The 288358-nt window shown below is 32.0% G+C and overlaps 9 protein-coding genes and 2 long non-coding RNA genes across 17 annotated transcripts in view; 3 read left to right on the top strand and 8 right to left on the bottom strand.

The window, feature by feature from the left end:
- Positions 1 to 1882, bottom strand: part of LOC110996228 (protein CLEC16A homolog) — a 10207-nt gene extending 8325 nt beyond the window's left edge. For both annotated transcript variants that reach the window (XM_022263797.2, XM_022263798.2), the window contains exons 1-3: positions 1466 to 1882; positions 1195 to 1334; positions 447 to 595 (exon numbers count right to left, since the gene is read on the bottom strand). In XM_022263797.2, coding sequence (XP_022119489.2) covers positions 447 to 595; positions 1195 to 1334; positions 1466 to 1668 — 492 coding nt within the window. In that variant the 5' untranslated portion in view covers positions 1669 to 1882. The remainder of the gene's footprint in view (positions 1 to 446; positions 596 to 1194; positions 1335 to 1465) is intronic.
- Positions 1883 to 2584: 702 nt separating this feature from the next.
- LOC110996254 lies at positions 2585 to 63656 on the bottom strand. Its single transcript, XM_022263841.2, has 4 exons — positions 63519 to 63656; positions 39484 to 39515; positions 23127 to 23158; positions 2585 to 4636 (listed from the first exon to the last, which is right to left on the bottom strand). The coding sequence occupies exon 4, from the start codon at positions 4624 to 4626 to the stop codon at positions 3763 to 3765; it is 864 nt and encodes a 287-aa protein (XP_022119533.1). The 5' UTR covers positions 4627 to 4636; positions 23127 to 23158; positions 39484 to 39515; positions 63519 to 63656; the 3' UTR covers positions 2585 to 3762.
- Positions 63657 to 69086: 5430 nt separating this feature from the next.
- LOC110996253 lies at positions 69087 to 70700 on the bottom strand. Its single transcript, XR_002600282.2, has 3 exons — positions 70409 to 70700; positions 69836 to 69911; positions 69087 to 69254 (listed from the first exon to the last, which is right to left on the bottom strand). It is a non-coding gene; the product is annotated as an uncharacterized LOC110996253 (long non-coding RNA).
- Positions 70701 to 71428: 728 nt separating this feature from the next.
- LOC110996233 (apyrase) lies at positions 71429 to 73923 on the top strand. The gene is made up of 4 exons (XM_022263804.2): positions 71429 to 72206; positions 72390 to 72599; positions 73223 to 73456; positions 73668 to 73923. Exons 1-4 carry the CDS (start codon positions 71676 to 71678, stop codon positions 73869 to 73871), a joined length of 1179 nt encoding a protein of 392 aa, XP_022119496.2. The 5' UTR covers positions 71429 to 71675; the 3' UTR covers positions 73872 to 73923.
- A 752-nt stretch (positions 73924 to 74675) lies between these two features.
- Positions 74676 to 81474, bottom strand: LOC110996244 (mitochondrial glycine transporter). Of its 2 annotated transcripts, none has more exons than XM_022263819.2 (6): positions 81174 to 81474; positions 79159 to 79292; positions 78770 to 79033; positions 77714 to 77889; positions 76611 to 76780; positions 74676 to 75020 (listed from the first exon to the last, which is right to left on the bottom strand). In XM_022263819.2, the coding sequence occupies exons 1-6, from the start codon at positions 81252 to 81254 to the stop codon at positions 74901 to 74903; spliced, it is 945 nt and encodes a 314-aa protein (XP_022119511.2). In that variant the 5' UTR covers positions 81255 to 81474; the 3' UTR covers positions 74676 to 74900. The 2 variants fall into 2 exon arrangements, with proteins under 2 accessions (XP_022119511.2, XP_022119512.2); XM_022263820.2 differs by lacking the exon at positions 81174 to 81474 and adding an exon at positions 79471 to 79969.
- A 3995-nt stretch (positions 81475 to 85469) lies between these two features.
- On the bottom strand, positions 85470 to 101332 carry LOC110996245 (myophilin). Of its 2 annotated transcripts, none has more exons than XM_022263821.2 (4): positions 101101 to 101332; positions 87215 to 87351; positions 86703 to 86907; positions 85470 to 86442 (listed from the first exon to the last, which is right to left on the bottom strand). In XM_022263821.2, the coding sequence occupies exons 1-4, from the start codon at positions 101152 to 101154 to the stop codon at positions 86272 to 86274; spliced, it is 567 nt and encodes a 188-aa protein (XP_022119513.1). In that variant the 5' UTR covers positions 101155 to 101332; the 3' UTR covers positions 85470 to 86271. The 2 variants fall into 2 exon arrangements, with proteins under 2 accessions (XP_022119513.1, XP_022119514.1); XM_022263822.2 differs by lacking the exon at positions 101101 to 101332 and adding an exon at positions 88937 to 88997.
- Positions 101333 to 102187: 855 nt separating this feature from the next.
- LOC110996250 lies at positions 102188 to 103524 on the top strand. Its single transcript, XM_022263829.2, has 3 exons — positions 102188 to 102281; positions 102649 to 102902; positions 103149 to 103524. The coding sequence occupies exons 1-3, from the start codon at positions 102269 to 102271 to the stop codon at positions 103389 to 103391; spliced, it is 510 nt and encodes a 169-aa protein (XP_022119521.2). The 5' UTR covers positions 102188 to 102268; the 3' UTR covers positions 103392 to 103524.
- Positions 103525 to 103547: 23 nt separating this feature from the next.
- LOC110996249 lies at positions 103548 to 107143 on the bottom strand. Of its 2 annotated transcripts, none has more exons than XR_002600280.2 (5): positions 107036 to 107143; positions 106062 to 106279; positions 104823 to 104945; positions 104222 to 104552; positions 103548 to 103917 (listed from the first exon to the last, which is right to left on the bottom strand). It is a non-coding gene; the product is annotated as an uncharacterized LOC110996249 (long non-coding RNA). The 2 variants fall into 2 exon arrangements; XR_002600281.2 differs by having other exon boundaries at positions 106062 to 106200; positions 107036 to 107119.
- A 2162-nt stretch (positions 107144 to 109305) lies between these two features.
- LOC110996257 lies at positions 109306 to 116778 on the bottom strand. Its single transcript, XM_045629238.1, has 8 exons — positions 116637 to 116778; positions 114705 to 114903; positions 112650 to 112819; positions 112465 to 112520; positions 112101 to 112172; positions 111072 to 111122; positions 109658 to 109695; positions 109306 to 109424 (listed from the first exon to the last, which is right to left on the bottom strand). The coding sequence occupies exons 2-8, from the start codon at positions 114871 to 114873 to the stop codon at positions 109339 to 109341; spliced, it is 642 nt and encodes a 213-aa protein (XP_045485194.1). The 5' UTR covers positions 114874 to 114903; positions 116637 to 116778; the 3' UTR covers positions 109306 to 109338.
- A 5032-nt stretch (positions 116779 to 121810) lies between these two features.
- On the bottom strand, positions 121811 to 123551 carry LOC110996251 (alpha-(1,3)-fucosyltransferase C). Its single transcript, XM_022263831.2, has 2 exons — positions 122633 to 123551; positions 121811 to 122120 (listed from the first exon to the last, which is right to left on the bottom strand). Exons 1-2 carry the CDS (start codon positions 123493 to 123495, stop codon positions 121853 to 121855), a joined length of 1131 nt encoding a protein of 376 aa, XP_022119523.2. The 5' UTR covers positions 123496 to 123551; the 3' UTR covers positions 121811 to 121852.
- A 38357-nt stretch (positions 123552 to 161908) lies between these two features.
- Positions 161909 to 276526, top strand: LOC111002828 (voltage-dependent T-type calcium channel subunit alpha-1G). 3 transcript variants are annotated; one of them, XM_045629341.1, is made up of 37 exons: positions 161909 to 162020; positions 179671 to 179757; positions 225972 to 226345; positions 243037 to 243148; positions 243473 to 243606; positions 244841 to 244938; positions 249049 to 249220; positions 251147 to 251423; positions 251493 to 251585; positions 251965 to 252197; positions 254588 to 254702; positions 255048 to 255137; positions 255789 to 255942; positions 256053 to 256091; positions 256387 to 256580; positions 256840 to 257023; positions 257094 to 257304; positions 257375 to 257584; positions 259668 to 259833; positions 260393 to 260548; positions 260617 to 260751; positions 260839 to 261009; positions 261471 to 261674; positions 262175 to 262461; positions 262805 to 262974; positions 263320 to 263483; positions 263821 to 263926; positions 265087 to 265223; positions 267552 to 267697; positions 269096 to 269288; positions 269548 to 269697; positions 270123 to 270284; positions 272602 to 272820; positions 272937 to 273129; positions 273260 to 273829; positions 273976 to 274205; positions 274279 to 276526. In XM_045629341.1, exons 3-37 carry the CDS (start codon positions 226137 to 226139, stop codon positions 275035 to 275037), a joined length of 6843 nt encoding a protein of 2280 aa, XP_045485297.1. In that variant the 5' UTR covers positions 161909 to 162020; positions 179671 to 179757; positions 225972 to 226136; the 3' UTR covers positions 275038 to 276526. The 3 variants fall into 3 exon arrangements, with proteins under 3 accessions (XP_045485297.1, XP_045485298.1, XP_045485299.1); XM_045629342.1 differs by lacking the exon at positions 256053 to 256091; XM_045629343.1 differs by lacking the exons at positions 256053 to 256091; positions 259668 to 259833 and adding an exon at positions 258390 to 258507.
- The last annotated feature ends 11832 nt before the right edge of the window (positions 276527 to 288358 follow it).

Here is a 288358-nt window from a genome sequence, read left to right as displayed (position 1 = left end):
ATGATCTTTTGACATTTGACATTTTAGACAAAATATGCTGTTTTAATAAGTCTGGCAACAACATTTTAAAAATCTGCTTATTGTTTATTTCATATGTATTTTTTTTTAAAGCAAGGGATAATGAGCCTTGTTTCTGTATACCAATCCATGAATATTGTAGCTTCAAGGATTGGTATACAGAAACAAGGTGTCATAGAAATATTATGTGTACCCACACTTGGCATACTTTATAATTCATTATTTACCACAGGTTTTATTATTTGCAGGAATATGTATTCCGCACTAAATATCACATATCTGTGATGTATGGAATCCATTTATCAAGTAGTGACCAATTGGACTATGTCCAAGATTTATCATAAGGTCTATAGTCAATTAGTTGTTAGTAAATACATAATTATTAACCTATAACATATAATATGCAAACATAAAATAATTGTTCTTACCTCATTGTAAAAAAAGTGAATTGTGTGATTATTTAATTTCAAACTGAGCGTTTTTAAAAATGAAATGTAGTATGCCATAACTTCTTCGTCGGAAACATCAAATTTATGTACAATTATTGAGTTGACATGGTTATTGCTCAATAAATAATCTGAAAACAGAGTTTTCTTTTTAAATCTTCAATTCATACAATGCTTTAAACAGTATTTAACAAGGTAAAGAATATGATACAGGTGTTACATTCTTTTGATTAAATTTGTTTTATAACATATTTAATCAGAAGAATGAATGTCACTCAGAGATTTAATACCATTTTTTCTTAACTAATTTCATTAAATAGTCTTTATAAACAATGTATCTAGATATGGCTATTTTATCAAATAACAAACACAGTATGCATCATCCACAACAAATATATTTTTAATTTAATATTTTATTGATAGTATAAGGTTTCTAATTACTACATAACCTTACTTGGGATTACCAGTTATAGTGATTCTATTATCAGAATGTTACACATTGATATGTTTCATAACATAATAGGATATAAAAATGTTACATATAGCATGCATTAAAATTGCAAATTATTATTACACCACAATAAGAACATTACTTGGCTTCTACATTTTTCAAAGTAAAGCCATGGAAAGGAAAAGTCCAAAGTTACATGGACTTAGTAACTAAGACAGAGAGCAAACAGTACTAGAAGTAGTAGGCTGTGTTATAACAATAATCCTAAATTCAACTTACATAGTGATGTTTCATTCCTTATATTTTCAAATAAAATATTAAGTGTCTGTAGTAATTGTACACATACATAGGAAGATCCTCCGCATTTTTGCCTCATTATCCTAAGAAAATATGATAACATATTCTTTTCGAGAAAAAAGCTGTAAATAAAAAAAGTTGCTAATGTTTATTTTATTAATAGTTTATTGGTAATCAAGGCCAACTACAAAGAGTTATAAATCATTTTTTTCTCCAACTGTAAAATGTGGTTTTATTGTTTACCAATACTCACTCAAACACTGAACTGTCGTTTTGATCTCCCCATATTAGAATTTCAGCAATACACCTTAAGGATTCCACCAATATGCCACGATTACTTTCAGACACAGTTGTATTCTTACAAAGTATATTATGTAGATATTTGAGCCTTTCCAATGAATGGGGGTTCTTGGGGCGACCCCATCCACCCCCAAACCAGCTCCTACTTCGAAACATCACACCACAAAACTAATTAAGACGAAATATTTGTGTATTTTCTGAAGCCACTACTTATGAACTTAGAACGAGCGCTTTATGACACAGAACGTTTCCATTTCAATATAAATAACAGAGACAGTCAATTTATTTTTGTAATTCAAAGGCATTGCAAAATGATAATTTATTTTTACACTGCAAAAACTAGTATTTTTATTTTATTTCGCATGCACTTGAATCATGCTGTCAATTATATGTTTGTAAAATGACATTGACATATAACAGTTGTAATTACTTAAATGTCGAATGTCAGCTGTTTAAAACTGACAGAATAAGAAACTGCGCTAAAACAGAAAACGAAGAGATACGTTAATCTTTTATTAATATATAATAATCATTTATTAAAGCCATCCTAATACGTAAAAACTCAATATTTTGTCTATGCTGCCAGTAGTTAAGAATTTTAAATTGTTATTTGTGTAATGCGTTAAAGAATTCACAATATTATCTGTATTTTTTAATTACATGATTGTCCGTTTGGTGGCGCCAAATACAGCTTAGTTAGATTAAAAGTTCATATTTTTATCACCTGGCCTTAAGTGCTTTAGCAAAAGATTTGGAAGCTTTTAAAAGCTTTTTTATTATTTTCGGAAGTCAAACCTAACTTTATTTTATTATTAAGTGTTATTATAATTTATTAACATTTTTAAATACATATTGTAATTCAGATATTATGCAATACATTTTTTCTAAAGTAATTATTTTAAAAGCAGTTACCTTACTGCGTGTTACCTTTATACTAATCATATTATTTGTCTCTCGGCCGTACCAGTCTTTAGATCATGCCGCTTTGTTTTTCATGTAGTTTTTTTAGAAAATTCCAAATCTACAGTACATATATTTGGATTTCCTTGTTTTTAAATAATTAAAACACGTATTATATCGAAATACTTTATTCATTAATACCATAAATAATGTTCCTTAGCGTATAATAAAATCCTTCATAATTAATAATTAAAACTAAATCACTTATTCATTTTTATTCTCGACTATCTATTTGTTACATTGTATGTATGTATGTATTTCTTTTACGAATTTCTTAAAACACCAAAAGATTTAATTTTATCTCGTCGCTTAGTATAAAAATATACCACACATAAAGCTACAATTAAATTAATCTATATAAGTATCTGTGGACGGATATTTTTTTATTTGAGCATTTATTTGTACCTAACTTATAGTAAGAAAATAAATAAATTTATTATGTTATTAAAAGCATAAAAATACTACTTATAATCTAAATTAACAACTAAAAGATCTTACATAAAATTTCATGACTCCACTTAAAGTACCTTAATGAATTAACATCATTCATTAAAAAAAGTAATTTTTTCTAAAAAGTAAAAATATATGTAAGGGTAGATAAATTATATCTATACAATCTCAATTATCACAAACAGAAACTGCAAATCTCAAAAAACATAATAATCGGCACAATTTTGTATAAAACGTTTAGTGTTCAATTTTAGATTAGATTTAGATTCTACTTTCGTGGACAAAATCGAAAATAAAATCTTTGTCGTTAAAACTATTTATATGCGAAGAATATTTTATTATGTTTCTATAGATAATTTATTGTACTATCTACTTATCTATCAATACAAATCTACGAATACAAATTTACGCGTTCTTTGTGACATTTTATTTCAGACGATTTTTAATAATGTATACCATCGAAATTGATCATTTATATTAAACAATTTTTCCAAATAAAAATTATAAATTAGTTTAAATGTTTTGGATATTACCTTATTGATTAAATATTACTTAGAATTGTCGTGAATTGTAATGGCGCCTTTGTAGATTTGCTTTAAAGAGTACTTTGCACGGTTAAATTATATTTGCATTAAACTACGACGGTCACCACACCAGAACGTTCCCATTTCATACACGCAATTTGACAGTAAACTTATAGATAAGTCTAATTCATGAATTATGCTTTAACCTTGCCATAAATAACATCTTCCAATTAGGTATACATCATTAGTGCACATAAAATTGAAACGGACATGGGCTCGATACGAGCCATTGAGCTTCACGTAACCAACACTAAATCTAAGGATAGAAATTCTGCAGAGCGTCTGAATAAATAGAGTTATATGTGTCTCGTAGCACGTAGACACTATCATTAGGTTTTCCATTGAATACATATGGGCCCTTCAAGTTCGTGATCTTTGAGTTAGTTGGTTTAGGCTTTGAATAAGAGGGATTATAATTCGGGCGTGAAGATTGAGGCATCATTGGCTGTCCAAAACCATAGGGATCCATTGGCATCTGTGGCATTTGAGGAAATTGAGGTGCGCCACCCCATTGATATACGCCGGTTGGTTTTCCGTTAGAAACAAAATCTAAAGGCAGATTGATGAAAGGATCTTGTGCTGGCATTGGTTGTGGCATCATTGGCGGCATTGGTGGTCCAATACTGGGTGGCTGAGATACATATCCTAATCCTGGAACGAACATATACGGGGTGGGAGGGAGTCTAATATAGAAAATGGGTGAGTTATCATATTGCAGGGAGTTTATGTTATCATTCGCGAAGTTTTCTCCGTTGCCGTTCTTCTTCTTATTCTGCTGTCGGCGTCTTGAGGGAATTGTGCGGGATAAGTCGTCATCATCGAAGTTGTCGTCATTGACGGAGAAGGTTACGTCATCATCATCATCTTCGCTGTAATCTAGACCTGATGATAAGTAAGATGGGAAGTAGCCAAATAGGTTCAATGCTTTGTTGCGTCTGTTTGTGGGTGAAGATTCAGTAGTGGTGGTAGTTTCTTTAAATTTCTCTTGCAACTTGCTTTGTCGACTCGTGGTAGATTCTTCTGGTAGTTTGGCATCTCGTGATCTTCTTGATGGCGCACTGTGCGTGTGAAGGATGAGGCTGACGAGCACCAACTTGACCAACAATCCGGAACAGCTCATGGTGGTAGTTCTGAAATGACAAAATTAATACTTAAAAACATTAAATTTATAACGACGTATAAAACTCTAAATATAATTTATTTGCTTTCAATCAGTCATTTAAAAAGAAATCTTCTAAATTTATATTTTTAGCCCGTTGACAAATCAAGGAGTAGAATGGTTGAGAAGAATTAGCAATTAATGCTCCGTCATCTAATTACTCGGCGCCTCTGTTATACGCTAAGTATTATAATCCTACTCGTACATAGTGTTTCTTTCCTACCCTAAGTACACTATGATCTTGAATTAATTATTTCTAATAATAAAATATATACTAATATAAAACGATGATCTGCCGATGATCGACCTTCATAAACGTTGATTTTAAATATTAACGACGATCAAGTACTGACACAATTTGATTTCAATCGATCCCTAAAACATATTACGAATATCCGACTCTATTAATAACTTCAACTAATTGGGCATATATTAAGAGCGGAACGATCACACAAATAACCATCAACAAATGTATAGAGTGAGATAAATTGTTAGACAGCCTGTGGGAGGAGATATCAACTCCATAATTCTCCAGCTGACTACTGTTAGACAAAATAAACCAGTATTGTAAGTGACGTATATTTCAGTAATATGGTACGTTTATAAAGAAATGAGGAAGTCTCTTGTAACATAATTGAAATGAGATCTTAAAGAACTTCCTTTCAGCGATAACAGTTAAAGTATCAATTTTTTGTAATAAAATGCAAATCTACACGTTTTAATTTTCATAAATATATTAAACGAACCGCTATGCTTAAGTTTATAAGGGAACCTACATTTAAAGTCGATTATAGGTACACAGGGTCAAGGTATATGGTCAGACCAATTTGTGCAAGGAAACATGGTCTACGAACAAGGCACTTTACTCATATACAAGATATACAAATAGTAAAAAAAGTGGTGCCAGTGAAATCACTATTCCGTAAATTTAACATAGAATGAAGTATATATACGTATATAATAACCAACAACAAAACCCTTAGAAAGAACTTAGAATTCTGCGTAATGAAAAATTCTTTCTCTCTATTTCCGCTATTTAAGTATATCGTACTGTCGTGATGTTTAGCTTCATACCAAAGTCTGCATTCAATCGATATGGATATAATTTAATATACTAGAAACAAAAGAACGTAGTCGCTATATTTATAATGTCAAGTAACTGAGTGAGTGTTTACAGGCTCGTTTACACTTGATGGATTGATTCACTTGTATAAAAAGCTAAATTATCACTTTACATTGAACTGGTTGTGTAAATTGCTAATTTACTAGGGTATCTGTCTTGTGTCACTCAAATTGATATGTATCTAAAGAACTATGCAAAAATATGCAAACGAAACACTTTCCATTACACGGCGAGTGATTAATAATGACGTGTTAACTGAATAAACGTAAGAGGTAGCTCCTATACTACTAATTAACGATTCCTTTCCTACTAACGGATTTACGTAATAAATATACGAGTGTATACTGTATTGTACATAATTGTTTGTACAAGTAAATGAGGAAAAAGAATCACAAGAACTTCTGCAGCGTTTTTTTTTAATGTTACAGGAGGCAAATCGGTAAGAGACTTGGATCTACTCTGATAATTCACTGAAGTCTCGCAGGCGCGCTGCCGACCTTTTAAGAATCGGTTTGGATATACTTCAGTGGGCAGCCGGGTCCACATAATGGTGGATTTAAAAATTATTTCGCTATTACAGACCTGCGCTAAAAAATAATGTCTAGTTTTGCGAAATAAAACGTTATTTTGATAGGTATATAGATATAAGACTTGAAATGTTTAAGTAAAAATTATTAGTTAATGAACTATAGAAATTTACACATTAATCTTATTTCACTTCTGTTAAATTATAATTATACACTACAGCAAAGAGACAAGACGAAAAATAAACAAGTAATAGACAAGACTAAAATCAAGACAATTAACAACATTATATCAAATTCAGTTTTCATATCAACTTATTTACCCAGCTGGAATGTATTGTTTTATCATAAGCTCCTAAAACATATTACAGGAATATTTAAGGTACCTAGAGAAATTCTCTATAGTTTTGCATACTGTTTGCTCCTAGGCGTAGTTATGGAATCAATCTTTCTTATCTCTCACTTGCAAATAGGTGTCATGGCAGCCTAATGGGGCTTTGAAAAATTGACGAGATGATAAGATGCGTCGCCATTGAGTAATGATTATATACAATAAAAATTGGCTTGATACTTAAAGTAGTTTTTTTACATATAACAAACTAGACTAGGGCTTAGTCATTTCAGAAGTTTTCTGAATGGTTATATTATAAAGAGAACTATTTAAAAAATAATATTCTTAACAAAGGATGGAAAGTGTAAAGAAATTTAATAATTGGTGTATCATTTATATGTCAGTTAAAATTATATGTGCCCTGCTATTGTATTTCTCTTTAGAACCAGGTGTCTTAAATATATTAGTGTATATTAGATATTTATAGGTTGATACATCGTGTTTTCGTGCCTTTCCCTAAGCGTAAAGCGTGCTTTTATTTACCATGTATATTGCTTCTATCAGAAACCTGTACATTTATTCTTCTTACTTTGTTTACTTACTTCCTTATTTTATTATATCTAAATAAAAATGTGCAAAATGGGTATAATTTGGTTGCCTTAAAAATATTTACAAAACCACTTTGCGATTTAAGCGAGTGCCTCGGTAAAAGGTAATAATAAAATGAATTAACATTTAATTTTTTAGATAATATTTTATTGGCATTCCGAAGTTACCAATTCATTACTACCAATAAATAAATGATATTTTATTTTGATTTATGTCCGAGCCTCGTAATTATCAAAAGATTAATTTGAATGATGATGATTTGAAAATAATGAAAATGGCTTTTACTAATAAACTATAGTTAGTTAAGCTGCTAGTGCAGTTGCACATGCGAAACAAACACAATTTTCGCGCTCTTCAATCAAAAGTGTCACAAAATTATGCTCAAACTTAAATATTCGTGTAATACTAGATTATTATTTATTGGTTATAATGACAATCAAGGTTCACAGACAAGTGGTCAAAAGAGGTAGGTTCTTAATCAAGGACCCAAGGTAGGTAAGAAAGAGTGGCCTACAGACTACAGTTGCATACAAAGATGCTTTATCGGTCAGCTGCCCCGTTTTAAAAACGATAAGGTATAATTTAATACATCCGTCCTATTAATTTATTCAATGTGAAAAACAAGACCTTAAAATATCAAGAGAAAACCAGATCGCGATACCTGATAATTAACACTTCCTATTCGGACACCTCAAAGGGTTTGATTGCAAACCTGTTTTATTACTTCATCATTAAATGGGTTATGATTACATTTACGTAAGCTTTTTTTTATAGAACAGGGCGCAAACGGGCATTATATTTGTATAAAGATGTTATTTCATTAACAAATTTATTGATTACAATCATTTTCTTTTCTGTTTCTCTATATTAAGTAAGTTATTTTTGTTAGAGTGTCGAAAAAGTTCAAGTAGTCTACTGAAGTAAAAAGTAGCGCAAGTTTTCATCTTATTATGGTCGCGTATATAAAAGATAATTTGTTAGTCAAGTTCATACCATTGGTTCAATTTCACCTCTATTTATACTGCATTGGATGCATGGCATTTCTGTACTCCATTTAGTACTAGCAAAAAGCTAATAAATTCGTCATCATTAAGATTACATTAAGTTGTAATCAAATTGAAATATAACATGTGTTCAGACAGTTGGAACTATTACATGAAACGCCCATTAACTTACCAGTCAATATAATCTTTACTTATAAAGAGGTAACGTTTGTAATTCCTTTACCAAGCGGTATTTGTGAGTAACATAAGCTTACCCGACAAATACTTTTCATGCTAGTCGGATTTGAAAAGTAAGTCGTGAAAAAAATCTTTACTTACAAACTGCCTTATTAAGCCTACAAAAAAGTTAGTGATAGCAAATATATATATATATATATATACAAGTATTTCACCGCATTTGCCTGGGGTTTCGTAAATATCTATATTGATTCATGAGTAAGGAATCGACGTTATTATTAGAATAGCTCTTTTTATAAAGAAAAAAAACCAGTTCAACAGTGAAACAGTGGAAAAAGATACCTAAATGGGCTTAATAACTTAGCTAATGCTACTTATATTTCAACACTCTTAGTTACCTTTACTTATGATAGTTAGTAGTAGTTCACAGAACGATAAAAAACAAAACCTACTGTTCAAAATAAGCTGTGTAAAATGCGCAGTGCAGCCATTAGGCCTTAACGCATTCGTGAGATGGATTAATCAAATTATTATTTCAACATTTTCATTTCCTTGTATCGTTGTATTTTTTCTACCTTAATAATATTGTTATGAAATGTTTAGAGCGTTCGCCAACACATGCCGCTGATGATAAGACATCGCCTTTAATCACACTTTTTTTTATTTTTATGCGATGACGAAATTGTTTATGAATACGTATATATTATTATTTATATTTCATATTTAACTGTCACGGCCTTTCAATCCACAATCTCAGATTGTATTCTATCTGAGATTGACACATACATTATTGGGTTCGGTGAAATTTTGAATAGTTATTAAAATTATTAACCTTTTTTACTTCTAAGCTCAAATTTTTAACACTTCAGACTTTTGGTTTTCATAACTTTCACAGAAACCGGTGGTAAATGCATTGCAAAGATTACAAGACATACTCATTCACCAAGACAAGGGCGGAAGGCGTATATCATTTTGTAATTATTGACTGCTCTCCGTAAAAGCCTTTTACTGCACTGTTATAGTTAACGACGTAAACGGGAAACAGGATAACAAGGGTATATAGGAAGGGGATATAATAGTGATATATTTATTACAATCATCAACTAACCATATTCGGACGAACGTTATTTTTGATTCTTAGTTAGAGCCAAACTGGCGATTTATTACAATTTTTTAAACTGTGAAACGAAATATTATTAATATTACCAAAATATTTATCTTAAATTTACCTTATATTTAAGATAAATTATCTACGCAACTATTGCACCACTTCGTATACAATATCGTGAGTGTTTGTTAAAATTTACTCGACTTTAATAAATTGATTCGAATGGTCATTTAATTAGCAAAGATATTTTATTCTATTAGTAGCTTAACATGATGAGACAACCCTTAGACCTATAGAATTTTTTATTTAAGCGGAGTTTAATCTTACTTATTATACGAGCTTATTTATTATAATAAGCCTCGGTGCGTGGGATAATCTTAAATAAAAATCTTTAAAGTATAAATGACATATGCAGCACATTATATGTTCTTTATGCTTCACTGATATTTTCCACGGCGAACTGTCTGTAGTTATAAACCAAGTTTTAATATAATGAGAGATGTAATGTAGCAAATATTATTTAAGGTTTTGTTTTCCTGCGATTCCAGGAGAAGATAGTGAAAGAATGTCATATTTTGTCTTATTATATTAGACAAAATCTTTCCATTGGACTAACACCAAAAGGTTTCGTAGCAATATGTCTTCTGTTTTCGTCGTCTTTTATTTTTGGATAATCTAATTGTCATATAAATATTAGCGTTATGACATATTTTTGTTCCCCTATGTATAATGTATGTTTAGAAATAGAAGAATATAGAAAAAGTGGTTTTAACAGCAAAAACATTGATAAATATTTTGGCATTGCATTAATATTAATTACAGACTAGTTTATATATTGCAAGCGCAAAAAAATATACAAAGTGAATAACCTGTACGAAGATCGATTACACAAATTGTGATAATTAGCATTTTATATACGTTTATTGAACCCAATTATATTTTTAGGCAATGGCGTTTTAAGAAAATCCCAATTATGCTTGAGTATAGAGTATTTATATACGTTTATACAATAATTGTTTATTTTTGTACTGATACTGCATTTGTTGTAGAATGGAATTAAAAAAGGATAATACTGTCTGCAAATTCAAGTCGAATCGTGAGAAAGCAATTTTTATTTAATTAAAGTCTGTCGTTTAGAGACTGAATTGATTCAAACATGTGAACTACCTTGATATGAATATCTGGCACCCAATCTGTTTGTAAGGGTATTCGAATTTAAAGATTGAAAGTTTGAAAAATGTGGTCTTCTGATTTTATCATTCATATACTCTGACAAAATTTATGTAATATGTTCTCACAGATAGGACGCTTGAACGTCACTAATGTGACGAGAACAAACTTTCTTTTTGAATGAGAGGTAAACTACAAAACTGTACAAGAATTCTAAGAAAATAATTATATTTAAGAGTTCATTGATTACTTATTAAATATATATAGAATCAATTTGAGTGACAATTTTCTCCAAACCAAAGCTTGTCCGACATAAGTAATGTAAACTCAGGGATACTAGTTATATCTACGAGATATTTCATCTGATAACATTATAATACGAAAAAATAACAAAGATTTTATAAGATACTAGCGGATCCTTACCTACCTCATTGTAGATCTAAACTATTTTAGAACACAGTAAAAAGTGATCTAGCCACGCCCACAGGTGGGTCACCACTCGCTCCACACGCAAAAAAGATTTAATACATATATATAAGGATTTTCAAAAAAATAGGCCTTCCTTATTTATATGGACATAGTGACCAATTACTAGGGAGCAGCATGCTTATAGCTTACGACGCTAATTAACAGTCTACAATTTTGGACATATGGTTAGAGTAGCGAGTACCTGTCACCATCCCCAGTACAAAATTCCAAATGCCTCAACCATATATATTATTCCGTGGCTTCCGTGTTTTATTGTTGGCTTATAATTATTTAAATTGTACGGTTTCTAACTTCAAAAGTTTATAATAAAGTTTTTGCAACGGAAAACACTAAACCATAATTCTATTTCAATCAACACAAGTTGATAAACTTGAAATAGATTACGTTACTATATAAGAAACTCCTCGTACAATATATGGAATAAATAAATAATTTATAACTTAGAAAAAGTGATCATCATTCTACCATATATATCGTGTCTATGATTTATATTCTATGACATATGTTACCCATTTCCTCAAACGTTTTTTTTTTCTATGATGGGGGCAAAGGAGCCTACGGAACAGCCATAAAAAGCTCCATGTAGCTTATACTCCCACGCTTACCTAAATAGGTATTAAATAATACCTATTTCAATGGGTGCTAGTTTTCAAGGGACAGTAGATTTGCTCGTTTGTCAAATTTGCAGGTCGTATTATATAGAATAAGTATTTAATAATATAGATTAAGTAGCAACCCTGATATAACATTAGAATAAGATATACTATTGTAAATATGACGAATATGAGTTTGACGTTCATAAGTGTACTTGTTTACCTATATGAATAAAGATATTTTTGTTTATTTGTTTATGCTTTATTATCTATTATTTATATTTTACAAGAAGCGCCGATGAAATGTGTTAAAAATTGTTTTACGTGACTTGTTGAGCATATAAAATTCTTTAACAAATTATTTGATAACGATCAGCAATAAATACCTTGAGTTCCAATACCATAATTAGCTCCCTGTATTTAATTATAAGAAAAGCTCAAAGGAAGCGCCTTACTATGTATCAATTAATGATAAGAATAAACCCATAAATACATAATTACTCTAACTATTCCATGTTCCTATTCGAGAAAAGGAAAAAAAAATCAAGACTCTAACGTTGATGTTTTTACAAAGTTAGTTCTTATATTGTCTGAACATGTTTTCATGTTAATTTACTTTGATATGGCGCACTAGTAATGTCCTAATTGGCAAGCACATCACTATCTTCATTACACATCGAAATTTTAACAAATAAGATATAATTATTTTATGTCGTATTGAGAATCACCATTAAATCGTAGAGAAAGTAAAATGTTATTTTATGTTCCCATAAAAATATTACCGTGAAATCCTACCAAAATACGTGCCGAGCCTAATATAACCTATTATCATCTAAGATAATAATATAATAATAATACTACATATTTCAAACTACTATTGAATGAATAAAATGTTATGGTTTTATTTTAAGTTGGCAACTCCCATTCAAACGCCTTTCTCTATTTCGACTATAAATATTACTATCAACCTAATACCAACTTTTTACCTTCGTAGTCTTCGTCACTGAACGTTATGCCTATTCTAAGATATCCTAAGTAGGTATCGGCATCCTAAGCTTATATCAGAGCAGGGAGAGCCATGTTAAAACTCAAAATGTGTCTAATTTCGGGAGACTAACGGGTAGGTGATGACCCTATTTTTCTAGCATCACTCCACCGTTACCAGCTTGTCAGGGCCCTAGTACCTACTATAACGTCTATATATTAAATGTCTTGCAAGTTAGGACAATAATTGACTATTAATGGAAGAGATCAATGACTTCTTAATTGGCATTATGTGGACGCCGATAATTTCAACTATGTAATTTTATCACGTTGAGATGCAACAAAAAATAATTCGATCACACTCGTTAATAACAATGTAACGGATTATTTTGTAATAATGTTAAATGACTCTTAACTACCGCTAATTTTGTTACTTTTTTGCTCTCCAAACTACTTACAATGAACACAATTAATAATTAATGCATGTATTTTACATAAATCTATTTATAAGTCGTGTTGAAATCTTTAAAAAAGTTTATACAATGATAAAATAAATAAAATCAAGTGGTGCTTAAACTATATTTCTGTATCTGTTTCACTATATTGTAATAGGTAAGAGGTGATAACTCTATTAACTTCGAAACTAACCTAAGAATGTTTTTCAAGACCTTTCAAAGTAAGAACGAGAATAAAATGTTATACGAAAATGTTGTAACAAAATATATTGTTGTTAGCACCTCAGAGTTAGAACGAACACTGCTTTGTAATAAACCAGTTAATATATTAAATTAATTAAAATTAATCCTGTTTATTCTAAACCACTACGATATACGAAATATTTCTAGTACTCTGTGTCAAAAGTAAGATTAAACTAGGTAATACATAATAGGTAGGCATGCATATTTTTTTTACTATTATAATTCAAATTATGAGAATCAAAATAAGGTCTACAATATAACTGAATATAAATGACGATATTGCAAATATTGTTTTCCGTGTTCAAGCAATAATTTAATAACTTAATCCTTATTTATTGCTATAACTTTTACTTTGCGTAAATCTGTAATGGCAGTACTTTCTTCTTGTAAACGCGTCAAGCACTGTCAGTAATTCCTTTTACAAGTGTATGTAAACGTTTTACGCCATAAAAATATAAATATTAAACATCTTTTTAAATTTAAATTACCCGTCTTGTGTTATTAGGTTCTATGTTTTACGAAAGGAATATTTATGTATAACAAATAACCTATCTATATACAAATAAATAATAGTGTAAAAGTTATAATGTTCGATTGAACAGGTGCAAAGTGCCTTGTCCAATAGCGACAGACATACAGATTCCGACGATTTATATAGTAGGTAGTTCTCCCAATATCCGGAGCACTGATGTCTTGGAGAAAAATTCCAGTGGCGCGTCAGTCCTATATGGGTCTTGACCGCAGATGACATCCGTTTTAATGCTTAAGGACAAGTTGATGATCAGCCTTATGTGCCTGACACGTGTGATTTGAGTTTTAAGAGATGAAGAAAGAGGTTTCCTCACAATGCCTTCACTAATCTATGCAACTCAGGGTTTAGAGTCTTTTGTACAGCTGTAATATACAAATCATAAGCTCTTGAAGTAATAATGCGTATTTAATTATATTAAAAAGTATGTGGGGTTACAAACTGGTTGGTACGTAACCGCATATAATACTACTGAGACTTTCCCTTACGCAGTCTATTTGCACCATTAAGACTCTAACATACGCCGATGACTTTGAGGATTTGACCTCTACTACAAACAATAATTTACTAACGCCATCTAGTCTAACAAAATAGTGAATAGTCTAACAAAACTACGTGAATACGAAACCAATTATTAGCTAAATATAAAAATTTATAAATAAATATTGGTCTAGAAAAAATGGTGGCTGCCAATTATTTAACTAGTACATACATGATTTTTTTACATGTTTAATTCGTTCTGAGGTTAAAACTTTTTAATGTCAGTATTGCTAAAATACCGAAACCGAGTCATCATCATCAGCTGACGATGGACTCTGATGGTTGGTACTGGATCTCGAGGATGGTAAGCAGTAGACATACCGTCATTGAGCTCGTTGTAATCAGCTCAGCGAAACGATACTAGAAATGTGACTATATGAACCTGATGATGGACTCCGAAGGTGAGTAGTGGATCTCGAGGATGGTAAGCAGCAGACATACCGTCATTGAGCTCGTTGTAATCAGCTCAGCGAGATGATACAAGAAATGTGACTATATGAACCTGATGATGGACTCCTAAGGTGGGTATTAGGTCTCGAGGATGGTTAGCGGTAGACATACCGTCATTGAGCTCGTTGTAATCAGCTCAGCGAGACGATACGAGAAATGTGACTATATGAACCTGATAATGGACTCCGAAGGTGGGTACTGGATCTCGAGGATGGTTAGCAGTAGACATACCGTCATTGAGCTCGTTGTAATCAGCTCAGCGAGACGATACTAGAAATGTGACTATATGAAGCTGATGATAGACTCCGAAGGTGGGTACTGGGTCTCGAGGATGGTTAGCAGTAGACATACCGTCATTGAGCTCGTTGTAATCAGCTTAGCGAGACGATACAAGAAATGTGACTATATGAAGCTGATAATGGACTCCGAAGGTGGGTACTGGATCTCGAGGATGGTTAGCAGTAGACATACCGTCATTGAGCTCGTTGTAATCAGCTCAGCGAGACGATACTAGAAATGTGACTATATGAAGCTGATGATAGACTACGAAGGTGGGTACTGGGTCTCGAGGATGGTAAGCAGCAGACATACCGTCATTGAGCTCGTTGTAATCAGCTTAGCGAGACGATACTAGAAATGTGTTATATGAACCTGATAATGGACTCCGAAGGTGGGTACTGGATCTCGAGGATGGTAAGCAGTAGACATACCATCATTGAGCTCGTTTTAATCAGCTCAGCAAGACGATACTAGAAATGTGACTATATGAACCTGATGATGAACTCCGAAGGTGGGTACTGGATCTCGAGGATGGTAAGCAGTAGACATACCGTCATTGAGCTCGTTGTAATCAGCTTAGCGAGACGATACTAGAAATGTGTTATATGAACCTGATAATGGACTCCGAAGGTGGGTACTGGATCTCGAGGATCGTAAGCAGTAGACATACCATCATTGAGCTCGTTGTAATCAGCTTAGCGAGACGATACTAGAAATGTGTTATATGAACCTGATAATGGACTCCGAAGGTGGGTACTGGATCTCGAGGATGGTAAGCAGTAGACATACCATCATTGAGCTCGTTGTAATCAGCTCAGCGAGACGATACTAGAAATGTGACTATATGAACTTATTAATATTTAATATTAAATAAATATTAGGTAATATTTACTATAATACCACTATATTTCTTTGAGTTTATTGAAAAAATAATCAATTTCAACGATTCGTCTTCCAGTTGAAATTTTAAATATTTTTCTTGGTTCTGAAACCTACGAGTGCAGCATGTTATATCTAAGCTCATCTCGCTGAGCTGATTACAACGAGCTCAATGACGGTATGTCTACTGTTTACCATCCTCGAGACTCAGTATCCACCTTCGGAGTCCATCATCAGGTTCATATAGTCACATTTCTAGTATCGTTTCGCTAAGCTGATTACAACGAGCTCAATGACGGTATGTCTACTGCTTACCATCCTCGAGATCCAGTACCCACCTTCGGAGTTCATCATCAGGTTCATATAGTCACATTTCTAGTATCGTCTTGCTGAGCTGATTACAACGAGCTCAATGACGGTATGTCTACTGTTTACCATCCTCGAGATCCGGTCCCCACCTTCAGAGACCATTATCAGGTTCATATAGTAAAATTTCTTGTATTGTCTCGCTGAGCTGATTACAACGAGCTCAATGACGGTATGTCTACTGTTTACCATCCTCGAGACTCAGTATCCACCTTCGGAGTCCATCATCAGGTTCATATAGTCACATTTCTAGTATCGTTTCGCTAAGCTGATTACAACGAGCTCAATGACGGTATGTCTACTGCTTACCATCCTCGAGATCCAGTACCCACCTTCGGAGTTCATCATCAGGTTCATATAGTCACATTTCTAGTATCGTCTTGCTGAGCTGATTACAACGAGCTCAATGACGGCATGTCTACTGCTTACCATCCTCGAGATCCGGTCCCCACCTTCGGAGACCATTATCAGGTTCATATAGTCAAATTTCTTGTATCGTCTCGCTGAGCTGATTACAACGAGCTCAATGACGGTATGTCTACTGTTTACCATCCTCGAGACTCAGTATCCACCTTCGGAGTCCATCATCAGGTTCATATTGTCACATTTCTAGTATCGTTTCGCTAAGCTGATTACAACGAGCTCAATGATGGTATGTCTAATGCTTATCATCCTCGAGATCCAGTACCCACCTTCGGAGTTCATCATCAGGTTCATATAGTCACATTTCTAGTATCGTCTCGCTGAGCTGATTACAACGAGCTCAATGACGGTATGTTTACTGCTTGCCATCCTCGAGACCCAGTACCCACCTTCGGAGTCCATCATCAGGTTCATTTAGTCACATTTCAAGTATCGTCTCGCTGAGCTGATTACAACGAGCTCAATGACGGTATGTCTACTGCTTACCATCCTCAAGATCCAGTACCCACTTTCAGATTCCATCAGGTATCAGGTTCAGCAACTTATTTTACTTGGTTGTACAAGTTTCACTTGAAACTTGACAACTCTAAATTTGAGTTTTGTTTGGGTAGGTACTTATATACATATACTTATAACATACAATAATTTCCGAAGTTCATGTCCTCGCCTCACTTGATATTTCTTTTTATATTTTGGCATTTCTAAAAAAAGTCCGCGGGTAAAAACTAAAATACGCAAATATTTAATTATTATTGGCTTCGACACACAAGCGTAGTCCTCCCGTCGCAAAGCGTTGAGGTGGACTGAAGACAAGCCGCATGCAGGGCTCGCGGGTGTGAAATTGCGGAGGGAAGCCCATTGCGCTTGAGTTTATTTACCTTTTATTACTTTCCATGCCCAGGAAACGAATTAATACAAATTTTTTTTTATCAAAATAATAATATATGCTATATCTAATAATACGTGTAAGATTAAAATAAATCGCATAAACCGTTTTGGAGCGAATTTGTAATTTATGTCTAATCTACGGTTCGATGGTAAATTTTTTTTTGGGAAATTGGTATTGCTTTTATCTTTTTTGGTTTTATCAATCGATACAGTAGGCTTCAACCCACAATATATATTTTTTTCAAATGCATATGAGCGACAGTTCTTCCAACAATTTAATTTAAACTAGGGCTAGTTGACCGATTTGAGCACTGTTCAAGCCTTAACCTGCTAGAGTTAATAGTCTGTGGTTTCGGACATTTTTATTTTTAAACCCAACAGTTATCTGTGGTGTGGAAATATATAAACTAAAATATAAGCATTTGACTGAGTTGCTAGGCTTTTATATTATTTATTAAAGCTTTTATTATTATTTTCTTGTCCTTCAGGAATCAAATTTCTTCTGGTAAAAAGTAATCAATAGAGATAAAACTCTTCCAAAGCCACAATGAAACTTTTTATATTGAGATAGATTAGGTAAGTTAATTTTAAATAAGTATACAATTCATAACAAAATTAGATTTTACAACGTAAAGATTTTATATAAAAAAGTTCGAAAAATATAAGAGTGCAAAATAGAAAAAGGAATTTAAATATAGTGTTTATGCATAGACGAATGATGACAGAGACAAGACAACGATTATACAAAAAAATATACAATTATATTAACTCTTGCTCACAATAATAAGCCAAGAAGCGGTTGGGTATTTTACAAGGAATGCAGCCGCCAGCGTTATGATAACATTGACTTTAGTTTGTACTAGAAATGTATTTAAAATAATTTTTAGATAAGTTGATTAAATAATATTATCTCTAATATTGAAATATTCATAAAGCTTACAACCGTTATACACACTTCAGATATAAACAATAATATAACGCAATTTTAATGTTTACCATTTAATACAAGGAGAAATTTATTGTCTGTGACTATGGGTCCCAATACAGATTAAAAATACGCTCTATACATATCAATTTAGATTAAATGTGTTCAGTGGTCTCATATAAACTAATGCTTTCCGCGTCGATTTATTACTCGGTATGAGGCTGTATAATGAGCAGGCAATAGGTAGTTTTAATGGATGCAGAGCGGTAAAAACGCATTAATTTTCTTACTATTATCTCAAGCTCCGCTGCAGGCGCCAATTACTTCCTAACTAAAGGTGAATATGTTGTTTAAGTATGTTGATTTTAGTTACAAGATTTTTATAAGCGTCTGAATTACATTAAATTATAATAAACACAAATTTATAAAACCAAAACCAGGTTTGTTATATTTTGGACATAAGTATCATAAATTTAACAAAGATTATGTAATCAGCAACACACGTAGGTATGTACTGTTATTGCTAACAGGCGCCTTAGACAAGATGCCTAAACAGTAATGTATGTTGAGAGTCGAAAACTTAATTTTAATGAAAATTTGTCGATACAAACTGTCATTTTAACACAAATTACAAAAGGCCCCTGGGTACTGGTCCAGTTTGTTACAGAATCATATTTTGAGACTTAAGATCATGAAAACATACATAATACCCAGTAGATGTCACGGTCAAGAAATTGCTTAACTCACAACTCGAACCGGTAAACAAAAACGTTTGAAATTGAAATGAGAACAAACAACAAGAGCACCACTAACTTGACATTGACAGTACTGAGTAGTCAGCCCTAGTCCTAGTTCTATATATAATAGACAATTTACAACGCAATGCATAATATATATGTCTAATAGGATTTAAAACGCGTTACGAATAGGAAGAGCCTATATTAGACGTCATTTAAAAATTTCAGTCGCTATGACGTACTCAACCTTCAGGTCGTCAACTAATGAATTTTTAACTACAGAAGCGCTCATACGATAAAACATCGTGAGGACACTATATACTAAGTGTCTATATGTGTCTATGTCTATCGCAGTTCACCAATGAAACAAACACCAAGACCTATTTGCGTTAAGAATTATTACAGCAGCATTAAAACGCTAACAGTGATTTTGATTTATTTGCCTAAGTACAATATTTAACTATTTTAACGTGTGATGAGAGCATGAATTAATGATAGCAGGTGCTCACAACATTTTGTAAAAAAAACTTGGGCGATTTAAAAGAGTTACGGAGAGTTTATTGCCAGTTCTTCCGTTCCGTTTAATTTAAGAACTGGCTTTGAAATTAGAATCATATTATTGTTTTAACATAAGTTACCGACACTAATACATTTGATTTTATTTACGTAAAATACAAGTTACATACATCAAACTTTCGTTGTACTCTCATTAGACATAAGATTGAATACCTAATTATTGAATTGCTAATAACAATCCGTTAAACAATAGCAAACTGTGTTAATTAGTTAGTTAAATGTAACTGCTATTTGTCTAGTGTTATTGAATATGCACATTAACTATTGAGCTTCGAAATGAGTTTAAATACTGTGTAAATGTATTTAACTGTATTGTTTAAAGTTGAACTATGTAACACAGTTATGTCTGAAATTCGGTCACGGTAGTGTAATTTGTATTTTAAATCATAAGCATCCATGACTGGTCATGCAAGGACCTATTATAGGCCCTGTTTTATTTCTTCATTCCGTATATAAGACTATTTTGTATACGCTGCTTTTTACGATTTTACTATGCACTTTAGAACCAGATATACCTTGGAATGTTGAATGTCAACTGATTTCTCTACAACTCGCTCCTTAAGTGACCTTTACCGTGACTTGTGGGTTAAAAGAAGCATGAAGGAACGATGTTCGTAATACATTTGCATAAGTAAACATGCTAAAAATAGAATCTAAGAATAGTAAAAACCATTAGTACGAGGGAATAGATTAATAGGAAGAAATGATGATGAAAAGCGTGCCACATGGTTAAATAATCAGAATCATTTTAGCAACAAATTTCCGCAAGAATAAAGTCTAATATCGTGAAAAAATATTAATTAATTTAATTAACTTTATACTATTACTATCGGAAAAAGAATAAAGTTTTCCATAGTATTTTTTAAGTTTCCAAATGTAAACAACTGACAATTGTTATACAATAAGCAAGATACTGCAATTCAGATGCATATATATGAATTTTAAAAAATTGGTAATTATTAAAAAAGAATGGAGAGCTCAATGTATCTTTGCAATTTCTGGAAACCGAACCATCACTTGTGTAGGATTAACCTTAGAATAATTCTTATTTCAAAAATCGTTCCTTGGTTGGTTTGATAACAATTAGGTATAATTCTTTTTTCTGTACTGGTTTAACAACGCTAAGGTTAAAAGCCATCCAAGAATGGAATACAATGTTTCATTAGCAGATGAAATATAAAAATTAGTAGGAAATTGTCTAGAACGGTTAGAATGTTACAATTACCTTTACTCTCTTCTCCAATAAATGAAACACTAATTGTTAAGTGAAAGTCAAAATTTATCTCTTTCATAACAAAATGATCGAGTTAATAAGACTCATTATGTCATCTTAAGTAAACCACAGACCGCATTTTTATTTTAACAAGATTGTGAACGTGATGAAAGTAATCGGACATACAAATTAGGGTCACCAACACTCAATAACAAAACCGCAACGGTAATTTCCAACGGTGGGTTCCGTAAAATTATTGTACAGTTTTATAAACTTTTATATTGCAGTAAATAGACTTTTACTCTTGTATTTATACATACATATTTACGCAAGAAATAGATTAACAAAATCAAATGGTGATGGACCGATTCTAAATTTGAAAGTTAAAGAAGAAATTCCGATTTCTGGTAATATGTCATTTATTCACCCGTAAGATTTACATTTATATAAGAACGTATTTGTATCTTACTGCCAAATTTCGATTCCTTTAATATTTAATGTCTATTTGTATTAAGTTGTTCCAACCTTGATATCAGCTATACTTATATTCGTGTATTTAGTAATACTGATAGAAATAGATTACTAAAATCGAAGGGTGATTCAGACTGACTCGAAATTGGAAATTTGAAGAAGAAATTTCAATTTCCGGAAATGCGCATTTAATACCCGTAAGTTTCTATGATTGTATGTATCAATGTAATTGGATTGTATCAAAATAACGTCTTCAGGGTCTGTGGTCTGTTGTTCTCAACAAATTATTTAATAACTTTCTGTAACGACAGGTCGTGAACCATATTTTACTCAAATGTTAAAAATTTGAGCATTTTTCATACACTAGTTTTAGCAAGTGAAATCAATGACATTATAGGTGGTCTAATTGGAATAAATGATTTGATATTTGAATGCAAGTAAGTCATACCTCCTGTCGTCACATGGGTGATTTTTTGAATTCAAAAAATATTGTTAATATGTATAAAGTTACACTTTAACGTTACATAAACTCAAACGTTACATTTTAATATCAAGTGAAAATACACGTGATTAAAAACAAATGAAAAGTAGTGCCCGACGAATTTTTATTGTATTTGATTCCTATATATTTTATTTTATAGGCTGATAACGAGACCATATGCCAACACTTCGGGCACTACTCTTCATTACACACATGTATTTTCAATTCATTTTAATCGCAGATGTCGAATTGTCGTTACGCTTTCTTCAAAGTTCCACATGCCAAGATTTTTCACTTGTAAATGTTTGATAATAATTTACACCGTACAAATGAGATTTTTGAGAAAGTAATTTAATTCACATGTTCGAAAAACGACCATTTAATTATTACATATTTAATTTCTTAAAGCGTTTTGTAACTAGGGTTGCCCCATCCAAATAGCGGCGGAGAGTTTATTGCCATTTCTTTTCTCTTCCGTTCTACGCCCTTGATTTAAGAATGGCATTAAATGTAAAAATAGAAGTATTCAATGTAGGTATATTTTTTTGACGTTCATAAGTGTACATTGTGTTACCTACATGAATAAATGATTTTTTTTATTATTTTGAATCATTATTGCTGTCGGTTTTCATAGAAAGTAAATTTAATAGTCCGAAAAGGACTTCACTTATTTTTTATTATTATTATTTATTATTCTTTTTTTCCATCATAAAAAATCACCGAATTAATTTGAATGAAGTTTTTTTAACAAATACAAAAACGGATGTAAAAAACTTCTTTGCATACAAAAACTACAGCAGACAGATCCATGAATGCAAGCTTATTAGCTCATAACATCTCCGTTATCAATACTCGTTTTCTCTTCCACGAAATAGTCTACTTCCTCAATCTTACCTTTTATGGCTGTGCTTCCAAGGAAGTGTGATCTGGAAGAAAAATATTAACAAGTATTAATTACTAAGTAAAAACGATTGAAATGTCGTAGAAATTCAATCAACTTATTAAATAATCATTGTTATTACAGAAGATACTGTCATAACTGTGACGTAGAAAAAACACATTTGTGTATGTATGTATTTGATACATTGAAAGTTTTATTAAAACGCATTATCTAGTTAAATAAAGTTTAATTAAATATCAAGAAAAAAAATTCTACGTAATTAAAGAAATGGACATTTTTTATTTTAAAATGTTGACAATGCAAATTTGAGGGTTTTTTGTGACGGTGTGCGCGCGCATCGTCAAATCTACTCTCATCATTTTTCATCATTTCTATCGTGCCAAAAGAAGTTTCAACTTTAAATGTGTAGTTTCGGTTTTATATAACTTTCGTTTAAGTTATCATTAGACTAACATAAAGAATTATTTCATGTCTACGCAAAATTCTAGTCATTATAAGTTCCCTAATTCTTTTGTGTAACGAAGTTTTAAGTCAATTAATATTTTTATATAACCAGTAATTCTGATATAATTTATTGTAATTATCATGTATAAAGTATACTTGTGTACTAATAAATTATAATTATTAATGATTATAGATCTCTTATTCTTCTTCATAGTGACAGTATGTAAATTAGATCTATCATCGCGAAATACTTCAGGTCAATGAACAATGGTATAAATCCTTACATTTATCATATTTAACATCTCTTTAAAATGCTAAGTAGCCTACCATAAAAAGAAGAATAATATATCAATCAATTTTAGATGTGAATCGTGCAATTTTTTTTTAAGTAATTTAATGTGTAGATAATCAATTACATAAATTATATAGAAATTTAGTTAGCCATGTCTAAAATAAACAATTTTTTTTGTCTTTTATGATACGAGGTTCAAGATTGTCGTTTATCCGTGTTATTCCAAAAACATACCTTATAGCTATCTTAAAAACTATATATCTTAAAAAGATATCGAATACACCAATAACACTGCTAAATAAAACTAAGATTACATTACTGCTAAGCCGTGTCACAAGTAATAAACGTGATTGAAGAATGTTCGCACGCACATATATTAGCTATATACCGGAAACAATTTTTATAGAATTTTCTTATCAGATACCTTAGTGTTTTTGTTAACTATGCCTAGTGACTTTAATACCTAATAACCGTTATCATAATAAGATATATGCCTACGAATAACTAAGCTCATGTAGAAAAGTGTCTTTTAAAGTAAAAAGACAAATTTTTTTTTACTACACTTAAATATGCCACATATATAAGAATTATATGCCTAAACATGGTCTTCGGATGTTTTTAAGCAAAAATTTTATTTAAATAGTGCTTAACTTAAACTTAACTAGAGGCAAAAATAAACCTATTATATGCCTCAGATACAATTTTGGGTGATTTTCACTATGCAAATAAATGTTTTTGCCTAAACAGCATCTCCGCAAGGAGGATGATTCTTTGAACTCTTTTAACTTATTCTTTGTCTTCATCTACGTATTACTTCATTCGTCAAATATGAAAGCTATCAAAAAAAATATCTTTAATAATCCAGTGGTAAATTAAAACTTATCATAAAGATAACCGACGAGTTACTATAAGACATATTTTTTATTCAAAAATAAATCATTGTATTTACTTATGTGGAGGAAGAATGTCTTCTTTTTCTATAACGTAAAGAGTAGATACTACCTTAACCAAGCCCCCAATGGTTAAGGTTGTAGCCGTAGATTCTAGATGTACCTAAGAGATCATTTAACATTGGCAGTTGTCAACTTGGGGCTGTCTCAAAACGATACAATAAGACATTTTATAAATTTAAAAATAGAATATCGCCTTAATACTATAATGAGGAAGGACTTCCTCCAATCTTAAGAGAAGGCTGGCGTCCCGAAAGATCCCTAGACATCATTTGACTTTGACATTAGACTCATATTCATAAATAAAAGGAATAAGTTATCTGTCAACTTGTGCAGCAGTCGAAACTTCATGTGAGTAAAGTTTAATTTCAAAACGTAGTACTCGCGTAAATACTTGTAATTATTGTTAAATGAATGGTGACAGCTCCATTACACCTGTGTAATAAAAATTACCAATTACTATGGTAAATGCAATCAGCTAAATTACAATTGAATAACACCTACTGCAATTAAACGGTTAACGATTAACGGCACGAGCTGACTCTATCAAAATGGATTGTGTAACTTCTACTTGGTTCTTTGGGAAAATTTCGAGAGCCTCTGAGAATATATATTTTTTTTAAAGCTGTTTGTCTTTGACTGAATATATCAATGCATGTACATGTGGCTCTATGTGCCTTAGCCTCCGGAAATCCCATATCCCTATACAAAACACTCAATAATTAACATACTTATTATATTACAATACACAAAATGGATTTTTATATTCGGCAAGTCTCGCTATCATCGCCAGAGCTCAGAATCCTAATGAAACGCGAAAGATAATATAAAGCATTTGAAAACTTTAGACATCGTAAAATATATACGGAACCCATAAGTGTTCATTTAATGATTCACTACGCTTTTACTGTTTTCAATGATTTAACGGTCACGTCTCGTATCTTAAACGTGCGTTATATCATATGTGCCGTAGAAGAAAACTGTCATAAGCGACCATTACTGTTTACATAGTTAAACTATTCTACATTATAATACGGACCCTTGGTCCGTGGGGTCCTAGCGCGTTAAGGCTTTTTAGGGAATTATCAAAAAGGTTAGTCGACATCACAGGAGATCGAAGAGCTGGCAGCTACCTCGCACAAAGAATAATTAGTCTAGCTATTCAAAGGGGGAACGCTGCTAGTATCTTCGGAACCTTGCCTAAAGGGACTCCTTTTAATAATATTTTTTAATATTTAAATTTTAAGGTTAGTTATTAGATATATTTTTATGTATTATGTTATTTGTTTTGAATTGTATGTAAATAAATGTTTTTATTTTTTGTAGTTTATGTCCTGATCTATAAAATATTTTTTATTATTATTTTGTATGTATAATATGTAATTATGCCTCTATTTAAATAACTTAATAGCCAATGAGCCTTTAAGAGGACTTTTAAGAATGTTTTAACACAATTCAATAAATATTTGTAATTGAGGTACTAATGTAAAATTCAAAAATTTTAAAAGAATTTTGGTATATTATTCTTATTTATAGAATAACTATGAAAATATCTAAGCTATAATAACCATAATTAAGCATAACTCAAAATAATTTATCTTCATGAATTCCTTCTATAAATCTTCGTCTATAGTTCTGTAATAATTGTGATTAACCTTTCACATATTATAACCTGCATTACGCATAAAATTTTCAGTTTACCCATAAAATTATCTTAAGTCATACTAATAAAAGCCGAAGTTCATTAAGTAAATTTATCTTTAATGCATTACGATACGAATTTACGAGTTTATTTAATAATTGTCTTGGGTTAAAATAATTAACTTCCGAAAAAGGTTTTAACTAAATGGTAGAATTATAAATAAATTAAATTTTATATAATGTAACATTTACTTTCTAAATAATCGTCTTTAGGGAACGTTACGTTTTCACAAAATATTATATAAGGTATTAGTATGGATGATTGGCAGCCTTACGACAATACTCTATGACATAAGCGTCTATGATTGTCTGTAGTAACATGTCAAAATCGAATTTAAATTTCGAATATTTCAAATAAATTAAAAATGGAACATTATAATTTGGGACAATAAAATTGACGGACCGATAACATAATATTAAAGTCTACCACGCAAACGGTGTATCATTTCTTTTTTAACAATGGCACATTACTTAAGATTAATTTCATCTTGACAAATGGATCGATTAAGGACTTTCGAATTTCACCTTTGTATCAAATACGGTAAATATAGAAATGATCTTTATCAAATATTTATTGGCTGGACTTACAGTTACGCGATATATTTTACTCACTGACATATAAGGAAAAATGTATTCAGTTCAAACGAATTTCGTGCGTGTAACTTAAGTTAATATAACTAAGTAGGAAGTGATTAAATCCGTTATTTTATTGAATTAGTTTGCCTTTAAAAGAAATGACGTTTAATGTTAAAGAATTTAAAATAATTCCGATGGCCGCGTTTTTTTGTTTATTTCCAGTTTGTCATTGGACTTTAAAAGCTACATTATGTTTACTTAAAGAATAACAGGTTTTTAATAAACATAATTATTAAAAATGGTAACATTAAAAAAAATCCAGGGCAAAAATCCTTATTGACAGCACCAGCCCTCACTAGGGTGAGATAATAACTAAACTAACTAACTAAATTAATAAATGTACTCTAATATTTTTGCCTACACTTATGTTAGTTTGTGTTTCTCACGTTTTTCCACACAAAAATGAAATTCTCAAGAGATTTAAGAGTCAAGAATACCATCAACCATATTCCATTTCCATATGCGAAAGATGGATAGTCATAATTTTTTGTACTGTCTTATTTACACTGTATTTAAAATGGTAACACCTATGATCGAAAGTTATTATAAACAGCACTTTCTTTTCTTTTTAGCTGTATTTAAGTTGGCATAAGCTTTTTGCTATTAAGATATTTTAACCCGGCCCTTATTTCTTCTGGGGCTCGAGATAAAGTCACGTTGTGACACGTGTGATAATAGCCACATTAAAAACTGTCAATGGGCTATCATTTTCCCTCACCCACGTTACTAAGGACGCTCCTTATGCATTGTTGCGAAAAAGTAACGCATACAAATTAGTGAGTCACGGGTGTCGACAAGTTAATTCCTCTCAAGTCCTATGGGCTTCCTTTTTAAATTTTATTCGTGCAATCAAACAACAGACATGTTAAAACTGGGCCCTTTTGCTGTCAATGTTAACTGTAACAGAGTAAAAATAAATTTTCCGTGGACTTAGATAATATATAAATAAATTAACGCAAAAAGCATATTTTCGTTATTTTCTATTACTTAACTTCATTGAAAACAATTGACAACTCAAGAGAGACATTATTATGTGTAGATTAAATATTAAAACGAATGAAAAGTTAATTAAGTAATAAAACTAATGATGATTTTACAGTTTCTAATAAGAGTTGGAGAGTGCTTCACTAAATTACCTTGCAAGCGAAGACTGCCGTAAAAATTATAACTGGTGTACGCGTTTTATGGATTTCAACATGAGTTAATCTCATTTTAAATGAAACGGACTGAAAGATACATCGCATAGAAAGTGTATAATTTAATAATCGTCTTTATTTTTTCTTCACTATAAACCTTAATTGGTTATACGATAATCAAATGAGTTTTAATGCAACACTATAGTCATATCAATAGTGAAATAGGTAGTTCATTTTATTGATTAATAAAAAGCCAGTGGCGCTACTAAATCGACCTCAGCTTGCATCTCAATTATTTCTGACACATGTCGTCGATATTTGGCTTTTAGACATGCCGGTTTTTCGGTTTGGCTTTGAGAACTTATACTAACAGACAGATTCCGTTGGTGTCATTCGAATATCCTCAGGGATTGAGGGTGCCATGATTAGGCCACTGTGCCAGAAAGCAGTGTGCTTTCGTTGTACCAACCTACTGTGTTTTACTGGGTATCGTGATTGTTATTTGTAAAAACTTTTTTCTAATTATTTTTCTGCTAAGCACTAATAAGTTAAATTAATTAGAGAATTGCGGTACGGGAAAATGCTTGTTTAATATTCATATATTTTACAAGAACACTGTGTATGAATCTCATCCATAACAATTTCAACGACAGAAGAACCTTAACGATTAAGGAATATACGAATTTTGATGAAATCGCTGAGTTAATTAAGTTGAAACACTCCCTTAATGCCAAGTTCGTGAATGGGCGAAATCATTAAAGAATTCATTAACTCCGACTGAATGATCTTGTTGCGATTACAGTAGCCGCACGAAGTGCAAGTTTAACTTGATACAATGTAGAGAAGGTTGCTTTCAAAGAAAGAGTAGGATAAGACTCAGGCTTAGCGCTTAGCATGACTCCCGTATTCCAAAAACATATGACATAAACTTGACTGTAAATCTTGGCCTTTGAGGATTTGATGTCAACAGTGAGCCTGGAATATCTGGCGAAATAATGTCCGGCTCATAAGGCTTCAATCTTCTTTTGTTTTTTTACCAACCAATACTAGCATAACATTTCATACTAAATTTTGTATGAAACACAAAAGATAATATAATTATATTTAGTGATAATTATTACTAAATCTAATTATAAGTAGATAGAGTTAGGGATATTATCTTTAAAAATAATATTAATATTAATCTCACACTCATCGCAACACTTTAAATTTATTTCTTAATATTCCTAGAAATACCAAAATTCTTACTCAAAATAATTTGAGCACTAAGATGATATTTTCGTTTAGGAATGGTAAATTATCAGTAGAATTTTATTTCGCTAGGAAAATTATTTGCAAACATTACGCTGAGCATGTAATTATTTTGCTGAATTATAAATAATTGCGTTATTTCGTTCATCAACATTAAAAAAATACTTTTTACTTAAAACATTATAATACAGTTTAACATTCGTATTTTATACAGGTACACACAGTGTATATAGAATCGCAATAGATAATTAGGTATTTCAACGCCAGAAAGACCTAAACGATTAGAAATATTCGCATTTTAAAAAATCGCTGAGTTCAAAAAAGACCAGAATAAACTAATTAAGAACAGAGAATTGCTTTTGATATTTATTTTCAGTTACTTCTACACAAATAAAATTGTTGCCAGACAAACCAAACAGAAGCTAATCTCAAAACACCTTCCAGCTTGTATTCAAATCGGAGGCTATTAACTCATTAGATAACCTAATTCTTCAACTCAACCAGTCTACCATCCATCACCAGGCTGCGTGTTCAGGAATCGGCGTATCTCAAATCTATTAAATGGACGTAGTTGTATTTAATAATATACATTTTTTTCTCATTGTGAATTATGTATAAACAATATGTATTTTTTCTGAACCCTTTTAAAAGTGAAATAATGCCCGTGTCAGGTTTCCCAGCTCGTCTATTACAAATTTAAATATATGTATATTTTTAAAATTACAATGTTGATTTTTTTTTACTGTTTACAACGAATTCTTTAACGTTCCGTATGCTGTTTAAATGCGTATGCGACGCGAAACAGAACAAGATATACAGACACAATTATTACATAATTATTTTAATTATAAATAGGAATTTTGTCATCGGTCAGACAGTACTTAGTCAATTCGCCTGACGCAGACTATATCGCCCAAGATTTAAAAAACGTTTTAACTTTTGGACATGCCACTGAGACCTAGCATGTACATTGTACATGTGTACATACACATGACACTTACTTATTCACACACATGCACATAATACACTCACTAATTTTCATTACTTAGAGTCATTGTTAAATCTGGAATAAAATTGTTAATGGATTTTAATTAATTAAAAAAAACCATAGAGAAGGTTCAAGCTCCTAGGTAGTCCTGCTTATCAGTGTTGTGTCAAAATTGTATTTGTATTAAAATGTGATGTGGAATTCTCGCAGTAACTACAGTGAAGCATTCGAAACAAATTCGTTATAGATTTGCTTTTATTTTTATTCGAAAAAGATGCCTAAACAACACGTTTAAAAGGCGCCGCCATCATAATCTGCATATGTAAATTATACCCAACAAAATTCTAATACCAATTATATGAAGTTATCAATCACCCAAGCAACACTTAAAATTCATGTATTCATATCAAACATCTTATAATTGCCTTTCTGAGACGAAGATTTACGTGAAATGGCACTGCGCAGCTTCTAGTACTATTAATCAAATAATACAAGGCTATCTATTAGGAATCACATTAAACAAACCACTAAATGTTGGCATGTTATTGGAAAATGCGTTTCCTGTATTATAAATATCGATGTTTGTTTATCACCCTTTCTCTTTCTCACTAGGGCTAAACGAATGAAATAGATGTCAAACATCCAGCAATAGTCCAGGAAGAGAGACAGTATGTAATTAATTGGGTGTGAAATAAGAAGATATTAGTACTTGTGCCAGAAGGACTTCCCTAGGGGCTGAACTGTGGACACCAAAAACAAAAGAACGTCAAGTTAGCATCTATGAAAATAATACGCTATTAATTTTAAGAAATAGATTGAAGAAATTTTGAAAGTCTTATTAATTTTAAGAATATGCAGCATTCAAACTTTCATTATCGTCATAAAATTATAAGTAATGCACAATAGGTAATTCTTTTGTCAGCTACAGATTATTACATCTAGGCACGTAATACGCCCTTTAATTGAGTTTCTGTAAATAAAATATCATTTGAATACTCGAGAAACTCTTTTAGTCACGACTACGATGGAAAAATAGTTGTAAGAAATAATGCTTTCTAAAAAGCTCACGCGGCAGAGCTTTCAGGCAATCTGAATGTGATCTGTTACGATACTGTATTATATAATATATTATAAATAATTTTAATTCATTGAACCATGTGATGATGACTATGTGATTTTAAAGTTTAACTATCCTGTTTGAACTAAGTGTACATGTATTCATTGGTTTAAATTTTTATTAAACGATACACGAAATAAAATAATAGTTATAGTTCTTAGTAGGTCGAAATTCCTGTGATATCAAAAAAAACATTTTTATTCTAAAATGAATGGGGAAATCTGAATAGTTTCTAACAGCACCTTTCGAGTTGTTACCCACAATGCCGTTACACTTTAAGATTTTCTATTGTGTGTGTGTTGCCCTATCAATTAACTGCGACTGACAACCAGAATAGAGAATTAGCTCTACAACTGGCAACTAATGCTAATGTCCTCAAGAAAACACGCAACAATGATTTAAAACAACTCTTTAGATGGCTAAGTATTTATATTACGTCTCATTTTGACGGCCTACACAAATTAGATGGATTAAAAATTAACATTTTTAATTTCTACCATTTTTAAAAATGCCTCCGGAATTTAAACCACAGAGTACGAGATACAGAAAACTTATTAATTAATTATGAATTTGCAATTCTTGACGGGTTAAAGTAGCAACGAATTATTCAGTATATAATGCCTTCAATGTCCAATAAACACTCTTAATTCAAAAGGTTAAAAAAGGTTCATATGAAGTAAATCTCACGATATTTCAATTATCGTATCCGATGCCCGTCTTTAAGCCACGCCTTTATGACGTGTCACTATAAATATTGTTGCCAGGTCACTAACCGGCCTTTGCACGGCCTTCGATAGGGTTGCCCGCTTTACACTACTATACAAATTTTATTACATTTATTTTAAGTGAATCGAGCGTGGCTCTTAGTATTAAATTTAAATTCCTTTCATTAGGTCTTTATTAATTTATTAATCGTATAAGTAAATGCAATGTTATGTATCAAACCAGATTTTTCCTTTTTAGAGATATCAAATTACACTATAAGACTGTATTATTACGGCCCTGAACAAAAATTTGATCGAGACAAACTCATAGTTAAACTATATTGAATCGATAAAATTCACGAATTGCTTACTGGTGAAAACAATAGCACTACCTGTCTAGTACAATAAATTATACGTTTTCATAAAAAAAACGATCTAACTCCACCGAGACATGATGCGTGTCTAAAAATACACATATCAGCGGCTAGATACAAAAAGCAAAAAGTCCTAGAATATTTTTATCCCAGGAATAAAAGGCTAGTTTGAAGCGAGTTGTGATAAAAAGACTTCAAACTTAAGGATAGCTACTAGTAGTAACATTAATAGCTGTAGACGTATCTTCGATTACTATCTTATAAGTAATTTGCTTGTTTAATTTTACTGATAAATTGTTTTGCTCAAAAGACTCGAGACGACATGAAAATCGGTTTGTTTCATCACTTTTTTCTCTATTACTAGCGGGGCCAGCGGCCAGCTTTCTGTTATTGATATTATGCGATGCATCAGCACTACGTATTATCTTAATCATCAAGGCTAGGCTTCAGATATCCGATATATATTTGTCTATTAGATAAAATAGATATCTGACTTGAGCAGATAGATATGCTTGTCACTGCACACCGTATATATATATACGGTGTGCAGTATAGGCCAGTGTCATTTACGGTTCTCGCGCTGTTTTCCTACATCGTACCAGCGAGTGTTGAATACGTACACAGACAAAAACTATTGTTGCACGTTTGAAACAATGACCTCAGTGATGAGAGCTAGATGCTGATGCCACTGAGCTGGAGGCCAACCCTTCTGAAAATATGATACTGACCTACCTACAAGTAGTATGCTTCTTTGTAGTCAATTTAAATGTTGCGTCTATTATTATTTTATATTAATTTATTCTATGAACAATTAGGAATGCCACAACATATTTTGCGTACACCGAACAAGATACCAAGACAAAAGTAAACATTTATTATACATTGTATATTTTGATGAGAAGAGACGGGCTTTAGTTTGCTACTTGTGGCCACATTACCCCCGATTCACCTCCCTCGGACAAGTTCAAAAGCTTTTATTTTGTTTCCCATGGGCCATGGGTGCTAATTAAAGATTTAAGCTGGCGCCTTATAGATAGTACTGGTGACCCCAGAGCAAGTGTAAAAATAAGTATCGCAATATAGCGAGGAAAAATATGCCAGCATTAAAGATACACTGCCACACGGACCAAACTTTTTAATTTGTTTTAATTTTTATCTGTCTTTTTCAAATAAAACAACATATATTTATTATACATTATTGACATCAGTTTCCCTTAAATCAAACTCTGATTTGTTTAGAATATATCATCAGTTATGATTATGATAAAATTGGTAAAACATGTGTATTAAAAACAGATAAAAGTGATTTATTAGAGAAACACAATTCTTTTAATTGTACACAAATTAGATCGTATTTGCAATCTATATCACTTTCATCTATCAATACTAGATATTACGAAAGTGAAAACGACCAATAAAAAGGTGTAAAACGATGAAAAAGTATTAGAATCGTCTCAGGCGGTCCCCTGAGGCTGGCCGGCGTCACAATTAAGTTAGCTTTTTCATACACTTTTTCATTGACCAACAATATATCGTACACTTTTTTAATTGAAGAAAGTGACGATCATTATGTAGGAACATTCTTTTTGCTCTAAGTTTAAAATAGGTTGCGTGTTCTACAAAATAATTGCTGGACAGTAATTAGAATACCCGTCGCCCACGGCGTTTGAGTTTACCCATTTTATGTGAGAACTGAGATATAGCATATTGTTTTGCAAAAATAAAATAAGGCGACATACAATTACCTATTGAAACCAACTACTGGTTTTAAACCTGCTTACTATAGTTACAGAAGTATTTATTTTTAAACTTAACAATATATTTTTTTTTATCTTAATTCTAATATTAATAGCTCTAGTCTTTCATGGACAGTAATTGCAAAAGATTTTCTAACAATCATTATAACTGGTATCACAAAAGAAAGTTTACATTTAGTTTCAGATGGCTATGTGACAATGTTAGACCACTTCTTGGTGCCTGAATTTCAAAACTTTCCTGGCTATAACCAAAGAACATACATGGTTTCGGCAGGACGGAACAACGTCACTCACGTCCAATACATCTCTGCCACGGGTTCGTGAAATTTTCCTAGGCAAATTGATTCCTAATTGAGTCCTGATTAACTCCTACGGATTAAGCCTATATCTATCTATGCCAATAAGCCGACTTCTCTGGCGCAATTGAAAGAAAATATCTGCCACGAAATGGCAGCCATCGCTGAGTCCACCTGCCGTGCCGTTATAAGTAATTTTATTGTTCGATTAAATGAGTGCCGCAAAGGCGAGAGTCTACATTTGGACGGTATGGATTTTAAGAAATAAATTCATAAAATGTGTACTTTAATAATAAATTAAAAACTATTTTGATACAGGACTTACATTTTTTTAAACCTAGGGATGTTCTTGAGTCTAGACTACCCGTGCATATTTATTTTTCTTTGTGTGCAGAGTAAGTAGGTGACCAAACCGAGCAGCCATATTCGAAAATACTTCTTACGTATGTATAGTATATAGATATAGTATAGTATAGTATAGTATATAGCACTTTCATAAAGTTAAAATCATGAAAACGTTCACTGATACGTCTTACAAAGCTAAGCTGCTTATAGGCTTTGTCAAGTTACTTAGTTACAAAGGTTATTCAAGTCAGCCTGGATTTTGTGACTGTCTTCTTCTTTGTTTATTTTTAAGTATACCTTTTTATCATTATTATTTATTTATAGATGTTGAGAGAAATAAATGCCGTAAATCCAAAGCTCAACGGCACCACCGCATTGTATTAGAAAGTGAAAATCTAAATTCACATTTCAAGATAATAAATCTTTAATATGAGAAAACAGTATAATACAATGTAACAGATTGTAGGGGCGTAAGACTCCATTGTTGAGGAGACTCCTAAGTGATTTACATCGCATTCCGCGCGACATCTCTATGCTTACAAACACTCGTAAATCTATGAAAACCAATATATTATGTATGTATTATTAAATAGGAAATTGAGTTCTGAGGTACCGGTGTATTCATCGTATTAATTGCTTATACGTTTTGTAAGTTAATTATTAAATTATACAACGTTGATTATTTTAGAAGAAACAAAAAATATAACTATACAACCGGCCGTATACAATGCAGTTTCATTATTATGTTATCGTTTAGTAGTAGCTATTTAACAAGTGTTTATTTATTTATTATAAATATTACAGCGAAAAAATCCTGACGTTCTACATCACGGCTTGCCCACGGTGGCCTGATTTTATTATATATATACATATATATTGTAAGATATATTTAAAAATTCGATGTGTTTCTGCCTCTTTGATACGGTTTCTGACTATCAATATATTGTTTAATTGTTGCTTAAAAGCCAAAAGTAATTTTTGGCAATGAAAGTGACTTAACTGTTAAGTAGAAAACTTTAAATATGTTTTGCGCATTTCGCTTTATGTTATTATACTGTTTACCAATAAACTGTTTTATGAAAATCTAAGAGCGCTCTCAATACGAAATAGTTAAGCTTTAAACATGATAAGAACGGAGTTGTGGAAGCTTTCTATAGTTTCTAGTAAAATACATATTAAATTAGTTTCGGTGTGAGGAAAGTAGCTGGAAATTTATGGGATACATGTATTGTATGCATATAGAGAGAGAGTATGGAGACTATAAAAGTAACGCGACATTCCTCACTGGGCTATTTCAATAACCCCCTACGAAACTTTTGAAAATATAACGAAACTTTTAGTACCTTCGTTTTTCTTCACATTGCGAGCTAGAGTTAATTGCGAGTGAAAAAGGTTATAATCCGGCATACGCTTAGACACTCGTGAGCCAAAAGGCTTTACTGCACTATAAACGTTACTGAGTATTTTATATACATACAAACAAAATATTAAATCTTTTAATCGACGTAAACAAATTTGTAAGTAAAAATGATCGGATATAAATCAGACACGGATTCTTAAATTAGACATAAGTACAAAATCAAATCAAAATCAAAAATCATTTATTCATGTCGGTAACATAATGTACTCTTATAAACGTCAAAAAAAGAAATATACATTAAATGCTTCTAATTTTACATTTACTGCCAGTTCTCAAATCAAGGGCGTAGAACGGACGAGAAGAACTGGCAATAAACTCTCCGCCACTCTTTTTCATCGCCAAGTTTTTTCTTCCACACGTTTTAAGGAGCTGCAACCATTACACCATATTCCATATGACATCTTGAGCAACCAAGAATAATAAAATAAATTAAAAACAAAGATTTGTCCTCTATCAGGAGACATGGTGAAATAGGAGCACGCACTTACATACTCGTGAGAACGTAGTAGAAACAACTAATATCACCGCATACATGAATTCAAGTACGACCAGTACTTTAATGACAATTCATAAATATATACACATTACAGAAAACATACAATACTTTTGATTGTTAAGAAAGAAAAACCAAAAGTAGAATTGCTGATTTTTGACTTGCATGAATATTTGTACAAAGTTGACTTTCAGAACAAAAGTTCTAATACTTAGACTTTATTAAGTAAATTTTCTTTTGTAATAAAGAACAAATGAAAACAAGCCTTATTATCTCTTTTTAGTCTTATTATTAACAGTTAAGAAAGAGAAATATATGATAATTCCTGCTATTTTAACGCCAGATATCAATTTAAAAGTCAAATTAGAATGCCGCGTAATGCCTTCCATGTTGCTTCTATATAAAAACTGTTTCCAGTTCATTTATCAAAATTATAAGAACGCGCAACGTATATATTTAATTTATACATCTCAACCGTTAGTTTTATAACGATCTAAATGTGTTACGAACTAATAATGATACTTAAAAATGCATCTGACGTTCGTTGGAAACGAATTTCGGTCTTCAATTGATTCTTGTTATTATAAAATCTTTATAATTGTTCGGTTTTTTTTATTCCTCAGTATAATTATTCCAATGAGCAATATTCATCCAGTTTTTCCTATTAGTCCGCTAGTAATCTGTCCATATTTTCTTTTGTCGTCCTATACATCTGTTTTCAGTAGGTCCTCAATCAAATTACTGGCAATTAATTGATAAGTAGTGAAATAAATACTGAAGTATTTCCGAACCAATTCGACAAGGGTCCTTCAAGAAATGATCCTACCTCCTGCCTCAAAAAAATAAAATAAAAGTAATTATCAAAGCTAAGGTGATATTTTAATAAACATTGAAAATGCAATTTTGTGATGAAAAATTTCCCAGTGGACCTTTTTAGCAACGCCATGGAAATAAGCTACTGCTAACTAGCAATAAAAGTTTTGAAGAACCGTAAATGTTTCTAACTAGTTTAAATTTATAGTTCCCAGCTTGCTTGTAAAAGGATATTAAAATATAAGCTTGCGCTTGATTTATTTTCCTTGAGGCTTTTGTATTTCCTGTATCAAAACGTTGTAAAACATATTCCATTTATAAAAACATTTACAACGAATTACAACAGATGGCAGCCTTTAATTCAACTGAAGCTCGAACAAATCAGTAGATGTGCTTATAATAATTGTGTACTATGTACTTAAATTCTTTTAAATTTTTAAAAATTATTTTATTTTCTCCTAACCGCTGTATTGCTTCGGTTGTGTCGGTGTCTTCGGTGTCTAAAAGTATGTTGATGTTGAGATAAAGAGATAATACCTATACACAGAGAGATATCCACACCCTGTTTTTGAGATATTAAAATCTATACGTAGCTCATTTAGGGTTGATCGATCATGTTCCTCTTCTCTCAATTGTACATGATACTTCAAATAATACAATTGGGTTAATCTTTTCAAGATTGTGAGAAAGTTTACATAAAAAGACTGAACTAATCTGACCGTTGATCGTTTGGATGCCTGAAGCTAACAGGAGAATTGCATTGAAAGCTCATTACCATATCACCTTAGCGTTGCATTGCAAATAGGTAAAGCGCATCACGACACGATAATTCTAGATAGGGCTGTGGCAAAGTGACCGACTAAAGACGACATGAAACTATGTTTTACCAATTTATTTATTAGTAAAGGTGACAGTCAGTGTTATGAATAATATTTGATATTTGAACTTCAAAGCAGGAAATTCCTATGTTTGTAAGCCTGTCCACAAAAAATCTATTTGATATATTCCAACTATCATAGAGTTATTTTTTTTCGGTCTGGATTTATTATATAGGTACGTAACACTAATTATATGAAGGATATTTTTTTTATAAATGACATTTTATATCGCCATAGTTTATTTACAAATATATTCTAGTCTACGTTCAACTCACTTCATAGTTGTGACATTAAATATACATCTAATCTATAATATCTTAAAACCTTAAAATATTTTTTCGACAATATTATATCTGAATAACAGCCTTTTTCTTTGTTTACTTATGACAACTGAATTAAATTTTATATAAAAGGAGTTACATACATATTTTATTGTTTGTACACTGGCTGAGTTCACAAAAGTTGCTTGCTACATTGTTATTTAGAAGATTTAGACATATAAGTATAATTTTTTTATGTAGGATAGTTGGTGTGGGTTTTATATTGGCGTTCTATCGAATTAGTAGTAACTGTTAAGGTAGAATAATGTAGTGGAAAATAAATAAATACAATTTATTGTTTTAAAAGAAGATATTTTTTTAATACTCGGTTGACGATAATAATAACTTAGTATGTTTATCAATTTATTTATTAACCTATGGGCTCACAAAATCAGTCATTTTGATTTACCAATCATATGTAGGTAAAGTACTCACTCAGTTCACGCTAAAGGCGAGAGTCTTGATATCTGAAAAAAATAAAATAAATTGTCAACATCATCAAGTTTTTTAAACATAAAGTACATAAGTACATAAGTGATAAAGACAGAACATAATGTAGGAGCGCCTAGTTAAACTTAGATTATAAAGAATGCGATCATTCTGATTTTATGTATGAAGGGTGCGTACGTGGGTAAATTGTGCTTACTGGGTTACTCTTGACGCGCCCGTGGCACTGCTAGTTATTTCGACCAATTTCCATGCGCACTATTCATGCCATTACCTCGGATCACACAAGAATAACCAATAATGAATCACGTTATCAAATCAATCACTTATTGACAGCAATAAAATAACTTTATTTGTAAGCTCAGTGTTTGTATTAACTGTAATTACATACTTTAAACAGGAAATACAGATTTCGTTTAATCTTTGACTGATGTGTCCGGTTCAAATAATTTACTAGTGAAAGTTAATTTCACAGTAACGTACATTGTTTATGTTCAATTAAGTGAATGCGTGTATTTGTACAATTAATGTTTAATTAAAGTTAATACGCGATACAATGTCGGTGATTACATCTGAGATTGTAAGAAGTTGTTACGAGAATTAACTCTTATTCATAAAAATCTTTGTAGTTACACTGTTTTGTGTTGTGTTTTTTACTATAGAGAAATCGATTTTATAATTAAGAGATAGATTTTATTTGAGAAATCAGTGTTGCCCTACCCGCTGGCCATTCAGAGGTCGTAGGTTCGACTGGGACTTTCTTTCTTTGTGTGCAATTGCTCGTAGGGTAAAGGAATCATCGTGAGGAAACCGGGTTTCTTAAGAACCAAAAAGCCTGTATCAGTCACAGAGGACTGAACACCTATTTGCGATTTATTAAAAATAATGATAATTAAACTCACACCCACACATAAATCTCAGGACAAGACCACGATGTAGCGTCACTGGATTTTTGTATGTGTGTTTGCGTATAATTATAAGTATTACTACAAAATGATTCCTATTATTACAAGTGTATTACAGCCCGCATGCAATCGTATCTTACGAGTGCATACGAAATGGACGTACACTATAAGGGTGGTGCACACATGCGAAACGTCCGTCGTTCCACAACTGAGGTTAAGCCAATTGTTACGTGTACTATGGGGAACCATCTATCCACTGAAGTATTTTCGGACCAATTCAACTTAGGGTCCTTCAATAGAGCGTACCAATGAACCACTCACGAATACAGGTATTGAGATGTCCGTAGGCGACAGTATCTTTTAAAATCAGATGAGCCCAGTGCCTATTTGCGACCTATTATATAAAAATAAGTATTTTGATCATTTGGCTTGCATCTTCAACTTAAACTGTTTGCTTATATCCAACGATAAAATATACCGCGTGCGATTAAAATAACATGAAAAAACTTTCAGTGCTGCCAGAAGTTCGCACATAAATACATACATTATTGTTTAATGCTTTAATAATAAAATCAGCATTAGTAATAAAATCATTATTAGTAAGGGCATATGCACGAATTTAGCGAACCACAACTTAACGTGACTACATCACTTCCTCTCAATCAGATTCGCTTAAATCAACCAATTTACTGCTCTTAGTTTTTATATTTGATGATCCATAATGATTTCCTTGATGTTTTAATCGCATTGTTTCCGCGTCTCTGGGCTACGTATATGGTATTGCACTATCATGAATATATTAAAGTTGGACATCAAAATTATAAACCGTTTCCACGACTTTTAGTTATATGCTTATTTCTTAACGCCATATTATGCAATGAAAATTATTGGAACGATAATATTGTCATATATTATAACCCGCTTTGGTCGCTGGAGAAGTCGGATACTTCATTGATTACACTGATAACTTTTACTTTTACTATTATTTTTTCTACTAAGTATTATTATCATTACATTGTTATTATTTTCGCGACTGAGGCGGACACTAGCTGCTGTAGTCTCTGACAATTTCGCTATGGAAGACTCTGCTTCTCAGCATAATGCTGAGACAGGGCCAATTACAACCACAGCACACACGTATTGCATTCTTCAAAATTACGTTGTTCTTTAAAAAATCGTTATCTCTCATTCTTTTTTTATTTTATTATTATTATTTTCTTTGATTGTTGAAATTTTGTATGTTTCGGTGTGTGTTTTGTAAGTAATAAATATTATATCTATGTTTATGTCAGAGAAAAATTTATATATAATGATATATATTAATATATAGAATATAAAAATAGCCTACAACACCCATTTTTATTGGTTTGCGGCCTTTGAGTGAGGAATATATGATTAATTTAAAAAATTAAAGAAAGAACATCATCAGAAAAACCAAAATGCCTTAGACCCAAAAAAGTTGTTGGCGTATATCAGGGACTGATCATCTACTTGCTATTGAAAAAAGAAGTGATCACGAAACATATATTATGTACTTAGTTCTCCAGGTTTTAACGTCACGGGTAATGTTACATTATCGAAAATGATAACTTAATTAAATATTTATTTGCAACAATGGCAATTGAAACGAATAGTTTTAGGATAATCTAATTAGATTAGGAATGCAGGAAAGACACCTAAAGTGTTTGGAATGCTATTAATGACATACAATTTCTAATAACCAGCTTTTATAGATACAGTTTAATCTACAAAGTAAGATAAACTGTTGACTGCTATCGGTAATAAATAAAATCAAAGTGTCTGTCGATTAAATGAAGCCGTCAGCCTACGTTTGCGCGTCTGTATTGCTCCAACAATTTAATTATGCTAACTTCCAGATAGACAACACTCTATGGCACCTAGAGGCATATCTATATTTCTATTCCGGGAGGTAGTGTTCTATTGAGCAAGTCAAAGTCAAGTAAAAAATCATTTATTCATATAGGTAACATAATGTACACTTATGAACGTAAAAAATAAGAAATATACATTAAATGAATCTAAATTTACATTTACTGCCAGTTCTCAAATCACGGGCGTAGAACGGAAGAGAAGAACTGGCAATAAACTCTCCGCCACACTTTTTAATCGCGAGAACCAGTATTTCTTCGAGATTTTTATATATTTCTATGTGAAGAGCCTGCTGTCGCGTTGGGTGTGAGTTTGGGAGGTGTCGGACGTAGTAAAAATATATATTATATATAGTAAAAATATATATTTATTAAATGCGCCGAATTGAATTAAAATAATTATTATTTATATTTGGAAATGAATAAGAGAAAGACCTCTGTTCTATGCTATTGCCATTAGTAAATTAGAATTGATATAGATCATATATTATCTTAATGGTAGAAATATGTCTACAGATTATTTCCGTATTTATAAATTTAAGTCAGTTTACACTGTACTAATTATTATTATTTGACAGAAAGAGACGGAGTAGTAATAAACAATTTCCATAAAAATCGGAATTGAGACTTGGCGCGAAACATGGTTCATACTCAGTACTAAGACATGAGTAATATTACCCTGGATGGATCATTTCCCAAGTATGAGAGCTTTCTGTACACGGTTATAGCATTCAAGAATATATGTGTGAATCAAAATAATAAAACCGAGCTAATGGGTAAAATGTAAGCAATTAGGTGATTACAAAGTATGAATAAATTTAAAAGTAAAACAGTAAATTTTCCGTTCCGGAAAATACAGTTTTCCGTGTCATCAGTTTATCGGAATCGAATATTTAATTAATGATTAACTGTTATGACGGAAAAATACACACATAACAAATTACCTTGGAGACAACATTGGACTTGGCAAAAATATGAACGTAAGTTTCATATGAACTATGCCACTTAGAGAAATTAATTTTTTTTTTTATTTAATTAAAGATTTGATGTTTTCTTATTATTTATGCGTAATGTTTCTTCTCTATCTGGGTTCGAATATCGACTTAGTATAGTGTCTTTAATTTTAAATTTTACGTTGCTAAAATTATAATTCTCGCAGTTCGTTAAAAGGCATTCATATAAACTGTATGCTGCATTTATTGTAGCAGTAGTCCATTTATTAATGTGTCTATTGCATTGTGTATATACCAACAGTGTTATGTGTCAACACATAATTTATATATACAATATTGCAATTCCCTTTTATGGGATAACGGATTTTCAGGTCGGCTAATATTTTACAAATATGAAATTTTATAGCTGTTTGAGGATACGCTAAGATTAGATCGTAAATATTCTGGAAATTTCGCTTTGCGTCTGCTTCTGTAGTCTATAAAGATATTTGTATTAACGTTAAAATATTTCATTTGGCAATTAAAATATTACACCCTTTTAGAATCAGTATCTACCGAAAATGAAAAGGGACTATCACCAGAATATCCATTTCTTTTTCGACATCATTTTTCACATATTATTTATAACGTTAAAAACAAATTGACGAAACAATACACAACGGGCAGTTCTTCTATCCGCATTAAGGCTTGATTTGGAAACGTTTTTTCTAATTACGTTCATATTCATACTAATTACCAATAACATTAAATACATTTTGATTTGAAAAAGTTCGAATACGTATTACCATCAGCAACACCAATACTATTGAAAGAACAAAATCGAAATTAGTCTTTGCCAAATAATCTTAGAGGTGTTTTAGTACTTCCTAAGTTACCATACCATAACAACTCGCTTTTTTCAAATAAACATATAGGTGTTTATTGTTTCACATATTCTCCCACAATGTCGAGATCATATTAAAAAGCATACTAACTTAAGTTGTAATTTATTCGTTTTAACACGTATAAGATTTAACACTGTGTTCTCGACAGTTTGTGGTGACTACGTGACTATATTTATAAGGGCGAAGGGCACTTCTGTTTACATGGAACTAGCTGAATTAATTTACCATAAGGTTCAACTACTAGGTACATAATAGCTGTTTGTTATTCTTAAAGTTTACAAATCTTTGTATTACTGTCTTGCCTCATAAAACCGACTTATTTTTTTACTAACAAGTTTTAAAATTATTGTAACTTTTAATTTAAATTATTTATTTATTTATTAACACTTCTTTATATTATATAAAAATTGAACATAAATAAATGAAAATGAGGGCAACTGGCGGCCTTATCGCTTTCGAGCGATCTTTTCCAGACAAACACTGTGAGTAAAGAAGAAAATGTATTAAATTACATAAGGTAGGCAAGAAGTGCAAAAATACATATTACATATAGTTATTTATTAAGTTTTAGATCATTTTACAAAACGAATAAAGTAACGGTTAATTAAGAAACGGATCTATAATCCATCTTTAAACTTTTTATTAACTTATAATTTTAGAATATTGACATAATTCACCAATCTACAGAAAACATTGTAACAGAAACCGCCAGTCGTCACCTCTTGCTTTCACTCTCATAAAAATAAAAACATTGATAAAATATCGGTTCAAATATAGCAGTATATAGAGCTGGTGGTCTGTGAAGTATATGTTATATATCTAAGAACATATGTGTATTGATGTATGAAATGAGTTCGTTCGCCTTGCACGGATGCAATGGAGTTATTATATACACGGCAGACAGAATACGCAATTATGCTTGCGACAATTAGACCTTAGTGTGTTATTAGGCAGATTTGAATACGCTTCTACGCACAGTGGCGAGAAAGTCACTCTATTATGTTGACGGTTTATACCTTCTTTAATTATAGGTTATGCTCAATAGCGTATGCTAAATAGTGGGTCATACAGTTCACAGGTGGTCAACAGTAACTACATGGAGAGGCCCACCAGGTAAACGGTACAGAGGCAGACCTTACGCTCGATGGGATGATGTTATCAAAAAAATCGGTGGTCCCCAATGGATGCTAATAGCTCGTGATAGAGAAAGATGGCAAGCCTTGGAGGAGGCTTTTACTGGAGAGGGTTTCTGATACATACTAACTGTTATACATATTTACATAGAATGATCTGATATAAGTGGATCAGGAAATAATTTAAGGCTAAAAATGAATAAAAATGGTAGCGTTAAATTTTTTAGCGAGTCCTCATGTATTAAAAAAGTCTATATTTATATATAACGTAATATTATAAAATACTTGTAGTAAGTTAGTAAAGTAAACAATGTAGAGAAATACTCATATCAAAAATATTTCTAGGATTTCGAATTCTTGCAGGTTTTCGTATAATTTACATAAATGATGCCTAGAATTGAGAACATCCCCACCTGATGTCGGTTAAAAGTATCTATGTATATATAATGTATACATTTATGTAATTATATATGTGTAATCTATATAAAAGAAATAAATCGCAAAATATGTTGCTAAGTGCAAAACTCGACGACGGCTATGCATTTCGAGTATTTTTTTATTAATTTATTCCTTGAACTAAGAAGGTTTTTATTGAGAGAAATATTTGAAAATGATGAAGAATTTAGTTTCATTAGTATAGACTTAGGTTTTTACTCCGGAAAAGCAAACAGTATCTACGATGTAGCATAGCATAATGTTCCATGTATAGGTATGTAGCTACTAAAAAAGTACACTAAGTACAAAAATTTTATTATTAAAAATTAATGACCAATTCGACTTAGGGTCCTTCAAGAAAAGAGCGTACAAATTCTTAAAACGCCGGTAACGCACTCGCGAGCCGTCTAGCGTCGAAAGTGTCCGTGGGCGGCGGTATCACTTAATATCAGGTGAGCCTCCTGCCCGTTTGCCCCTGTTCTATAAAAAAATGGCGGATCGAATTTCGCGGGTGCAGCTACTGTACAATATAGTAGAATCTAATACTACTAAATAAATAGCTTGTAATAGACTAGTAGCAACTATTTTAGGCAATAAACACGAAGTGCGGTGTAAAACGAGAAACATTTAATATTATCTCAGACGGATGTCTGTTTTATGGACAATTTCAATCATCTCGGCGATAATTCTATATTAATCCTTGAGAAACAACCTGTCAATAAAATCCACAACAATCCAACACAGACAGAGCAAAATTAAAATGAAGCTCTGGTTGAAGTAAATAACGTTGTAAGGTAGACAGATAGCCCAGGGAAAGTCAAAGTCTACATTCTTTCGTTAACGCCATAGAAGAGGTTGTAATGCTTATGTGTAATATCTTATTGTGTCATATAAACATACTAATGTTTAACATATAATATTTATTCCATCTTTGCCTATTTATTTAGTATAATTGTTTTTTTTTTGTTGTATGTGTTAACACATAAAAGTTTATTTATTTCGTATACAGTTAACTGTAACAATAAACTTTTATACAAAGTACCCGCAGTAGATTTTTTTAATTCCTAAGGGTATGTTTAATAATTGAACAACTCATCCGGCGTCCTACCCTCATTTCTCAAGCTTCTCTTAACCCTTTCCTCTCCCAGACTTATAAATTAATTTACCGTTATCATTACAAATTGCGCGATTCGTTACGAGGTGTTTGCAGTCAAGCCTTCCGTGTTGATTTTACTGCACCTAACCGTAACCTAAATGCCTCTTGTAAACAGCACAACACGACCATACATAAATTAAATATCAAATTAAAACACGTATAAAAAGTTGAATAGAATTTATTTATTTATTCACACTTCGTTGCTAGAAAGAAACACAAATTACACAATATATATAAATTACAAGGGATGCAACGGGCGGCCTTATCGCTAACAAGCGATCTCTTCCAGGCAACCCTAGTGAGAAAAGAAAACAATAAATAAAAAAATGATGAGTGCAAGAAGTGCATAACCAAAAGTTATATAAAAAACAAAATATGTTTCTATATATATATATAATAATTATAAATTTAGTTTCTATTCTCTCTCATTTCTGTTTTTCTCTTCGTGATTATCCAATTTTTATAATCAATTTGCAGAAATTAATTGAAACATTTATGGGATTAAATATATTGATTGATCTATAATATAATTTATTTTAATTATATAAATAAAATTTATTTGTACATGCAACAAAATCGTCAAAATAAAAAATTCATTAATTATAATTATTAATTATATTGCGTTGCCAATGCACCGGGCTTATATCCAAAATACTTATCAAGTCGAGTCAAATCGTCTTCTATTAAAACCAGGTTGTGTTTGACACAAAAACAATGTTGTCTAACAACATTAAGAAAAGAATTATGAAAAATATTCTAATGTAAATAAAATTTAACAATAACATACATTCTATAAAATTATTGAATTACTAATTAATGCTTGAATAATTGTCTTCTTGAACTTTAAATTCACTTTCTTCACGTAATTAAGTGGTACTTTGCGACATTGTTGAAGCGAAAATGTGTATAGCATAACTATTTTACAGGCAATCAACTGAATATAATAAATTCTACAGAAAAATTGCTCTTTAACTTTCTTTTTGTTATGTAATTTAAAAATAATATTATTTACACAACGTCCTTGCTCATTGTTTAAAAATTAAATAACATTTACCATTTATAAATGCCATATTATTTATTGTTATCACATGTTTTAGTCGATACACTAATACAGTTAAAAGTTTTGAAAAGTTTCGGAAAAGAAACTGAGAGAAACTGTCAACTGACATCATTTTTAGTTTAATGTGAATATAAATTATATTTATTATTAAAAATTAATCTTTTATTTCGATATTTAATTAGATATATATGTAGTATTTTATAATTGTTTACTTATTGCAGATAATACAATTGACACAAATAAAAAAAACCCAAAGATACAAAGACAATATCAACAAACGTCATCGCACTGTCAAATGTCACGAACCACTGACACATCGATGTCAATATAGAATAGGGTAATTACAGTCTCATTAAGTCTACAAAGGCTCCCTTGGGAAACAGGAGGCTATCCCGACAGTTTAATCCCCATATAAGCATAGGCTTTAGAATTTTAATGAGCTATAACATTATGTAACGGACGTACTAAAGTCTTATAATTGGCATCAATTGATTCTATTCATCAGCCGTAAAGTTCTCACGAAATTAGTCAAATCTCAAACGCTATTGTATATTCAAGGATTTAATGACAGGAATACAAACACTAATTGGTTTATTATATATATTTATTTTAATCCTTATAAACTACTACTTTCACCTTCGCCGCTGTAAGACCATTTTTAACGTTTAATATTAATAAGTAAAAACGAATCAAATGATATCATACAATCGTGCAAAACCTTCTTTTGTTTTAACTGCACTTAGCTAGAAGAATTAATGACAGGAAGGACATCGTTAACAACGTCGAGAATTATTTAAATTTTATATTTAAAACTACGTAATAACCGTTGATTATATTTGAAAATGATTTTTTTTATAGCGTTTAGACAAGTTATATAAATATTAGTTTGATTTTTTTTAGTACGGTAATGAAAAGAAATAAAAATACTCTAAATATCGCTAATATTAGAAATTACATTAAAATCACAAGGTCCAAACTTATAGTACTAATAACTAAAACAACACTAAATAAAACTGTTTCTTGAATCCTTATCCTATTTCAACACCAAATAATAATAAGTCTAATTTAAATATATACCTATATACACTCTCAGTAAAAATATACTAAAAAAGCTATGTAAAACGGTGGATAGTCAGATGTTTACGAGTAAAATCAAATTGACATTAAAAAGTGTTTATCCTTAGCACTTAGATATATGATTATGCAAATTTATGCTTCGTATAGTCACGTCTCGTAGCTAAAGAACAAAAGCAGTAACAAACCGTTTTGCCATGGTGCAGTGCTCACTCGAACAAATTGCCAATTTCTCCATGAATATTGTAGTTCAACAAACTCTTATATTTTGCAAAGATTTACTTCGCGCTTAGATTCTATTACCGACTTATTAACTGTAATTTTTAATCTAGATTTTCAGGTACTTTCACAATAATTATTTAATAGTTAACGAGAAACCTAAGAAATAAGGGAAACGCAGCTCAGTTTTCAGAAAACTTAACCGATCGTAGTCACTGAAATGTTATTAAAAATTATTATATTTGCAATGATTATGTTACTGTAACTAAATTTGTTGACCGTAGAAGTATTCGAATAGAAAAAACTAAGAAAGCGTTTAAATATGAAAATCCGTAATAAAAAATTTAACTACACATGTTTATTATTTGTTAGATGCCTGTAAAACCTTGAATTTTCATCGATTATTATTAAATAAGTAAATAAAATAAAATAGTTTTAATCTCAATTTTATGGGTCTAAAAATACGATTAGTATTTACAGGTGAGATGATTTTGTTATCAGATGTATTTAAAATAAATTGAATTTGTTGTGGAGAAATTTCTTGGAACGATTATCATAATTGAAAAGTGGACAGAAATTGACTGTGAAATTCGAAAACTTCACAACACGTTAACGGATATTTCATTGTAAGAGAAGGAAAATGTAGACATTAATAACACTCAAGTTGTGCAAATCTTTGTATGGAATCGAAATATATTTACGACTATTTTTTTATTATTATTTCAAATAAGGATTCTCAACAAATAACACCTAGCTCTTGGCCTAGTAGCTTTTTTTTTTTTTTTTTTATTCCCTACTTGGCCTACCCCCGGACGAGGTCATCTCCGGGCCGTGGAATATCAATATACAAATTATTATTCCTATTTTTAATTATTATTTACAACGGTTTCTATTAATAACTATGCTCCCTATTTCTATGAAATATTTAACTAAATTATTTCTTTTATCTCTTTTTGCTAATTCCAAAGCTATATTCGACCTTTCGAGTTTTCCCACATCAATCTCTTTTTCCAATTTAATTCTTTTATACAGGTGGACAGGGCAGTCGAGAAGGATATGCGGGACGTCTTCCACCGTATGTCCACAAACACACTCTGCGCTCTCCTTCAGCTTGAATCTGTGCAAGTAAGCGGAAAAGCCTCCGTGTCCCGTGAGCACTTGTGTCAACGGGCTGCTGAATTGTAAGTTTCGGATGATCTTGTATGCAGCGATGGCATCCGGGAGGAACATCTTTGTTATTTTACCCGTGGGTTCATTTTTATATCTTGTTGCCCACTTTTGCAGTGTTTCCGCCCTTATGAGGCGTTTTACGTGCGACAGCGGGCAGCGATCGTAGGTCGGCTTGTTTTTGTGGCTTTTTGTCGCTTCCTTCGCCAGCTCGTCGGCTCTCTCATTTCCCTCCCTGCCCGCGTGGGCTTTAACCCAGAAAAGTTTGATTTCCTTTCCGGGGTGGTCTCCGAGCACTTCGCGGATTTCAGTGACGAGGGGATTGAGAGAGCGACTGCTTGATACGGCGTCAAGCGCTGATCTCGAGTCGCTATATATGTTGAAGCCAACCTCCTTTCGCCGGCCTAGTAGCTTAGCGTCTCATCACTGAGGTTCTTGGAGTGTATTGGAGTCCGGGCTGTGCACCGAAATTTATTTCTATGTGCGCATTTAACATTGGCTCGAATGGTAAAGAAAAGCATCGTGAGGAAACCGGCATGTATTAGGCACAGAAGGCTGATCACCTACTTGCACATTAGATTGACAAATGATCAAGAAACAGAAATCTAAGACCTAGAAGGCGCCACTAATTTATTAACACCAGCTCTTAAAATATCTCGGCATTAATATATATAAATATATCGGGTTTCACTTAGCTCTATTTTATTCTACCAATGCCTAGGTGCAAATTATATCACTTTGTATGTAGACTAATTTAATTGTTACGTGACCTGTAACAGACAAAAGTTTTTGTCTTCGAGAGAATGAATTGGTTCCATCGGTATATTAAACGGAAAATAAACTCTTTGTGATCGCATTTCTATCAGTGGCCTAGATACCTACATCGAGCCTAACATGTGAAGAATAAAATGTTTAGATCTTTTATATTCAGGACACATTCATCTCTTGTTAAACGAAATCTATTAGATATTTTAGTTTTTGTTACTATTAGAATGTATTAACAAATTGATTGCAGCTATCGCACCGTGTCAAAAATCCGAAATCTTTCTGGGATATGAAGTCGGTTAAAAGTTTTATACTATCTGATTATTATTTTTATAATTTGTGTGATTATTGGTATAAAAATCCAATGCAACCTGACAGGTATAGGAAAAAAATATAATTAAATATTAAATTTAAATTAAGTTAAATTATCATCTCTATTAATTATAAACGACTAGATACTATCTATCTAGTCTGTCTAAACCAACGTATTGCGAAACTAAATTTTGTATTTAAAAAATACATATGTCATTGTTCTGACAATAATGTTTGTTTACCTTCATATTTAAACAGAACTTAAATAATATATCATTAAGTTATTAAAAATTTCGGTTAATCATAATTTTCATTAACAATTAAGGTAATTATGTTTCTCATGGAAATGGTTATAATAAAATGCAAACGTTATTTAACCTGATTCTGTCAAAAACAAAGTTACGACTTTTCTTTTGTGATTTTATCGAACTTGATATAAACCGAGATACCGTAACACTAACCATGTACTACGGTTTCACTCGCTTACACATTGAGTTCACACATACGAACATAAAGATAAATGTAATTAATGTTTTCACTAGTATTACAACTGTTCCGCCCTGTCTTCGCTCTACGCGTCGTTAATTATAAAATCTGTGTTTTGTTAATTCATCATTGTGTGGTCCAAATTACTACAACTCAAAGCCAAAAATCATATTATTTAGAAGTTCTCACTAATATTATCACGTCATTTTTAAGACAAACTTCGGTGAACTCAGGTTAATCATTGTAGCGCATTTTTTTTTTAATATAACAAACAAAACACAGGCGAATAAAGTTCATACTACATTATCAACCAGAAACAAATGTCATTGAATTGTAATGTCAATGAACATTACCGTACGAGTTGCAATAACTCAAGACTTCATCCATACCATGATGGCTAGAAGTCTCACAGTCTATACTAGGCTTTTATTTTGTGAACTAGCGTACTGTGGAACGGTTCCTCGTGGAGGGATTCGTGTTGCCATTGGTGATACGACCAATCATCTAAGAAGAGTACTCATTTTTTAGCTGGCTACGTACCTGATAGCTAGCTCGTTCTAAGCATCATGTAAGGTCGTATCTCAATAAAATCGCATAGTAATATCATAAAAAAAATCTTTATCACTATTGCATATCATAACAGAATAGCAATCAGTTCAACGTCTTCATCATTTCCATCATGATTATCTTGAGGTTGATGACATTCCACAAGTATGGAGATTACTTTGTAAGTGAGCTAATTAGCAAAGACAGTGCATAGAGACGTTAGTGCAAAAACTTGATATAGCGAACGGTTGGTATTACAAAAAGACTAAATCAGGCAGTTTAAATCCGTCTTGATTTTCTTTCACTATGTATGTACACAATGTGTATATATTTGTCTCATAATTCACCGTTATTAAAGGTATATAGGTCAAAGGTATATTGCTATAAATATTAAAAAAAACCTGAGATACAGACCGATAGGACATTTACAGTTATAGATATAGCTCAGGGCCACTTACGAAAAAATCCAAAATTTTTGCAGTCGTACCAAAACGAAATACTTTTTTTAAATTACCAAGACGAACTATCAAAAGCACTCTCGACTCAATAGTTTTTGTTCCAACAAGTGATATAAAATAAAATTCACTTTTCTAATCTAATTAATTTTTACAATAATTATATTACACAACTTAACAAAGTATTTTAAGAACAATTATTTATACACAAAATTATTCTCTCGTCCCTTCGTAATTCAATTTCACATATAACTAAATGTATTATTTGAATTAAAAAAAAACTTTTTATTCGACGTTCCATGTTCAATTTGTTCGTTCATTTTTTTTCTTAATTTCCGTTTGACCACTAGAATACTTATCGAGAATATACTGACCGAAGCTCGCCGTAATTTGGACCACACATCAGGCGTGTGAGACAGTTAGGTGTTTTATAAAACGCATCACGCGCGCGTTACGGATATTTTAATTTTAAGTTCACACGGCCAGCTTGGTTCATTTTAGCAATAATATAACGATTGCGAATAGTTTGTACAACTGCGACTCTATTATAACGCACACGTCATTCAATTGTACCGTGACCGTAAAAACGTACAATAAAAAAAATAAGGTAGCATTCAACTTTTAACAAATCTATAGATAGTATTGTCTTTTATTAACATAACTTTTACACATTTAAAGAAAAACACTTTATTAACGGATTGAAGTTATGTATTACTGTAAACTTATAATTATTTAAACATAATTTTGACACGTCGGATAAATTTAAAATTATGTTTAAATGATTATCAGTATTATTGTAAAATAATACATATACAAAACTTCAATCTGTTAAAAAAGTGTTTTTCTTTAAATCTATATATTTATTCCACTAAACTAACAATACATTTTTTTTTTTTTGAAATATTAAACAGTATCTCTTAAAGTGTTCTACTTATAGTTTTACATTACCGTGTTTTCATGAACATCGCTACAGCACTTGTACTTCAAAAGGTTTTGTAAAAACCTTGAAATTCTTATAAAGCCAGCAACTAACTTGCGAGGCCTGCCATTATTAGCATTATATCACTTAACTTAGGTGTTGGGCTCTATTTTATTTTAAAAAAAAGTGCGTGCGTAGAAAGTACACATGTCAGAAGTGAAACTTCTTTTTAAATTAATTATTACTAAGGTAAAAGCCCCAATAGATGATCATGTACCAGTATATGATAACTCCATGTATTTGTATATTTATATTCACAATGTTTACACACTTTATACACTTTACACTATATTTATTGATATAATTTAAAAATCTGCATTTACTGCATAAGACATTATGAGACAGAATCACCATCTAAAGTTCTTATATGTAACTACTAAAACCAATAGCGTGTATTTTCTCTCGATCTCCCTTTCTCACTCTCTCTCAATCGGTATCAATCGCTCTCTCCCTTTTCTTCGACAAAAACGCTGCATATCTTCGTGACGTTTCATCCGTATAAAAATACAGTCATGCACCTAAAGAAATTTCAATTCAAAAGTGTTTTTATCTCATGATGACCTTCGCAAAAACATTCGTGTTTTTGTCAACGAGCACGCCATCGAGTAACCGTCGTGGAAAGTATTCGCATGCCATCTAGTTCCATTACAATGTGTCAATTACTTCTACACACGCTACTAATATTACAATTTCCTTACCAAATATATTTGTAACGGAAGGTGATTTACAAAGTTTACTATTACTTTGTAATGTTTAATTTTAAATAGTCTTTTATTAACATAACTTTTACACATTTAAAGAAAAACACTTTTTTAACGGATGTCATTGTATTATTGTATTTAAACTTATAATTATTTAAACATAATTTTAGTTAAATTATGCACGCACCACATAAGATACTAAAGACAAACAGTGGTTGAATTACTTGTTGACTGTCCGCCTTTCAAAAGAGCCAAATGCTATCTGGAGTTCGAGACTTGCATGAGGGTACCCTGGGATGGAATACCATGTTGCTCGAGCATGGATCACGGATGTCAGTAAGATGAATAGCATAGGTGACGCGGGTCCCGCCGACCAGTGACCAGTATCCTTATGATTGGAGACCTAGTTGTAGCCCGGGCCCGGCGGGAGATACCAAGGCCTCCAGTCAAAGTTTAATCAAATAAAGTCCCTTTTTATTGAAGAAGAGATTTGAACTCCCCTGATGCCTAGTTTTTCGGCTATATCTGCCTGAAATGCTATTCAGGGCCCAATGTTAAGAAAAATATACCTAAGATAGTAAAGTAATCTCCGCCTTGACGCCACTCCATCTTAACATACCTTGCTATTCCAAAACTGTTCTATTTTATGAAATAATATTTATGCAAGTATTATTTATGCAGATAAAATATATTAAGATTTTTATCGTACTTGTAATTTGTTCCAGCCATGTACCGTCACGACATTTTTGCATATGAAAATAATTGTTATTCAATGCCATACGATTTTTCGATGTCGTAATGCTCAAAGATCGATATTACTATTGTAATACACTGATTCCCTGGAGTTAAGGACGATCCCACGCTCTCCATAATCCCTGAGAAAATTGATGACTCTTAGCTGATAATATGATACGCTGTGATAGAATTATCGTACCGGAAGAAAAAATTATAGTAATAATTTATTCACAGTAAAGTATCGCGCTCAAATCTTGTCTTCAAGCTAACTACGCCAGTCGTCGAAATTAAATTTGTACTTTTAACTTTGAAATTTGTTTGTTAAATTGAAATAAGAGAAAAACTTTAATGATTACTGATGACTAAAATTAAGAGTAAAATTTGTTTTGGTTAAATGTATCTAACATTGACAAAGACACCAACAAAACTGAAGCAAGAAGTTTACATCAATATCTAAATGCGACTCCAGGGTTTAAGAGATCTACATCAAAACTGGGGACTTCAAGTTAGGGTCAAGGCTGCGGAAATGCGAAAGCCTTAGGCACTAGGTGTAGAGATGATTTAGTGGATATTGAGAACGCAATTTCTGGATAGTTTGGTGTAGGTCGAGTTTCACATAAGCTGCTAATTTCGGAGGTTTGCGCAAAGGCATTTCCACTTCGAATATCAAAAAAAGTGCAAAAACTTAATATTGAGGTAACAGAGTACGATACGTAAGAGTACACGATAAAATGTATGAATAATTAAAAATTGTCTCAAAATCCCAGAATTATTGAAACGTAAATCTAACTTATTAAACTCTAACATAAATCTATGTTTATTCTATCCACGCCTCTTGGGAAATGTCGTCTTTTCACTTTTACGTATAGAAAAAATCCATCGCAAAACCAATCGTTAGGATAATGTTGATTTCAACTCGCCGTAGATGGCAGAGCAGGTGCGCTAAGCCTGTTTTGTGTTTTTATCCGCAGAAAATAGATACTATTAGTGTTCATTCACTCTGGATCGATTTAGAATGTATCAAGTAAATTATTCATGAATCTTTTCAACAAAGCCTTAAGAAACCTTATACGATATATAGGTTATATATGACCCCGAATTTTGTGTGATGTCAAATGTTATTATTGAAAAAGGCATTCATTATTTTATATAGATAAAAAAGTGTGCTAACAGGCAATACAATAAATATATACAATAATTTCTATCAAAAACAAACGAAAATAACAATACAAACTAATTGACCTTAATTAATTAGCCTTTAATAAGTAAACAATATGCTTTATAATTAATAACTATTTCGGCAATTAAAATACAACTGCTAGTGACCCGCCCCAGCTTCGCACAGGTGCAATGCTGATGAAAAGCAGGATTTCATTATGTATTGTTATTTTCGTCGCTGGAAAGCTCCGATAATATACGCGTTCGATCACTGCTAAATAAGCTGTAATGGGCTGTATAGATCTATATTAAATGAAAAATGTATTCAAGGTATTTAATTGGTTAAGGATTAATGCTGTATTGGATAAAATTGTTTCACAATGTCCGGATAAGTTCCAAATAAGCTATTTATTACTTATTGGTGTAAACTAGTGTTTGTTGCGTTTCACGACTGTCAGATAGCGCTATTCGACATGAAACGCGAAGAATTCGGAACATTTATCTTCCAAATAATTTATGTGTTGCACAGCTATTTGGTATTTTATCTTTACATTGTGAAACAGGCCCTTAGGGTATAAACAACTTGCTACAGAAAAACGAGTGATACTAATACTTGGCTAAATACGAAGTTGATGTTAAATTTCAATTGTCCTTTTTGGTATTGTTTTAATAAACTAAATTATTTTCTGTAACAGAAAAATGAATGCCTGTTCAAAAACCAACAGAATAGTGTAGTAATAACACAATAGAAATGTGGAAATTGATAGAGAAATGATTCGATATGCTCAGTACATTTGAGTTATTAAAGAAGCATACTTTATAACTTCCGACAAGATAAGACATCCTTAAAAATGTTTAGGTTTAAATTAATGCTTATTAAATATTTTTATAGTCAATTGTGTTCTTTATAAACACATAATTGGTCCGGAGCCGGCGTCATCGACCGTACAGTTGCACTTTTTACTATTTTATCTCAAGATTTGTCTTAAGATAATCGTCTGATATCTTATTATGAACGAACAAAGACTCTCGCAAAATAATTGTTATAATTAAAAACTAACAATATGATGAGCCATACTTTAATTCTGTTGTATTTTTTATGCACAATTTAATTAAGCGTTAAACTCCATATTATTCTTATCATTTGAAGACCATAATTTAATAACATAATAATATTTAATACTGAACATTAAGTTTTAAATGGCTTTTATTTACGGAAATAATGACGAATTTTTTTTTATTATGAAAACGCTTTTGCGTGAAAATAAAGTTATCTGTAGGTAGTTATCTTTACTATCTATAGAAGTATATCGTTGGTATATCTTTATATGTTCAGCATTCAATATATAAAAATATAATATGAATAATATTTTTATATGCTGAACAGTATATACATATGTAGAAGGCGATTTATGAGATATGTGATTAAAGACAGAACAATTTTAAAAGGTACTATTTATAATATGAAAGGAAAATGTTTGGAAAACCTATTAATAACATTATTGGTTAGACTTTCTTTAAGCATTGTTAAAGAAAGCAAGCGTTTAGGCGTATTCAGTTCATGACGGGCTCCTAACCATAAAAAACATCATGTCAGCATTATATTCAAAAAAGTATGAACGATCATAACCCAAGTTTTGTATCATCAAAACGGACGTTGGGCAAACATCAAAGTTTCATCTAATATTACATAAAAATGAAAGCAAAGTTCAGTCAATTACACAGTCATCTGTGGGTAACCACATGGGAGAGAGTCACCGTGCCGCATTAATTTCCGCGAGTGTAATTAGGCGATAAATACCATTCGCAATGCAAATACTTTCACCACCTTTGTTGTACTTAATTGAGAACAGAATTATGCAACACCTCGTCCCAAAGCTCATTGCTTACATATATGTTACATAGCTGGCATCCTTTCATTCTTATTAAAAAATACACTTCGATCAATAGAGCTCAAAACATAATGTCTTGTTAAACCATTATTCAGCACGTTTGAAATGTGTGTTAATTTTCAATAGTAGCTTATTTGGGGCTAAGATAATCATTAAACTTCACCGAGTATTGAAATCGTAAATATCGATTTGAATAAATAAAACTGGTATACAATAAGTATATAAAACAATTGTATACATAAAGATGAAAACTACGTAGCACTAAAGGAAAAATAATTACGTCAATAGGTTAAGCATATGACATTTATTTTTAATCACTCCTAAGAATTTATTATATTTTATGGTATTTTCCTTAATATATGTTGGTCTTATGTATCTATATATATTTTATGGTCTGGGACTCAGATTTCCGTATCTGCCCCGTGATCATTACAAATAGGTGTAGGTGATCAACCATTTGTGACTGACATCGTTGATATATTGGGTCTAAAGAATGCCTGTTTCCTTCATCGAACGAGTGTTAAATGCAATAGACAGAAAATCCATTGGTGCACAACCGGGGTACGAACCTATTCCAGGAATAGTCGCACAAGGCAGCCACTAGGCCAACACTGCTATTTATAGTGCGTAGAGAGTGTAGAGTAAGGAAACTTACAAATTGTGAGCCTGTACTTTCAGTCTGTGAACAAATCTGTATCTGTATGTAATGTAAAGATCTTCCTAATCAATGTCATAAGTCATAAAGCGAAAGTGATACAAGTAATTGAAGCTGATATGATTATTAGTACCATACCGGAAAAAGCGTGTTTTTGTATTGCGTGTGGACATAATTCGGGTTTAAAGTGTTGGATCATGTTTAACTTTCCTTTGAGCATAGTTTTTGCACACCTTAGTTTCTTAATATGGTAAAGACGCCGGAAGTAATCTTTAAACTAATGATATTTTTGATATATTAATCTAGTGAGAGTGTTTTGATTGTGTTCGTTTCATATTAAGGTTTCTATTACATGATTTCACTTATCATTTTTTTGGTTATAGTCTTTCAGCCGTATTAATTTTGTGGTTAAACGTGATTCAAAACCCTGCATTGTTGTTTTCAACTCCGTCCAATCCGGAACACGGTATATTTTAGTGTTGCAGTGTCTAGTCAATACAAATTAAACAAGCGTTAAATATCATTTCCGCATATCAAAAACGTATTAGATTTGACATATTTCTGATAAACAGAAGGGCGATATGTTTAACAGCAGAAGAGGGCACTTTCCTTTTTCTTTTTTTCTGATATAAGAGAGGTAGAGATACATTTGCGCATTCCCTGCCCCCGAAATTTGCAGGGGTGTATGGGACCCACACCAGAATTTCTGCTATTCAAAGACTGCAGAAAGCCGGGGACTCTCTTGCATTCTATGAGGCACGTCAACTATACTTTATTACTCACCCATAAAGTAAATTATTATTAAACGCAGAAATAACATGAGTATTGCATATCTCACTGAGAAGTGCGCAGGTTCATAAAACTTATTTAATTTGGTTGTTAGGAAACATATAGACAGATGTTCTTATAACGATTTCTACGCAAATACTGCCAGTTTTATATATGTAATATTTTATCTAACGATATTGTGATTACGAGCTGTAAAATTATTTATGCGAGGTCTTAAAAACTTATTACTACTGCTTCCGGATACTGACTTATCTTCATAATTAATTTGTGAGAAAATGTAACTTGGGGTAAGCAAAAAAAATAATGTTGTTCAACATATTTTAAGACTTGGACTGGTCTATAATAAAACAATTATTGTTAGTTATTTGATGATTTTTTATGAACTCTTAATAATTTCTAACTCAGCAATGTTTTTCTAAAGTGGACTATGCTCAATTCAAATTTAAGTGATTATTGACAACTACATAAATCTTGAAAGACAAACTGCAGGGAATTCGCGAAACAAAATGCGAACCAATATAACTTAGTATATTATTTATACTAAGTTATATTGGTTATATTGGAGTGATTTTCCTTTAATTTAAATATTTTGCCAAACGTTTAAATACTATTCTTCTATTTACTTTAAGTCTACCAATATAGTCACATTGTCGGGACGAAACTTGTGTATTTTTTAGTCAAATATAAATATATATTTGACTTCTTTCTATATCTATTAAACATAAAATTACTAGAAAATTAAGTGTTCAAATACTTTTTCAATGAAACAGATACAATTCAATTTTCAACAAATAGAGAGTTAGTGATAACTTAATGCGATGGGTTTTAGATTCAATCACGTTGCACTAAGCAACTTTCAAGTTATTGTATGCCTCAAGAATCTTATTAGAATGCAGTTGGGGTCATAATTGAATAACGTCTCGCCGTTCTGCACCAAAAAATTACTAAAGCGATCGAAAGAATGCAAATATCAGATATTTTATTTGAAATCTAAATAAAGATCATTACATCGTGGTAGATTAGTACAAACCGCTTTTATACCGCGCGGTATTCAAATAGTCGTGCGTTCAAACCCCAAAAAAAAACTGTGAAGAATTTGTTTCTCTTCTGTTTGACATTACTAAGATTACCAGTAAAGGCTATTTAAGATTTCATTGCGTCTCTAACGTATTTGAACAACCTAAACTTTTTAACAATGAAAGGTCAACAAAAAATGTTTATGTTGGCATGTTTGTTATTTGAGTAGTATATTAACTGAATTTATGTACATACAGCTAATCTTGCGCAGTAATCAGGAACTCTCAATCCAGCATCGGACGGCCTTATTTGGTGGAATAATATTCCTCCTCCGTTGAAACATCAAATTTCGCATTTATAATGAAGTAGTTACTCAACAAATATCCCACGAAATCTAGTTTTTAATCTGCCCAAAAATATATTAGACATTGACATACATAATGTATGTCAATGTCTAAAACCTGAAGTATGAAAATCACACGATTACGCTTGTCGTATAAAATGTATTTATCACTAGCAATTTCCACAAATAGAAATAGAATTTAATAATGGCAGGACCCATTACTCGCTTCGTGATACGGTTTTGCACGGACTAGTGATAAAATATCACCGTTACAGATGATCCTCAGGCATACATAGAAATTAGTACAGACTTGCGGACAAGTAAAAACAATATTCATTTTATTTGATCGTATTTAACGAATAGTGTTTTCTGAATCGTTACATATATATGACCCAATATATGTAACGATACATTTTTTAATACCCTTTTGTTAAATTACCTTCTAAACTTAGACATTTTCTTGTTGGGATTCAAACACGGCCGTCTAGTTTAACTTATTTAACAAAATACACTTGAAATTTACTTAAATTTAAATCACACACCATTTAATAACCTAAGTCAATAGTTAGGTTAATAACTAAAGTTTATTCTCCTAATTTAAAGCATTATTTTTGTGTAGGATTTTTGATAAATTTCAAAGCATAGATAAAAATTATGCATCCAATCCTTAAGTATTCCTATTCCATACTTTTCTGTAATATGTTCGCTCTAAGCCCTTAAGTAATGTCCTAACAAATTTTTTTTTCACATTTCAGATTTATAGATTTAGTGTACGGTAATCTTCTAATGCACATTCATTATTTATGTACGTTGTATATACGTCAATACCGAAACAATTAAACTGTAGCAAACACAACGGTCCGAGTTAAGCCACTCATAATTATCGAATTAAAACGAAAGCGTCAAAATATTGACGATAAAATGACAATAAATAATTGATTCAATGAAAATTCGAATTAGACATATTCGTTTCACGTTACCATTTCGGTAATGGATTCGTTATACGCGCGTTTCCGTGAAAGTATTGCCAGGTTCTGTCGAAGATTATTGGGCGACGCATCTGTATGACAGTTTATCGATGCGAATTTTTTAATTTTGCATTTTCTCACGTATCGAATTCAATGAGTCGTCGTAACGAATCGCCGCTAATGGTAACACATAAACGTCGATCAAACGAAAATAAATTTAATTATGTATGAACTGATACAGTATCTACGATATTCTTAACCTACACGGTAATAATAATAAAAATTAATAGAAAATTAGAGCAACAAGGTTGGTACCTGTGGCAATGTTCTTTACATTTCGATACTGTATTAGATTATATTTTCAAAATAAGTTATGACTTAAAGGTCTATGTCACCAGGTCATAAAATAAAAAATTAGATTATATTCGAAAATGGAACAGGAAATATGTTCTATGATAGACTTGAAAATTCAATGTTTTATTGCGCAAGAATTATAATTATTGTTAGGTATCTCTAGTCGTATTGATGTATTTAGACCACAGAACAATTTTTAATTACTAACCAGACTTTTTGTTAAGGATGTTACCAACATATCACCAGATTTACTCAATAAATAATTATTTGCGTGATATATTACAATTAATATTAATTTGTTAAAGTATAATGTTTTATGTACGATACAAATAATTTCAGAATTGACTTAATGATATGACTCATAATGTATAATTCCTATTAAAACAACTTTGCACGCCATTATCTGTGGCAGAATATGCGAACTTTCGATATATAGATCCATATAATCTTTGTACCATATTCTTGCAATAAATTATTATTATTATCATTCGTTGAATTTTTACTCATAAAGCGACAAATCTTTAACCATTACTTACGTAGTAATGCGACCACGGAATAGATAGCTTAATAGTATTTAGTTCATATGTTCCGTTCCTGCAGAGAATAATTAACTAGAAGTAATAATTCTTGGTGCGCTACGATATGCTAAATAAGGTGAATTGAACTCGAATGAAATGCAGATTCGCTGAAACACGCTCCCAATACAGTTTGAAATTAATGTATTTTTATTGGGTTATTTTACGTTTGAGCAAATATTTTGAAATATAATCTTTTTAATTTTGTAGTTAGAGTGTGAATATTTTTCTACAAAAGGGTAATAAAGTTTACTATAATTAAAATAAACCAATTAAATACATTGCGAAACGTCCATCAACTTTTTTCTAAAATATTTTATTTCTATCACTGTAAGGTATAAATAAAAATTAATATAAATATTTAACTAGAGTTTTTATTTTATAAGCAAATATTTCTTTAAACCTAAAGATAACTTACGGAAATTCGAAGGCAGATCGCACCGGAAGAAAAAAACACTTCTAAATTCAAATTCACTGACACAAGACACGGATAATCGTCAATGACCGCGCGCACGTCGACGCGCTCAAATCGCGAGTGACGCGCAACGTGCATTGCGCGCGTTTATACTGTGCACAGGGGTTGCTCGCACTTTCGCTACGCAAATAGATTTTAGGGTAGAGTACAATCATGTGGACCCTTAAGGCTCCAAAGCTCTGGTCATGTACTAAGATGCCTTGTAATGTTTGGGCAGACAAGGCATTACACAAAAAAAATATCTTATCCATTCACCGTTGCTAAGAGAAATCTTGATCGATCTATTTTGTCCATTTTATATAAGAAACGAGAGGTGCAATATATGCTACAATGTAGCGTCAAGTAAGCGATAATAATACTAGAAATTATTAATTAAAGTTTTTTTATCGTTGATATCTTTCGATAAATTTTGTGCCCAAGGCTCTTAATACATAGTCATGCGTTCTGAGTGCTTTATTTGCTTTGTTACAGCTATTCAAGAAAAATTGTCAAACAGATGATGTTAATTTAGATAAGGCGTCGAGATGTTTTTTGTGTAAACAAATTAAAAATTGTTACATTGTGTGTGATGATTAGCAACTACTTAATTTTTTTACCTATTTAGGTAACAGTAAATCGGATGAGTGGTTTATTTACATAAATGTGAAGTCTCTAACATAAAAACGACTGTCCGCTAGGCGACAAAAAACTGAGTATCACATCTTAGCGACTTAATGTAATATATAAAACAGGGAAATAATTATCTTTCTATTATATTCTTAAATCTCACCTTGAGCTTATTCAAACATTAAATACAATGTTTGGTTTACTTAAAATAAAACATATGTACAACACAAACACTTGCGTAGTAAAATTGAAAATACAAGTTATAATGAAAATAATTTTATTAATTAAATATTGCAATAATTAGGATCTTTTAATCTCATGTAAGATGTTATTAAAACTTTTTTAATGTGTTATAGATATTTATTGGTTCTCTCTTTACGTTAAGGATTCTAAGTTATATAATTTCGGAAAGAAGAATCAAAGAGGCAAGAATTCAGCTATTATACCTAAAACGTTATGTTTAGAAAAGACGACAAGTACAGCCAGAACTTTTCGAAGCACTCTTCATAAATAAATAAAACTCTTATCTTTAATTTATTATTTTTATAGCAAAACCTAAACAAAACTTCTAACATACATCTCTCAGTCTTTCCAAAACGCTATTGTTGTGTTGGCGAAGGACAGTTGGTAAGTTCCAAACAACAGGGCATGCTTCGGATATCCGAAAAACACATCAGGCACATACAGGATACGCAATTCTGGTAGCAGGCTCATACAGTGTTCTTCCCTTAAAATATAATAGAATAATGCTGCGATTCCAATAGGTCAGTAATTTTGTGTGTCTATATATAAGTAGGTTCAATTTTCTGCACCATAAGCCAACCGAAGCATTTTCCAAATGTGAGCTAAGGTTTTATTTATTAGGTGCCTTGTTATTACGGTGCATAATGCAGGTACGCCAATTATTTTAATTATAGCTTATATTCAAAAAATATAGCACTGCTAGAGCGATTGAAATCTGTAATAAGAAAATTAAATAGTTTGCGTTGGAAATGCTTTTAGTTTTTTGTTTCTTATCTAAATTTACGCGTGTCTTAACTCGTAATTGTAATTAGAGCATAATACAATTAAGCGTTTAGTGCGTGTGTCATGTGTACACGCATTTGAAATTGAAATGTTCAAATGATAGCGACATATATTATAATATCTACAAATTATACCTATGTAATTATAGTAAATAATTAAGACAACAATCAATTGTTATATGGGGTAAGGGAATAATAATATAATTTCTTGCTTTTCTGACGTTAGGCATTTGGAAAAAAAAAACAAAATCATATCGTATTTCGAAGGAACGCCAAAAATATAGAATGCCTTATTTCCATTATGATTTCATTAAATTATTTAAAAGTTCGACAATGAGTTCCAAACATATTATTATCATCATATCTGTGATATGATAGCTCCAGCCATAACTTATATTTGTATCTTTTTATAAGTATGTCTTAGCCCTACAACAGACGTCACACCTTAGAAATTATCAATGAAACGTACGCAGGAATGTCAAATACAGTAATAATCTGCGGTTCAAAGCAGAAAAGAATAGACAATTTATTATTTATTAGTTAACTTGTTACATTATTACAATGAAATAGGTCTAATACTTGTTGATTAAATAGAGTGGTCATCTCGTCCGCCCTTGTTTCAGTACTAGCAGTAAATGTTAACTTTGAAACTTTCTTTAGTACCGTCCTTAAGTGTACATTGCTTACCTATATAATTGATAATTTGATTTGTTAAGAATTTAGATGCTACTGCTGCTGTCCAGTGCCTGACGCATCAGATATCTATCTACAAGTTTGTCATGCAAAGGAAAGTCTTGCAAAAGTTTAATCGAAAGAAGTTAAAATCGTAAGAATAGATATTAATATAAAATTATTTTATTACTGTGTTTGTATGTTTGCATAATTGTATTTGTAAAACCATCTTCACGACTTAAACATTTGTTAGTTCATTGAACTTTATGTAAATGAATTGTAGATAATTTCATTTCATCTATGTTTGTAAATACACTTCAAATATTACACTTGAAATTTTATACTTTTTGTGTAATATATAAATTTCACGTAAAATTTTATTTATATCGTTTGATGTAACAGTCTAAAGATCTTCTATTCTAGTCAGACGAAATCATCTCTGTGTACTTTAATACTTCATTATGAATATAAAGAAAAAGTCCCAGTTTTAGTTCAGTTTCACAATTTAAACAGTTCAAAGAACAGGTATTCTATATTCATTAAATAATCTAGGACTAAACAAAAGCATTCTGCGGAAGACGTGAACCGCTAACACTAGTAGAATTGTTGGAAATGAAGTTACGTGTGGGTTACTGTCATTCCCAAGTGTATATTGCGTTACGTCACACTTGTTGCAAAATATAAGCTACGTCTAGGGATTTACGTATATATTAACTTAGCGTGTTTTGGCAACGTATGACTCTACGGAGTTTATTGTACCTTTGCCTGAATGGGTGAAAAAAATAGTAAAAATGTTATTTGTGTCTAAATTTTCTAGTTTCTTGCAACATTAGCCACTTTCTTTTATCGCAAACATAGATAATTACCAAGATAGCTATATATCATATAACGCTCCTAATAAGTAGCTAATAATAATTGTAGTTCCGTCAATTGGACCATCCGCCCCTTTTCACTTAGTGAGACAAACTCAAACAATGCCAAAACAAAGAGTCGAACTCAAATATTCAAAATCATCCGTACTAGACCAAATATTTATTTTTGTCACGCGTTCACTCCAAATCTGTTTGTTAAAATGCAAGGAGAATGTGGAACCGATCAGATAGTGTCGGGTCATCGAGATTTACTTCGTGAAAATGTATTTAAATATTAAACAAACCTAGAAAATAAACAACGTTTTAAGAAACGACACAGTTAATGAAAAATATTTGTCTAATTACTCTTAGGAGTCGCTTCGCGTCGTGGCATTGTACCTATGAGATCCAGCAGAGTATTTCTGAGAAATTAATTTGACCTGCCAATGTTCTGTCTACGAAAGTACAACTACCATAGAAACTTCTCGAACCCAGCATGTTAGTAGCATATAACAATGACTTAGTAAAAATATAGTAAATACTCTTTCACCCACACACAAACACGCACACACTCATAAACCCATACTGTACTATATGTAATATAGGTAGGCAATTTAATTATTTGTTTATACATTAGATTTTGCAATTTTTATAAATGCTGTTGGCAACCTAACTAAATTAAATAAGTAAATAATGTGTTTGCAATATCTTAAAAATCTATCCGTGCCATTATATTAAGATTTACTGTAAGCCAATCCTTAATTATGTATAATTACGGGAAAATTTGGAGCAAAAATTACACATTTAAAACGCACAACGAACTGCTTTCTGAAGTTTTATTATATTTCATATTAACTGTTGTCTGCACTTTCTTCAAAAGAAAACAAAACAAATATAAAACAGGATGTTGCTACACGAACACGGTGATTAAATTGTTAGTAAATAGATCAGCAGTTTCCAAGATTTCTTCTTATTATATGAACCATTTATGCACTTCTTTTAATAAACAAATATTCTAGAACTAAAGAGGTTACAGTTCACTAAACTCTGCACACTGCGACCCAAATGTGTGTTTTGGCCTTCGAAACGACCACGTCCAGCGCCTGTCCTGTGCAACCCGCCAATTGGCTTTTAGCTGCAGCAGGACCTTCGCCACTCTATCCCGTGGTACCGACGCTGACCTACTAGTTTAGTTCAGCCCATGCCCTCAAGCCAACGTTATTGATATTCGTATTGTACTAAGAGTGTATAGTACAGAGTATGTATCTCGAAATGAGGTTCGTGCCCATGTTATTCAATTAAAAATGTTATAGCGGACATCCAGTAATACTGGTAATGATGTAACCATTAATATTTATTTAATTTCTCGGTTGTATTTAGGTTGCATTTAGCATAAAAAAGTGCGTTCGTACAAAGTACACATGTCTAAAGTGAACCTTAGCGTGTATTTTTTCTGTCTCTCTCTCTCTCTCTCTCTAAATCGGTCTCAATCGCTCCCTCCCTTTTCTTCACCAAAATCGCTGCACATCTCCGTGACGTTTCACATCAAAAAAGTAATTATTTTGTATTAGCGTTGCATTTTCTAAACTGCTCAACATAAACTTTCAATTTGACTTATTACCTTTCCTTAAACTTTTGAGTTTAATAGCAGTATTTGGTGCTAGGGGCGTCAATTAAGATTGCATTAAGGAATGACAAATTAGCTTACGTTTAGTGTAAGCTAAAGTGAATATAATAATTTTGTTACCATTAATTTTGTTTTCACTTTTAGATTCGCATTAGTTTCAATTAGTTTATAACGCCTCTTTGTTCTCTTAAGAGAATCGATTTTGAAAGTAGACAACTGCCGACAAAAATAATAGACTAATGTATGTTCATGTAAGGAAAGTGAAATTTGCTTTTGCCAAATCTCTATGGCAGTATTAATTACAGATGTTTGTTATCTGTACTACAAAAAAATATTTTGTATGTAAGTTTGATGTTCAAAAAAGCTCTTAGCAGTTTTGATCCAATGGCTGAGTTCGGTCATATCGGTCGTAGGTTCGAACCCCAGCTGTGCAAAATTGACTTTTCTGTCTACGTACGCATTTATCACTTGCTCGACGTAGTTAAAAGTTTGTCTATTAACAAAATAGAACAAAATGATGATGATGTTTTTTTTATTTATTTCACTGAATAAATTCATAAGACGTTACATTAGAAACCGGTGTGGTTTGTACAAATGTAACCATAGGCGTCTCGTTTACTACAGTTAAAGGTTTTTATGCTTATTACTATTTTTAATAAAATACATACACTACTTATTTAAGTATTTAATATTTTAGTTTACGAAAATTTAGGGTACAAATAAACCGAACTTAAGTTTAGTGTCAGATATGAAAGTGTAAGCGAAGTAATAGCATAAGGCTATAGTTATAATGCTGCCCATCAGACGAAAGAACCAAATGCAGCCAAGGTCACAGCACACTGGTCTCTGTGGAGGTTCTTTTATCTTAGTTTTGGGTCTCGCTGCCAGCTTTTGATGTCTACAAAAACAATACACTTGTTGAATACTTCAGCTGAAAACAATGGCTATTTTTTTTTTATTTTTTTTTTTTACGAATAACAGTAGAGCGTACTATCATTTAGGCCAGCAAAGCGCCTAGTGGAAGTTGTCCACGGGTGGCAATAAGCACTTGATTCTCAGTGCACATGTCTTCAGCCTAATAAATAATAATAATGTCGTAAGTGGTTGCACCAAATCGTATTAAATAGACGATGTTTCACATTAACATTTTTAGAATTAAAATTACAAATGACACAGCATCCGCTAACGTACATAATGCCAGCCAGACAGATATACATGTAACCAAAGAAAATTAAAATGCTCATCGGTATATAATTATGACCCCATGACTGAGGGGTAGAACACCGGGGTATAACCCGATCAGTATTTGTTTCATGGCGAAATTGTTTTTAGCACAGACGCCACCTACTTGCCATAAAAATATTAATGAACAGATCACACGTCTTTGCTTAGAAATTATGAAAACATCAAACTTTAAGACGGTTATGAAGTTTCTTATAACATTAAAGTTCCTTTAAATAATTTAATAGCAAAACGTACAGTAAAATGTTAACTTTCGTTTCCGGGCTCAGCATTGTACTAACTTTGAATCAACCAGGTATCATCAGCCATGTACCTAAAAATGTTTAGTATATTAGGTGAATTAAGTCATAATATTCATAATACCAATAGTGTATCCTGTTTTAAATTTAGAATACACAACTGCATGATTTCTACGAGTAATTTTTTTATCCATTATTTTCCAATATATACAATTGAACAGAAAATCGAATCGAAAATCTCAATTTATAATACTATCTGACATTGAAACTACCATAAAATTGCGACAGTAAATATAATGTCTCAAAAAATCATAAAAAAATAAAATTAACATTAGTTAAAACAGAAAATAATTAATACTACAAGAACACGGAGACATATAGAGCTTCAATTAGATCTTAGACTTAGGTACTATATTGTTAAACCCAGTCCAGATCAACCCGCCTTGTCTATACCTAATATCTGATTTAGAAATATTTAACAAGCCCTTCTGGGTTCGAAGGTTGAGTAATACTTATTATGTATATTTTGAACGTAATGTTCAGTGAAGGAATCGCCGAAATAACGACTTACTTTTGCCGCATATCGTACTGGATATTATATGTCACGTAATTAATTTTTGCCAAATAAAATATGAAGCAGAAAAAAACTGATAAGGCTCCCACAAAAGCAAAGAATTCCAAGTACCATAGAACGTTTGTAAATTGACCGTGCATCATTTTAATTATTGTTTTAATTAGTTTCCAATATTGGATTTCATTAAGCTTTTTAATTTTATGAGTGCAACCGGAACACTTCTGATGCTCTCTCTGATAATAGAATAGCGGAATAAAAACAACACTTCAAAGATAATTAATTAATTATAATTTGCATTCCACAACAATAACAGACATAATTTTTTTTTATTACGTATTTGCTATTATGCCAGTGTCATTAAAAGCTTTGTGTCACAATAACAATATTGAAATATTTATTACAGACAAATTTTATGGCAATGACAATAAAAACAATCTTATAACAAAAAAATTTAGCTAAACTTTAACAAAATTGAGAAACACAGTAATGTCTACCATTAATATTGCAAAAGAGTAGATTTACGGTTTCATTTACACACCGAATTTGCTATAAGGCAGATAATCCTGCAAAAGCAAGACAAAGCTGAGAAAAACTGTGCTCTCAGTTTGTACTATCAAATTTTGTTGTTTGCCACCACTCTTCCAACGGAAATTTTCTTTTGACAGCAATGATAATTAATACTTATATAATATATTAAAATGTAAATGGTGCTACACATTAAGCAGAGTATATTTATGAAATATTCAAATACAGAAATATAGAGAAAAACAGGTAAATAATTACTATTATTTTTAAGCTTATTTTGGAACGGAATATGTTTTTCGGTATACTAAAATTAAATCAACTCTTTGGCCCGACAGTCAGACAGAAATTGTATACAATCTTTTGAAAGTAAATTTAAGTTTGATTTACATTCTAGAATACAGACTTAAGTCAGTGAATAATAAGATTTAAAATAATATTGTAATCTACATTCTCGATTCTGACTTAAAACTTCTACGTCAATCTGAGCGTTAATCGTCATTTGCACGGTGCACCTCCGTCAGCAGTATTTTAGTCGTTGGCTTAAAAGTTTATTATATTTTAAAAATTTAAACATGTCTAAATTTCCACATTTATTTATAAAATTATGGTGTAAAATTATCATGACTTGTACTTTATAAAAAGTGCCTAAACGTATATATTTTCTAGTCATTATACAATTTTTTTTCTGTTGCGACTGAAATCGCGTAGAAAAGATGAATTAATATTAAATGTTGAAGTTATGAATGATTATTACGAATTTGAAGATCGTAAAATGCGTGGTTTTCGCGATTGGCGAAAGGCTTTGAGGACACCAGCGACGTATAGAGTAGGAAATACAGTGAGACTACAACCTCAGTTTATGTTACTGATTGTTTTATTAGGCGCATTGTTATTAGTGTTATTTTATTATAATTGGTGGACCAGTGACCAAGTAATACATCGTTGGACGAGGAGTTCAAGACAATACAATGGAACATATCCACTTTCACCTGTTATACATTCCGGAGATATTTTTACATATAGGATAGGCATTGTGGCTGATTTGGACACAAACTCAAAAAATGGGGCTAAGCCTTACACTTTCAATAGTTATTTAAAAAAAGGTCACCTTAGTTACAATCCTATTGAAAAGTTTGTAACTGTTTCATGGGATAGAACACCAAATCTTTTGTTATCATCTACTTATTCACATAAAGGACGAGGCATGGAATTATCTGAATTGATAGTATTTGATGGTCGACTGCTTACTTTTGACGATAGGTCAGGCATGGTAAGCTATATTATTTATTTTTTATATCAACACATGAAAAAAATAAAATTAAGGAATTTAATTTTAAGCATAGATAATTTTTATAAACATACCATGCTATATCCAACATTTTATATTTAAATAATAACCTTAAACAACAGTGTGTTCATTGTTTTTTGTGTTTAATCACATGTTTTGTTGCAGATTTTTGAATTAATTAACAACAAAGTAGTCCCATGGGCGATTTTGTCAGACGGTAATGGCTACAATGAGAAAGGGTTTAAATCAGAGTGGGCGACCATCAAAGATGAAATTCTATATGTAGGGTCTATGGGCAAAGAATGGACAACAGCTTCTGGTGAATTTCAAACATATGACCCAATGTGGGTGAAAGCAATTAATATCCATGGAGAGGTAATTAAAAAAATAGATAACATAGTGAAAGCATTGTTACACTCAGTATTATTGGGGTTAACCTATCACCCTAACGTCTCCTTATGTGAACATGTAATGGAGCAGAAAGTTACTGCTAAGCAACAGAGGGAGAGGCCTAAATATTACTACAATGACAGTAGGCCCACCAGTGTGTCATTGTAGTTTGGTTTTACCTTGTTAAAAATAACCATTCAAATGATAGAACAAATAAAAGTTTAACAATAATTTAATTATTACCTGTATTTTATAGTACTTGGAATAAATTGTTTCTGTAGTCGTGGTGTACACAGAACGGTAGAAAAGAGAGCACTTTAGTATTTATTTATTTTCTTTACTAAGGCCTATTTCCTCCTATTCATTAAAATAACATAATTTTTTGTACTTTTAATGCAACAAAGTGTTAATGAGAAAAAAATTTAACGATATTAATAAAGAATACATTAATTATTATTAATCACTACCAACTTGATGTTTTTTTTGACTTAGAAACTTCAGTGAAATATATTTTATAATAGAAAACACACTTATGAATACTGTCTTTGTTCAGTTAAAAAATTTGAATCCAATTTATATTCTAAAATTTGTCAATTATTTCATTTTAGGTCCAACATTTAAATTGGGTCCATCAATACAAAACTATACGACGATCCATTGGCATTGAATGGCCAGGATACATGATACACGAATCAGGGGTGTGGTCTGACATTAATAAGAAATGGTACTTCTTACCGAGAAGATGTAGCCAGCAACCCTATAATGAATCAAGGGATGAAGTTATGGGTTGTAACTATTTAATAACTGCTGACAATAACTTTAATAGTTGTAAGGCTAAACAGGTATGTAATAAAAATAGTCTAATGAAATAGTGATATGGGGCCATTGAAGTATTATGTAAGGACTTTGATTTTCTTATATAAGTTAATAAAAATTAATTAAGTATTTAACTTTTTTACACATATTGTGGATATTTTGTCTACTTTACGCTTTACACATCATGACCTACTTTATCTTAAACCGCTTGAAATTGAATTTTTTTTAAATTTCCAGATAACAAAACTCCAGCCTAAACATGGATTCTCATCATTCAAATTTATACCTGGAACAGAAGACGAAGTAATTGTTGCATTGAAAACAACAGAATTTGAGGGGAAAACCGCGACATACATTTCTGCATTTAGAACGGATGGCACTGTGCTATTAGACAATACTTTTGTTGAAGACCTTAAATTTGAAGGAATAGAGTTTATATGAGACAAATCTTAGATAAAGATTGTAAATAATGTTAAATATATTTGTTAATATACATGTTATTTTATTTTGGTGACGCAATCGATCGGATGATATTCCGATAACCCGGCTTTTTTTATCGTATCAGACGACGTGTCAACATCTATATACAGGATACATAATATCTTCATTCATAAATTTGCTTATTTACAGTACATATATGTTAACGAAAATGATTTTTACGATTTTAAATTCTTTGCGTCCAAATATTTTATAAGTTTATATAGGTCACGATAGCTGTCTGGTCAAATAATGGACCTCTTTTCTTATCAAATATGTGTGCTAGAATATGGCGGGTGTAGGACATAATGGTCAAAATTTGTTTAAGACGCGACTGCGACGTTACGTATATTTAGAGAACTACATCGAAATTATGTTACGTTTAATGTAAAATTATTTCCGTAAAATAATAGTAAAATATTACAGTCAAAACCGTTTTCGACGACATCGTTTAGAACAACATACCGGTTATATTGACCAACATCAATGGTCCCGGCTGAATTCTTCTGTATTAGGTTCTACATAAATATGTTATCGGCTATTACGACTATCGGTTATAACGACTAAATATGAGTAGTCCCTTCAATGTCGTTATAACAGATTTTGACTGTAGTTTGAATGATTCGCCTTGCATTCGATTGGATTTGATAATTTATAAGATCAAGTTTTAAAGTATTAAGTACATGACCATACCAATAATGCGGAAATTAAGCCTTAGTTAAAATATTTTATTTACCTTTTTCGAGATTAGGTACAAAAATAAAAAAATAATTCATATAATCTTTATTTTATAACGATATCACATTGTACTCCCTATTCTATAACAAAGTTTTGTATATAAAGCTTAGCTAAACTCTATCTACAGGCGTCTTAACACAAAAACAGTATGAAAAATAACACAAACAAACAATGCCCCTTCATGTCTGGGCCCAAAAAATTTGGAAAAGTAGGAACATATACCAGCTCATCTCTTAAGGAAAATTAAAAAAGCGTTTATTTTAAGCCAATAGATCGAGTTATTTCCTCAAACACCGTCCAAGCCATTGCTGCCATAAGACTCCTACGAACCATTCTTGGGACTGCTCCTTTGAAGAACCCCAGAAATCCGTAGGTCTGAAAGGAAATACTGGTATTTAGATACACTGCTATAAATTGCTTAACACAGCAGCTAATAGCGTAACAATTCTGTATGTTTCTTTTTTTAAAACAAAAAAGAATCCTTTTGGGACTTAATTGACATGACTCAATTGTCGTTCCGCCAAGAATGATCCCAGGATAGAATGAATTGTAAACATACGCTGACGTAGTACGGTAATTAAACCCCTGAATTAATTAAGTTAAAAAAGTGATAAAGTGAGAAACTGGGGGGATGGGGCTGTTGGGTTTTAGTGGGTTTCATTGCACCATACGGACTGATCCCCGCACTCCCCGCTTTTAAATCGTTGCCCCGACGAAGTAAATTGATTTCCTAACAATAAAAAAAAAGGTACAGTCTACTACGGAAGCGAAGTTATATAAGTTATAAGTATCCCAAGTATTTATTGCATAAAAATCGATAACATATTTAATTGTTAAAATATATAATGTAAAATAATAATTTATGTATAAAGACAATATTTTGCGTATCACGTTCACGACCCGCTTTGATAACTTTGAACGTAATCGAACTTAAGCATTGCAAATTCTCACTTATCTCACTAGGGGGCGTTGGGGACGTTGATAAGTGTCTGCGCATTAATTAACGCGCGCGTGCACTAATTAGTAGTTAGTGACTAGTGATAGCGTTTATCGTTTTGAAAGATTCATTAAAAAATCTGAAAACCATTTCTTTAGGGAGCGTTCAAGTATTTCGTAACGATATTTAGGGGGGGGGGGTTTATATTATGGTAAAACGTTACGATGCGGGGCGGGGATTGAATTATGCGTTATTGTTAATATTATTTTCGACTTTACGATAATTTACACCGCATAAATGGCAACTATGGCCCTGGACTCATTATCATCATTAAACATTAACATTAACTAGACCGAAACAAATTTTAGTATCCAAATTAGATTTAGTAGACAGATTAGAATCGACGATACTAAAAATCTGTCAAACTCGAAAAAAAATTAAGTAAAGAGACAAAAATAGAACTACTATATGCGACTGATTTAGGAGAAACCTTAGCAGAAGTATGCGTCCATTTGGCGTAGTTTTTAAAATCTAACACCGAGGCTAAGCATTATATGTCTGCCAAAATCCCCAAAAGGTTTGTTGCAGTTAAAAATGTACGTAGAGTCATGTTTTACAAACTATTAAATTTGAAAATAATAAAAATAAGACGGCACATCCTTATAAATGACCTAGAGCGGTCAGAATTCTCCACCAGTCTCTGAATGAGTCACTGGGTGGTAACGAAAAGTTTACTATTGGGTACAGAAAAACGCTCCCTTTTAAAGTTTATTTATGGGTGTAAATAGCCGCTTTGCACTTGGCACATATACAAAATATTACGTATATATCTAGGATACTATCGCAATCCGTGCTCGATTTACTAGGCTAGTACATTTATTAAAAATTAACATATTTTATAATTTGGAGAAAACGCCATCTATATTATGAAACAATTAAGTCTTTGTTAATGTGTTTTAATTTTTTATATTAACTGTGGAATGTTCTGGAGCGCATCTGTTTCAACAAACAAATCTTTTATCTCTTACCTGATGTACATACATGGCGGCACTGAATGAGTTGGGGAATTTCTCTGGATACAATTGCATCTTTGTCTTCAAAACATCCGCTGGGTTTGTGACAAGTGACGCAGCAATTCCAGCTAATACCCCGCATGTGAAATGGATTCCGCTAGATGCAGTCGGCGATTGAAGCCATTCTGAAAATATTAAAATAATAATAATATTATAATAATGCCCGCAGTACCGCACAATTGGCGTATAACCTTAGTTCCCAGGTTCAATTTCGGGTAAAATCGTTTCCAGTATTGGCAAAGTCCTACTTTAATTAAAAATAAACAATGAATCAGACTCAGATATGTATTTTCTCTATTGGACATTTATTCTCTATTGGACTACAATGAAATTGACTTAAATCACCAAAACCAGTATTATATACTAGAGTACTGAATTTAAATGTATACTACTACCTTAGACTATATTATCACATAGCCATGATTATTTTACAGTGGTTTAATTATACATATTCAAAGTTTAAAGATTTTGTAAACAGATTCGTATCTCGCTACAAGATGGAATTGTTCTTATTAATTTATGTCCAAGACAAAATTTGTTTAATTGAATGTCTGGACTATAGTATTGTCTTTTATTAACATAACTTTTACACATTTAAAGAAAAACACTTTTTTACGGATTATAGTTATGTATTATTGTATTTAAACTTATAATTATTTATAAACTTATAATCTGGTCTGGACTATGTCTACTGGTACATCATCCGCGGTGTACTTGTTTGAAATAAAATAATTTTTTTTTTAAAAATCGTGTTTTCTTTTGTACACCCGTGAGAATACTTCTTGGGCGTAGCAAGATAAAAATCTTTTAAATTTTTAACTTTCGCCTTATTCTACGATTGACACTAACAATAAAAGAAAAAATAAATTCTCATCATTTTTCTGCCTCGCGCCAAAAGAAGTATGACTTCATAAGGTATTCTTATGTATTATATTAAAACAACTTTGACGGAAACTATAAGAATTAATAAATATCAAAGTATTAAACTTCGCGTGCAATATGATAGGGTCATATAATTTTTAAGAAATTCAAGGCGCTATCTATTTAAAAAAACTCACCTTTCGGTACAGCCTGCTTCGACTGTGTATAAAACATGAGATAAAGGCCAGAGAATGGCGCATCTCTAGCCAGTGTCGGTCCTAGGCCACAGGATAGACCTCGGATGCCCTCTGCTTTGTATATCGCTTTGAGAGCTCCACTAAGACTATTGTATTTGTACACGCCTGATTCATATCTGAAATTTTATTTTGTTAGTATCTAACACAATCGCTTACTCTATATAGTCATTTGATTGTAAAAAAACTACAAAGTGGGTTTGTACAAATATTGTGAAACATGAAAAAAGCATGTCGTAGCAAGCAAGCCATAAATTCTAATAAACTATTTATATGACCCCAAAAAATACAAAATTCAACCATGTCAAATACGACTAATAAAAAATTATTAAAACAGAGAAATGGGTCTGCCCCAGTTAGTGTTGTTGGAACACTACAATAATGAGTCATTGATACTCATTACAGTAATAGTTAAACCATTAGGAAGGCGATCAAATTGCCACTATCATTATCATATGGCCCTACATTATTCAAATGGATATGAAACGTTAAAGCGCAGTAACCTAATCATACATTTGATTTAAATAACAATGAAATGAAATATTCAAATTAAACAGTGTGTTGTAACAAAGATGGTGTGGGCATGAATTCTTAAATATTTGTTTAGTGTCTACAAATACAGATAAAAATGCTTATTTATGTAAATGTTGGAAATTGTAAATTTTATCTTATATTAAATTGTATTATTCTTATAAAGTAATTTGAAAATGTCATGTTACTAAGACATTTAGTCAAACATGTTTTGTTCTGTATATTTAAGTGACAAGATAGAGCCAAAACATTTAATAGCTATTTTATGCCTTATACACAAATGTTGTATATTTATTTTTCTAATATCCTGGTAAAACTCTTATCATCTAAATAAACATGTCAGAGAATACTGTGTTGCCTTTTTCTAATATTACCGGTGAGAAAAAGAACATAGTCTCCTTCCTACCGGTAATAATCATCGCTAATTTACCTATTCCCTATATATTGTAATACCGAGTACATGCTTACCTGGTCTTAATAACAGTGATTGGTATCAACGCCACGCCACTCATAGTCCTAGCAACGACTCCTAGGGCAATCGCTTCCATGGCAGTTAGATCTTGTCTACTCTTCCCCAATTTAGTCTTCAACCAATGGAGAGATGAGAAGTATAGCCCCACGCCGGGGACGCAACGGGCTATAGATGGTACCATACCACGCCACAGCCCTATTATTTGTTCCTGTCGTATGATGTTAAGGAAGGTTGTGATCATGCCGGGTTGGATTCTGCCACTGAAAGTTGATAATAGATTATTTGCATTTTTTATGTATTTCAAGTCAAAATGGGTTCCAAATAAATACTGCCAGAGCTTAATAATTAATTTTTAACTAACATGAATAAAATAGCAAGCATTTACCTGACTGTCGTCGCAACAACATTGTGGGTAGGATTCTGTAGTCTGGTCTTCACAAGGTCCAATGGTTGAAACAGTATCGTACTGAAGGTCCCAGAAAAGGATCCAGCGAGGAACGCTTTAAACACCGGGTGATACTAAAACAATTTTTTTATAAATTAAATAATTAACAACTATTTTAAACATAACGAAGCAACAGATAAACTTTGATCTCCGTTGTAAATCAACAGATAGACACCAATTTTGCTGGCGATACCCATTTTCTTTATAGTTTTGATCCCTAACTTCTGAACTATTATGAATGGGTCAACTTACATTTGCCAATATATCCATTGTGATATATATTCTTCACAAAGATGTACTCGCGATGTCAGGTGATGTCTTTTGGGTAGACGCCGAATTTGTAATATTCAAAATCGTAAAGCCAATAGCAAAGAAAACGTTTAAATTGAAATAGCTTTAATTGTTTTTGGTGAAAAATTAGATCGTATCTGAGTAGTCCGAATAGTAGATTGGGTTTACGCGGTACATTAAAGTTATAGTCATTTTTTGAATGAACCGGTTTGTATATTGATACATATATGCCACCAGAATAAATTTTTGAAACAAAAGTCTTCAATAGAGTATTTGCAAGTCTTTTCACACAATCACAAATAGAAATTAATTTGGAGACAGGAAATTACAGTAATTCACGAATTTAGCCATCAGGAAACCAAATTGAAAGAATAATAAAAAAATTAAAACTCAATTACTAAATCTGTACGTGATTCTCGCGCGAGATTCCAGAAGCAAGTGACGATATCTTGTACAACGAAGACATATTATATAGAGACCATTATCATACAGACAGGGACAAAGGTCAAGCCTGGATACCCCTTGATAGCAATGATCCGCGCTAGGGGGTAATGAGTAGGCAGATAAAGACACTTGTAGGATTTTTTCCGTCATGTTTTGTCTATATTAAAATATCAGTTGAGATAGGGGTATGCCATTATAGAATTTATAAAATTTAATCAATGTTAACATAAAAGCAAGAAAGGCAGATATTTGAAACTGCTGAGTGAAATCAGTTTACAGAGAAAAGTTTAAGTCCTATAATATTTTACAAGAATGTGAAGAAAGAACTGCACAGGTAAATCAGTAATAATAATATGTATCAAAATAATTTTTTGCTGTGAAAATCAAATTCTATAAACAATTTGGAACATTAAAAATTTTAATACATGTTTTGTGCGAAGTTGCTTTGTGAAACAAAATATAATGATACTGTTGCTAACCCAGAATAATCAGTTTTATTATTGAAAAGTAAAAGGCACATAATTCTGCACATTTATTAAAAAAATAACTTGCAGGCTAGTTAATCTTAAACTTAAATAAAAAATGTATTTTGATATTTTTAATAGTTATATATATAATCATTATTTTAACTAAATATTTTATTTACTTATCAAGTCAGTAGCCAGGGATTTTATCTAATTAACATGTTTATACTTAGATGAATTTATCTACTGAGATCATGTCAACAACTAAATACTTGTCAAACTTATCAATACTAACGGTTCCCATCCCTATACCAATCCCAATGTACCCTGCTTAAAATCCTTTTTCAGTAGATTCCAAAGCTTATATAGGCAACTTGCTAACGCTATGTTATGAATTAATTATTTCTAATATAAACATAATTTTTCATGGTAAAATTTGTATCAGTATACACTTATCAATATCAAATAGAAACTATAATTACTGTATTAATCTACACAGAATAATTTTATGTGCAGTGTATGTCCAAAATTTACCTGATTTAATAGTGAGCTTTCCATGTGTCACACAAATCACTGATCAAACATATATTGGCATATTTCTTACTTAAGTAGCTAAGTACTTTGTTTACTTACCCAGTGTTAAAAACAATGATGAAACATGACGTCTGATAAAGAAGGAATAAACGTATTCATTGCGTGCGCTAGGTCAAAGAGGACATGTTATCAGGACAAACAACTTTGCTGGGGGCCACTTACGTCTTTATCATTATTCTTCAGGTCAACTGGCGCAGTATCGATTGCCCAGCCATTCGCATATGCCCCTGTTAACTGCGGCATCACCCGTTATTAGTTCATGATCTGATTGATGGCTAGAAATCACTATGTAAACAATGAGCTCTGAAAATACTCTCAAAAGATTATTTAACATCTATTATAAGATTGGATACTAAATCTCAAGATAACATGATTCGATTTTTTCCTCTAAATTAGCATTTCTGTGAATACATAATAAAAATTAGAATTTACATTTTAACGGAATAAATCATTTTGAAGGTTATTATTTTGTTTTGAAGTCTAAATTATTCATACTGTTTTTTTTTTCAATTTATCCCTAATGGGAAAGGCAAAGGGATTTAGTCTATACAGCCAAGTCTTATTTTTTTCTTCATACTGTTCGTCAGTGACAATTGACATACAAGCAGGGCAGTCAGATCGTATTGGAAAAATATATTAAATCCGATCACATATCCAATGTTTTCTCTTGTATATCTTAAAGGCTATTTATTGTCTTGTAAAAATGCAAGATAGACAGCAGACGACTTTGTCTTTCTGACTGTGTTCACCTGATCAGTTGAATAGTTTCTAGTTGTTTTTAATATATCGAAAGAAGAGACAATTTTAGATTTGGGATTAACGGAGGCGAAATACATAAAATATTCGAACATAAGAAATTTGCGATGCCGGGTCGTATTAAAACTCTTACAAAACCATTATTTGTATAATTATAAACATTTTCTGTTTCAGCATTTATATCCAAGATGTTCTTTTATAAATAAAAATGAATCGCGAAATGTAATATGTAATGGTAAGCGCATAACTCAATAACACCTGCACCAATTTTACCAATTATTTTTTTAATGTTTGTTGAAGTCCAGGGATGGTTTTACGGCAAACAATTTGAATAATTTCCGGGAAACCCCTTAAAACAGCTCTATTCTTTATTACAAACGTTTTCTAACCTAAATGTAGAGTCAACTTGAACTTTAAACTTATTGAATATAGTTCATATTAAATAACATGCACTAAGTAACTGTTATCTAAGCAATGTTGGTGTGTTCCTAACGTCAAAGACCCGTCTATCTCTATGTTATGGGATTGAGGCACACAATTTTTAAATATTTGTCACCTTTAGGTTCCCACTGTCCCTTTAGATTATTTTCTAAATTTAGGGTTTGAACCCTAAATTCGCCTATTAGTTTGAAGCCCTCTAGCAAACGGGATGTTTTGGAGGAAGTCGGAGTTTTTAGTCGGTCACTGTAGGGTGGCCAAAGTTCGTGGAAGCGAAGATACTTTGGTCACTCGAGCTGAACCTCACATACCGCCATATCATCAGGGTGACGGTTCTGTTCAGGAGAATTATTTGCCCCGACTATAAAATATGTAAGAACAAAAAACCGCTACATTCCAAATCTTTTTAACAGATCGAAGTCTATCGGGTCCGCTAGTATGTATTTAATATAAATATATTAAGGTATGCCTTAAAGTTCTATAAATATTGCGGATCATTATACTGTAACATAATGTAATAAACAGTCTTTGTCGACTTAAACCGTTCATAGAACAATATTATACGTTGGTACGCTTATTTTACATTTATTTTCTTATTAATTATGCAAAATAAATAGATTCTTAGTGATTGGGACCATAGTATTATATTTTATATATGTTATGTATATGTTATAGAGATCTTTTATAGTATAGTATACTATAAAGATTTCTCATTTGAGAAGTGTAATACGTTGATTCTAGCTGAATTCACATCACCACATTCCAGTACATAATTGAATCGACGGATTATACTTTATTTAATTTTGTTAATAATCTAGATACGTAGTAGGTACACAGTTATTAAGCAGATATTTATTGCTTTTGCAAATGGTTGTTTAAAATAGGCATTTTTTTGTAATAAGTACATGGTTAATCAAAACTCATGAGAAATATTGTGGGTCGGTATAATTAAAAAAATCTTTAAATTATTAAACTATACATAAGACTGAAATGTATAATGTATGTATAAAATCTGCCGAGAGGTCAGTTGGGTTTATCGGAATTGATAAGACGTTGCTGGGGGTAATGGTATCACTGACACTTAGTAGTTTTAACAAAGGACTGGTAGGTAGGTATACCTACTGCAGGTAAAAACTTAACAATATTCCTACGTAGTCGTGAATACATATTAAGTCCATTATAACATTGTATATTAAATATTTAAGCTAAAATAATAATATTTTGCAGAATTTAAACAAGACTTATTATATCCGATGTCTAACAATATACACGATATTCTATCGTATGTCAAATTAAACTTTAAGTATTTTATATTATTTCCGAAGTAATAACTAATCCATTGCATTGCATTGAGAAATAGCTATACCAACATTCACATCATTAAGCCAATTATAATATCAGATTAAACTTATATATTCTAATGTCTAGCAATAAGTCAACATTATCGTTGAATTTATATAGCTTTCCTCAAACAGACGCCATAGTCGAGCCATAATCGATCTTGCGATATACCTTATCGCAAGATCGATTTAAGCACGTACAATAAATAAACTAGGCTTATTTCATTTAGTGACGTGCCTCGTCATCACATCACACAGCAGTGGCAATTTTTTTGTTGCCCTTGCCTGTGCAATTGTCATGCCCTAAATTATTTTTAGAATCCAACAATTTCGGTTTGAATTTTGAGAACAGCTCTACACAAACCATCCAGTTCGCCGCCTCCCACCTGCAGTAGGAATCACGCGTATGGGTTGATAGGGAGATGAGGGAAGAGTGAAATACACTTTCTTCAATTTCACTCGGGAAAAGAGTAGGAGATAGAGAGTAAGATTTGAGGGGGTAGAGGTTACTGGTTGGGGGGTTGGGAAGAATTTGTTGCAGTCTTCTATCTGCAAAATATCAGTAAGCTGTCTCATGAGGTAGCAAAAAATCGGTTCCCAAATTTGCTGCCCTAAGCTCGTGCCTACTGGCCCTGCCGGTAAATCTTAAATGACTGTTTGCCAACTTCTACACTAATGTTAGGCAACGAAAATTGATTTAAGATTCCTGGAAATTATTTTAATAATTGGCAGAATTCCATAACGTCACTCTGTATTCATAATAATTGAAAAAAGATGTTACTGAAATATTTCAGGTAGATTATATATATATATATTAAAACCTTTATTGCTGTATTTACGTATTAGGTACATAAAAGTGTCAAATACTAAAAACAGTTCACTAAAAATAAAATATGTACTAATAATTAATCGGCAAGCCGGTTGATTTTATTATACAGCTTGTCCTTAAATATAGGGCTCCTCTAAAGACTTCCACTCTTCTCTATTTCGGGCTTTACGCATCCAAAGAGGGCCAGCTACTCTTCGCTAATCATCTTCCCATCTTTTCATTTGTCTTCCTCGTTTTCTTTTGTCATTGCGAGGAAGCCATTCCGTCACTCTCTACGTCCATTTATCTTTATCTTCTCTCATAATGTGTCCTGTCCTTTTCCAATTCAATATTTTACTAGAACTAACAGCATTTCTAAACTTTGTCATGTCCTTTATTTGTTTTAGTATTAACCCTTTCAATTTCAGACCTACAACACTCCTTTCGATATCGAAAACTATTTATAAACATTAATTTAAATTAGCGCAGGACAAGACGCGTTTCAGAAAACTGACGGCCAACCTCCAGTAATGGAGAGGCACTTGAAGAAGAGAAAAAGAAATTTGAATTAATGATTAAATGTCATGAAATAAAAGAGTGTTTTTTAATCTATTATTTATATACATTTAATATTGTTTGTCATTTGTTATCTGTTTTACGGCAACCCATTATTATTTTCTGCAATTGCGCAATCTATGTGTATCTATGCATTATCTAATACTTGCGTCATCTGTTTTCAATTAGTGTAGAAGCCCAAGAGTAATCCAAGGTTAATGATAGATTTATAAAGGCACCGGCATTGATCGGAGATCTTGGCTTCCAGGGGGTTTAAAGGGCCGAACCAATACAACAAATTAAAATCTTATATTGGCCCTAAGTCAGAACTAAAATGTGTAAATATGGATGGGAGGCTGTGGACATTTGATCATAAATGAACAAATTAATCGTCACGTGTCCTAATAGTGAATTCCTGTATAAAATAAGATCGATTTGTTTTTTACACGCAACTATGTCTTCATTAGTTATATCTCTTATGAATAAAGGACCTTCTGGCTCTAAGAGGTTTATGAATGGTAAATATTTTTTATGTATTTAAATTAAAACAAACACTTTTTGAGATACTTTATTTCTACGTACTTTCATAAAGTTTTTACACTTGATGAAACTTACAAAAATCATAAAAATATACATAATAATAATTATAGCTACAAGAATAGAGGATTTTTAACGGTTAATCACAGAGTAACAATAAATATAAATTGGAATGAATATTAAATCTTATACGACTCTTATAAGTCTTTCGATAGTTTTGTAAACTATTACGTCACCCTTCACAATAAAAAAACCCTATGGGTTTTAAGAAGGCACATTATTTTTCATAAATGGAATTAGCAAAGTATAGATTGGCACTTAAATATTGACAGGTTTATAAAAATCTTAAAGAAAAAATGCTAGCTTACGAAAATAGCTACTAATATTAATAAGGTAGTAATTTGGAAAAGTTTATACTTTAAGAATTAAAAAATCGCATGGAATGACTCGTCGGAATGAATTATAAAAAGCATTTAAGAGAAAATTGTTAGAGATTCTACAAATCTTTGTAAAATAGTCCTTAATACAATTAAATTGTACCATCAGCAAAATATTAAAAAAAGAGCAGAAAAATATAATGCATTAAAATGATTTTAACGGGTGTCAAACAAATCTTCAGAGTAAAGGATTTTGGAAGCTTTATGCTTTGTATTAAGTCCAAAATTATTTATGGAATGTTTAGATAATATTTTGCTAATAGTACTTTGAATCTAAGTACTTTTGTTACATCTACTATGGCTTGAACCATTGAACATTTATTGACTGTGGCAGTTGGCGCCATTGTAATATCTGTGGTCAAGTTGGTAATGCACAGATTACAGTACATTTACATATGTCTAGTGTTGCCAAAGTTGATTCCGCTCTGAGTGGCGCCTTTGTTGGAGCCGTATTGAAGCGAAATAACACCTTGACCTGCCCGGAGCTGTTCTTCAGTGAAGTTGCGAACGTTCTTCTCCGCTTCCTTGGGTCCTATTGATGGCATACCATAGTTATGGGCCTGAAAGGACATATTAATATTATATATAAAGTTCACAATTCGTTCACTGCAATTTCTTTGACTCGATAAATTAGGAAGTGAAAAAAAACTACGGCAAAAAGTTAATCAGCCTAACAGTCACACATCGTACGCAAGTATTTCAGATTTGAGAAAAATCTATTGGTATTATATAAATCCAATAACCCAACATCGCTATTGTTTGCTTTGTCACCCTAAGAAGTAATTTCTAGGGAATATAATAGGGCTAATTAAAAACTTACTTTTCTACCAAGCGACTGTAAGCAGATAACTACGGAGTTGAGGTTCTGCCTTTCCCACAGATCAACGGTCTGGAAGGTTTCCTGCGCGGGTACGCCGAATATTTTGGCGGCTTCAAGGAACGCGTTAATGTTCTCCATACATTTGAACGCCATTTTAGATTCGTTGATTTTCTTCACCTGGCCAGGTTTTATGTGGTTCGCCAATCTGGAATATTCGATTCATAATTCAATTGCGGCTTAGACAATATTTCCTTTTGATTTATGTTTTAATCAACAGAAACTGGCGGCAAGCGAGACAACATTACTTTATTAAAATCATTCATATATGAAGATCAGAATTTTTTAAATAATTGGAGGGACATGTAGTAAAATGGCAACTTTAACTGTATATATAATATATAATAACAAATTTACGTAGCTCCTATGATGAAAACTCGATACCTCTATTTACAATACAACAATAATAATATAATTATTACTATTTCTATTTTACATACAGTAACTATACTTACTTGCAAAGAAGAGTGCCATCTTTAAGTATCTCATAGAAGTTGTCCATGTCCCCGGACGTGTCGATATTTTCGCCGGTGATCACTTTGATCCATTCTAAGCATTCCTCCGCTAATTCTTCACTGTACTTGCTGTTAATCTGAAACGAGCAAAGTTCAATAAGACACCAATACTTGGGTATCGCAATAACATATCAGTGGAAATACGGGGTAACATGACTAGAACAACTTAGTTTATTGAATCTTTGCCCGCTATCGCCAATCGATTTTTAAGACTGAGTTTCGTCTATGGTTTATGTGTGGCATTATGGCTTTCTAAGTATTATTAGCAAGGTTGTTTCATTACTTTGAATAAAGTAGGCCTCTTGTTTTTTCGCGTAATGGATTATAAGGTACAAAATGAGTCTAGTCTATGCCATGGTAGTCCCGAGTTTATACAATTATATTTTTGTCTAAATTCCTGATAATGTAGAAGTAATTATTATTTACTATATTTTTTAATATCCGCCCACAAAGTCATAGCTTGACATTTCTATATCTGTTTCGTGATCGCTAAATATGGTCAATATATAAAGCCTGTATAGAGTTAAATTCTCAAATTAACAAAAAGCCATATAGTAGATAACTTACGAGAAAATTGCAACCTTCGTCTTAACGAGAAGAGAAATGAGGCCAGCCGAGAGATGTTGGAACAAGGTCGGCGAATATATTGTACACTATAAGAACTGTCGATCAAATACTTTGCTTAACACATTGAAATTTCCATTATAAATGATCTATTGAAAGCGTATTTACGCTCTTTTCCATAGAACGCGTATTCGGTGTCAGGTTACTTTGTACCTACCCCGTTTCAACTTTCGTAAATACGTGGGAATATTTTAAAACTACTGGCGTCCCTATACGTGATGCATATGGAAGCAAATAAAAACCAAACAGTTATTGCAACCAAAATATTTTCAAATATTGGAGAAAATAAATAAAACCGCAGTAAGTAGTAGTAGTATTTCTTAATGTGAAGTGCCTACATACAGACGCATTATATTCATTTTTCAGCGCATATTTATATTAAACAATTAATGCCAGTTTCAGCAATGTTACCGCGAAGGTCGTACTGATAAGGAAAGGATAATGTAAACCCGACCATAACTGTCATCTGTGGTAATTGCATCATAGTCATAACTTTGAATCAAGGTCCGTTTTACGATACCGATTGGTTTTAATTGGGGCTATACTAGAATAACATACATGTGTTTAAAACTTTTCAAAAAGTTATAATAACGCGGCTTTAAATATACCGAGATAAACAATGTATTGAACCGAATATTACGTAATATTAATAGTGATTAAAAATAGTTGCAGCTTCCAAATTAATCAGATAAATATGTAAATTATATATTACAACAAAAAGTCTTAAAATAAATATTTGACGTAGTTATAAAATAGTTTTGTTTTGTAAATTACGTAATTCAAAATGTTACCAAATTATCTTTAAACTGTACAAGACTGGCATATTATTTATTATTCCGGATCCACAGGGTAGAGGACCAGACCCACTTCCATATGAAATCCAGAGATTGGGTACAGGATATGTGGCGTTGGAAGTTTCTCGTTTCGGAGGCCATGACACTTTCGGTCTCAGAGCCTGCAGAGTGAGATATATGGTATATGTATACCATATTCGTGCAAATGAAGGATTATTATTATAATGTATGACTAATACGTTACGTTTACTTGAGACGAGGTCTCCATGATCAACGAAATGGCTTGTTATCCGTCTGGCGCCGTCTGTTCGTATGATCGTTTCTTGCTCAATAAAAACAATTTATACCTCATCAATGTGATGAATGATCCAGTTAGACTTTATATGTCTTGGTCTTGGCATATTAAGGCCTACATAGTCGTTATCGTAATAGTATATTAACTATGTAAATGCATTATTAAAGAATGCTGGATATTATAAAAGATTATAGTAAAATGGGAGCTGTTATTATTTTTATATTAATGAAGTTGACATCTAGTTTAGTGACACCTATGTATAACTTTTTGCCTATTGTTTCTCAATAACAGAGCAGCGTTGACCTGGTTTAAACTTGCGGAACTCTTATTACAAAATTATGTAATAAGCAGACTCAAAACGATAAACAACTTTTTTAAATTGTCTCCAATTATACAATTTATTCCATGAATGATTTAATTTACCAGTTTTCCCAGAAGCAATAAATAAATACTTATTTTAAGTATTTAATCACTGCGATCTCTGTAAGTATTTGTTTTTTACGAATGATTGTAATTATTTGAAGGTTATTATATTTTAGGTCAATAGAGGTCAGTGCTACCTGATTAGACATTTCTCAAGTATCTATATGAACTTAAATTATATAACAGAAATCATGTTTATAATGAATTCGGTAGCACAATAGACAAGCAATGTACAATGAAAATTTCGACACAAAATGGTCAAAAATAGTTAATTATTTGGTACTAAAATAAGTTTAACCTCCATAATACTACTTATGACAATATTATTATGGCATGATCATTACGTCATTTTAACACAAAAAACTCTTATAAAATCCTTACATTAAAAAGATACATACGACGACATATATCGAGTTTCTTGGTTAAATTGCGTGTAGGTATTAAGTAGTGATTAGTATTGGTTAAGATCATTTGTTTAATTACATACGCTTTAAAATGTATTCTAATGCGAATCACCTTTGAAAACCAGAATGAGATAGTGAAATGGCAGGATATTACAAATCACGCATTAATTGAGAAGAAAAATGAATGCTTCTAAATGATAATTTTTGCCAGTTCTCAAATCTAAGGCGTAGAACAGTCGAGAAGAACTGGCCATTTAACTCTCAGTCACTCTTTTAAATCGTCATGTTTTGTTTGTAAGGAGTTGCAATTAATCACTCTCTCGCCAATTTTTGAAGCAAATAATAAAATTATAAAAACCTCTACTAGGAATAAGTGTGGTGAAATAGGAGTTAACAGTTATATGACTGTGAGAACGAAACCTAAATCTGTAGTATTCACGTTAATTTAGAATAAATATTTACACAAATATTCAGTCATAAAAGCTAGATCTAAATAGGTCCATTCTAAAAATAAACCGTTTGTTTAATTAGGCCCTATTTTTTGTTTTAACATTATTATAACTGGATTTAATCCAATTCCAAGGTTCCAATTAAATTAGTATTTGCGGCTCGATTCAATCATCCGTTAATAACAAGTAAAATTTTGCATGAGCATCCATTGTCTATTGTTCCAATAACATATTTTTATTACATCTTCTGTGCGTGTGTTTCTAATTAAACTCTCCCTAAACGGTTGATGGTCAAGTGGATTCGAGAATGTTTTTACGATTCATAAATATATTATATGATTCTGTTTTTAAGTAAGAAGTTTTTGTATTTTAATGTACAGGACAACGTCTGTCGGGGCCGCTAGTAATGGTAAGTAATTACTGCGCATGATAAAAGTTTAAACACATTTAATCGATCGATAAAAGGTCCTGGAGATTTCGTGGCGAAATTTCCGCGACAACTTCTAATTATCTTAGTAAATGATCGAAGCACTGGCAGTGCCTGATGAGCCAAGATTTTTAAGAGCGCATCATTTAACATATTTGCAGTCCGGACTCCGGAGAAATATTGCCTTCAAAACAACAATTTGCTAGACTAGACGAGTTCTTAATTTGAATTATATTGAAATTCGTAAGTCATTATTAAATGTATGAGAGATGAGACAGCCAAGTATCTGTGGGGTGACGTAATAAGTTAAGGATTTGTGAGTCACCGAAATCGAGGATAGTGGAGGTTATAAATGGTTACAATTGTAAATTTCGTGTAAATCATTAGTCAGATACCAAAATGAGTTCATTATATTTTCCCCTATACCCCGATGTCCGCAAATAAATCATTATGTGTATGACTGACCTCGTAAAATATAACTACAAGTTATACACTTGTGTGTATTATTTTAAGAATTTTTAGCATTGACTTTGAAAATATTTAGGGTATAATCAATGTTCTAAATATAAAAAAAAACAAATGAATTCGTTTCGTTCCTGTGTGTTCCATGTTATATGAAACTTTTTGTCACAGTCACATCAATATTTTCAAGAATCTATGATTACATCATATTATCGAACAAAATGTTGTCAAAATTAAAACTTCTTATAAAAACGATGCATAGTTAGACTTTGGCTAGTTGTCTATTGTTTGTTGAGTTTATTGGCTTTTATTACAGTTTTCTTATTAGTTGATATGTAAGCTATATAAGAATAAAGTTTTTGAGAAGGATAAAATACATAATGAAACGAGCCGAGAAACGATAGTGAAATGAAGTTGCCAAGGACCTGTAAATCTTAGTAGACTGGACGAAAGAAGCACGACATACGTTAATAGTACAATAAATATTAAATTGTATAGACATACAAGGGGTATGTAGGTATTTATAAAAACTTAATTAAACTACTCTTGTCTCGCTTGTCATCAGAGCGAAAATAATTAGACAGAAAGAGACAAAATAATGCAATCTAAAAGTCCTTTAGTTTTTATGAATAGGGGACATATGTTGGTGTGCAGTTATAATAGAGTATTTAATTACATATTAAATAAGACATTGTATAAATTAAAAAATATAACGGATGTTCCGAAGACGTGTCGATAAAGTTGGCCGATAACGCTCAACTATTCGGGCGGCCATTAATATTCCTTGCGTTATCTAATTTGTATTGCAAGACGAAGGAAGTAGTTGTTCGTCAACTATGTCCTATTCAAACAACTTTGTGCATACGCCCGAACCCAATAACCTATTACAATCCATTTTTGACTATCTGAGATAGAGTTCTTTATCCAAATATTGATAGAAGTGTGCCAATAACCAATCAACGGATTGATCTAAGATAGGGGATCGGTCGACTGTCACAGTCTGATCTCAGATTGTTTTCAATCTAATATTGTGAATTAATTATTGGGTTCGGGCGTATATAAAGAAAACAGTACTACCTGCTAAAAAAAATATACCATAATATGTCATATTTGCTTGGGATTTCTGGACTGTACTTTGCCAAAATAATAATGGGAAGGACATTCTCATAATAACTGATAATTAAAATACTTTCGATTAGTCTGGGGATTAGCGTTAGATCAATTTGACCATATTTATGTCATGATTAAAGTTTATCATTAACATTAAGTAAAAAAATATTTTAGTCATCGCTATGTAAACATCACCAGCTGTATTCTATGAATTAACATTATTACAAGAGGTCCTTCTGATTTGTATCTATAGAATGACTGTCCATACACGTCCGTTGGCAACAAAAACGTTGCACAGAAATAACCATGACGCAACTACGCATTTAGTAAGAATTTCTTGTCTTTTACATTACATTGGATTAATGGAAATGTATTATATATTATTATAAAACTAAAAATTTAGGCGCTTTTTTTCATTTCTTAATATAACAGTCAGGTAGGTGATCAGCCTTCTGTGCCTGACACACGCCGTTGTCTTTTTGGGTCTAAGACAATCCGGTTTCTACACGATGTTTTCCTTCACCGTTAAATACGTTCATAGACAGAAATTCCATTGGTGCACAGCCGGGAATCAAACCTACGGCCTATTAAGCTACTAGGCCACCACTGCTCTTATGTCCCATTTCCCTCTTTAGTTCTAGCTAAGAATAAAATTGGCGTTTTGACATATTCTGCAAAAACTAAACAAGATGTTAAACTAAGGTATTAATAATGTGTAATATTCCAGTATTGCTGATAAAAACGTTCTAACCAGCTTCAAAAAACTCGGAGGTCTGCAATTTTGAATTAATTTTTAAATAACTTGTGTAGACTATTACATAGATATTCTTTAGTATCAAATCATAATAGCCAAGTTCAACAGTGGCATTAATTAACACAGAATGTAACCAACAGTCATCTATTAATTTTATGTGTCGCGTGTAGCAGAGAACTATGCCACACCTAACAAGGGTGGGAACGAAACAAGTGGAAAGTATGTGAGGTACTCTATGTATATAAATATATTTTCAAGAGCAGTGTTGGCCAAGTCGCTGCCTTACGACCCTCATACCTGAAGTAATATCCCATAGGTTCAATCACCAGTGAAGTGTATATATCGTTTGTCGGTAAAGGAAAAATCATAGTAAAACCGGTATGCCTTAAATGATCATCGACAACAGACCGAGCATTGATCACCTACTAGTCTTTGGAATAAAAAATACCAAATGACGGATCGGACGATCTAAGGCAACCGATGTGTAGCGCCACTGGATTATTTTTAATATAGCTTACACTACAGATAACGTCCCGAGTACGAAGATAACTAACCAAAATAGACATTGACATTAGTACTTCAATATAGAATACAAATAATTTTATGACTTACAGGGATTATAAAAAAGTCTCAACCCTGAATTAACCTAATGAAATGTCCCTGAATTATATTAGGTTCTAGAGTTTTAAGCACAAACTGCTTAAAGCAAAAAGTTGCGGGTAGTACTAAAAAATACAATGTAAACTACAGAAAGGAAATGCTTCCTAAGTACACTGTCCGCTGTCTTTTCGCTATTCTGGGTATCAACTGGGCCAAGAAGATCTTCAACGAGTAACTTTGGAAGCGCTGCCGAGAAATACCGATTAGCCTGCAGATGAAGCGATGCGAGTGATACTCACACTCAAATGTTTTTATCATATCACCTTGTTATTATCACTGGTCATCATTGAGGACAGTAATAAAGCATTGATTAATACTTTGATAATCTTAACCATTATAATACATTCGAAAGGCTAAAGTTCAAGATAACTGCGGGCGTGAGAGATTCTGTACATTGTTTAAGATTTTCCAATAATTTTCTCTTCAAATCAGTTCAACATATAACTATTTTTTAAATTTTTCAATCGCAATTTGAATATATGATGGTGGTCATAAAAATAATTAGATAACATTAAACAATAAAGACAGGATTAAACAAAATGTAACTACAGTCTACAACTAATCAAAGACAAATTTGGTCAACACTGTGCGATATGACGGAATCTACTAGAACATATTGATGTAACTCTTGGCGTGTATTGTATTACTATAAGTTATGACACAATGTTTCATATTTCATGGACCACACGGGGACAAAACAAAACTAGTTTAATTCGTATCTATTTGAACATAAAACCTTTTTAGAAAGTTTGAAAACGTTATGATCTTCAAATGCATTTTAATCATATTATTGAATTTAGTAGTTAATTTTATACTAACATTATATTTTTAAATTAAAAAATGTAATACAGCCATCTCGTTAATGTCGATAAAAATTAAAATATATTAGTTTAGATTGCAATGGTTTTAATACCAACCTACTACATATAATAATTAAAATATCATTTTAATATCGTTGAAAAGTGCTAAGCAGGAAAAACGGACGAATTACGAATTGGTTTAAATAACAGGACGGCAGTAACTACCTCATATTCTGGTGTTTTTGTTATAATTAATAAGTTCATACTGATAAATTATTTACACTACTCATTTGAAGGAAATACTATAAACCCCTTATAAACAAAGCAAACGATTTTGTAACAACTATTTCATGTATAATTTGTCTATGCCCAAGTCGGTATCAGACTTCTGTAAATCAATGTTGGTTTTAAAACCGGTTTCCTCACGATGTTTTCTCCGTACTAACAAGTGGTTCGAATGAATTGATTGAAGATGGGAGCGCGCGATCTCTCCTGGAAGCCTGATAAGCCGAACATTCTCCAAAAAACAGAATTTATTCCATTCTGATGTTTCACAAGAAATTTGATGTTAGGTAATCGATAAAACTCTAATGAAGTACAAGTCGTCTTATATTTTAAATATGTATAAACATATGCATAATAGTTATTTCGTGACTTTCGAATAAAATTTGGTCAAGCCCCAATCTCAAACATATGGCGCTGTTTTGAAAGCAGCCTATATTTAAGCCTTATAAATACGTCCTGCGTAAAGGCCACACCATATAAGGCGAGGTTCGTTGTAAGTGAACCGTGCCATGTGAGTCATCGCCAAGAATTAGTATGAAAAAATTCTTTTGCACCTAATCGAACATCTGTTCCTATTAAATCTCTTTCTTGAAGCTCAGTAGGTGAAGGTTAATTTAATAGACTATACCAGCAATATGAAGTAGACAAAGATGTTGTTTTGTTTTTTTTTAAGGAAATTATAATTATTATCGTAAGATTCGTTCAGTTTTATTGGGTTTAAAATTAAAATTAGATATAAAAGGCTTTTGAAGATCGAATATTCAAACTCAAAATAATATTATTAATTACAGGATAATATTTTTACACATTTTTATTATTAAAATACATATATTTAACTGCACCCTTCCGTCTCTATAGTAATAACGATGTAATGATAAGTTTACTTTTTATGATTAAGGGAAACAAATTATTGTCACTTAATTTTTTTCTTATATCCGCAATGGAAATGCATTTACGCATTTCAGTAGTGCTGGGAATATATATGACTTATGAGTCTTATCCCACTCCTGGTTCCCAGTTTCTTGGAGAGACTATAGGTAACTTAAATGAAAAATACGAAAATATTGACAATTGACTTTCAGTCTGGCATTATATGTAATTAGCATAAGGAGGCGCTTAGAATTATCTAGAAGTGTGCGCCATCCTAACAAAATAAAGCTTGACCGTTTATTTACATTTTTCACGAACTAATGCTAATAACGATAATATTTCTGCTACTATTCCCCCCCCAGCTTGTCAGCAAAATTAAGCAATACCCTCAAATATAATAGCACAAAAAGTATTATTTTGTAGGACTCCTCGAAAATGCATTTCCTTTTCAAGCATAGACAATGTGTGATAAATACGTATGTGTAAAAAAAAACTACTGCTGACGTAAACACTAAATAAGAAAATCAGAGATCTCCCCTCCCCCGTGCTGATGTAATACCTGAACGGCCCCTAGATGACGTCATTATTGCGAAGAGATATTTGTCTCCTTTTAAATGTTTCCTTACTATTGAAGGTTTTCGTTTCATCCCCTGCCTGTCGAACGCATGTTTTTCATGTTAACATTGGAAAAATCAATGTATAGAACGTAAGTTAAGAGTCGTTGCTAGGCTAACACATTGATCTTGTTCCAAGTCAATTGTTTTTTATCTTGGTTTGTGATTACTAAAACAACATTGAATATCTAGTGGACAGTTGGTAAAATTAGCCTTAAAGTAATTTGGTTCTAGCTTGATTCAAATATTTGCGTTCAGTGCACAGGGCATTGGCTTATGTAAATAATGCTTGAGTTAACCTGCGGTGAACATTTTAAAGTGGTTTACGCTTTACAGCCTTCGCGACATCAAAGCGAGATTCTGCAAGATGGAGTTGACAGCATTGTTTCCTCTATCCTGTTAACTGAATACAAAAATAGGTTATACTACTGTTGCAATTTAATATGATGATCTATTTAGGCTTACATGTATGTTCATAAATTTTAAGGAAAATTATATTCAAGGTCTAAGTTTCAATAAACTCGTTAGTAATATTTATTTATTTCGTTACTATATGTATTTATACAGGCTAAGTTAAATAAAAAACTCATAAAGTCGGTTTAAATATTTTAAATTTCCCTTTTTCTCTGAGAATACTTGATATATACGCCATAATATTAGCAAGATTGTTTCGTTAAATCTTCAAATCTCGTAAATTCGCGAGAATTTGTAGTCTTAATTGCCTTTATTCTAATTTAAAAATCTATTCAACTACAATAAATTTTCCGTTTTTATTATATTTATTATGTGAAGGTAAGTATTAATCTTGTTACGAGTTCACAGTGAAACCTTTTGTGATCTAAACTTTTCCAACTGCACTACTGGTTATCAGGGATTTAGTTTACTATAATTATTTTGGCATGATAAGATTTCTATTAAAGACAGAAGAGTTTAAAAAGTTGAAGGAAAATCCGGTATACCGGAAGCTGGTAAAGACAAAGTACGTTTCCTAGAAAAAAGCTCATTCTAAATATCGAAAAAGGCTTAATAATGCAACAAAAAATTTGTTATCCATAGTTATTTCCAGTATAGGAAAAGAGAGCCGGAAAGATTGGGAGCGAGTGATTTAAAGCTGACCGACCGCAATGAAGGCTCACTGTGTACGCCCTCTGCCCTATCCAGGGGTCATAGGACCAGTATAGCCATTAAATTGTTTTACACACTTAAACATACACCCACACCACTCATGCTTTTGTTTTATTTTGTTTGTTATCTAAGTATATAGTCTACTCCAATGCATTTTCTAGAAGTCGTATTATAGGCACCAACCTCTCACATAGATAGTATATATAAACTTGTAAAATTGTGTTGCAAATAAACTTATTTCCTAATATTCCCTCTCATATAAATAATGTTTCTATAATACACGTTACTTCAAAATAATTTACACTAACTACATACATATTTTATATCATTCTTACTATAACTAAATAACAAATGACTGTTTGTTATGAGCAATGTGTAACACGGCATTACGGAAACCATGATATTACCGTGAATTTTACTACAGAGAAACTAAATATTTTTACATAAATTGTTTTTGAAGTGACACTTATTTAGGCGCATGAAGGTAAAATTTTACGGATGAAACGTCACAAACATGGAAAAGGGAAAGAGCCATTGAGAGAGTGAGAAAGGGAGATCGATAGAATTTAGAAAATACACGCATAACGTCTTGTGCTGTAAACGCATATTTTTATCTATTTATATTATTACTAGCAGACTCGGCCAAGCGTTGCTGTGGCTAAGGTTTTTGTTATATTACATAGTAGTAAATTAATCAAGGGAAACCGTAGTAGAACTTATGTGAAACGTTGGTACCACGACACGGACCTAAACTAAACTACCTTTAACTCAGCGCTTGTTAGAATTGTATCAAATAATAAACAAATGTTAATGTTATCGTAATTTTAGTAAGGATGCCTATTTTTTTTGAAAATGAAATATAGCCTATGTCACTCAGGAATGATGTAGCTTTCCAACAGTGAAAGAATTTTTCAAATCTGCCAAGTAGTTTCGGAGCCTATTCAATTCATACAAACAAACAAAAAATCAAACCTTTCCTCTTTATAATATTAGTATAGATTAGCACGTATACAGTGTGAATATAGATGTACAAATACATGGAGTGATCATATATTGGTGCATGATCATCTATTGTGGCTTTTATCTTGGTAATCATTAATTTACAAAGAAGATTCACTTCTGACATGTGTACTTTCTGTACACGCACTTTTTTTAAAGCAATACCAAAACAATCAGTTTCAAAACCGCTTGGTAACAATGTACACGCTACGAATAATCTTATGAAGTTACGTTATTTTATTAAAGTGCATTGGCGCCATCAGAACCGGTTGAAAGTCGAATCCCCTTGACCTGTATGCAGGAAGAAAGGTGGTTACCAATTTTTGATAACGGTTGTCGCGTTACTTGCATTTACAATGAGATATACTTAATTGGTCGGTTACTTTTTGAGTAGGTGGCAACTGGCATTGAATGGCGCAAGATTCTAAGTCATATCAATGTTTTATACCATAACTAGAGGTAAACAACTGAAAAATAACAGTATTTATAAAAATCAGCTTTATATTGGTCTTCAGAGATTTGTTTAATTTATAAATAAATGCGAATGTATTTATTTATTAATATAGAAATGGACATTTTAAAGGTTGTAGTGTAGTATACACTGAGGACAATATTAAAATTCTGATTTTTCTCTTTTCATATTTAATAATATAGAAAATCAATAAAATCTCTTGTTTGATATTGCATACATATGCGTGTTGCCGGATTAATATGTTTGATTTTTTTTGTTCGCGCAATCGAGGCATTTTTGTCGATAAAGGAATTACGAAAATATCGCTATAGAACAACAAAATGAAAAAAAATACCGTTACGTTAAATTTTTTTGCTTTTTTAACAAATCAAAATTATTTATAGAAAATTTCAAGGATTTAGCGGGCAAAAAAAGTGACAAAAATCGCCTCAGTATTTAAATTGTTGTTTATACTATTACTTTATATAGTATATAAATAAATGAAAACGGTTGCTAGCTGCCAAGTTATTCATTATCTATTCTTTCCGCTCAAGGATGACAAAACATGTGGAATACCTATTAGAATACGTGTGATATCAGCGTTCTAATTAATATTGCAGTTCAACATAATTGCTCAATTAAAATTAGTTCTAAACATACATATAGCTTTAGGCACGTTTCTATAACCAAATATTAGGAAAATTAATGTACGTATAGTCTAGAAAATGTATATTGTTTTTAGGGCAGATTTTAAAACACGTTCACATAAATATTTATGTAAACTATAAAATATATTTTTACGTAATAGGACAATCCGTCTTCGTACAATAAAATCAATAATTCTTCCAACGCAACTGAATTTTACATTACAAATGGTTATTCTTATTAGTTTCGCCTTGCGCGACGATAAAATGTTCTTACAATGTCGACTTGCTCGCAAATTAAACAGTGTATATACTAACTAAATACCGTGCTTTCGAAGTGGTTAAACATGACTGCAAATGTTTCCCGGAATGTATTTAAAATGCAACTCACAACAGCAAATGGAATTTCCTCATACAAAAATAAATCTCGGTACACCGTAAGACTTAACGAGATTAGAAAAATTCAATTAATAATCGCTACAACATGTCTTATTGTAATTAACTAGAAAAAATCTGTAAAAAGAAAAACGTTACCTTTTTCATGTGAAGGCAATATTTTTATTTTTGAAGCTGTTGAAAATTAAAGCACGGGTCGCAAGAGCGCTCCCGGAAAACTTATGAATTTTGAAGTGTTCAAAATAGCCTAGTTTCAGAATAAAATTGTTCAGTTGCGTACAGAAAAGTATTTCATACGTATTAATGTATATGTGTTCTATGTCTTATATAAGACCATAGTCTTATTATATTAGAAGTATAGTATTCGCAGCAAGAAATAACTGGTGTTACTATTACTATTGTTTTGTTTGTTTTGTAATTAGTCACCTTTTTACGATCTCTCATTACATTGTGATGTTGTATTCTTAGAAGCATTTCTATTTTACACTTAAAAATTTTCCATTGCATTAAGTAAAAAAACATCCACCCGTGAATTCGAAATTAATAATTGCATTCTCGGTCGTCATTTAAAATTCTCAATTGGATTATAATTAGACTAACTATTACATATAATAAAAAGTCTTGTTCTATTTGATGTTTCTTAAAATTTATCTATGGTAATATATGTATATAGAAGACTTTTGCAGAGTTATGGTGAAAAATGTTTAAATTATTGAAACGTAAACGCCTTTGCCTCGGAATGTAAGTCCCTTCGTCAAATAATTTAAAATGAAAATCGTATCAACAAGATCTCCATACATTTAATTAACATTGGAACCCCGCCAATTTTTTTCCGTTACTTGAAAAGAAACCAGTTCTTTTCCGTTTAAGGATGCATGTTTCATCGCTCACCATATTTTGGAACCCTCACATAACCTTTGAAATATAAAATATAACAATATATTTAATACTGTTTCTCGAAGGTTCTAATAAGTGATAACGTTCTAATAGGTAATTGAAAATCATAATAAAGTAGTCAACTAATAAATAGGTTACTAAGGGCACACGTGACATAAATAGGTCATGGCTGAGTCCTTGTAATGTCATCTGGTCCATCCCAGCATCCCAGTTATCCAGGGAAAATCAATATCTAAATAATACGCCCCAAAATGAACACACGCATCAGAAAAGCAACAACCAAAATTGACTGGTTAACCGACAAGCTCAGAAAATTAAGACGTTTTAAATAAAAACAACATACCTTTCTTTGAGCCTCGGCGGCAAATCCAGATTTCGCTGCTCTGTTGTTTGCCATTTTGTAACTAAAAACTATTTTGTACAATAAATATAATAATTTTAATCACAGTCTACACAGTTGTCGTGAAGTCACACACGGGAAGGAAGATATAATTTGCTATAGAAATGTAAACAGCGCGCGGGTCGACTGGCGACCTGTTCTATGTGTGAGTGTGTGCTGATGAATGACATCATGCAACGAACCGCGAGCGCGACCGGCCGGTGCACGACTGTAGTGTTGTCCTCCAATAATTCTGTCGATACTAAAAACAATACCTTCAAAAAATAATACCACCCTACCCAACCTGCCCCGTTGGTACAGAATTCATGACTCTCACAATATTAAAAAATAAAGTAGTAAGGTTATTATTAAGCATGCATATAAACAGTAAAGGTAACTACTGTTTATATTAATTTGAATTTATATTGCTTATCTTAATACTCAATTTCATTTTATAACTATATTAAATTTCAAAGCTTAGTAAATATGGGCATACAAACTGTTTAAAAATTTTAATATTATAATAAAAAAAATAATTTTATAATAAAAATTATCGATAAATAAACATTATAGAACAACCCTATAAGCCACGAATGAATGTAAAATGAAAACCAAGTATGGAATATAATACGAGTAACAGGGATAGACGATTACGCTGGTCATCTCACTCGGCTTTTGCTGTTGGCTCCCAAAAGCATCATGGCGCCTATGCCATAGCGCGAAATTTCAAATATGGCTTTGGTTTGAGATATTTTGTAGGCTTTTCCTTTCTATATTTTGTATAACTAAACAGCTGTAGATAAGCCAATTTGATTTAAGACTTGAACCTTTTAAATACTCGGTACTTTTTCTAAATAATTGGAAGATTTATTTTATTTTTCGCAGTGATAGAATTATAACTTTGTTCGACTTGGTCACCCACATTCTTGCCATTTTGGAATGCCGCGTGTAAGAAGATCGGGCGGCCATTTTGTCTTCACATTCTGTACGCAAGCATTTGTAAAGATGAATAAGGTTCACATGAAATTAATTCGGTATATACAATTAAAAAAAACATGCCGCCAAAATCCAGCATCACTTCGCATGCGTTCAAGTGGTGACAGGTCAGTACAACGTGCAATTCGTCATATAGATGGCGCACCTTGGTAGGTACTTGTAAGCCCATTGGTCTGTATTATATTTATGAACTATAAAAATATTTTTTTGTAGTTTCTTATATTATAACTATATACAGATATTTGTATCAGCGATGTAAATGTCTGTTTTACACAAAACGTATATTTAAGCAAGTAGGTACCTAATTGCCAGTTATAGATGAACCTCCAAAATAAATTTTCAAATAAAACCTTTATTGATTATGTGAAAAACGAATGACAGAGTTATGCTTTACTAACCATTGATATCAAAATGTCATACAAATCAGTATTCTCAAAATTTTCGTGATCGATAAAATAAATACAAAAAATGAAAGATATATAGAAAACAAAATAGTCTCCTGAACCCTGGTTTTAGTGCAAATTCTGGCTAAACAAAAAAGAATGGAACACAATCCTAGGCGACGTCGTGGAAGAACAAGGGCAACATTAATTCAGACACGATCTTTTGCGCCTAAATCAAAAATTTCTTCATTTTTTGATAGTCTTTGTAACCTGCTTATCATGTCGAGTTTGATGGGAGTTATTTTTTTGTCATTGGAACACCATTGTAATGTATGCAGAAGCAAGTGTGATGTGTTCAATATTGCAAAAGAACTCAATGATATAAGTGTAAGAATGTTATACTTTTTTTTAATTACAGTAACCGTTCTCTGAAACTGTAGAAACTTATCAAGAAATGTATTTATGTGAATTTCATAACATAATCAGGATTTTTTAAGAATCTAGACTAGACAATGTTGACTCCAAATTGAAGTATTTTTTTACTCAGGATTTAAATATAGAACCTTTTCTGTAATAATTAAAAAAATATTTGGTTATAGGTACCGTAAGCTGACAAACTAAATTTCCTTTCAGAATAATTTGACGGACATGAAAAACTCCTACACTTATTTGGAATCTCGTATCCTCAAATTTTCTGAAGAGCTACCAAAAATAGAAGGTCAAGTGGACATTTTAGAAGCATTAGCAAATACAATAGAACGGGGTCACTTTGGATGGAACCCGAAAACGCATCTGGCTCTTCCAAACGTCGACGTCTTTCTGAATGGAGATTTCAATGTCAAAAGAGCAAATAAAACAAAAATATCATCGCAATAATATTAAATTATAACAGGGTTTCAGGTTTTAGTTTTTAGTGCTTAGCTTTAGACAACAAATCGACTACTGTTCGATCCAGACATTGCTTATTTAGATAATAATAAAAAAATTCAACAGAATATATTATAGTGAAATTTATTTAACGGTAAACAAACATCGAATAAATATTTTAAACTTTAATTGTTCGTCTTATGTCTTTGCATGTGCAATCGTCCTTATATGCATAATATTTTCTAGTTTCAATGCCTACACCGGTTGATCTAAGCGGATATCTAGTTATTGTCGAGGCATTAGTAGTTAGGCAGTACTTATTAAAGGCTGTATTTTGTCGGGTCTGCACTTCTTTACAGACCATAGAGGCTTTTTTCTTCTCTATCATAGACACGACGTTTATGTCATGTTGTTTTCTTCTGTCAAGGGTGTGATCTGGACTATGGCAACAGCTTTTGCAGGGCTTGTGTTTAACAATTTGTTTTACATCTTTGTGTAAAGTGTCGTACGCTGTACCAATATCGGTCATTGTATTCTGAAAACAAATTATAATATACAGACTTAAAGCACAGAAACAAAAATCCAACAAAACACAGTTAATAATAAATTAGACAATATACTGTATAGATAGAACAAAAAAAATGTAAAATTTATTTGAAATATTATACCGAGAATCCTTTAAATGTTTTTAACATTGTAAAAATCAGTAGCGACATCTACATTCGGATGAATGTCAAAGAAGCAAACTTGCAAATAATTACTGAATTTTATTCATTCGATATAGTTATAATGCTATAAATACACATTATCCTTATAACATTATGAACAATGGAAGTTACCTTAAGTGAATGCAAGCTTTTTCTCATATTATTAATTTCACGGCGTAAAAAGTGTCTGTCCCAAAGATGAGTGGTAATATGCGACGTTATAAGTATAACACTGACAAAAATGGCTAATTCCAAAATAAAGTTCTTACGGACTGGCATACTTCCCTTTTAATATAATATATTTTAGATTTAATTATTTTCACTTGATTGTGAAGTTTTATATAACTGCTTTCTAGTTATTGTATTGTCAAACTCTTAATCTGTGGTTGACATTGAAGTTTTAATTTGAAATATTATGTCTTGTTCTCTATGTGCAGTTGCTTTCAAGATTGTGTAGATGGCGCTAAAATAAAAACGAATATTTATATATACATTGAAACAGCTATTTTGATAACACATACTAGATTTTAGTAGGGATTCTAAGTGATAACTGATGATCTTATGTTCCAAAAAAAACATATTTAAAAAAAAATTAAGATACAATTTAGTTATATTACGAAGTTTGAAATCGCGTTAAATACTTAATAAACAGGTATGACGCTACATTATAAATTCTTAAAATTCAATATACATGTATCCTGCGTTTATACAAAGTAAGTGGTTGGATACGCACCTTTATTTTGAAAATTTAACCTTTTTGAATTTAAATACCACGATAAACGTTGTTTAAATTATATATCGCGTAGATGTCTTCAGCTGCTGTATAACAGGTCCTTTGAGCTTGAATTATATCTTCCTAAAAATATCAATGAATAATAACTTCCGATTCTAGGGGATTAAAATCGGTATGAAACGGGAAATGACAAAACGGATTTGTTTGACACAGGAAGTTGAATAAAATCAATGTTAATTTTTTCAATTAGGTAAATTATGTTTTTTACGATTATTTTACATGATACGAGTTATAACGACAATAGATAATGCTATTTGATGATTATAATACCTATGAGATACATCTAGATACAAACCAGTTTCTTATCTCTAAATAAATAAATAATTATCCCCTTAAATATTTATTCAGACTTCATGTTAATTTCATTAACAAATCTTTTAAGTGCGCTCTACATTCGCGGCGCGAAGGGCCGCGAAAGCCGCGAAACGCGAGTGTATATGGTTTCGCGCGTTCGCGTTTTCGCTTCGCGCCGTTCCCCGTTCGTTGTCGGTTTTTTGTCCCGCGACAAAGGTTCGCGCTTGGTTCACAGCGCGCGAACGCGAACACAATCCACACTCGCACAGTTCACGGCGTGAATCGCGGCCGCGATTCGCGGGCGAGTGTACAGCGCACATAAGAAGGATAGTAATATAGATGATAATATAAAATGAATAAACCCTCATTTCAAATTAGACGTTTGCACGGTTCATAGTCTATAGGTATATATATAACTAATTATTATTATCTTTAGTTTTCCAACGTAATATTAATACAAATGTTCCCTACAAACCATAAATTCAAATCTCGGTACCTAAGGATATTATGGTTAATTTTATTACTTTATATAATTTAAGCACCACATCAGCTGAGCTAAGTTAATGGTCGTAGATAATTTGAAAACCCGTATACACTCTTATTTAATAGCTTCTGTCTGCAGTATTCCTAATGCTGTACATATTTAAATGCCAATATTGCAAACATTTTCTAATACTTAACAAATTGAATTAAATTCAAATCGATCGATATCAACAATCCGAACGAACGAACGACGAAGAAATTCATTCACATATTTTAAAAATCTGACTAATTCTTAAGAAAATGAAGAAAAGCATCACACTAAATCAAAATGTTACAATCATTAATCAATTATCATTTCGAATCTAGTTTTAATACAATTAATGTTAATTGAAAAAGCCGTACCGTGATCTTATCCAAAACTTTCTTCATTTCCTTTAATTCCGCACTTCTGTCGATTCGTTCAGAGAAGTCCGGTAGCAGGAAAGTAAAAAATAGGACGAGCGATAATGTTAGTAAGATAAAAGGTTTAGAGGTGATAGTACTGTAAAACAATGATCTGTATTGATTAAATATCTTCTTTAATTTTATGAAATCTGACGTCCTGCGGCGAATAGAACAACCTGGAAGCAAATTTCTCGTAGGTAGGCTATTTAGCATAACTAACGACATTGATTTAATGGACAGGTGGCAATTTCGGGGACGTTCAAACTCCTTGGTGTTAAGCGATACCGCCGCCCATGTGTCCATGGGCGGCGGAGAAAAGAGTCTGGTGTGTCCACCAGAATTAGAAGACTCTTTTCTTGGAGGATTCTAAGTGGAATTGGTTCGGAAATACTTTAGTAGAGGGCGGGTTCCATATAGTGGAACGACAGTCATCGTAATGTTATATATACATAATTGAATTAGTAAGTAGAAATCAAATTGAACTATTGCTTTGACAGTTGCAACAATGCCTTTCTGACTTTCTTTCCAGTGACGTTACGGATGTTAGGCAATTCATTAGGTAATAGTTAATTAATAATGATAATGTGTAATATCAATTGAGCCGGCACATCTGTTACTAAGTAATTACACTCCGAGTTTATACAGATTTGATAATAGCCTTTAGAGCTCCAACTAATAGTCAGTTAATACTTCACTCAATCAGTGTATTGCTAAAATAAATAGTCGATATATTCATTGATAAATAAAGTCAATGATTTCACTAAAGTTTACTATAGGAATTGTTTGTTCATTAGACATTTCAATCTTGCCTGACAAAATTTTTCAGAATCTAAATGTTTAGTGTTTGATATAATATGTATCATAATAGTGTCCAATAATATTTCTCAAAGTCTAGTAAGGAGAAGAAGAAGACTGAGATTTTGTGATCTTACCACGGCCATGTCGCTTCGCCATTAAAATTAAAATTTACATCATGTTTTTAATAATGGTATCGTATTTTTTACAATGTATTGTTTTCTTGAATATTTATTACATAATTTGAATATTACAAACTTGTCATTTACGTCATGTAAATTGCTTCATTGTGACAGATTATTAAAAAATATATATTCCATATTTGCCAAAACTGTGGCAGTTACAGATTTTAGAATACTCCCAAGCTTCTTAAACGATGGCATGATTTTTTTTGCGGAATACTCATTCTCGCAAACAACAAACGAAAATATCTTTATTCATATACACTTATGAACGTCAAAAAAATTAAATTTATTGTGAATTTACCTTTACTGCCAGTTCTCAAATCAAGGGCGTAGAACTGAAGAACTGGCAATAAACTCTCCGCCACTCTTTTACCCTCGCAACAGTTATCCGCCAACTTTGCGACCCCAAATGAGCCTCTGAAACGAGAAACTCCAGCGCTTCCTGTGTCACTTCCAACAACACGACCTGATGCAGCAATTAGTTAGTGACATAGAATAAAGTAATATAGAATTTTATTTTGATTTATATATGATACAGTTTTCCATAACTTTTTATACTATACATTTAGTTGTGACTTATTGCCAATTCCATTCTAGATTTTTACTCGGTTAAATTATGTGCACTATATAAAAAGATTAAGCTTTATCGAATTTTCATATACCATAATCATTTAGTTTATTCTAGTTAAACTTTGGGAAGCATTCATTTATTTTTCATTCTACATTTTAACTAAGTTCCATAGCTTAGAACGTTAAATTTTATATCTAATATCTACAGTGGTGCCCTGGATGGCTCAGATTCAACAAATCAGTTCGGCTAATGGTGCTTCACTCGGTACTTTCATACTATGTTTAAAATCCTAATTGCTTGAAATATGATGCAGGGCTACGTCTGTCGGGTCCGTTAGTATATCTAAGATCCATATTCTAATTCGTATTGCAAGTCACAATCTCGTCTTCTGCGTCTCGCAGAACTGTAGCTGAGAAGCCAGGCAGAAGGGAAGCGTCAAATCTCCCCTTGCCTAAAAAAGGACTATATTTTCTTAAATGTCTTGGCGTCGACGGCTGGGCCCGGGCGACAATTACTCCGGAAATATCCTCATGATATTTATGGACGAGTCTGAGCCGCTGGCTGACTGAACCGCGTTACCTCTTATGCTATTTATCTTAGTGACGTATTTGGGAAACTAGATTTAAGATTGACTTTTTAAAATTAAAAAAAAAAGATTAAGTAATTTTTTTCGGTCACATTTTACACTTATGATTTAAATATAAATACGTACATATTATAGAGCGTAGCTTTGCAACGTTTCGTGTATTAAATATTTCAATGTTGATCGTAATATAGAATTTTATGTTTATACAATATTATCTTCGACTATAGGGAAGGAAATGCATTTGAAACATTTTAGGTAGACTGTAAAATGAAATATTATTAGAGTTTTATATCAAAGGATAGAGCTGAATGTCTCGTGAAAGCAAGATAATATTACATTTACGTTGCACCAGACACCCATTCAAGTAAATTGCAGCCATTACGTTTGGCAGGTGAAAAGGAATTCATGTGGACGCTGTAACTACATAAACTATGTATATATTGTAAATATATATGGATAGAAGTGACAGCTATTATATAAAAAACCAGTAGCGTTAAATTTTAAGTCCGGGGCTCAGATGTCTGTATATGTTTCGTGATCACTTGTTTTTTCTTCTGCGCCTGATATACGCTGTCGACTTTTTTGGTTTCCTCACGATGTTCAACTCCATCGTACGAGCGAATGCACATAGACAAAGTCCACTAGTGTACAGCTACAGATCGAACCTAAAAAAGGGATTCGCAGGCTCAAGCTAGGTTAATACTGCTCATTATATTAATCAAATTTAAAACTGATTATACTTGATTCGCCAGAGTAATGGCGATACAAGTTAAATAAAGGCGAAAGGTAAAATGAACATATTATTAGATGTTATGTCGATTATGAGCCAACTCTGTAATTTAGTGTATGGTAATTAGAAAGATTGGGGGAGAGTTTTATGCCAGTTCTTACTCTACGCCCTTGAATGGTATAAGTGTACATGGTTAACAATGATTAAATATTTCGATTTGGTTTGTCCCTATTGTTAATTTTTTTATATAATACGTAGCCTATAAATATCATTCCGGTATATATCGTTGAAGGGAACTATATTAAAAAAAATCAAAGACGTTTTAGTTTTTATTGACGACATGAAATTTAAATAAAACAAAACACACACTATAATTTTTCCTTCTGGCAACACATTGAACAGCATGATGCACGATCAATTGCTCTTGGGCATATGGTGAGAGATTCTATGCTATCTGCATGGGGAGAGAAAATATAAATTTAATTTGTGTTCAATAAAAAAAATATAAAAAATATTAAAGAAAACATAAATTTAATAATGTCATGAGTTTCCATATTTGTCATTATTGTTACAGGTTTTTATTATTTAACTGTGAAGCTTAATGAAAAGTCTCCTTGAACGACTTAAGAACTCGAAACACGGACATTCAATTTTTTATTTTGAAGCTAATTTACAAAAAATACTTACGCTTTGGACTCGCTGATCGGTTTGGACTGGAATTTGCTCTAAAAAAAGTTAAATATTTATTTCAAAAATCTTTTTACATTACATCTATTCACATTCGGGCCTTTCTACTGGAACACAGCTTTTCTAAACCAGTACAGACGTATGACCGGCACCTTATTAATAATACATATTTGTAATCTGTATAAATTTATGCAGGAGTTTTTGGAGCTCAGAATATACAGATTTTTTTCATATTCCCGTTGATTAGTTTTCACTAAAATGGGTGTCCATGGGCTGCGATGACTGTTGGTTCTGGGCGTACCGAGTATGGTTTGCAAACTCATGCCATAAAAAAACATTACAGTTTGGGTTACATAAATGTTTCACTAAGTAAAAAAAGTGTGTGCGTCTAAAGTACACATGTCAGAAGTGATACTTCATTAATCATTACAAAGGTAAAAGCCCCAATAGATGATCATGTACCAGTATATGATCACTTCATGTATTTGCATATCTATATTCACACTGTTTAAACACTGCATACGGGCTAATGATAATATAAATAAAAAATCTGCGTTTACTGCACAAAACGTTATGCGACAGAATTTCCATCTAAAGTTCTAATATGTAACTACTAAACGAATACATCAATCAATGGCGTGGTTTTTTTTCTCAATCTCCTTTTCACACTCTCTCGCAATCGGTCTCAATCGCTCTCTCCCTTTTCTTACACAAAAACGCTGCACATCTTCGTGATGTTTCAACCGTAAAAAAATTACCCTCACGCGCCTAAATAAATTTCACTTCAATATATGTGTATCATTAAAAACTTGTTCAACTAGCTGAACCCGGCGAACTTCGTACAGCTTAACAGTTAATGAATGTCATGTTACAGATGTAATACAATGATTACAATTTAATGATAATGAATCATTACAATTTAATTGCACTACTTTATTAAGACATACATACGAATGCGTTCAGACGCTTATTTCGTTTGTTATAAATGTCAGTCTTTTTGTTACTGACATTATTCTACATTCTTTAAATAAAAATAAGCCACTACCCGAATATTGTGAATAATATATCTTGTCGATTTAAAGAACATTATTAATTTGAGGGGAGAGTTTATCGTATCGACGGTTGGAACATTTAATTTATGTCAATCATTTAATGTCTGACAGTTACTAAACCTAAACATTTACTATTGGAATCTTTTTATCTGAATTTTATTACATCGTCATTTTTTTAATTCGTTTTAAATTTGACGAATACAACAAATCAAATCTATTAAAACAGTATAACCGTTCTCGACTTTACCCGTTTTAAATATTAAGTAATATTTGCAATAATTTTTTACATAAGTACTTTTTTATTTGTACTCAAGAACTGAAAACTCATATAACGACAAAGGATTGATACTAAAACAGCTTACCTGCTTGACTTTTCCTTCTTAATTTCCTTTAGCATTGGTGGTATAGTTGCTCTGAAAAGGTATATAAATTAAAACACCACTGTATCGATAGAGGACATATTTTATTTATTACGTTTATACGGCGGTCACGATTGATACATTTTCTATTAAACAGACTCTAGATGACTATTTCTCTATCACATGAACAAAAGAAAATGTGTATGATTACGAATACGAATATACAGGTTTGTTTTGGATGTATATTCCGACCCATTTAGACAGCTGTATACATTCAGATATACAAATGTGGGACAGTTGAACAGTGCAGTGTTTTTGTCAGCGTATATTTATTTATAAAAGATGTTTTTCCTATGTGTTTATTTTATTATATACATCGACATGAAGAGCAGTGTTGGCAAAATGGCTTTAGCGTGCTACACTCATCCCCGACGTCGTAGGTTCGATTATCGGACTGTGCTCCAATTGACTGTCTGTACATGAGCGCATTTAACATTTGCTCGTATGTTCACCAAAAACTTTGCGAGGTAATCGACTTGCCTTAGACCCAAAAAGTCAACGACGCACAGGAGGCTGATCGCCCACTTGTCTAGGAGCTTAACATGAAATAGCTTAAGAAATCTGAGGCTCAGACCTAAAAAGGTTGTGTGTTTGCTTTTTTATACATAAAAATGTCTACAACACACATATGTATACATGCATGTATGTTGTAGACATTTCTAAAGTAATAATATTAAAATAAATTTATTATAATCAATTTATTTATTATATCAAACGTAAAATTTTAAGTAACATTGCTACTACGTATACTGGCGTACGTATGTGTTCTTGCCTGTGTCACGATTTTATGATAGACATCTAAATATCTCTATATCTCTACATCTGTACAAAATCCTACAAGTATACGAGTATAACTGGAATCATTATAATGTGTGTGATAAATAACACCTTAACACGACACGGACTATCATTTGCTCACGCAGTCGCAGACATCAGTTAATTGAATAAAATCGATCCACAATTAATACTTACCTGGATGGCCTCATTTCATATTCCATTTCTTGTTTAATGATCGGACTGGAACCGTATTTGGTGTTAGATAATCTGAAGCGTCAATGAAATTAACTTAGTCTAAATGATAATACAAAATAACTTATAATATCAAAATATCAAAATAATTCTTAAATTATTTGTTCAAGATTATTACAATTTTGGTTTAGTTGGCAGTTTTTATTCTAAATTATTTTGTGCTTTTACATGAATATAAAAAAAATTTGATGATCGACTTCTTTTGAATAACAATAATAGTCTTTTGTTATCCAGAGTCTGTGTCTAGGAAAACACGTTCCATTTCTATTAACAAAAGATATCATAGATTAAAATAAGGAATACGTACTGAATCTCAGTATTGCTGTCCACTCCTGCGACGTTCGTTTTTGATTTACAACATGGCTAAAAAATAAGTTATTGTAAAAAATATAAATCCTATTTCGACAAATACTTATTTGTACTCATCATATTTACGTAATATTTTAAATATTCTATTGTACTTTAACATACGTATATATAATTAGGGCATACTTTAGCACAGCAACTGTCATTATAACTCGGTACACTATGCGCCATTGCAATTTGTTGGGTGTCATTTTTAATGCAATTCTTTTTCGGTCTTCGACTCTCCCGGCTCGTCGTATTACTGGTAGCTCTTTGGCCTCTACTGTTTCTACTTTCATGTTGCCTTGGGAGACCAACTACAATCATATTGAAGATATCAGCGTTACTTTGGGATCAGGACGGATCGTTCCATATTTATATTCTGTTTCTAATACGAATTAATTTTTATTTAAGAGTAATCACTACATAGTATAAAACAAAGTCGCTTTCTCTGTCCCTATGTCCCTTTGTATGCATAAATCTTTGAAACTACGCAACGGATTTTTATGCGGATTTTTTTAATAGATACAGTGATTCAAGAGGAAGGTTTATATGTATAGTAACATCCATTAAATAGTGGAGAAGTACTGTTATTTTTGAGGTTTCTAATGTGATGTCGTAAATAATTACATTTATTCCGCTTACATTGCAAACGCAGGCTGAAACCTACGAGTTTTATCAAAATAATGTATTAAGTATTGTACACATTGAAAAGATCTACAGAAAAGACCGTGATGGTATATGTCTATCACTTATGGATAACCCACATTTTTATATAAAAACGTTCACAGTTCTTTAAACGGTGAAGGAAAACATCGTGAGGAAACCGTGTCTTAGACCCAAAAGGTCGACGACGTGTGTCAGGCACTGGAGGCTGATCACCTACTTGCCTATTAGATTTAAAAATGATCATGAAACAGATTCAGAAATTTGAGGCCAGGACCTAAAAAGGTTGTAGCGCCACTGATTTATTTTTGTATTGGTATAAAATTTATTATGATAAATCATTCAAACAGTAACATTGTTTCAAACTCAAAGCAATAAGTATGATAGGCCCAGAATCGAATATTCTTGATGAATTATTATAACAAATTAAATTATTATATTAAAACATTACTATGCGAAAAGCCTAGATTAACAATTGATAGCATTCTTCATAGACCCTTTTAAAGTCAGCCATTGTTCTGAATTACAAAACGATTTTGCTACAACTACGTGACCGGCGGTTAAATGCCGTTTGGGACTTTCTGACCAATAAATAAGTATTTGATCGATACATTATTGCAAATGGTGGGTTTTGGAAGTGTTTTTATGTTCTGTTAAGATTTATTTGATGTTCAATGTACTTGTAAAATGCTTGTTGTTTTAACGCGTAAATAACATATTCATAAATCACGTCTACGAGGCTTTAGCGCTGGTTTATAAACGCTGGTTATTGACCTGATATCAAACAAAAAAATAAAAAATAATTCAGTGGCACTACAACCTCTTCAGGTCTTGGCCTCAGATTTCTGAATCTGATTCATGATCAATTTATAAATCTAATGACTTTTTGGGTCCTAAGACAAGTCGGTTTCCTTACGATGTTTTCCTTCACCGTTCGAGCAAATGTTTAATGCGCACATAGAAAGAAAGGCCATTGGTGCACAGCCGGGGATTGAACCTACGACGACGATATGAGAGTCGCACGCTGGAGCCACTAGGCTAACACTGATCTTATATCAACCGACTAACGTAATATTTACGTATTCCAACACATTTAAAATGGCGATAAACTTTTGTAGAGACAACATAACCGCAGATATAATGGCCAATTGCATTTCAGCATGAATCGAAATTAACACATTAAGTGCTCTTTCTTGGATCCGAGTAGATCGGGGCCATAGTAGAGGTGCCGCCCACTCTGATCCGAGCGTCCCGTATTATTTCAAACCATTGCTATCTCTAGCTGTCGGTTTCTAGTATTCGGCACTTGTCATGTTGTATATCGGACCCGAAAAAATGTTTTTTTTTAATAAAAATAATAATATACAATCATACATATTTTTAAACATTCATATTTACTTAATCAAAATTCGCCATAAAAAAATTTGGTTCCGGGTTATTACTTTGTATCCATTTAATCATTCAATGTATTAAAACATTTCAAGTTTCTACTATAATCAAAACAAAGTATATGGTCTGTAATAAACAGTAACTTACATGAAGCCGAATTCTCCAGAGTACGTTCAGAGAGTATTTTTAACAGATACATAACACTGGCTACAATCACAGCGAGTGCTATTATAATCGCCAGCAGTGATTTCTGTATAAAACTCTCAAAGCAGTCAACCAACTCGTCCATATAATCTGCTACCACGTACGAACACATTTGGCTTGTTAGAATGTGTAATAAATGTACCTGTAAGTAATTAAAATATAAAGCTATTGTCTTGACTTCGTTCACGTGACGGTGACCTATTGACATATTCTGTGAACATTAATTAATCTGTGCCACGATAGGTCAAATGATTTGTTGATTGTGGTTATCTAAATCTCTCCTTTTTTATTTTAGAATTTACACTCCAATAAAATAAATCTAACAACACACTTCCAAACCTTTTTGCATGACTTACACATAAACCGTGCCGGCCAAGAAAGGGGAAAAAATCTAAATCCCGAATAAAAAATAAAAATGGACAACTGATCACACGTAAAACGGTGTATATTGCACCCTCATTGTTTATTGTAGTTTTATTCCCTACACGACTATATTTATAACAAAAAACCTTCGTCTTATTAAACTAATTGACTATTTTGATTTGTGACGAATTAAACCTTATAGATTTACTTATGTATAATCTAAAAACCATTAAAACCCCTAAAAAGGAATGGTGATTATTCGTTTTTTTTTTTTTAATATATTATGTACTTTTGTATTTTCAATTTCCTAGGAGGATTAAGATAAAGCTCACAACTCGAAAGGATTTTCCTAGAGGATTTAAATATACTTGAAATGCAAATTTTTAGATCGTTTCAAAATTACAAAAGAATCACTTTAGCATTGTAAATAAGTTGAGATATGCTTTTCAAGAATACATTTTACACTATAAGTAAATATTTGTTTCAAAGTACAGTATTAACCTATATTTTTATATACACCAGAGTAAACAAACGCAACTAATAATACATACTTACTGGAGCGGGTATGTATTACTTTTTAACGCCCGAACCTAATAATGTATCCACAATTACAGATAGAAAACAATCTGAGATTATGGATGGTCAGACGGTGACAGTCGATCGATCTCCTATCTGCATCCCGATAACCAAACCCTATGAAGACAATCCCATTTTGGCAATGGATAGAATGCAATCTCTTCCCTCTTTGTCATTCCATTTTACCGAGTTTACACTCATATTTGTTAATCAATCAATGTAACCCAAATAAAGTAAATAAAACCTATGCACATTATTTTACCCGTCGAACAAGCTGTGAAAACTTTAAGATAGGATATTGGCACAGTTGAACTGTCCTTTTCATACAAAGGTCTATCCACAGATACCGATCCAACCTACCATGGATAGCTTGTATCGACCGATGGCTATTACAATCCGTCGAATGGTTATTGGCATATTTTTTACAACATTTGTATTAAGATGTCAATTTCAGATGGTCAAAAAAGGATTGAGATAGGTTGATATTGGGTTTGGGCGCAAGTTTGTAATACGTTATTAGAAAAAATACTGCTAAGCAATTGACATGTGATATTTATAGAGTGTTAACAACATCAAAGACGAAACCGTCATATGCATTTTGCATTCTTCCCAAAAACGCTTTTATACAAAATCGAGCCTCAACCGATTTATAAAAACGAATACACAGCTAAATTGTGGCAATTAAATCATTTTTACTTTCATAATATTACATAGGAAAGAAATTATTTCGATGTAATATGATAAAGAAGAATTAATTGGATGAAAAAATCTCTATAATGAACTACGCAAAAGTAGAATCAATATTCACAAAGTACAAAATAGGACAGGCTTTTGTTTATATGTGCTAAAAAATCCTTTATAATTTATATTTGAAGAGTGAACTCGAATGAATACAGCTTTTGGTCGGTCTCAATAAAAATACAATGGAATACGTACCAGGCTATTCTTTTTACGTTTTTAAAATATTGCGAACAATATTTTTTACATACAAAAACACGGCGCATAGTAGTGTTTTAAATAATTCTAGATTAAATTTCGTTCATGAGACGCGTTCGGTCTCATCATGATATCCACAAAAATAAAATTCAATGTTTTGACCCGAAATCCTCTGAATATGTCTTAATTTTATTTGATATCTGTCATGCTTGCATTTATCTATTGTTTATGCTACAGAATATAGAAACTATAATCTTCAATCAGATGATTACATAGCGTATGGGTACGTTTTCTGGCTTTATCTTTTTATAAATAATTCTACTGTACGTGTGTATGTTACTGAACTCCTCTTAAACAGCTGTAACGATTTGAATGATTTTTTGTATACGTTTGTGTGGCGACCTGGGAATGGTTTGGGTTCACGTAAAAGCCTGGATGATGGCACTGCAGTCAGTATCTAGGTTATTTATCTATACAGCAAACAAACTGTTGGTATATATATAAATCTTCGATGCGTGTGTGTTCTTACTGAAATTCGTAAACAGGTGCACAGATTTTGATTACATTTTTTGGGTGTTCATGTGGAGTCAAGAATGATTTACATTATTTTTTTGTATATAAGACGTGTGTACGTCTATGGGATCGTCTATTAATTGTATATAATTAAAAAAAATTAATAATGGAAGCATATTACAAATTACTAATTGTTTTTCACTACTGCTTAATTAACATAATATTTTATTAGCATTTTTCGGAACCACAAGACTTGTCTTAGCTCATCAATAAAACTCATAAAAATTAATGCCCATGTCTCTTTACATAAATGAAAAATGAAGAGCTAACTACAACATGTATATTTTTACTTGATTATATAAAAAAAATTACACCCCGTGTACTCAATATCCCTCGACATTATTTATAAGATATCTTACAGAAAATTCGTGCACTAAGCAGACGCCTTTCATCAGTATAATAAGGATTCAAGGATAATGTAGTCACAATCTGGACCGCGGTCCATTTTCTACGTAATCCATAAACTCACAATATTCGAGGTCCGCCCTTCACAAGCCGTGATGGATTGAGACCTTTGATTTATACCCTTAATAATATTATGAGCACGAACTCATTTTATATTTAGGTATATTACTTTAGGGGTTTAATTTACATATACAATTTATAAGTCATTTCTGTACGCAGAATGAGCGCGTGATTCACAATTTTGACATGAATCACTGCTGTAAAATAAATTTTGACTTTATTATTTTTTATATTTCTATTTATACACACTTCGTTACATTTATACAAAAACAAATAACATAGTAAATTATAAGGCATACAACGGGCGGCCTTATAGCTAACAAGCGATCTCTCAGGCAAGGCTAGTAAGGTAAAGTACTTAAACAGAAACATGGTAAAAAGAGCGGCGGAAAGTTTCTTGCCAGTTCTTCTTACCCGCTCTACGCCCTTGACTTGCGAACTAGTTGTAAATGTAAATTTACAATTAATTTAATTTGTTTTTTTTGACGTTTATAAGTGTACATGTTTACCTATATGAATAAAGATATTTTTGAGTTGAGTTTTTTTTTTATAGAACAGGGGGCAAACGGGCAGGAGGCTCACCTGATGTTAAGTGAGTTGAAAGTAAAAGAAGTGTATAACCAAATCTTATAAAAAATTACAGAACCTAGATAATTTTCACGTACGGCGAAGGAAATCAGTGAGAAAACGCATGTTTAAGACAAAAAATGGTAAGTGATCTCGATGATGCAGATGACAATACAGATAGTTATATCGCAACTATTAAACATAAATAATATTGCCTTTAAATATTAAAACATATGCATTCTATACATCTATATTAACTACACGTTTAACTTTGCAGTGTGCACTTAAACAGGGAGAGTCCCTGTCATAAGTATCTGCAGTTTTCCATTAGCACAGTTTATATAAAAATATTTGGCGAACACATTTTATAGCCATTTCATAGTAGGAAATAATTTTATAAGACTATTTTTGATAATATATATAAATTACGCGTCACGTTGTTTGTTGCTGCAGCATGGACGCATGGACTACTAAAATACTTAAAGGATTTCAATCAAATGTGCCCATCATGTGCAGTTTGATCTAACTTAAAAGATAGCTTACATCTCAATTTGTACCCGCAATATTGTTTTATTGCAAATTATTGTTTATGATGTGACAGTCACAAAAACGTTTCACATAAGCTACAATTTAGTGGCATAACCAACAACAAAGCATAGTGGTCGCGTTGTCTGGTGTTCTGCAACCGTTTCCCAGCCACAGCAACGCATAGCCGCGTCTATAAGTTATAGAGTAAACGGTATTCAAAATATTATGTATCGAATAGTATTTTTTTTCTACACTGATAAATACTTGTACGGAATACCTATATAAATATATTTGTAATTTCGTATTTTGATGATAATTTATTATTATATTTTCATATTAGTGAGGCATTTTTCATTTGTATTAACTGAATTATTGTAAACATATTAGAGATTATATGAACCTGTATACGAGTTATTAGAATTTTTAAGGTTTTTAATATTTTAAAATTTTAACGCTAACGCTTAACGCATCTATTCCACATGAATCCAAAATTGGTACAGTGAATATATAATAACATGCCAGTCCTGACATAGGATTCAAGCCTAAGGGAAATGAACTAAAATACTTTACTTCTGTTGAGATCGAAATGCTCTGGCATCTGAATTTTTTAGAAGTGTTGTCTATATACAAAATAACCCGAATAATATAAGCTGTTTACAAGTTTCTTTGTCTAAGTTATATAATTGTCATTCACTTTTTCTTTAGGCGACATTATTCGATTACAATTTGAAGTTTTTTTTTATAGAACAGGGGGCAAACGGGCAGGAGGCTCACCTGATGTTAAGTGATACCGCCGCCCATGGACACTCTTGATGCTAGAGGGCTCGCGAGTCATATACAGTTATAATGCAGTCCTACTAGAAACCTTCGTTTGTGGAAGACACAATTGGTACTTCCCTTATTGTCTGTCTTATAAACCGTAACTTTAATAATAGGCCTTAATAAAATTATTTAATAATACCGGGTCACGTAGACCAAATCGTATACGATACATTATATACCTCAGTTCGATAAAAAAGCTATGAAAGCGTGAAAATTATTTTTTTCTATTAGACATATTTATGTATTGGATAGCCCACATTTTGTTTGCCTCCTAATCTTGGTTGGATTTGCTTACACCCGAAAGGAAAATCTCGTTATTTCGTGAGCTTTTCGTATTTGTCGGGGCTTATTCATGAATTTCATTTATAAATAAAATTTCAAATATGTTTGGGAAAGTCATCTTTGTACATAAATTTGTATTGAACGATGTTCTTTGTGTGATTCTAAATATATACCTACCTACCTATACCTACTACTAATATAATGGAGGTTCCATATTCAATACCCCGCGAAAACGTGTTTGTTTTCAGGAGCTTGCGTTCAAGCCGCATGCTTGCAGGACTTAGGGCCCTTCAGAAAAGCGCGTATAAATTCTCAAAAGGCCGGCAACGCACTCGCGAGCCCTCTAGCATCGAGAGTGTCCTTGGGCGGCGGTATCACTTATAGATGAGCCTCCAGTCCGTTTGCCCCCTATTCTATAAAAAAAATGCTACAGGCGTGACTCTAACGTCAAAGGAATTTCTATGGTCAAGGTCAAAAGGTCACGTGACAAATTGTGAGCTAATATTATGATCATACGAATTCTTCCTGCGGTAGTGGGTCATGTCTTTTTTTTTTTTTGTCTGCTGTACAGTAACTTTATCTCAAGCCGCAGGTCGTAAGAAAAAAAAGGCTGACGTGTCAATAAAGAAACGAAAAATGTTTGTCGCAAGAACATTTAATTAACATATGACGAACGTAATGTTTAAAGTAAAAACAAGGTTGCGGATCCTAACCTTTTTAGGGTAATCTGTTTGATGTCACTGAGAATCTTTAATGCGGTCTCAAAGCGATCACAGCCACTAAGCAATTAGATGAAATGTTAAAGCTGGATTAACATGGTTGGACTTCATATGTATATCGATTTTACTTAATTTATGCAAAGCCCTAGTACATCGCATTTTATTATTACATTGGTTTTTTATTTTAGACATGTGTTGTTACTATACATTTTGTGTGTTTAATTTAAAGTTATTTTATTATTAAATAAATCATATTTAAAATAAAATAAATCAGTGGCGCTACAACCTCTTTAGGTCTTGGCCTCAGATTTCTGAATCTGTTTCATGATCATTTTTAAATCTAATAGGTAGTAGTACAAGTAGGTGATCAGCCTTCAGTGCCGTCGTCTTTTTGGGTCTAAGATATGTCGGTTTCCTAACGATGTTTTCCTTCACCGCACCGTTTGAGCAAATGTTAAATGTGCACACGTTCACGAACACACACCCTTTTGTTGTAAATAAAGTTCATTATAATTATATATACAAAGCGGACTCGACAGACTTTGCCGTGTACACACATCGCAAATAAAAAAATATCTAATCGTAAATCTATTCTCGAACACACAAAAAATTTTATAATAATAATCGGCCCAAAAGGAGAAGTCTAATTACAAACTATATATGTGTGTGTGTGTTTCATTGCATTGAGATGAGTGTTATCAGCTCCATTCGTGTTCCCGTAGGTGTATATACACCAATATGGATTATGGCTATTATATAATTATTTATTATATTAGATAATTGGCTATTTGACATTCCTGTAAGATATGTGAATAGGTATTTTATTTTAAATAAATATTGTAATGGCGTTTAATTTAATACTGCCCATTTCTCTGTTCCAAATTGTTTAACTAACTTTTAGTGTGAAGTGAAAAATCCGAATAAATAAAGTTGTTTAGTTTGTTCAAGAGAAATATGTAAATATATTTGTTAATACACAGCAAAACACAAGTACAAGTCGTAAAGGGTACAGAAATTGAATCTCATAATCGGCAGCAATAAAATGTAACATAAAGTATGCAACATGAATAATGTAAATTTATAATTCTACAAGCATAATGGAAGATATCTTTGAGGATATTAATGAAAATCACCATCCAGAGTCATAAATTATTGTTATCATAGAAATAATTACTTATTATTTCTTACTGTACTACAAATTTGTATAATTGTGTGCAATGGTTATCATATTTTTAAAGGCTTGCAAGCATTTGTTCTAGTTTAACATCTTAAAGGTGGATTCCACCATTCACTAAAATTTTCATAAACTGATTTCCTCTTCACCAAGTCCTCTTCACTGAGTATGGAACAAAATCTACAATATTCATCTGTTTCTATACTTTCAGCTTTCGTATAATAGCTGTAATGGTTAGTCCACCGAAAATATTCTATGTAGTCATCAGGATTTTCAATCAGTGCATTCATTTTTTCCGCCAATTTCTTCACTCCCAATTCTCTCACGTTGAGATACGCGCTATCTGGCATGAATCTGTAATTAAAATTTATATTGTATAAATATATTTGTAATGATATCAAACAATTTAGTCACGTTTCTGTAAAATTAAAAAAAAATACAGTACGGAAATTTAATAGACTAGGACGTTGATAATTACTTAAACATTAAAATCTATGAGTTAAATATTATATTGGCTGGTTATAGCATCATCGTCAATAGCTGTACTGCCCTTTGTGAGCCTTAGTCTCCGTGAGTATATTTTGCCATCGAAATCTATCTCTTTTATTCATAGAAATGCGAGACAGCTCGGAGGTGCGTTGCAGACCTTGAAATTATCGTGTTTCTTATGTCCAGCTCCGGCGGACTAGTTAATGGTTATGTGGGAGCGCAAATTTAATAAGTTTTGCTGCGAATTTTGTGTATGTACACATAACGTATATTTTCATTTAAAAAAATAATCTATAGCTTTGTACAAGTAAACATGTATTAGCACATAGATCTTCTAGAAATATTTCATACAAAATTAGTAAATAGAATAGATATACCTTGTGTAATTAGCTCCTCCGTATACGATTGGTACAGTGAGATGTTTTAACGGATGCAGCAACTTTTCTGTCACATAGTCTTCAGCTAATGAATTCTCGAATGATAAATAAAAGAAGTAGTCTCTTTCAAGCATATTATCGCATGCGTCTTCATCATTCCGGGAGCACTTTAAAGAGCCACACGATCCGTATATATCAACATACAAATCATATTTAGCTAGTTCAGCTGCTAATTCTCTCGTTAATTCATTTCTTCTACTTCTGGAAAAGCAATTTGACACAAACCAAGCAACTGCTTTTGTTTTATTTCCAATTTTTCGTTTTACATCTTCACTCACTGGCTTCATTTTTTCAAAATCCAACCAATTCATATCTATTTTCGGTCCAACTATTTGTTTATTCTCATCTCTTATAGTTATGTAACCCCATTGAACTTCCGAGGATAATTTATATGTCCATGTCCAGTTAAAAAAATTATTAAAATCATCTCTACAGATTGGATAATTATCTGAAGATTCAATAGATGCAAATACATATTTCTGGTGTTCGGATCTATTTTGTGGCAGTTCCTCTTTCGGTATATTAATAATTTCGGGTCCATTAAAAACAATCACATCGAAATTTGTATAATCTCCTAATAAAGATCTATTGTTTGTCACTATACAGTTTGTGTAAGAACATTTTCTTTTAAGGAATCCAATGTTTCCTTCCCCCATATACACAAAAGGCACTGTACGATCTGACGTCCATTGGAGAATATATTTATTCCTAACAGGGTTATGAACATATTGGTCAGTTAAATTAAAAAATACTTTTGTTTGAGAAAAAATTTGACTGTGTAGCTTACGGTTGGATATTGTCATGTTTTCACTATTAAATAGAATACATCCCAATATTGTCACAATTAACACACAAACCGTCAGTATTTTTAAAACGCTCTTTTTGAAACGCATTTATAACCAACAATTCATTGTTGACTTAATCGTTTGAAGCGCGTGTGCAGTTTGACGCCTACTGTTCTAATAATCTCATAACAAACAAACAAATTCGTATCGAGTTATGTATTCGGTTTGTTACCGCTTTTCAATTTGGATTCATATACCGAGGGTATACTATTCGCTTTCTATATCAAGTATATATAATTATAATAACCTTTATTTCCAAAAATGAATTATAATAGATTAGAAGTTTCATTGATTTTAAATTGAAAAAATAATTTTTAATATTACGTAAAATACACTTAAACATCTTCTGATTTGCTTGTCAAGTTTTGGTTTGTCCACCGGTGGACATAGGCCTCCTCCATCCGTCGCGTCGAGCGGGTACTAGTGCACTCTCTCGCTCCATTAGTTGTCGCGCTTTCTTGCTGTGTGCCCCCGCCCAATGTCATTTCAGGCGGAACACCATTTTAGCTGCGTCTATTATTTTGTTTCATTTGGTATTGTTGATCATTTACTTCTGTTTCTAAGATTCAAGCCTAACATACTCTCGGCTGATCTTTGAAATGTTTTATTTAATTATTTATTCACACTTCGTTGCAAAGAAACACAAATAACACAATACATCAAAATTATAAGGGATATAACGGGCGGCCTTATCGCTAACAAGCGATCTCTTCCAGGCAACCCCAGTGAGAAAAGAAAACAATAAATTAAAATGATGAGTGCAAGAAGTGCAATGTTGAGTGAAATGTATGTATTTTCTTTATTATTTCAGTTGTGATAGGCCACGATTGGCAGCCGTACAGCAGTGTAGGTGTCAAAACAGAGTTCATCACTTTTTACTTCAGTGATAAAATCATTTGAGACTTAAAAATGTGCTTGTGTGACTAATATGAACTCCAGGCTTTTTTAATTCTTCTCTCTTATCTATCTTGTAAATATATTAAAGAGAAAATGTCCTTAAAGTGTGATGGCGTTCCCAAGAATTGAATATGCAATGGATCAAAAAGTCTGAACTGTCAGCATTCTAATCAAATAACATTACATGAATATATATATAATAACATGAATTTCGAATCAATTACTAAACCGTTCTACAATATGGTTGCGTTTTAATTATCGCAATGCCTTTTAAACTGTACAAAACAATCGTTTAGTTCTTCGCAATTAATCGGCAAATTGTACAAATTGTAAACCGGAGCGATTTTATTTTGGCAAATTTAACAAGTATAACATAGAGCAACTAAATTTACAATTAATAAAAACGTTGTTCAGCCTTTCAGAAGCTTTTAAGACGTACATTTTTCAATATTATAAAGCTGTGACACTTAGAGAATAAAAAATGTACGATGTAATGTAAATGGTAGACGTGCTTATCACGCACACAACCATCTAGCAATCAATATTTCGTATCATATTGTTAAAGGCCTTTGTCATACATTTCCAGCTCGTGGCTAGATATTATCAACTATGAATTATTATTAAGAAAAACGTTTTTTATAGAAATATTACAGTAAATTTTAATAAGAATATGTGAAATATGATAAAGATGTAGTGTGATATGGCAATTTATGTAATCTGAAAGTAAAAGTTTATTTCCAAATATATAATCTGTGCTGTAATCTTTTCCAATATATGCACAAGTTGAATAAAAATGGCTCATCTCTAAATCCTTGTTCGCAAGTTTTCTTCCATTTACTTCATATTAACAGTGGAAAAAACTTTTCCGCTTTTGGGGATAAGGAAAAGAAGTACTAATTCTAATTCGTATAATTCTAATTATAACTATACATATACTTATACCATTTTTTTTGTTGTTGAATAATTTGACTATAGAACTATGCAGATATTAAATAATAACGACAGGTTCATTGGCCTCAAATAGATCCGTTTCTTGGAACCTTGTTTTACAACATATGTAATTTTGGGCTTTAGTACATGACGATTTCCTCATGGGCTTTGTTTTCACTGTAGGTGTGTTGATTGTATTGTGACAGAAAGAAAATTCAATTGGTGCAATGCTATGATTGCGATTTCAGACTTGGGGGTCGCTGATTCTTCTAACCCAAAACTGCCTTAAGATAAAATATTTTAGTAATTGGTAATTCACCATTTTTTAATTAAATAAATAACTCAGAGGAATATAGAAAATGCAATTTTACTGTACGTTTCCTAACTTTATATTGATTTCAAAGAAGAATATAAAATATTCTGTCTGCGGTTGCCTTTACAACGGTTTATAATTAACACGACTTTCATCACAACAGAGGGTACAGGGGTCTGGTTTGACCTTTACCTTGAACTGTTAAGAGCGGACTCTGAAAAAATCCAGGTGACATTGAATACTAGCCTCAGGTAAGAACAAAGGGAATTTGCAGAGTACTTTAGTTAATCAAGTGTGTCGTGAAAGCCTGTCATTGAGACAGGTTTGCCATTTCTTTTACCATCTGGCCTTTTTAAAGGGCAATGAAGTGATGATATTTATCTATTATATTGGTTATCTTTTGTAGTTAGATATTGCTATTTCTCAAATAATATCAAATTCAAAACCCGCGGTCACCCACTGAATGTAGGATGTAAGTTATACATCTTGATCCTTCTTTTTTGTAAAAACTCTTCTTTCATGTAAAAACAGCAAAGAAGTGGCACTCCTCGCCCTATTCCATCATCACTAGACAGTTTAGTATGGGTTCATTTGAGGGGCCGTTAAATAGGCATCTCTGTAGAATAGAACATATCTCGCTTAACATAAGGATGGATTGTGACCAAAAGTCTGTCCAGATCTGTATAAAAAATACATACTTATCATCAAATACAATTTATAGGAAACTGAAACTGACGGAAATTGTTATAAAAATCCTGACGTTGAAGTCATATTAGTCACTAGATTATGGCATATTAATTCACGGTAACTAAAGTAACTGCACACAAGTAAAATATGAATAATAAATGCCCTAATACGCAGCCCGGGTTGTCCTTGACCTACCTGTTGCTCTGTCCGGGATAGTCGAAGATTTATTATTTCGTTTCTGACAGACTCCGTCATTTCCCCTTCACGGTATTTTGGGAAGTAATTAATATATTTAATATTTATATATATAAATAAGACTTAAATAAAATTAACTCGATCATAGTGTGGAGAACAATATCATCTTTAGAGTTAAATATCTATGAACTGACAGCAGAGCATCAAATATTTATGATTAATTATATACGGAACGGTGAAATTCCGCTTTGAAATTGAATCTCCGTTTACATACTGATATATAAAGACAACGAAATAACCGATTAGTTGACATCGTTAAAATAATTATTGAATACCTGCAATCTATTTAAGTAATTTCCATTGGCGTAATTATATATATTATTGGCGTATATTTTTTTCAAATATTTTTACAATTAAACTCTATAAGTAATAGTTGTTTATGTATTCCTAGACAATAAATGATTTAACAAAATCTTCTTTATCTTTGTTCTCTATTAAGTGTCTAAGTTGTCTTGTAAAAGACATGCAAGTCATTGAATATCAACGATTATTCTGAAATGAGAACACAAATGCGTTAAATCTCTTAATGACGGCTATTTATCGGTATAATTAGACCAATAAGGACGCCATTCGGATCGTAAAAGCATAATTGCCCGTATGAAAACGTTTGAGTACGCATTTAATTAATTGGCTTTTGCGAAAACGTTTTGTAAGCTAGTCTATGGTTCATTAGTACTATTATTTATCTATGGTAATTAATTTTGTTCGTATAAATCGAACTTTGACAGGTAACTTCAATTTAAAAGATAAAGTATTTACTCTTTGCGAATACATTGTCGCTGGCATATATACTATTTAAAAAGTTAATATTTACTGTATGGTGTAAAATGATTTTAATTTGCAATTCAGCGGCAATGTGGCATTATTAAATTATTAAAATATAAACTTAACTTTTGAAATATATTTTTTATATATAAGTATAAAAATAACATACAAAAATAACTTGTAGGTTCGTAGGTGCTGTAGGTTCGATCCCCGGCTGTGCACCAATGGACTTATTTTCTATGTGCGCATTTAACATTTGCTCGAACGGTGAAGGAAAACATCGTGAGCAAACCGACATGTCTTAGACCCAAAAAGTCGACGACGTGTGTCAGGCAATGGAGGCTAATCACCTACTTGCCTATTAGATTTCTAAAATGATCATGAAACAGATTCAGAAATCTGAGGCCACCTAAAGATATTGTAGCGCCACTGAATTATTTATTTAAAAAAAGAAATTCATAATCGCAAAATACATATCTTACAACAGTGCGTTACATATTTTTTTGTTTTTAAAATGGAGTTTACAAACTATAATATAACGCCAGTTTGTGTTTAACGATAGCTAACTTACGATTATGCGTATGTTGATTTGATCACTTAGTCCAACTAACGAACACGATGGACAGCCAAGGACATATGGAAATGAGAAACAGATTGTCAATCTGGCTGTTCGTTAGTTGACGGATATCGGCTAATTGATGAAGATTGTGTGCCATGTCCAGCAAGATTTGTGTCACGGAAATGACTGAAGAATTGGTTGGATACAGTCGAACTACGAATTGAAAGTTTGTACATTCAGATGGATTTCGAGAAATGTATTAAAGGTTTTCTTTTTTCGTGATTCTGTTTTAACTAGTACTTTTTCTTCAGTGGAGGGCATTAGACCTTGAGGCTGATCCCCTACTCGCTGGACTGATAAAATTACCCTTATAGGTGTAAGGTGTATATACATCAGCCAGATGAGAAATCAGCTGGCGCCACAAACACGAGCTTCAGAAATTATGAGTGCGACTGAAGAAGAAGATCCATCTCCTATAGTCAATTTGTGTTAATATTGAGGAAAATGTATGCGGTACAAATTCATACCTGGAGCTGAGTTTCACCATCGAAGGTGGAGGCACTATGTGGAACCAACTGCCTCCTAAAGTTTTTTAAATCTAATCACCTCGAGAAAAGAGCGTATCAATTAGTAAAAGGCCGGTTAAGCACTTGCCAGTCCTCCGGAATTGAAACTATTCATAGGCGACGTATCACTTAACTTCAGATGAGTCTCTTATACGTTTGCCTCCGATTCTATAAATAAAAACATTATTAACTAAAATAATACTAATCTAGCTCGAGACCACTTGTCACAAATTTCCAGATCTGTGATAATTTTAAATAAATTTCATAGTTACTGAAATAAATTAATTTTAACAATTAAATTTTATTTTAATGGGTAGTGCTCCCGTCAACCAAACAAAGATTTTCATAATTGCTTAATACATACATAGATCATCAACCTGTTCTTGACGTCGACTATGACTATATGAGACAATGTTAATTGCATAATTGCATATAGCCCCGATGCAAAATAGTTCGTCTAGTATGGCAAGTAGTGCAAAGCGTGAAGAAAGTACCTACTGGTAAAATAATTAAGAACGTCTAATAAAAAGTAAACCAAAATTGAGGAACATTTACATATTATAAAAAATTAAAAAAACTGTTCTAAAACGTAACGCAAAAGTATTCGTCCACTCTTGTCACACACCCGAAATAGTTCGTCTATCACTTAGTTGTGTCGCCTTTGCTCTCAATGACAGCTTCAATGCGAAGAGGCGTAGTTGCAACTTACTGCTGCACACGCCTCAGGCGTAATTGACTTCCAGACAGCCAACAGTTTAAGTTGCTTCATGGATCGAAAAATCGTCGAAAGATCGACGGAGAACTTTTTTTCATTTTTCACCATAGGGGTTTAATGGGGCTTTGGGGCTCGTATACTATTTACATTCGTAAAACACTTGATCTTATGACAATATCTCCGAAACAAAACCCTTATATTATATTATCCCACACATCTGGTAATAAATCCAATCCGAACATCTATGATTTTGCTTGGTTGACCGTCGAGTTTATTATGTCTACCTACATTTTTGTTGCTGTTTTTGTTTTTCTATATTTTATATATGTACCTACATCTGTGCGTTCTAATAATAATTATTAATCTTAGTTTATAATGTTTTTTCAGTAAGCTAATTTTTGTACATAATTCATATGAGAAATAAAGTTATTCTAATCGTATATTATATTATAACTAAGTCAATTCCAACACAAGATCGAAAGTCAAAAAATGTATATTAACCATTATACTTTTTATACGCCTGACATAAAAATAACCACTTAAGCAACATTTTAATACTTTAAAAGCACTTGTAAGGCACCTAAAAGGCTTGATAATAGAGATTCACCTTTGTATATGCAAATCGAGTTCAGGCTGAAAGCGAAAAACGCGGAGGCTGCAGAAACTTCGAGGGAAATAGCCAAGTTTGACGCGAAACTTTCCACGGTATTTGTACAAATGAATAATTCTCCGTGCAATGTTGTTGGAAAATAAGGTAATGGTGTGTAAGTTTTCTTTTTTATATAATTACTAGTCCAAACCTAATCTTTATCTATGTGGTGTCGAGAACCAAAATAATCTTGACAATTATGAAGTGTTTATAGGAATTTTTTAATTCAATTAAATATTTCCTGTCTATTGAACGTTATCTATGGTGCAATATAAAACCTCATTAAACAGAAGTTATTTATTCAAAAGTGACAAATTAGAGATCGTGTCTAGATAACACAAAGGAGAAACCGAGAGGCTTCTCTCATTTACATAAAAGGATTACGTGACGTGGAGCGCGGTGAGAAATTACAGAATTCACAATAGGACAAGAACCTCATTAGTAAAGTCGAATTGTTGCCATCTCTTTAATACAATTCCACCTATGTTAATGGCAATTTTACACAGTTTTAAAACAATTAGTGGCTTAAAAATCAATTCAACTGGCTGGAGAATATGCAAACACCTGTTTTAGAGAGAAGAATCGCTGAAATAGATGAAGTACAATAATAAAAAAAAAACTAATTCTGTTATGGCAATATTTTTTCAGTCCGTGTTTTGATTGCCTTTTGATTGAACATTTTAAACTTTAAGTGACCGGGCTGCTCATTTAAAATGCCATTAAAATTGATGAAGGACTGAATGACGTTGGAGGACGAAGGGAGTGTTCGGCGACTATTGCGACTGCGCAAGAGTTGCTGTATCTGGCGTGGGACAAATCTGGCTTCACATGACTGACGGCCAACCTCAAATATTAGGGGCACCAAAACAAGAAGCTTAAAAATAGTTTATAAAATATATAGATAACCGTCACTAAAATTGTAGCATGTAGCGTAGTATTACTACCTACACTCCACATATATAAAGACAGTTTTTAATTTCAAATTAAATAAAGGTCGCAATATTATTTCTGAAATGAAAAGAGAAAATAATGTATCCACATTACTCTGAAACTTCACTTTTTAAAGTCTGAGGAATTTGACAATAAAGGTTTATTAAAAAGAAGGTTCTTTTGCACGTTTTAAATCAACGACAATTGACAAAAAGCAAACCCACTTGGGGTTTGTCTTATTTGATGCAGCTGCGAACAAAAGAACCGCACTCGTTGATTGTTATTTCACAAGAACGAGTTGTTGACGAGCACCCGCGTAGTATTTCTACGGCAATTGGCAGGACTTTTGAATTCAAAATTTACTTACTTTTAAACTAAATATCAAAATACACATAAATAAAAAGAAAGAAAGAAAGAAAGAAAGAAAGAAAGAAAGAAACTGATTTTCGATTTTTTATGTCAAAATAAATAGATAATTTAATATAGGGATATAAATATAGTAGAAAGTTAGGAGGTAAACGTAGGAAGAAAGCGGGAAATAAAGAGGTCCAGGTCTTCATAATCCGCCGACTTTGTCAAATATGAAAAATGAATATCAGTAGTCACATTACCAAGCAACCCCTCCTATTACCTAAATTTCCAGAACGACCATTTCCCCGCAGATGGCATCCAATGCTGATGCCAATGATCAGGTCGTCTGTTCACCTAGGACGTGAGGGCACGGGAGACTCGAACGCTTCGCCGACTTATCTTCAGCTTCCATTCCAGGACTTTTTGCTCCATCGGATGTTAGTTCTTCGGGCAATGTAATCCAATCGCAATTCCTATTGCCATTTTAGCGTATATGCCCTTTTTGCTATGTCAATCATATATTTAAAATAAATTTTAGCTCAGTTGTTCAGAACGTCAATGAGACGGATTTTTATTCCCCGTGCATGTAAGTTGCTAGAGTCGCTAATTAAATATGAAGCGGTAAACTTTCAGAAAGTCAAAACAACATATTATTTAATAAGCTAACTTTAAATTAAAACTCTAATTGACAAAGCAATATAACGTTTCAAGCTTGTTTGAGTCCAGACGCAAGTCTGCGATAAAATATACTAAACTTTTCCTATTAAACGTATAATTTCCACGTAAAAGTGCAAAATATTAAGTTCTTAACAATGACTGGTTCTGTAATAAAACCAAGTAGATGAAATATTTTTGTCGTGCTTCTGAATTTTATATTTCTTTCGTATATCTGCGTATGCTGTTTATTAATCTTTTATAAAATAGTGAAAAATATATTTATAATATAACTAGCTGACCCGGCGTACTTTGTTCCGCCTTAATGGCAATTAATAAGCATTTTTTTTTTATTGGAAAAAATACAAAAAAATTAAATACCTACATTAATCATTCATTATTCGAATGGGCAATGGCACTATCATTACATTATAATTGTTAATTATTTATTTAATAGAAATAGTTTGAATATAGATTTCTTACAAATATCAAATTGTCATCTATACGTCATTACATAGCTGTCATTATACGTCAATTACATAGCTATCATTTGCGTTTTGTTATTCCAAGTCTGATTCTTTTTTGTTATACCACGTTTTATAGTGACTGACGTTTCATGTCAAGTCCCACGGGAACGCTGTCGAACGGGATAAAAAGTCTTCATAAATTGAATTTATGAAGATTTAAAATTCTAAATATCTTATGTCCGTCTCCTGGCTCTAAGCTACCTCCATACCAATTTTCAGCCAAATCTGTTCTGCCGTTCTTGAGTTATAAGTGGTGTAACTAACACGACTTTCTTTTATATATATAGATACTAAGAATTTTAGTAGTGTACCTTTAATTCTTCCAATTGTATTTGAGTCTCTCTCTCTGGAGGGCTCAGTACTGTAAGAGTCTTCCCCAATGGAGCAGAAAAGAAATTGATGGTAACAATTTTAAAATTAAAAATACTGAATTATGTTTATAAAAACCATGTACATTAATTGTGTTTTGAACCCTGAATGGTATTAATTACTCGTGACAAAGTGTATAGCGATGTCACATTGACAAACTTCTAAGCAAAATCTGTTGTATAGTTGAAATCTGTAATATTACATCGCCCTTGAAAATGTGTGTACGTAATTTTTTTCAAATCCAATTAGGCCAAAATAGTAAAAAATATCCCAAATACCTTTGTTTTCGAAAAGAAAATGTAAATATTTGTAAACGTATCTGTATAATATCAGTATAAAAACTTTAATTTAATAAAATATAATTTTATTCTAAGGGTTCCTAAAAATAACTATAACTATTCTCTTTCAGCTCGTTGGCTCGCTTGGTGCGTCGTTATTTTGCAGACGTAATAGCTTTGCATAGAACGATAAAGTTGATGAATAATTATGTAGATGGCGTCGTCTGAAACACTTGTAAACAAGGATCAAACGTTGAATTTTTATTATTTATCCGTTTGTGCTTAGAGAAAATTGTCGTGTAATGCTTTCAAGAGAAAGGTGATGCGACCTCAGGGATGAAATTCGCACGATCAAGCTCTATGGCAACACAGTTTTTTTTAATACGAAAAACCTTATCTTAAAAATGGCAATGCAGTAGATGGCTTACTACGTATTTAATATTAGTTGTGTGGGCCTCGGTATCCGGAATTTATATCCAGAATGCTCCCTTCCTTCGGTAAAATAATATGCGCTGCTTCGACTGTCGCGTGTCAGTATGATATAAAAAAGGAATCTAATAATCGATAAGACTAATACTAGCACTTATCATCAACGGTGGCGTGTCTCACATACACTGAATCCTAAAATCTCTGGTTCGTGTGTGAAAGTCAAATCGACAATTGTCATCCTTCTTTGACGGACACCGATTTAGCGCGAACATTAGTAATTAAGGTTTTCTTCAACAATGTACTCTATGATTACAAAATACTGTATAAAGTTAAAATAATCAAAACTCTACCAAATTGTCAGAGACATATTTTATCTCAATACGTATTTATTGCCCGCCATTGTGATAAGCAGAATATCTATACCTGATACCAAATAGGAGTTACATCTTTATAACGGTTCAAATCCTTCTAAACATTAACATTAAGACTTTTCTCGCCTTGTCTCGCATCTACTCGTCTGATATAATATCAATAATACAGCATAGATTATTCTTATAAAGTATCTATAGAACTCATAAAAATCTGGTATATGTATTTAATATATATGTTCACATTTTCACTTTATTGGCTTTGTTACAAAGGGGATATGTCAAATACCATACCGTTGAATGTAATCTGATTTAACTGACAATTGACATATTGACTACACAATAGTACTCGTCGGAACAACGATTATACCGTTTATCGCATTAAATTGAAACCCTAACCCTGATTCATATACTATTTCAAGTAGTGAACCTATTAGTAGGAAAATAAATTCATGGAACAAAACTGTAATCAATATAACATTGTTAAGAATCGACTGACTTTCGAATGCTTACACTTTATTTTTACATTGTCTGTCGGCGGCTGGTCTAGAACTTAGTAACAGACATGATCAAGTTAAAATGAAGTTGGTACTTTTGTACCTATCTACCTGTCTGATGAAGATAATTTAATAGTCCCACAGCATAAGTTCTCACAAAAATATTTTTTTTTATAGAACAGGGGGCAAACGGGCAGGAGGCTCACCTGATATTAAGTGATACCGCCGCCCATGGACACTCTTAATGCCAGAGGGCTCGCGAGTGCGTTGCCGGCCTTTTAAGAATATTTGCTTATTGTATCACTTCTACGCGTATCATACGTATACTTAAAGTTTGGTAGAGTTGCCGAACGTACCAGTCAAGGGCAGGTTTTTCGTGAAATTCGCGCATATATTTTTAATATGATAAAAATTACTACACATACTGGCTTAGTTTTTTATCGAACTATATAATCTAATTAGATTTATAATAAAAGTAGACCCATACGTACTATTGTGTGTCTTATTCCTTCAAGATAATTCCCAATTCGTTTTTTTTCCAATTGAATGATCGATAAACGATTTAAATAACTTCGCTTGATAGAAAAAAATTCCACACCCTTCATACACCGTCAATTTCTTGTGCATTGATTAAAGTGCATAGGAATCACCTACGTAGTGCGTGGAACACCTGGAAAGGTTGGCTGTGGCTTCCCAAGGAACAGAAATCAGGTATCTACGCATAACGGACCCAATTAGCGTCATAGTGCGGAGATTGAGTATTGATACACTACAGTGCATCGTCAATACATCTTAAACATACTGGTTTTTAGACAATTCCTTCACCATGTTAGAAAGTAAGTTAAGAAGATAGGAAAATTACATGCATAGAAACGTACTTCAAGAATGAAGGCCTAGTAAGCGGCTGTGAAAATCAGATTTAAAAACAAATGAAAATTGACAAATTATTTTCACAACTCAAAATAAGTTGTACGAAATCAGCACAATCGAAGCGTGAACTTTTTCAGTTCGCATGTGAACACGTATGTGAACGAACTGCCGTGTGCACAAAAAGTTGATTTCATTTAGACAGTCGACTCGTTTGTGGGTTTATTTGCAAAGTACTTCAACTTTCAGAAATTGTTTCGCATAATGAATAAAATTTTAGATTTTTTAAAGTTAATTTTTTAGTCCCCATGCGTCATACTCGTGAACGGGTGCTACTTGTGGTGACTGGTCGTACTTGAATTCGTGTATGCGGTGATATTAGTTAACTACATATTTGCGTGTTGTTCTCACGAGTATGTAGAGGACAAATCCTGCTCCTGCTGCTAGAGGACAAATCTTTGTTTTTAATTTATTTTATTATTTTTGACTACTCAAGATGTCATATGGAACATGGTGTAATGGTCGCAGCTCCTTACAAACGTTGTGTAAAAAAACTTGGCGATTAAAACGAGTGGCTGAGAGTTTATTGCCAGTTCTTCTGTACCGTTCTACGCCATTGATTTCAGAATTGGCAGTAAATGTAAATTCACAATTAATTTAATTTTGTTGTTCATAACTGTACTGTACCGTTTTTTTTTTTCAGACAAATCGTTTCGGGCAGGATTTCTTCGAATTATATCCCTAACTGCTTTGACCACCTTTTTCTTACGCATACTACGCGTACGCCCAGATCTTTTTCTGTTACCAACAGAGGAGATCTCATTATCTTAATGTTACCTATTAATAGCCCGGTACACAGATATTTTACTAAATTGCTTTTGGCGCCATACCTACTTTGTTTAATGTTCTCTTTATCACCCCACTCCATTTTAATATCGCAATATATTGTACAATGTATTGGCCCCAAAAAGTGAAAACTCAATAAATCTTAATATATATAAATTACGTGTCACGTTGTTTGTCCGCTAGGGACTCCTAAACCACCGAACCGATATCAATCAAATTTGCACGCCGTGTTCAGTTTGATCTAAGTTAAAAGATAAGATAGCTTACCTCTAAATTTATACCCGCAGTATTATTTTATTGCAAATATTTATTAATTATTTGATACCCTTATATCAGATGGCGCTGTGTTAAAAGTACCAACGTTTCACAAGGTATCTATCTAAAAGGAGACTATATAAAAACTATAACAAAACAAAACAAAACTCCTGTAAACATAAAAACAGGTAAATCCAATGAGTATTTTAATTATACAATGATCATAGAACACCAATGTTTATAAAATATTTAATCATATACCCTTCGAAACCGGACCAAGTAAAATTGTACATTATAATTATTAATCATATAATGTAAATACAAAATGAGCGAAACAGCTCATTTAAAATATAAATCAAAAGTTTTAATTGAAATTGAAGCATTCAACTCGCTTTCATTAAGGTCTAATAACTTCTTAAACAATTTAATTGTACGAAAACGAGACATTTGAGACGGTATTTTTTTGACTCTTTATTTATTTTGATATTTGACATTTATTTCTTCTTTTCAGACGTTCGGCGTGTCTAACCTAACCTACGGACATTTTCGACAAGTTCCGAGGAGGATTTAACTGATAAACATTCGTATCTTGTCTCTTGCCGCAAATTCGGCCCCACATGGAATACTCTTCTCACCTCTGGGTGAGAGCTCTAAGTTGCTCCATCTACTTGACCGTACTCAACGAAGAGCCAATCGAATGGTCGAAAACTTCTTGCATTCTTGCATTTAGCATGGAGAGTATTCAGAGGCGTTGTTCGGAACCTGTTCGGAGATACATCATCGGACGGCAAAGCAGAATATAAAATACTATCCCTATCACGTCGATGTCCGTCGTTCAACGTTTTTTAAGTCAATTTTTGCCGCGTACCATGTGGAATCAGCTGCCTGATATACTGAAGTATTTCCGAACCAATTTGACGTAGGGTTCTTCAAGAAAAGAGCTTACCACATCGTAAAATGCCGGCAAGACACTCGCGACCTCTCTCGTATTCATTGAGCCTTCTGTCCTTTTCTTATATAAAAATAATGCATATATAGGAGTTAACTCAATGGGATATAATTATTTTTAAAGGATGAATTTAATGATGTGGTAAGTTCAGGCCACAAAATATATCTCCATAAAAAAGATATCAATCTGTGGCTGTGTTATAATTTTATAAATTTATACAAAGTGTAAACATAATTTCTCATATATAAGTAATGGGTAAACATAATTTTTCCATGATATCGTTATCAATTAAGCTACCTAAGAAGAAAATACTCTCCTAAAATATGAAGACATAAATACAAACCTTATCAAATGAGCCTCAAAGATTGAATCTTCAAAGTACAGATATTTCAATGTATTTACTTTGTACCCTAAAAATAAAGGAAGAAAACTCCGATATCCTTATCTTGATAACCTTTTCCCCACTTAACGAGAATTTACTGCTGACAGAGGTTAAAAGAGAACGTTCGTGTTGATTAGCTGAAAAATAATAAGTATTTTATTTTACTTTCTCTTGTATTGTTTTAAACCAACGTCCTTACTAGGAATAATTAAAAATTTTGATTTAAAATAATTGATGGTATAAGGTTTTATTTGTTTGGCGTAAAGTTCAAAAATACATATTTTTGTGATTAATTATATTGTATGAATGTATACGAAAATGATGAGAAGGGTACAATAGAAGTTTGTTACAAAAGTCACCATAGATAATGCTCACCGCAGGTGCGTTCTTGGATCTAAAGGTCGAGTAGTGAATCCGGCGAATCTTTAATTTCTTAATCACTAAAATAAAATGACTATTTGGACTGCTATAAGATTTACGTGACGACTTTTTTTAATAAATATTTTCGAGATAATTCCCCGACTATGTAGTCGTCGGAGGTAAATAGTTTACATAAGTGGTATTGGTAACTCCGATGATAAAACACTACTAGCTATTTCTTTTAACTACTTTTTGTATAACCATTACAGCAAATCCCAAAAAGATGCCTCTTAATTTGATGTTGAACATTATTTCCTTTAAATTCGTCTCCGTTACTTTTATGTCCATAGCTTGCTGAGAATTAAACCTATCGTATATTACATTGGACAGTCGGCCAGAAACTACGACTTTTACGAGCATGCCAAATATAAAATATTTTTACGTACAAATATCCTACAACTTAATACGTATACAATTCTTGTCATTAGGCTTGTACAAAATATACCAGATAAAAACGGAAGTAGGTACTACAACTCCGTGTAACTCCACAGAGGCTTGACACATTTCTGCGTGGAATGGAATGATTATTTTTCTTAACAGTTAAAACTGGGTGATCTTGGTTAGCGATAATGAATTCTATGTCTTAAACATCTAACACAAATACATTTATTTTAATATTATTTTAGTTTATTAGACTTAGAAATTATGGCCGATTAATTTTTATTAAAATTTTAGTGTCAAAGTAAATTATGAAACGTATTCTTGAGTTATATTGACATATTATACTTTTATATATTTAACTAGTTAATTTTGGTTAAAGATTAATGCTGTATTGGTTAAAATCGCTTCGAAAATTAGCCATAATTTGTAGTAAAAAGTATATGACAAAAAAAAGTTATTGTGGGTTATCCATATGAGATAGACATATAACATCATAGACCTTTTTAATGTGTACAATACTTAGTACATTATTTTGATAAAACTCGTAGGGTCAGCCTGCGTTTGCAATAAAAAAAAACGCATCAAAATCCGTTGCGTAGTTTCAAAGATTTAAGCATACAAAGGGACATAGGGACAGAGAAAGTGACTTTGTTTTATACTATGTAGTGATATTTGGTAGATTCATCATAACTTGTGAATATGATATATCTAATAAATGCGAAAGTAATTGTTAAAAAAAAATTTCGTATATTTTTTACAATTATATTTTTGAATGTTAGATAAACAAAGAACACCTACACTTATTGAATGTTTTGTATTTATTGCTATTGATTACTTTGAAATAAGAAGAAAATAGATACACGGCAAAAGCTTATATTGTTTTTTCTTTACGACATACTCCATTCGAAAATGCATTTTAAACAGTGAATTCTTATAGCAATTACATATCGTTCATTTACACGTATAAAGAATCTGAGAGGTAATTATTTTAATGCAAAATTGCCCTTTGCAACATTTTCTCACACTTTCAGCAAAATGCAGGAATTTAATATTCAAAAATTTCTTGGCATTTTGCTATAGAGAACAGTTTGAATAGAGCTATTAAAACTTATTTCTCCCTCAGAGCGTTGTTTAAAGAGTTTTTATAAAATTTAAAATTTCGTCGCCATTTTCCTAATAATGCCATTTTTTAAACTATATATGTGTATCTATGTTTGAACTAGTAGTAACATTATTTTAAATGTCGTGATAATTGTATAACATCGTTTGTATATAATATATATACAAATTACATTTTATGTTCTGTTTTATTGCTATTGATTAAAACGAACTATTATGGTGGAAAATTGATCCAGGTCCTTTGGATTCCATCGGGACTTTCTCTTCATGTGCGGTAAATACTTTGCCAGGTGGTTCCAGATTATTCGGTAAAATTGGACACTTATACAATAATATTAAATAATTAAAATATCTTTAAGACTTCATGGTAAAAGAAAAATCCACTACAAAGTGTCTCTGTCGGCAATGAGCATTATTATTATGGTGCGCTATATTTGTAAGACCAATGGATTACCTCAAATCTACATCTAGGCAGATACAGTACTAAATTCCACCCGTATCATTCCTGCAGTATTCCAAGGTCTTTTTTAAGGCACTTTTTGCATCGCACCTTGTGGAACCAGTTGCCAACTGAACTTTTTTCGAACCAATTTATACTTCAAAATAAGAGCATAGCAATTCTTAAAAAGATGTCATTGCATTTGTGGCAATGTTACTGTCTTTGGGTGACTGTTTCGCTTAGCATATGATGAGTTTATCCGCTACTCTATAGAGGTGAAAAAGGTTCAGGAATCAGATACAGATTCCTCTTTTTGGTCTTGATTAAGGGTAGTAACGTCAATCTCGTAATGGAAGGTAAGGGCTAGGCCGAACACGAAATTAAAAAAGGGAGTACTTTGTAGGAACATTCTCTTTGAGCCTTCGTGATGTGCGGATCTTTCTAAATTTTGGAGACAGTGATAATGTGTCAGACTATACAGCGATAAGAAGATTGAAACTAAATTGAGCGAAATATTATTTTAAACGGCTCTATCTATTTTTAATTTTTCACGTTTTGGCCATCTTCATCATCAAATTTGTATTTTTTTTTATTGCGTATCTATTAAAAAACTATCTGATTTCTAACAAGTATTATATTTACATCGTCGTTCATACAGCTTTAATATAAACTTAAACGATCCAATTGTTTTTTTAATCTATGAATAAACAAATGAGTAACACGAGAAAGCTATATTTTTTTTGATTGGGAAAATAATACATTTCTTTCAACTTTCTGCCCTGCTTTTGGAAGCTCCAATAAAATAATTCTGACACAATCTTTTTATAATCCCTCTTTTAGTTTAAAACCAGCGCAAGGTTCTTTGGTAAAGCTTTAAAAAGATTAAAAATAGCTCCACTGGGAAACCTGAGCGAATTTTATACCTTATAAGTGTTGTCTGAACATTTGAATTATTCAAATTGTTATACCTCATTCAGTCACCTTCAACTGAGCGTGTTGATTTTTCTAGTATTAAATTATTCAACCGAACTATAATCTATAACTATAAAAACTTTGTTTTGCAAATATGTATTTTTTTAAGCAATTCTATTTTATGGATAGTTGATTAACCAAGTTCACGAAACTATTTCCGCGATAATGCTGCAAATGACAGGCGCCTTTTTTTATAAAATAAGGGGGCAAACGAGCCTGTGGGACGCCCAAAAAGGGCGCAGGTCGAAATTCTAACGCAGCCCATAGACCCATTTTCAAAGGGTGCGTTGCTGGCCTTTAAGGGTACGCTTGAATAGTTGATATACTGATTTTGTTTTTGTGGAACATGATTGTTACCTTCATTGTTATTACAAATTAATCATGAATTATGTGACATCACAATCCGCAAAGCGACCACTAGGTAAATCACAAAGTATTTTACTCGCATTCGGAATTTTAATGTAATCTCATTGAGATTTTCCGGACACAGTCAGCAATTAATTAAAAAACTACAGAAAAAACGATCTGTGATGTGCTTTATACCCATATAGTTTTTTACTTCTCTTTTACTCCGTTGCAAGTATAATATGTTTTTAAATAATTACATGTACCTATCATCTGTAGCGTCCTTAGCTTTACTTGAAGTTTTAACTGTCTAAAATATTAATATAAGTCCTTTTAATAATCTTTATCTGTTTTTAATTTTTTGTAAAACCATATCTCATAAAATTAACGCGTTGAATCGAAAGACTTTGGTATAAATCGTAGTTTTTTGGATTTCATACACATTGTTTATTCAATATAACATTGATTCACTTTTACGTGCGATCTAATTCGGTAACATTTACTATGGAGCGTATCGTATGCTAAATATATTGACAATAACATTTTTTTAAATGTTATAGATAGACGTTTTTACGTCCTTGGTAAAAAAGTCCGGCAACGCACTCGCGAGCCCTCTGGCATTGAGAGTGTCCATGGGCGGCGGTATCAATTAACATCAGGTGAGCCTCCTGCCCGTTTGCCCCCTGTTCTATAAACAAAAAATATTTACACAAAAATCTTGCAGCAAGAATACCACATTCAAATAGGCAAAAACTTAGTCTTAAGAAACGTAAATCTAGGCCAGCTACGCACTTCCGACAGTAAGTGTCCACAAACGGTATCACTTTAAGAAAAATGTTTTAAAAATCATTATAATTGTGCCCATAATTATTATCGACCCCGAAAACAGAATTATTACCAAGTAAATGTGTCTGAATAAACAGGAGAAAATATTAAGGTCTCTCTAACATAAGAAAGTTTTTAACAAGCTTGCCAAACTCTTGTAACTTTACACGAAAATTATTTTGAAAGATAAATTAGAAACAAATTGAAATGTTCTATACGTAGACAACATTCATACAATCATAGCAATTATTACATGATAATAAAATGTGATTTATATGCGCCAGTATCATAAACCTTAACTTGTATAGAGGTCTTAAAATAATAGCGAAAGTGTTATTGTTATAACTCTAACCTAATTTCTATATTGAAATACGAGTTGCCTTTTACAAATCCAATCCGTCCCGTTTCATCACAACGTAATCGCCATTTTGCAGAAAGAGACAACAGTTCTTAAATTCTAACGCAGCCCAAAGATCAAAAGATCTGATCTGTCTCGTTTCATCACAACGTAAACACGATTTGACAGAAAGAGACGAAAGAGTTCTTAAAGATTTAGCGTGCCCAAAAGCGAAAAATCTGATCTATCTCGTTTCATCACAACGTGAACATAATTGGCAGAAAGTCACGACATAACACTTTAGTTAAAAAAGTTCAAATATACTGTTTTTTTTATGAGAATTATAACAAAAGAGATAAGAATTCTGGTACAACAGGAGAGAGACCATAACATAACTTCCATTAGCGATTATTTCAATAATATTTTTAATATTTCATTAGCGTTTACACAAAAGTAACGACACTCTAGAATATCTATAACCGTAAAATTCCGATTCATCATAAAATAGGTAAGTCATTGAGGGTGTCCTGAATGGTATGGTTTTACAGATAACGGGTGAGAAGGGCCCGGTTTGATGGGGCTTCCGTAAATAAATGAATAACATCAGCGCAGAATTCTGTATCAAGAAAGTTTAAGAAGTATACTTTAACAAAAATAACTTTTTATCTAACCTGATTATAATGCTTTCATTGCGCAGTTGCTCCTGTGATTGGTACATTTAATGCGTTAACTTCTTGGGTTCATCTCCACCATTTTCTTTTATTAAAAACCGCAAATGGGTAACGGCTTATGACATTATCTTCGTATATTTCTTGTGGCAAGTCTATTTTTATTATTCGATTCAATGACTTTTTATGGTTTTGAATTTGACAACTGGCAGCATTTTATAAAACCTCCTTGGTTTTATTTACAAAATGGCCGACCTTGTATGTAATAAATTTAGTTCAAAACATACTATTCTAAATATATCAAGGAATTTAACTCAAAGATAAAATGAATTATTGCTATAGTCAATTTGATCCAAACTATTTCGATGGATTGTTATTTAGTGCACACTTGTAATTAATTATAGAATGTTTGCTGATTAGAGGCTTGCTATCTAGGTTACGTTTGCAAATATTTTTAGTTACGTTTTACACATTAAAGGAAAATTATCATATTTTGATAAAAAACATGGATGCTTTACAAACACGATTTTTTCATTGTTGAGTACTTTGCTTTACTAGCTGATCAATATTCAAAATTCAAATTCATGTTGGTAACATAAACACTTATGAACGTCAAAAAAAGAAATGTAATGTATTTTAAATGCTTCTAATTTTACATTTACTGCCAGTTTTCAAATCAAGGGCGTAGAACGAAAGAGAAGAACTGACAATAAACTCTCCGCCACTCTTTTTTTCTTGATCGGACGACCAAATCAAAATATACTTTCATAATTAGGTAACACAATGTACACATATGAACATGAGTGAAACAAACAAATTACTTCTAAATAATAATAATTTGCCAGAATACGGTACAAAAATGTTATGGTAAATTTACAATTACTGACAGTTCTTAAATTAAGTAGAAACTTTTTAAATTGCCAATTTCTTTACAAAAAATGCTTGTAGGCCTGAAATCAAAACACCATGAACCTTAACCACGTGTTAAAGGAGCTGATTATTGAAATAATGTTTTAATTTAATTTTTATGAAATCATAAAACTTGTAAATTATTTAAAACTAGCTGACCTGGCAAACGTCGTTTTGCCATCTATATAATTTATAATAAAAAATAGGGGTTGATCGTAGAGGGTTGAAAATTTAGGGTTGTATGTATTATTATTATTGATAAATAAAAATTTATCTACAAATTTAATAAAAATATTTAGGGGTAGATTTACGCTTAACATTTACGGGGATGAATGAAGCGAATACATACATTCACTATAAAATATAAATATTGTAATATCTGCTGAGGTTGACTCAAATGTTGTGAGGACATCGTATTCATTTGTTTCGGGGCGCAGATGGGCGCGCTGTAAACCCTGATTACAATTCAATGCTTACGAAATAGCTGCATTACCGCGAACAACAAAAAGTTTCATAAAAAATCTTTATTCTGTAATTCAGTTGTACTGAAGCTTTGTCTTAGTAGTTAGACCTACATCAAAATTGATAATTATGTCAAATAATAAACAATCACATGGAAAAGGTTGTTTAAATATTCTTTTCTCAGTATGTGTCAGACTCGTTAATGGCTTTAGGATATATAATACGTTTACACCTAATCGCCTTTTTCTGCCAACTTGTGTTCAATATTGCATAGTTTAGACTGTAATGTTTTTTTAAAGGGGGTCAAATCATTGGATACGGCAGCATTTCGAAAAGAGAAGTGATATCAGTTTTATCCGCGTTTCTGTATATGAGTATGTCATCTATTATATTTGTGTATATAATATTTAATTAAATATGCTATGTGCATATTGGTGAAAATGATATTATTTAAATATATATTGATATTGATGGATAAAATGAAACGAAATAAATGCGGAGTTTTTTTAGTACACTCGTCGTACGTTACATATCAATAATTAATTCGTTAATATTTTAGTTATTCGTAAATATTTTGTTTTATTTCGAATTTATTCAAGCCATTGATCCGGTGTCATTGATATTCTACCAACAAATTATACAAAATTATAATGCGTCGCGTTGGAAACAAGTACCACTAACTCTACATAGATTGTTTGTGCAATTAATTCGTCACCAAAATTTTGCGATTTTTTTTTATTGTGCGAATTAACATGATATTTTACCTATCATCTTTATAAATTTTGTTACTTATTTTAGGTATAAAAACCTAATGATTTTTATACCTAATATATTTTATTCCTAATATTAACATTAGTTAATCTCCTGACATTTTTATGATACTGTAAAAAAAAATATCTCTCGGCAGTAATACAATTTCAGCCCGAGCTTAGAAAACTTTCCAAAGGCTATATACAATTTGTTGGCTGTGATTTTCACACAATATTTGTCAAAGAACTGAGCGCCACTAACGAGCAATTCGTGATCAAACTTAGAAGTTGTGGGAATCATTTTATTGTGTCTCAGAACTTTATTTAAGTGATATATTATTTGTTGTTTTATACGAGAATATAAAGAGTAAATTTGTGTTGATAATTTATTTAAAATACACGATAAAACACGCCTCTAAGTCTAATTGTTAGCATAAATAAAATATATTGTAAATACGAATTTTCACAATTCAGGAAATTTAATAATTATTTAATTAATTACACGTAGTTTGATACGTCAACGCACATATCATAACCAGCAACGGAACACTTGATTTCGATGCTAGTTGTGGCTCTAAGAACAGTGTCTTCGAAAAGATGAGTAGCGACAAAGAGTTTTTTTTTTTTGCGGAAGATGCATACACTTGTGTCTGATTGGTTTTACATTGTATTAGGCTTAGTCGACCCCAGTCCGACACTCCACGTAGCAGAGATTCGACATTAGACACAAGTATGCCCAAGAAATACCAAATACCTACATGGCCAGTTTAAAGGGTATCCCTAAGTTGTCGCTGTCGTCCGTATAGCAATATATTTTTGATATACCGAAGAAAAAGGGTCGGCGATAGGACACAGCCTTGTGAAACGCTAGGTTTTCACGGAACCTAGACTCTCCGAACGGTGAAACTGTAAAAAGAAATGATAAATTAACCCGTAGGCTTCCTATTGCATTTTCTGTAACACGGTGATACTACCCCGGTCAGGCCTCATTTGCCCCTCATTTGCATGAAGTCTGAAACTTCACTAGCATGGTACTTATGCTAAGAAGGGCATTGACTGATTCACACTGGTGGTAGACCAGTCCTCACGTCCTGACGCCGGCCAGATTATTTTATTTAGGAAGCCAACTTATTTTTTTTTATTACAAATCCTATTGTATGTATTAACAAAGAATTGGCATGAATGGTCTGCAGAGTTAAATATATTACTTAAAATTATTGGTGTGTATTTACGTACGTATTTTTTAATTAGACAAAGTCAAGTGACTGTCAGTCAAGTACTCTGTTGACTGTTGTATTAGCTGCTGTCAGTTGGCTTCGTCTAATTAAAAATACGACTATAGAAAGTGGACCAAACGAGTAACCCAATGAAAAGGACCACCAGGCAAGAGGCGGAAGGGATGTTCTAAAAAGATCAGCTAGCATAAACTGGCATTGCATAGCACAAGATCAACAAATATGACAAATATTGTAAAACAGGAAATAAAAAGGCTTATTATTATTATTTACCTATTATATATAAATGTCTAGGTATAATCTCACATATATATATGAGACTATTTACTTAATAAATTATTGCAAATATATATGTAGAAGGAGGTTTAATTAAAAATGTCAAATTGTCAAATCTATGTTATCTATTTACGTGAGAGCGTACACGTATTTACTACAGATAGTCGAACTAAATTGCAGATCACATGCAGGTGCGACTATTATAAAATGTCACGTGCTGTAACAATAACATGCCAGAATTGAACCATGATGGAGGCAATTCATGCTGGAATGTGCTTCATGAATCAATTTATATAATCGATTCCATTATCCTGGAAATTACAGTACCTGGGTAGTACAAATCTGGATATGAATTACATTATTTGATGTTAATTACATATGAAGCAAAGATTTAGGATAAAATCATTTAATTATTATCGTCTTCTAGACAATTTTTAACGTCATTACATTTTGAAGCAGTAATAAATTTCCCTCTTAATCAACAATATATTAATTATTCTATTTATTGCCAAAATAGATTGCATAATATGAATTTGTTGTGTAGCAATATCAAGAATGTATTATAGTAAGAGATGCGGCTGCAGGATTAGTGCGCATATCAGTTATTTGCTAAAAACCAAACTTTTATATACCTACATTTCTAATTAGGAGAATGTATATCTACCAAGTTTCCTTTCGAAATTTGGCCGCTAATATTTTTAAAGAAATTATTTTAAATTATTTTGGAAAAAAATTTCGTTCGCCAGGTTTTCTGTCACAAAACACCGATTGGCCTATACTAATAGAACAATATAATGCATCGGTGTGTTGTTTGTCTAACCCATTTTAGATTTTGCATTATTTATTCCGTATCCCAGGTGACATGTTAAACGTCACATTCAAACAAATGTATACACGTGGGTCGTGCAAGTTTTAAACAAATATCGCTTTTATCATATAGGTATTGAAGCCAAGTTCCGTTTTCAATAGTAGTAGCAGACATTTTTGAGTTTCACTAGCCATTCTTAATAAGTAGACAAACAGACTTCTGTGCCCTCCAACCAAAATCAATTTTTTTGCGGAGATTCGAAATTAATACTGATAGAAGAAAGAAGAATATATAGAAGTTGATAAAACTTAATTATTATTTAACAATTGGTTTGTTACAATTTTTTGTTAAACCGTTAAATAAGACTACGGTAGTATCAACACGTCGTAAGAGATAAAATACTGAAGGTTGTTGGCGTTGCATCCTTCATCCCGTCTTCCTTCATCCCCCTCTAAGCCAGAGAGGCCAAAGACTTGGAAGTAAACAAGCGACAGTTTAGCGGCTTTGTTATAGTAATTATTAGACCTATTAGGCTTTGTAATAGTAGGACCAGTAATTATTAGGCCTATAAGGACCTTGGACTTGGGTGCGTCATCGAGTAGGGGGTCAGCCTTGGGGCCTCGTGCCTACGGGTAGTAGCACTATCTTCTCCAAATTATCGAGACCAATTAACTTTAACAAGTAACGAAAATTAATATAAAATATGTACATATTTTAAATAAAATGAATCGTTAAACGTAACGAACGTTTCTCTGACTTAACAATTCATTTTATTAATTTCATTTAATGATATAGAAATGTTGTGGTATTCGTGGCTTGACTGCATTTCGGATTATTGAATAAATATATTTAATTCCACGTTGCAAAACCAGAATTAGATTATTTTTAGTCTAATTGCTTTTTAAATTAATAAAAAGTGACCTTTTTTTCTTTTGTATGGCTTTCTAAGCAAAATTACATTAACCGCGAAGCAGTTGGCCATTTGGCTTTTGGACATTTAATCTTATTCATCAAGTAATATTCAACAAAAACATTTTTACTAAAAGAAAGCTAGACAAGAAAACTGTTATATTAGGAATAAACCGAAATGTTCATCGGACTAAACATTAATCTCACAATTTTACAATTATAGATTATAAAATCGTCCAGACGTCAAATTGGATTCTGCAGACTCAAAATATAATAGATATTCTGACCTCTATTGGAGATTTTAATTTGCTACTACATTCATTCGATATCTAACACTGACTATAGTAATATAACACCGTTCAGTAAACACATACTGAATTCATATATCCGAAAGGTTTATCTGTGTTGTTATCTAGCTCTAACTATGATTAGTTAGGGTTGATACCCTATTACAATTATTCTCTCGCGCCCCGACCTACAATACTACCTGGGGCTAAGACAAAACGTGTATGAGCAGACAATTACTACGGATATAACCGGATGATTATCCGGAACCGGCTGTTTTGGGATTATCCATACATTAGACTAATTACAGCTTTGTTTAAATGAGCTTAGCAATATAATATGCAATATTATGGCATTTCACGCGTCTCGTGGGAAAAGCGAAATCAATCAAGTTTTTGTGGGGATTTGTAATGTATTAGCCGATCGTTCTGCGATGTCGGGTGTGTTTTCTCGTTTATTTTTTAATAACGTGTTGGTAATTAGTCCCACAATGCAAAGCTTTGTATTCAAAATAAGCGTTTTATAATTATACCTTCAAGAGTAGTGTCTGCCTAGGCTTCAGTGTGCGACTCTCATACCTGAGGTCGTAGATTTGATCCCCGGCTGTGCACCAATGGACAAAACATGGCGAGAAAACCGCATGTCTTAGACCCAAAAAGTCGACGACGTGTGTCAGGCACTGGACTATTTGCCTATTAAATTTACAAAATGATTAGGAAACAGATTCAGAAATCTGAGGCCAAGACCTAAAGAAGTTGTAGCGCCATTCATTTATTTTAATTATACCTCCAGTGAGTGTACTTTGTTTTATGTTCCAATTAATTTCTTCATTTAGTTTCCTTAATTATAAAAACTATGTAAATATATGAAAGAACTTTTAAAGGTTCAGATATATGCATGTGTATGAAATGTCTAAGGTTCGTCATAAAATATATTCCAGAATATACAAGATCCAAATTAAGTCTCATTCTCTGAGACGGTTCATCTATGCGGGAGATATTATAGTAAGTCCGCAACACATGTATTTCATAACATGTTTATCCAGCGTTCAGGAGATGACATGCAGCTTCTATTAACTACTCATTCGTTTATTTATCAATAAGAAAATATGACAAACACATCACAAGTACTGTATTTTTATAGTATATATACAGAAGTTAGAGAAGTGTCTTTGAACTCGCAGAAAAGATTTTTTTATGTATGAGTAACAACTAAAAGAAAATACAATAAGCACGCTAATTGAAATTGAGCAATTAAAACTTGTTTTGGCGCGTTAAGGAAAAATTTATTAATTATTTATCGATGCACATACCGTCACAAAAAACCGGCACCCTGAAGTTAGCTGTAGTCAACATTTTAGATTTTTTTACAAACGTAGAATAAGGCGAAAGATAAAAATTTTGATAGGATTTTTATCTTGTTACGCCAAACGCCAACTAACGCGTATTTATTATATGAATTAAACATTTTGTGTATAGGGGCACCCAATATTAATACGCGTAATATCCCGATATGAATCGGTAAATGAATTGTAATGCAAGAGTGAAGAGACCTGGCTAGAACATGAATGTTTATTATAGATTTATCTATAATAAACTGATAATTAGACCAAGGAGTGCGGAGGATGGCAGCCCGTGAACATTTTTCAAAGGGACTCCTCCTCCCTCCCTCGAAATTGAAGTTCGACGTCGACTATGCAACCTATAGTTATACTAAAACTTATAACGAAAGCAGTAAGGCCATGATTTTAGGGAATATTTTACTATTTGTATTTTGTTCGTACATTTCAGAAGTTACTAGGAATTTGTTATAGCAACAAACTTTCTCTTCAAAAAGGGATTACTGTTTGTTAAGTAAACGCCTACGAAACTCCAGCGTTGAAAATTAGCACAAGCACTCTGTGTACTTTGTGACATGGCACGGAACATGTTACATTGTTAATTGGGCTTTTCGCTTGTTTTTACCGACTGCTCTGGTCTGCTTATTTTGTAAAGCTTATTTTAAAATTTATTCATGCAAATGACAGGGCTAGACTTTTTTTTTAATGGAATCTCGCTGTTGGCCTTAAGGGCCTATGCAGCTCAGTACGGGCTGTTTTGACGAGCTTAGCTCAGCCTGAAAGGGATCCTGCGACTCGCGCAAGGGCGTCTCCTGTGCGACTCGAACCTGGGATTGGGCCTTCGCGGGGTTGTCAATGGCCTGAAGGGCAGGACGGAAGCTCACTGGAGTGAGCGAAGTACGAAGTAAAGGTCCTCGCCTTCTCCGGTGTAGGCGGTTTTTTACCCTAATCTGTTGTTTATTGCTGCTTTTATTAGATGTTATTAGCCACACGGACGGCTTTTAATTTATCGTTTGCTGTTGTGAGGGCTAGACCGTATCTCAATACTATATTTATACGTCTACTAAAGCTCCAAATATTGTGTATTGTCTATAGTTTTTTTCAGCAAATTGTGGGTTACGTTTTCGTAACGATCATGACGGATAGTTACAATACTCTGGGTATTACACAAGGTAGGGTAAATAAGAACAGAACTGAAGATCGACTGGAGCGATGTTAGTTATCTCATTTTTGGTGGATTCTTCTCCGCTTCGATACCAGAATAAATAATAAAATTACGGATAAGTTATCATATATAATATAAATTCATTTTACGAATGGAATGGTGCCAACTGTTAAAAAAAATACGCTTCATTTTACATAGAATTCACAATTATAATATCTTACTATAATAATAAGCCTTTATTTATAACTAAATAATTTTACCTATCGTTAATTCAATTTCAACATGACATTGTCTTCTTACTAATTCATGCGTGTCACTGTGTTTTGTTAATAATAAATGTTATGTCTGTCTGTCTACAATATACCTATTCAGATTTATAAAAAAAAAGTTTTTGTTTTAATATAAATAATTTAAAATGCAATTATTTTCATTTAGTGTGTTTAACATCTAACATATTCAAATTTTATCTAATGGATAAAATATAGCACTATTTTATTCAATTAAATCTTATTTCGTAAGTGATATATTAATGAAAAGTTTCTAATTTTGAACATCTTCCTGCATCCGTGTCAGGCTATATTTGTTAACAAAATATTTAAAAAAAATCTATGCCCAGCCGTGCAAAGCCTGTACTCGTCCTCAGATAAAGCTAGCAACATAAGTATGATGATAACGAGCGTCGTTAGTAGTCTTTCAGTCTGCGTCGGCAACAGCGAATAGACATTATGCCAGCAAACATTATTAGGCTCAGTACAGACGGATAATCGTTATGGCTGACGCGGAGCGAGAAATTTAGTGAAGTGTACACAAGATTATTTCTGACTTACCGCGATTGTAAACATAATTATTTGTTTACCTTCAAAACTAACTAAGGCTTCAAGAACTTATATATAATATGTGAAACTACTTTAGTTTAAATAAAAAAGGGATAATTCGGTTTTTTGAATGAATAAAAGGGCCAAAGACTCTTTTGTACGATTTAGAGGCTTTTATTTTATTGAATTAATTATTAATAAGTATTGAATATTCTAATTATTATTTACTAGAATAGAAGTAAACATATTTTGTAATACCATATTACTTTTAAAGAAATAACACCAGTTGTTATTTCAATAGACTACAATGAATTTACTTAATACAAGACATTATACTATGAACCTAGAAAAACAAAAAGCGGCTTAGACGTAAGACAACCATCGATGGTGAGGTTGGGTCGCTTTTTGTTCATACATTACCTGGACCAAATCTAGGAGGAACTTAAAAAGGCAGATTAAAAGTAGCCATAACCGACGAGCATGCGAGCGAGCTGGTGAATGTAAAGAAAGTGAATAAAGCGAGAGAGGTATGTGAGTAACGTAGCAGTGTGTAGATCTGTGGTCTCTGGCTGCCCCTTTGGCAAAAAGGCATTAATGTATTAACTAGCTTAAAAATACACAGGATCTGCAGATACATACTACATAGATAGAAAAGAAAGAAAATGTTATAGATAATATATTATTATATCTCTAAAAATGTATAACTAACGTATGTTATCACTTGGGAACTAAAATCAAACTTTTCATCGCTATACTGTTGATAACCAAAAAGTTTTAAAATCAATTTTTATTTATATGCAATCACGTCTCTCAGAAATTAAATGAACTAGGCCGTATCATTAACAATTTTTATATAATTATAGATTGCCGATGCAAAGTAGTATAAACAGAGCATTATTTTTATAAACGTAAAGGCTTATTGTAAAATAATAAGTGGACTTTTATTGAAGCCTAAATCTATATTAAATACTGGCCTAAAATGTGGAGGCAATATGACGGATGATACGCGATAAAAACAGATGACTTTTTTCGAGCAATATGAGTTTGAAATATATCACAAGAACGATGAATGGTGAGTGCTTTTTGCCGATAGATAATATGGTCAGTTTATTCAATACTTCTAAAGCAGGGTTTGATTTAGGATAAACAAAATTTAAAAACTTATAAGTTTTGTGAATTATATAGATAGTTTTATTTTGTATTATTATATAGTAGTTATATTCTAGAGCTAGAAGACCGGCAGTAGCTCTAGGCAGAAGATGAGTAGATGCTTCCAATGGGAAGTCACTCCATATGACAGCACCACAGAACAAATTCGCTCATAGCCTTAGGGCTGATTGCAATTTACCGCAGAGTAAAATATATATATAGATAATTATTATTAGTACCAAATCTAATATACTGTAAGTTACACTTTATAATAAATAGTTCCTTCTTCAATTGCGTTTAGAAATTAAACTGTAAAATTTTCTCCGTTAAAACTAAAATTAAGTATAGCGGCGCTTCGTGCATAACACGGGTTTTGACATAGTTAAACGCGTTTGAGGTCGCTAAAACAACGGTTATAATTACTATTATATTATACTTCAATTAGGTAATACGACGTAGACGAGATATTAGGATGACCTAACTGTTTTTCAACACCGAATTAACTTTAAAGGTTAAAATTTACTGGGTTAAATAAATACCAATTTGGGATGTGTATCGTGTATTTGTTAAAATCGTACACAAAACATATAAATATACAGGGTGGCGAAAAAGTCATGGAACAAACGCATCTAAAAAAATTGTTGACGGGAGGTGCTTAAGTTCAACCCCTGTAGAGTTATGAATTTAAATCAAATTAATATTTAGATAACCACTGAAGATGCCACTAAAACGCTGTGTTTTTAATGTTGTTTAGTGTGTTATAACTGTATGTATTTAATCAATATGTTTTCTGTTTCTGTACCAATATGTTTAAAAATAAATTGTTTTTACTTAGAACAATTTTTTACACATTGATGACCACAGCTATCCTCTTGTTACGTTTGATCCACGATTTTGTAGCCAACCTGTATATGTCAACATATAAAAATTTAATCAATGTAGCGGCATTTTTGCTTTAAAATTGCCTGTCGAAAATTCCCTTTGGGAGTGTCGATTGCCTTTAAAAACAGTTTTAAAGTTTTCGCTGCATCTGATTCTGAAATACGCCGATAAACATCTGTGTAACATTACTGAGGCTGTGAAAGATAAAACAAGCTTATTATATCTGCTTAAGTAAACATATCATTGTGTTAGTAACAATATTATAAAATCAAATAACATCAAAGTTAATTGGTCATATTGTTAATGAATCGGTAGTCAATATTAAAAAAATAGACTTTACATTTGTTTTCAACGCCCACTAGAGCGGATGACAGAAACTGGAGAAATTATTCTCCATGCTTTTAAATCCTAAAATGTTTGGTGTACAAAGACTACACTTTTTTAACGGATTAAAGTTATTATTATTATATATAGCGCGAAACACAAACAATCCGCGAAAATGGAGGACACAAATTTTATTGAAAGTACATCAAATTTAAATGCATTTTTAACTCTAAAAACATAATTTTCAACTGTACAATTTCAGATTATTTAGCACTCTATAAATTTTATTAAAAAAGACAAATTTTATAAATAACATCGTTTTGATTGTTTCTTCGTAATAAATCTTCAATAATTTATTTGTCTTAGTATTTCTATCAAGTTTTTTGTTCCGTTAATCTATCTTAGCTCCCAAAGACGATGTGTCGTATCGGATTTATCTTAGCGAAGACACGACAGCCCCACTTTCTTATGTTTAACAATTACTAGGTTTGTATGCAGTGTTATGTTGCAGGTTCGGACCTCGGCTGTACACCAAATGGAATTTTCTGATGAAATCGGCATGCAGACCCAACAAGTCTGTGGGAGTCTGCCACTTATGACTCACCTACTTGCCAATCCAAAAACAAATGAACACGAATCTGAGGCATAGATAAAGGTTGTTGCATATCTTTCCCATAAAGTTACAATTATATTAAACAGCGGGATACAAAGCCTCAAACACAAAGGCGAGAGATGTAATTTCCTGCTTGTATCAACATTTCCACGGCGTGTATGAAGTGAATGAAAATTTAACAACGTCCAACGCCCACATAAGGCTTTGGCAACTGTAATAGGTATTAGTCCTTAACACTTTGAAGCAGAGTGTACTCTGTTTTATATATTTTATTCATATACAGGATTTGTAGCGGAACTGCACTCTGGATTACAGTACAAAAAAACGCGCTTGGTACTTGATATGCATTATACAATTGTTTCACTGATTTAACTACTATTTTTTTGCATACATATTCGACAATTCACTGTATGAAAATATAAAAATAAAAAATGTTGTGTGCTTTTATGAAACCACGGTAAAAGTGTAACTTTTTTTCACATTATAGACATTTAACTAAAAAGTTTTGGAATAATATTCCATTAAGGGTATAAAATCGCTTTATCAATCTTAATTTTATACTTGGAAAATTGGAATGATAATGGGACTAATAAATGTAGACTAAGTCTCCAACTAATATTTTTATTGAATTCTGTGTCTTAGAGAGTACGACATACATAATACTTAACAATTATTTAGATTATATACACATATTAAAATAGCGTGGAGCACTGGAAATAATGAATAATCTATACACTACACGGTCAGCTACTGTGAACTGTGTGCGCCGCCATATTGGCCTTGGCTGCTATGACGAGCGCCTTTCACTTTATCCCTACTCCGCGGCTGACCGTCACGCGACATGTGCCACACAGACCAAAAAAATTGAGAGGATGTAATAAAAGTATCACTTTAAAATTTGGCGGAGCACGTAAAGTATAATTAGCGCCTACTCTGGTCGTGTCGGACTGACCTCCATCAGGAGTATGAAAAATATTGAATAAAGTGCAACGTTATGTCTGCGCAGACAATTTCTAATGCCTTCTTGGAGAACATTAAACAAATGATGATGGGGTTAATTTTAAATATCTGTCGCTATGTGATTTCTTAATTTAAAGTCCACTTTGGACGTCATTTCTGCGTTTGGTTTATAGTTACTTTTATGGCAAGTAACTAAGAGTAGCGGAACCCTTAGTACGATTGTAAGCTTTGGAACTTTTGGTGTAGTAAAAACTTTCCACATCAGGTGTAACAGATGCAGAAAAGTATCCATGCTCCATTGGGACAGGGGGACATTGGGATTGGGTGACAGGCTTGATTAATGTCTTTGGAAGGATACTTTACTTAAGATGCAAGGTGTGAGGTCATTGTTTATCGATCAATCTTTTGTTTGGAATGTCGTGATTATTTCAGTTTCTCTACTCGCAAATTCACATTGAATTCATAAAGTGTGTAAATATATAAAACTTTAGTGCTCTATTAAAATTTACCTGTTAAAAAACAGAGCTGAAAATGTCCCTTTACACTTTTTTCTATTGTAAAAACCTATCTTTCGTATTCACCGGAGCACAAGTGACTGTGTGGCTTTTTTGCACACATGCCTGTCTTGGAACGTGTCCTCAATTCGCAGTGTCTGGGGTATTCAAACCACTTTATAAACGAATAGGTTTATTTTAAGCGTTCGTTACTTTTGTACCGTGTCGGGAACGCTTACAGCAAACGGGTTTTGATTTTTTTCCTTTTTACTGTTTACCCTTTTGACAGCTTGTCAAAACTCATCTCTTGATATGTATTGCATTTTTTCTTTTATAAGAATTTTTGATATAATATATAAGTAATGTATAATTCAAACGTAAACTGAAATGTTACCATAACCGTCAAATCAGATCAATATTTTAAGATTTTGCTTACTATTCTTTTGAGTAATATAGTATTTAACACACTCTCCCACACACACATACACCCTTTAACCCTACTCACTGGGAGAAAACTTGAACACTTCACACTGTAAAATTACTACCACAATATAATGACTATAAAATAGATTGTAAATTATAACATATAAGTTTCGCCAATGAGTCATGTACTTGATGCTAGAATTTTTGTCTAATATATTTAAGGGGTTAGGCCCTGTATGCTGAAATAAAGGTTCACACCTAGTTCAGCGTCCGATAAACCTGACTAATTTTTGTTCATATAACTAGCGCAATTAGATATAAGTTTTTACTGCGAAACAAACCTTAAATAAATTATTATTATTATTATTGCTGTAAAATTGGTTTTAAAACCATTTCAGAAAGATACCATAATTATAAAAACTAAGGTGAACTATAATAACTGAACTAATATTAGTTGTGGGTTTAACGACTTAATTTACATTCAAATTTGTTTTACAGGCATATTTTTGTTTTATAATCAACCAAGCAATTTAAATTCGCACTAAATCGTATACATAGACACCATGCTTAACGAATTGTTGTATATTCTATAGTTTCAGTTAAAAATAATATTAACTACGTGTTGCCAATGTCTTCCGTTGTATTGAAAACAAATTCATCCCAAGGGAGTTCTACTTTTTCCGGTAAAACTTATGCGTTGTTTTGGTAACAATCATCTAAACTTTCAAGCAAAAAAGCAATATTGACAGTGATGAATACCTACGCTACAACAAGAACGGGTATCGGTATGGTCTGTCATTAGTCGGCTTATAAGAAGAACTGCTTCATAATTCTCAACCTAAATGTCAGCAGGCTGAGGCGGTTTACGTGTTGTGGTTGGCTGAGTAACCACCAGAGTAAACTGAGTAACCAAGGCATCACTCGTAACATCTCGTCATAAGTGATGCCTTGTTTAAAGTTGTTGCTAGAACAGCGCAAGGGACGCGCTGGAGTCAGTATGGCCGTATCGGCGTAAATTTATTTATTGTTTCAAAAATATTAATAATAATGTTTAAGTTAATATATTATATGATAGTCTGTAGTGTTAATGGAGGTTAATAAATGGTGTTAGTGTCAGCTGTAACTGTAATTTAATGAAATCAAAGTCAAATTAGTTTAAAACCTGCAGAAATGGCGCAACTACACTTCGGACCAAGCGAGGTGTTACACAGAGTACCTATAGTTTATCATACTTCTTTGAACTGCCGTGAAATAAGCAATATATAATCTTAAGTTTTTAAACCTAGAGTGTGATTATTTTCATCTGATGTTTAGAGATATTATGCAAAAGAACTGATTTGCACTTTTCTTGAAGAAGAAGAAATGATTATGAGTTAAATACACACGTTTATAACAGTAGTATGGACGTCATGATAACGCTTAATAACCTATTAATAAATAATATGAATAACGTTATAAAGATGACTTTATCCCCAATGATATTGGAGACAAATAGAGTCTCACGAAGATACGACACGTTACGTATAAATTAATACAATATGAATTATTATGTAACTTCGAATATAATAATTTAATTCAACTTTCAGTGATAAATCTTTTAGGCTTGTTTATCAAAACTTCTGCTTTCGCTTTTGCTCGAGTGTTTTATTTATATTATCTATTCGTCGCCAGTTAAAGTACATAGTAATAATACAAATAATTAAAAAGAAAATAAAAACAATTTTAAAAGATTTGATTTCTGTACCATAAACGCTGTCCGTATTTCCTTGCTAAATTGCGATTTTTATATTATAATATTAAATAGTTTAAAAAAACGGGTTAACTGAAATTAAGCCACAAATTTGCGATTATTTTAAGTTATTATGAAACATAATAAAGATTTCATATAAAATTCAAGCTTCAAGACACCATGTAAAAAGAGATGTAAACTATTCCAACTTTATGACTCCCACGGGTTTAAATTAAATCACCCTCTATTTGCCAACCAAAACGGGAATAGAAATATATTATCGTTCTCATAATATTATAGTTTTTCTCTATATTAGTTCGAAATTTTCTTATTTCGCTATAATGTATTTTAAATTTATTACATTATAAAATATAAAAGATTGATTGTCGAGCCCGTATCGTTAGAAATCGTTCTCATATGTATGATATATAATTGACACATGACAATAACATACACGTCAAAGCTATAAAGCCCGTAATTCCAACTTAAAAGGCGGGTAAAATTATGTCATTCACTTAGACATGTTCCGAATTGCTACTCATAGAAATCGAGCGCTGTGAAAAGAAAATCTCACAGAATCCGAGGTCCCAAATTGCGGTTATATTTCACCTGACGGCGGCATCTGGCCGCAGAAAATGAAACAGTTTGGGGGATATTAAAAAACTCGATTTCACTGATGTTAGCGCGCCGAGTGTAATGTTCACTAATTATACTGGCCCAGTCCGTTATGGGCTACTTACTAATGCATTAGCCTTTTATAATGAACATGTTGAAAAGTCGTAAAAAGGTTAAACTTGTTTTCAACTGATATGTTAAAATTTATTAAAATAGGGTTGTCACTTTCGTACATTTTGAATCAGGCAGTGTTAGCGGAGATTTATTGGCTAGGGCAAGAAGAAGTTTCTGCTATAATTTTATGTAGGTCAAATATTGTTTAGCAGGAAATCGGTGCTGGGTTTGAAGCTAGCCGCGTAATGGCCACTTTTACGATGGTCTTAAAAATTAATTACACACTTATTATTATTCGATTACAATTATTACTATTCGAAATAAATTGAATAACCTTAATTATGTGTAATAGAAGGATACCGCAAGCACCTTGACATATTAACCTTTATAAAATTGTAACAACTTATCCGATTTCAATTCTCTATAAACTAGCAAATTTTTTATGATGATCAATGTTTAAAAGGTTTCTGCAGCTAGTCAATTTACACTAAAAGCGCATAAAACAATGACAGACGTTTAAAAATAGTGAGAGAAATTTACGATCATTCGCGTTAACACTGATTACCGTTTGCTTCCTGTGCACGCCATCACATCAAAGTGATATATGTATGTTTGCCAAATATTATTTTATCTCAAACTTTTGCTGTTGCAGTTGCTTTTTCTTGTCTAAATAAAAATAAACAGTTTTAAAATATGGCCTAGCTGAAATAATTACTGTGCCTAGTGTACATGTGTTCAAATGAACATTTAATTTGATTTATTTGTGTATTATATTTCATCGCTTAATTTTTTGATATTTATTGACAATACATACATACAATTGTCATATGTCGTTGTCTACATACGTAGAATAAAACGCATTTATGAAATGATTTAAAGAACTTGATAGAGAGACCACAATTATCGCTCATTTTTTAGAATGATGAATGTTTCAAAAGAATAAAGAATATATAATTAGTGAGTTTAAATTAAACACCTTCTCCAAGTTTAAATGTGTTTAAATATATGTATATATTTACATTAAAAATAAGAAAAATATAATGGTCGTATAACTTGCAAACATTGAATAGACTCCAAATCTACTGGACCGACTCGAGAAATTCCTTCACCATTAAAATTATATTTTATGTCTGAACATGAACCCTCTTCTTAATTAATACCTAGGTAACACTGAAAGAAAAACTCTTAAGAAAATGCAAAACACAGCCTATAATAGCTTTGTTTTTGAGTAAGCCCACAACGAAAGTTATAATAAATTATTGACTGAAAACTTACTCGCGTTAGGTTCGTTTTCACGTCTAACAACAGTTTTAGATTTTCCACCAATTCACAAAAATAAATGACAAATGAATGCAATATACTACATTAGGTTACCAAAGAGTTCTAAAATTGGAATTCAAAAAAAGTTTTCATCGGCAATGTTTGTTACTGGCCAGTTCTAAACATTTCCAGTGTTACCCACGTACATATTTAATCAAATAAATATCCAGTCGTGCAAAACAGGGACAGAGCGGTAGTCCAAAGTAAAGTGGGCTAAAAAATCTTGATTGGTATGATTAAATTAATTCAAAAGCGCTCCACATATATGCATAATATGGTACAATTTAAACTTATTATAATTTATTAATAATAATTACCATATATACCAAATAAATGTTATATATGCGAGTAAATAATGCAATATTTACTTTTAATAACATAATCAAATATTCACAAAATACATATTAATGCTTCGATGATTTACAAAAGACTTTAAGCCGATTTATATGCTATCGACAAACCATTGTCAGAATTTAATACGGAATACTCTATATTTATTCCTCTGAAAACCACGCGTTTATAAATTAATATTTTTTCAATAATCTATCATGTATTAAATGTAATATGTTACGGTTGCCTGGAAGAAATCGCTTGTAAGCGATAAGGCCGCCCTTTGCCTTATATCTTTTGTAAACTGTTTATTTTTTATTTTTGTTATGTGTGTTTTTGTATAAGGCGATAAAGGATAAATAAATAAATATAGTAATAATAATAAAAATGTAATAATGTAATGTACCTTTTATAATGAAATGGTAAAAAAGGTAAATCCTCAAATTCACTGACAAGAACACAAATTTAAAACTATTATTTCAATAAAATTTCCATTATGTATTTAAAAACAATATAATTTTAATTATTTAAAGCTTACTTATGATTCGCGCATATTTGAATACCTATTAGTTTGTAACACTCGTGAAAAACGAGTCATAACATTTTTAATAACGATAAACATTAGCAAACATCACTGCTAATTGTACCTAATGTATAAAAGATTGTGACCGTAATAAAAGTGAGTTTTACTGAAGTAAAAGCTTCAGTAAAGCTCAAATGAAGCTGAGACATAATTTCCTGTGTAATAACAAAAAAACCTTGAACGAGACTTTTCTCTCGATAACAGCGAAATTAGTGCGTGAACGAATCGTAAGGGGATCAATTCGTAGTGGCCATCAATAGCTTCTGAATACCTGCTACAGGTATGGAGACATGGAGGCTGCCGCGGGGCGGGCGGTTAAGGGTTCAGTGCAAACGCAGTTGTACAGTGGGCAGGACGTTCGCTCGCATTGACGCAACCGCGAACGAACTTGTGAACAATCCATATACTGTGTTTTGTGTTGTGCATCGAGATTAATAAGGATTTGTGTGAAGTATGCATTTTTATTATTCTAAATATAAATAGCGTTGCGTTTGCTTATTTGCGCTATTTTAAAGGTAAACTGCTAACCGATGTTTATAATTAAGAAGTAGGATGGTAATTTACTGTCGCTATCAGAATAGGATGCTGGAATGTTAGATTAGAGTAGGTGGGCATCATCCGATATTTTACTTGTTGCGTTCGGAATGTTTAACTAAAGCGTTTAATTTTCTCTCAATACCTGTTGATGTAACCTATGATTTTGTTATTTTACCACAGTGTGACCCATGTTGGTCTTTAAATAATTCACTCAGCAATAATATTGATTTTTTATTAAAAAATCACGTACATATTTTCCGGTTTAATAAATTATTTGGTTTAGATTTATGCTAGTTGTGTCGGCAGAAAATTGATTGAATTCAACATAATATTTAAATTTAGATAGGAAGTGTAATAACTAGTCTCCGATGATAGAATTCAGTGTCATGTTTTCGCCCACTGAAAACATATTTTTTGACAGTATTTTAAAATAACCTCTCAAAATATTAAATTTGCTTTCAACATCGTAAAAATTGTGTTGGTATCTTTATAGTATAGTGTCAGCGAGGCCTTTGTTGGGCAGTATTTATTTTACTACTCATTACTATAGTTATAAAAATTATAGAATCACTCTGTATTTTTATATATACAGGCTATCAAATATAAGTAATATTACAAATTTGATATAATAAAAAAATATATTAAATTCAGATTCAGATTATCAGGTGCTTAAACCCATAAATACTATTCTGTACATGTGACATACTTCGGTTTCCCTTCAAAGTTATACAATAGTGCGTATGCCATTGTTTGGCGGAACCGGGTCAGGGGTGGTAAGGGAGTTAGAATAATATATACCTATTGAATCTTGACTTAATCTTGGAATTCTATAGTATTGTGTCTTTTGTCCAGCCGTTTCATAGAATTTACACAAGTCGAAATTGTATCAAGTAGCGCGCGATTCAATTGAAAGAGCTTATACATAATGTATAGACGCTACTAATCAGCAAATACATCTTTACGTTTAAAGTTCTTTAAAAATCTCACTAATGAGCCATACAAGTACTTTTAAAAGAGATATTTACCGTTTTAATGAAAACATTCCGGATAGAAAATGAATTCACGAAACGAATTTTATAATATTAAGTGATGGTAAACATTCCTTTTAATGATTAAGTCCAATTCAGAAGGTCTATTCAACATTACGCAATTAAAGCTCCCTTTTTCAAATATGCTGTCAAAGTTATTTATTAATTGCCTCGCTACGACGTTTATTATGGGATTGCAAAGTTTGCCATGACCTAAGTTCCGGGATATTGGGCAGTATGCCATGTGGAACTTATATAAGGTTCTGCGTAGCGCGACGTCGCCGTAGAGGTCTCGTAGACCCGTAGACACTATGATTATATTTATGTAAAGATTTTAAGATTTTGACATTTATAGATAATTTTTTTGACATTTCGAAAGTTACGTGTTTGTAACAAAATTAATTTAAACCTACTTGGTATAATTAATAAATTCGAATAGGAACTCGACTGTTTCATAAACTGTGATTGAACTGAATTTGACGAAATTTAAGTATAAGAATAATATTTTTACCTAATTAAGAGAAATAAACACTTTTTTATTATTTTATTATAACCCTAAGAAATTTCTTTTCCCAGGTTAAATAAATATTTATTTTAGATATTAAAATTGGCAAACGCCTGTGGCCTCTTAACTGAAACTTGTTAAATAAAGCTTTATTTTGTCTTAAAAAATATCCGACAGTTTCGGTAACAATGCCGCGTCTACGAATTTTTATTACCAAACTTACTTAATCTCGGAATTCAGTTTCGAAATAGAAAGATCTGGCTAAGATTGAAATCTTAAAATACCCAGTAACCCAAATTGAATACGTTTTTTGAATTTATAAACTAGCTTAAATAATGTTTATTAACATCCAACTACTTTGCATTTATCATTTGCATGTATTGATAATATCAAAGATTCATATTATCAATATATGCAATATAAATTAAATTAAATAAATTCTCGTGTCGCGGTGTTTGTGGTTAAACTCCGAAACGGCTTTCCCGATTCTCATGAAATTTTCTGTGCATATTGGGTAGGTCTGAGAATCGGACAACATCTATTTTTCATCCTCCTAAATGTTAAGTCCACCCCAAATTTTTTTTTTTCAATTTTAGTTAATTTTTTTTTATAATACAGCATTAGTAAATACATATATCCCTGAATTTTAACCCTTTACAAGCAATCCCTATTTTTTTCTTTCATTATTATGTTGTGAACTCTAAGGTTTATACAGAGAAAAATTCACAGAACAACCTAAAAAGATTTCATTCCGGAAAACCGAACAGTCTCTGGGATAGCATAGCAAACTGTTCCATGTTAGTATGTAACAGGAAGGCTCAGTAAAATCTCATTACAGAGAAGTTCGCGGGGGCAGCTACTATAATGTTATAATTTCATTTAATAAGCTATTATATCATATATAATATCGCAAAATGTTAGTGATAAACTTAGTTAAAAAACTTAAAAAAACATGCAGCATTAATAAACTGAAAAATAGTAGTTTTTTGAATCTTGACATTTTATTCGATTTTAAATGAATAGATTTTTCGTATAAACGTAATGACTTACCATCTTTAGTGTTGCCTAAAAAGTACGATTGTTGGGCATCAACCCGCCCGTTATCCTCATACCTAACTATCGAGGTAACCTGATCGTAAATTGTTTAATACAATGAAATAAAAATGTCCAAACAATACTCAAGATAAATAAACATTTTTTTATTCCAAAATGTATTTAAATTTTGAAATAGAAGCAATTGATCAAAGACTTTTACAATTGTGTGAAAACCCTTAGAAACATTCTATTAATTTATTTTGATGAAAGGTCCTGCAGAGTACTTTGTTAAGTGACCATTGTTCACCAACAAAGAGAGACCAAGTCATTTTGTATTCGTAAACATTTCTTTATCATCCTTCATTAAAAATAAATTTGTGTATTTATCATGAAATTTCAAAGTTCAAAGCTATTGAACGCTAAGTTCGAATTGAACGCTTCTCGAAACTTACACTTTGGCTAAAGTTGTTCTTCAAAATGAAACCGCGAAAGATTAGGCGATTAGAATAGCATTTCTTAAATATTCTTGCGACGTAGAGATATGTTTTGTATGTACTTATGTTGCGTCAATATTTAATGATTTAAAAAATACATTATATTAGCGGAACCCATACACGTTGTCCTGTACATACAACAAATCTAATAATGTACATTCTCGCTCCACACACAAAAAAAAATCTTCAAAATCAGTCCAGCCGTTTAGGAGTTTAATTACGAACACATGCACAGAAGAGTTATGTATATCCCGGCTGTTTATGTGCTGTAAAGTTAAATAACGGGCTGATTAATGAATCAAAACCATCCAGGGCGCCACCCAAACGCTTACAAAGAAATGATTCAAATTGGTCCAGCTGTTTAAGAGTAGTTCCGTTCCTAGATGGTTGTTTAAAGTTCATACTTCTTCATGAATAGTTTTATTTTATATTAATCATGTCGCAAAAAACTGAAGTAATTTCTCGTGATACTATACTATACTTATACACAATGCATGTGCGCTTACCTCAAAACGGAGATAAATTTATTAAAGAAGTGTAGTCAGTCTAGTACAAATAATCAATAAATAACAACTATTAAGTTTTGAATTACCGAACTTTGTTTATCACAAAGGAACTTCCAAGACTAATCTGAGTTGGCTTCTTATCAAACGAGACTGTACATTCAACGCTTTTAGCTAAAAGTCAATCTCTTAGATATCTATTTGTCGCAGTTACACTGTCACAACTCGCTAAATTAAAGCAAATTGTCTTTCATTTGGAATATCGTTACTGCAATTCTGCAGTAATTTAATTTAATCAATAGAATTATTTTCTAGTCACATCCACGATTTTTAAATGCCTCAATTTATTTCAGGTACACTATTTATCTTATGAGTTAGTAATCCATCATAATAATATCTTTTCAGTTAGTATTCCATTGCCGATATAATTCAAATCGTTGTATTTATTCGTATCTATAGAGAAAACATACGGTAGTCAAGATTTACTTGAGTGGTACTTATAATTAAGTAATGTTATCGTTTTCTTCAATTCGCAGCATAGTTTTGATCTTTAAGTCTTTTTATAAGTGTGATGCTATTAACGACTAAGATAGTGATGAACTATATGAATTGGAAATAGTGTACACAATACACATACAATAAATATTTTGTATCAATCACGTACAACTAATTATGATGTATTAGGACTTATGTATTATTAATAATGTCCAGAGAAAGAGATTAAATTACATAGTAGTACATACTAGAACGCAGAGAATTATAACGCTCTTTGTATTTTTATATGATATTTTATGAAATTCAAGTTTAGATAATAAATGCTTTAATAGACTTAATATTATGTCTATACAATTATCAACGCTTTGTTTAATTATACCAAAGCTCATTATGAAAAATCTAATTAATTACAGCGGGTTTACCGTTACATTCATTAAAAAGATTAAACAAAATAGCGACTCTTGAAAATGTCCAAAGATATTCTGTAATTTGAGACTGCAACGTAATTAAATTAGTATAGACTTACAGTCCTATTGCTTTTTTAAAATAAACCTTATATATTTGTCCTTTGATTCCTGAATATATATTAGAAATAGTAGCTACGTCAATTATCAGCGATTTTAAAATAAACAGCTGGAATGTTGGCCTCCTAAGAATTTGACAATAGTCAACCACAGTTCAAATACGCGAATGACGTACGATTATTTGAAAATAAATAAATAAATCAGTGGCGCTACAACCTCTTTACATCTTGGCCTCAGATTTCTGTATCTGTTTCATGATCATTTTAAAATCTAATAGGCAAGTAGGAGATCAGCCTCCAGTGCCTGACACATGGTTTCCTACGATGTTTACCTTCACCGTTCGAAATATATTATTCGTTCATAGAAAGAAACTCCATTGGTGTACAACTAGGGATCGAACCTACTACCCCTGACGTGGTAGGTTCGAGGTTATGAGAGTCGCATGCTGAAGCCACTAGGCTAACACTGCTCTATACGATTATTTGAAAGCAAGTGTTAATTGTGCATATGAAGTTGACAGACTGGCATTGGTATCATTACTCAATCAATGTGTATTTAAAATTTACTTTTCGGAATTATGAGTCTTTCATAAACTCATCACATCATCACATCACTCACACAACTTCGTGAACATTGTGTTAAATTTAAAGTATATTTTTTAATATATTTCAGTCCTATTGTGTTGCTAGGCAACCAGGTCGTTGTTTTGTAATTATGAATATTATATTAAGAAGCTTCGTGCTTGATTTGAATACGCCACACATTAAGTAATGCTCAACTTGAAGTACAGTGCCATATGTATTATAATTATTAATGAAAATCGGCTTATGCTCCATTCTACCCAGCCTATTCAGTTTAAGCATAATTATTATAGTTATTACATACAGGCCTAAGCCGATATTTAGGGCCAAAGTTAATCTTTTAGTCGTTGAATTATAAATGAAGCCTAAAGAAAATGCACTCAAAGCCTTCGATTCTATCCTTCGGGACAAACCCAATTACTTATTTACACCTTACTTATAAAACCGATCCTGAGATAGATTTGATTTTGGAGTGCGATATGAAATATTGTCACCGTCGATTTGAAATGTTTTCTTTTATCTAGTGGTCTGGAAGTTTAAAGGCAATATGTGGCTGCAAAATAGTTGCTAAATATAGATCAATAAATACAGATTTTAGGATTGGACATAATTCTAAATCTTAATATGGATTATAATTGAACCGATTTGTCTTTCTCAACTGTGTATAATGAAAAGAACAGTGCTTTTTTTATAAATCTGTAATTAGACTGTATTATTTTTATTTATACAAGGGAATTAGTGAATCATAAAAAAATAAAAAACAAAAAAATGTCTAAAAAAATAAACTGTATGCACACTTGATTAAGAGTGTCAGTGATTGCTTAGGAGTTCGAAAAAATAGTAGCCGATTCTCAGTCCTACTGAATATGCACTATAAATTTCATAAGAATCGGTCGAGTCGTTTCATAGGAAATTGGGAACTAACATTGTGACAGAATAATTATTAATTTAATAATTAATTATTATTTAATTAATTATATATATATAGCGGTATACATCTTATACAAGACATTCACCGTTCCATCTTAATATAAACAAAAGACGAATGCTTCTCACAAAAGATTCGCCGGTACATCTCATAACACATAAATGTCGCAGAAAACACGGTAATAATTGTAAAATACGTGGGTACCCTGAAACTCGTTATCAGAGCCATTACTGAGGTTCTCGAAGAAAATAGCCGGTTAATGTGGAAACAGTGGACTTCAAGGACTTGTTTAGTTCATGTTTTCTTGGGTTGGAGCGAATTAGAAACCAATTTTTCTGTTGAACTTTTGAACTTTCTGAAAATAAAGACAATTGTTTATAACTGTTTGAACAACAGACATACTCGTGTTTCATGATCATTTTCAAGACCCTAACTATTAATTGTTTATCTAGAGATCTCTGTATTTGCATCAAGCAGATGGTTGCAAATATAAAATTATCTTATGTTCTAGGTGCTAATTTTAAATATAAATTATTTATTCAAACTGCGTGAAATATAATGTATGTGAGTGAAAAAAAAACAGCCAATTATGTTTTTTTTTTCAAAAAATAAATCTTTTATCGGATTGGAATGATTTAAGCTAGTTTTGAAGATTATATAGGTTTAACAACGATTTTAGGTGTTTTGTTTACCAAATTCTATAATACTTGCAAAATTAACTTGCCTGACACACGTCACCATTTCACTTGTTTACATATATACATAATCTTATTGTAACGAACTCATATGAAATATATACAATCATATAATACATAATAACAAGATATAATTCGAATTAAAGCCGTTCATGGTATTATTTATGTATATCTTAAAAACGCATTAAAGCAAAATAATCATTTTATATCGAAAGTGCAGAGTATTTATCGCAACTGATATAGAAGATATGACAATAAAATATTACCATATAGTTCGCCCCAACTTTTTTGCCAAACCAATTTTTTGTTATCCCACACGTCAAAACCTGAGAAATACGACGCCTTTACTTCCGCCATAGACATAATAAAATACCCGAGATACGACGATTTCTACGTCATTTGTCGTCGACAAGGTATTCAGGGGCTATCAACCTGATCTATAGAGCCATCCCGTTCGAAGGGTTTCGTATAAGTGAATATATTTTTCCAATTTCGCCCGAAGTCACGCTTAGAAAAATGGCCTGAAGCCCTCGTTCACGCTTGATCTTGGTCGCTTTACAAATATCTAGGTGCTTTGATATGGGATTATATAAATACTTATTTATCTAACAATTGAGCAAGGCAACATCATACATATTACGAAATCTAGTGATAATTTTATTAAATCTTCCATCTAATATGTACGACAATATATGTAAACATAAGTTTTGCAAAAGTTAGGAATTAAAAAAAAATTACAATTAAAAACATAAACAAGATAAGACAAATACACAATAAAATAAAATTACCAAGAATTTTGGTACTTAAAGCAGAGAAAAAAAATCAACAGCAATTCAGCGCTTTTTCAACTGATTCAATGATCCTTATCATACAGCTTGCGTGGTCACCTTGACCACTAAATATAACACACACAATCATTAAAGACAACACTAAGGTAAATTATAATTTCAAGCAATAATAAAAATAAATAAATCAATGGCACTTTTAGGGCATCAGTGTTCTGTATCTGTTTCAAATCATGATGATCGTAGATGATCAGCCTTTTGTGCCTGACGCACGCCTATGATTTTTTAATGTAAGCCGGTTTCCTGACGATGTTGTCCTTTACCGTTAGAGCAAATGTTAAATGCGCACATAGAAAGAAAGTCCATATCTGTACAGCCGGGGATCGAACCTACCATCTCAGAGTCGTATACTGAAGCCACTAGGCCAATACCGCAATTCTAGCTATTATAGTCAACGATATAACTATTAAAATTTATACGTAAGACGGTAAATATTGACAAATTTTATTGTAAATAAAGGGCACAAAGACAGAAAGTCTATTGGTGGACAGTGGGGGGTTCGAACCTACGACCTCCGGGAAGAACCCACGCCGCTAGGCCAATAATGCCTCTACGTATTGTATGTGGTTAGTATTATTATCCTTTTAGCTATTAGGATAAAATATACTCATATAACTCAATTGTAGTACGCCTTTGGATGTTGTCCAGAATATACATTTCCTTAATAATAGATAACTCTGAATTGACTAGATAAATGTTTCGTACTTGGAAATTATTTACAGTATACATTATTCTAATTAACAATATGATAGTAGCAGTAATTTGTCTACCCTGTCTCCTTTGACAGTTTTTGTATTAGAATTAGTATCCTAACAACTTGAATTATATATTATTTCTTATTTTCTTTTTTAACTGTGTTGGCTGCTAACATCGTATATCTTAGACCCAAAACCGCTGACATATGTCAGACACAGTGACTGAAAATAAATGTAAAAGAAATCGGAGATCATAACTTATGTAAGATTTTGGCACCACTGGATGATAGTCAATGTCAATTAGTGTTTAGTGTTGGCATAGTGGCAGAGTGCAAATCTCATCCCTGATGTCGTTAGTCAAACCCCGGCTGTGCACCAATGAACATGGACAGTCTTTGTTCGCATGTAACACTACATACTTCGTACATGCCTTAGTCCCAAAAAGTCGACGGCGTGTGTCAGGCATGTATTGTCTAGAAAAAAAGCAATAATTATAGCTTTGGCGCCACTGAATTATTATTTTAGTTTACTATATTAAATACTAACCCAATGTAATTAGTAAACCAAAAATCTATGTTACATAGTTGTAATACTTAAAATTCATAATACGTAAGTGGTTGAAACAGTGTTAATGAACACTACTTTGTGGAGCAGCATTTAATTTTCATAAAATTGTGCCATTGTCTCTAAGATTAAGTTTCTGCTACGGTAAGAATATTAATTAAGCACTTCTTACCCATTTTTACTAAGAGCTCGCAATATTTATTACGAATACAAATAAATTGTGGTTTGTCAGTTCACGTTTTGATTTTGTGGCTTGAGTGTAAGTTAATCACATAAATGTGTGTTTAATAATCAATGGCCTGGTTCATTCAATGATCTTTATTACTCAAGATGTCACATGGAACATGGTGTAAAGATTGCAGCTCCTTACAATCGTTGTGTAAAAGAAAAAAACTTGGCGATTAAAAAGAGTGGCTGAGAGTTTATTGCCAGATCTTCTCTTCCATTCTACGCCCATGATTTGAGAACTGGCAGTAAATGTAAAATTAGAAGCATTTAATGTATTTTTTTTGACGTTCATAAGTGTATATTAAGTTACCTAAATGAATTGAATTGAATTAATCAGCAGTTAATGATTCAAGTTGCTCGACACGTCACAACTTCATGATATAATAACACAAGTGATGAAATCGTAAAATTGTTAAAGCAAATTTTGCATTGCCCTAGGAGGCGTAATAGTCTTATATAGTTTTGTTTTTGTGACTCATACTAGCGTATTAAATACGGCAGATCACATATAGATGAAAAGGTTAAGGCGATAGTAAGCGAAGCTCCCGACTAAGCGTTAAACGTTGACTATTGAACGTTATTACCCGAATTAGCTGATCATTTTATAACATATTTTATTAAATAGGTAGGCGACTGGGACATTAATAACAACGTAACGAACTACAAGCCAAATAAAATAGATCGACTAACATCTTCTGTCATTTGGATACTTTGAATTTCAGGTGTTCACAGAAATCGTAAAAATTATTTAGCAGTATAAAAACTTTCTATGTACTAAGTACTTGCTTGCTAATTTTTAATAACATACCATTCAATTTTTTTATTCTAATTAAAATAAGAACTTTATTTATTATGCCAATATACAATTCTTAATCAGATTCTTGCAGATATTTTTATTTAGATTCATTGGAATGTGGCGGAGACAGCAAGATATATTATTTTGTGCGCTAATCTTAATTGGCGGATAGATAGCCCCCTTATTTGCTATCATTTTCCTCCCCCGTATGCGACAAGATATTCAAAATTGTTTCATGTGCTTCGTACGAACACGAATTATCTACGTAATTTGACAATGTATCGGGTTTTCGCTGACTACAATACAATTATAAGTATGCAAATAGGCAGCATTTGCAATGCCGGGTTATAGGAAATCGAATATGATTTTGTCTCATTCGGTGTCGACCGACCCTTGGTTCGTGGAATGCTAGCGCTGTAAGGCTTTTTGAGGAAATAGCAAAAAGATTATTTAATATCACAGTTGACGGAAGACCTCACAGCTACCTTGGACAAGGAATTAGCTATTCAAAGGGGGAATGCTCTTCGGAACGTTGCGATGATACTGGCCCTTAGTTATAAGGGACTCCTTTTAATAATATATTTTTGTTTTATGTACATACTCCTGTATATTGTGTCGTCTTTAATTATCAGTTGTAACAATTTCTTTTATCTTTAAAATATTAAGTTCTAGTTTGTTTAATGTCTAATTTCATTTTATTTTTAAATTTATGTTTTCTGTTTTCGTATATTTTGTAATCTATGTAGCTGTATGATCATAATACACAAATAGATATACTACATACAAAAATAGAAGAACAAGAAACATTTATGCCTCCAAAAAATTTTCAGTAAAACAAGCAGTAAAATTCTACATTTCAACAAGTATTAAATTTAACGCATTCATTAAATGACCTAATTTCAACCGAAGCCAAAGTCATGACCAGACCTAGGTATAAAATATAAGTATGAATGTTTATTAAAACGAAACACGTACAGTTGAGAGTATTCAAATTGCAGACTCGTTGAAATTTGCAATTCCGTCTACAAAGACTTAACGCTCGTTACGGCATCTGTTCTACTTGTTGCATCATATTGTATTTTGGTTTAAATTGTAGGTTATGGTCTCGATATATCCGAGACAAGAATTAAAAGCACTACAAACAGTGTCTATTAATATTAATATTTTCAATTATGTCTTACAGTTTCACACGCAGACAATAACAACTTGTTGCTTATGTTATTACGAAAATAGGTCGTCTAGTTTTATTTAGAAGAATTATTTTAATCCTTTTTAAGTCATCGGCTGCGCGCAGCGAGTAGAGACTGCGTCTTCCCGCGCGCCCTCACCAAGGGCATATTGCCCGCCCATGTATCAGCAAAGTGCGAACTCAAACACCACCCGAATGGGGCATATGCCCCGAACGGGCCTAACATCCCCCTCGCGAGGGAAGACGTAGCATTTACGACGATAATGATCCTTTTTAAGAGTTTCGTAAATAAAATAGTTGTACCTATAGTATTTTTATACCCTTACATGCTTTTTAGTTTGCCAAAAATCGGAACGGAAATTGTTTGTTAATAAATCTGTCCCGACAAATTGTTTTATTCTGTTCCACGATTGTAAACCGTTCATTTCACTCAGTTGATTTTATCGTTTCGCTGTCATCGCAGTGACCGCATCGCTAGGTATTTTCCGATTAAGCTTATCACAGAGATCTGAATTGGAAACAAGCAAGCATCTACGTAACAACACATTCAGCAATGCGAGACGGTACTTCACTTTGGGCCCACATTGAGTACTGTTCATATATCAAGGGTGGAAGCTTCCCAGTACAAGCTCACTTGACCGTATTCAACGAAGAGCGGTTTGAATCGTCAACGAGCAGACACTTTCCCATCCTCCTCATCGTTTGCCGCTGCCATGTTAGGTCTCTCTGCATCTTCTACCGCGTTCACTGTGGAAAGTGTTTTTAGAAGTTGTTTAGATTAATACCTCCTGCCTGCTGAGTTTTATCCTCGTCAAGTCGTCATATAAAATTACATATTCAAATTTTTGCCACGAATTTTGGATGCAGGTTACTTCCGATTAGGACCTGGAGCGTACCAATTCTTAAAACTTTTACACGGATTCTTTATTTTTCAACGGATTGAAGCTATGTATTATTATAAAAATAATTTCGCGTGCTTCACAGCGTGCGTGGTCACGGTGACTGAAGACAAAGGGTTATTGAATGTCAAAAAGTATCACAGCTGTAGAAAAATTTTTACGCGTTTATTTCCCCGGAGTTGATATCGACTAAAAGTGTTTTCTTTAGATCTGGGAAACCCTGAAAAAATGATTTTTAATGACTTAAAAGGGTCCACTAATCTGACAGTTGTAACTCATAATTAACTAATAGACACATTGGAATTGTACATATAAATCTAAATGAAATGGTTATTTATTTAATATTAAATGATTAAGTAACTAACTAGCAGATTTTACGTATTAAGTAAAATAGATATGAAGCAGCAGTTTCTGGAAAAGCAATCTCACGTTATTAGCAGAATACTGACCTTTGTTGTGACTAAGCTACCATATCTATTATACTCTAACATCTGGATAATGATTCAGCAGTATTCGTGATATTCATGTTCACATTTTATGCTTTCCTGTTGGAATTCTTAGAAGTTCTTTTCTTCTGATATTGTTCAATGTTTGCAAATGTGTCGGGTTTTGCTAAAAGTCTGAGTATACAATTTATGTTTATCGGAATGTGCGTTTTTTCCGTCTATACTGTTTACTGAATTAATGCGAATATTGGCAATGGTATGTCAACATTTTCAAACACATTTAATAGTACTGACAGAAGTCGCGTCTTCTTCAGTCGCACTCTTCATTTCTGAAGGTCATGTTAGTGGCTCAGTTGAGAGAAATCCCGTAAGCAGACACATGTATGTGAAGGTTTGAGAGGTTTTTAAACGAGATCAGTTTAGTCTTACCTGTAGACACAAATCTTAACCGGCCGCGGCGTAAGCCAGATATGATACTTAAGACTGAGACTTATTATATAATATTTGCTCTTTACAGTTTTTAAGCTCACCAAGCATAATAATAGTAATTACGTAAGCAAACGTAAGTAAGTTCTGAATTTAAAAACCTAACAAGACCAAAACGTTATAGGTAAACATTACAATTACTTTTTACCAATTTACAATTTTTTACTGAAATTAATACAAATAAAATATAGATTTATATCTATATGTATTTATATACATAATCAAATTCAACTCGCTATGGAAATGACGAAATAAAATTTATAAAAAAAAAAATAATCCGCACCAAAGACATAATGTTCTGTTCAAGTAAAATACTATATTAAATTAAACAAACATATTTCTTTGTTTCCAGTTTGGAACTTATCGTATTTGTATTGGACTATCACTTTGCTTCTTTCTTAAGCTAAAAAAGCAAACTTCACTACTGCAGACCTGGTTTCACAAAGATTAAATAACTTACATTTAATAGCATGAACGGCCATTGTAATTCCATCCTCACTTTAGTAATTGATTCGGCTATGAAGCTTTTTGTAATAACGTTATGAAATAGCTTAAAGCTCTCTCAGTATTATGACATTGATCGTTACAAGTGTGTCTAAAGTGTTTTCACTCGTTACATTTTAAATTTTATGAAAACTTTATGGTTTTAGTTTCGCTGTAAATGTGTGCAAATTGTTTATATTGATGGTGATTTTTAATAACCGTTTTCAATATTACATATTTTTGCGTATCTACCAATTAGATAAGGTTTTATTAATATTTTGATTAAATGTTAACTTTTTATGTGATAACCTACTTTACAAATGGAAATAAAGATATAAGCGGTGGGTTTATAATTATTTTCTTAATATACAAGCAAGTAGCATATACATAATTTAAAAAAGAGCCCTTTAACAAAAGTACCAATCCTTAAATAGCAACACACTTGGTCAGATGTTTGCCCCCTGCAAAAAAATCAATAAATTGACATTTCATAAGTATAAAATGATCTCCAATATTAGATTTATCGCGAGCAATGTATCAAGTCCACAACCCAATTGAACGTACAAACAATATGAACAAATCGAGTTGAGTTCGGAGTTGTTCATATTGATTCTATCTGCAAACTGAAATGATTACGTGCCACCCTGAATTCATTTAGCTGTTATAGACTCACCGCACACTGCGTACAAATTAGTCACACGTTTCTAATTCAATCACCGGTAACGGTAGCTTTTCAATATCTATGTATTGTAGGATTAAACAACAAAAATCTATATATCTATACACGTTCAATCAAGTTGTGAATAAGAAAAAAATTAGTATTAAAAAAGTCATTTTCATTCATTATGTGTTAAGACTTATGAGATGTCAACAGCTAATTTATAAAACATATATATTTAAGTTAAATAGGAATATTCCTGTTACAAAAGATCGTAATAAGATTCTGAGACTAAAGATTAGTCAATCTAAATTACCCCTTCTACCCTAGAAATCCTGATCTTCTATCCATTTAAATAATAGATAAGTATAGATCACAGTTTAAGAGTGTGCGTATGTTGACTTTGTATGTACATAATAATCCACATTGCTTTCGACATTTAGCTTTGAGTTCTCGTTCCACGGTTTATTTGCCTCATATGCGACTGTATGCTGACAGGTCTGTGTAGGATAGCTACGCTTCCTTCCTTGAACATTCCAATGGACCAGTTTAATTGCGAAACTTAATCACGACATATTGATTGCTACACGTAATATTGTAACTAGACCGTATGTTCGGTGGGCTTAAATCAAAGCGCATGAAGCTCTTAGATTGAAAATGCAGTGATAAATCTCCACTATGAAATACAAATACACGTTCGATAAACTAAATACGAGTGCTACTAATGCTTGATAACTAAAAGCAACGTTGTACGTCACTACATAAGCCAAATGAAGGCCTCGATATAATTCGTGTAACCTTTTGAATGTATTGTTTCATTTTAGTGATTTGCTGTTCACATTAGTATGAATGCGTCATGATCGTAGAACAATGTCGGATTTGAAAAAAAAACAAAATCTTTTAATCATATTCGGATACTGCATTGACTAAATAGGATTAAAAATCCATTTGTTTTAAATTTTAAAATATAGTCGGTAAATTGACGGATTCGATAGACACTAATAGAAGCATTTTTGGAGAAAACTGCAATATAATGTAATTATTTTAATTTTGTTTTAAATCAACCGTTTTTGTTTGCCTGTATTTTCATTATAACAGGATATGAATTAAAAAGTTATGACAGAAAAACTAACATGATTATATAATTTTTAAATGGCTGCCCTGTAAAGTTTACTATATATCAGATCCGTCACTATTCTACAATTATGACAAATGTTATATACGTAATGGTAAATTACAGTATTACCTATTTAATCCTTTTTGGGCATCGACAGATTTTAGTTTAACATTGCTTGTTCTTTATAGACAAGTAACACTTATCTTTAGTAAAGGAAACTAATGTATAATTCAGCGCAAGCATGCATAGAGAAAACCTGCCATCCAGCCGGGATTTGAACGCATGTTTAATCACTAAGAAAAGTATACCCCTCTGAATCACGTTCAATGTATGATTTATCTTAATTACAGTTTCATTATATGATTACATATATACCCATTTCGACAATGTATTAATAAAGGGATTAATTATCACAGTATTAATACAAATTAATTACGACGACCATTCCGCCTGGAGTTAATAGTAAGGCGATATTATGGGTGAATTTTCAATATCCTGAGGTGAATTACTATGATATGTTGTATTTGGTATGGATTAGATGATATTAAAAATCTTACGATTCCAGAAATCATATTGTTCTATTAGTCGATGTAATCTCATACTATATTCAGAGTTTGAACAAAAAACGTCATTTATGAATCTAAGGGCCTGTTTCACAATGTATGGATAAAGTTCCAAATAGCTATGCAACACATAAATTATTCGATAAAAGTTCCGAATAAGACACTGACGAATTCTTGACTAAATTCACTTCTAAATTTATGACGAATAGAGCTTTTTGACAGTCATGAAACGCAACAAACACTGGTTTATCCTACCAATAGTAATAAATAGTTTATTTGGAACTTATCTGGACATTGTGAAACAGACCCTAAGTATCTTACACTTTGGTCTAACACATACATTAAAAAAAATCTTATTACTTTTATATGGTGTCAAATACGATAAAATAAAAGCCTTATCGTTATGTGCCCTATCTGGATGGTATAACCATTAACTAAATGAGTTTCCGTGTCGTGAAATTTAAATATTAAAGGCTTGAGTTGTGTGGGGTTGTACGAAAAAATGTAAAGTTAAGAATCAATTATATAAAAGTATTCTTTCTGAGAAGCCGAGATTGGAAATATCTGGGAAGAAGCTTGTTCTGTACAAAACTCTGCTGCGACCAGTGCTCACTTATGGTTCTGAAACCTGGCCCCTTAGCAAAAAAGACGAGATCTCTCTCCTTATTTTCGAACTGAAGATTTTTCTAAATCTTTGGTCCTGTTTTAACTATAACATCCTAGACGACGCCAACATCGTCTAATTCATAAAGTGGAACAGGCTCAGGCACAGTGCAAGTGGCTGGGACATGTGCACTGAATGGTGAACCACAGAACCCCAGGTCCTAACTAAACTCACAACCCGGTGGCAAAAGAAAATCCAGTAGACCGAGGCTGCGTTGGTGGGTTAGAGTTGTCAAGGACCTCGTAAAAATAGGGGTTGCGATGGGATGTAATTGAGGAGGATAAGGCCCACAAGGGGCACATAACCATTGATGATGATTATATAAAAGTATGAAAATTACTAATAATAATTTATAGCAAACATTTTACCTATAAACAATTTTCATTCTAATGGGATTCCATTGCCTAAATTGATACATTTAATATGAAAAGTTTCTACCTCATATGGGAACAATTGGGAACACAAGTCACATCGTTAAAAGATTCTTGAGATTGTTTACGTAATATTTATATGTTAAATATATGTGCTATAGAAGCACGAAACAACTGATTTGAAGGCCTAAATTTAGGGATTGCGTGTCTGATTTTTATTTGAAATAAAGTGTCAAGAATATTACAATGGTGTTTTTCGTGAATAATTGATTTTCTCATTATCTCTAGCAATTATGGACTCAAAGGGAATTTCGTATCGCGGCTTTCAGATAAGAGCTGTGTAATATTGTTATGAGCTTATATTGGATTCGTTTACGGCATTTAGTGTCAAGTGGGTAACATTTGATATAGCATTGTGCCTCGGCAACGTTGGAGCTTGGTTGGGATAATTGAGCTACTAATATGCAATGCTGAGAAAGATTGAGAATTCCAGCCAATTTTTTAACAAAACTTTTAAGGGTTTTCATGCCGCATACTCGTTTGATTAGTATCGTTCTTAGTGCAATACACGAAGTTTTTTTTTCTACAAATATTGCTTATAAGTTATAAATAAGTTAATAGTCAGATAGGTAGTAAATTATTGTTTACTTGCATTTGCATTTTTAGAATTTCTTTGTCACTGCTTAAAAAAAAGACGACGACTTTTCACCAAGTAGGGCGCACGTTTAAGTAGCATAAATAAAAAATTTAATAGGAAAATATTTAATTTCAGATAAGTGTGGTGTTAACAAAACAAAGGCGGACGGGCATTCAGGAAATTAGAGGACTTCATCCCAGAAATATTTTTATTAAAGTAAAGGTAAAATATTTTATGTTGTTACAAAGTCATAGGACAATGTACGTGCCTCTTATATAAGTATAAAAAGAACGTGTGTGTACTTATGTACACGCGTTAGAAGTTAAACTACTTTGGCGTAACAGGATAAACATCTTTTAATAATTTTTCTTTCGCCTTTTTTAACGTTTGCAAAAAAAACTACACGAACAATAGAAAATTTAAAATGTTGACAATAGCTAACTTCAGGGTGTCGGTTTTTGTGACGGTGTGCGCGCGCCGTAAAAATTTACTCTCTTCATTTTGCGCTAACGCGCCAATAGAAGTATGACGTAAATTTAATATGATTAATTTCCACTCCAGGCGATATATTTTGTTTCTTCTATATCTATAACAAAACAAAAGGATCAAAACAATAGTCCTTAATATCGTCCGAGTGTGTACACAGTCAAAAGTTTAAATTACCAATAGATTAAGAACAAACTTTAATTGGATTTTAAGTGTTCGTCTAACATAATATCGATACTGAAGTGAATTAAGCTTAAGTGAGCTTAGTTAAACTTCACGATCCGATATTATTTGAATTTTTATTAAATTAAAATGTCAGAGTAACTCTTTTAATTAGGCTCAACCGGCTGATTTCTATGTCAAAAACTCAATAGCAATTTAACCTCAGCTCGCATTTTGACTATGAATGTGTTGTTCCCACGAGAATGTAAGTCTATGCTCCTATTTCACCATGCTTAGGACAAGTCTTTGATTTAGTTTTTTTCTCATTGTAAATTTACCATTAATAACTTAAAAGGTCATGTGGAACACGGTGTGTATATTCCTTACAAACATTGTGTTAACCAGAAAACTTGGCGATTAAAAAGAGTGGCGGAGTTTATTACCAGTTCTTCTCGTCCGTTCTACGCCCTTGGTTTGAGACCTGACAGATGTAAAATAACAAGTATTAAGCATTTTATATGTATTTCTTTTTTGATTATTATTAAAAAAAATGAGCAAGTAACATAATTATAATCACTGACGTATCACAGTAATATATATATATATATTTTTATTTATTTTTTTATAACGCGGTGACCGCTGAGCAACCAATATTGGTTAACCTATGTTAGTCGAGTAGATCGTCGAGCGTCACAAAACAAAGACAGTTCTAATAAATCAATTTTATCAATCACGTTCTGATTTTGGGGCCGTGATTTAGATTTTTTAATAGTCAAGGATTTTTCAGTTGTTAACGTGTATTCACAGAACACATCCATTACCGTATTTTTCTATCTTCATCACAGCTTATTTAAAACTAAATAATTCAAGCGAGGTATTACGTTGCACGCAAACAAAAGCTGTCTAGTACTGTATAATCGGAACACGATAAAGCCGAGATACGGAGCGTACTAGTGGCCTACTTACCACCACTTTGCTCGTGAATCTTTCTTCTCAATAACCATAAATAGATACCCGCATCAGCGCTATCTGCATTTATATTATCAAAAGGTTTTTGTTAAACGCGTGATCCAGGACCAGATATGTTTCTGCTAGGTCTAAAGTGTTACTAGGCGAGAGAGCCGTAGTCATAAAAACAATGAATATTTTAATAAGAAGGGCCTAATTCCTGTACTGAAGAACTCTTACCTCTCTTTGTGTCAAATTGTAGTAACTGAGCTATAAATAGAGACAGACTGATTTATTTAAAATATATGAGAAGTGTAATAATAATATTCGTTTATACAATAAATCTAAACCTCATTATTTTATTATAACAAATTTTGCAACGCTGAATTGTTATGACTTCTTGACTTGCATGTTAATAATTTATTTAATAATTTGTGTTTAAAAACATGTGAAACTGATAAATAGTGTAAACAAACAGATAATTCATGCGATACACATATTCCGAAAAAGTTTTTCTTTTTTAATTCACTGTAAAGACTTTATTGTTTCAGTTCCTCTTATATGAGTTAGCGCTATTTCGACGTATCACCCAATACTGATAAAAGTCTAAAAGTTTTATAAATCACCATAATTTTAAACTATGTAAAAGTACGTGGATCATTTTTTTTTAAAGATTTTATAAGATCGCGAGTATAGGATGGGGAATCCCCCACGACAGCGTCAGGCTCTATGCGGGAATCCCCGAATTCTTGCGATTTTTTGTTCAAAGATTTTTTGTTTGTTCGTTTTTATTAAAGTTGAGAAACCGGGAGGGTGTCTCCTTTTTGGGGTGCTATTCGCCCCCCCCCCCCTTGCTACGCCACTGCCTAGTGAAGACTAAGCCTTTTGCTATTGCTATTGCTTTGCTGTTGACAAACGTATATCTCCTAAACAATCGTGTTAGAATTACTCTACTACCTTACATCAAATTTATTAGCTTTTAGCAACTTCCTTTTTTAAATTTAACCCGTAAAGTGTTTAAAATTATTGCTTTTATTAAGTTCAGGTGTTCAGCCACTAAAACAATTACCATAGATTCGTTTCTTCGTTGGGGGATTCGAGGTCTATCGTATTTACGAGGTATAATAACTTGAAAGCCAATTTAATGGAACTGTCAGTAAACGGTCGCCCACTTACGCCCTCTATCGATACATTAGCGTGGCACTAATCGTATGAACCACGGAATATTATATTATGACACTTAGCTTATCTCAATAGTATTACGAGGTTTAACGTATAGAGTTGAACATAAGTTTTAGTAGATTTTACGTAGGTATGATATTATAAATGGAGAGGTTTCTCTTAAGTCAATATAAAGATAAGTACAGATAATATAGTAGTAATGTTCTTAGATGAAGTATAAAATTACCACTTTTAAAAAACTACAGTTAAACTTAAAACGAAAGTTCACGTTTTATTTTTTTATTTTAATATTTATATTTTAAAAAGGCGATATATTTACATAATGTCCATAACTCTAATATTCAAACACGTTTATATCTGTAAAATAAGTATAAATACTTCTCGCGATGCTCTTGTAGTTATAGCAATGATTACGTTCTCGTGTTTCAATCCACTATCGTAGCTGTATGCGTTTTTCAATTTTGTGCTTATGTTACTTACACCTATATTAAAAAAACATGCAATATATCAGTATCTGGGACAACCTAACTTCTATATGCAAAGAGATTGCTCACATTTGTTAAAAATTCAGCGTGTAAAACGACGACAAGTCTTCTCCTAGCGCAGGATTCTTTTTATTATTCCACCATCTTTCCGCGAGAACAGCTGTTGTATGTGAAGGAAAGGGATGGGAATAGTACTGTAGGAGGCCCTGTGTCAAACCATACGTGAACTTTATGTGGCGCAACCACCGACCACAAAAAGTAATATAACATTTTTAAAAGAAAATATCGATGAAAACATTTCACATTCAATATAAAACTGTCACAGCGAAAGATAGGTTTTCCAACGATTGAAACTGTAACCTTGATTTTTATCTAAGCCTCATTCGAGTGAGAATTTCTCTAAATCCGCAGAAATAGAAACGACTAATAAAAATAACTGTTTTCTGCTATCAAATACAATAATACTGAAAGCTAATGACGCTAAAAAAGGGCAGTCATCGCAGCCCATGGACACCAATTTTAGCTTGTCCGACTCTTCGCTCTTAATATGACTTGCCAAATAAGATCGAAAAAAAAATTTTTTTTCAAGTCCTTTATGTGCATTTGGGTAGTTAAAAAAATAGAATACGGTGCAGTTTGGATTCGATTGAAATTATTTTTTTATATCAAGATAAAACACGTTTTTGAAGTGAAACTTCTTTAGAATCGTTGTGATTTCAAACCGGATGCAACGGAAAAGCGACAGTAAAAAGAGACAGAAACATTATTCATATGATTTAACGTGGGAGAAAATGAGATAGATAAACTTCTATAGAATCGTCGTGATTTCAAACCGGATGCAGCGGTAAAGAGAGACAGAAACATCAATTCATAAGATTTAACGTGGGAGAAAATGAGAGAGGAGGCATTATACAGCCTCTCTTTACTGCGGCTTTTTCATTTGATCGAATTTCAAACTTTCGCTGTTTTAGTTTTTGCCAAATTAAAGATTTATATTAAACTTATAAATTAAAATGTATCATTAAAATATACTGTTTTTAAAGAACACACACATTTAGATAGTGGAAAATGATTAATTTATATTTGATTAATTATAAAAACTTTGTTTTTGAAGGTTTCACTTCTACCATGTGTGAATTGCACATTATATGTTTTTTATTAATTGTTTCTATTTAAAGTGCGTCAGGGCTTCTTTCATATATGTATGATTAGGTAATGTTCCAAGTTAAAACAGTTTACTATAAATTATAATACTATTAATTTTTATTTATTTTTTAAACGTCAAACACCGTATATACAATCATATTTGAAAAACATACTATCATAATAGAATATTACATACACTATATATTATGTCTGCGGTGAGAGGGACTAAACTCAATAGAGATTAGCGAACGTGTGACCGATTCGGTCTAAAGTTCGATACTATTTGAATTTTGAAACCAAATGTTCATAATTACGTTTTTCAGTACGACATTTCCCCGCAAATATTATATTTTAAATTACTATTAACAATTTATCGAGTATAACTATGCGATATCCATTATAACGGTTAAATATAAGAGTACCGGACGAGAAAAAAATACTTAAATAATGTTTTTATTTTCGATTGATAACGGTCAACGGATTTTGCAATACTCAAGACTCGGGCAAATCAAATCAAATCAAAAATCATTTATTCATATAGGTAACATAATGGACACTTATGAACGTCAAAAAAAAGTAATAGACATTGAATGATTCTAATTTTACATTTACTGCCAGTTCTCAAACCAAGAGCGTAGAACGGATGAGAAGAACTGGCAATAAACTCTCCGCCACTCTTTTTAATTGCCAAATTTTTTTACACAATGTTTGTAAAGAGCTGAAACCATTACACCATGTTCCATATGACATCTTGAGTAATAAAGAATAATAAAATAAATTAAAAACAAAGATTTGTCCTCTATCAGCAGTAGGCATCCTGGGATAGGAGCACACACTTACATTCTCATGGGAAAAACACGTAGTCCCAATACATAGTCAAAATAACTAACGTCGCCTCATACACGAATTCAAGTCCGACCAGTCACCACAAGTAGTACCCGTTCAAGATTGTGACGAATAGTCGGCCATCCCGTCCCTCGCCATTGTAGGGAGAACGTTTACCGTGTTGGTAATATCTCTGATATGTGCATGATTTTGAGATAAATTACTTCGGCTTGACTCCGAAATTAGGCTACTCATATTCAGCAATATTGAATTTGCCGAAGTGTGCTTCAAAATCGAAGTCGCCATCATGTAATTGGATGTTGAGTTAAAAATTAAAAAAAGGTAGAAGAGGTTTCGTACTCATGTACATTCAAATTTGAGAAAATATCTACTCAAATTTTATTGCATATAAAACTTTTATAAGTCTAATACTAAAGTTATATAAATATATTGTACTCAACTAAAACCTAATTATAAAACAAAAATTCAGGCTCAATTTGAACTTAATAAAAAATATCGCCAGTTTAGACTTAGTGCTTTAAAAACTATATGTATTTGAATGGCTTAGGCCTTCCATTTTTGAAACGTGTTTATATTGACAATGTCTTCTATCTATTATTTTATATTCATAATCATATATATTTTAATTAATTAATATATTACATGTATTCGACAAGACAAGTAACAAGACAAGTCCTTCAGTTGGATTAACAGAGTAAAAATTTCATGTAAGACAACAGAAACTTATTCGACTTCCCGCCAAAAAGTCCACTCCTATGTTACTAGTTGGAATGTTGCCATATGTTAACAATTCAACAGTGTTGTTATTTCAGGGCCCCAAGTTCTTAATTAAATTGGAAGTTTGAGATTTGTTTACTAGGCAGTGTGAAAATAGAATTTTATATAATATATTATTATATAATTAACGAGATCAACTGTTCAGTCCTGGCATTGTCATTAATTTTTAATAATGCTTATTTATTTTTTTTTCTTTCTAACGAGTTACTTCACGTACCTACAATTAGACAAATCCCGTAATAAAGGAAACCTTATAAGACAAAAATGTACATAAAATATAATCCTGTACATTGTCTATACCTGAAAATATAACTACCACGAACAAAGAAGTATTACAAAATAATTATTTCACTATTTTGAATAATATTTCACCCATCCAAGTGAAATTAAGTGAAAAATGGAATAATAATATTTCACTCAAAACTTTCGGTATGTTTTTCCGTCGTCCGCAACTTTATACTTTATTCAAGTGCATCGGGCTGTGAAATGAAAGAAATGGTGAATTCCTTGCTTTAAAACGAAATAACTATACAATATCTGTAAACTAAAGGAACGTTTTGTTCCAATGCATTTTTTATTTTAGTTATAAACGTGGTAAAGTTAAAATCAGTTCAAATCGCATAGGGAACATTTTAGATCAAATCTTCACTGATTTTATTTACAAATCAAAATTAAAAAGCATATTTTGTGAATAGGATTTGTATATTTCTCTACATATTCTATAAATACATTATACGTATATACATAATACATTATAAGTTTTATTTATCTGTGGTTAAATTAAGTTCGGTCGTTTGAACTCCGAAACATAGATGCGGGCGCGTACAGAGAAACGCTTTTAGTATTTTTTGTTGGTACTGTTGTGGTGATGTTTTCACAGGAGGGTCTTCTATAAATATTATCATTAATCATATGAGGGATAGTACAGTTTATTTACAGTAGCATAGAGTTGTTTTGATGGAACCAGTAACCGTATTCTACATACAAATTCGCGCGTTAAAATATCAGTGTCACTTTCACGTTTGTCACTCGAAAAGTGACTGACTATGGTGAAAACCATAATCAATAAAATATGTAATTGCGGAAGCTAAAATTTGAAGCTATACATATTTTAATTTCATGTTTATTTAGAACATATAAGTCAGTTTTTGCAATAAGTCTTAAAAATTAAGATTTATCTGCATCTGCATCAGATTTAGCCATCACCATAACCAGATAATTGTGAATTTACGGCCCAGATATTAATAAATCGCTACATTTGCATACAGCTTAATTTAAAGTTGAAAACTCAACCCAGATTACTGTTAATTCTCTGATATCAAACTGCTTACAATTAGTTATATTTAGCTTAACAACAATTAGCGTCAAATTACAAAAGTTTGACGTCAGCTTTATGTGAGTTTATTATGGGATTTTATCAGTATTGGATTACAAAAGTTTGCTGTAAGCCGATATATTGCTTGGTCCACTTTTTTGTTTACTCTGCCTACGCTTCTACTAAGGTATTCATAAAAAAATATATCAATAAATATTTGCTATTTGTACACAATTTTCTTGTATATTTTGGGAAATAACAATAAAAATCTAACAAACATTTTAATGGAAATTTTCGAGATAAATTCAGATTAAGCCTTAAGTCTTAAATGGTTTTAGTATTCATTTTAATATACGTTATTAGTCATCTTCCCTTAACATATATTAAAAACGCTCGCTGTCAAAACATCATTATTATTTTGAAATAAAAAAGCATAGCATAGTATCTAGCAAATTGGATTTTGCGTGAAAACAAGAATGTGTTGTTCTCTATCTGATCGGAGACGCGACAAGGAGCCGCCTAATTCTTTACTATAAAGATGATAATTTCTTCGATACAGCTAAACTTGTTTATTTTAGTTACTTTCACAGCTTAATGACTTATGGCTTATTGTTATGGGGTCACGCTGCTGATGTCGAATCTGTTTTCATTCTGCAGAAGAGGTCTATTCGTGCAATCTATAATTTAAAATGTAGGGAATCTCTGAGAGATAAATTCAAGGAAATTAATATACTTACCTTTCCCTCGCAATATATTTATGAAAATATTATGTTTGTATACAAAAATAGGGATAAATATACTAGATTAGAACATACGCACAATGTCAATACTCGGAACAAACGCAGGCTGCAATTTCCCCGTACTAGACTATGTAAAGTTAGTAATTCTTTTTTGAGAAAAGGGATACTCTTCTTTAATAAAATCCCAGAGGCTCTTTTATCTCTGCCTTTTAATAAATTTAAGAAATGTATTAAAGAAAAGCTGTGTAAAAAGGCTTACTATAAAGTTATTGATTATCTAGTAGATAAAAGGGCCTGGCACTAGTGCTGGGCAGGCTACCTCTAATTAATTTGATACATTTGTTTTAAATATTGTTTGATGATTTGCTTTTTTAAAAGAGTACCGAGAGTTTTTTACGCCGGCTTTTTCTCTCGGCCTACACCCTCTGTCTTCTTTGCCGATGAGTAGGGATGCCTACAAGTTCGAATTGATTGACGTGGAATAAGTGATACCTAGATGATCTTATGTTCCAAAATAAACGTATTTTATTTATTTTTTTTATTTTAGGATCCAGGAAGACCTTAATATCCTTGACGCGTATTGCAAAGACAATAAATTATAGCCTGGCATATAATAAATTATTATTATGGTAATATTATATATTGAAAATAACTGATACATAAATTCCTGAGTTGAACTGCTCAAAAGCCAGTTGGGCTTTGTTTACTTAATTCTATAATAAGCTGACTGTGAAGTGTTTGCGCATCGGAAGTTAACTAAACCTGACAGCCTCTCTGTGTGTTTATTTACTATGTAAATATACTTTATATAGTCTAGTAGCTAGAAGACAAGTATACATATTGTATACAATAATAATAATCCCCAGAGACTGTTCGGTTTTCCGGAATGAAAAGGTTTTAAGTTGTTCTGTGAATTTTTCTCTATATGCACCTCAGAGTTCATGTCATAAGCTTTTAATTAACAGATAAAAAGTAATGGTTTATTGTAGAGATGAAAATTAAGGGTTGTATGTATTTTGTGCTGTATAATAAAAAAATAAAAACAAAAAAATAGATAAAAATACATTTATTGGGCTGGACACTCCGTATCGCTTAGAGGTTATAACGATAAGGGCAAGATCCCACATAGTTCAAGGTATAAAATTAAAAAAAAATATATAAGCACTAAGTTTAATATCATCAAAATGATAAATAATTTAATTAAATTTAAATATAGTACCTAATAATACCAATTTGTTTAAGATGCTAAAATACTTTAATTAACATTACAATGTATTACTAAAATTTATTACTGAAAACCGGATAAAATTTTTAATTAGCAATTCCAGGGTTAAAATGTTAATGGATCTTTCTTCACTTGGTGATTTATTAAATCTCAGTGAAATTAAAAGCGGTACAGAACACAACATCTATTGTTATGGATTGTACAATTGCAAAGAGAATAGACAACGATGAATCAAAAAGCTTAGAAAGTCGCGGTGAATCACAAACGTATAATTAATCTAAATACAATTGAATAATGTTAATAAATTACTACCATAAATATAGATTTATTTATTAAATGGTGAGATTATTATATATTAATTTTAAATTGACATTGTGTTTTTCTAGCTCTACCTACTTACCAACGCTAAGAGATTAGGGGTGATATATTGCACTTTATGGTTTTGTAATTTTCATTTAGTTCAAATATACCGCGTTGCCGCTGACTTTTGTCAGCAATGTCATTTGTCATATGATGATGTCTCATCTAATAAGAGGTTGTTTTTTAGCGATGAGACAGTTTAATTGGTGTGAATATTGTGAGCTTAACATTTTATTATTCACGTAAACCAGAAAGGGGATTAAAAGTTGTTTTTTTGTGGATTTTTTTTCAGAGAAATTTCAAATTTTAACCTTGTTAGTATCATTAGACAGCCCTATAGGTTTTGTAATAAAATAATATAATTTATTGTAATAATGTTATGTTTAAAAGAAGACTAATCGAGCGTTAGATTTCATCAAGATTGTTCAACGTACTCGATATTTTTACTCTGAGATTTTATTTAAATTTTCTCATTATATCAACCTTTACGGTAAGCATCAGCGAGGGTCTGGAGTTCGAGAAGAGCTGGCGACAATATCCGTTCCATAAAGATAAAAATATCTCGCCTTGGGGATTATATCGATATTTTCATTTACCTCTACATTTATATCGATATTATACTTGAAAGTCAATTCGTGTTGTCTGTGCAAATAGGAGGAAGGCTAAAGGCTAAAGTCCCGTAATGAATAATAAAAAAAAATTAATTCTTTAAAAGCTATTACTACTATTTCACTATTTCACCCCACATACACACCATCACGTACACACACTTTTACATCATCACACAACACAACTAATTAAGGCTTAGTTAAATAAATTAAATCACAATTAGTCAAATGTATTAAATAATTTTTGTTTGTTTGTTCCCTTTTTTAAATATTTTTGCTGTTAAATGTATGTATCATCTATGTATTCCATCTTTGGCTATATTCTCAGTATATTTGTTTGTAATTTTAAATAATTTATGTTAGCTGTAGGAGTTCTAAATAAATAAATAAATAAAGCTAATTAAAAAGCTAAAGCAAATGCTAAATTTATTTCCCAGCGAAGTGTACCCAGAACCTCCGTGTTATACGTACGTATATACGTACGGTATAAAGTAAGCAACGAGCAACTTCTAGTTTATATGTCTGTAAATATTAAATAGTCTGTATAACAAAGGAAACATTCCTGAATAATATTTGATCGGAATTTATTCCAGTCTTAGAAATAGTAGTAATATCTGTTTTTGACATCAAAGAAAGCTTTTGTTGAAAATTTGAAACGTTTATTGAAGATTATTGATGCTGAATATTACAACGAAAGCTTTATTTATATAGCTGTTAAACTTTGTTAAATGATTTTTGATTTTAACAGGTTTTGCTTTAAATATTACACTTATAATTAGAGCGAATTACTTTTATCGACAATTTACGAATAAGTATAGTAAAATTATGATGAATATATCTACAAAGTAAGGAGGTTCTATATAGTTCTTAGATACTGACTCCTTTCTGAACAATTACTATATGTTCGGTTTCCGACTGAAATCTCCTACCTTTTGCTTTATTGTATTGTAATGTATTATTTCTTTATCAATAATAATATTAAGATTTAATATTTATTTAAATATTATGTATTTTAAATATCCCTTTGTTTCCTTTTGATGTGTTTCTTTATTTTTTCGTGTGTGGTTTCCCTACCTGTTACTTAAAACTGGCATAAAGTTATAACTTTTCCATTATGTTACAATAGTTGCAATTATGTTAAAGTACGGTTAAAATTTATTATTTATTGGTCAGCTAGCTTGAGTTACTAAAAACATAAACATAGGAGATTTAAAAATCTAATATGAAAAAGCAAGCAAGCTTAGTTATACAAAATAAAATAACATAAAAAGTTTAACGTGCTGGTGTAATTTTGTAAGCTAAGAATGATAGAAATGAATGATTAGAAAATCATAAAGAATAAAATATTTAATTCTAACATCCAACAAAAGGTGTCTACAGTCCCAGTGGCTTAAGGAGTAGATAAGCCAACGTTGATATTAATAGTTAAAGCGACACTGAGCTGTGGAGAAAATACGAAACATTTCTCTCTGGTACACTATTAATTTAAGTTTTCTACAAGCTACGCTCAGACCTGACAACTTAATGACTCCAACTAACAATAACCAGTTACTAAACGTTGCTTTAATAAATAAAAATCGCGATGGCAATAATTGCTGCGAGTCCTTGGTAGGTTTAGACAACGTACATTCAAAATTGCCAGCGTGAATAGTTTTTTTTTTATAGAACAGGTGGCAAACGGGCAGGAGGCTCACCTGATGTTAAGTGATTCCGCCGCCCATGGACACTCTCAATGCCAGAGGGATCGCGAGTGCGTTGCAGTCCTTTTAAGAATTGGTACCCTCTTTTCTTGAAGTTTGATATATACATTGTACATATACATAATTATTCATTGTGTATTATAATTTTTTACTAAAATCTTAAATCTACTTACACAGCCTACAGGAAATAATTTTAACGAATCCTCTACATACCTATATTTTAGACATATTTTCAATAATGTAATTTTGCTAAATAGTAACACTAAAGATCGCTTTAGATTGTTCTGTTTAAATTTGTTCTTCATTTCAAATACCTCTTTCATAATTAATAAATACTTAATATTCTATACAAATATTTGCTTTTATAAATTTGAGTTAACGTTTACAAAATTCGTTGAGGATTCGAATATGGCCAGAAGCACAATACTGAGACACAGGAAAGTGGCGAAAGTAGTAGGGATTCACGGGTTCTGCCTCAAGAGGCAGAACCCGTGAATCCCCGCGTGGGTGGCCAATATCAGCGTCACGGTATGACACGAAACTAAAAAAAAAAAAAAAAAAAAAAAAGTTTGGTCTCTTTCCCCACTAAACAGACCGTGCTGAGTCGATAGCACTCACTCCCGAAGCGATATTTCTCTCTGTTTCGAAGTTAGGTTTTGCTATACGTTGCAAATTAATCGATTTACTAATCACCTCATAATAAGAATGTAACGTCTCGTCCAAATCCTCATTAACTAATCACCGAGTCAGTTTCGTATCCATAATTAGCAAATTACCATGCGCATTTACCTGCAAATGCACCAGGACAGATGGGAAAAGAATTTACTGAACATTAAAAATATGATTTCCGTGTTTTATGTGTTTATTTGCATTATGTTACAATACAACTTTACTAGTGTCATGTCATTTCTTGGTGAGTCATACCAAAAATTTCTGAGGTAATCTTCCAAGCTGAAACCCCAGAACTTGTAGTACAAATATACTACACAATACTCCCCACAAAAGGCAGAATAGATGTCCTGAACGCTAGCTGTATTATAGCTCCATACCCGACAATTTCTTCTTAAAAAATCCGCTATTACTCTAATAGGCTTACGTCCAAATGAATCAAAATATTCTCCAACTTTTTCGTGGTTGATATGAATAGCTACCCAATGAGATCCTGGTTGTGAGTCAGGGTCGAGATTGCATATAATAAATGTGGGTAAGTGTACGTGCATTGGTAGGCGATTCGAGGGGTACACGCTATACTGGATGCTGGGATGTATTTTATGGAGACTCATTTGCAGGTTTAATGTATTCATTTTTACTCCAACGCGTTTGACCTTCTACTCTTTGTATTTAACAAAAACGGAAAGGACCCTTGAGAATCACGTTGTGCTTACTTAGCAATTTAATACTGTCTTCGAAAACTATCGGAAGTTTATCAGAGCGAATTCGCAAAAGCGACATTAAATCCATAACTGTTAAGATACTTGTATATTTAGAAATAAATAGATCTGCTTACGTTCAATATTTATTCATGATTTGACAAACTTACAATATTTAAAAAATTACACAAACACGGATAAAATCATTACATTACTTATTGTACATACGTTATATGACTGTTGTATTATTAACAAGTTTGGTATAAAAAAATAAAAACATTTTGATTACAATATACTATGATAAGAAATAACAATTATTTTAGTATTCAGAGAAACTTATTTTATATCAAAACATGACTTAAAATGAGTAGACATACTTTTATGATTGCATTAATTATGACAGATTCACATAATACTTTCTCTTTTCATAAAATACAAAAGTAGAAAAGTTGCAACGGAATGTAACAAAAATGAGATTCTGTAGTTGAAATATTATTATATTATCCCATACATTTTGAGATAATGAATCAATCATACATAATAAAAACTTACAAAATGTGATGTATCCTAACTTTAGTGACAAAAAATAGCATTTTTTCTTTTAAACATTATGTTTGGCGGTTAAATAGAAGCAACATTTACTAATAAAATGTATTAAAATAGACAGAAATTATAATAACATAGGGCAGGAGAAAGTAAATTAGATATTTAATTATAAACTATAAATTCTTGTTAAACAGTAAAAATATTAACAGGATTAATGAAGATCTAAAACAATAACAATACTTGTCTTTTTAGTAATAAAAAATCAAAATTGTTATACAATTATAAGAAGAAACTAAAAAAAATTAAATACTATTACCTATTTTAACACCAAGAATAAGATTTAAAATTTACATGTTGTCATTAATAAATATTTATCCTAACTATATTTTTTTCAGAACTTTACAATTACTTATTTTACAATTTGAAACTAGTCATTTGTCAGGTTATAATTTTTATGATACATTGAATTCCTAATTACCCTAAGACCATAACTTTGATTACACTACTTATTTATTAATATTATGATACATTTATATATGATACAATTATAAATCTTAAATAATCCATTATACTAGTATTGGAATCTGTAATTAATTATTAACCATAAATATATTTATGTTGTGTTGTATAGATCTCTCAAAATCCTATAAGTAATTAAAATGTCATAGAACATAGACAAGTCGAAAAGTGTATGTAGATAAAACTCATGTGCGTATTCTAAAATATTTTACATACGCGAATGTAAATACAGATATTAGTTTTATAAACTGTTCTATTAAACTGGCATTATTACATGAGTTACGTTTAATTTTGACAAAACTTTTGCTGGAAGTATGTACGAAATTTGTCTAAGTAATTTACTTTTTGAGTAATTCGTTATTTACTGATAAAAATTTCTTCCAAATATTTAGAAGAAATCTTTGTATTGTAGGTAGTAAAAAAACTTAATGTTTTGAAGCATATAAAAATAATACTAATTCTTTTGTGAAATCCTTCAGTGTATATATTTCAAATTATTTTAACTTTATTGAAAGGTGTATGTATTATATGTATAACAATCTAAAAATAAACAAAGAAATACAAACAATTATTTCATTTAGGTTTGAAGTGCCACAAGTATTAATCATCATTTTTTAAATATATAGCAAACGAGCCTGCGGAACGTCCAGTAAGGGACCACTCGATTTATTTTTATATGTTATAGTAAAATTAAAAAAAGACAAATACCTTCCACAAAAACTGCATAATATACTTTAAAATCTTGTAATTGTCTAGAGGTAGCTTTTCGAGAATCAATATTTTCACCTTTCTTGCCTTCCTAGGTATTACCCAGGCTGAAAATATAAATTAAATACATTCCTTTAATTATGACCAACTTCATTAAAATTAGATTAACAATTCTACTCCTGTTTTGTACATATATTTTCTGTTAAGGAAAACTAATATTTTTATGCCAAGACAGAAATAGTTGTTTCCTAGAACTTTAGGACGAAACACGAGAGTAGTTTATTATTTTATATGAGTAAATATATTTTAGGGATTAACCTTAGCTTTATAGCATATACAAGTAAATACACAAATATACTAAACATGTATTTAGTAAAATCTGTAGTACATTTTAATCACATATTATTGAATTTTCCATCTATGAGTTTTATTCACTAATTGATTTAAATAAACTCGGTTATCATGTTATAAAAATGTAACAGATTTTAATGTATTGAAAACTACAAATAAATTTACTTAAAATATGCATAGATAACCCGCAAATTCTTATACCCACTAAGTACAATTATGATAGTATGTTCATAATACAAAAAACAAATTTTATTATTTCATAAATAAATAACATAAAAAACCAATATCTATATTTACTAACCTTCATATTTGCTAACTACGTCATATAAATATTGGTTTTTTATGTTATTTATTTATGAAATAATAAAATTTGTTTTTTGTATTATGAACATACTATCATAATTGTACTTAGTGGGTATAAGAATTTGCGGGTTATCTATGCATATTTTAAGTAAATTTATTTGTAGTTTTCAATACATTAAAATCTGTTACATTTTTATAACATGATAACCGAGTTTATTTAAATCAATTAGTGAATAAAACTCATAGATGGAAAATTCAATAATATGTGATTAAAATGTACTACAGATTTTACTAAATATATGTTTAGTATATTTGTGTATTTACTTGTATATGCTATAAAGCTAAGGTTAATCCCTAAAATATATTTACTCATATAAAATAATAAACTACTCTCGTGTTTCGTCCTAAAGTTCTAGGAAACAACTATTTCTGTCTTGGCATAAAAATATTAGTTTTCCTTAACAGAAAATATATGTACAAAACAGGAGTAGAATTGTTAATCTAATTTTAATGAAGTTGGTCATAATTAAAGGAATGTATTTAATTTATATTTTCAGCCTGGGTAATACCTAGGAAGGCAAGAAAGGTGAAAATATTGATTCTCGAAAAGCTACCTCTAGACAATTACAAGATTTTAAAGTATATTATGCAGTTTTTGTGGAAGGTATTTGTCTTTTTTTAATTTTACTATAACATATAAAAATAAATCGAGTGGTCCCTTACTGGACGTTCCGCAGGCTCGTTTGCTATATATTTAAAAAATGATGATTAATACTTGTGGCACTTCAAACCTAAATGAAATAATTGTTTGTATTTCTTTGTTTATTTTTAGATTGTTATACATATAATACATACACCTTTCAATAAAGTTAAAATAATTTGAAATATATACACTGAAGGATTTCACAAAAGAATTAGTATTATTTTTATATGCTTCAAAACATTAAGTTTTTTTACTACCTACAATACAAAGATTTCTTCTAAATATTTGGAAGAAATTTTTATCAGTAAATAACGAATTACTCAAAAAGTAAATTACTTAGACAAATTTCGTACATACTTCCAGCAAAAGTTTTGTCAAAATTAAACGTAACTCATGTAATAATGCCAGTTTAATAGAACAGTTTATAAAACTAATATCTGTATTTACATTCGCGTATGTAAAATATTTTAGAATACGCACATGAGTTTTATCTACATACACTTTTCGACTTGTCTATGTTCTATGACATTTTAATTACTTATAGGATTTTGAGAGATCTATACAACACAACATAAATATATTTATGGTTAATAATTAATTACAGATTCCAATACTAGTATAATGGATTATTTAAGATTTATAATTGTATCATATATAAATGTATCATAATATTAATAAATAAGTAGTGTAATCAAAGTTATGGTCTTAGGGTAATTAGGAATTCAATGTATCATAAAAATTATAACCTGACAAATGACTAGTTTCAAATTGTAAAATAAGTAATTGTAAAGTTCTGAAAAAAATATAGTTAGGATAAATATTTATTAATGACAACATGTAAATTTTAAATCTTATTCTTGGTGTTAAAATAGGTAATAGTATTTAATTTTTTTTAGTTTCTTCTTATAATTGTATAACAATTTTGATTTTTTATTACTAAAAAGACAAGTATTGTTATTGTTTTAGATCTTCATTAATCCTGTTAATATTTTTACTGTTTAACAAGAATTTATAGTTTATAATTAAATATCTAATTTACTTTCTCCTGCCCTATGTTATTATAATTTCTGTCTATTTTAATACATTTTATTAGTAAATGTTGCTTCTATTTAACCGCCAAACATAATGTTTAAAAGAAAAAATGCTATTTTTTGTCACTAAAGTTAGGATACATCACATTTTGTAAGTTTTTATTATGTATGATTGATTCATTATCTCAAAATGTATGGGATAATATAATAATATTTCAACTACAGAATCTCATTTTTGTTACATTCCGTTGCAACTTTTCTACTTTTGTATTTTATGAAAAGAGAAAGTATTATGTGAATCTGTCATAATTAATGCAATCATAAAAGTATGTCTACTCATTTTAAGTCATGTTTTGATATAAAATAAGTTTCTCTGAATACTAAAATAATTGTTATTTCTTATCATAGTATATTGTAATCAAAATGTTTTTATTTTTTTATACCAAACTTGTTAATAATACAACAGTCATATAACGTATGTACAATAAGTAATGTAATGATTTTATCCGTGTTTGTGTAATTTTTTAAATATTGTAAGTTTGTCAAATCATGAATAAATATTGAACGTAAGCAGATCTATTTATTTCTAAATATACAAGTATCTTAACAGTTATGGATTTAATGTCGCTTTTGCGAATTCGCTCTGATAAACTTCCGATAGTTTTCGAAGACAGTATTAAATTGCTAAGTAAGCACAACGTGATTCTCAAGGGTCCTTTCCGTTTTTGTTAAATACAAAGAGTAGAAGGTCAAACGCGTTGGAGTAAAAATGAATACATTAAACCTGCAAATGAGTCTCCATAAAATACATCCCAGCATCCAGTATAGCGTGTACCCCTCGAATCGCCTACCAATGCACGTACACTTACCCACATTTATTATATGCAATCTCGACCCTGACTCACAACCAGGATCTCATTGGGTAGCTATTCATATCAACCACGAAAAAGTTGGAGAATATTTTGATTCATTTGGACGTAAGCCTATTAGAGTAATAGCGGATTTTTTAAGAAGAAATTGTCGGGTATGGAGCTATAATACAGCTAGCGTTCAGGACATCTATTCTGCCTTTTGTGGGGAGTATTGTGTAGTATATTTGTACTACAAGTTCTGGGGTTTCAGCTTGGAAGATTACCTCAGAAATTTTTGGTATGACTCACCAAGAAATGACATGACACTAGTAAAGTTGTATTGTAACATAATGCAAATAAACACATAAAACACGGAAATCATATTTTTAATGTTCAGTAAATTCTTTTCCCATCTGTCCTGGTGCATTTGCAGGTAAATGCGCATGGTAATTTGCTAATTATGGATACGAAACTGACTCGGTGATTAGTTAATGAGGATTTGGACGAGACGTTACATTCTTATTATGAGGTGATTAGTAAATCGATTAATTTGCAACGTATAGCAAAACCTAACTTCGAAACAGAGAGAAATATCGCTTCGGGAGTGAGTGCTATCGACTCAGCACGGTCTGTTTAGTGGGGAAAGAGACCAAACTTTTTTTTTTTTTTTTTTTTTTTTTTGTTTCGTGTCATACCGTGACGCTGATATTGACCACCCACGCGGTGATTTCGGGATTCACGGGTTCAGCTCATAATTATGGGCAGAATTCAAGGAATGCAGTAGGCTGTTAGAAAGAAGTCTTTGTTGCGAATAGGAGTGGATCCGTATCCGCCGAGGACCTAAATAGACTAGCGCAAAATACCCGCCAACTAAAGTTATAAATATCCAACCTTTAGCAATAAAATGGCATGTAATGAAAGAGAATATTATGACAATTTGTACACTATACGAATGCTTTAAAATTAAAAACCTAATTTGCACACTGTTAATTTTTTCTACAATTATTATTTGTAGACATTATTTTTATTATTTGCGTTAATAAACTAACTGTTTTGGTCTGTGGCAGAAAAGAGTTACAACCACAACACACAAACACATTACCCACTTTAATTTACCTTATTCCTTTTTTGTCTTTCCCTATTTTTTTATATTCTTTCATTTTATTATTATTATTATTAGTTTGTGTGTTTCGTTATTAATAAATGTTCTATCACAATAGTCAGTGACAATATGTCTCAACATTTTACCCTTTAAAGTTCCAAGTACCAAAGCTAGTTGCTTTTCAAGTGTGTTCAGTAGTTAGTAGTTCATACAAAATCGTAATAATTTCAGGCATTCTACTTATCTTATTTTTAAATTGAATGTCGCAACATTGAGGCTGCTTAATTGGAACGACGTTACGTTTTCCAATTAGTCTTCAGTACCTTTCAACATTGTTTATGAGAGTACACGATAACCACATATTTCAAAATTGTTTTACATTTTTTATTTTAATGGATCATATTTAAGATTTTTTAAGACCGAAGCGTGTTATATTTTAAAAATCGAACATTGATATTAAGGCTTGATAATTTTCACTAAATTATAAAGTAATTAATTATAATTAATCCTGCTACCAAAATGTGATTAAATATAACAGGTTTAAATAGTTTGGTCCCTGTGGGAGAGTACTTTATCGCCGGCAGCATTTACTTATTATTAAATATTGATGGTATTTATTTTAATGTAGATAAAATAAATACTAAATGTAGGATATTTCCTAAGACAAATTCTTTTGAGGAGAGGTGAAATTGTTTGTTCATTCGTCATCTGTGCCTTCTAACACTTATTGTTTCATCAATTAATCCCCACAGGTAAATTTTAACTATGTGTAAAATGAAGTATAACAAAAATACTTTAGCACGTTATAAAGTTATGTTATATAAAACACTGATATAAGGTAGTTCACCCACATTTAACTATATTGGAAGCAGTTAAAATTAATAATAACGTCATTAAACCGCTCGGTATTTTCGTCCGTAAAACGTGTAATAGGAAAACAAGTTCATATGCACTAAACCGTTTTAATTAGTAATATTAAAATATTATTGACCGACGGTATTTGACTTTCGTGTCTCGTCAAGGTCAAGGTATGTGTATTTACTGTGTAACATATGAATGCGAATAATGAATTCCATTCATATATTAATTTGCGTTTGCTTTCCGTATCGTGTTATCGAATTTAGTTGAAATTAACTATTGCTTTTTTCCCTTTTTTACAACAACAGAGGTAGGATTATAAGTAGGACTATTTTATTCGTTCCTTAAAATAAAAAATACAATACGTTTATTTTGGAAATGAAGATCATCAAGGTATCACTTATTCCACGTCATTAAATTCGAACCTGTAGGCATCCCTCATCGGCAAAGAAGACAGATGAATAAACTCTCAGTACTCTTTTCAAAACGCAAATCATCAAACAATACTACAATATTTAAAACAAATATAGCAAATTAATTAGAAGTAGCCTGCCCAGCACTTGTCCCAGGCCCTTTTATCAACTAGATAATCTAATGTTGATAATATAATATTTATCATAAATACACTACAGTAACTAGTACTGAAAGCAATTATTACGCACTTACAACAGAAGCATTTCGTTTCGTCGGAATACCAACACTATTTTACTGGTATTTGGATTTGAGCGTCTATCAGCGTCAAGCGATTAAAAATAAAACAAAAGAAACTTCCTAATGCTCATGATCATAACCTAATAGCAGTGCAGGCTAGTAGTTCCTTCGTTAAAAATAGCATCGTTAGGTCCCACTCTAAACGACTTGTACGAATTGTTACATCCGTATGTCAAAATAATACAACATACATAGTATTTCAATTTCAAAGCCTTTATTACAACTAATACAAGAGAAGTTTATAAAATATATATGAATAAATAAGAAAGTTCTTTAAGGTTTTGTTGCACAGCTGTCTTCTTGTACAGCTTGCCTTTGTGGCACAAAGGCCTCCTCCAGCTGTTTTCAGTGCTTCCTATCCCTGGCAAGTCATCAGCCCACCGCGCACATGGTCTTCCTCTCCTTCGCTTGGTATTGTAGCGTGGTGTCCATTGAGTTATTTTTTTCGACCATTTTGCTTTCTGACCTCTAAACAGGTGTCGTCTATCTCCATTTAAGCCTTTTGGCTCTGGTCATTGCATCTTCCCAGTTGGTGATCCTTCGGAGATCTACAGCTCTTTTACATAGTATTTAACATATTCTAATTCTTTACTCTAATTTGCTGCTGGTTACAATTTATTCTTTCACGAATCCGATAGCGCAATTTCACCTTTATCCGAAACCTAGAGAACTACTTTTTTACTATAAAGATAAGCACTGTAACAATGCTAATGTTTTAAAGTCCAGTAAAATCATTAAAAGTCATGTGAAAGACTACAATTGACTTCAGTGTCGAATAAAAGTCTTATCCGGATTATTTATAGTAGTTCTCCAGACGAACTTGTTTTTATTAGAAAATTGTTGTTTTAATAATGATCTCATTGCTTTGGCTATTTAGATAACAGATATCAAGTTCATTCGTTAATAGTGTTCGTGAAATCACGTTCGTACATATAAATAATCCGATAAAATACATAATGCTAACTATTTCGTTCGGTTTTTGTTAGTATATTATTTCATTTTACTATGAAAATGATTCTCAAAATGTGACACAGTTTGAAAGAACTTCTGAGACGATCTAGGCAAGCAAAATTACAGAATTAAAAATACTTATGTGTAATATATAAGAGTCTTTCCTTCAGCTTCGATTTTGTTCCCTTTGGAGTGGATGGAGGGACACTTGGGCAGTGTTGAAAGTGTTATTAGAAAATAGTGCTATTTCTTTCAAGTTTATTTGGCGCTATAAACACATGTTTAGAATTCTTTTTAACATCACATGCGAACGTAGACTATTTGCAGATTAGTTATATCCCTTTTAAAAGAATGAATCATAGACAAATAATAGATGATAGTTGCCACAGCAACAGCAACGCGAATTGGTTATCTGTGTGCAGTGGTTGACCTGATTTCCACATTATTTACCTATTTCAGAGATACAATGGAAGGAACACTCATAAATGATGTGCGGTTAAGGGCCGGCCTTATTCTTTAAATGGGACACGGTCCATTATTTTAATGTTCTGTTTTTTGTAACGCGCTATGAATTCCGATAACGATGGATGTTAGCTAAGTGGTAAGAAAAATAAGGGAGTATCTATTTTTAGTTTTGCTTGCGTGTGGTTGATGACATATTACAAACAGAATTTATACAACTTCATCAATAATTTACTAATGATTTCTTTTTATGTATGAACGTATAAACAATGTACAAAATTGGATTGAACATCTTAATGAGGGTGTGTTATAAGGCTGTGGTAGTATGAATCAGTATTTGTGATGAGAGTAAATAAGACAGATATGAAAATTACATTAGACGAGCCAGCCCTTAATACTCAACTTGCAATTGTAATTTCATCGGAAAACTAAAAATGAGTTTAAATAGCGGATAAATTGTGGCTGTGCAAATGCCTGGTGACCAACAAACAACAAGCTGGCGCCAGGCAATTGCGAATTTTTTGCTCTATGACCCTGAGTTTGACCTAATTTGAGATTCGAATCAAAAATACGAGGTTAAAACTAGACAAAGAAATTATAATTGCTTATTAATTACGCTTGCTTTAATAACTATTTAATATCGATATAGATAGGCATCAATCCAAAAACGAATGTCCTGCTTTAATACATTATGCCTAAAATTGATTAATAAAACAGTCGTAATACGAAGTGGGAAAATTTATTTTTTTCGTTTACACTATTTTTACATATATCAATATGATAATATCAGTTTTTGAGTTCTACGCAATTTCCCTTACTATTTGAAGCTATTTAAATAATTTTAATCGAGTAGACAATGTCTATTTGAACGATGTGGATCCAAATACTACTACGAAGCTCTTTTCCTGGGCCATACAGTCAATCGACTATACTGAGTATTCAGTATTGGCCCGGTGGCTTGAACGTGAATTTTCAACGCTTCAAAGCACACCTGAGTACAATTTTCATGTGCACATAAAACAATCGCTCAAACGGTGGAGGCAAACATCATGAGGAAACCATGGTAAAACGGTGTGTATCAGTATCAGAAGACATGCCTCCTTGTCTATAAGAAACAAAATATACAACAAACAGATACAGAAATCTAAAGGGTTATAACGCCACTCATTTGTTTTCTATCTAATGTCGAGCGATATAACAAAACTTTAGAGTACTCTCGTAAACATGATAACACAGTTATATAAACTCCTTAATGATACTCAATAATGCATACTCCAAATACACGGACAGCTAATTTTATAATATCAAACGTTTCTCCATAACTTACATAACCTCATTTGATTTACATAAAATACATTTATATTCAGCAAACGTAAGCTTTTCTATGAAACGTGTGATACGGATAGGAAATTGTTTCAATATTTGAACTCTCAAACACGCGATTGCAACCGAAAGTTATTTAAATCTTAGAATAGTAGAGGTTTATAGAACATCTTAGAATATAGTAGAGGTTTATAGAATTTGATTTATGTAACGATTACGAAATCGTTTACACTAACATAATATTATACTCTTATTTAAAGTACATACGACCTTCATAACCACAATCTTTTGATCTAACCAAATAAACGAGAAATAGCTAAATTAGTTTCAATATATTATGCCTCACTCATTGCAATGCAGTCATATAAATAACATTTATAAAAAGTCTGAGCTAAAAAAAATGTATTAACATCTTTTAGAACTGTAATAAAAATAAGGCCAAATTTTTTGAATTTTAGACATCATTTATTACAAACAAAAACACACACACATAAACACATAAAAAAAAAAATTTTGTAACATGTTTACACATAAGTATTTATAAACCATTTACAATTAATATCAACTGTGTTATTATTGGTAATAATTAGTATCTGTATGAAATAGGAGTAAAATTGTTACACGATGGTACTCTAGGGAAGGCAAAAGGAGTAGAGGAAGACCACAAAAAAGGTGGGAAGACGACATCAACACAAGTGGCAGGAGTTATGTGAAACTGAGTGGCCCAAGAAAGGTATGAATGAAAAAGGTTGGAGGAGGCCTTTGCCGACTGGCAAACAGATCTGCAAAAAAAGAGCAAGATACTAATATTAGAATAGTTTTTTTTTTCTTAACCTTCTAATACTTAGTTAATGTAATCTATGTTTATATGTGTATCTACCTAAAAAGTTGATCTGAATATTATTATTATTATATGAAATAGTGTAAAACGTTTTGCTTTGGTACAATGTTCTACCTAAGTATGTAACATAACTTTGATTTTTCGGATACGTTCCTTTGCTGTTTGCACTCTGTTTGTTTAAGCCAAAGAAACTTTATTCAACTTTCATCGATTCATTAGTCATTATAAAACTTTTTATTGAAGTCCATTCGTTTAATCTAATTTTACATCGTTGAGCAGTATTAATATTTAGATTATTCTTGAAACATTTTTATTTCGAAAGCTATGGAGAAAGTACCAAACAAGATGCCAAGATGTATTGCCAAAATTTCCAAAACTTAAAATTTAATCGCCAACTTTGAATAGTCCTTGAGTAAGAAAATTACTGTGACCTCTCTTTAGTTTAAAGTGATTTTGAAACTTACGAGATACTAGTCTTGTGAAGTACCTATTACTATTTTTATTTACCAATATTATGTTATTAATATAAACTTCTTTGAAGAGCAGTGGATTCTTAGTATTTCCGTGCACACTTTATACATATAAAACAATAGTGGTCTAGGTATAGGTAATAGAAATAATTAGTTTATTAAGTACTTAGTTTAGTGACTTAATTAAAAAATGTATATTCCGATATCTTAAACTTTTATATGCAATAAAAGCTTATACATTTTTTTGTAAACGAGATTTTTTTCGGTTTGACATTATCACACAACGTATGATACATATTTCAATATCAATTCTAACATAAACATTGAGTTCACACAATGACTTCTATACAAAGAACATAATTTTATTTTCTCTGACGCTGAAAATATCTTTCCATTTCCTTTCAAACAAGCAATCAGGGTTATATCAAAGTACCTAATATTATATTGAACGAACAATGTACACCATTGTTATATGGATTTCAATGCCATATTGTGATATATCAATTGTATAAAATTTTAGTTTTCATACATCTCATTTATTTATATTCATAATTTGGGCAAATAGCAAGGAAAACAGAGTCACCATGTCACTCTAGGCTTAGCCAGTACCTAATCTAAAATAGAATTGTTCTAGAAGCGTTCCTCAACTTAAAAATACTAAAAAGATATTTCGTATAAAAATAAAACGACGATATTCCATTCTTTGTATAAAAGTGGTTGGACGTAGTGGTTTCCCGGAAGCGGTGAAGACTTGAAAGCGATAAGGCCGCCAGTTGCCCTGGTTTCATTTATTTATGTTCAATTTTTATATTGTAATGTAACGAATTTTTAATAAATAAATAAAATCTAAAACAACAGTACCTTTTATTATATTATTATATATTTTTATATTATATATTTATTACCGTGGAAAATCTAGTAAATAGAGGAAAAACGTCAAGCCGTTTATAGTGAGTGGCCTAGAGAAGGTTAACTGTTTTTGTGTGTGGTTACTCCTAAGAACTTAAGAACACTTAAGCCAAGTAAACGTTTGTATAACTCAAGCTTAGAAAACATTTCAACTTAATATGTATTTCATTTAAGTTTTAATAGCTCCGCGTAATACATTTCATAGAATTAATCTTTAAAATTACATTATTTAAGTTATATACTGTTAAAGAAAAAAGCATTTTTAGAAATCTTCTTTAATTTTATTCAGAGAATTTAAACTAAACATATTAAATATTTCATTCAAATACAATTCAATACTATTATTATAATACCATTTAAAGATGGACAAGTTATCTACATTAAAATTCAGTTCCTCAAATCTGTAAAAACAAGTCTTCGTCTATTCAATTCCTATTTCCTACAGCGAAATACTTAAATTTTCTTACAGTTTTAAAGGAATAAAACATTCCCGTTGATTATAGACATCGTTTATTATTATTTGATGAAAGATACATTTTGTATTATAATTACAATAACAAAATGGAATTTAATTTAATCAAACGAAATATAAGAGCAATTGTTATCAATTAGTAAATAATCAAGTAATAATACATTTATTCTAAGTCTCACTATTGTTAGGCCTCTCCCAACCAGTAATGCAAGAATCAGGATAACGTTTTTAAAGAAGGAAACAATAGAATTAATAAACAATTTATATTGGCACACTGGTATATAATTAACTATTTTTATGACCAACACTAATCGCTCCCGAAACAAAGAATGCCCCACCGAATCTTTTTACTGTCTTGTCAATGGAACTATTATTTACAAAATCACATGAAATATACATATCATTGTATCTATTTTAAGTAGTAATAATTGAAGATAATAATTATACAAATCATCTGTTATTAAATTACCTGAATTATAACAAACTTGTATTTATTGTAAAAACCAGCGGATATTGTTGTACAAACTAAAAAGTATCATGGTCTGTGATCCGTTACTATTATTGGCCAGCGTCTCCGCAGAATCATTGAGGACAAATGTAAGGCATACAATAGATGTGTTATTTATATTCTAAGTATTAAATGCAATAAGTATATATCAACTACTTCGATATAAACCAACCATAAATAAACATATTAATTATGTTAAAAGTAGCAACGTATTCATTATTCAATTTTAGAAACCCTAATACTATATTATACAATTTCTTGGTTAGTTGTGACAAGTTAATTAAAGGCTTCATATACATATATACGTATCGTATATAAACGGGGCAAGTATAACTTGAACTGTGCCAGAGTTACGGTGGAGGCCATGCTCAAACATTTACAAAGTGCATCCACTCAGCCAGTTTTACTACCAACCGATATTAAATAGTATATTACCTGCTTATATGACTACTTGTTCTGACTAAATTTCAAACTTATAATTTTATAAATTAAGAAAGATATCCAATTGTTAAGTAGTAATACTATTTCTAATGTAAACCCATTATTTAAAGTTAAATACATGAATCGCTATTGTTAGTCAAATATTTACGAAAGGTTTTTTTATTTGTTCTCATTTATACGAAACTTACTGAATACAATTTTATGACTTTAATTTCGTTTTCGTTTTGCTTTCGTATGCCTTTATTTAAAATAAAGTGAGAAATTAAATGATCTTTCTTTAAACTTAAAGTAAAATGAATAAAAATCTTAAGCGCACGACTACATGACATTTAAATTGTAATGTCCAAACTCATGTGATTTTTTTTTCACATAACAACAAATAAATTTAAACAATGACACATTCTGGATAATAGAGGTCTACACAAGGTGCGTTTAAATTATTAACTAAGCACCTATGCCGCCTTTGCATAAAGTGAATTTCGCATTTATTGTAAATTTTAATTAAAATTTAATTAACACCAATATTCCCATGATTGTTGCTATGTTACGTAAAATCTGCGCGGACGCAATCATTTGCGACTAGAAGGTCAAGTTTCGGTGTTTCATCGGATACAAGTCAGCGAGCGTTTTGTCCGCAATTGTTTATTTTATGTTCTATTTTCGCTGTCCATCATCTGGGCATTGTTAGCGTGTGTTTACGGCGAGCGGGCTTCGAGAATGCTTGTGGCCTTACGTGTATTTTGTGGTGTAAGTGGAGTTAATAACTGGGCTATTATGTTTTTAATTTATAGTTTGGGGACGCGCTCTTTGAAATGATATACAGCCTGTTAGTTTTTCTTTACTAAAAAAATTGCGTGCGTACACATTACACATGTCAGAAGTGAACCTTCTTTTTAAATAAATTATTACTGAAGCCCCAATGATCACATATTCAGACTGCATACGTGCTAATGATGATATAAATAAATAAAAATCTGCGTTATACGACAGAAATTCAATCTAAAGTTCTAATAAATACTAAACGCATACATCAACCAATAGCGTGTATTTTTTCTCGATCTCCTTTCTCATTCTCTCTCAAAGGCTCTCTCCCTTTTCTCTAAAAAAAAACGTTGCACATCTTCGTGACGTTTCGATTTTTTTTACCCTCATTCGCCTTAAGAAGTTTCACTTCAAAAACCCTGAACAAAAGACGTACATCAGCTCGGATTCGTTTATTCGTTCTGTAGTTTAATTAGAATGAACTCTGAGTATGACTTTAAGGTTTAAAGGCGTAACTGAATGTCACAAAATACATATAAGGAATGTCTCACTATTATAAAACAAGACTTGGTATTTAAATTGTCTATGTGTATGACTTTCGCATATATAAGTCAGATGAAAAGTCCCCAGCTATTCTGTTACGGTACGGGTGAAATTATTTTTGCGTCCGAATTGTCGACTGTATAGACTTTTTTACATCCAAGCGGCTATATTGCTAGAACTAGTAGTAAGTGCTAAGTTTATTTCAATTTATACTATGCATGTCTTATACACCAACTGTTGTTTCCTACGTACTATACAGAATCATTTATCAGTTGCTAGTTGTATGTAGCATGCTTTTGATGCTTTCGGAGAACAACTATCTATTGGTACAGAGCTGCGTTTCAACAATACACTGTCACTCGCAACAACAATAATATATTTTATATATAATTGTTGCGAAATAATTAAGGATTATAGTACTTGTAGTTATATAGTATAGATCTTATTCATGTTTATGAATATAACCATTTAGGCTATGTGTATAATACTAATGTCTATTACTACATCTATATCATAAATAAATTAAAAAAATGAGTACAAGTGAAGGCTACGTATACTAATAAAGCGGTTGTTTGAAAAAAATACAAATTGGAAAACGGTGCGCAACTTCACTTGTTTTTTTTCATGTTTGCTTTCGATTAAGCTCAGCAACTTTGACTTTTGTTTTTTCACTAGTTATTTAGATTCGGCTTATCGCAATCTTTAATTTGGCTTTCGCTATGTTTCTTTATCCAATTGTATTGCTGAGTCGAATTATTTGGTGATATATTCAGTTACGCGATTTTTTCACGCAAATTTATTTATAACACATACATAACGGGTAATAACAGAGAGTCATACTTTCATTAACAGTTTAAAGATTAAACACTTTACGAGAGTACGAAAAAATTTAAAAATCCCACGACCGAATCTCGTGAAACGCAATTACTTCGGACCATATAATTTTACACTTTACTCAAGCGAACCACGTAGTCTAGATATTGCCATGTGATAAAATTTAAATTTTCACCTGTGTCCGGGACTACTAACATAAAATCACTGTACTCTTTGAATTTTTAACGACACATTAAGACCAAATGAATATTGAATTTAGTTACATGTGTAATGTTAAAATGGGTATTTTAAAATTCGAATTCATGAAGAGGAGTCACAACAGCAGCAGATTTTTGTTGTTATAGGTTGACAATATGACAAAGAATATTTATTAAAAAAATATAACAGATACATAAAAAAACAGAATTTTAATGCTAATGCTAAATTGAGGTATATTCAATTTCCTAACCAGATTGCGCAAATGTATTTGAAAATATTATGAGAGGCATAATAAAGATGATGTGTTTTAAAGATGTTTTTAATCTGTATTTTTACTTTATTATTTCATTCTACTCATACTGTACGATCAATGGCAATCACCTAGTTTTTGTACCAAAATCCCGTTATGTCACTTTTCATCTCAAGTGAAACCCGAATGAAATCAAGCGTACACTAATCGTGTTAAAACACAACGGTCTTTGCTTTAGCATAAATTTTAATATTATTTACATATTGCGAATATCAATATCGCTAAAAATGGCAACAATTCAATAGTCTTCAATCATTATAATATGACATATGACTTTCATATCGATGTTTGTCAACCCTTAAAATCATTGGAAACGTCGGGTTCTGTAAATAATAAATTCGCGGCCTTTACACTAATGACAATATTAAATATTTGAAGATACATAGGAGAGTGTACTCTTTAAATTGCTATTAGAAATCGGTATTGCTTTAGATCTCGCCTCTCAAAGGAGGTTGATATTAACCTCCCCGAGGGTCGCAATCCTTCTGTTACCAGTTGATTATTTAATGAAGCTTCTCAAGAGATTTCTTACGAAATTTATCGTAATTTTGTTTACATTTATCTTGAAAGTCACTCATGTTTTTGTTTTTAAATTGTTTCTAAAAGACTTGTTAGGTGTTAGCATTCTAAAAACCACGTCACAAATATGCTTTAATTATACCGTTGAATAAACAATCCAAGCTTCAAATTAACAATTGTGGACTTATTGTCACATACCGATATATACGTATAAGAAACTAGTAAGTATTAGACTAGAAGACAGTTTTCATACTATGAGTATACGTAAACGTATAGCAAAACGATCTAAAGGTAGCATAATTTTGAAAATAGAACCCGTTCGATACATGATTTTATGCAACCACTTGTCGTAATCTATTAACTCTCAAATGTCAACTGTCAATATTGGAGAACTGAAACAGAGCAATTATAGCGAGGACTCCATCCAATAATTCAATTCTATTTGTCTACAATAGCACAAATAGTGCGGTTTATGAATACATTTTGTAATTTAACCGAAACATTGCTAATGAATTCACTAATACAGTAGGATTAATAATGATTTTGTTGTATTATTCAAATGATCTATTGTTTGCCATTGCTGGTATTAATTTGTATTGTACGTATTGCGTATGACTGATTTTCTCTTATCATATATGAATTGATATTTAATTTCAATGTAGTATTAATAAAAACGTAGCACAGATAACAAATATACAAAAAGTGACGTAAAACATACCATGTTATGAACGTTTAAATAGATTATATAAAGTTCTATATTTAAAAGTAGCGCAGGAACTCGAACACAAGTTCAGCATCCATTACTATGTATGCATATGCACTAACTATTGATAACAAAGTACATTTTTCAGTGAGCACATATTTCACTGTTTTTAATCACGTTAAAACCCCTAACGGTATTGAATTGGTACAATGAACATTCCAAGCGTAGTTTTTTAGTTCTACGCCACAGATTTTAATTACACTAACGAATTCGTAGTTATAAAATATTCAATTTAGAGTATCACTCACTTATTTTATAATAAACATAATAAGACATTTCTATTGAAGTATTTCAGTACAAAATTCTTTGCATTAATTTGTTAAAGGGTTTACAATTTGTTTTATATTTTAATGAAAAAGTCACTTTTGAACCTTAAATTCAACTGATGCTTAATGCTTTAAAAAAGAGTTATATAAAAAACATGTTAGACCAAACTATCTGGTTTACTGGATTATTAGATACAATTTGAAGTAGATTAGTTACAAAAATCAGAAGTTATTACTTGTGTACCATCTCTTTATTAAGAGAACCCTTTACTCCCACCAGCATAGGTTACTTTCGCTATCAAAAAGCTCTTTATTTGGTAAGAAGGTAACATTGGGCGTAGAAATTTCTAAAATCGGAAAATGTAACAATACAAAACTTTTGTATTGTATTACAAATTGTATTTAGATTATGTTTATATACTATGATAAATAACAGTAACACAACACACACATAGAAGTGTATAAGAATGTAGTCGGACATAATAATAACAAATGGGGTGAGATTTCGAGAATCATGACGAAGGAGAAATAATAACTCTTGCCATATGCATATTAAATTCAATTTGTTTTAAGTAATTTCGCTCATATGGTAAGGTTTTAATCTAAGTAAATGGAAACAATTAAGTAAAAGTTGTATATTTATTGTACATTATATATATTTATTTATTGTTAATTTATGTTTACATTTAAATAAATATATAATATCCAATAAACATAAATATAATGTAACAAACAAAAATCTTCTCTGTTTTTCAATAAGATACAAGTAGGAAAACCGCCTTCTGCGCCTGACACATATCGACGTTTCGGGTCTAACGCATGCCGGTTTCCTTACAATGTTGTGAATACGTGCATAAAGTCCATCCATCCATCATCAACGCACGCATACAGACGCAAAAACGTCCTTGCCCGGTATTTAGATTTTTTATTCATAGCATTTATTGATAGTACCAGCACATCGTCAGACGTCTACGCCGGTAGACATACAGAAATATTTATAACCTTTTGTCGTTTTATTTTTATTCAACACTATGCGTGACTGAAGTTTGAAACGTGGGTGAATTCAAAACTATTTGGATTCAATCCTTTTGAGTTTACACTTAAATATAAAGTTCGTATGAAATGTTTTATCTCAAGTTCTCAGTACCATAGGTGTTAAAGTTTTATTGTTGAAAAAGCATAACTTCGATATAATTTTCATTGCTTTCATTTAAGCAATAGCTGTAAAGTTTAAAAAAATAGACTACATTTATATAATTTCATAAAAAAAAATATTTACACTTCTTACCTTAAACTTTGGAATAGGTGTTTATCAATTATTGGAATACGGGTGTCGTTATCGAGAAACGAAATGGTAAGTTATCCTTTGCGATAAAATATATCGTTTTAGTTTCAAAATCATGTTCTATGTAAATTTTCGTCATTAGATGAATTCAAAGTGTCAAAAATTGGCTATCTATGATTTTTATCTATCAAGCGAAATTATTTAAATCGATCTATCAAAATTGATACATAAACTATCCATTCTCATTCTCACGTCAAGAAATGATGACGAAAAATGGAAAGAAACAATGTACTTTTTTTTGCGTTTTTCAACCCTAGACAAATAAAACCTACCGAGAAACTAAAAATAAATCTACATGTAATCGAATTACACAATACTAAACGAAAATACAAAGTAACATACCAATATAATGTTCGTATTTTCGTACCGGTTCTGGGGTTGAAGCCTTTACACCCTTTAAAAGCCTGAATTATTCTGTAACCGGTTTAGATATAATTATTTTAATGTTACGTACATTAAAATAATTATATCATGATTATATTCATAGAAGATGAATAAAATAAATCGGTCTCATAATAGCAACAGTTCAACAACCGAGATAACTTTCATTTGGCTAATAGCAGGTATTGAAATATCTTTTGACGTTCGACCTTTATCGGGAATGCTTTTGCCGATTGACGAGCAATGAGGATGCCTAGACTAGATCTAAAACGTTACTATGTATTGGATAATAGAGATAGACTACCATTGTTACAGTAACGGTAATTTGGCCGAATTTTATTGGTAAAGATTTAGGTTATATTAAAAACTTTTTGCATGATTTGTATTCGGTCAAGCGTCGGCTAACAGGTATGACTATTTAAAGAAAAACACTTTTTTACGGATTATAGTTATGTATTATTGTATTTAAACTTATAATTATTTAGACATAATTTTAAATTTAAACCGACGTTTCGCGTGCTTTACAGCACACTACAGCACAGCATACAATAATACGTAAAAGTTATGTTAATAAAAGACAATACTATAGGTATGACTATATCAAGCGATATAGTTGTAGACATTGACATAGACAACGAAATGACTACAAACGTAGCAGTCACCAACTTAGACAGTCATTTAATAGCGATTCGAAGGACGAAGTGAAGGAGTGTTCATCCTCAGTTCTTCTCGTCCGTTCTACGGCTTTCATTTAGGAAATGGTAGTACATGTAAATTTGTAGGTGTTATTTGACATCTATAAATGTATATTGTCCTCGCAAGCAAAATAAAATGATGCTTACCCCAAATTGTTCCATATATTTCCCGTTTAGAAGCCAGAAAAGACAGCATTCATAAATGTGCCGAAATTTCCAAAACAGTAAGTCATTATTCCGTCATGGCGTCGATATTTATTATTTATTTATTTATTTATTTATTTATTTATTGGGAAACCAGACAGATACATCCTTATAATAAAAACAAAGTCAAAAATAAAACACAATACAAACACATTGGATGCATCCACAACAGGTTACACTTATACAACCATAAAAATAACACATGACAACAACACACATAATAATAGTAGAGAGTTAAGACATTAAGAGCTGCTTTATTTTATTCTTAAACAAAGCAGTAGTGGAGTGCGAAAAAGGGTCAATGTTTTTAATTGAATCTAGAGAAGAACACATCCTGTGAAGAGGCTCGCGGAACCCAATGTTGGTTCTGGGAGTCTGAAAATTAAAAGTTCTATGTAAGCGTAGAGACCTGGCAGGAACATTAAATGGTATGAGTTCAAGAAGATCTGAACAACTTATTTCATTTACGCATATTTTTCTCACTGTGACACAATCTATTAGATTACGCCTAGTACTCAGAGAAGGTAATTTATATTTTTTTAAAAGTTCCTTGTAATTAGCCCTACCACTATTCATCCGATAATTTAAAATGCGTAAAAATTTCTTTTGTACAGCCTCCAGTTGTGCGACATATATAGCGTAATGCGGATTCCAGATGGGACAGGCGTACTCCAACTGGGATTGCACGAGCGTCTTATAAAGGTGGATGTATGTGGTTTTGTCTTTGAAGGGTCTGGTGACTCGTGTTATGAAACCTAACATGCGGTAGGCTTTATTAATAATTAAGCCTATGTGCTTATCTAGGGTTAATTTGGAGTCAAAAATGACACCAAGATCCCTTACAGACCGCACACGTTCGAGGGCATGGTATCCAAGGGTGAAGTTGGCGGTGATTGTGTTATGTGTTTTTCTTGTAAACACGATATGCTGACACTTACTATATTTCAAGAGTAATTTGTTTATTTGGCAGTAGTCATCAAGCCTATCGAGATCCTCCTGGATAAGTTTCACGTCAGAAAGTGTAACTACCTTTCTGTATAACTTTAAATCGTCTGCATAGAGCAAGTAATTGCAGTGTAAGAAACATTTGGATATGTCATTAATATATAAGGAAAAGAGCAACGGCCCAAGAATGGAGCCCTGGGGGACGCCGGATGTCACTACTATTTGAGAAGAAGTAAACCCATTTATAACCACCGATTGAACACGATTATGTAGATATGCTGTAAACCATCTTAAAAGATTGCCCTTAATACCATTAAAAGACAGCTTTTGTAAAAGCATCATATGGTCAACTTTATCAAATGCCTTCTGAAAGTCTGTGTAGATTGTGTCTATCTGGTGGTTATTATCTAAACCGTTAAAAATATAATTACTGAAAACAAGGAGGTTTGAGAGAGTAGATTTACCAGCTGCGAATCCGTGCTGTTGATCTATAATAACATGCCTTAGACTGGAATAAATGCGTTGGTGAACTAATCTTTCCAGAACTTTAGGGATTGCAGAGAGTATTGAAATCGGTCGGTAATTTTCGACATCGCTCCTTTCACCACCCTTAAAGATAGGCGTTATGTAAGATAATTTCCAGCAGTCAGGGAATGTGCCACTGGACATACACTTATTGAAAATAATCTGTAAGGGGGCGCATAATGACCGATATGTACGCTTAAGAAAAACTGGTCTAATTTGATCTGGACCAGGACCTTTATTTGGATCAAGCAAAAATAATTCTTTGCTGATTTCATCTTTGTCGAAAAATAAATTATTCAGAAGGATCTGAGAGTTACTGGAAAGGCTCTCATCAACGGTGTACATAGTGCCTCCACCTAAGTCAGTTTGAGATTCAAATACTGACTGAAAATAGTTTGAAAACAGCTCAACTATTTGTTTAGGGTCGTCAGATGAAATACTGCCATATTTTATTAGTTTAGGGTATCCTAAGTTAGTCTGTTTTAGCGTAGACGTGTACTTCCAAAAATATTTGATATTTGTTTTTAACGATAGTTCAATCCCTTGTATGTAACGATTATAGCAGAGTTTCATAAGACCCTTAATGCGCGCCCTTAATAATGAAAATTCTTGATAGTCGAGCAAGTTTTTGTAGGTCTTCCAACGACACCAAAGTTTCTTCTTACGATTAAGAGCTCTTATCAGCCCTCTGCTAAACCAAACTGGATGCTTACGGGATTTAGGTCTAGAGAATGGCACGCTAGCAGCAATAATTTCATTTATTTTTGAGTAAAAGATGGCAACAGCGTCTTTAGAATGGGACGAGGCTAGTAGTGTCACCCAATCTACACGATCAATAGCAGTATTTATTAAGTCATAATCTGCTTTAAAGAAATTTCTTTGATTGAAAATAATTGATGTCATGACAGTTGACCTATCAACAGTGCTAAGTATATCTAAAGGCGGATGATGAGGAACAGGATTAAGCAACGGATCATCAGAGCAATCAACACGCCCAGGAAGTGTTGTTAGGACTAGGTCTAAGAGCCGCGCATTGTTATTGTAGACTACATTAATTTGTTTTAAATTCATAAAAGACATAGTATGCAACAATAATTTTGATGACTCAGTATTTGCAGATTGTAGTAGGGTATCTGGAGAGGATGACCAGATGAGATGAGGTAAATTAAAGTCACCTGTAATTATGTAATTAGAAAATCGAGCACTAGCGTGTATGTCATGCAGTTTTTGAAAGAATTTTATGTATGCAGAGGTATGAGTTACGGGGGGAAAGTAACAAGCATTGAGGAGGAGACGAGCGTGAGATGGCAGGTGAATGTATATTTCCTCCAAATCCGGGGCCTCAAACTCAGTCAATCTGATAGATTTAATTCCTCGTTTCACCATGACCAAGACACCGCCGCCACTCTTTTTATGAGAGAGCTGGAGGTTTCTGTCCCGTCGAAATATATCATAACCGCCCGAGTGCAACTCTCCATCAAAGATAGAATCCACTAACCAAGTCTCTACCAAAACAATAATATCAAAGTTGCTAAGAAGAATACTATTTTTGAGTTTATTTATTTTACTCTTTATGCCTCCACAGTTCTGATAGTAAATTGATAAGGCATTAAGAGCCATTACCCATACTCAAAAATATGAAAGAAGAAAATGAAGATTATAAAAAAATCCAGTTTCGCACTCCGTACCGCAATAAAAGAACAAAAAAAGAACAAGATACCAACTAAACATATAGAACACTCGAACACAATACAAAAAATATACAAAATGTAAATAGGGGAATATAGTCATATTAATTTGGCTAGATCATCACTGGATCGCACTTGGATGGCTTTAGCTTCATCAGTTTTTCTAACAAAAATACAACAATTTTTTATCCAAACATACTTATACCCTCTTTCCCTTGCAAGTTGCCTGACCTTACTGAAGAGTATTTTGTTTTTCAAGGTAAGGTGTTCATTGACGTAGAATCGATTGTTGCCAGAGGCAGCCACAGATCCAACCAGCAATTTATCAACTGTTAGAGAGCCACGCACACGTGCAGCAGCGATAAAATCATCACGTTTTCTGCGAGTTGTCAACTGCAGTATAATATTTCTCGGGCGACCCGTAGGTACTCCTGGCGCAACGCGGTGAACAGTTTTTATGTCTGAGTCTTTTAATTCGACGTTTAAAATGTTGCTTAGTGTAAAAGAGAGTTGCATAAGGTTTTCACCTTTACTCTCGGGCACATTTTGAATCTCGACATTGCAGTTTCTAGAGGCTTGATCGAAGTTGTCGAGCCTGTTACTCAAGATTTCAAGCTCGTGACGTAGTGACGCATTTTCTTCTATGAGGTTGGACGGCAGGGAAGAGGAGTTTGTCACTGCCGCTGATTCCACTTGAGCAACTCTTTCTTCGCATGTGTTTATGCGATTTTCTAAGGCAATTATATCATTCCTAAATGTTCTCGAAACCTCTAAGATTGCCGAGTTGAGATCATCGCGCCATTGTTGACTTAAGTTCGCAAACTTTGAGTCCATATATTTAGTTAACACCTCCGTGTCCACGTTCAAGGGCGAAGCCGAACTAAGGGTAGGTGAGTTGGTCGTCGAGAGCGTTGTTTTCTTTTTAGACTTACATGCAGAACACTTCCATTTTATTCTGTTCATAGGTAAAATCTTTTTAAACTCTGATTCCGACAGTTCCGCACAATAGAAATGTAGCCATGCTAGGCAGGAGGTACATTTGATACTCTCTGCATCAGGCGCAATTTTTAAACACTTACGGCAATCCATTATTATTCTTTCTGCTCAAAACCGTATGTAGGAATAATCGAAAGAGTATGTTATAATAATTAGGTCCAAAATCCTTGTATCCAGCCGACAGCTCCACTAAGATGGCAATAATGCCGGTGTCAGATGTCAAACGCCAATAATAAAATTAACCAATGGCGTTGACTGACGTGTTTGGATGTATGTATTTATTGTGGACAAAAAATATGAGGGTATTTAAAAAAATTATTTATATGATGTATCGCAAAGGTTTTTCTAGTTAATTCAGCAGTTCTGGATGTGTCAGAAGAATCTCCAATATATATGGTTCACAATACCTTTATGAAGTAACGGATGCACTTTTTGTTGAGACTCACTCGGTATTTACTAGATAATATAATAAATATGCACACACAATGATACTGCTGTCATGTCACAAAGATGTGTATAAACTATAACAATACGGGAAATACGAGAGTTCAGTAGCATTTTGCATTTGATTTATTACTTCAGCGTGTAACCAAGCGCCACGATATATTAGAACTCGAATAGAGATGTGTTTGTCAAACAAATGATTAATATAGCATGCCTCACTCTACTTACATCAGTCATAACGTGATCAATTACTTCACCTGCTTTTGAAGTTCTACTTATATATATTATCATTTTTTAAGCCATTGCATAAGCATAAAAAATGATAATATATAATATAGTAAATCTTTAAGATATTTTTGTATTTCATAGATATTTAATAACGATTGGCAAGTTTTTTAGCACAATTACAATTATATAATTAGTAAATTGTCACTTTTTTCAAGATGGCGTCAAACCGCTGTTTATTTTTTATTAGTAGTCGTTGATTGTTGATTTTGACTTTATAAGTATTTATCGAGCGTATTGTTTCTATTATAAATAAGTCAAAAAAGATTTCAAATTTTTGGGATTACATAACTATAGCTTACGCTCTTCCGAAAGCTATACCTTTGAAATCCCATCTCATAAAGCTATAAAAGTAATGAAATGGGAAACCTGTCGTTACGTTTCATAGATTTGTAAATCATATTATTCAGTGTTAGTCAGAATTTTCATATCAGACTAAATTGACTGTCTATCGTAATAAAACCCAATTGAAATGTGTGTTTTTTTCATAGAATTTCCGCAAATTGGTACATTGGTACAGGCGTACTCCTCCCTTAAAGGCCGGCAACGCACTCAATAAAAATGGGTTTGTATGGGCTGCGATGACTGCCTTTTTGGGCGTCCCGCAGGCTCGTTTGCACCTCTATTATATTAAAAAATTACGATCAAGTTTTAACTAAAATTCCTATTAACTAATACTATCTCCATGATGTAAACGACTTCTTAAGAATATTACGTTTTGTTACGTAAAAGACAGTAACAATGTTTTAGAACAATTCGCTGAAACGCGTCAGTACATTATCTCGTAAGCGTTTTATTAGAACAAAAGTTGAGCACGTTAAATAATGAATCATCTAGTTCGCTTGAAACCGTATTGAATGCCGCTGACGCGGTGTTCAGTCATACCGTGTGACTTTATAGCTCCAATTCCAATGTGTTCCCTTCCATAACGTCGCCTTGCATTGCCTCAGTTATGTTAATTGCCATACCTTTACGGCGTTTGCCAAAAGCACTTCGGTTAATGAGATGCTGTACACATTGTTGATTTTATTTCGGAAATTGAATTTGGTGACAAATATTGATTTTAACAGTTTGTACCAATTTTCATTGGTGAAAAAAGTAATTTAACGTGATTAATATAACCGATTTATAAGCTGAATCCAATAATGATATTATTTTCATATATTTTATAATCGATTTATTTCGATCACAAATATACTGTATTATATATACATACATATTAATAATAATGATAATTAAAAATTTATTAGAAAAATTTCAAGATTGGTCCTTGTGTATCTTTGATATTGGCCGCATTTCCTCGCTTATTCGTTGAACGAGCTGTGGGTCACCTATATTTATACATACTGCATACTTTTAAATAATGCTTAGGCTTATTTTCTAATAATTTTTGAAGTGAAACTTCTTTAGGCGCATGGGGGTAAAATACGGTACATCACGAAGATTTAATTCTGTCACATAACGTCTTATGCAGTAAACGCAGATTTTTTATTTATTTATATTATTATTAGCATGTATGCAGTGTGAAAACAGTGTGAATATAGATATACAAATACATATACTAGTACATGATCATTTGGGGCTTTTTCACTTCTGACATGTGTACATTGTTCACACGCATTTGTTTTAAATTATAATATTCATTAAAACCTAAATAAATTCAAAATTCAGAAATCATATTTTATTCACACTTCTGAAAGTCAATAAAGAAATACAGAATAAATTCTAAATGCTTCTAATTTTACATTTCTTATTAAAAAAAATAAAGTTTAATCGTTGTGGTAGTGTACCATTAATGCTGGCAGCATTTCCTCGGTGTATTGCGATACTGATTCGTGAGGAAATAATGAATATTCGATTTTCTGTATTAGTTTCACCTTAAACTTAGTGCTAACAACACACTTAACTCAATGTTTCGAACTAAGCCCGGTTTCTGATCTTGCTTAGAGCAATCACTCGCGGGACTGAACTTTTGTTACGTTGTGTGAGTTTCCGAAGCACATCTTCGAAATTTCACGTATTGAGGGATGTAGAGTTCTGGAATATCGGCTCATACAAGTTAAATGAACTTTAATTAGTTTGTTAAATATAGGAGTCAATTTACTACGTACACATATCCCGAATACCTATATGTAAGGTTTAATTAGTTTGAGAGCAGAGGCAAAAAGAAATAACAATGAAATATTTATATTATAATAGTTATATGTAAGTACGAGCAACGTTGGCCTGGTGGCTATAGCAGGGTTCCCTGGGGCTGTTGTCTATGTGTGCACCTTAGTCTGGTAAGAGACAGAAAACATCGTGACGAAACCGGCATGTCTCAAATCGAGATATTTTTTTTTATAGAACAGGGGGCAAACGGGCAGGAGGCTCACCTGATGTTAAGTGATACCGCCGCCCATGGACACTCTCGATGCGAGAGGGCTCGCGAGTGTGTTGCCGGCCTTTTAAGAATTTTTACGCTCTTTTCTTGAAGGACCCCAAGTCGAATTGGTTCGGAAATACTTACATATCAACTACTATTACATCCTAGAAACTGTAGGTACTCATAATCTAAATATAATTATATAGTATTATCCAAAAGTTTATTTCTCTCTGACTGAAGTCTTCAAACATTAAAAGAACAATATAATAAATATCGCTTCAAGCTGTTTATCTCCGAATACACGATATAATGGCCCAATATTTCTCAACCATGTTCGTACAACATAAACGTGATGCTCAAGATATCTTTATACATATTGAAATAATGTTCTGTCATACATTTTGGGCTTAGACAACAAAACGAACATTTTTGTTTCAAATGATCAGTTTTCTAAGCACTCCATATGTTTTTAATGTATACACTTTGGATTTAAAAAAACATTAAAATAGTTGATACTGATTTGGGTTCCAAGTACGAGTCTGGTGCAGAAATCACAACTGGCTGGATATATTCATACAAGCCGCTGGATACATCCATGCATCCAATATTAATTATATAATATAAATTAATTTCAACTATTTTTTTTAAGCAGATCCGTAAAAAAAAGCTAAAGATCCTAGTATAAAAAATTCACAAACATTCATCAAATTGGAAATACTAAAATAATTTACAAATACTAAATAATTCATAAAGTAAACGCAATATTATGTAATATAACAGCGACTATTTAAGAGCAAAGTAAGACAAAAATGCGAAACATTCCATCGAAAAAGATTTACAAGAATGTTCTATCAGATATTTTATTAAAATATAAAATATAGTGGAATATAGTCAGAGGTCGCAAACAATTTTTATATGACAACATGGCGGCAGTAGTCCTTTATGAAAAATTTATCGACCACGCTTCGCTCAAACAACAGTTTTATTGTCCTATCTCACTTGCTTTGTTTGTAACAAACATAAAAGTTAATGTGACATATTTCTATTCGTTTCATTTAGTGTTCAGAGCAGTGTTGACCTGTGGCTTCAGCGTGCGACTCATCCCTGAGGTCATAGGATCGATCCCCGTCCCCGATGAACATTCTTTCAATGTGCGCATTTATTATTCGCTCGAACGGTGAAGGAAACCGGCTTGCTTTAGACCCAAAAAGTCGACGACATGTGTCAGGCACAAGTTCACCTACTTTCCTATTAGATTGACAAGTGACCATGAAACAGATGCAGAAATCTGAGGCGGAATCTGAATCAATGAATGAATGAATGGTTGTATCTCCACAGATTTATTTTTATTAGTCTTATTACATTTATTACCAGAATGTTCCAGTGCGTTGTCGGCAACAGAATTCGGAGAGTTAGGCTACCAATATTGAGATGAAACCAATAACCCGAAAATAACCTTCTTCTTTATATGTACGTTAAGTATATATTTTCCTAATAACTCGCTATTACGAGGTTTTAAAGCTTAGGTCCTTTTTATTATCTTCGCAGTAAACTTCAAAATGAGATGTATGTAAAATGGGGCTGCGAAAGTAATGGGTACGTTTTATTACAAATTCATATGGATTTTTATTTGATCCAATTTCGAAGAAATATTACTGCTGTATCCGTGTCAAATCATACTAAATAAATATGTTGTATAGAAATACATGAAAAGGTCAAATATGAAAATTCTAAACGTTAACCTGAAATTCACAATATGTTCCAGTAAATTACTAAAAATAGTAAAGATATTTAGAAATAGAATAATTATTAATGTACTCAAATTAACAAATGATAAAAAAAGTCTTGTTACTTGCATAATCCAGGCTCACAAGGTAAGATAAATGTTAAAACAGTATTGTTTGGAAAATTTCTCCATCCATAAATATATTTATATGCTTTTGAGTACTTTAATAATTTAAGAATAATTATTGATATATCGGCAGTGAACGCACGAAAAAGATCAATAACTCAAAAAAAAATTCATAATTGCTAGCTTGCTAAATATATGTTACCGAAGCATACATATTAAAAAGATATAAACGCTGGTTATTAAGCTCTCGAAATCGTTTTAATGAAGATGGAGCGGTTTAGTTAATTCTGTGTTCACTCAAATATTGACTTGAGCTAAATTTATATCCATACTTGATCGGGCGCCTTTCCAGTAATTGTCATTGATCTGACATAGATATGGGTAGGTCAATTGTTTTAACTTTGATGTCTATGATTTTCGGTGTATCTAATATTGTTCGAAAACGTTTAACATGAACCTTGTGCGAGTTCTAATTTTAAATTGTAATACAAGGTTTAGGAATATTGTCTATATATTTCTTGTAACTCAACAGATTATAGAAGATACATTTAAGACTAAACATGTTAACTCGGATCGTAATTCGAAATTTGAATAACATTACAGATTGTGTTAATAAAAGAAATGTCATTATAAAATCATTGCTCAAATCAAAACAAATGTTCGCTTCTAGACGCGCAAAGTGTCAGTATTCTACCCTTTTTATGACACAGTATTATAAGACGTTTTCATTATTATAAGTAGATCTTCAACTTTCAGTACTGTTTATTTGATTACTAATGATAGTAAATGACAGTAACAATACTGTTGTTGTTATTTATGGCGAAATATTATTTAGAGGCTTTATTATTTAAATTCAAATTTATTTATTGTATACCATATGAAAACTAAATTGTATAATTACAAATGACTAGTGCTATGTATTTATGAACATATTTAATGTAAAATATAAATATATATATATGGGATAGAGGCAAACGAGTCCACGGTACGCCCAAAAAGAACAGCCATCGTAGTCCATAGACACCCATCTTCGTGGTTTCATTGTCGACTTTTAAGGGATATATTTTTAATTACTTACATTTTGTTGTGAATGTCACCATACCATACTAAATATAGAAATCACAAATAGCATATTTTGCAACATTTTGCATTGTATAATAATTATTTTTTTATCATATTAAGCATTTTGTTATGACGAAGATGTTATTGGTGGAAAAGTAATTATACAATCAAATTCCGACGATTGGAGAGTAAAAAAAAGTATTTTACATGAAACTGTGATAAAAAAAACTGCCCGTTTCAATAAATTCAAATTTAATTGCTCAACAAAATAATTTTACATAATTTTTCTCTTTGAATGGCGCTGCAATCCGGCCTTGTACGAAGAGTTCTTTTATTTCTCTTCGTTTCAAGTGCGGACCCGAATATTTTATTGTTCTTATTTTTTCGGGTCACAGGTCTTAGACATTTTAATATTTTTTAATTCATTTGATCTTGTAGTATATTCATGATTCCTATAAGTAATTAAATATTTAACATTCGCATGGGTTACTGTTACTACCAGTGTTGTTTATGGCCCAATAATAGACAATAGACATGAGTTAAAAATAAATCATTTACAAACTTCTTTTTTATCTTTATCACATAATCAATGTAATCTCTAATATTTAATCTAATAATAAAGCAATCCATTCAATACGCGCGCTGCTACCCTTAAACATGGTTTTACTCTAAATTATGAAGGTTAATTATAAAGGATGGAATATAATATGAATAGGTTTTAACTACGCGAATAAAACAGGAAGCAGAAAGTGCCGAAAAGTTCATTACAAAGTGAAAAACATTAGTAGTCGAAATTTGAGTCTCGTGAATTTATTGAAAATACCAATTGTAAAATGTTAAACCAGTGATTTATCTCTTTAATACCCATTCGTGAATCGAAAAAGGCAAGGTATTCGATTAATACAAATCGAGCAAGCACCTCATACGTGACAGAAACGATATTTCATGTCAAAAACTATCGACGCATCCGCACGCAAAATTTTATAAAATAAATCGCACATTTTATATTCAAAGTTTCCACATTCATTGATTTATTCGGTGCACGATCATCGTAAAAATCAAAATTTATGATTGAAGCGATTGTATGCGTCATTTTTAACTAAAACTAACAAGATGCTACAATTCTATATATTGTGTTTTCACTTTCCTTAACAGAGATCGTACAACACAGTCCTATGGGAGCAATTTTTCACATATGCATATGTGGCATGTTTTAGGGAACCACCAATTTAGTTTTCATGTAATAATATTTTATGAATATTTACAGGAATGTCCTTAATGTTTCACTGTGATCTCAAGATAGTTGGGGAGATATTATGTTTTACGGTTAAAACTTTTAACAAGTTTATGCGAAGAGGTACTTTTGAGGTGTCTTACGCAATGTGAGTCGTATAAATAAATAAGTAAACCGAAGTTGGTTGGAGTGAAATACCCTCATTACATACGTTCAATCTTAGTCACGTTTAATATTAATATACTTTGCATTGAAGAGATCAAAGATATAAATTGATATTTGTATGAAATATATTTTTAAGCTCCACAAACCACAAACATATATTTTAAGGTATTATGAAAAATTTTGATACACCTTAAAAAAATAGGTTTTTGAACATCAATTATGTTATAAGGATCCGTATATAGAACTGTCTTTGGGATCAACTAACAATAGCTTTGTTTAAACGTAAGCGTTTACATTTTACTGTCAAAAGTTCCTTGCGATCATTCACTACCAATTAAAGCCAATAGTTTCAAAAGTTAAAAAACACATATTAAAAAAACGTTTAATATAAATTATTAAAGTGAAACTTTTATTACATCGTCTCAAACTTTTTGGTCTGTGTGGCGCATGTCGCGTGACGGTCGGCCGCGGAGTAGGGATAAAGCGATTTTATCCATAAAATCGCTTTATATATGAATAATATTCCAATATTATTCCAAAAATTTTTAGTTAAAAGTCTGTAATGTGAAAAAAAGTTTCACTTTTACCGTGTTTTCATACAACCACACAATCTTTTTTTTTTAATAATATCTTCTTTTGTTACAGATAGACCCGAAAATTCCTCGACTATGGAGCCCCGTTTCGACAACATAACGGAGCGAGCTAACCGCGCACCGCCCATCCTAACCGACTCATATGTGTACAGTTGAAACAGCGATGGTGAAATAGTGTAGTGTACAATGAGCTTATAAGTGTATAACAAGTGACGTGATGCCTTACTACGGCTATCGGGAGGGGTCGGACTCTAGTGGGGGTTGTTCAGAATCGGATGGGGGTGAATCGGACTCGGAGGGGGGGATAAGTACCGAGAGTACGGTGGGCCAGGGGCTACCCTTTCCTGGATTTACCCCGGTTGCCCTTCGATATCTGACGCAGGACACCAGGCCGAGGAGTTGGTGTCTGAAGCTGATCACCAATCCATATCCTTTTTAATTAAAATGAGAGCTATGACTTGACTTAAGTATATTCAACCGCTTTCTGAACTTCGACCCAATACGACAAATTGTATTAAATGTTAATATTTACGTTTGTAAATATTTATTGTTTAGCACGGCAGCAGCAAAACTTGAAGGCGTATTCTGAGAAAATTATGACTGTAATAGCTTATTTTTTGCTTATTATGAAACGTTTTATTCTTCTTTTAGTTTATTTAATCTCTGTGTTTTCCTCTTAACTCTGTAGTTTCTAAGTACCGAAATATAATAGTAACCACGCCTTAGTTGTTTTTTGGTTGTTAGTAAGTTCATTTATACGCAATACTAATAAAACACCTGAACAATAAGTCAATGCAACATACTTAACATATTTACTAACGTAATTTATAAAAAATGTTTTAAATTAAATCAATGCTTCGGCATAGAAGCCTTATCACCTCCTTGACACAATTTTTTGCCGACACACTTGTTGATTACACTAATTGGTCTGCTGTGAGGTTACGGTATAAAAACGCTCCCTCTCTGTGTATTTGTCAAACATACTACCAACACATTAGTAACAATTTTCATTTAAAAAATTCACACGAAAACAAATGAAAATTGGCAGAGCTTTGACATGGTAATCATTCAAAGCATCAAAGGGTGCGGCTGTCATTTAGACTGACATTAATCGTATGCAAAGCATTGAATTGCTCATTTGAATCAGTTATCGGAGCTCGTGACGTACGGTGTGGCTTCTAAAGATTAATTATTCCCGTCGTGGAATTTGTAAAATCCCTTCCATTTCTTCAAATAAATTAATCAACGTATGTGACTGGGGCGAGTTTGGTTTTACGTAACGCCCAAGAGTTCGAACAAAACATTTGGCCTCAAATATATCAGTATTGTATTAAGCTAAGACTTAATAATAGTACCTATAAAATTGGCACGCCACGCCGTAGGTATCTGTACTCCGGCCTGCACCCAGGAAGTCCTAGATTTCTCTATCCCTATTTTTTATATAAGATAAACATTTTTATTTATATATAAAATACAATTACTCCGTCCTAAGACCCGCAGTGGATCTTTAAGGACTTCATACAAAATATTTTTTGGATAGTGCTTGTTCTTGACAACCCTATTAGGCATATAATCTATCTGTAGCACAAAAACAATATTTACTTTATAACAAGTTAACGAAGAAACAGTTATACCAAAATATAAAACTTATTACACCATATTAAAGGAACAGAACTTTCCATTCGCCTTAATACACAATATTAACCTTCATACACGATAAAAGCGTTCAAAACATCTGTATCCTTGTTAATAAGAATACAGCGATGACTAAATAAGCCAGACAAATATAAATCATTTATTAACAACGCGTACTTCAGTTCAAACAAAAACCCAACAAAATGCGTTGAGAAGTTATAGATAGTTCGTATAGATGCGGCTAACTATCGTATAAATTATGAAAAACGTATCTGGCTTGTTTCATCGTAACAACATGTGTACAATAAAGCGTGGTGTAAGGAACAAAAATGAGCGGGAACCGAAGTAGACGTCTGATATAGTACGCTATATAAAGAAAATAAGAATAGTTTCATTAACATTATTGAATTCAGTATGAAGATGCATAAAAAACTGATATCAGACTAAAATCGAATTGGATCAAGGATTATATTCTAGTTTTTAATTTGAATGTAAACTAGTTTAAATAATATTTACTTGTAGTGAATAAATTCAAATCGAATTGAAAGAAACTCCGGTAGACCGAAGCTGCGTTGGGATGGAGTTGTTAAACCTCAAAATAGTTGTTCGAAATTGGACGCAAAAAGCACGAGATGTATTACAATTGCGAAATGTACTAGCGGAGGCCAAGACCCACAAGGGGCATGGCCATTGATGACGATATAGTAAACCGGTTCGATAACATAAAAATCGAATAATATTGTTTTCGTGTTTCACACCTACTATTTTTGTATTTTGTATTAATTATTATGGTTTAAGGATATTAAATTAAACAAAAGACCGTATCTGTCTAACGTTAACGTTAATGAGAAACGATATTACAAAATGTTGTTAAATTTGTTATCTAAGCAGCTTTTTTATTGTACCTAGACGGATTTATTCGAATTTTAATTCACTTGGCTAAGCACATCAATCGCCATATTTTAGATCGGCGTTGAAAATGAATTTCCCAAAGCCAGGTAAGTGAATTTCGCCGCACGCTATAGAAATATTTGTTACTCTATACAGAAATGAAATATACGAAAGTAGTTGTGTTTATTTCCTATAATAAACAAGAGTATGACACCAGAAAAATAAATATCTAATGAAAGCAAAAATTATCAATATGTACATATTCTATATAAGATCTATATTTAGAGTTAGACTTCTTTATGGTTTAAATACGTATCAAATTGATAAACTTCTCCTTCGTATTGTAGTTTATAAATAATATTATGTATTTTAATTTTTCGCGTGAATGCCTTTGTTAAGGAAGGTTGTTTAAAAACCCTCTCAAAATTTACCTGAATACCCTTGGATGAACTTTCTGTACTGTTACTTTATTAATAAAATATACAACGTTATTTTATTATGCTTATACAATTTTTATATGTTAAAAAATATACTATGTCGTTATGGATATCTTGATGAATATTCTACAATTTAGTAGCAACTATTAATATTCAAATATATTATTAGCCGTACATTGGTTCACAGCTGTGCACTGAAGGAGTGTTGTGAAGGAAAGTATGGTGAAAACCCGCAATGAGTTAATCCTTAAAATAAAATGTTAAAAGACACTTTTTGTACACCATTTGTATGACTTGTAGACCATACTTCTTTTCTCTTAATTACTTATCACCTGCGCTAATCAGTATTCACACTGAATACAGGCCTTTCTATAGTAGAAAAATTTGAAAATATATGAAATCTGTGTGTAAAGGGTTAAACACTGAGGTCGCAGGTTCGATCACCAGCTGTGTAACGGCGGACTTTCTGTCTATATGTGCATCTAACACTTACGGTGAAGACAGTGAGATGACTTGTGCCAGGCTGATCACCTCATTGTCTATGAAATAAAAATCATCAAAGATACGGAAGACCCGTAGAGGGTTCTAGCACCGCTGGATTATTATTATGTTAAATGAAAAACGGATGCAATTAGTTTCTTTTATATAATAGGGGGGGGGGGGCAAACGAGCCTTCAGGACGCAAAAAAAAGGCGGTCATCGCAGCCCATTTTTAGTAGGTGCGTTGCCGGCCCATAAGGGAGGAGCACGCTCGAATTTTGAATAGCAGTTAGTAACATATTGTAGCATTTTAGACAAAAGCATTACGTAGCTGTAATGATTTATACAATACTTTATTTTTACACGTTGACTCGGTCTATAAAATTGTAATAATAAATAAACATTGCCTGGCCTATTTCCAAGATAAAAATCGACATGAAGCTGGGTTTATCGCGTTATTGACATCGGTGGATGAATGAAATTCTTTAGGCTCGCGTGTAATGATGTAGCAATTTTATTTGCGTGGAAGTATTTTTATGTATGATGCTACGTGAAAATGTTGGCAAAAAACAGGTACCTAATGAACTTTAATTTCTAAGGTCGATTTCAGTTTATTCAGTGAAATTAAAAGGTCTGACGTACTTGATTAACGTGAATTGAATTTTGAGCAATCTTAATGGATTTTAAGAATTTTTTTTTACCGATGTATACTGCCCGCGAATTAGTCCGAAAACGATATAACAAACATCGTGCATGCTTTCCCAGAAGAATTCAAACTGTGATTTTGGCACGGTAACACAAATTATATATATATCATAAACGACTTTATAAGGTGCTTTTTAAAAAGTACCTAAGTCACTGAAGTAAAAGTGCTTTTCCAGTAGTTTTATGTACTTCGTCGTAGAGTTAGTTACACAGTCTTTAAAGATAAGAGTTATAGATCATTATGTATTGTATTATTTTGTATACATATCCTGGTAATAGGCATGAAATTTACTTACGTATGAGATTACATCTACGCAAAACTAAATGCAAATGAAGGTAAGATAGCAATGTGAAGCCAAATTGAAGTAATTTGATTAAATTTTCTTATCCGCATTACTAGTTTGTTCGTAAACATAAATAATAATATTTGGACTGAATTGGTATGTTTATAATAGAATATAATAAACCTTACTGTCTCCCTGTCCATTTTTGCGAAGTGAGATTTATTTAAAAACGAGGTAATATATATTTAAACAGTTTTTCATATAATGTTTTTGGAATATGTTTATTTAATGTAAAATTGTTTAAATTCATTGCATAACATAACTACATAACAAATCACAATAAGAAAGGTTTAATAATTAGGAAGCCACTGACAAGCTGCAATGTCCATTTCAGAATGAATAAATAAAAACATCAAAAGATTATTCTATTATCTACACAATTCTTTTATATCCCCATATATAAAAGAATTTTCCAAGTTAAACGTTTATGGAAAATGGAGAAATCAAATTACACGCTTCGGAAAGCGGAAGAAACCGAGAAACCATCAATTGTATTAAGTTGTTTAAGGTCGGATACGTCACTTTAACCACTGTTGGCACTTGGCCAAAACATTGTGTCTTCCATAACGCGTCATATAGTAATGAATGGATATACAATATACTATTACTCCTGGGAGAATTATGAACCTATAAATATCCTATCAATATTTTAACTGGTGCACGATTTACAAGTTCTAACGTTCGAGTCAAAGTCACATAATCAAAGTCATTATTAACCCTTACCGTTTGCCAAGTACTATTTATTTATTTAGTTGATGAGGCAAGATTATGCACAGACTAGGTAGGTGTTTCCCCGGATACACCCTTGTAGAAAGCGCCATTAAATAATATTTATTTTAATGAAAAAAGTACATATTATTAGTGTGTTATTAATTAAATTCGGCAGTATATTTAAAATGTATAGAGGAAGTAACCGAACAAAATCTCACGTTATTGTGGTGATAAATTTTTATAGACGTTATCCAAACTTGTAAAAATAAAACCGTTTAAAATCAATCAAAGTGCATTGGTATAAATTTTCTTTTACAATAATTAAAGAGGAGTGAATGTTTTATAATTATGCGCAAGGACAGTAAATTCATACGAATTTTCGCGTTTTTACCCCTTATAAAGAAAACAAGAAGATTTTATGCATGCACTTTAATATAAAATTCTGCGCTCTTGGCCCGTTTTAATTTAAACTTTTCGGTATATTTTTACGGCTTCTAAATTCAGTACGACTCGAACTCAGTAAATCTGCATCTTTTGAATAGTAATAAATATTTCTGCATCAAGAATTAAGTAAAAATTGTTCCACAAAGTTATTTTTTTTTTAGTTTATCTCGGAATCAGTCATAATAAATACATTTACGCAATATATAGAAACAAAACACAATTTACAAATCGTTTTTGTAAATTGTGTTTTATGTCGTGTTTCTATTCTAACCACTAAATGGCAGGACTGATTTTAATAAAATTTGTAGTTAGTTGTTTTGTGTGTGTGTTTCAAGTGGATTCTAGAATGGTTTAGATTTATAATTCGATATATTTAATGCAAGTGTCATACGTCAGTAGTTCAGTATAAATGCAAATTAACAAAAATATACCAGATTTTTAAAGTGATTTTTTCAATCTACGTAATTAAGTAGATACATATGATTATATGTGTTGATAGTTTGCGCTTTCGAACTTGGATTCTCCGGAAATCCGTCGAAATCCAGAAACAACGATGGTCGCATAGTGTGGACTGCAGACAGTCCAAAATGCCAGCAGTGTGGGTTCACTGCTGGCATTTTGGAACTGACAAAGCGACTTCTAAGCTTAAATAGAACCGATCTTAAAACAATGATAGGGACAATTACGGGCCATTGTCTCCTTAATAAACATCTATTGTCCTAGGCGCGACGGACAGCCCCATGTGTTCTGTTGCGGCTGTTTCAGCGCAGTGGAATCAGTCAGTTGCGGAAATTGAGTCCACCTAGTTTGCGCTTTAACTTAGTATACAATAATTAGTTACTATGACTATGACTGAACTTGAATTAGACCGTTGTATGTTTAATGATATCATAGTTGCCACAGTGTAAAGCTTTTTTAGTTGTCTTACAAATAAGTCTCACTTGAACCTGAAAGGATATAATACTTTGACTAAACATTTCACTGGCTTAGTTCACAGTTAACTCAAAGTTAAGATAATTATATTGAGTACGCTCAAGTTTCAATAGAGCACTGGAACTGGAGTAAATATCAAAGCAAGTTTGTTGCAAAGAATTAAATTTTTCCACTGAAAGGAAAATTTCAGAAATCCCTTTCCACTTGAACTTTTAAACTGAGTTCGAGATAATCAATATATATAGGTGTTAAGGCCTAGTGGTTTCTGCGTGGGAAACTCATCCCTTACGTAGTAAGTTCGTTGTATGTTCGATGTCCGGCTATGCAATAATAGCTTTTCTGTCTATGTGCGCATTCAACCCTGCGAGCCAGTGAGGAAAACTTCGTGAGGAAACCGGCATGTGTTAGACCGAAAATGTCGAATGTGTGCTTGCCTGTTAGAAAAAACAAATTATCATGGAACTAACACGTAGCTTGATTTAATATATATAGAGCTTACATGTGAATAAATGGCTGAAATTAACCTATACATCCTATATACTGTGCGATTCCAATTAATTACATAAAGGAATATCAAATTTGTATTATGTAAACATTTTCCCGCACAAAAGTCTACCAGTAATGCCCAAATACCAGCTTCTTCCTTTTGACCAAATTCAGCGAAGCGCATGTCAATTGTCAATCTCCAACAATGCCAAAAAGTACAGTGGGTGCTCTGAAGAAATGTTTGGATTGACCCATCCTGTCTCGGTTCAACGCCGTACGAGCCGTGTCAATGTAAAATTTTATCAACATCACCTTGATGGCTGGAAGTATTACAAGGCACTTTCTTTACAAACTATCAAACTGTGGAATGAAGTGAAGTGGAGTGAAGAAGTGGTCGGGGTTTTCCCTGAGAAATACGACCTCCAACTATTCAAAGTTAGAGTGTACTGCTTCCTCAAAAGCCTCACCCATTACAAATGGATGCCCATGAGCTTTAATCACTGCCCGCATTTTATATAAAAAAATGACAAACGCAAAGAGCCAAACAGTGCTACCAACATCTTCATGATCTTTATTGCGGACGTTCGAACGAACGAACGAACATTTTTTACCAAAATAATTTAAATTGACTTAATAAATTATTAATTAAATTTTAATAAACATTAAAATTTAATTAATAAATCTGTCATGGAGCTTGGGATAACTGAAGTCCACGTAAAACAGTGAACAAAAGTTAGTCAAACTGTGTACCTTTATCCTGACACCGGAAGGGAATGTACGTAGAATTTACGGAAACTGCATTTCTGCAGCGAATTATTGTTCATTATAAACAAACTGGCTGATAATTTTGTTAGCCATAAAATTTAGATCTACACTTTTCGTCCATAATCTTTCAGATTAAACATAAATACGAAGGGTAAGCGAAAACAGAGTTTTTAAGTAAATTTTTCTTGAAACATGAGTTTGACAGAAAAACAAGACCACGTAAGATAAATGTTCTTTAGACCCATTCAAACACATCTCAGGCCCTAGAATCCCTTTTTTGCGGCAAGAAAGGAAGGAAGAAAAATTAAATAAAAAATAATGTTTACTTTAAATCATTAGACATCATTTAAAAAACACAGTTTGAATTTTTACGTGGACCAGACTCATCATACATTTATCCCCGCGACCTTCTGTTTAATTTGAAGACAACCAAAAACTGTTTACCGACAGTTTCATGTATGATTTTCTTATGGAAATAATAATTTGCATAAAATTGCATGCCAGGAAAACGCTGCTAACAAATAGGTAGCGATTTAGACCGAGTTATGGTTCACTATTGTGATTCCGACAACTCCAATGTTGGTAATGTTCCAAAGATTTTTAAATTTAAACTACTTACAGATATAATTTGACCCTTTTATCAAACTATTTGTTTGCTGTCGTTTCACGAGTAGATCAAGGTTCCTCAAACTATTATTATTTAAGACCCGCTAACATTTCTTTTATACAATGAAATAAGTATTTTTACGGAGCGAAGCATTCTGTGCCTTTGAATCCGAATGATTTTAGTTTCTCTAAGAGTCTAATCTATGTACTTTTAATAACCTAATCATTAATTTTCTTAAACGGCCATGGCTTTTATTTATAATGTTTAACGCAAGTGGTGAAAAACCTGGATGAAGAATATAAATCCTGATTAAACTTCCCATGGCGGTGTTACCAAATAACAGTAACATTAAATGTTTAGTTTAAATAATAAAATTACGTATTAATGAAAAAACTGTATTGTAATATATTCAAAACTATTAAAATATACATAAAACTATTCCCATTTCAAACTGTTGTACGTATTTTCAAGTGAAACAGTAGTTAGTAGTAATGTGAATTTGTTGTGCGTGACCCAGAGACAGCCTCATCCTCTCAACTCAAAAGATACTCGTCACTCGGTATGGAAAACAATGCCGTCCTCCCAGCTTATTAAAGGCGAAAATAGCAAGGCAAACCTATCTAACAACGAGCGACACTATAAAACCTTCAAATGATGTCAGAAGTCAAAAATAGGAATATACGTACAACTTATTTTTCAACAATTTTTCTGGTCCATTAAAACATCTTAACATTTTAAACAGCTAGCATTTGTCAAGAGTTCTGACGTTGCATTTTAAATGCAGAAATGTTTTCTGACGCTACTTGCTAAGTGTATTGCAATTTTAGTATTTTATAGTAGCTTAGTAAATTACAATAAGTACGTAGTACATCCCAATATTAAATCTAATTACGTATAGTTTTAAACAGCTTAACGATTACAAGATTGGACTCATTTTCATTCAATTCAGTGTAAAATCTGTAGGCAGTGTAATCTTATGATCTGTTAATTGTTATAGATGTGCAATGAATCTGATATGAATGTGCAACCCACGATGTGTAATAAGGAATTTCACTACCATTAGCACACTTTCTCATATTTTGAAGGAAAACATCTTGAAACGGGCATATCTTAGGCATAAAAATCTATCTATCTCTCAGTCTATGTATTGAAAAAAATAATAATTGAAAAAGTGCTAATCAAAAGCTAACCTAACCCAATTCCAGGTTATTTGTGAAGGTTACAGAATTTGATTTTATACTCTGTCTTCGATCTGGACTTATTTATATATTGAAGTTCACCATATCATAGATAATGCCATATCTACAAGCTATCTATATATCTTTTCTAAAATAGACATTTATGGTAAACATGTTACAAAAAAATACATGTATAAAATATTTTAAAAAATTCGATTCGGAACTTTCTCAGTAATAATTCAAATACATACCTACTCTTTGTAGTAGTACCTTTATTCTAAAGTTCCTGCATTTAATGAAGTTTAAAACTAAATCATTTAGTTCCCATTCATATGGTTTTACTTCATAACATCAAACGAATACTTCAACATTGAGGTTCGGGAAACCTTTGATAAGCAAAAATATTGCAGATTGATAACAATTGTGGTTGCATTGTTCCTGACTTAATAGACTAGAATATGTCTTTGAATATTAAGTTTTGTTTTCACAAACGTCAGTACTCACAGGTTTCGTTGGCTATGGTTTTGCCTAATATGCTTTCAGATATATAAATATCTATACTAAAATTAATGCTTTGTACATGAAGACGGTACATGAAATTGATACCATTTTATATGACGGTCTGAAGTAAACTTATTAAATACTCATCTTCATATTCAATTTTAATAAAGACGAGACTGTCTCTTAAGAATTTGTAATCTGTCGAAAATATCTGTGTCCTTTCTTTTCTCAGCTTGATGGGGAGTGAAGGGGCACTTTTGATGTACCGTAGGGCACCCTTATTATAAAATCTTTTGTTTCATTTCAGTAATTCAAACTTGTGTAATAATGAAAGTTATTTGAAGAGATCTTTAGACTAAAAATCGTCAATTTTGGGCTTTTAAGTAGATAATTTATGCCAACCAATGCTAAAATTTCGACTAATTACAATTTATCACATACACAAGACTGACAAATAATACATAAACAATTGAATGTACTCATTCTGAAGCAACGTTTAAAAACTTGTTTCTAATCATTAAAATATATTTTTATTTAAAACAAGGTAACTATAATTCACATTTCTCAACATTTAAAAACACTTAACTATTTAAGATAAGGCTGATCTGATAGTGATACCACGGCCCATGGACACTCGCAATGTCATAGAATGATACTCTCTAGCTCTTGTCTTTCAGGACCCTACTAAGGAACATACCCCCTAGAAATTCGAATTAAAAAACCTCACAAGGCAGCTGGTTCCACTAAGAGCATACCACGCGTACCACACGGGGTAATAGTGCCTTGAAAACGCTCAGTTGGAACGACAGACAAGGTGATACGTTACTAACCCTATCAAGTATAATATCTAATGCTAACTAGATGCAGAAGAAATCTCTAATCGTAGCTATATTTTCCGCTTTATGGAACCTTTTTCAACTTTTCCATTAGCATGGAGGCGAAATGTCTGCAACATTTTATAACGAAATTTAAACTTTAACCGCTAATATCAACATGCAAACTGCGCTTTCCTTGGTTTGAAACGATCACGTAAACATAAAAATGTTGGCAAGCACAGCTTCCTCAGTACATGTCTGTTTATACACGCAAATTGTTTTTGGAAAGATCGTTAGCAAATTTTATTCACCCTTTTTACTCTAATGACCTGTAAAATGAATCCCAAAGCCCGCTTATATACCTTTTATGACGTTCATAATGTTTTTATATATAAGTCACAAAGCAAAATTCACGTTGTTAATGTTTTAGAGGTTTTTTAACAAGTACACTTTAGGCATCGCGACCCATTTTCCTTATCTGATGAAGCACATAAACCTAAATTCGTAAACCTCGCAACCTATTTTGTGGTTAACCACAAGCAGAAACTTGAGTCTATAATACCAACGCAGTAATATGAATTAAGGATAGACCGTTCAAATGAAAATCAAAGTATAGGATAAATAAGTCTTATCAGATTATGGTTCGGAAATCTTTCGGCACTACAGTTATCTTAAAGACGGTGTATCAATTGAACGTGGCATATCATCGGTACATGCTTCTATCGCAAACATATTATATCGATGTGGTTTATTGTATACTTTTTCCCTTAACCTCACAGGGCGTAATTCTTCCGCTAAACTGATTGTCATAAGTGTGAAGTGTCACGTAACCGATTTCTGATAGTACTGCAGTTGGAGTTAGAGTTTCTAGTACATACGGTGTTGTAACACCGTCTTTAAGATTGTTATTTTCATCGCATTCTATCCTTTATTTAAGAACTGGCAGTAAATGTAAAATTAGATTAGCATTGAATATAAGTAGGTTTATGTTTTATACAACATAAACTAACCTTCAAATATAATAACGAAAATATTTTATTAAAAGTCAAGTAAGTAAAAGTCCATTAAGGCAAGGTTCAGAAAATTCTGTCAGCTTTCCCAAAAAAACGCAAAAAAGATACGCGTTCCCACTGCTGTAACGACAACTAACTAAACTAAATGATTTCAACCAGTTAAATTTAATAATGAAATAACAAAAAAATAACTAAAGCTTAACTAATTATATAGCAGGAAGTAAAAAATCTCGACACCGATATTACTAATATAATTGACAAAGTAACGTATCTAAGAATACAAAGTTTGACCTTAATACAGTAGCGTATTTACAAAATAAATTTAAGGAACGAAATCAATATTTCGCACATACCTTGCATTACAAACTGGCCAGATGTAAACTTCCTTTAAATTAACGAGGGAGCGGAAAATTTTCAATCTCATTGACTTTATATTTTAAACGCCCGCGTCTGCGTAATAATGTGATAAAAAGTAGATTATTTTTCCAAGAATTTTTTATCGACTTAACCGTATTTTCCAGTCGTGTATCATACCCCGTAACCTAAAGGGGATCGGGCAGTAATATTCTATACATACATATATATATTTGCCAGAAGAAATGTGTATTATATTATTATTTTATTGGAAAATATGCTATTATTAATATGTCATTAACATTAAAGAGACTGGCAGACTTCATACATGTTTTGTACCCTCTAAAAGACGTGCACATCACTAACATATTTGCTATAGATACAGTGTATACATAAAATCAAAATCAAAAAAAAATCGTCTAGCTTTAAATGTTAAGACAATCAATTATTCTGCATTATTGGTAATAGAATTCACAGGTAACAATAATTTTCTAATTAATGAAAAAACGAGCCACTAGCCTGCGACTCATTTCCAGCGGTCGTAGGTTTGATCCCAGGCTGTGCACCAATGTTGTGCGTCTGTGCGTGATAAACGTCTATTAGAAAAACAATGATCAGAAAACAGATTCAGTTACCTGATGTCTAGATCTTAAAGGTTGTAGCAACATTGTTTTTTATTAACCTTGAAAAATAGTGCGCTATTAGTCATTTAATCACTGACAAACATAGCGACCATTAACTAAGAAGCGGTGGCTGATTGCAAAGAAACTCCAGAACGTGGGTAAACATTGGATTTAACGACAGTTTTATGGGCGGTCGGAGCCGAAAGAGCCAATGTCGGTGTCAGATGTCTGAGGGGTTAGCGTGATCTCGGTAAACAGGGGACAAAATTGAAAACCTCTCTTCATTGTCTATACTTTATGACTTATATTTAGGCTTCTATAAGATGTTGAGTAAAAATAAAAGTACGCGTAAAATCGATATTTTAGTTATTAAAATTCTTGTCATAATTTCTAGCCATATTTTTAAGGTATCTTCCAGTTTAAATTTAATTTAATTCCACATGCCACTCAATATTAGTTTTAATCTTTTTGGTTATATTAACGAGACGTTCTCAGCGATGTAATTAATTTATAATCATAAAACAGTTTATTCTGCGTTTGAAACCAAACTGTAACAACCTTTATATATTGTTTAATGACAGTTTATTTATAAGCTCTGATCATTTAATTTTCATCGTAAGTCGACCCTATTTCTGCCCTTAACCTATCATAATTATTTATTTTAAACTATCACACTTGTTTGTTACAGTGCAAATATCGGATCAGTTTTATCATATAAAAATCTAAAGTGAATGAATAATGTATAATCATTTCTTTGCTTATACTCGCGTTTAACAGACATGTAATTCTAACTAGAATTGTTAGTGTTTATATAAAAAAAAATACCATAACGGCTTTTATTTGACTTCATAAACAACTTTTATAAAATGCAAGCTGTGCTGGTCGTCGGAAAAACGCAGTAGGAACAGTATCATCAGTACAATGGAACTGTACTCAGTCACAAATTGTAAGGCAGTTTGTGCCAGTTCAGTAAGATAGGTGTATACGTAGGCGGATAATTTATTTATTTCATTTTAATTTATTTTTATTTGTTGCTGATGTTGGTTATTAAATTAGTTAGTTTAGTTAGTAATTTATTACTGAAATACATTTGTGTGAAATGTATTAAATACATTTATACAAAGTAAATTAAATTAATTCTTAAAAGGTCGGCAACGTACTTGCGAGCCCTCTGGCATCGAGAGTGTCCATGGGCGGTATCACTTAACACCAGGTAAGCCTCCTGCCCGTTTGCTGCCCCTGCTATATAAAAAAATATGAATTAACTGAACACTCAATAAGTTTGAGACGCTTTCACAGAATTTTATAGAAAAACTTCACATCAAATAGTGCTGAAGCGAACGGTACACAAAAATTTTGTACCAATACACCAATAGCACCCAATAAAAGATTGATATCAGTGCCATTTTCTATTAAAAATAAACAAGATTTATTATTGAGAATAAAAATTTGAGAAATTTATTGGAAGAAAGGATAAACGTCAGTTCCTTTTGCTTTACGAGGTTATTAAGTTTGCGGATAAAATATTTTCAAAGCACGAGCAATCTCTTTGATATTTGCAGCTCGTTATGTGAACAAACATCCGTCACAAACCAAAGTTAATCCTTTTATATGGCGACTTTATTCATTTTAATGATTATAAAGATTTCGCATTTACAAAGGCTTCACATAAAAGATAAATATGTAGGAAAATTGGTTTTTCAGAGATGTATGACTGAACATTCTAGAAAGATCTAATTAGACTTTTACATTAATAATTAAACATCATTTATTTAAAATGTAGCCTGCCTACGAAGCCGTGAGAATTAATTATAAATGATCATTGGGCTGCGTTAAATGAGATAAAAGATAAATCAGTGTCTTTACAACCTTTTTAGGTCTAGGCCTCAGATATCTGTATCTGTTTCATGATCAATATTTAGTATATATACTATATATAGGTAATCACCCTTCTGCGGCTGACACACGCCGTCGACTTTTTTGGGTCTAACGCTAGCCGGTGTACTCACGATGTTTTTTTTTATAGAACAGGCGGCAAACGGGCAGGAGGCTCATCTGATGTTAAGTGATACCACCGCCTATGGACACTCTCACTGCCAGAGGGCTCGCGAGTGCGTTGCCGGCCCTTAAGAATTGGTACGCTCTTTTCTTGAAGAACCTTAAGTCGAATTGGTTCGGAAATACTTCAATGAGCTCGAACGTTAAATGAACGTTCGAGCGAATGTTAAATGCGCACAAAGAAAGAATGTCCATTAGTGCACAGCCAGGGATCGAACCAACGGCTTCGGGGACGAGAGTCGCATGCTTTAGCCACTAGGCCAACACTGCTCTAAAATGAGATAATGATATAACTAAATAGAAAAAAACGTATACTTTAAATTTCATCTCATAGTTCATTCTTTCTCGGCGAATTCCCACACAAGACCTTTGTCCTGAAGGCTCTTCACTGTTATTAATACGTATCTCAGTCAGTCAGTGATACTTGTTTATCGGACCTCTAACGTAGGTATCGTTAAATTCTTTTATACATACAAAACTTTATGTTTTTAATGTTGTAATTTCCAATAGCACGTATTAGTGGGATATCTCAGGTTTTGGAATATAATTAATTATATATATAGTACTATACCTAATAAAATTCCCATAAATAAATCTCGGAATCATGAAAAGCAAGTTTTGCTCTTGCAAGCAAACTCGCTGATATCACTTACTGGAAGACTGCCAACTTAATCTCCTGTATTTAAGATATTTCACGAAGACAAATAATATTATTTTGAAGGTAATAAAAATCGCCATAACACAAGGTCAATGGAGATTAGAATTTTATGCCGCGCATTACATCCGCTTTCTTAGCGTAACTACTTGCGTTTCCGAGAATTTTTTTTATATGACAAAAAGTCTTATTTTAATTTATAGATATAACAATTTAATTTGTATAGTAGCTACTAGCTTCAAGCCTACATTATCTAATTAGATTTGCTTCATTTTCTGGTATTTTATTTTATTTCAGTTACAATAATACGTCTATATACAAGTATAGCTGAAAAGTTTATTTATTGTTTATTTATGCACCAAACTCAGTAGAGGAGGAAATTCAATATATTAAGGAAGGTGAAACAGTGTATAGCGGGGTACAGCTAGTAAGCTAAATACAAAAGCTAGTATATATATATATATTAATATATTTATTTATACATATTATATTTATTTATAAAGCTAGTATATATATTAATATTATTATAATATATTTCGGGCTAGTATCACACAACACTATTTACTTTCACATTTTCCGAAACTAGGCCACGTGGAAATCTTCTGGACTCTTTGTACAATACCGTTACCGTTGTATATACCGAGTTATCTTTATTGATTATTTTCAAGTAATACATACGCAATATAAGTAAGCGTATGTTGACAGGGTAGGGCAGGTAATATTTTAATATAAAGATTAATTTGATAATTAATCTTAATGTTCAGAGTTTGACCTATTTTCATCTATTTTCAAATTTCGTTTTACATGACCAAGGACAGATGTCCTTGGTCATGTAGAATGAATGAGAATTTTATGCGTTTTTATTTTGTCTTTCGTTTATACTGTTACACCGTTGTGCAAGCCGCATCCAATAGCTCATATAACATCTGTGTTGGAAATACTGAGATAGAATTGTTCTAAATTTGAGTACAATTATGTACTTTAAAATTTACCACAACGCAGATAATTTAGTGTCCAGATAATGTTTAAAAATGGAACTTATATAGAACAAATCTTGTAAGAAAATATTTAAGTTTAAAATTAGAGGTAGCCAAGTACTGAATGCTAATACCAAAGTTAACAACACCAATGAGAGCCGAAGTAAACGATCCTGAGATTCAATTAAATAGACTCGAGCGTTTTTTACATTTAATTAAAAATTCAAGTTGCCTATTAACCCATCTGTGGAGTGTCTATAAACTTTGTTGAAGAACGTTTTTCTTCTAACTTCGCTATAGAAAACTGATTGAAAACTTTTAACACTCTAGTTTTGAATTTCTTGTAAATTAATTTATAAATTTAAAACTTGCCTATTAAAACACTGAAACTTGAGTTGAAACTTAAAAGTTATTGTAAAATACTTAAAACTTGTATTATCAGTTCTCCACAGTAATTTTAAATATTATATACTTATATTTTTTAATATTCTTAACTCCAATGCACATGGTTCGAAAGAATTTCAATGTTGGTGATCTTTCTTAACTGCGTGACCCTCGGTATGTACCAGCCCTGCGTCGATGACCAGTGTGTAACAAATAGATGTAAAATACTACAGGTAAATATAATCATATATTTTATACAGATAATATATTTGCTGGCTGGTGACAAAAATTTTGTAGGAAATTCTTTGTTTAGAATATTGTTATCTTAAAAAAAACAATATGCTGGTTGTTGAAATTCCAAATTCGAAAATGGAATGCTTTATACTGCGTAAAACATTGAACTAGAAATTTTTACAACATTATGTATTAATACGGCATTTTATCTAAATTGAGCTTAAGTTTAATTTAAGACTAACTGCAACAATTTGATATGATTAATAAAAGCTTCAAAAGTGTTGTTATAATAGAGCTGTAACAAATATATCTTAACTTCGCAGGTTTTTGATGACATAATATTTGCCTTTTTCACATTGGAGTTGACTATAAAAATGGTTGCAATGGGTGTGTATGGCCACGGCACTTACCTCGCGGATTCATGGAATAGGCTGGACTTTTTCATTGTTTTTGCTGGGTAAGTTTATAGACGTACAGTTGACCTTTTTAAATATATTTTTACTATTTGTCCACTTTTGATTACCGATACTAACAATATATATAGTCTAATTAATGTTTTGACGTGACAACGTCTTATAAATTGGTTTGCCGGGTGACACTTCAAGAAACTGCGTTACGCTCCGCTCACGTTATGCGCTCACAATGAGAGCGAGTGAGAGGCACGCGTCCCTTCCACTCGGGCATGGTTAGCCCGCCTAAGAGCGAGAGAGACAGACATAAAAAGTGATTCATCCTTCTTCCTACTATACGAATGAATATTCACATTAAAATTATTTTACCACTCAAAGTCGTTGTCACGTAAAACTTTCGCCCGTATACCGACTATACAGGCAACCAATTTTTTTAATACCAGCCTTATTACTCGATATATATATAAATCTATAATATAATAATATGTTACAGAGAGAGAAATATGAGTAATGTATGTAGGAGCCCAAGAGTATTATAATTTTGCGGCCAGTTTTAAGATACAATCCCTCAAGTATATTGATAACTATAAGACCGATTGATTCTAACTCTTAAATTGTGTTAATTATATACAAATAGAACTCCAGATATAAATGTATATTAAATTTCTCACAGAACTCACGTCGCGGAGTTTAAACTTAGTGATTGTAACCAAACTCCTTAATACGGCTTGATTATTTTAAAAACAATAGACTTTGTAGGTCGTAAACTATTTTTTACACTCCTAAGTGATACAGGTAGGTGTCCTTTTATGATTTGGCTTTAAAAAAGTCTTTTAACGCTTTTACCAAAAACTCCCAATTTAAAACACATACCTATTAGTATTGTAATTATCTTGAGTTCTTTAAAATTATATAATCATTATATAATTAAGTCGAAGAGGTTTTACAAAGATTTAAATAAAAATATACTATACAAACGTGTTGCTACGAGTAATTTATTTTTTTATTTTTTATAAAGCTTGCCATCGCTCGGCACACTGATATGATACATTGGTAAAAACAAATACAAAATACAATTTTTAATATGACAAGCACTTAAAGGCAAACATGACATACATTTAGAGATCATACAAATATCAATAAAAACGATTATAATAAACACTTAAAACGACACATAAAACACATAAAAACGATTACAATACACATATTTGTGGGTTATTTGGTGGTGATTTAATAAGTAATCAAGTAAAAAAGCAAAGAGCATTTTTTTTTTATTTACAGGGCACTGGAATATGCTTTGAACGTGGAAAATATAAATCTGTCGGCGATAAGAACTATCAGGGTACTTCGACCGCTTCGGGCTATAAACAGGATACCTAGTGAGTACAAAAATATATTATTTATCCGTGTGGTCTATGGCTTGCCTCTGTGCGCGTTATTGCAGATAAAAGAAATCGTACAAATACCAGAAAGCGGCTTCGTTTATTTTATTGGTTAAAAATTAAATAATTCTTTTTTGTAAAAAAGTAAATTTAATGAAGCAGGCGTAATAATATCCAAATTATAACTGTACAATTAAATTTCAATTTTTAATCATATACCAACATATTTTGGAAATATTCAGCATCATACTATTTTAAAGTACAAATTACTTGATTAAACATATAAATTATATTAAATACATTATCGTAATCCAATCAAAAATCTGGAATGGGTACTTTAATGTTACGATTACTCAACGCATTCCAAAAATTTCGATGCGTATTAAAAATAACGCATTATTAAAAATAAAACAATATCTATAGATAGTTTAACTACGAATGATAGATAAATTGTTTCTAAAATAAAACATGGAATAATTGCATGTTTTACATGATTCTGTTGTTAAGTGCCACAGTGTCATAAAGAAAAATAATTTTCACCGCAATAAAGCTCAAGTCGCAAAACGGAAACTATCTCTAGAAAGATTTGATTTCTATCAACCGCAATATCATTTCGACATTTAAAACATCCTTAAGGAATTTACGGTAAAAAAATCAAATTGGAAAAATAAATCTGCACCTCATCGATAACAATGTGGCATGTATGTAGTTACTTATGTACATAAGGCATTTTTAATTATTACTTTAATCCGATGTAATACCGGATGTGTTTGGAAAGATATCTCAAAATAAAATAGTTTAGATTATCAAATGTGTTAATTGTCGTATGCAAAATTGTTTAATAAATAATAAATTACTGTAGGGTTAATACAGTATACGCCTCATACTCGGGGTGTTATTTTGGGACAAATAACGGGATACGTAGTGTCGCCCTTGTTTAAAGGAAAATCTAAAATAATAATAATAATGCTACATAAGAACATGGAGCTAGTGCAATCTGTGGTCAAGATTACCAAAATTTTCTACATAGTAGAACATTGTATCTTTCAAATACATTTTTTAAAATTAGAATTTCTTTTTTAAAAGCAGTGTACCGAAAAACTTATTAAGATTACATGAAGCGTCGTGGTCCTTAACCTTGAGTCGAGCAACAAGTATACTTCAACTTAATCCGAACTTGGAAGCTCCTATTCCGAAGCCTCCATTGAGGGGATATTAGATCACGTGATTTAGTAGGCTTTCGTTCTTGCCTCAATGTAGATATTAATTCCATAATATACATAAATTCCATATAGAAAGATTATTTCTAAAACTTAAAACGAAATTTGTACTCCTATCTTTTTTAGATTTTTTTATACATTAATATGTTTTTTTACTAAGCCCATCTTTTTAGTATAAAATACTCGATGTCCAGTCGAGTTTTGCATTTAGTACGATATTTTGCGATTTATATGTATTTACAAAAAGACATTAATAGAAATATGTTTAAAAATCACCCTTAACATTTAAGGAGATTAAATTGATGTAATGAAAGAAACGTGACACGAGAATTTTATATATCAGATTTAATAATTAAATAATATTTTATTTTGTTTTTATAAATTACTAGCGACCCGCCCCGGCTTCGCACGGGTGCAATGCTGATACTAAATACACTACAGAAAATCTGTGAACGTTGTATATAAAAATGTGGGTTATCCATAAGAGATAGACATATACCATCACGAACTTTTCTGTAGATCTTTTCAATGTGTACAATACTTAGTACATTATTTTGATAAAACTCGTAAGGTTCAGCCTGCGTTTGCAATGTAAGCGGAAAAAATGTAATTATTTACGACATCACATTAAAAACCTCAAAAATAACAGTACTTCTCCACTATTTATTTGATGTTGTTATACATATAAACCGGAAGGTTATATGTATAATAACATCTCATTCTCATCTCATTATATATCAAGAGGAATCTTAAATCACTCTATCTATTAAAAAAAACCGCATCAAAATCCGTTGCGTAGTTTCAAAGATTTAAGCATACAAAGGGACATAGGGACAGAGAAAGCGACTTTGTTTTATACTATGTAGTGATATTTAACTAAGTATTAGATTTAAATGGAAATTTAAGTGGGTTAAATTTGCGATGTCATATTTTTTTATATGTTGTAGGCGTACACATTGTTTTAGAATGTATATATAAATAAACAAATTGTACTTGGCTAAATTCAAAATAAATAATAACCTCGAAATCGAAATCTTCGTTTCACTAAGCGTTTGTTACTTTCAAATAAAGTGTTTGTATATTACGACTGTATACTGTACGTTATAAATACTATTATTAATTCAATAATTAATAGTTCAGTCAAGTAAAATTGAACAATGCAATAATTCCCCGCCACATTAATCATATAGGTTTATTGGTCCATAGAGAAATCACTTGCAGAATCCAATCTGGCGTTATCAAATATCTTATATGCACCATAACTTAGGGTATATACGAATCCGGAAAATACGGTTTATGGATTTTTAAAATCTTGGACTTTACATAAACGAGAAAGACTTAAAATAATATATAAACAATAATGTTATGACACGGAACTATTTAAAACGATACATACATAAATATTATTTTGTGTTTGGGATACAATTTTAACAAATTTAAGCGTTATATATGTGGGGTGGATATAATATACATAAATATTATATTTTATCGTTTATTCGCTTTTAAAACCATCTCGTAGCCTTCTTAACAGAGCTAGGTAGGAAGACCTTATAAGTAAATACATTATGGCAAAGAATCAGTTAATCAACGCATAAATGACAGTCAAGTCAATGTGAAAATGTTTTCACAATGATACAAAAAGGATTACAAAAGATTTGGTTTTGTCGGTACTTGAACTTGAACGAAGGCAGCAAGTATAGTTTGCGCGACACTTTTACTGGCGCTTGCCGTCAAATTTAATCTCGGATTGAGACATTAATATTTTAAAATAATAAACAAGGATGTATTTGATCAATTTTATATTTTATTTAGATAAATTACAAATAATCAAAATTAATTAAAACTACGTATATTAATTAATTTATTAGATTTTCTGTTGTGCTTATTGTTAAGGTTATTTTAATAAAATTATTATTACATGTTACTAAATTATGTATTTAAATTTACCATAACCAATTCAAATAACAATTCCCATTCTACAACTAACTTCATTTTCATAAATCACAGTTCGGTGACTGTTTGTAAATAGCTAGTTTGTGGCTTTGAACAAAAGACGCATGGTAAAGTTTAAATCTCGTCTGGGACTTGCAAACAAGCGGGACAATGCAATGCCGCAAATTAAATCCACCGAGCGTTAGACATACCCACTAATTTGTCCGCCAACAATTTATTACTTGCGTACTATGTTTATTGCTAACCTTTTATGTATGGTATTTACATTATATGAGCAGTGTTGGCCTAGTTCAGCGTGCAACTCTTATACCTGAGGTCGTAGGTTTGATCCCCGGCTGTGCAGCAATGGACATTCTATGTGCGCATTTAACATTTGCTCGAATGGTGAAGGAAAACATCGTAAGGAAACTGACATGTCTTAGACCCAAAAAGTCGACGACGTGTGTTAGGCACTGGAGGCTGATCAACTACTTGCCAATTAGATTTAAAATGATCATGAAACAGATTAAGAAATCTGAGGCCAAGACTCAAAGAGGTTGTAGCGCCACTGATTTTTTTTAATTCACCTTATATCACTATTTAATCTGTGTGTTATCATTAGTTTAATAATTTTTTTGCCACGCGCGTAGTTTATTTAATTTAAATGGATTAAGTTCTCGGCCAAAAAACAGTGTTTTTTAAATGTTAAATTACTCACATCAAAGATCAAATCAAAAATCCTTTTATCATTCTTCTACGAGAAAATGGACAAAGAAACAAATGGCGAGAAATGTCAATCATATGCCATACAGTTTTATTTTTCGTTCACCTTTACTTTCTCTATAGACCTCTAATCCTGTATAAAAATATTATGATTATTTATGGGATGATTGATGTAGGTACAGTTAGCATACGGAAAGTTGTGTTCCAATGCCTAAAAGCTTTTTCTTTACAGGTATGCGTATCCTGGTGATGCTCCTCCTCGACACACTGCCTATGTTGGGCAACGTACTACTCCTGTGCTTTTTCGTGTTCTTCATATTTGGTATAGTCGGTGTCCAACTGTGGGAGGGTATCCTCAGGCAAAGATGTGAACTTGTTTTACCAACAAACGTGCTTCGACCCAAGTATGTCCCTTTTAATTGCATGACGTATAACGTTATTAAACACAGTATTATTACGACGATATTATAATTCAAAGTACGATTTTTTGTGTCCGATAAGTAATTTAATATTCGAATATTCTTAGCTCGAGTTTAAATCGCAGGAATTGCAGTAGTACAAGTAACTAGCAATGGAAATGAAGTTTTTATTTTATACCATTTGCTCGCGATTGCCTTAGAAGCACGTTCCATTGCTAACGTTGACTGCATGCAATATTTAATGCTTACGTAATGGGCACTGGGCTGAATTTCATATAAATCATTTAACTTTAACACAATGCACGATGAGGCTTACATTTAACACTTAAATATTGCATTCCGTCAAATTACATGAAATACAATTGTTACACTCGCATGATTCATATGCGAAAGTTGATTCTAGAGTTATCCTGCATAACCTACACTTGGATTTAACTCATTTTAAACAGTAAACAATGACCGGTTTTCATTTTTCATTTGATAAAACATCCTAAACGCATACATACATATTTTTGTTAACATTCTGGTTCGTTTTATCATGATATATGCAAGAATGAGAAACTGGCCATTAATTTCGAAAATGTTTTATAGAAGTTAAAAATATGTGTCCATAAATACGCAACTAGCAAGTGGGAGTTCTTTATGAGACGTGGAACATATTTTTGACTTAAATAATGTTATAATTGAAAGTAGAATATCGTAGGAACATAACATCCGTCACCACATCATCAATTTGTGTTCCAGAGACCTGTCTGAATGGTACAGGGTGCGCGTCAGAGTCAACTCGTAAGAATTTCGGAAAATATGTGTTTCTTTTAAAAACGTTCAGATTTGTTGTATCGTGTACCTATACACATCTGCCGTCCAGATGTGCTTTTGTATCTGCTTCCCTCTCCAAACTGGCAGTTTTATTTTGACATTCTTTCACAACACTTAACTCATCTTTCATTTTAATTACTCAAGTACACGTAAAACTGCCAGTTTGAGAAAATACGACAGTTGTTACTACAACACTTTTACTCTTTTACCTTTTGTTTTACAGTATATACACATTATTTGATCTTTCCTACGAATATAATAGAACCATACAAATGATATATACTGATATTTTTCATTGATTTAAATTTGCAAAGCAAAAGACAACTAGTACAATTTCATAACAAAGATATAGCATATACTAAAAAATCAGTACAAGTATGTATTTCCTATTAATACATTTGTACTCTGATGTATACAATTTTACACATCCAATCTAACAAGTACATTCTAAACAAATATCTGGAATGAAACCCTCATAGCCTTAACCTCCACCCGTTAAACCGTTACATGTTGCGTCTCAAATAACATGATGTTTATACTTAACGGAAATTTTTGGCTTTCATTACTCGTTACTATTAAGTCCATAAGTCTAATGTCCAAAGTTCGCTCCAACTGCCATTAACGTGAATCGTCTGTTACCTTAATCATTACGATCCAATGTTCACTTTCACCTGGTTCTCCAAATAATCCTTAATCGCCAATTACATTGAAATCCGTTACTAATTATTCTTACCTTTATCCTTCCCCTTCGCTTTCATTGTCTGCATGACCTTTCAGTATGCCATTGAACGTTTCCATAATCGCATGATTTATTATAACGCTTGAATTAGCATAATTGGGTCTCAGTGTATCGCTTTTATTGAATTCATGGATATCACAACGCTTTTGTAAAGCACATTAATTCCGTTTAGAAATAATGTTTTATGTCGTCTTTCATCATATATCAAAAATATGTGCAAAACCGCCTCCTTAGTTATTAATAATTCTATCGAGAATTGTTATGAAAGTAAATGCCACTTAAGGGTTTTAAGCAGCAAATAGTTATATTCTCTAAGCTCCTATTTAGTAGTAATCATTTGATTTCTCTCACAGCATTTCCTTCTACTACGAGTTCTCGAAGGAACTAGATTACATTTGCACGACGCCGGCAGACAGCGGGATGCATCAATGTGGAAACTTCCCCCCATACAGATACGGGCCTGTTGTGTGTAACGAGACGGCAAGACCATTCTCTTACAACACTCCCACAAATAATTCATGCGTGAACTGGAATCAATATTACACAAACTGTACCCAACGAGGATCGAATCCATTCCAAGGCACAATTTCCTTCGACAACATCGGTCTCGCCTGGGTCGCAATATTTTTGGTAAGTTTTCGCTAAGGGAAAGTTGTAAAAAGTGAAATTTATTGGTAATCGGATTTATCGCCTTTTTAGGTAATATCTCTGGAAGGTTGGACGGATATCATGTATTATGTACAGGACGCACATAGCTTTTGGGATTGGATTTATTTTGTGTTGCTGATAGTTGTGAGTATATTTCTTGAATGAAAGTTGTTGAAATTGTTATTATTGACATTTCATCCGTTAGATGTTATACTTCATGGGCGTAACAAGATTGTATTACTGAGTTTTTAAAGACAAATTGACACCAGCATTAGAAAAAACGGGTGTTGAAAAATGTTGCCTATAGCTAACTTGGGGGTGTCGGTTTTTTGTGACGGTGGTCGTGCGCATCGTAAACATTTACACTCATAATTTTTCCCTAACGCACCAAAAAAACTATAACTTCAATATCGGATTATTTACCTACTATGTTCATTCTTACTGTAAAAACTTAGATCTAAAAACATGTTTCTGATAATGGTGCTATACCCCAAATATAAATAAACCAAAACCGAATTTTCAGATTGGATCATTTTTCATGATCAATCTTTGCCTTGTCGTAATCGCGACACAGTTCAGTGAGACGAAGAAACGTGAAATGGAAAGAATGCGAGTTGAACGAGCTCGATTCACGTCGTCATCTACTTTGGCGTCGTCTACAAATAACAGTGAACCAGCCACCTGTTATGCAGAAATTGTTAAATACGTTGCCCATTTGTGGAGAAGATTTAAAAGAAGAATGGCAAAGAAGATAAGGTAAATAATTTACAAGCCTTATTTAGCTTTTCAAAACTTAAATTCATATTTCCACTTTTTTTTGTTTTCACAACTCAACACTAATATTGTAAAGTTTAATAGACAGCGAATAATTTTATCTGTAAGTATATAATAGAATAAAGCATACATAATATTTTCTATGTAACATTATAATTTCAATAATAACTTTTAACTGTTTTTGAGTTACGCTAAAATGTAATGTAAGTATAAAACGTATGCAATTTGTGGAAAGTACGCAAAAACTTCATGGATTTTTATATAATTTTCACAGATGCGCTCCGCAGACTTTTATTACAAATTTTAGTCCGTACATAATTTTACGACTTTAGGCCCTTCAAAGTTTTAACATACACTAATAGTCCGAGATCCCACTGCAGGATTGGTGCGTTCATCGAGTTTTTGTTTAAAACCAAATTTTTATGTTTATTTATAATTAGGAGAATATATATTTACTAGGTTGCCTATCAAAATTTGGCCGCCAATATTTTTAATTAAATTATTTTGAATTGATTTTTGGTAAAAGATTACGTTCATTTAATTTTTAAATAAAATAACGTCTACAACACGGTAATTAATATGAAGATTCTAAAAAATCACGGTTTCCGTTGCGCACATGGCCGCACCTCTTTGCAGCCAAGTGTAAACAGGTATGATTTCGATATATTTATACGTTTATAACGGATATCTATTAATTATATGTCAAATTGCAGCTAATTTTTTTCTATTAATTTTCATATAAGGGTGCCTAATTATATCTGGCCGCAAATAAGGGTTGCTGGCGGTTAAAGATGATAAATATTTGAGGTAGAGTGAAAGAGAGTTAGCGCGTAACGCGTTTGTCAGACAAGGACAGTGGTTGCCGACTGTGCGACGCTTTTAAGCCATTGCGCATGCGTCGAATGTTAGTGTTCTCAACTGAACAGATGCGGCATTTTTATTCTAACAGAAAATCCACGCTGTTTTGAAGTTCGTAATAAATAAAATAAACAACGTTTTATATTTACATTGTTGTTTTATTTGTGCATCTAAAAATAATTATATTAATTAACGTAAAATAAAATTGATAAAGATGAAGTCGTATTTTTTGTGTAACGAAAAAAGCAATGTACTCGACTTTAATTCCAAAAGTGCTCGCTAATGTTATTGTTTCGTCGTAAAAAAATATAAATATTATGACCATTTATTTACAATTGACTCTACTAATGATTTTGGATGCGCAATGGCTTAAAACCGTCGCACAGTCGGCAACCGCTGTCCTTGTCTGACAAACGCGTTACGCGCTAACTCTCTTTCACTCTACCTCAAATATTTATCATCTTTAACCGCCAGCAACCCTTATTTGCGGCCAGATATAATTAGGCACCCTTATATGAAAATTAATAGAAAAAAATTAGCTGCAATTTGACATATAATTAATAGATATCCGTTATAAACGTATAAATATATCGAAATCATACCTGTTTACACTTGGCTGCAAAGAGGTGCGGCCATGTGCGCAACGGCAACCGTGATTTTTTAGAATCTTCATATTAATTACCGTGTTGTAGACGTTATTTTATTTAAAAATTAAATGAACGTAATCTTTTACCAAAAATCAATTCAAAATAATTTAATTAAAAATATTGGCGGCCAAATTTTGATAGGCAACCTAGTAAATATATATTCTCCTAATTATAAATAAACACAAAAATTTGGTTTTAAGCAAAAACTCGATGAACGCACCAATCCTGCAGTGGGATCTCGGACCATAAGAACATGCGCATTTAATAAACTTTCCTTTTCTTTTTCAAAAAGTGCTATTGAAATCACTTAAAAATAAAAAGGCTATACATAAAGCAAGTATTAACACTATTATGAATAATCTATAGAGGCCATTTTTATTTATTATCGTTTAATTCTACTCATTTGTTTAAATTGTAAGTTTATAACTTACAACAACTTATTAAAACATATTATAACTTATTAAAACTTATTATAACTTAGTATTGTCTTTTATTAACATAACTTTTACACATTTAAAGAAAAACACTTTTTTAACGGATTGAAGTTGAAACCCTACGTCTTTTAGTCGATACCAACTCCGGGGAAATAAATACAGACAATACAACATTTTCTACAGCTGTGATACTTTTTGACATTTAACACCTTTGTCTTCAGTCGCCGTGACCATGCACGCAAGTATGTAAAGCACGCAAAAATTTTGTTCAAATAATTATAAGTTTAAATACAATAATACATAACTTCAATCCGTTAAAAAAGTGTTTTTCTTATTATAACTTATTAAAACTTATAACTTATATAACTATGAGGCAGTTTACATTACGTTAATGAATAGCACCGTGAGAGTTAAGCAAATTGTATTATTGTAGAGTATACCGATATCAACGAGCCCAACTCCGTTGGCGCACAAGCCGGGAAACTTTGCAGTTGCCAGCTAATCGACCGAAACAACACCACCCGCGCTGTCCCAAACTACATCCACAGGTTGTTTGTGTAAATTGTTTTCTTTAACTATATTTAGTAGTAAAGTAAGCAATCTTGGTTACCTTTTTATTTTATTATAAGTATTTTTTGCGCCATGTCTCACTGCCATGAGATATGTGACAGTGATGAAAACATAATTAATTTAAAGATATATAAATAAAAGATATACACGACGAGCTATGAATTTGCTAGTTAGCAAGGGCTGAACAACTGTTGAAAGAAGAAAAGAAAAAAAGCCGCAAATGAATAATCATACCTTGAGTGTTACAGAATCATCATCATCTTAAATTAAACACTAGTGTTCGTGAACAGAGTATGTAATAATACTAAATAAATTGTGAACAGGGTAATGGAAAAAATACGGAGGACGTAGAGGAGCCGCTAAGTAGACCCAGCCTGTTGCGCGTTCCCTCGCTCTCCGCAGCCGATCTTGAGGTAATAAATGAAATAATTTCGTTTAAACCACCTGTGAGTTAAACGGATTTATGTGTTAGAACGCTGGTTGTATTTGATATTAATCTTTCATGATACAAAGTTCTATCCTTAGAAGAGTATTAAAAAATAATGTTATGACCTTAACATCAATAAGAAATACTGACCACATTCGATTCGAAAATATTCTTTTACATAACATGAGTTTGAAAGCATGAGGAATTCAAAGCAATTATTTCAATAGTGATAATTGTCTCTTTAGAGGGATTTGGACTCAATGTAATGTATATTGAAACTATAGTATATAGGGTATATACTTCTGCTGACCTGGCAAACGTCGTTTTGCCAAGTATATCATTTATAATAAAACATAGGGGTTGAAAATTTTGGGTTGTATGTATTTTTTAATGCTGTTGATACAATTGATAAAAAATAACAATTTATCTAAAAATTTTAATAAAATATTTTGGGGTGGACTATCCTTAACATTTAGGGGGTTGAAAAATAGATGTTGACGATTCTCAGGCATACCCAGTATGCACACAAAATTTCATGAGAATCAGTCAAGCCGTTTCGGAGGAGTTTAACCACAAACACCGCGACACGAGAATTTTATATATAAGATGAAATGTCAACGAATTTCAATTAATTTAGAATACATCCAATCTCTCGCTACTATCGCCGCCTTCGCTCGCCCGACGGCGGTCTTCAGTGATGTTTAGCGACACTGTACTACTTCATGCCCCGAACGCACCCCATTTGGCTCACCCCAATAATCTCTGCTCCTCGGAGAAAATGACACAGACCGGTACGTATACTTAAACAATTATCAAAATTCGAAAATGTTTTTACCTTATTTTATCTTCCTTAATCTTGAGAATTTCATTTCCTATGTTAATAATGAGTAAAATTTTATAGATTCATTGAGTCAACGTGACTGGCTGAAAAGCCAAAGTGGTAAGTCTAGAGAGAGTAGATCTAGACTGGCATGAATGTCTTTTCCTTAACCGTGTCTTTTTCCTTTCTAAATCTTTATTTCCGAAACTTTGCCGAATCACAGTGAAAACGTATAGCGATGACTAATTAAACCGTTATAAAACATAATTTAAAGGTTATACAAAAAAGCCCCGTGTTTTATACTGTAAATTTATAGATGTTAGAAATAGAAACGAAAATACGATTTTAATACGATTAGATATGCATATGAAAATATTAGGATTGCACTGTAGTGACTCTTATTTGCGCGGCATAGAATTCGACCTGCCGGCAGAGACGGCCGAAGAGAGAGCAGCTGTTGGTGGAACTATGTCTTGTCAGGAGCTTCTGGCACTCTCTGGAGCTCTATCCGCTGCTCTTCCTACGGGACAGGTGGCTTTGGACTCCTTCTTTGAAGAACTCACCAAGGGCATCAGTAAACGAGCTGGTGACGAGAAGTCAGACACAAGGGTAAAACATTTGATTTAATATTTATACAATGACTGTACCTTTGATTCTTATTCGATTATCATCACTACTTTAAAGGCCGGCAACGCACTTGTAAGTGTTGCAGGTGTCCATGGACGGCGTTAAGCACTTCTAAGTAACCCATCTGTTCGTTTGGCTTCTATCTCATAAAAAACGTGAAAATAAACAAACGTGCTTTTAAATATAATTTCAATTAAAAAAATGTATTAGTCAGGGACATTACTTTGTGGACTTCTTACAGATTGTGGAAATTGAAGACTTTTCTTGTTGCGCCGACCTAATAGCAGCAGACGCCGCAGCCAAAGAAACAAAAAAGAATCGATTTACAAAAGCTTGCTCCCGTCTCTGGAAACGTTTCAATAAATTCCTATCGCTACTAAGGAAGCACATTAAAGCGATTGTCAATCACAAATACTTTCAGCAGGGTATTTAATATATTTATACTTTATTGAAATATATCACAATAAGGATAATAATTAAATCTCTGATTTTTAGGTATCCTCCTAGCCATTCTTATAAATACTTTGTCGATGGGAATAGAGTATCACAATCAACCAGAAGAACTGACAGTCATCGTGGAGATCAGCAATGTTGTGTTTTCAGCAATATTTGCTGTTGAAATGATTCTTAAAATAATATCAGAAGGTCCTTTCAAATACATTTCTAATGGGTTCAACGTGTTTGACGGTGTCATAGTAATATTGAGGTATTGCTCTTCGAGGTCAATTATGTTTTACTATTTTGTTTTCGTTTTTAACTCCCTTCCATTTGTACAGTGCATTTGAGCTTACACAAAGTGTGGGACATGAGCAAGACTTAGCAGGAAGTTCAGGTCTATCAGTGCTGCGTACATTTCGATTACTTAGAATATTGAAACTAGTCCGTTTTATGCCAAATTTAAGAAGACAACTCTTCGTCATGCTGAGAACAATGGATAATGTCGCTGTGTTTTTCTCGTTACTAGTTCTGTTTATCTTCATATTCAGGTAAATATTAACAGCCTCTAAGGCTTCCATTTTATTAATGGGGATTTAAAGGGATAATTTATAATATTAATACTTATAAGCAAAAAATAAAATAAAATGCATGATATAAATACCAATATAAATAAATAACGTCATTTTAATATTGAATTTAAAAAATCTTAATTAATTACATAAAACTGCTGCTATATTAGTACCTTCAACTCTTCAGGGGAATCTTCTACTCTGCCTTCAAATCACTCAGATCCAATATATCCGGTCTTTTTTGATTATAATCTATATTTACGTATTTCCACAAATCAATAATATCTTCAAAAATTTCGACATCCAATCACAGCTTTGTCTCCTTATATTAAATATCATTTATCCCTGTAGTTACTACTTGCTTCAGTAGAATAAAGCAGATGGTTAAACCGATCGCTTTACAGCCAATTCATTCTTTCATAGCAAACGAAGATTTATATGGATCCAAACATAAAACGAAATTTTCTACTTAACTGTTACACCCGCATCCTTTAACCTGTGCACTATTTAACTGTGAGTGATTTCACCTACTTCTTTCTATCCTGTGTTTATATCTCCTAGTTAAACATGTCTACTAAACACTACTATTCACACTATTTACAATATTCTCTTCAATTTATTATAATTTAGTTTTACTCACGCTTTAACGCTTACTACGCTAGTTTTATTTTCACTATCACTAATCATTTTAGATTTAACTATTTCGTTCCTTTCTGTTTATTGTATCAAAAGAAATTAAATAACCGTTCCTTTATCTAATGGTATATTGCGTGGTAACGTTCAGCATCCTCGGTATGAACCTCTTCGGGTGCAAATTCTGCAAGAAAGATGAAGATGGCGATCTTGATTGCGACAGAAAAAACTTTGATACTCTCTTGTGGGCCTTTGTCACAGTATTTCAGGTATTGAACATTTTGAATTAAAGATCCTAATAAACAATTCAAAGACAGACAGAACTTGCAATATACTTAACGCTTACCTTCGGGTCGGTCAGCAGTCAACACTCACGACAGACCTTCCTTTTAACCATGAATTGTCATGTGACGGCTAATCTACTAACCACGCGAGTACACAATCTATCCACTATGCTGCAAGAATAATTATCTAATTATTTTTGAATGTATACGTATCCTATCACAAACTTATACCCTTGCACCATAGTGACAGGCGTTCTGTCGCATAACAGCTAGCATAGTGTCGCATAGAAAACAAATAGCAAGCATTTGTTACAAATTGCTCCAACATCATCTAGTATCACATTCATATAACGAGATATCGTTCAGAAATCCCATACACGTTGACGAGCACATAATATATTAGGTAGCTTTGTTGAGTAGTAGGGTATAGAAAGGTCGATCGAACCGAGTCGCGGATAATACCTTTGTTAGGTCTTCTATGGCCACTATTACAACTATACTCGGGTTTAACAATTTTATCTGTCACTTCGCATGCCGCTTCTATTATTTTACGTCTATTTAAAATAATCTTATAAAATTAAATCTTAAAATAGCATCACTACGCATGTTTTTTTTTTGAGACAATTTTGTTTCCGAAATTTTTCCTGCATACTTGCCTAATTCAAAATTCCTGTGATTTCCCACCTCATTTGAAGCCCTTAAATTTATTTAAATTTTTATCTGCATTACGTTAAACCTCACGAATGCATTATGAATGGCAAATCACTATTACTGAATTTAAAGAATGAACTCTGCACTTTCTTTTCTATACTTTTATGGCATCTATCGTTTTATTTAATAAGGCAGTATATAAAGATGAATGTTAATATTAATATTTTATTGGGGAAGTTGCACAGTATAACATTGTAATAAATACGTTCTTAACAATATTTCATAGGTATTAACTATACTGTTAGTAGTGAATTTTTGCGAAGGTAACACGCTTAAAAGTATTTTAACCTAAAATCGAGCCAAAAAATGTTCTAAGCTTTTGTGTAAGAGTGTTACCATCGTGGACACAAAAACATCATGAGTACGGATCGGTCGCGGCGTTTGCGCCTAGCATTTTGTTTTTCTTTCATTTTCTCATCGGGCTCACCATGCAGTATTCTGGGCATGTACTTGTTCGGTGGTAAGTTTTGCAAGTTCAACGAAGACAATGGCACCGAGAGGGATTGTACTTGCCCTGAGATCATATCGAATCATCCCAAGTGTGAATGTGACAGAAAACATTTTAATAACATCTTATGGGCTACGGTCACTGTCTTTCAGGTAAGCTTTGAAAGACCGGTAGACAGATACACTGTTGATTTATTTGCGACCCTTTTCGATTTACATGCGTGTTTCTCGTAAACTTTTACTAACACATTCAGTGAGAAGTTTAATTTCAACAAGAATGCGATAAGACACGAGAAACTCGGATTGGTTGATGTATTATGTTTGTAATTAGACTGTTAGTAAATAGAAACATTTAGTGAGGAACGCTTTGTAGTTAGTGCATCTTGCTTCGTAAATTGTAAATTAGGTAATGCCCCCTTTTGCTTGTGTACTCCAACCGCCGTCTGTGTTACGTTTCAAACAATGTGATTTTAACACTAACACTGGCATTAATAACACGCTCAGTACTAACAATAATTTTATTTTTATAATTTCCATTTGGTTAACCGTTTTAATACTTTACAATTTATACAACAACGAGGCACGACTTGAACACAATGTGACAGCACACCTCGCTTATTATTTATTGAAATTTTAATATTTTTGGATAAATGTTGTGGTAGAGTAGAGGGCAAATTGAACAAATTGTAATCCCCCTCTGTGATATTTACAGGTGTTGACGCAAGAAGATTGGAACGTTGTTTTATTTAATGGAATGGAAAAAACCAGCCATTGGGCCGCGTTATACTTTGTCGCATTGATGACATTCGGCAATTATGTATTGTTTAACTTACTTGTTGCTATTTTGGTAGAAGGGTTTAGTTCAGAGGTATGTGTTGGTGTTTATTTTTATTTAATATAAAATATCATATTAAAATAATTAACTATACCTTTTAGCGAAATGAAAGACGGGAGCGGGAACAACGGGAATTGGCAAAATCTAAATTATCCAGCGAATGTTTTTCCGACAACAATGAATTACAATACAATGAATCGAATTCCGGATCGAACTCGAGTGACAGTTTTTCTCAGGTGAATTATTATATTTATATAACATGAATCATATTAAACATTCCTCTTTTTATTTTATTTACAATAATTATTTTTTTTAAATAATAGAATGAAATTAAAAACTTCTGGAAATCTGCGGATGATGTTCGAAAAGCCAAAGATGACCCGAATAATAAAGAAAAAGTAATGAAATCTAAAAAAAGAAAACCAAAATCCGCAACGCATAATTCAACGTTATGCAAAGATTGTGCCCACTCCAACAAATGCAATATACAAAAGGTTTGAAGGAACATGATAACTGACTTTATTCATTGTTTTTTTTTAGTATTTAGTCATCTTCTTATGTGTGATCTGTTTAATATGGTTTTTATCTACTTCTCTACCGTTCTGCTGGAGTGTTTGTATGTAATTATTCTTTGTCTGTGAAACTAGCATAACTGTGAAGCTTTAGATCAAATATTATATTTTATTTCTTCTTTTCGTTTTTATTAAACTGATGTATTTGTGTGTACTTTTTAATAAAAAAAATACGTGTTTATAATATGTTTAAAATTTTATAAAATTTACGCTTATGCACTTTTTTTGCCTTATATTTCCAAAATATTTATAAATGTTATTTTATAAAGTATGTTTCAAAAAGTAAATAAAAAATAAAACTCTATATAGTTCGATTAGCTTTTTAATTATAACCAAGATAATTGATACAAGTCTGGTTTATTTTTAAATACATATTATTTCAGGAATCTAAATTGCTAGCATCGAGTTCAATTAACGAACACAGCAACAGCACAGTTGTTCCTATGATCACTCACACAGCCGCGACACCTCAAGACTCGCCGTCCACTACTCTAGAGCCTGGAGCATCATTCAAAGATTTCAACGTAGCTCTTAGCTTGGAGAGATCATCAATGTTATCCAGTTTGGATTCAATCGACCGAACTTCCGTAAGTTTTAGTTCTAAATTGATTACTCACATACATTTTAACACAAGAATCCTAAATTTCACATTTGACAGCTCATAGGGCTTTAGTACGTCTTTCTATAGTACTTAAATTATTGTCCTAAAAATTTGTAGTTTAGAGACTAGAAAAAAAAATATTTATCTTAACATATACATAAGCGCAAATTTATAAATCATAGCTTGACGATTTTATTTTATTCGAGAGATTTTCTGAAATCGTGGGCTGCAAGAGACTATCTCGAAAGCATCTCAAGAGCATGTATTTTATTGAAATATATATAAAACTAATATTGTTAGTTAAGTATATATATCATAGTGTGTAAAATTATGATATATTATTTATAAAACAATAAGTAATGATCACACATATTGTTAATCTAAGTAACAGTATAAAATAATAAAAATATAAGATTGTATTTTTATTATTTCATACCTATACTGCAAGCAAACAATATTCAATAACAATGTTCTATATTGTTACAGTGTACCAGTATACCAGGCTTACTAAAGCCTCCAAACAGTTATACCCTAACCCTCCATTCCGCGGCAGCCGCTTTAGGTGCTGAAAAGGCCAGACTCCCTGTCTCTTTAGCCCCTCCACCTCTTACCCTAGCATTACCACCATCCAGAGCTACTTCCCCTGGTACACCAACAACACCAAGGTCTCTTCCTTCACCGATGATACCGGAGAAGAACCTCCAAGTCACAATAGCTAAAGAGGGTAACTGCCTCAATGTGAGCGATAAATCCAGCTTGCTGAATTCTCAAAGGTAGGATAAGATGTATTTTTTAATTTTTAAAATCAAAATATAATATAATAATAGTCTACGCTACAATCTATCCTGGGCTTTTGATTTATTATTTTAATTAATATTTATTATTTTAAACTAGTCTAGTCAAAAGAGCAGCCTTTTGTGTCTGACACACGATATTGGGGTTTCCGCGCAGTGTCTGCCATTAACATACCGTTATTTATGCACAGCCGGTGTGGCCATCTATGCAGTCCTTATCAGTTGATTTAGAAGATTTGATCAGAAGATCTTATATATGAAGTATTTAAATTATTATTTTTATCAATTCCTGTATATTAAACAAGTAGTAAATATTCTTTAGAAGTCTTACCATAACAACACCAACCCCAAATGGAGAAGACAAATGCAGGGTACAGCGTGGATACAGTTGGAGGTTGTCGAGGCCAAGTTTAAGAAAGAAGAAACAAAGAACGGGCTCAGACTCTGACGCTGTCATACTGAATAATGGACGAGATCACATTGCTTGCAATGGTATTATTTGATTGTATTTTGTCGTTGAGGTTCATTACATTTACGATAGTACTAAAAAAGTACCAGTTGAAAACATATTACACATATATTTAAATTAAAAAGTATAAGAAGTGCTAGGAAGCCACCAAAATTGTCCTCTTTCTATAATAACTAATGCATTAAAATCCAGTAGAGTTATATATGTTTAACGATACTTGCTAAATTCTAGTCAATTATTAGGGCATTAGAAACTTGTAAACCTATTGTTTTAACTAAAATATTAATTCATCTCTCACCATCTAATAATACTCATAAGTTTCCATTTGTAGTCTTCTCTTATATATACTAATGTAAATAATATTCCAGGTTCAAGTCTACGAAGAAATGACATTCTGCTTTCATCGTCTATTGTCATAAAGAATGATACGCAGTCTGAGATGCCTTATAGATCTCGTGGCCAGCTCCCAGTGCGAGTTTTGGCACCACCAGCAAGAAGAGTTTCCGCCCATGCAACACCTATACTACCTGATGTAAGTGTAAGGATTACGTATGTATATTGTTGTCCGACGTCTTTATGGGAGGAGCAGAGGCCGAAAAACCCGAATGAACCCTGAACCTTACAGGTTGAACAAAGAAACAATTTAAACAACCAGGCCTTTTACATATGTTTGTTAAAATAAAAAACTATTTTAATTGAAACTTTACTGTGACAGTTTTTAAATATATTTTTAAACATTTATATTTCCTCATATAATATGTACACAATAATTTTATAGACGCAAGTAGAGACATTTGAATTGATTAATAAATGAATTACAATGTTTTAAAAGGTTATAATAATTAAATATCTTCTATTATATTTCTTAGGTATCCTGGAAAGCTCCAGAGGCGGGTTTTTCATCGGATTCAACAGTTCGATTAGATGGCAAAGCACCTCCCCACAGACTGTCTTTAACAAATGACCTTTTGACAGGTAATTCATTAAACTATGAAACTGTAATCCATTGCTTAGGCCGCACTGCGGTTAAACGTCTCCCTTTCCTGTAAGTTTGAAAAAAAAAACATTTTTAACAGGCAAAAAATATACGCGGTTTTTACTTGCAAAAGATATGAAAGTAAGATAGAGCATTTAATAAGATATATAGTTTTAGAACAAAATTACATACTGTTTCATTCATTCCATTACTAGCACTATACATATTTAGGGCCTGTTTCACAATGTCCAAATAAGCTATTTGTTACTTATTGGTATAATAAATAGTATTCTTGCGTTTCACGACTGTCAGATAGCGCTATACGTCATGAAATTCGAAGTATCTTATTTGGAACTTTTATCTTTCGAATAATTTATGTGTTACATAGCTATTTGGCACTTTATCCATACATTGTGAAACAGGCCCTTAGTATGATAATAAATAGTATTTCAACAAAATCATTTATTAGGCTGGATATTTATTTTATTAAATATAACAGTGACAAGTTAGATTTATGGTATTGCTGCTTTTTGTAGATTTTGATATATTCTACTTTGGCCAATTGTTAACAGTTACCGATAATATTGAATACCACGCGTACGCAGTATAATTTTTTGCTCCTGCTCAGTCTCTTTTACTAGTAGATTCGAGGTTTATAATATAAAAAATAATCAGTTCAAGCGGTTTTACGCGTTCAGTTTAACCGAAAGCGGGAATAGTTTGTAGTGCCGCCTAAGCTAAGATCAAAGAGCTAGCTTAGAAATCCCTTGTGCCGTTACCATCAATCTAAAGTGAGTAATCGGAGCTTTGCGACCAAACCAACAGGCTCTATGGAGTATCTTCAGCTTAGCAAGTGACAAATTGTTTTTATACATATATATATATGACATTCACATTTGTGTCGACGTTTATAACCTATTCCATACTTCCTAGTATGAGTACGTACTTAATATACGTGGTATATATCTATGGCATATTAAACCTTTTCCTTATCTGTGGCCGCGCCTATTTTGCGCGCCATTACACGTTTTATTGCTTTTCAAAACACTCCTATGTTCTAATAACGCTCATAATGCAAAAGTATCAGAAACTACCATATAAAGTGTGGTATAAATAACCCAAGCTAACATATAAATTAAAGTTTAAATTTCGATTTTAGTGACAACAGTGTCGGAGGTGAAAGCGAGTAATTTAATACCAAGCGGTCAACAGCAATTACCGCCCCGAGCCCTTAACGAAGCATTGCCCAGAACAAATAACCAACCTTTGCCATTAATTAAACAAATTAATGAAGAGGTAAGTAAAACTATTATTTGTTCCTTACATAATATATGTAATCGATTCCTTGTTAATTGCGACTTCACCCGCGATTAATCTATAGTGCCAAAATAATTTTGCGTGAAATCCTTGCTAATATTTTTTTCTTTCTTCTTTCAAGTGTTCATGTGCTGTATTATAAGCATATTATACAATGTGCATTACTCAAATATGGTTATTTTGTCCAACAAAAGTACTATCATTTGCAAAGCATTTTTTGATAATAAAAAATGTCATGGTTTAATCAAATAAAACTAAAATATGTGATCGAATCGTAATCGATCGAATAGTTAGAAAAATAGTTATATGTGTGTGTAGATAAAAAAACACCGTAACGTCACTCAAACGTCAAGGGTGGCAGGAACAAATACATATCAGGAGGCAGCCAACATTTTCCTTTTCCCTTACAATGTTTACTTTTAAACAATGTATGATTTTCTATGATTAAGAATGGAAATATATTACTGTTGCATTCAATTCAGGATAGACAAAAGTACGATGTATGTTTTGTTTAAATGTATGATTCATCGGGAAAGGGAATGGGCAAGTTCATTTTTGATGTAAAACATCTATAGCCGCACGTAAAACCGATTTCTGGCGTGGCGATGCATGCCGTGGCGACGCGTTGCCACACTGTATGATATACAGTCTAAATGCAGTAGTAAATTTCACATTAAAAATATTTAATGAATATAATGCTTATTCAACAAATAGTCATCGTTATCTGGAAAAAATCGTAATATTTTATTTTATCATTATAACATATTTATTTCCTATCACAGTCTGTTCTTTTCTGCATATTACTTTTAAAAAAATAATATCGATGTTTCACATCTGCCAGGCATCCCGTGACGGCTCACATTTTATTTTAAATAGAGATTAAGGCTCTATAGCCTAATAACTATTTATTTAATGTTTTGTCCTTATCACACTCGATTATCATTGCAATTAAATAAAAGAAACGAAATAATACAAATTAAATTACATATCCTTAAACCTCACTTCAAGTAAGCTAGGTAAAAGACGAAGATTGTCACGCTATCTCGACCTTTCGTGCGCTTAAAAGAATGGAGAAACTTAAATGCCAAAAAACCGTTTAACCAATTTTCTGAACCGCCAGACAAATGACCGTTCACTAATGTTTTACTAACAACTCGTGTCTGTTACTGATAAACGACGTAGGAAAAGTATATTTTTAAACAAAGGTATCGTCAAATCAAAAACTCAAAAATCGTACTTAATCGTTGTTTAAATTTTTATAACGTATACTCGACATTTCAACAGTCAATCTCTAAACAAGAATGAAAATAAACAAACTGCAACCAAACAAAACCGCAAACTTAGCCTGAATGTCTTTTGTTTTTTAATTACAGTAAATAGACATCTTTTATATTTAGCAATTCGACTAATATTTTCATAGGAGGCACAATTAAATAGTTATACAGGGGAAATGTTAAATAATTAGCTAATAATTTTAAAGTATTGCTTAATGTATTTTACTTAAGTATGTCTTCTCTAACTTGTCAAGTTCTAGCTTCTTCAAGTCCAGTTCCTGTCTTATATCGTTAGGTATTATCCGCTTAATTACCGGAAAACCTTATCACTGGTTACAGAGTCTGACCTACAATGCTGACGTCATAGAAAATGCCTGCCTGAAACTAGTTTTTTAAATACGTACAGAAAGGCTTCATTTAAATCGTTATAGTACATAATAACAGTTAAATTGTTGGCTTTGATTGTACGGTGATATAACACCCAAACAATGTAATATATACTATTAGTAAATTATAATTAATTTGATATAATTTAATTTATAAAATGTAACAAATTACTTAAATGTTTTGGCGTTCATTAGTGTACATTATGTTATATATGAATTAATGATTTTGAATTCGTACTATTTGCTATACCAAAAAAAGTATGTTAAGATAATTAACCTCTGCATTTCATTTTATTCATTCACATCTAATTGGATGACAGCACCTTTGTTTATTATAAGAGCTGTATACACGCTTCTCTACTCGGCTAATAAAATTTACTTTGTACTCAGGGTTCTCTTTTTATAACTACAAACTATAATGCAGCTATCATTTTACATATTAACTTAGGTCATTGCACTATATCTCTATCAACGTACAATATAAAACTGTCATTGAAAACAAATTTACAAATATTAAAACAAAATAAATGAAATGAAAAAGCTCTTTACAATGTTAAACAAAGAAAATTCTTGTTACTCCCACGATGCTACATAAAATTCGATGTTAATACTTTAGAAAAGATTTTCCAAGTTTAAATTACTTACAGGTGGCGATAAACAATGTCTGTATATTCTCATCGAGATTTGACCGGAGCAGATTTAGATTTAAGGATCTTTTTCGCTTTATGGAGCCGACAGGGTGTCTTAAAGAAAAAGAGGATTATTCTCTTTACATATTTTCTCCGGGTAATTGGTAAGTGTTTCCTTTGAGCATGAGCTAATAAATAAGTCTCTCACGACATTTAACTGGCCTTTGTAATACTATAAATATAATATCAATGAAATAAGCGGAGAACGTAGACGTAACAGTTGCGAACTAGGCCTGTATTTATAGTAATGTGGCAGTTTAGTCATTGCATTAATTAAATAACTAACTAATAACACTACTCATTAATAAGCGGCGTATGTAGTTTAATAAGAGCAGTGTTGGCCTAGTGGATTCAGTGTGCGACTCTCATACCTGAGGTCGTAGGTTCGATCCCCGGCTGTGCACCAATGGAGTTTCTTTCTATGTGCGCATTTAATATTTGCTCGAACGGTGAAGGAAAACATCGTGAGGAAACCGACATGTCTTAGACCCAAAAAGTCGACGACGTATATCAGGCACTGGAGTCTGATCACCTACTTGCCTATTAGTTTAAAAAAATGATCATGAAACATTTTCAGAAATCTGTGGTCAAGACCTAAAGAGGTTGTAGTGCCACTGATTACTATTATTATATAGTTTAACAAATATAATACACCGTGCGTTATGTACATAATACATAAAGGACCAAACTTTATTCATTTGTTTTAATTTTATTTTTATTCATTTTTACTTATTATCATTATTACTATATATGTCAAATGCGTAGTTAATTTACTCTACTTGACATTTACTTTTAGTCTCAGGGCTAAACGTTCTAAAATTACACGTAACACACAATATTGTAGGAATTTCAATTAACGGAGATTGCGGATTGTGAGAGGTAGCAATAACCTCTTAGAATTCCTTTAATCCTTATTAGTCTCCCTTTCATAATTTGTCAATAACATGAAACTTCTCAACCCTCCTCATAACCTTTAGAGCAAATATATTGTTGATACTTTAGATGTCCTTATTTGTATGAGATTATATAAGCAAATTGAATAGAATCTGAGATCACAGCCATTTGTGCTAAGTAAGCAGAAGTGAAAAGAATATAGATACTTATTATATTAATACAAAAAAAGCGTTTAAGTATTTGCAGCCGAATCTGTGCAAAAGGGTATAATTAATATTCCAATATTTTTTTAATATCCAATTCAAATATCTATTATTAATAAGATTTTTTTTAAAGATTTCATTTGAAATGGTCCAAAGAACGGAATCTATACATCGTACGCGTCGTATAAATAAAATTTTCAATATGAGTATAAATTGTAAATTAAATATAAATGTAATAGACATATGCCTATAGGTTGTAGATGTAAATATTTGATCTTCGTTTAGGAAAGTACCAAAACATATTAAATTAATTACTAACAAATTAAGTGGGCCATATTGGTTTTCGTCGACTTCGGTCCTATCAAAATAAAGCCGTCTGAGTCTCATTTCAAAATCGTTATTCAGGATAAGAAGATTTTGCACATGGATGGTAACCCGAAGTTGGTTTGACAATATAGTGCTACTATTCATTGCCCTTAATTGCATCACACTTGCCATGGAGCGACCGAACATACCACCAGACTCTAAGGAGCGAGCTTTTTTATCAAGTGCTAATTATGTATTCACAGTGGTCTTTGCCGTCGAAATGTTCATAAAGGCAAGTTTATTTTACTAATTTCAAAGTAAGTGCATCGAATTAATAATATAATGCACCACATTTCTGGCATATTCTCCGCTGGCAGCGAAAACCTGCGAATTCCAATGGAATACGAAGAAAAAGCTTTCTTTCAAAAATTTTGAAATAAGTTTTATTACATTATTAATTGACGACAAATATGTCTTGACATTTATGAAGTTCACGATAATCTAATAACTCTAGAATCGATATAAATTTAATCTTATGAAATCTGATGTAGGTTGTGGCATCTGGAATGTTTTACGGTGCTGAGGCATACTTCACCTCGGGGTGGAATATTATGGATGGCTCATTAGTCATCATATCTATTATCGATTTACTAATGTCTCTAGTATCAGAATCGAGCCCAAGGATATTCGGAATATTACGAGTAAGTAAATATGACTTCATATCGCTTATAGTAACTTTGGTGTATTATACATTATAGCATACTAGATTCCATCGGTATTCCTCACTTTGTATAAATATTTTTGAGACCTTATTGAGTTGTTTGTGACCTAGATTGTTATAATCGCAAGCAGAACTCTCGAACAAATGTGTTTGTGAATTAATGAGATCGATCAGGGAACTGATCAGGGAATAGTTATAGTTTATTTATCTTAAATATAATTTAAAAACAAAAGAAAGTGAATATTCTTAGCCAAAAATGCCTTGATTTTAATAGAAATAAAGGAATATTTACGTGTTTTTATAACAAAACCACATATAAGACGCCTCTCTCCGTTAGAAAAAAATATCTCGAGAGAAACTCTTAAAGCGATAAAATTGGTTTTACTTGACCTTTTAATTTTACAGGTGTTCAGGTTGTTAAGATCCTTACGACCTTTGAGAGTGATCAATCGAGCTCCCGGATTAAAACTGGTTGTTCAAACGTTATTATCATCATTACGACCTATCGGAAATATCGTGTTAATATGTTGCACTTTCTTCATAATATTTGGCATTCTGGGAGTTCAGGTATACACAATGTACACATACTACAATAAAATCATATTTATTCCGTTTATTAGCATAGAAAAGTATTCTCTTGTTAGAGAAACTTGCTAGATGATTGGCGAAGCTACTTCTCCTTCTCTTATTAATAAAAATATTTTATTAGTGGTCATACCAAAACAGATTTTATAAAAAATATCGCAATCATTGGAAAAGTAATAATTTATAACCTTTACTACTAAAGATATATAATAATAACATAATAGGCTTCTATCACTATCGGCAACGATTCATTACATTCTTAACCCTTTCAAAACTGGCGTGCACAATTGTAGACATAAAATATAATTAAAAAAATATATATTAAACTCTTAAGCTTTCCGGTTGAAAACTGTTGTATTCATTTGTTCACTTATAAACTACACATTTTAGTACTAGTAACCCCATCTGTTAGCATATTCTAGCGCTTTTTGACAAGTTGCGACCAGTGCCCGTTCGTGATTTGAACTGTACAGGTAAGCTATTTATTTTATTTTTTTTTAAATAAAAATTAGTGCAAGAAATCATCTGGAAAAATTATAAATGGATATCTAATATTATTAGGGTCATGTGTAACGTAATGTTTGTGTATTTTTTATCACCTTATATTAGTAATCTCGATTTTTATATTTGTGCTCAATTGTTCCCATCAGGACTCAACTGAGTTTTTCTCATTGTTAACGGTTTCTTACGAAAATATGTTTTGTTTTTATTTTTAACGTCTTGCTAATCATATAAATAAGAACAATGTATAAAATTAATTATGATATTGTTTAGGTATATTTTCAGATTCAAAAACACCAATATGTTCTCACCGGAGGCGTTACAAGCATTAGAAGAAGGAGATTTTTCTGACTTGTTGTTATCATCTGATGACGAAGATTAGTCTTATGGAGAATCAATTCGTACAGCACCCTTGGCTGCCAGAGTTGGAGCAGATGTCATTCACCAAAACCAAAGGGAGTTATTTCCACCTGAATCTGATGACGATGAAGGAACTAGCAAATTTTATAAGATTACATTTAGCCACAGGAATATTTAGTTACCCTTGTTTGAAAATGTACTGGGAGACAAACATTAGCATTCCCTCACAGCTAATATGACAAGGGACCGTTTTTTTGAATTACGAAATCATTTACATCTTGTTGACAACACGAAAATTCCGGCTGATTGCAAAGATGTATTTCATAAAGTGAGATCCATTTATGATGCTGTTCGGAATCGATGCTTAGAGTTACCACTTGAACGAGAACTTTGTGTTGATGAAAATATGGTTCCTTTCACCGGAAAACATGTAACCAAACAATATATAAAAGGAAAACCTTGTCCATGGGGTCTCAAAATCTTTTTTTTATGTGGTAAACATGGCCAAGCTTATGATTTTATTCTTTACCAGACCTCCTCTCCAGAACTTGACAGTAATATTGCAAAAAATATTGGCTATGGTGCTTCGATAGTTGTACATCTCGCAAAGAGAATCGGAGAGAGCCAGGGTCATGAGCTTTACTTTGATAATTATTTTTCATCATACCATTTACTACAAATCCTATTAGGGACACCAAACGACTTATTAGGCACACCAAAAAAGCAACGACTTACTTTGCTTTACTTTCGGCGGCGTTTGGCTGACAGTTTGGTGCTACGAGATAATTTTTTTATCGCCAAAAGAGATCGACCATCTAGCAGTAGTTCAACGATGCAAATTATACCAAGAAGGCCAGGAGAGATTCGCCCTGCAGCTGAAATTACTGGTGACAGTGTTGGGCATTTCCCTACACATGACGATGGAACTGGGACTAGGTGTAAAATGGTGGGATGCAAAGGAAAATCCCGTGTCAAATGCATAAAGTGTAAAGTACATGTATGCCTAACTAAAGACAAGAATTGCTTCTTGGCCTTCCACACTAGATAAAAATATTTTTTTCCTAATTATTGTTCATGTGCCAATGACTGATTATGCCAAAAAAATAATTAATGTTTATTTTTCTTTTATAGAAAGAATTAAACTATTTTAATTCATTTATAATTTGTAATAAAAATGTTTCTAAATTAATATTATTTAATTTCAGAACAACTTCGCATACCTTATTCTTATTACTATGTAGGACGAGAGTCCACAATTGTGCACATTAAGAAAAAATTGATTTTCCCGTAAAGTTTAAGGCTAATATTTTTTTATTTATTTTTTTAATAGTGTCCTGATTATACTTTAGACACATGGAATTTACCAAATCCATCGGATGAAAAAAAATAATTCAGGTCTGAAAGGGTTAAAGCAAATCTCAAAAAATCTTCCTTTTAGCTGTTCAAAGGGGCGTTCTTCTATTGTGAAGGCGCCAACATTAAGACTGTGAAGAACAAATCCGATTGTCTGGCAATAGAGGGGAACGTGTGGGTGAACAGGAAATACAATTTCGATGATCTCGGGAAGGCTTTGATGTCCTTGTTCGTTCTCAGCTCAAGGGATGGTTGGGTCAATATCATGTATACGGGCCTTGATGCGGTCGGCGTTGATCAACAGGTTGGATGATACACTCGTTAATAAATAGTTATTTCTGAAAAATGGTTTATGTTTCTAGTTAAATCTGATTTTTTATATTTTAATAAAAACACACTATAATCTTTTTTATCCAATAGCCAATAGTGAACTACTCAGAATGGCGTCTCCTCTACTTCATTGCTTTTATCCTACTGGTGGGATTCTTTGTTCTGAACATGTTTGTGGGAGTTGTGGTTGAGAACTTCCATCGATGTCGAGAAGAACAAGAGAAGGAGGAAAGAGTGAGAAGAGCAGCGAAAAGAGCGTTACAAATGGAGAAAAAGAGACGAAGTTAGTAAAAATTATTCTTTTTATTAATGAATTAATTATTAGTGTATTTTTTTAATATGAACACTGGTTAAAAATAATTAAAAAAAAATGTCCCTCCAAAATATTGATACGAAATTCTATTTGATTCCAGAAATGCATCAAAGACCGTATTATTCCGACTATTCACAAACACGCCTGTTTGTGCACAATGTTGTTACATCGAAATACTTTGATTTAGCCATTGCCGGTGTCATTGGTCTGAACGTTGTCACTATGGCAATAGAATATTACCGAATGCCACCCGCACTGCAGTACGCTTTGAAAATCTTCAACTATTTCTTCACTGCCGTATTCATTCTCGAAGCTGTGATGAAACTTGTTGCACTCGGCTTTAAAATTTACCTCAAAGACAAATGGAACCAACTGGACGTAATCATCGTAATACTATCCATCGTTGGTATTGTTTTAGAAGAGCTAGAGACCAATATAATACCCATAAACCCAACTATTATGAGAGTTATGCGTGTTCTTCGGATTGCAAGAGTGTTGAAGCTATTGAAGATGGCAAAAGGGATACGAGCATTGCTGGATACAGTAATGCAAGCTCTTCCTCAAGTTGGGAATTTGGGATTGCTATTTTTTCTACTCTTTTTCATTTTTGCGGCTCTAGGCGTGGAGCTGTTTGGTCGTTTGGAATGTTCAGATGAAATTCCCTGCCAAGGTAATATTTTCTACCATCTATGACCTCTAATTTTGGTTAGACTGTTAAATAATTTGCTTGGAATTCATAAAGTGGGCCTAAAATTATATATATGTATAATATATAACAATTATGTTTCACTATTACTGTACCATTATTATTTTTAGGTCTCGGTGAACATGCCCACTTTGCTAATTTCGGAATGGCATTTCTAACGTTATTCCGGGTGGCGACCGGCGATAATTGGAACGGTATAATGAAAGACACACTGAGAGAAGACTGCGACAGTACTGTAGACTGTGTGCGAAATTGTTGCGTCTCTACTATTATCGCACCGATATTTTTTGTTGTTTTTGTATTGATGGCCCAATTTGTCCTCGTCAACGTTGTTGTGGCTGTAAGTATTTAAAATATACGTTATGATTCTTCGTATGAACATGACTAAACGTAATTATTTATAACTCTAACAGGTACTTATGAAACACCTAGAAGAATCCCACAAACAAATGGAAGACGAAATCGATATGGACGTTGAACTCGAGCGTGAACTGGAAAGAGAAGCAGATGATGAAGAAGACAGAGCTCTTTGCAGAGCCCTCGAAGAATGTACAGCTCCCCCTCGGCCTTTAAATAAGGTACCTTCTTTGCCCGCTAATTTTACATACAGCGAACCAAAACATCAGATCATACCATCTCCACGCCGCCGAAAAACATTACATTCTCATCACGCTTTATTGCCAGTTGCTCTTCCACAAAGAAGAGCCTCACTATCTCCTCATGCCTTTAGCAGACGGCGACAGGAATCGACAACAGATGCTCCTGCTTTATATGAAGAAGATGCGCGATTCATAGATGCAGACGATGCGGATGAATTAGAGCCAGGAAGCCCACCAAGACGAGACTCTTTCGCCCAAAATCGTAGACAGCGTGTTGATAAGAGAAGTTCACTTCGGAGCGAGGAAGCCAGATTGCTTCGTCCAGCTCCAGTGTTACTTGCAGTTCCTTCGACCAGACAGAGCCTAAGAGATAAAACAAAGCGTAGGCCTTCCACAGAATCTGCTACGCCAAGTGAAGTGAGCCGCGCTTCATTTCGGTCAAACGCAGAAAGGTCCAATCCTTCTATAACAGAAGAGGAAAAAATTAGAAACGTCATAGCGGAAAGAAGAAAGATAGACCCCGTGCGACCGGAACCTGATGACATAGTGGAGTTGTCAGAGCGTGGTTCCTAGTCCAGGCATGGCCGGCCGCAGCAACACCATGAAGTCTACATTTAAATCCACCCCAATGCCCGTGGTCCCTCTTGCTCCTCCTGATCCTCTTCCTATTCAAGGATTTGCGGTAAAAGACTAGAAGCTTGAACTCGGTTGCCTCAACTTGTTACGGACATTTTGTGAAATGAATATTTACGAGTGGTTTTGTGAATAAGTGTTATGTCGTTTGGAATCATTTACACTCCCTTTTTACCTTTACCTTATCTAGTATCTAAGTTTTCTACTTGCGGCCGGTTCAAGAACAGACTTTAATAAGATTAACTTGATTAAATGTATTATTAGGTAGATAGCTATTAGAACTAGTCAATTTGTGGTGGTGGTATATTTTCTATTGATGCTGATGTTTGTTTGAAACTATTCTCGTTATTTAGTATGGTGCTTGTTGTTATTTTGTTCGTTAATTAATGTAAAGACATTAAATTAACCTCAACGAATCTGATGGTTTGTAATGTTACGTATTAACTTGTGTCTTGAATGGATGTTTGTTAAATTTTCTTATCTCTATGTACTTATTAGCTGTATTTTAGTTTGCATGTTTAGACAGCAGACTTTTAAATTAATACAATATATATGACGGGTTTCTGATCATTGAAATTTTAATTTAAGTCAACGATTTGGATAAAGCCTATAAATATTAAAATTGTTTGTGTATATTTAGTGCAAACTTCTAGTAAACGACTGTTTAGATTTGTAGTAAATTAAAATTGACACTATTATTAATGTACTTAAGGATTAATACAAGAACCAAATGTTCGAGAATTGAAAGGTAATTGTCTCACTAAACAAAATTATATTTTCTGAATATAAATGAATTCCTATTTTCATACTGAATTATGTATTTTAACTTAATATTTACTATGAATACGCACATAATGTAACTTGATTTAACTTAAATTATTTTCAATTTTACATTTCTCGTGAACTATAGTAGTCTGATGTAGATTATTGAATTTACCTTCTGAGGAACTCTAATGTGCCAAATAATTTAAGAAATCACTACAAATGACAATTTGTACAACATAACATATGTATAAACATTTCTCTCCACTGTTTTTATTTTTCTAGTCTTATCTTTGTTAGGATTTGAAATTAATATAAACATACAAAATGGTAATTACATCTCCAATGAAATCAGAGGGTTTAACATGAGTTTTATAAAATTGGTAAGAATATCGAGTAAAGAAAATTATTTGAGTCCACGGTGACCGAGGATTTCTCACTTCAAACATGCAAATATCATATTGTTTGCTTAAAAGTTAGTGGGTGATAAATTATAGTATATGAAATTTGGTAGTTGACACAGTATTGATAATTCCTGTTATAAAACTCGAGGTACCATCTGTGTGACCTATAATTTCCTATAGATATATTATATGTGTCGGTAGTAATTGTTACGAATAGTCGAGCATACTAGTTAGGGATGTCAGCAATAAATTTTATACTTCGACTGTGCCTTTCCTATTTCTAATAATAATATAACTTGCGATCAATGGATATGGAGTATTATGTGTGTAGAGTAGGCGTTACATAGAAACATTACTATTGATGTTCATTAGTTTAGCTTATTTCTAAATCATACACGAAAGCTTAAAAAGTATCATTCCAATACGTTCTTTGTCTTCTATTTCTCCTGATACTACAAACTTCAAATACAAGATCCCATCTTACACACAACGTCTTCCAACCTTTAATACTTATCTAAGAATTTTACCATTTTCAAAGAATATATTAACAATAGATATTTATCACAAATCATAATGTAGTTCTTTTCTCACAAGCTCTTAAGAATTGAGTAAAAGGAATTTAGTAACATTAAGAATAGTATTTTCGTGATAAATGAAAGTTTCGTGATAATGTTTATTTTTTCGGTACTGACTGTAATAATTATAAGACGTATGAACAATGTTCATTAGATAAAGTACATCTGTTAACGTAGCTGGTGATCGAGTTACGAACATGTTAGGTTGAAAAATAAATTATAAAAATTAATGGTGTTTTATTTATATTTCCCCGAGTTATATATGTACCTGATAAATTTTATTTTTCGTCTAATCAATATTAAGATTTTAAGCAGTTTTAAATCGAATCCAGATGGTCTATAATTTATCCAACGACCATTAAACCTATACTATGGATATTGTGTACTATAGATATAGATATTGTGATACATAATCATATATCACAATATCAACCATTACATTATATTAAAAATAATATCAATTCTTTTGTGTAAAATATATAGTTATGAATATTCGTCGTGTTTTGATAACTAATTGACAAAGTCATCGGTTGGTGGACGGTTGATTGCGGCGTGATGAACAGTCGTGCCATCGATCAAATAAAGGCTTTTAAACTTCATTAAGGATAGTAACGTTATTTTTTAATTACTGCGATACCATTAGTGCTAATACAATTTGTCTACGATCTACTTACAACAATTTTATATTAAAACTACCTACACCTATCCGAAAAAAAACACACAAAGTTGTTTCGGATTCATAATAGTATAAAAGAATGTCCAAGTGACGAAATAAAACGTACCTCGCAAGACAATTTATAAATAATAAAATTGACTGTTCAACAAGGGACAGAGTTTTGTGCGAAAATTGAGTTTGGCAAAAATCTTTGCCAGCGACTTTCTTTGTTATAGGCTCTTACAATCTTATTTCCATAATTCTTTCGAATTCTTTATTTTATACAATACTGTTTAAAACACCTAATTACTCGCTTGATCTAATTACAAGAAGGAAGAAGTAACCAGTCAAAAATTTAATAAAAAGGATATTCTAAAAAACCTTTTTTATTTTTTTTAGTTTTAAATGTTTTTAATATTATTTATTATTTAAATGTCTTCAGCTTAATGTTATGTTAACACTCATACATATTGCAAAAACATGAATCCTACGAGGCCGATTTCCAGACATCCATCAGTAAATAAATCATGGATTTATGCTCATACAAATTTTACAGGGTTCATTAGACATTTCAACTAATATTATAAATTATTCACTGAATTACATAAAACCTTCTACTGGTCGATTTATCGGGTTGGATGTCTGAGTATATCTAATATGTTATCTTCCTATTGTACCCTCCTCCTTCTTCTTCATGGAGATTTTTAATCAGTTAAAGAAAGTTTTGTAACCATCCATTTGCCAACTACTTTCATATCTCTAATTCGTTATTTGTGGCTCGCCTGCCTGGAGCCATTGCGAATCGCACGGCCTTTGACCTAAATACAAATTTCAATTGAAGCGAAAAGTTTGAGTCGCAGCATCAATCATGAAACATAAGTACACTGGAAAAGTATTTATACATTAGGTAAAGTGAGAATCCGTGTCAATTAATGGTATATATAACATTTTGTTTGCGTATTCCTAAGGGGAGGCTATTTTAACGTATTCTACATGAATTTATGGTAGGATTACTTTATTAAGAATATAACAAATAAGTTATTTGGGTAGAACATTTTAATTATAATCATAGATTTGAATTGACGATGGAAGAGGAACTTCCAATTTTTTTTAATATCTATATTTTTCTTGTTTTAGACGAAGAATTTAAAGGCCTAAGGAAAACTCATATTATCAGATATTAAGTGATTGTATGTAATGACTTTCTAACCGGAAGGATTAGATTCAGCGCGTGGGAAAATAATGGTAGTTTCTGAGGCACAGATGACTTACATAGACAGAAGAGGCTCAGTCTCCTTTACATAGACACTTTTGTTGAGAGTTCAGGGATTTAATGTGTATGCTTGATAGTGGTGATTTTGAGATTACCTTTGTTACAAATTATGAATAATTTGTACCTGAATCTCAACAAAAGTGTCTATGTAAAGGAGACTGAGCCTCTTCTGTCTATGTAAGTCATCTGTGCCTCAGAAACTACCATTATTTTCCCACGCGCTGAATCTAATCCTTCCGGTTAGAAAGTCATTACATACAATCACTTAATATCTGATAATATGAGTTTTCCTTAGGCCTTTAAATTCTTCGTCTAAAACAAGAAAAATATAGATATTAAAAAAAATTGGAAGTTCCTCTTCCATCGTCACCTAATTAGTTGGAGCTTACAAGTCAATGTTAATTTAATTAATTCCTTAGCCGAGTGAAGCAATGATTTCTCTTGAGACTAATTTAGTCATGTTGCTTTTGTTTTTAGCCTTATAATGTCTTTGCGGATAAATTTTCAATTCAAATTACATTCTATGGATCCATCGACGTTCAATCAACACTACAACATAAAAAATAAAAAACCTTACAAACTTTGTTTGTTATGTTTTGAGGATAAAAATCTTCGTTCGAAAATCTGTTACGTTATTATTTGTTCTTTTATACATGTCTCGATCAGTCTTCTGTGTCTGACAGATCCCTCCCTCTTTTCTCACAATTTCCATCACTGTACGAGCAAGTGTTAAATGCGCACAAAGACAGAAAGTGGACAGGTGAGGATCGAACCTTAGAGATAACAGTCACGCGCTTAACGTTAACACTTCCCTCGTATAAATTGGTGGCTTATAATCCCTATGAAATAAATGTATTAAAGTTGAATAGGAACAGAGCGATCGAAAGCAGACCTCACTTGACACAGATTGCCTCATAGTAAATTCATGTATTCACCAAATAATTCTATATGAATTTGCGACTTATCACTTAGATCGCATTCTTTATTTTTTATACATCAAATGCAGACACACTCTCTTGTTCTTTTTAAATACGTGATAGGCCTAAAAATTTAAAATCTTTTCTGAGTAAGTAAGTCGAAAAAAAAAATATAACTTTCAGATTGATCCTGATATCCTTATAAATACGGTTGCCTAGAAGAAACCGCTAATGCGAGTCGCCCGTGATACTGATTTTTTTTGATCTAATATTTTGTAAATTGTTTAGTATTGTGCAATGAAGCGTGAATAAATAAAAACACGTTCCGGTCTAAGAAGATCTTTTAAAGGTAATTTAGACAAGTTATCATATAATTTGACATAGTCACGTCTGAGCATACGTGCCTTCTGAACAATATTTCAGTTGCACTTTACAGTTCGCCTGAATCCTCCAATTAGAAGACAATTGCAATGAGGGTGAATTTTGAGTCTGAAAATGCTATCAAATTTTAAGTGAAATATCAGCGCCATTTGTTGCCTATTGAAAAGCTTTTGAAGTAAAAAAGCATTTTTCCTTTCAATTGTGTTCACTCAAAAATTGGAGCTTTTGATTAAAACCAACGACAGCTGTGTATCAACTTCGTCTGTAACTTATACTATAAAAATGCATTATCTATGATGTGGTGTACTTTAAATAAATAAGAAAATTTGCAGGGGTATACAAAATAAAAACTCCTTAACTACAATTAAATACTTACTAGGTTTTTCAACGAGAAAACAAATGAGTTGAGAGGAATTTTAACAAAATATGTCAAATTTAAACCTATTAATGGAAGATGGTGGATGCTTACGATTTGATGTGTGTACTGTGAATAAATAAAAAAATGCTTTGATTATTTTTAAACAGATATAATAGAACAGTGTCGGTCTAATGGTTTCAGCTTGGGACTCTCATCCCTGAGGTCGTCAGTTCGGTCTCCCGGCTATGAACCAATGAACATTCTGTCCACGTGCGCATTTAACATTTGCTAGAACGATGAAGGAAAACCTAGACGAAGGTCAAAATGAAACAAAGTCGATGGCGGGTGTCAGATCACCTTCTTGCCTATAAGATTAACAAAGGATCATGAAACAGCTACAGAAATGTGAGGCCTAGACCTAAAAAGGGTGCCACTCATTTATTTATTTTTAATGGGTGAAAAATTTGTGAGTGATAATTATAAATTATCATAGGATTTGGTTTTCACGATATTAATACAATCATATGTAAAAGTTGTCACGTGAAAAAATTTATAGGAAAAAATATAACATACATTTAAGTGTTTGTGTTTCGCTCCATACGACTAACACTAAACAGCTTAGCACTCGCCAAAAACGTTAAATAAAAATTTTGCACGAACTAAGTAAACATTAACCCGTAGTGGTTAGGAGGAGAAAAGATAAACATTTCTAAATTAAGCATAACATACATGTTTAGTTTAGTCCTTTCACAGGTTGCGGCCTGTGTCGGGTCGGTCGAATTACGTTTATATATATATGCTATAGATAGGCAGTCTACCGCATAATACTCATATAACTCCCAGAAGTCCTTTAAAATTTAATACAAATTTTTGACGCAAAATATTTTGCCTACATTAGTACTGAGACAATTCATTGCAAGATAATAGAACGTATTCCAAGTAAGAACATTTCCTTGGTTGGAACTGCGGATCGTTACGACACCATTTAGCACTTAATTCATTATGTATGTATTACCATAATACGACTTGCCTCTTTAATAGTTCTAGTTTGTGGTATTCTGAGTTTGGTAAGTATTCTAAGAATGCTAATGAACAAAAGCTAATTCTACTGTATATACAAAAAAAGAAAATTACACAGTATTAAAATAGATTTTTCCGTTTCATAGTTCAAAGCAATGCTTAATGGGGTAAAGGTCCGTAAACTTAAAGGAGAACCACTATTAATATATTCCATACTCTTTAATACTATAATATCTTGTTATATTAATATTTTAAAAAAGCAAAAAACAAACATTTTTACGTAACAACATTTAAAATTTTAACTGGGGTAGAAGTCAACGATTGAAGTGGATAAGTTTAAATAAAAAAAATATATACAATCCTTATAAATTAACATCGAACAAAGCTAATGTAATTTTTCATACAGGCGCCTTATGCAACGTAACTTAATATTTCCTGTAGAAACAAGAACTCAACTAACGTTTTCCAATTATGTTCATATGACTCGCGAAGCGAGTCGGTTAATTCAATAATAAAAGCCACCATTAAAGCTGTAATTCTTAATTCTTATTCTTAGAAAGCTTCCTTTATAAAACTTGTACTAGTAGTAATTTTATAGATAAATTCAGTAAGAGTCTGCAAAAAATTGAATTAAAATTCAATCAAATAGGTTACATTCCTGCATCTTCCAATCGATTCTATATCGAAAAAATATAATACATATATTATTTAGTATTGCAATGCCGCAGTAGCAAATATTAAGACTAAAGTTACGATACGATAAAAGAGTCCAGTATAAAGTAATTTTTTTATATTATTTGATTTTCACACACAGTTTTTCTAGTTTATCCAGACATTTGCCGTCGTAGTATTTTAAATTAAAAAAAATAAACAGTAGCATACAAACAACTCGATAAAATTGGAATGGTTTTAATCAAATAAGTTGAAGCGTAGGCAAGTTAAAATGTCGATCAGGATTGTTGCAAACGGAAGCCCGCCCATCGACCTGTCGCCGACACTAACGATAAACTTCCTAAATTCTACCAACTTTGTGAAATATTTTTAATTTTTGTGATAAATTGACTGGAGACTGTCTGAACTTTACGCTTTAACAATGTAAGTATTATTAAGAACTTTTTAAAAACGCGTCAGTCCTATCTTATTTTGTGAATTTTGATTCTTATATTATCAAACAAAAACTATATTAAACAAGCAAGTCACAGACTTGCTTGTGCCTCGTGTTAGCGGTTTACCTGAGATCCACTTTAATTTATCTTCAGCTTAAGTTTAGGAAGCCTAAAGTTTGCCAAATTTATGATTTCAGCCCCGCGTCTTTCGCCGCCCGCTTTTATGACGTACGCAACCAACGCGCATCTATAGGGCTGGGTCACACGAGGGCGTTTAGTACGATTCATATGATACATACACAATTAGATAAAATAGTAATATTTGTTTTACTATTTATTGGAGGACTAGTGTTGGTGAATATGAAGTGCCGGAATACTGTACGGTATCGTTTTTTGTAATTTTCAGATCCCAACAAGGCCTAAAGGCCAGTACATTGATTAAATACTAATGCAATTCTAACCTATAGATAGTATAATAATATTTACTCTGAATTTAACTAAAAGCTTTTTGCTTATCTTACTTACTTACTTACTATGCATTACAACTTTTATTGTTTGCTTTAAGAACAATTAAAGAATTGTGGATTTTCAATCATATTAGATACAAATGGTATTTAGTTAGTTGTAATAATTATGCGCACATAAGAAACCTAATATCTCCGAAAATTTAATTGGAGAATTAGCCAAAGCAATAATATTTTTTTAATCGCTTTGCAATGTGTTTTTCTATGTGAACATTATAATTAAGGAAGAGGAAGAATCAATTTTTAGAAATTGTTATCGAGGCATCGAGAATCTCATTAAGTCGATTTTCCCATTTTCAAGGATCCTAGTATCAGATGTTCGTCCCTTGCAGCAGGTTGCTCCGGATATTATAACTCGTGCCTTTATACCCTTATATAATATCGTTATTACAAATTCAGAAACTGCGTGATTTTGGCCAATTGACTTGCTAAGTCAAAAGTTGCTTTTATTTAAATTGATAGCCCTGTTTTTGCCAAACATACATGTTAGTATAAATAGTGTTCGTAATAATATATAACCTTTTTTGTCGCACCTACAACTTCAATCGACCTAGTTGTCATATACAATAAAGTATATTTATACATTCTTCTATATGATATAAGGTTAATTAATAGTATCCAACAACAGTATGACGATATGAATGTGAAAATAGACGTTTGCAGTCTAATATAATTATAAAAAAATATTGTCTACATTGTACATCTATTGGACGGAGTAGTATTAAACCCATCTATTACTACAATATTCGTATCGAGAGTAACACCTGAACATCAAAATTTTACTAACGATAAAAACACAAAATATATTTCTTAAAAATTCTGGAAGTCATTAGAACGCCTAGTTTTCTTTTGGTCTTTGCTCTTTAATTTTCACAAAGGCCTTTTATATGCGTAGTAATTTGTCTTTTTAGTACCTACTTTGATTTTTAAATAAATACGCGTGATTTTTTTTCTTATAAATATAGTAAGGACGTAATAATAATAAAGCCTGATTGTGTGAATTCTAAACAACGAATATAGAGTAAATAAATATAACTTTGTTACAGAAAAAATTCAATAGATCTTCTTTTGTTATGTAACGTTTAACTAAAAAGATATAATTCTTAAATATTGTTATGCATGCATCGTATCGCAAATGAAATTAGTAATTATGATGAAGTAATATAATTTGTTTTATTTCTCATCTGTCTCTTTCATTTTGAAGTTTATAATAAAGGGCTTAAATATACGTCTTTCTTCCAACTTCGAGTTTGTTACCTTTGGAGTAGACGCTCTTGGGCCGTGGGGGCCACATACACAGGCGCTAATTAAAGATTAAGTTGACGCCTGTTAGTACTGGTATCAGAGGTGGTGCTTTCCACTCAACGAATAAGTACAGCAATACAGCAAGGAAATGCTGTCAGCGTTGAACGTTTTAATATTTTTTTATTAATTTTTAATTTTTTTTATTATTATTATATGTTAAGAATGTTATAAATACTGTATATTTTAATGTTATGATTACTGTATTTGTTAGTATAGTTATATTATTATTATTAACTATAATAAATAAATTTATAATATGGGTACATTTATAATTAATTAATTATCCACTAAATTTTGCTATGTTAAAAATATTTACAAGATTCTTAAACCTATTATATAGGTTATAATTATATAGTATATTTATCAGATCAGAACACTTCATCTATCGTTCATAATTAGGGAAGTCTCAATTTAAGTAAGTCAAAGGAATTTCGATTTAAAAAAAAACAGTTTTTATATGTTATATCGGCTCCCTAGGTCACGTTTCTTAATAGGGAAGGTAGATGATCAGCATTTTTAATCTGTTGCTCATTGCCGATTTTCAGACTTCTGACTGTAATAATTCTCTTAAATCTGATTAACTGCCCAACACAGATCATTTTTTTAATAGAACAGGGGGCAAACGGGCAGGAGGCTCACCTGATGTTATGTGATACCGCGTGTAATAATTTTCTTTTTTTTTAATTATTCTTGTCAAGAAAAAAGTTTCACAAACATCAGTACGCTCGTAAAACACCAAAAAAACAAAACAGTGTTTTAAAAGGAACAATCCGTATGGATTCCATGATACTGTGCTCATTGTTTATTCATTTCATTTTGGCTCGGAAGAATAGCTTTTTAAAAATTAACGCACAAGTCAAGCCAGGTATTCATTACATTGTTCTCTCTGGCTTTTGAGATTTTTTATTATAGGTATCGCTTATATGTAACAAAATCATAGACGACAATAAAATCGTATTCAAATTTGTCTCGGTTACAAAATGGATAAACTATTTTTACTATCGGTGGCAAAAGTGATACAATATTTTTATAATCAAAGTGTTACGGAACCTAACACAATTTGGTTTATATCCATTATGACCTCTTGATACATGAATTTAAATGGTTACCTCATTTATTTATTCTTTACTAGTTGATGCGACTTATAATACCGTTGACGTAGCTTTGCAAAATTATAAAAAATACATGCCTATGTTTTTTATTATTTTGTTAAATAGCCGGGAAAGATTTTTATTATATATGTATAAATAAATACTGGAAAAATCTGTAAACATTATACGGAATAACAAAAGAAGGTTTCCAATATTATATATATTATAAAGTATATAATATAGGTATTTTACAATAGTAATATTTTCTATTAGAAATTTTATTAAGTTATCTATTATTTTTCTCTTGCATGATTTAAAAGAAATCGGTCCGTAATTATACCGTGTATAATTGTAATTGCAATGTATAGTCAACCAATTCTACACTGCTCTTCGTATCTCGGTTCTAATGAGGTTTTATTATTGTACTTTAAACCACATTACCGTATCTTTACCTCTTTACGATGTACTTAAGATTTTATTTACTCCAACATGTCGACACGACTATACCTAATGTATGCTTACGGAATATAAAAATATGATGATAATATACTGATGTTAATTTAATCTTCAGTCACAATAATGAGCAAGAATTTTTTAGAGCAAGACATTAAAAAACACATACACATTTACGACGTAATTCGAGAAACATCATTAGTTATATCCTTCACAAAACATGCGAAAAAATAATTGGCATATAATTCCAAAACAATATTATAGTAATTATATTAAAATGCAATAAAATTTACATGGTCCATATTTAACACTAGTTCTATACCAGCTCGGCATATCTTTACATGTACTTTATTAAATATTATGAATATCAATATCATTGTCTTGTTTTGTTTGTATCATATAGTATATAAGTGAAACCTATTGTGGATACATCTAATGTGTTTATTTTATGTTTTATTTTTAACTTTATTTTTATTGTCAAGCTGTATCCGTTTTGTTTCCAAATAAATAAATAAATATAAAGTAGTTCTACTGTTGAAAGATTTGTCATTAGTTCTTAAGTTAATTTATTAGAAACACTAAAGTATAATTTTCTCTTTACATTTGAGCAGATGTGAGGTCCAAAATATTTTTGTTGGAAACAAGAACAGATAGAAATCGGAGAGTAATTGGTCGCTTCGTATTTTATAAACGCAATAAAATATTTAGTCTGGGCAACAAAGGGCGGCAGTGATTAACGAGTTGGGTAATTTGTGTGACAAAGCCTAAAAACATTAGATTTAATGGATTAATCACTGTATAATCTTAAGGTATGTTCTTTATATTGAATTTCTATTCTTTCTAAGAAATTGATTTTCTTCGTCTACTTGCTATTAACTAATTTTCCAAATTATCACACTTATTACAGTTATAATATAAACATATATAAAACGTATGCCATATATGACGTTTTCCTGTAGTTATTTGCCTCTACTAAAAAAACATCTTAATGTCTCTTCCATACCTCATTAGGGCAATATGATTTCTAAAAAGAAATTTGTTACACGGCGCGTGACAGGGAGGCCTGTTTAAAAAGACTTAATTCGTCCCACAATGGTGGACCGAAGATGGTTCGAGACTGGTGTTGCCGAAAATTATACACGTGATTAAATATATAATACTAATAAATTCCGGAGGAGATTCATCGTAAACTTATGTACATATTGGTGCTATAATGATGTTCTCATATATAACCTAGCAGGTTTAAATAAATGAAAACTTAAGGTTGGTAGTAAGTAGTAATCTTCAAGGCCTATACATCAAAAGCAGTTGAATCATTTATAATGCGGAACAGTTAATAAAACACTTTATAGTTTTCCAAAGACATCTTTCAGGCGGTTAGACTTAAGCGCAGTCTTTAATACTAGCGTTCAGCTGACGATGGGCGTAAGCTACTTAAAAATTTAATCTACGGTCCGAGAGTAATTTTCAAAAAGACGACACGGATGTTAAATTCCGTAACTGTCGTAGTCATGCTTAATATTTTAACAAAGAATTATGAGCACTGCGATTTGATAAATTTATGAGAGCCCCCGCGGCCCGCTCCAATAACTTAAATTTGATTAAAGCAATATGAGCGCTTTCACATTTTATGGAAAGGTTATTAACATATATTTTTGACCGCTTTCACGTCGTTGCTAATGTATTTACATGATGTTAAGCATGGAACTGTCTTTGACTCCTGACGGAAGAATGCGTTGATGGTAGCCCAAAACGGCACTTGGCTAGAAATTAGACTAGTCCAATTAAAGTGCCCAATGTGAAAATACGGAAATCTAAAGATTTTTAAGTAATCTATAGAGGAGGCTTATTACTTCTATACCTGTGCTTAAATCGTCACAATAATGGCTCGTTGCAGGTACAGAAAGGTGTTCACAAGCTTATAAAATGCCTATGTACTATGCTTAACTTACTTAATATTTAAGATATACAGATATATATGGGTCTTAGTCGCTAAAGCTAAATTTGTAATAAAATTTGTCACCACGAACTGTTATTTTCATACAAATGAAGTTTTTGTATGAACTTTTACATTACTGTTAAGCCATTTTGACTAGGCCCCCATGACGATTTTGAAAAAATATAATTCTACAAAAGTTAATGATATCTTTCCGTTAAATAGCAAATATAGTAAAATATTAAACAATAAAGGAACACAGCGTGAATAAATTTTCATCTCAGGCATAGAAATCGATGACATGTTTGCCAAGTGCACGAAATATTTCATATAATTCTTTTTATATGTTAAATATGTGGGCTGCAGAAAGAGAAACAAAAAAGTTTAGACGGAATAAGGGGACAACGATATTAGAGATTTAATAGAAAGGAGTGGAGTGGAAGAGAAATACAGAAGTTTTTTACACATACAAACTTTATATATATTACTGTACCTCTTAAG

The sequence above is a fragment of the Pieris rapae genome, chromosome 8 (genome assembly GCF_905147795.1).
Source record: "Pieris rapae chromosome 8, ilPieRapa1.1, whole genome shotgun sequence".
In the NCBI taxonomy this organism is placed as follows: Eukaryota; Metazoa; Arthropoda; class Insecta; order Lepidoptera; family Pieridae; genus Pieris; species Pieris rapae.
The sequence above is the reverse complement of the archived record's forward strand: the minus strand, read 5'-3'. Positions and strand labels throughout refer to the sequence as shown.

Coding starts and splice junctions, on each gene's coding strand:
- LOC110996233 (XM_022263804.2), top strand. CDS start 71,676: ATGAATGATTATTACGAATTTGAAGATCGTAAAATGCGTGGTTTTCGC. Junction 72,600..73,222: donor CAATTAATATCCATGGAGAG/GTAATTAAAAAA, acceptor ATTTCATTTTAG/GTCCAACATTTAAATTGGGT. Junction 73,457..73,667: donor ATAGTTGTAAGGCTAAACAG/GTATGTAATAAA, acceptor TTAAATTTCCAG/ATAACAAAACTCCAGCCTAA.
- LOC110996245 (XM_022263821.2), bottom strand. CDS start 101,154: ATGGCAAACAACAGAGCAGCGAAATCTGGATTTGCCGCCGAGGCTCAA. Junction 86,908..87,214: donor GATGGCACTCTTCTTTGCAA/GTAAGTATAGTT, acceptor CGAATATTCCAG/ATTGGCGAACCACATAAAAC. Junction 86,443..86,702: donor TACAGTCGCTTGGTAGAAAA/GTAAGTTTTTAA, acceptor ATGTCCTTTCAG/GCCCATAACTATGGTATGCC.
- LOC110996257 (XM_045629238.1), bottom strand. CDS start 114,873: ATGTGTTCGTACGTGGTAGCAGATTATATGGACGAGTTGGTTGACTGC. Junction 111,123..112,100: donor TATGAAATGAGGCCATCCAG/GTAAGTATTAAT, acceptor ATACCTTTTCAG/AGCAACTATACCACCAATGC. Junction 109,425..109,657: donor CCGATCAGCGAGTCCAAAGC/GTAAGTATTTTT, acceptor CTCCCCATGCAG/ATAGCATAGAATCTCTCACC.
- LOC110996254 (XM_022263841.2), bottom strand. CDS start 4,626: ATGAGCTGTTCCGGATTGTTGGTCAAGTTGGTGCTCGTCAGCCTCATC.
- LOC111002828 (XM_045629341.1), top strand. CDS start 226,137: ATGCCTTACTACGGCTATCGGGAGGGGTCGGACTCTAGTGGGGGTTGT. Junction 251,424..251,492: donor CCTGGGTCGCAATATTTTTG/GTAAGTTTTCGC, acceptor TCGCCTTTTTAG/GTAATATCTCTGGAAGGTTG. Junction 259,834..260,392: donor CTACGGTCACTGTCTTTCAG/GTAAGCTTTGAA, acceptor TGATATTTACAG/GTGTTGACGCAAGAAGATTG.
- LOC110996244 (XM_022263819.2), bottom strand. CDS start 81,254: ATGCCGCAGTTAACAGGGGCATATGCGAATGGCTGGGCAATCGATACT. Junction 79,034..79,158: donor GTTGTTGCGACGACAGTCAG/GTAAATGCTTGC, acceptor ATCAACTTTCAG/TGGCAGAATCCAACCCGGCA. Junction 75,021..76,610: donor CCGCCATGTATGTACATCAG/GTAAGAGATAAA, acceptor ATTTCCTTTCAG/ACCTACGGATTTCTGGGGTT.
- LOC110996251 (XM_022263831.2), bottom strand. CDS start 123,495: ATGACAATATCCAACCGTAAGCTACACAGTCAAATTTTTTCTCAAACA. Junction 122,121..122,632: donor GGAGGAGCTAATTACACAAG/GTATATCTATTC, acceptor TTTTAATTACAG/ATTCATGCCAGATAGCGCGT.
- LOC110996250 (XM_022263829.2), top strand. Junction 102,903..103,148: donor AAGAACTCAATGATATAAGT/GTAAGAATGTTA, acceptor ATTTCCTTTCAG/AATAATTTGACGGACATGAA.